The 288,358-nt window shown below is 45.2% G+C and overlaps 4 protein-coding genes across 9 annotated transcripts; 1 reads left to right on the plus strand and 3 right to left on the minus strand.

Moving 5' to 3' along the window:
• Positions 1-28,484: 28,484 nt before the first annotated feature.
• SMC3 (structural maintenance of chromosomes 3) lies at positions 28,485-58,092 on the minus strand. The gene is made up of 29 exons (XM_069979793.1): positions 57,754-58,092; positions 54,638-54,713; positions 53,368-53,406; positions 51,519-51,586; positions 51,292-51,363; positions 51,107-51,186; positions 50,402-50,480; positions 49,619-49,736; positions 49,362-49,537; positions 49,090-49,170; positions 48,807-48,971; positions 48,521-48,642; positions 41,167-41,380; positions 40,987-41,090; positions 39,050-39,149; positions 36,045-36,205; positions 35,544-35,685; positions 34,670-34,820; positions 33,860-34,012; positions 33,229-33,380; positions 32,907-33,065; positions 32,410-32,517; positions 32,184-32,292; positions 31,652-31,899; positions 31,171-31,383; positions 30,892-31,083; positions 30,569-30,746; positions 30,331-30,437; positions 28,485-28,913 (listed from the first exon to the last, which is right to left on the minus strand). The coding sequence occupies exons 1-29, from the start codon at positions 57,766-57,768 to the stop codon at positions 28,842-28,844; spliced, it is 3,654 nt and encodes a 1,217-aa protein (XP_069835894.1). The 5' UTR covers positions 57,769-58,092; the 3' UTR covers positions 28,485-28,841.
• A 14,004-nt stretch (positions 58,093-72,096) lies between these two features.
• Positions 72,097-214,446, minus strand: DUSP5 (dual specificity phosphatase 5). Of its 5 annotated transcripts, none has more exons than XM_069979795.1 (4): positions 81,500-81,930; positions 78,283-78,422; positions 76,066-76,285; positions 72,097-73,996 (listed from the first exon to the last, which is right to left on the minus strand). In XM_069979795.1, the coding sequence occupies exons 1-4, from the start codon at positions 81,861-81,863 to the stop codon at positions 73,590-73,592; spliced, it is 1,131 nt and encodes a 376-aa protein (XP_069835896.1). In that variant the 5' UTR covers positions 81,864-81,930; the 3' UTR covers positions 72,097-73,589. The 5 variants fall into 5 exon arrangements, 1 of the variants encoding a protein (XP_069835896.1); XR_011364213.1 differs by lacking the exons at positions 72,097-73,996; positions 76,066-76,285; positions 81,500-81,930 and adding exons at positions 210,416-210,478; positions 210,574-210,742; positions 214,345-214,446 and having other exon boundaries at positions 78,355-78,422; XR_011364210.1 differs by lacking the exons at positions 72,097-73,996; positions 76,066-76,285; positions 78,283-78,422; positions 81,500-81,930 and adding exons at positions 181,759-182,006; positions 210,416-210,478; positions 210,574-210,742; positions 214,345-214,445.
• SMNDC1 (survival motor neuron domain containing 1) lies at positions 214,445-232,465 on the plus strand. Its single transcript, XM_069979797.1, has 6 exons — positions 214,445-214,533; positions 223,031-223,150; positions 224,535-224,677; positions 228,168-228,329; positions 228,435-228,588; positions 231,870-232,465. The coding sequence occupies exons 2-6, from the start codon at positions 223,031-223,033 to the stop codon at positions 232,005-232,007; spliced, it is 717 nt and encodes a 238-aa protein (XP_069835898.1). The 5' UTR covers positions 214,445-214,533; the 3' UTR covers positions 232,008-232,465.
• Positions 232,466-241,064: 8,599 nt separating this feature from the next.
• MXI1 (MAX interactor 1, dimerization protein) lies at positions 241,065-262,132 on the minus strand. 2 transcript variants are annotated; one of them, XM_069979802.1, is made up of 6 exons: positions 261,897-262,132; positions 250,632-250,749; positions 247,502-247,531; positions 244,435-244,549; positions 243,843-244,014; positions 241,065-243,547 (listed from the first exon to the last, which is right to left on the minus strand). In XM_069979802.1, exons 1-6 carry the CDS (start codon positions 262,090-262,092, stop codon positions 243,384-243,386), a joined length of 795 nt encoding a protein of 264 aa, XP_069835903.1. In that variant the 5' UTR covers positions 262,093-262,132; the 3' UTR covers positions 241,065-243,383. The 2 variants fall into 2 exon arrangements, with proteins under 2 accessions (XP_069835903.1, XP_069835904.1); XM_069979803.1 differs by lacking the exon at positions 261,897-262,132 and adding an exon at positions 251,857-252,278.
• Between the last annotated feature and the right edge of the window lie 26,226 nt (positions 262,133-288,358).

Genomic DNA, 288,358 nt, shown 5'->3' on the forward strand with positions numbered 1-288,358 from the left:
GCCCCCCTTAGTCTGGTGACAACCGCAATCAATGTCACTCCTAAAGCTACACCACTGGCGGCCACAGGACTGTCGGGCAGTTTTCTTGAATTATAGATTTACCACCACATGGGTTTTCCTTTTTACTATTTCATTTGATTCATAACAAACACACAAATCACAGATGTAACACAAGACGATGTATAATGGCTGAACAATGATTCATACACGTGAAAAGAAGTGATTTATTGTCATTACTATTGTCATTTTCTTTCATCAAATCAAGAAAAAATGACGGAATCACAAGCAGATGAATCCCAGTTCTGACTTTGTTCTCCTCCTCGGCTCCTACCGCTTCTTTGAGGCTTGGACTTCACTAATGATAAAACAATATTCCCAACAAGCTGCTCATAGGGCGGTGACAGATCCGCTCCCTGTAAATCACTGCTACTGGGGACAGTTGTCAACAAAAGCCACATTTCCCAGCTTATATTACAGAGACAGGTAGATATCCCTATAGTGTGAGTGAGTATCCTCAGTGAGCGCTGCAGCCACAAGGTTACATTGTATCTGCTTATCTAAGCATTGTTTGCATTTATGGAATTCAACACCACTTGACTCAGCATCCTAAACATATCTGTCGTGTCAGATGTTCCCTGCGCACATGCAGCCTCGGAGCGGGACATGACACCCAGCCATCACAGGTTTAGGGGCCCTTAAATATGGAATTTACATGTAAAATTGGGGGTTATGCTGTTGATGGTGAAATCTGTCATCTGTTATGTATTTAAGAAAACAGACCCGCCTTCAGGTTAGCTCCTCTCTCCTCTCGCTGCTTGATGTGGCGGGAAGGAATTGCAGTGGAATGTTCCGTCTTCTTCAGAGAACATATTTATTGTATATCAATATATTACAACTAGTAATCGATTTTAGATGATTGTGTCAATGTATTCAGATCTATCTGTGTATTCAGGCTGGTGTTGGGTTACAAGGCGGGTCCAGCCTGGCATCATGCCCTGTTAATGAATCTGGTACAGGCTGCACAGGGGAAGAAACTGGAGCATCATCACTCATACCATGTACCGTAGTGTTATTTATGGCATCACTCCTGCTGGGACTGAAAATAGAGACAGGCAGCTATTTCCTACTTTTTCCTAAAGTTGCCCATATACAATATTCAGCTGAAGGCGCTTGATATTAAGGGGAAAGATTTAACCCTGTTCAATCCCCACCCGTAATCTAAGCTTGTGTGTAATAGGTTTCTGTTACACGTATTGGACAGTTTGTCGGCAGCACATCCTGATCACATGATCTCTGTCTCTTCTGTTGCCAGACAAGCCATAACACTCCATCTGTAACCCCGACTACCACTGACTTCACACAGTGATCACCTGACCAAGGGTGGGGAAACACAGCCTCACCTGAGCAGTATAGGGGAAAGGAGACCCTGTTGTTTCATATCTCTCTCTTGACATGTCAAAAATTTTGTTCCTCGCGTCCTGATTGCAGAGATCCACACCAATAGCTAGAATGAGCATAGAGAAGTGCTCAGCTAAGGGCTTCTCCCCCTGTCTCCCCCATCGCTGCAGCAGGCAGATTCTGTTGACCATCAATGGAGCCCAACTAATACAGCGAGGACATAGAAATGCTTAGCTAAGCTCTCCCTCACACCCGTTGTAGAGATCAGTGGGATCTCATGACGCAGACTCCACCATTTCTACTATATCTCTACCAGTGTCCAGACAGGTGGTGATTAGGAGAAATCCTGCCAAGGTATATTACTAATGGTAAAGAGGGCGGGAAGTAGGGACAGAGAGGCCTAGGGCACAGACACTCTAGGCCACACCAATTTGGCACAGGGCTGCAAGTTTAAAAGTTGTTTTTTTAGGACAATAACTGCATCACCTGCCGAACGGACCCCAGGACAGATCTTGGATTAAAAGCGAGTTTGGTGTGGCAGATTGTGGGTACAGAGTCGCTTTAAATGACAGTAATACTTGAAAAATATTATTTATTTGTATAGCGCCAACAGATTTGCAGCATGGAATAAAATGTACATTGGGGTATTTCCTGCAAAGTTTTACAATGTGACAATGTATATTTTTACTTCTGTAAAAAAAAAAAAAAAAAAAAAAAAAAAAAAAAACAGCACAGGGAAAACCTTAGTAAAAAAAAAATTAAAAAAAAGTCATCCTTTTACCAGACTATTGTAACGTTCAGCCTTGACCTTCTTGCTGTGGAGGTGCTGGGTATAGGTGACATGTTGCACTGGTCTCATAAATTATTATTTTCCCATGTGCTGCTTTGTTTGAACTTCTCCTGTGTTATTTTGTTATACTGTCTGTCACCAAACTGGACGTTGGTCTTGACACCTGGCAGTGTGTGTGGCCGGCTACATCAGACACTGCACAATGTACAGACATAGCGGCGTCCCTGGAGACAGGTTTTGTTGTTTTTAAAGGCTCCAGACAGATTTTACAATCTCTGAGACCTCAACCCAACTGTTGTCACCTGGGTAAGCCATGAAGAAGTGGGTGGGCACCACGGCTTATTATGTCACTATGGGTGACATCCGCGCCCTCCCAGATTGTGGCCTTCATAATCATTATAAGACTTTGACTATGATTAATCAAACCTGGCAGTGGTAAATATTAACAGATTAATCAAATTGCATGAATCTCCCCCAGGATGAATATTATTACAGAATAGGATTTTCTTGTAGTGTGTAGGTCAGAAACCTTAAAGAGACACTGTTGCAAATAAGTTTTAAACAGAAATCAGCAGGGGTTGTGATCCCAAGCGGTTTTACAATATACTCATTTTTTTATTTTTTTTATTTTAATAAATCTGTGCTCCTTGCTCCCTTCCTGCCATTATTTTCTCTGTTCAAAAAGAGACCAAACACAGGAAGTCCCCGTCCTTTGCACACTCACACAAAGAAAGACACCTGCTCATCATGCAGGTTGAATATCAGCCGAGGGGAAAGTAACTTAGGCTAAATATATTATTAACTTTTACTAATTCTATTCTCAGCTCTGCAGCTTACCAGGAGATAATGTTCTGTGTTATGTATAATATCACTGTGTGGTTACAGAGGTTTTGGTACTGTGTGACAGGAGAGCTGACCATACAATGTGAGCACCCCTAGGATTCTCTTCTGCTGAATGTGGACGTGCAGCAGCTGTATACATGCACAGTGAAGACTTGTCCCGCTCAATGCGTGCTCAGGAATGGCTGTCGATCAATACTAAGCCATGTCTGTGAGTGAGCAGACGAGGACTTCCTGCATTTGGTCTCTTTTTTTTTTAGAACATAAAAAGACCAAATATTATTATGGAGGGATCATGGACTGCAGTTTGATAGGAAGGGAGACACCTAGTGGTGTATAGCATTGATTTAAACATAGAAAACTTAAAAAAAAAATGTAAGAAAAAATTAAGACAGTATATTGCAAAACTGCTTGTCATCATAACCTCTGTTGATTTATTATTTTTTTTTTAAATTGTGACGGTGCCTCTTTAAAGGGGTTTCCAAGAATATAAAAACATGGCCAAAATCAGTGCCACATCTGTCAACAGGTTGTACACGTTAAGAGCTGCAAGAAAGTAGTCTTATTTTTCTGTCATGGACCACCCCTTCAGAGTCTACATTCAGAGTCTGATAACCTGTTATATGTCTAGATCACAACGCTCAAAGGCTTATAGGTGCCCATGCACCTTTAGGCCATGTTCCCACTGCGCAAGTTTCGTAATTATCATAGCCATTGTAACAACGGCCATGATTACTATGGAACTATGGTACCTGCTAAAGAATCCCTAGTGGCGCCGCAAGAAATTGACATGTCAGTTTTCTGTGGCCGCTATTCATTGAAAACCTGTCAGTGCACACAATGGAGTGTGCGGCTCCAGCCGCACGCTCTATTGTGAACATTGGGGAATTCAGATGCGGGCGCACACTGATGCACCCGCATCTGAATTCAGAGGCAGTGAAGATAATCCGGGCGGATACGGCACTACCGTCCGAGATGATCTTCTCTGACACCGGCCATGGAACGGCTGGTATGTTACGCCATGTGAACATGGCCTGATGGACGATCAGCTCAGAGACACGTAAGATAGACCTAATGAATCAGATGACTTTCGTCTCAGTATTGGTGCCTTAAAGCATTGTGCCCTACATGTACATCAGACGTGCATTATAGAACTATGGAGCTGGAGAACTATGGGCTGAGCCAGCTCCATAGTGTGTTCTGTCAGCTGGCTCCAGTGCCAGAGGCCCCTGCCCTCATATTACATTTTTTTATTTTTCCCCTTAAAAAATAGAAATCAAAGACGCTAAAATATTCACGTGGTTTTAACATGTAGCCATGCTTTGGAAAAATCAACAAACCTTTTTTGTGGTGTTTTTGCTAATATTTTTTTCAAAAGTATTAAACGCTGCGGTGAGATAGTAGTGAGATATAAAATGCACTACAGAAATACAATTTTTTATTTTTGATATTTTTCTTAGTTTTTCTTAATTTTGGGGGATTTTTTTTTTTTTAATACAGCATGTACTAGGTATAGTATTTTGGTATTTTTATCCCACATTTTTCCATTGTTCTCGATAGAACAGAAAACACACAGACAAAAAAAAGCCACATGGATTTATGTATAGTGCATTTAGATGAATGGGACAGTCACAGAATTTCTGCAAACAAACCTGCTGCATGTGAATATGCCATAACTGTATGTGATTGTAGAGACCACTGGGAGGAGGAGGCAGGATTGTGCCCAATGCCCATTCTCTGGGCATATGTGATAGCGGTGCTGCGGGCATTCAGACCAGCATTCCCCAGTGGTGCAACCTGCACCACCATCATCCCATGTTATCCTTCTCCCCTGGTCCTCTGTGTGGCGCTGTCAGCAGTTTTGAGCACTCAAACTTTATGAATTTCCAAAATCTGCAGCGCTTGTGCAATGGAGAAACCGTATGCAGAATATGACTCCACATATGCACTGGGGATTTTTTTCCCCATAGAATTGAATGGTGTAAACGTCAGATGAGATATTTCTGCTATAGAATAATGGTGGCCCAATCTCTGCGTCATCTCCCATCCCTGCACGTTACATCTGCCAGATACATTGACTGGTGACTTGTAAATGAAGATGTAAGCAGCTGTTGGGTGGTGTTAGTAGCTGCCTGCTTGAGTCTATCATTGATTTTCCTTTGGTCATAGGTCAATTGGTCCCAGAACAGAAATATTTCTATCTTTCCTTCAGCCCCTTGTTAGTCAGAAAGGTGACCTTGTTGACATCTCAGGCCGCCCCATACATGCTAAGAGAAAGCACCTCAAGCATTGTACTATCCATTACATGGGGATGGGACAGCTGCTGGTCAGTAAAACATTGCATGTGACAGCTTTAATATGTTCTCTAGTCCTGTTTTATGGTCGGGTTTAACCTCATGTTTATCTCCAAACACTTGTACATTCCATTACTTGACTAGTTATTTCCATCTCCTCTTGGTGGATGCTCCAGTGTCTCTTACTTTCATGGTTTCAGGGTAACATGTGGCCTGTGCTGCCTCTGTTTATTAGTGGGGTATAAATCCTAAAAACCTCCTTATTGTAAAAATGCATTGATGTTTTATTGGAAGTGGTTGGTTCACCGCGGACTATGGCAGCATATCCCCAATGTCTGGCTGGTGGGAATCTAACTTCATCTTCTCATGGCTCCTTTCTGATTTCCCCGGGCAGCAACTATGATGCCCATCCAGGTGGAAAAAGCAGAGATGGCAGGCATGGCTACTGTCTTGCGCTGATCATCGTTCTGGTGATCTGCGCGGTCAGACTTGCTACATAACTCTGTTTATAGTCATACGAGACCTTGACCCAGATCATACAGTCTCAGGCTATTAAATAAATTCAGTGCATGTTTAGACGGTCTAGTCTTGTCTAGTAAATCGGTGTCCTTGTGTTTCTTCAGGAACAGTTCATACTAGCATTCCATTTACATTGCCAAGTGTTTATTAGGAACATGAGTGTCCTTTTCTACAGAAATTTAAAGGGGTACTCCAGTGAAAAAAAAAAAGTTTAGTTATATTTCAAAAAGTTTCGTCTTCAAGTACTTATCAGCTGCTGTATGTCCTGCAGAAAGTGGTGTATTATTTCCAGTCTGACATAGTACTCTCTTCTGCCACCTCTGTCCATGTCAGGAACTGTTCAGAGCAGGAAAGGGTTTTCTATGGGGATTTGCTGCTGCTCTGGATAGTTCCTGACATGGACAGAGGTGGCAGCAGAGAGCACTGTGTCACCCTTTTAGCTAAGTTTTTCAAAATCTCAAGGATTGGCATCATCCATTATTTGTGAATATTTCTATTTTTGATCATATCCTGTGATGATAAGATGGACATCCACACAATCAGCCGCTTCAGGATTGTTTCCGCAACAAGCAGTGATGTTATGTGCAATCTATATACAAACTATAGTATGGTTCTGTTCACAGCCACTGTATTAACCCCTTGCCTCTAAAGCCTGTTTTGGCCTTAATGACCAGGCTCATTTTTCAAAATCTGACCTGTCTCACTTTATGCGCTTATAGCTCAGTGATGCTGTAACGTATGCTAGCGATTCTGAGATTGTTTTTTCGTCACATATGGCACTTTATATTAGTAGCAAAATTTGGTCACTACTTTGTGTATTTTTTGTGAAAAACATCAAAATATCATGAAAAATTTGAAAATTTTGCATTTTATGAACTTCTGAAATTCTCTGCTTCTAAAAAAGCAAGTCATAGCACATAAATTAGTTGCTAAATCACATTACCAATATGTCCTCTTTATTCTGGCATAATTTTGGAAACATATTTTACTTTTTTAGGGTGTTACTGGGCTTAGAAATTTATTAGCAAATTATCACATTTTGTGAAAATTTCCAAAACTGATTTTTTTTAGGGACCAGTTCTTTTTTTAAATGGATTTAGAAGGCTTGTATACTGGAAACCCCCATAAGTGACCCCATTTTGGAAACTAGACACCTTAAAGAATTAATCTAGGGGGATAATGAGCATTTTAACCCTACAGGGGCTGGAGGAAAGTATTCACAATTAGGCCGTAAAAAAATCGAAAATTTAAATTTTCAAATAATATAAACGTTTAGATTAAAGTTTCTCATTTTCAAAAGGAATATGAGAAAAAAAGCATGCCAAAATTTGTAACGCAGGTTTTCCTGAATACAACGGTACCCCATATGTGGGCGTAAACCACTGTATGGGCACACAGCAGGGCTCAGAAGGAAGGGAGCGACAATTGGCTTTTTTAATGCAGATTTTGCTGAAGAAGTTTCTGAGCGCCAGGTGCGTTTGCAGAGCCCCTGTAGTGTCCGCAGAATAGAATCCCCCCAAAAGTCACCCCATTTTCGAAACTACACCCCTCAAAGAATTCATCTTTGGGTAGGATGAGCACTTTGACCCCACAGGTATTAGAGGAAAGTATTCAGAATTAGACAGTAAAAAGGAAAAACACGAAATTTTCCAATAATATGTTTGTTTAGTTTGAAATTTCTCAATTTCACGAGGAACAAGAGAAAAAAAGTACCCCAAAATTTGTAACGCAGGTTCTCCTGAATACAACGGTACCCCATATGTGGGCGTAAACCACTGTATGGCCACACAGCTGGGCTCAGAAGGGAAGGAGCGCCTATTAGCTTTTTCAATGCAGATTTTTCTGAAGAAGTTTCTGAGCGCCAGGTGCGTTTGCAGCTCCCCTGTAGTGTCCGCAGACGAGAAACCCCCCATAAGTCACCCCATTTTGGAAAGTACACCCCTCAAGGAATTCATCTTTGGGTGTGTTGACCATTTTGACCCCACAGGTATTAGAGGAAAGTATTCAAAATAAGACAGTAAAATTGAAAAACTAGAATTTTTCCAATAATATGTTCGTTTAGTTGGAAATTTCTCAATTTCACGAGGAACAGGGGAGAAGCTGCATGCCAAAATCTGTAACGCAGGTTCTCCTGAGTAGAATGGTACCCCATATGTGGGCATAAACCCCTGTATGGGCACCCAGCTGGGCTCAGAAGGGAAGGAGCGCCAATTAGCATTTTCAGTGCAGATTTTTCCGAAGAAGTTTCTGAGCGCCAGGTGCGTTTGCAGCGCCCCTGTAGTGTCAGCAGAATAGAACCCCCCCAAAAGTCACCCCATTTAGGAAAGTACACCCCTCAAAGAATTCATCTTGGGGTGTGGTGACCATTTTGACCCCACAGGTATTAGAGGAAAGTATTTAAAAGTAGAGAGTAAAAAAGAAAAACTCAAATTTTTCCAATAATATGTTTGTTTAGTTTGAAATTTCTCAATTTCATGAGGAACAGGAGAGAAAATGTACCCAAAAATTTATAACGCAGGTTCTCGTGAGTAGAACGGTACCGCATATGTGGGTATAAACCACTCTATGGGCACACAGCAGGGATCAGAAGGAAGGGAGCGCCAATTAGCATTTTCAGTGCAGATTTTGCTGAAGAAGTTTCTGAGCGCCAGGTGCATTTTTTAGTGCACCTGTAGTGCCAGCGTAGTAAAATCTCGCCATAAGTCACCCCATTTTGGAAAGTACACCCCTCAAAGAATTTATCTTGGGGTGTGGTGACCATTTTGACCCCACAGGTATTAGAGGAAAGTATTCAAAAGTAGACAGTAAAAATGAAAAACTCGAATTTTTCCAGTAATATGTTCCTTTAGTTGGAAATTTCTAAATTTCACGAGGAACAGGAAAGAAAACGTACCCCAAAATCTGTAACGCAGGTTCTCCTGAGTAGAACAGTACCCCATATGTGGGCATAAACCACTGTATGGGCACACAGACGGGCTCAGAAGGCAAGGAGCGCCAATTTGCTGGAGCAAAACCGCAGCTAGAAACAGTTATTAGAATAGCGCAGTTACTAAAATACAATAAAAAAATTAGATTACAGGTAATGTGGGGTGGTTACGGGTAATCTGGAGGTGGTTACGGGTAATCTGGAGGTGGTTATGGGTAATCTGCGGTGGTTACAGACAATCTAGGGTGGTTACAGGTAACCTGCTGTGGTTACGGCCAACGTGGGGTGGTTACGGACAATCTGGGTTGGTTACGGATAAACTGAAGTGCTTATATGTAATTTGGGTTGGTTACGGCAATCTGGAGGGGGTCTTTGGCAATTTGGGGTGGTTAGAGGCAACGTGCGGCCGTCAGTGGCAACATGCGGCCGTCAGTGGCAACGTGCGGCCGTCAGTGGCAACGTGCGGCCGTCAGTGGCAATGTGCGGCCGTCAGTGGCAACGTGCGGTGGTTACGTGTAATCTGGCGTGATTACGGGCAACCTGGGGCGATTAGGGGCAACGTGCAGTGGTTACGGGTAATCTGGTGTGATTACAGGCAACCTGGGGCGGTTAGGGGCAACGTGCGGTGGTTACGTGCAATCTGGCGTGATTACGGGCAACGTGCGGTGGTTACGGACAATGTGCGGTGGTTATCGGCAACGTGCGGTGGTTACGGGCAACATGCGGTGGTTAAGTGTAATCTGGCGTGATTATGGGCAACCTGGGGTGGTTACGGGTAATCTGTTGTGATTACATGCAACCTGGGGTGGTTAGAGGCAACGTGTGGTTGTTACGGGCAATCTGGCATGATTACGGGCAACGTGTGGTGGTTACGGACAATGTGCGGTGGTTATCGGCAACGTGCGGTGGTTACGGGCAACATGCGGTGGTTAAGTGTAATCTGGCGTGATTATGGGCAACCTGGGGTGGTTACGGGTAATCTGTTGTGATTACATGCAACCTGGGGTGGTTAGAGGCAACGTGTGGTTGTTACGGGCAATCTGGCATGATTACGGGCAACGTGTGGTGGTTACGGACAATGTGCGGTGGTTATGGGCAATGTGCGGTGGTTACGGGCAACATGCGGTGGTTAAGTGTAATCTGGCGTGATTATGGGCAACCTGGGGTGGTTACGGGTAATCTGTTGTGATTACATGCAACCTGGGGTGGTTAGAGGCAACGTGTGGTTGTTACGGGCAATCTGGCATGATTACGGGCAACGTGAGGTGGTTACGGGCAACGTGCGGTGGTTATGGGCAACGTGCGGTTGTTACGGGCAACGTGCGGTTGTTACGGGCAACGTGCGGTTGTTAGGGGCAACGTGCGGTGGTTATGGGCAATGTGCGGTGGTTACGGGCAATGTGCGGTGGTTAAGTGTAATCTGGCGTGATTACGGGCAACCTGGGGTGGTTACGGGTAATCTGTTGTGATTACATGCAACCTGGAGTGGTTAGGGGCAACGTGCGGTGGTTAGGGGCAACGTGTGGTTGTTACGGGCAATCTGGCATGATTACGGGCAACGTGCGGTGGTTACGGGCAATGTGCGGTTGTTACAGGCAATGTGTGGTGGTTACGTGCAATCTGGCGTGATTTCGGCCAACCTGGGGCGGTTATGGGCAACGTGCGGTGGTTACGGGCAATGTGCGGTTGTTACGGGCAACGTGCGGTGGTTACGGGCAATGTGCGGTTGTTACAGGCAATGTGTGGTGGTTACGTGCAATCTGGCGTGATTTCGGCCAACCTGGGGCGGTTATGGGCAACGTGCGGTGGTTACGGGTAATCTGGGGGGGTTAGGGGTAATTTGGGAGTAAACTGCAATTATTACTATAATAAAAAGTGTGTGTGTTTTTTTTTGTGTGTTTTTCACTTTTTGTACTTTATCCATTCATTTTCACTGTATTACTATGATTACTGTGATATTTTCTATCACAGTAATCATAGTTTAGTGACAGAGACCAAATTGGTCTCTGTCACTTTAAATTTTCAGAGCTGGATGCTTCTGGCGCACATGCGCACATCAGAAGCAGCCAGGACACCGAAGAGGAAGGAGCTCCAGGATCAGGTAACGTATAATGGGAAGGGCAGGTGACTGGGGGACGGGGGTGACTGGGGGGGTGGGGGGCGACTTGGGGGGGGGCACGGTGACACTTTTTATCCCCTGTCACCAATGATTTATGGTGACAGGGGATAAAAAGTGCCGGCAGCACTGGGAACAGGCGATCGGCGGTATATAGTATATACCGCCGATCGCCTGTTCCGGGACCCCACAGGGGGGTTCCCGATCACTGCCCCATGCTCTCCGCTACCTCCGGTGGCGGAGAGCATGGGGCTTTGATCATTCTTTCATTTCCATCCCTGCGAACAAACATCGTTTATTCGCAGGGATGGGGGCGGCCATCTTGGATCTGATGGCCGCCCGGGGAGGGAGCGGGTTAGTGATCGGGGCACTAGGGGGGCTGATCTGGGGTCTGACTATTACATTTTCATCTCCCCCCACCGTGAATCCACGGTGGGGGGAGATGAAAGCTGTCGGCGGCGCCGGTACCGGAGATTGCCGGTATAATGTTGATATCGGCGATCTCCGGTACCGGCGGCAGGGGAAGGGGGGCCAGGGGACACTGTGACAGTGGCGGCGGGAGGAGGCAACGTCCTGCAGCCTCCTCCCGCCGCCCGATCAGCGGCGAACACCACATCTCCCCCATAGACGCTGCGGTCGCATCGACCGCGGCGTTTATGGGGTTAACTGCCCGGGGGGAGCGCGGCTCCCCTCCGGGCAGAGGCAGCGGGAGGATGTGGTGTGATACTGCCTCCTCCCGCTGCCCGATCTCACTTACGGGCTGCGGGGGGAGGCAGGAACAACATGACGTTTGGGGAACGTCATGTTGCATTAAGTACCTACTTTACATGACGTTCCCCAAACGTCATTTTGCGGCAAGGGGTTAAATGCTGTGTTTTTATGTCTTTTTTTTTTGCTGCTTTTTTTTGTAAACTTGCCGCTTCTATCCGGCTGTCTCCGTCGGGTTTGCTGCTATTCACTTGGATGGGACTTAAAACTGCTGTAGATTTGACACAAGGATAAGTGTGAATGTACCCTCCCTACAGGGTTATTTGCTATTATTATTAATGTTTTTTTTCCCTCTTTCTAAAACCATCTCCAACCAAGCGCTGTTTCGAATTTGCAACACAGTGTAATCCACTTGAATGCTGCGATTCCCTATGGAGCATCAAAAGAGCCATTGTTGGGGAAGAAAGTAGAGGGCACCACGGCCCAGTTGTTGTATCAATGAGGGTCCCAGCGGTCAGACCTCCACCAACCAGGCGCCAATACCTTCTCTATACAACCCTTGTGACTCCTCTGTGGACATAACCAGAACATCACATTGATGAGAGGGATGGTGCAGCACAAGGACATCACTAGCAGGATAGTCAGTACACAGGCGTGAAATAGCTGCTGTAATCTCCAGTTGTTTCAGTTGACAATCGGTAAAGACATGCTATTCATACCCAGGACTTCCCCTTCTATTCAATATTGTGAGAAACTTGTAAAATATTTTTAACCAGTGACCGTCATATAGTGAAGTATGCCGCACATTTGTGCACGGACTTTGGGACATTGTTGTGGGGCGGCTGTAAAGTGATCGAGAAAAATAGTCAACAAACGGGACAGGAGTTCAGAGCAGGAGAAGAGGCGATCATTGGCAGAAAATACTCCCTCCACTTCTGTTCATGTGGCGGAGGTGAAGAGGTCTCCCACATGGAGCTTACCTTGGGCCCTCCTCTACAGGTATTATTGTACATAGAATATAAAATAACCCTTTTAAGTAATTTGTGCAGTACAAGGCACAGCCCATGGATAAAGGGGGCGCTGTTTCTAGAAAACCATCAGATTCCATTTGTTCTTGCAGTGGTGGATAATTTGGAGACAGAGGGGTTTGTAATGGGAATTGCTCCTACAAAATGTCTATACATAATATGATCATAAGTCACATAAATCTCGTCTTAATGATTGCCAGGCATCTACAATCCTGTAGCGTCTCTGTCCTCCCAGCAGTGAATCTCACATAAGCACTTAGGTAACTGAAACCATAAGAAAACAGCAAGGCTAGGGCTTACACCATAGAAAAGTCCCATCCACAGGGCCATAAATAGAGCACATCCAGTTATGGAAACCATATAAAAACCTAATGCTGAAACATACAACATACACCGCATACATGGAATACATAACATACAATGCTCCGGGCACCGCCTCCCCCCAGGGCTCAGTCACGCACGTCCGCTCACTACACAGGGGCAGCCATGTATTTAGCTGGTATAAAAGGTTGACCTGTAAATTCCTCTGTGTCCTGCATTATCCCATTCTATACTCAGTGGAAAGAATCTCTCCTGTTGGTGTGAGGGACCTCTTGTCTATTTTTACGCAGGTAGTAAAACTTACAGTACACAATAGACCTCTTGTAACAATCTCTCTAAAGAAAAGACGTTTGTGCAAGAGAATGTCACCACCTGAAGCAATGGGAGGATGTAGTTTCATGTTGCACACCTTCCTTCCTGCCCAGACAACTAATAGTAGCTGTGTGGGTAGTTCCTGGTATTGGAGGACATCCATCTTCTCTGTCCAGTCTTCTCATATTTTTTCAATATCCACAGACACAAAAGAGTGGATCCTGCTCCCCTTTGCCTCTATAGCACACCCTTTAGAGACAACAGCAGCAGCATGAAAGACATTATAGAGCCGTACTCAGCGGTGTAATATGTAAATTATGCACTGGGGTGAAACCTAATATTACAGACTCCTGTACTTTCTCTTCAGTCTCTGTTTTTTGCTTCTAACTCTTTCCAGGTACTTCTAAGCCTCTTCCCACTTTTCTCTGCATGGACAGCATGTAATCTGATCCCTCAGGAGTGGATGGTAAGTGTAGAAGAGAGCAGCAAAGGAACCTTATAAAGGTAAGCAAAACGAAGAGTCTACATTTACGTCTGCTATTGGTTTGGTTGTCTCTGTATGGTATATTGAGATATTTTGCAGAAATAATCTCGCCTCATGAAGTCCAGAGGTTCAGACTTAGGGGTTCTCAGGCAAAAAAAATAAATTCTTTCAAATCAGCCGATGTCAGAAAGTTATACCATGGATGCCCATCTTATAATCACAGGACATATCCATTTTTTAATATTTTTTGGTTGTTTCCAAAAATTTAGCTGAAAGGGGTACTCCAGCTACTCCAGCTTTAAAAAAATCATGTTTTAAAATCAACTGGTATCAGAAAGTTATATAGATTTGTACTTTTATTCTATTTAAAAATCTCCAGTCTTCCAGTACTTATCAGCTGCTGTATGCCCTGCAGGAAGTGGTGTATTCTCTCCAGTCTGACACAGTGCTCTCTGCTGCCACCTCTGTCCATGTCAGGAACTGTCCAGAGCAGCAGACAATCCTCATAGAAAACCTGTCCTGCTCTGGACAGTTTCTGACATGGACAGAGGTGGCAGCAGAGAGTCCTACTAAGGTGACACCAGTTGATTTAAAAGAAATACATTTTTGCAGGAGTACCTGTTTAGTGCACTAATGTCACCTCATTCATTGTTCTATTTATTGCTCTACAGCAGACATAGTAGGGCCATGTTAACACATTTTTAATATCAATATTTATTTGTATAGCGGCAACAGATTCCGCTCCGCGGAATTCAATTGTGCATCACGTGTTTAGATTATGCCGATTCCATAAAGAACTGCATGGTACAGTGATAGGAATCTGTGCTGTAGTTTGCACGCTGCACAATACAGAAAACAAGGAAGTGCTATGAGACTTAAAGGGGTTATCCAGCGCTACAAAAACATGGCCGCTTTCCCCCTACTGTTGTCTCCAGTTTGGGTGGGGTTTTGAATCTCAGTTCCATTGAAGTAAATGGAGCTTAATTGCAAACTGAACCTGAACTGGAGACAACAGTAGGGGGGAAAAGTGGCCATGTTTTGTAGCACTGGATAACCCCTTTAATTGATGTGGACTATACAAGGATTAAGGTGTTCAATATAGTTGTTGACAGGCTCCTATAATACTCCGCTATAAGCCGGATCCAGGGAGCCGGAGTCCAGCACTGGCTTTATTAGTGCGCATGCCTAGGGTGCACTTTAATGCATCATAGCATCAGGCATGCACAGCTGTGCGCCATTCCTGGCCTCTTGTTATATATGACACATGCGCTGGGGATAAGGACATCAGTTTATTACCCCCTCAGGAAACCATCAAAGTGAAATGTGGATTGGGGAGTCGCTTTGTGCGGTAAGACCTCCTTGTGACTATGGATAGGGCATGTGCCTGTTACCTTGTAGGGAGTTGTATTAGCCTTCCTTTAGTGTTATCCTGTCACCTGTTACTTACCTACAGCATGTACGCTGCAATGCAGATCATTGTCCTAACGGTGCGGTTATTAGTGGGTTCCGGTCCTCCCCTGCACCATGTGACTGATGATCAGACTTGCTGAAGCTTATAGTGTGTTACATATGGAGTAACAGGAGGAAGGAAAAGAAAAACTGATAAGAAATGAATTCACTGCAGTGTAGAGATGAGCGAACCTGGAGCAGCTGGAGTCCATCCGAACCCGAACTTTCGGCATGTGATTAGCGGTGGCTGCTGAAGTTGGATAAAGCCCTAAGGCTATGTGGAAATCATGGATATAGTCATTGGCTGTATCCATGTTTTCCAGACAACCTTAGAGCTTTATCCAAGTTCAGCAGCCCCCGCTAATCAAATGCCGAACGTTCGGGTTAGGATTGAATCAAACCCGAACCCGGTTCGCTCATCTCTACTGCAGTGTACATCATATAGGTGGCTACCAAGGAGAAGAATAAATGGTTAATTATGGCACAGGCTAAGAAGCTGAGCTGTCTCCTTAAGCTGGCCATATACCTTCAGTAACTGACAGCAGGATGATCATTTGGCCGTCCTCCCCATAGATGATATATCCAGGTGACCCAGTGTTCGCTATGTGGAGGGTTAATTTCAATTAATAGACTTTTTATGTTGCTCTAGAAAGTGTCTCGTTTCTTACTGTACAATAGACCCAAACTTGTATATTATTCCATTATGTGGTGCATGATGGATCCTAAAAATGGTTGCATTCAGATGAATCATGTGACATTATGGCCGCTGTCACACATCATGTCACACATGCAGTTCATATGGCCCCATACACACATATGTAGGTGTTACAGATCCGTTTTGGGGCCGTGTTCCATGACACAAAAACATTTTTAGCCATTGTGCGTCCTAATTCTGTCCACAGTTGCAGTCCTGTAATAACAGACAGGGTAACTATGTGTGAATGGGACTTAAAGCGAATGTACCATCAGTTCATGAATAGACATAAATAGACTGGCGCTGGCGCGGGGAAGCTGGTGCCACAGTCCTTTTTTTGAACCGTGGCCCAATAAAGCCAGTTATTCTGATCACATGATGAAGCCTGGTAATACTGATCACATGATGAAGCCTGGTAATACTGATCACATGATGAAGCCTGGTGATACTGATCACATGATAAAGCCTGGTAATGCTGATCACATGATGAAGTCTGGTAATGCTGATCACATGATGAAGTCTGGTAATGCTGATCACATGATGAAGCCTGGTAATTCTGATCACATGATGAAGCCTGGTAATGCTGATCACATGATGGAGCCTGGTAATGCTGATCACATGATGAAGCCTGGTAATACTGATCACATGATGAAGTCTGGTAATGCTGATCACATGATGAAGTCTGGTAATGCTGATCACATGATAAAGTCTGGTAATGCTGATCACATGATGAAGCCTGGTAATGCTGATCACATGATGAAGTCTGGAAATACTGATCACATGATGAAGCCTGGTAATACGGATCACATGATGAAGCCTGGAAATCTTCTTATACCTTTATACTTTTAAATAAAGTTTGTATTTCCTGGTTTATAGTTTGTTATAGGTAAACACATCAGCAGCACAGACCTCCCTCCGCTCTATGCTGCGTCCTGAACATGTATGCGGTTAAGTTCATATATAATAGTTTTTTACAGTATATTTTAGCCAAAACCGGGAGTAGGGCTGAGAGAGAGATCATCTATAGTGGGAAGATTTTCACCTTTTTTCCGGCCTCACACAGCATTAGGGCATAGAGAACCCCTGCAGGTGCCGCAGAATGAGTAAGCAGAGCCTGCATATAGTCAGGCTATGACATCATGGTCCCGTCCCGGTGGGCTCTGGTCATGCTTCACTGACAAATGGCGCTCCTCTTTCTTGGCCTCTGTTTTACAAGCAGCGAAGTGTTGTGTGCAGGCGGTTCTCACGGCAGACGCCGCAGGACGGTGAGCAGCATATGGTCGGCATCAACAGGCTTTTCATCAAGTCACTTGGCTCAGCTCAACTGAACTGCCCTGAGAAGCCCCTTCACTATTACTCATCATCAAAGATACAGGAAGCCATCCATTTACACACGGCGAGGAAGGTGACGCTCAGGCCTCTCACCTAAACATGTATAACACAGTAATAATCTCATATAGCACCAACATGTTCCAGAGCCCCATGAATGTAAATAGTAAAATAAAAAAAAAAGCTGTTTTTTCAACTACTTTCATGGTCGGTTTTACATTTCAGCCATATTTTTGCCTTTTTTTTGGGCACTTTCATTCAGTGATTTTTTTTTATTTTTTTATTTATCTGTTAGAAATGTGGCCGTCAAAATAAGATAATGTGTGATTATTTTTTAAAAAAAACGGCCGCATGCCATGAGCATGTTCATTATTTTTATGCCTGAACTCAATTAAAAACGTTTTTCTCTACTGTGTCTGCACTGACGGCCAATTTGCCATAAACTTCGAAAGAGCACAATATTCTATTGAAAAAATGCCCATATTATTCATTAACTTTTATACGGATTTATTTTACTGTGTGGAAACATAGCCTTAATGAGGTAGTCCGGCAAAAGTCTTCTACAAACTTCTTCTATTACAAACTTCTATTTAAAAATCTCCAGTCTTCTGGTACTTATCAGCTGCTGTTTGTCCTGCAGGAAGTGGTGTATTCTCTCTCGTCTTACAATGTGCTCTCTGCTGCCACCTCTGTCCATGTCAGGAACTGTCCAGAGCAGCAGCAAATCCCTATGGAAAACCTCTCTTGCTCTGGACAGTTCCTGACATGGACAGAGGTGGCAGCAGAGAGCACTGTGTCAGACTGGAAAGAATGCACCACTTCTTGTAGGACATACAGCAGCTGATAAGTACTGGAAGAATGGAGATTTTTTAACAGAAGTAAATAACAGATCTCTGGATTTTTCAGGCACCAGTTGATATGAAAGAAAAAAACTTTTTGTGAACAATCCCTTTAAGGGGTTTATGTAAAACAATGGCACCAGCAGGTGACCTGCCAGACCACTGCTTGTAGAGCAGAGTGGTAGTTGGAATCCTAGACAATGGGAGGGAAAGAGCAGCATATCAGGAGAAGGAGAGAAGTTTGCTAAATAAATGGATTTATAAAAACATTCACCTTAACTCACCTTGAGCCCTACAAGTATAACTATAATAGTGCAGATGGGATTAACCCTTTTGAGGATAAAGTCACTCATGTTGGTTCATGTTTGATATTTCTGAATGTACCAAATATATCAAATGAATTAGGCAGCGATTGTTTAATCTCCTCTGAGTAGTGTAGGATATGGCAGTCTATAGGGGCCAGGGTGGGGTCTCCAGGAGTCGCTATAATTCTCACTATTATACTGGGCAGTGACTGTATGCAGTGTATACAGACACATATACCAGTCATTGCTGTATGAGTGTGTATGAGTCCTCCCCTCCATACCTAAAGCTGGAGGAACATTTGCCAGATTTATGAGCAGCCCAGTTGGCAAGTGCTGGCCCTCCTGCGGTCACTGAGCACTGGCCTTGGCTGGTACAGTGCCGCTCGTGTGATGCTCTGTGCAGGAAGAGTCGGCCATACAGCTGTGTGTCTACCCTGGCACCTGTTCATCACGGCCTCACTCATAAAAAGATTCCTGTATTATTCTCCATGACTGCTCACATTCCCGGCCCTGACACGTGACTCAAAACAATGGGGGTCATTATAGATGGGGCAGAGCGGAATGGAAGAGCTTTCAGCATGTAACATGGGATCTCCACTAGCCGGTGCAGGAGAGTACAGGAAAGGGGGCCGGGACCACCTACACTGAGCCCCCCAACCCATCCCCACCAGGGTATCAAGATTACATTCCTTGTTAACACCAATAAAACCAATCATCTGTCCCAAGTGTAATGGATAGATCATTGAGATTTTTCTGTGTGTCTCCTGTGCAGGTTGTCACCCAGGGGCCCAGATTGGGATAAGCATTTACCCTTCCATCCTTCCTGCCTTGTCTGTCCTACTAATCTGTGGTGCACTGGTCAGCATCATAAACATGGCGTCCCCCCCCCAACACTATTACATCTGCCATTCCATTTACAGCTTTTTCAGGAGCTCTGTTTGCTGTCAGTTCACCAGTTTTCAGGAATACACAAGTCAACATTTTTTGCACAAGCCCCAAATTATAAACAATTGCCAACAAATTGTCCAGCAGTTATGCTGATGTAGCGCCACCTGCTGTTTCCTATCAATAACTTTCCTGTGTCCACCTCAGTTAGTGTAGAGATGGATGTGCAGTCCGGCTTCTCTCTGACCCAGATGTCCCTGAAGCTGCAGCAGAGGAAGGACATTGCACTTGTGCTTGCATAGCATCTAATGTAAGATTTACAGGTGGACACAGAAGGGCTATGACAAGAAACAGCAGGTGGGAATATAACACCATTACTGGATAGAGATAAACTTCTGGAGAGCCTACCATTATTATTATTATTATTATTATGATCCCGTGCCAGGGTGACAGGCTTCCGACCCTCTGCTAGAGCACCTTATACGTACCTGATCACGCCGGGTCCCGCTTCTTGAGACAGTCGGGTGACGGAGGTTTCAGCGCCCGAAGCCCGTGCTCCTGAGATGAGTCCAACGCTCATAGAGAATGACTGGTGAGTCCTACGCTCTGTCATTCTCTATGAGAGTTGGACTCATCTCAGGAGTGCGCGCGCCGGGCTTCGGGCGCTGAAATCTCCGTCACCCGACCGTCTCAGGAAGCGGGACCCGGCGCGATCAGGTATGTATAAGGTGCTCTAGCAAGGGGTCGGGAGCCTGTCACCCCAGAACCGGGGGTGACAGGTTCCCTTTGACCCGCAAAGCTTAATAAAGAGATCTTGGACTTGTCTGAGTTGCTGAAGTCTCCAGGCTCATCCCCCGCTCTGATGACGGAGATTGTGGGCAACGCAAGATGATGCGCAGAGCTGATTACAAGCATTGAAGTGGTACATTAGCTTTAAAGGGGTTATCCAGCGCTACAAAAACATGGCCACTTTTCCCCCTCTCGTCTCCAGTTTGGGTGGGGTTTGAAACTCAGTTCTATTGAAGTAAATGGAGCTTAACTGAAAACCGCACCTGACCTGGAGACAAGAGTGGGGCAAAACTGGCCATGTTTTTGTAGCGCTGGATAAACCCTTTAATGCAATGTCCACCAAGCTCTTCAGCTTTTGGAAAACTACAACCCCCATCATAACAAAGCTTTCAGGATTGGACTTCCACATTCAGACATTTTGGGTTAAATAAAAAGTTCCTCAACAGCTGCACCAGAAGTTCAAAGCTCCTGAACTGCTCCTAAATGTCACATCTGTTGCCTAGAAAAGTAGTTATAAAGCAGGAGTGGGAACATGGGGGACCTGGGAGAGTCATTCGTTTACCCACGTGCGGCCATTATCTACGGCTGTCGTATAGTAAGACGGGACATGTGACCAGGGCTCTATGTTACACTGCTCCAGGCTGACATCTGCTGGTAAGAACCATTACTGCAGTTCTCATACTTCTTGGTTTGGGTATTATGAATATGCTGTAAGCTGTGTAAGGCTATGTTCACACAACGTCAAAAAAAAGAGAAAAGGTGCACACTTTTTTTGTTTAATAAATATGTCCGTTATTGCTGTGATTAATTGACTTCAGTGCGCTGGATTGAAGTCAATAGGATGGCGGACATCCAATGCATTGTATAAAATAACGGACATTGCATGGATGTCAAAACAATGATAAACAGCAGACATATTTTTTAGTTGATCACACACAGTTTTTCTTCAACGTCCTTTCACCATTTTTACTATTAAATGCAATGGTTATTTAAAAGATGTGTGGTGCTGTATGATGCAAAGAATTGTTTACATTGCTGATGGTGTCGGCACGCATCAATATATTATCTTGTAGTATATGTAGCCGTCATTGCACTGACAGGCGGCCAAACAGCGAACTAACAAACATAATTTTAAACAGAGCTGAAAAATCATTGTGTGAACATAGCCAGAGAAAGTAAAGTATAGATGGGAACAGCTTGATGGTGCGTTCACACCTACAGGATCTGCAGCTGATTTTCTGCAGCAGATTTCATTTAAATAACTGAACACAGCATCAAATCTGCTGCAGATCTGCTGCAGATCCTGTAGGTGTGAACGCACCCTAAAGGGGTAGTGCGGCGGTAAAGAATTAATAACAGAATAACACACATTACAAAGTTATACAACTTTGTAATGTATGTTATGTCTGTGAATGGCCCCCTTCCCCGTGTCCCACCACCCCCACCCGTGTACCCGGAAGTGTGGTGCGCTATACATACCTGTCACGTGCCGACTCGTCTCTGATCTTCAGTCTGCGATGTCGTCTTCAGACGGCTGGGCCGAATCCCTCCGAGTGTCCTGGGTGCCGGCCACCCTCTTCAGCGTCATCGGCTGCTCAGCCACGATTGGCTGAGCCAAACTGTGCTCAGCCAATCGCGGCTGAGGATCTGATGACGCTAAAGAGGGCGGCCGGCACCCAGGACACTCGGAGGGATTCGGCCTGGCCTTCCGAAGACGACATCGCAGACTGAAGATCGGAGACAAGTCGGCACGTGACAGGTATGTATAGCGCACCACACTTCCGGGTACACGGGTGGGGGTGGTGGGACACGGGGAAGGGGGCCATTCACAGACATAACATACATTACAAAGTTGTATAACTTTGTAATGTGTGTTATTCTGTTATTAATTCTTTACCGCCGCACTACCCCTTTAATGTCTGGGGGCCCATCTGGATTTCTGGCTCTCAAGAAAACGGTGACTCCCTAGTAGAGATGAGCGAACCGGGTTCGGGTTTGAGTCGATCCGAACCCGAACTTTCAGCATTTGATTAGCTGGGGCTGCTGAAGTTGGATAAAGCTCTAAGGTTGTCTGGAAAACATAGATACAGCCAATGACTATATCCATGTTTTCCACATAGCCTTAGGGCTTTATCCAACTTCAGCAGCCCCCGCTAATCAAATGCCGAAAGTTCGGGTTCGGATCGACTCCAGCATGCTCCAGGTTTGCTCATCTCTACTCCCTAGTAGTGATGCACAATGTACTGGAATATCGATACTACTATTGATCCTCGTGGCAAAAAATTGGTTCGGCACCAGGATTCTCTGGTAGTCAATACAGTAGCATAGCCTAATGGTCCGTTCACACAAAGCGATAATTCGCCCAATCGATCGTTTAACGATTTTGAAGCAAAGATTTGTTTTTATAACGATCAGCATTTAGACAAAAAAACATTAGAAAAATTGTTAGAAAATTCTTTAAAAAAATTGTTATTGCGATCGTTTTAGGATGGCTTAAGCCCATCTCACACATAGGGTGAATCTTTGAAAGACTGTTTACACTAAGCGATCTGCGAGTTTTTAGCGAACGACCAACGACAATTTGAGAACGTGTTGAAAGATCAAAATGAACGATTTTTTGTTTGTTCCTTGATCATTCGCTGAGTTTACACGAGCCGAATATCGTTTAAATGTGATCGTTATTAAGAAAATCCAGAGCAGAGACAAAGGGTAAATCAGACCCCTTGCTGTGAAGTGACCCCATATCGCAGGGGTGCTGGACTTGACACTTAACAGGTGCGGCATCTGTCAATCATCCATTTTTCCACAGTACATTTTAGCATTAAATGCATTACAACTGCCACTAGTGTCGGTCATTAGCAGCAGGGGTCTGTACGAATAGAAGCCAACCCCTACTGTGTATGGAACGGACACAGGTGCAGCAGCTACACAGTTAAATAGGGGCGTGGGCAATTGTTCTGTGCTGGCTATTTTAAAGTGACTGTACCACCAGGCCCAGGGAGAAGCACTGGAGGCGGCCGACCCACCCTTAGTGGGAAGAAACCCCAGCCCCTCCATGACGTGACTCCATTAGAATCAATGGAACCCTATAATAGAGGGGCTAGGGTTTCCTCCCACTAAGGTTGGGTTAGCCTGCCTCCAGTGCTTCTGCCTGGTGGTACAGTCACTTTAAAAGAGCCAGCACAGAACAATCGCCCACGCCCCTACTTAACTGTGTAGCTACTGCACCTGTGTCCGTTCCATACACAGTAGGGGTTGGCTTCTATTCGTACAGACCCCCGCTGCTAATGACCGCCACTAGTGGCAGATGTAATGCATTTAATGCTAACATGTACCGTGAAAAAATGGATGATTGACAGATGCCACACCTGTTAAGTGTCCAGTCAGCACCCCTGCGATATGGGGTCACTTCACAGCAAGGGGTCTGATTTACCCTTTGTCTCTGCTCTGGACAGTTCCTGACATGGACAGAGGTGGCAGCAGAGAGCACTGTGTCAGACTGAAGAGAATACACCACTTCCTGCAGGACGCACAGCAGCTAATAAGTACTGGAAGGCTGGAGATTTTGAAGCAGAAGTAAATTACAAATCTGTTTAACTTTCTGACACCTGCTGATTTTAAATATTAAGAGAGCTACTCTGCATGTCCTTTCCAGAAATCCCAGTGAATCATAGGTGTCCTATACTTGTGTCTTGCTGCTGAAATCTTCTGTCTCCTCTTTGTCATGGAACAGTTGTAGTGTAATCTTAACAGTGCCATCTATTGGTGGCTTTTTGTACTAATATTTTTTTATTTAAGTGACAAAGCTCATGATGGGAAGTTGTCCTGTTGGCCCATTGTCTGATTTTTGTTTCACATGATGGGTTTAGGGTTTGTCCATACAGCCACGGAATCCATATCTGCTTTCGCACATTTTGACAGATTCTGATCTTTGGGATAGATTCAGTCCTGTGTGCAATGTGTTAAAGGGGTTGCTCACTCAAAAAATGTTTCTTTCAAATTAATTGGTGCCATAGATTTGTAATTCACATCTATTAAAAAATTTCCAGTCTTCCAGTACTTATCAGCTGCTGTATACCCTAAAGGAAGTGGTGTGTTCTCACCAGTGCTCTCTGCTGCCACCTCTGTCCATGTCAGGAACTGTCCAGAGCAGCAACAAATCCCCATAGAAAACCTCTCCTGCTCTCCAGACTGAAAGGAATATCACTTCCTACAGGACAGACAGCAGCTGATAAGTACTGGAAGACAAGATTTTTTTAATAGAAATAAATGGCGCTTTCTGGATCCTTTTTTTTCTGGAAATTTTTTTGGGGTGAATGATCTCTTTAAAGACTGTCAAGAATTTATCTTCTCAGAGTATTCACTTTGGATTGGGAAATTACCTCATACAACAACCTTTGTGTTCAGAGTAGATGTGTGTAACTGTGTGATATTAGTGTCGCCTCATCCTTCCTTCAGATTGTGTCTTTCTGAAAACAGAAAATGCAACATTACATGATATTGCAGATATGGATAATTATGAGGAAGGAATCCCACAGATTTCAGCTAAAAGTCAGGCTTTATTCTAACCCACCCTACAGATGGCAGCATGGTGCTCACTGCCCAACAGGACACAGGTAAAGATAGATGTGTCATTCATCAGTCATCCCACAAACCTGATAACATGGAGCTCAGTGTGCTCACAATCTGTCCTGCAAAACCTCTGGATAATGCAGAACTCAGTAGTGACACTAAGGAATCGTTCAGGAAACGAAGACTGGAAGAACTGTTCCATGACAAAGAGGAGACAGAAGATTTCAGCAGCCAGACAAGTATAGTAGGACACTTATGATCCACTGGGATTTCTGGATTTCTATTTCAAAATTTCCAGTCTTCCAGTACTTATCAGCTGCTGTATGTCATGCAGGAAGTGGTGTATTCTCTCCAGAGCAGCAGCAAATCCCCATAGAAAAAGCACTGCTACTTCCTTGTAAAAAAAAAAGTCACCCCCACATATCCTCAGGTTATAACAATCCATTCACTTTAATGGAACTCAGCTGCAAAACCACACCCAAACTTAAGAGTGGTGCGGTTTCTGGAAGAAAGTAGCCATATTTTTTTTATGCACAAACCTGGAGAACCCAGAAATGGCTGCACATCGTACCCATGGTTGATACTAAAACTTGTTCAGCTACATTAAAAACCAACATCAGTAGTTTGTATATAATTTGATCAAACCTATTGCCTCAAGTACCACATGCAGGTCTCTGATACACAAGTCCCTACTCTAGCCGCATTAGCTGGTGACCACCACCGCTGCTAACTCAGTCTAGCTGGGAGCACATGGAGTGGGCTTTTACATCTGTTCACACTAGGTGTTGGCTGACGGCCATTGCCTCTGCTGGCTGTGCCTGCGGGGTGGTGCGGCTCATGCCCTGGCGGCTTGGTTCTGCAACACTGGGGTCGCTGGACTGCTCCCTCCTGTGGGCACTGGCTTTGCAGCGGTGGTTGCCGGTGACCACTGCACCATGGCTAGAGTAGGGACTCGTGTATCAGAGACCTGCACGTGGTACATGAGGCGATATGGTTTGATTATATAATATACTAACTTCTGATGTTGGTTTTTAATGTAGCTGATAGGCTTTCGTATCAACCATGCAATGTGCAGCCATTTCTGTCCTCTAGTCTTGTGCCTTATTTTTTTTTAAGCCTGAATAATCCCTTTGAGTACTTTTCATGTTTTCTAAACTCACCACCGTTGTCCTTCATGGTACTGTTCAACTGGGTGAGGATATAGAAGTATACTTTACACAGGCTGGTTGAGTGCCCTGCTTATTATCTCATGTATACATAGGATAGGACTGTGTGTGTAGGCCCTGATGGACTGAGATGACCTGCCTGCAGAGCGGACATTTAATTACAGGATTATGTCCCCAGCGCAGGGGGATAGTTCACCGCTGATGAGAAAATTCCTCCATTATCCATGTGCTAATTGACCTTCTACACTGATAGACATAGAGGGTGTAAATCCACATTTATTAATATGCGCCAAACAAAAACAAATGTAAGATTCCTGATACAGAACAACTGCTACCAACATCCACAGCGGCCGAGAAGCCGGGGAACTCCAAGGGCAATTACAGGACGATTCACACATGGTGAAGGCCCAGAATACTGTGTACTGTACTGTGGCCCTCAGCCTCTCTCATCCAGCCTGCAGGTAGGTTGTATTTTTATGGCACCATTTTGGGGTACATATATAAGCCCAGATTTATAAAGAGTGTAAAATACAAACTGGTGACTGGTGTAAACCGCCCACAGCAGCCTGGTAATTTTTTTTTTATCTTTCAGCTTAACATTTACTCTTCTTTTCTATAAACCTTATTAATGGGGAAGGCAAAATTAATAATTACACTGGGGTGCGCGTGCTACAAAATACTGTCGGAGGTCCGCTACAACGGTAAAGGAAAATGTAAGTATAGGTTCTTTATTATGTTTCCCCCGCCCCCTGCCCGTTCAGATTATTTTTTATCTGCCGAAACTTCTCCTTCAGGTCATGTTCTCTCGCTGTACAAACAACAGCTGATTCCCATGAACATGATCAATAATTCTGGCCATAGGTAGCATTAAACAATGGCCGTTCACAAGAACGGTCATTTGTTATACTGCATGGAACAAAGCCTTAGGGCCCTATTCCACCGGACGATTATCGTTAGCATAATCGTTAACGATTAACGATCTCAAACGACCGCTATTGCGAAAGACCTGAAAACGTTCACTCATTTCCATGGAACGATAATCGTTACTTATGATCGTAATTGCGATCGTTTCTTCTTCCGTATTTCTTCGCTATTGCGTTCGTATCTATTGTGAACGACCGAACGATGTCTTATTCAATGCGAACGATTTGCGAACGTTTTGCGAACGAGCAACGATAAAAATAGGTCCAGGTCTTATAAAGCGATCAACGATTTCTCGTTCGGTCGTTAATCGTTACTGCATTTCAACCGAACGATTATCGTTTAGATTCGAACGATTTAACGATAATCTGAACGATAATCGTCCGGAGGAATAGGGCCCTTAATCTTTTCTTTACAATTCTTCTGGCACTAGCCAACCACTAGCCAGCCACATTACCAGGCATGGAAAGGACAAAAAGCTCACTTGGCAGAATAATGCACTTCATCCACCGGCAGTGAACAGGCATATGGCAACTACCACGCTTGGCTTAAGAAAAAGGGAAAGGTGAATTTATTCTCAAGTGATTTTCCCTTCATAAACTTTTAAGACATAACGATTTGTGACTATGTGCCCACATGGGGTTTAATTAGCATTAATTATGTGTTTTGCAGCAAATTGCGCAATCACAGCAAAAATGCATAATTAACGCTAAAAGTAGACCGCCATGTGTGAACATTGTCTAAATATATGTGAGTAGTGGGTATCCGACCACTGAAACCCCAATGATACTGAGCACTGAGGTTTTAGTTATATATCAACTGAGGGCAATTACCTTAACTTAGGATAATAATTATAATTATCAGCTCTGCAGCGCTCTCCGGGAGACATTGCTCTTTGTTATATATATATATATATATATATATATATATATATATATATAATGTCACTGTGTGGTTACAGAGGTTTTGTTGCTGTGTGACAGGAGAGCTGACCATACAATGCGAGAACCTCAAGGATTCTTTGCTACTGAATGTGAACACATAGCAGCTGTACACAGACACTGAAGGGAGACACCTAGTGGCCATATGTATAATGTTGATTTAAACAGAAAACTTAATAAAACTAAATAGAGAATATTGCAAAACTGCTTGTCATCACAACTCCTGTTGATTTCTTTAAAATAAACTTTTCGTGACAGTGCCTGTTTAAAGATGACAGAAGATTTACCCCATCACAGAGTAGATCACTATAGTATAAAAATCTAGGGTGGGGACACCACACCAGTTCACCTTAAGCACTAACTATGCCCAAACTGGACATAATAGAAATGTGAACCCCTGACCTGCATAATAAGGTACAATGTGACAGCTCAGAAAACCAGAAGCACCGATAGTGGAGAAAAATAACGTGGGGGATTCAGTAACTCATCACACAGCGCCATCTTGAGGCCTCTTTAGGGGAGATTAGTGCCCAGTCCACCATTTATATATAGCATCTTTCAGACCCCCACAGATTTAAGGCAGTACATGAATAACAATGGGGGATGTATGAGCACAGACTGATGTGCAGTGTATCACCCAGACTCCCGAGAGGACTGTGCATTATATCAGTCATGTCAGTGGCTCCTGTAATCGCTCTCCACCTCATATGACTCTCTGGAATGAGCACAGGGATTGCTGGCTGATGATTAAATGCCTGCTGTCTGGAGCTACAAGTGGAACCTCTCCACTAGGAACGGCGATTACCCAGACACTTCCCGATGGCCGGCGACGGCGCAGGAGGAATCTTATACAACCTCTTTATTTACCAAAGCCATAAAATCAACAGTTTATTGACGCTACTTAAAAGATTCACACAAGGCCGGAACAGTAAAAACAAGGCTTGAAATGCAAAACAAAGCATAAAAACACGGCGAGGAAAGCGCTCAGAAGGCAGTAAATACAACAGGTACATAAAACAGCGTCGTATCGACAAAAAAAGCGCAAAGTCATGGTACAAAATATGGAAAAACCTGCGCTACAACATATTAAAAATAGCTCCTGAAACAAGACTAGACTAGCGCTAAATTTTACAGTTTTAAATATACAGAACCTGGTGCAAATAAGACAACAGGTAATACTTTATACAACGTCCTCCAAGGCGGCAGCGGCGGTGATCAGCCGTGGGTCGTGTCGTCCTCCACAAAGTCCTTGGCCTGTTCAGCTGTAATCACATCAATATGACTGACCTGAGGGGGGAGAAAATATAAAATAAATGACTTCCTTCTTGTTTCATCTCTGTGCAGACAGCGATATCACTCGTGCCCCATCAACAAGCCTGGCATTTCAAGTGCATTTGTGAACATGTTATCAGAGTGAAGGGCAGCACATGGCTGCCAGCGGCTGCGTTATCTGACACTGGCAGAGAATTCTTCCCTGTAATAACAGCCAGATCTCGGCGGCGAGGACGGCTTCCTATATCACTGGGCACATACTTACAGGCTGCGAAAATACAGGACACACTGCAGAGATTATAGAAAGCATTTCTGCGGGGGTTATTTATATACGCCAGAGGTTAATTGTGTGTATTATCCATCTATCCTCCAATGCACTCATTATTTAAACCTAGCACTGGGCCTTATTAAAGCTTTGTTAGCTTTTGTATAGGCCGGGGGGAAGACTAGTTTTTTTAACAACTACTATTGTGATGTACTTACTGATACAAGTCAGACATGTTTCCTCATTTGAATGGATGGATGGATAGATATGGTACATGTACACCAAGTATTTACTTCAAACCAATAAAATAGTGCATTTTCAGCAAAAAAAAATATATATATAAAAATTATATATACACATACACAGATGTAGCCAGGGTTAACATGATCTGTGACGCAACAATGTTATGTTATAAGTCAATTAGTGAGTTCAGTTAAACATATCATTGTTAACACTGGCTATGTATATGTACAGTGTGTGTGTGTGTGTATATATATATATATTTATACACACACACACACATATATACACACACAAAACAAGGTATCCTGAGTGATGTGTTACATCAGTCACCGTAACACCCAGGACTGGTCCAATAAAGAGGACAATTTTAACCTTTAACCCTTCCATAATATTTTTATGATTTATTTATTTAGCTTTTAGATACCAAGCAAACAACCACACTAGCAAGTCCACAGTCCTCACCTTGGGTCAATTTTCAAGCAGATTTTTCCTGCAGTGTGGATGAGATCTGTTAAAAACTCATTCACTTTGCTGGTACTGGTGCTTGTTTTTTGCAGGACCAATTATACTTTGTAATGACATCATACAATTAATAATTATATGCTGCAAAATAGAAATAAGATTTGTATGCACACTTTTCACTGTGTGGTCAGCCTGAATACTATGATACCCAATCTATGCAGCATTTATTTTATTTTCTAATTAATGTAGAAATTAATGTGATTAACAAGCGCCCTATTCAGTCTCCGTAGCTGATTGAAGGCTCATTGATTGCCGTAATTTATCGGTGTCACATTTGCATATATGTAACTTCTTAGAAATTTTTTTCTAGGATGTAATCGCTCAATGCAGGATCGCTCAATGCAGGCTAATAGCAGAATTTAGACAGATTTCACTTTTCATCAGTTCTGGTCTTACACTCACCTTGTTCCTAAATTTCACCCCATAAAACTTATCAGCAGATTCAAGCAGTTCTGGCCTAAAGGTTGTAGTGATGAACTGTGCGTGAGATGCAAGTTCCATGATCATATCTGTGGGGTGGGGAGAGGACATAGATATTACATTAAAGAGCCAACTGCATGTTTACCCTTACCCAACATCTGCTCCAGCCAAATTATTTACCAGTAACAAAGCTACGTGTGCTGAGGTGCATTGTCATTACCTGACACAGCCTTCCTGTGCTGAGCATCCAAAGCCTGGTCAATTTCATCAAAAAGGTAGAAGGGAGCAGGATCACATTTTTGGATAGCAAAAATCAGAGCCAGCGCCACTAAAGACTTCTGACCACCAGAGAGCTGCTGCATCTCTCTCATCTCTGCCTGCTTCCCTGTGAATGAGACCTAGAAAAGACAAAGGAAGCTAAGACTGTGTGCACTGTATGATCTATAATTGCACGCATACAGTGCACACATGGGCTGCACACCTTCAAGCACAAATGCAACATTCATGTCATCTCCTTCTCCACCACAATGTAATATTAGTTACCCGAATTCCAACGCCAGTGAATTGGTCGACAGAGGGGACACTGCTCTGCGAGCTGGAACCCTTCTCACTCTCTGCACCACCCTCCCCTTCATCTTGAGACTGGCTTCCTTCTACATCACCTTTCTTCATCACCAGTGTGGCCTTACCACTTGGCACTAGTTTTGTGAAAACTTCACTGAAGTTCTTTGACACCTGGGAGAGAACAGTTTATCAGGTTACATCTCTACAGAGTACTAACATTACTGAGTACTAAGAAAAGAACCAGGAAAGCATCAACACCTGCTTGAAGGTCAGCTGGATTGCTTCATATTTGCGAAGTTCCAGCACATTCATCAGCTCCATGATGGATTTGTAGCCACGGTCAAGTTCTTCCTGACGTTTGATCAGCTTCTCTTTCTGTTCTGAGAAGTTTACAAACTGGTCCAAAGCTTTCTTGTTCACATGACTGTACTTCTTTAGCTCAGTGTTGCACTGCTCCAATTTACGGAATAACTGGAGAAAACAACAAGACATAATCAGATTATTGGTCTGACCTTAAGGCAATGAGCTAAATTTCCAATGGCAGCAAATCACTGACATTAAAAACTAAAATGTTTCTATTTTTAGTTTGGAAGTTGAAGGGATTTTTCTAGGTTTTCAACGCGACAGGATATCAAAACCCCGAACCATCATGACTAATTCAATAAATGGCAGAGCACGGTCTATGTGTCTGTGTCTGGTCCTACAGCTCAGTCTCAATGTGCAGTGGGTTCTAGGTTACCTGTTTTAAACTTAGGGTTTGATACTTTTCAAAGGCCTCCTGAGGAAGGGAGCCCAACTCTCGTATCTTCTTCATACATTCCTCTTTCTTCTTCAATAGCATTCCTTGCCGGTTGGTCATTTTCTCAAGTTCTTTTGTGTCATGGTTAATAGCATCCATATGCTCCTTCTCCGTGCTCTTCCACCGGTCCATACTCTTCACAAGGTCTTTTATCTCAGCTTCTGTTTTATCGATGGTGATATCAAGACCTAAAAACAAAGGGCATAACCATAAGAGGCCATACACACGAGCAACAGACCCAACACTAAAAAAGCCTAAAGCTGTTACATTGTGTATTGCGCTTAATAGCTCACTAATCTTTTGGTTGTAGAAAAGCAATGATAATGCCATTCCCAGCATCTTTATGACAGCTGGTGACATTATACATTGGTATATAACCCTGGTGCTCGGGTGTTGAGCCCATATCTGTCACTAAGTATAGGGAGAATGAATGGATGTAATATAGAAATATTAGTCTCCTGTCTGTACTCACCATCTGACCGCGCCAATGTTTCCTTCACACGTTTGTTAATGGCCTCCAGTTCTGAAGTAGTCGCTGTGAGAACTGTCCCTCCCTCGGTTTCCCGCAACTCATTTAGTTCCTGCAATGCATCAAATAACATTTATTACCCGCAATAAAATCACCAAATACTCGACAAAAACACGAGACAGTAATATAGATGTTCCCGCAATGTCCCCACTAATGTACCGAGACTCACCTGCTCCACTTGGTCCAGTCTCTTCCGCAGATTCTCATTCAGGTAGGTCTCCACACGGGTTATTGTCCCTTCCAGCTTAATTCTCTCATTCAAGAGTTGCCGGTTTTCCTTAGGAAAAAAGAAATTAATTAATATCACAAGAGTTATCAATCAACATGACATCTCCAATGATCAATCTGTTCTTCTCACACAATACTTTTTACTAATATCCAGATACATATTCTCTATCTAATAATTTATTCTTGGACGCTGTGTGACCTGTGCAGGGACAAGGTAGGAGGTGACCTGTGCCCATCACCTACTGTCAGGAGCGGACACTGGGTTATCTGCTTACAGCTTTACAATAGAGGAGCAGCCTGACAATGTAAACCTGTCTCTGGTAACAATGAGATGGCTGCTAAGTTCTTTTTACAGAACTGATAATTGTCAGAGGATTACTTTCATTCAGAATTAAATGTTGTAAATATCTTTAACATTGGGATTTGCTTTAAACATACTTGCTGTAGCTGTCGAATCTCATCATTCAGAGCATCTACCCTCTTCTGGTCCTCCAGGCTGAGCTGAGATAATAAGTCTGTTCCCAGCTCGGCTTTTAGCGACTCCCGGGTCGACTCCATTGCATGTAAACTGGCCTCCAAGCTCTGTAAACTCCGTTGCTGCAAACAATGATACACAGGTCAGGAATATAATATATGATGCAGGCATCACATATTACTCATATCATTTATTTCACATAGGGGCGAAGTTACTATTAACCAATCAGCTGCCGTGCTCAATCCAACATACCATAAGCTGGACACAGAATGACGACAGTCTCACCTTTGGCATGAATGTCTTCTCTGACTGCAGACGTTTTTCTTTCAGCATCTTCATCTCTGACAAGATACTGTCCCTGGAAGCTTTAAATTTTCTTTGTTGGGTTTCGATTTGCTGCATCTGATTCATCAGCTGGTCGATTTCATTATTAATCCTTACACAGCGCTAAGGAAAATCTTTACATCATGGCGGATATAGAAGGTTTGTATCACCCTAGCTACAACAATGCTGCTCAGGCATGAGTGGATAAGGGAAAGCCTTAACTAACATGATATTATACTAAAATAAGGAGTTCGCTCCTCTAAAACAATCCTGGGGGAACAAAGACATCAACATGGAACTTTATGTGTACATTGATGTACTGTGTTTGCTCTGTATTTCATGCTGCACCAAACAGGGTACAAGTGAAGGCACCCTATAGCTTCACAAGGTCATGGCAGTTTCCCTCCTGTATAGTCTCAAACCATCTGTTTCCTCATCAAGTCACAGATCCAACTATAAAAAAATTAAAGAGAAGGCAGCTCATGGATCTTTATAGCTCCCATTGAATTCAGTGGAAGCTAGACAGAAAGTACATGCATGTTGCAATCTGACATGTTGGTCTGCTCAGATTTCTGCAGCCATAAAAGGATATTCTCAATGTTCCTCCTCAAGTTCTCATTCAGTTTGGCTTCCAAAGCGTGGAGCTCGTCCTCCACCTTGCGCACATCTTTTTGTAGTTCCAATCTAGATTTCCTTGTGTCGTAGTAACCACCAGTCAGTGCACCCCGGTGGCTGACCTGATCCCCTGTAGTGACAAAGTGAAAAATTAACTTACAAAGTGGACCTGGAAGCTCCAAACCTACAAACATGAAACAATGACGACAAGAGCAGAAGTGATAACTAGCTATCTACCCATAATATAGGGAATCTGTCACTATGCTTGAGGCCTACAAAAAAGACAATGCTAATTCTATGTAATATTTATCCTGTTCCTCACTGCAGTGTCCCCTGCAAAAGATCTGTGCTCTAACGCATTCAGGGGTTCTCCATTATATCTTACTGAGCAGGGCAGAGTTGAAGTGCAGGATACACAAGTAAAATAAACTACTTTTTGCCATGCAGCATGACTTTGGAGCAATAACTACTGGAGTGGCATTTAGCACGAACAATCCAGTGTTGAGTAGATAGTCGGCTGTTAAGAACCTTCACCTCCCTGAGTCTTTAGATTAAGGACATTGCTGATGAGATATTTTCATGTTCTCAGCAACAGCTGCTGTATAAAAAGCCGAAATCTGATCACCTAATCCCATCTAGCTCTGCTGGAAATTCTTATTTATGTAGGGTTGCCTCCAAGAACAAATTAAGTCTAAGGATACAACTTAAAAATGATAAACTGCTCTACTGACAGGAGCCAACAAGGTGTCACAGTCCCAGCAATAAATAGGCAGAAGGCTGCACTTACCTTCAAGGGTGATACAATCCATTGTAAATGCCCTGGCCAGCTGGGTGGACACTTCCATACTGCGACATATAAGAGTCTTTCCAAAAACATGCTTGAAAGCTTTATCAAACCGAGGGTTGTATCGTAACTTGCTGATCATTGGAATAGCATCCTAGGAAAGGGGGGGTGACACACATAATAAAACATAAAAACTACTGTATACTAAAAGTTCTATTCTGTAAGTCTTTGCTTTGTATCTCCTGAGGGTTTGCCCAAGTATTCTTCATACTGACTACAGCCATCTCCTTACTAGGAATGGGTGACCAGCCACCCGCATCCAGTAGGGCAGTGGTCTTCAACCTGTGGCTCTCCAGCTGCCCATTGTCCTAGCATGCTTGGAGTTACAGTTGGGCCGGAGCTTGGAGACTACAGCCATAATGGAGTTTGACATTTATGAAATATCCAGTTACAGAAAGCCATGAAACTATGGGTGATATCTTCTGTTTTGGTCACACGCTTTTTATTGATTTAATCCAATATTTCCAGTCAGTGAACTTCTTATATAGCCTGAAGAGATATGTAACCCAGCAGAAAACGTACTATTGCTCTTCAGCAGAGATGAGCGCAACTCAAGCAATCTCGGGTGAGTCCAAACCTGAGCGTACGGCATTTACATAGTAACATAGTTAATAAAGTTGAAAGACGACAAGAGTCCATCAGGTTCAACCTTGGGAAGCCCTACTGTGTTAATCCAGGGGAAGGCAAAAACCCCTTATGAGGCAGATGACAATTAGTGGTCCATTTGAACCTGAGCATGCTCCAATTGCGCACATTTCTACTCTTCAGCATATACAGCAGAGGAAAGACCTAGACCCTTTATAAAAGATTGTCTTACATTAGTCTCTGGATACGCTGTATCTCTCACATCCAACTTGTTGAGAGGAAGGAAGGTAACTTCTCCAGGAAGGTTCATCTTGTTGAACTCCATCAAGATCTTGGTGCTGACTTCATCTGAATCCACAATGTGATAGAACAGCCTGAATGGGAGTATAGAGAATTTAGGACCCTGCTTTATATCAGTATGAACCCCCTTTTATAATTCTTTTGGGACACAATCGCACTGAATATATTCAGTAATTATAAATAAGATGTATCCTCTGTACTTCACAAGATATCAGTCCTAAATTACATTTCAGTACTTGGATGTACTGATCGATTACAAATGTGTAGCTGCCTTCTTTGTCAATTGGACCGCAGGCTGTTCATGGTGCAGCAGTTTTATCCTATGCATCTAAATGGAGAAGAGCTGCAATACCAGTTACAACCCACAGACAGCTGTGGCACTGTAGCAATATTTTCTAATCATATACAACCCCATTAAGCAGTGATACATTACCTGTTTCCAGCAGTGACCTCAACACAAGTGTAAAAAGCCGGTTCACAGTCAAAATTGTTCATGATAATCCCATGATAGCCATTAATGACGTGCTGGTTGATGCCTTTCCTTCTGAAGTGCTCCAGGACTTTATTAATGCTATCAATACCATTCAATATAGCCTGTAAAAGACAGAAATGTTACTGTCAAAACTGAATAAGAGAATGAACTTTCAATAAAAAGGATTTATTATTAAACTCTTTTCCTGTGGTAACAAATATGGAAGCCTGTAAGCTAAGGCAAAAGGTCAGAGTCATACTGTATGTATGATATTATCCAATGTGCAGGAAAATTGTAGGAAGATTCGTAGTGAACAGAAATGGTAGACGTCTGTATGGGTGGGGAGTCGAGGTGCAGAGACTGCTACTTTACAATAAAGTGGAAAAAACAGGTCTCAATACCTGGACCCCCACTAATACACACTTCTGACATGTCAGAGGTTTGTCCAAATGATTAATACCCTTTTTTGCCCAAATGGACCCCATAAGCAGTGAGTGGGAAAGATGGGAATGAGCACACTGAGGGTCTGTTTAATGACATGGCTTTAGAGAAATTCTGGAACTAATTACAAATTCTCCTGAATCTGCCTTCGGTCTCCAACCCTCTCCTCACAGTCTGTAAGCTCTTGCGAGCAGGGCACTCATTCTTCTTGATAATTCTATGTATATCTCTGTTAATTCTGATTTTTGCCTATGTATGTATCCCCGGAATTGTAAAGTGCCGAATCTGTTGGAGTTATATTAAATTATTGTTAACATCCTTTTAATGGGGGGGTAGCTTGTTTGCTCATTAGAAAACATCATAAACTTAGTGTTGCAGTTTGCAATTGTGACTTATTGCTAACAAAAAGTATAAAGTACTGTGGTACCTCGGTTTTATAGTAACTTGGTTTAAGAACTAGAGATGAGCGAACCTGGAGCATGCTCAAGTCCATCCGAACCCGAACTTTCGGCATTTGATTAGCGGTGGCTGCTGAAGTCGGATAAAGCCCTAAGGCTATGTGGAAAACATGGATATAGTCATTGGCTGTATCCATGTTTTCCAGACAACCTTAGAGCTTTATCCAAGTTCAGCAGCCGCCGCTAGTCAAGTACTGAATGTTCGGGTTCGGATCGACTCGAACCCGATTCGCTCATCTCTATTAAGAACGTTTTGATTTAAGAGCTCGCAGTTTTTTAAAATTGTGACTTGGTTTAAGAGCATTGCTTTGGTTTAACCCTTTCAGGACCAAGGCAAATTTTATGAATATGACCTGTGTCACTTTATTCATCCATAACTTGGGAATGCTTTTACCAATCCTTCTGATTCCAAGATTGTTTTTTTTGTTACATATTCTACTTTATGTTAGTGGTAAATTTGAGTCGATAGCTTTAGAATTTTGTTGTGAAAAAAACTCCAAAATGTTGTTAAAAATGTAAAAAAAAAAAAAAAAAGCGCATTCTCTACATTTGAAAGTCTCTGCCAATAAGGAAAATAGTAATACTACATTCATTATTTATTAATTCATATCTATAACATGTCTACTTTATTTTAAAAGCATTTGGTGACCATGCTTTTACTTATTTGGGATGTTAGAGGCCGTAAATGTTCGTGAAAATTTCAAACTCAGAAATTCTTTAGGCACCAGTTCAGTTTTGGAGTATATTTTAGAGGCCTGTATACTAAAACCCCCCACAATTCAACCCATTTTGAAATCTTCACTCTTTCAAGTATTTAAATTTACATTCAGTTATTTAACCCTTTCTGCATTTCACAGGAATAACTGCAAAGTAAGAGTGAAAAGTTAAAATTTGCATTTTCTTTCCAGAGATTCCAATGTAATCCTATGTGTTTTTTACAAAACCAATTACCGTTACTGATCCACCAAAGCCAGCAATTGCCGATGCTGGACCCCCTTTGGGGGTCCAGTGGCAGTTGCACTAAACTGTCAGCTGAAAGTTTAGTTGCAGCTTCTGGTCACTGTTTGTCTAAACAGTGAGCATCTGAAGCAGGTCAGTACATTTACTGACTTTTGCTTGAAAGGGTTAAGACATGGGTCTCCAAACTGCGGCCCTCCAGCTGTTGTGAAACTACAACTCCCATCATGCCTGGGCAGCAAAAGCTTTGTATTTGGCTGTCCAGGCATGATGGGAAATGTAGTTTTGCAACAGCTGGAGGGCCGCAGTTTGGAGACCCATGGTTTAAGAGCTCCCTGTACTGGGTGGGAGCATGAGTGGGGGAGGGGCATGGTCTGCATAGCTGGGTTTAGAGCCCTGTACTCTGACCCAGGAAGTCTCCCTCATCTTCCAAATCATAGCAGATCCACTTCAGGCTGGGGCTTACATCAGGGGACAGGACTGTGAAGGTAATATCGCCATAGCTGTAACCCCTCTCTCCCCGGACAGAGTGTGCTGCATGTATGTGCCCTCATCTGTCCTGCTCATTCCTTCATGCTCCCTGCAGTCTGTCCGCCCTTGTGTTTCCCATCCTCTCCATTAGGGCGGGTTCACACTACGGAATTCTCGCGGACAATGTCCGCGGAATTCTGTCAGCTGTCCGCGCGCACATCTGGGCGCCTTTCCGCCGGCCCCATAGACACCATTCTATGGGCCGGCGTATTCCGCTATACGGTGAAAGAAGTGTCATGTCACTTTCAGCGGATCGCGGAATACACCGGCCCATAGAATGGTGTCTATGGAGTCAGCGGAAAGGCGCGTGCCCGTGCGGGCGGACAGCTGATGGAATTCCGCGGACATTGTCCGTGAGAATTCCGTAGTGTGAACCCGCCCTTACTGTACAGTAACTTATAATATCACAGATTCTGCTGTTTCTGAATGCTTGTTTCATTAGTTTTACATGTTATTCAGAATAAATTATTTTGGGGTTGTGGAACCAATTGTCTGCATATCGGTAATTTCCTATGGGAAAATTTGCTTTGACTGTACCACTGTATATTAATATTAGTATATTGTATAAGTATACCTCACCTTTCCTGTTGCTGCACGGAGAAGTTGCTGTTTCTTTTCCAGATCTTCTCGCTTAGCTGCAAGTGCCTGCTGCTCAGCATTCTCTTCTCGCCATAAGTAACTGAAGAAATAAAAATAATATATACGTAAGATTGCTCAAACACCTCTTTAAAGCGAATGTACCAGGTACATGCACTTTAAGTGGTGCACATGAAAAGACTGGCTCCGGCGCAGGGATGCAGAGGTCCTTTTTTGAATCACGGCCTGGTTTGCACGCATGGCATCGGTCTATTACTGAGCACCAGCCTAGGCTAAAGCACGGGAGATGGGCCAGCCCAATCCCAGTGAGAGGAAACCCCCGCCCTTCAATTGATTCTAATTGATCCGCGTCACAGAGGGTCAGTGCTTCAATTAAAAAAAAAAAAAAAAAAAAAAGACAGCTGTATCGGTACCATTCTATTTATGTGCAACACATAAAGAAAATGTACCTGATAATACAATTCCTTTAACCCCTAGACGACCTAGGACGTACAGGTACGTCCTGAGCTATGAAGCGTGCTCCGGAGCGGAGCGCGCTTCATAGCAGGTGGGGGGCCGGCTGCAATCAGCGTTAATGACACGCTGCAGCGTTTAAGAGTAAGTGACAGGGGGAATCCTTACTGATCGGGACCCCCGCAGTGTGACTGCGGGGGTCCCGATCGGTAAAACGGACAGCCGGAGGTCTCTCACCTGCCTTTGCGCGGTCCGATCGGCGCTCTGCTCACTGAGCCTGCACAGGCAGGCTCAATGAGCAGATCGCCTATCACACTAATCAATGCTATGCCATAGTCATAGCAATGATCAGTGTAGAAAATGAAAGTAATGTATGTACAAGTCCCCCAAAGGGACTTAAAATGTGTGTGTGTGTGTATATATATATATATATATATATATATATATATATATATATATATATATATATATATATATATATATATATATAAATAAAAGTTAAAATCACTAACACACTACCCCAAAACCCCTCCCCCAATAAAAGTTTAAATCATCCCCCTTTCCCATTATATAAATAAAACATAAAAATAAACATATAATTTACCGTAGCGTGCTTAATTGTCCGATCTATTAAAATATAACAAGCATCATTGCGAACGTTGTACACGAAGAGGGAAAAAAGTGCGCGGATTACCGATTTAGTTAAATTATATATAAAATTTTTTTTATAAAAAGTGATCAAAATGTCCGATCCTCACAAATATGGTATTAATAAAAACTAAAGATCATGTCGGAAAAAATTACACCCCATACAGCCCCATAGGTGAAAAAATAAAACTGTTATAAGCGTCACAATAGGCCCATTTTATAATTAATTGCCAAAAAAAAGGATTTCATTAAAAAAATATATAACATTAGAGAATCTGTGTAACCTGCATATGGTTGTGTTTGGGCTGAGCTATAGAATAATAGTATCATGTCGCTTTTACCATATACTGCATTACGTAGAGACAGGAACCCCCCAAACGTTACCATATTGCATTCTTTTTTACGATTTCACCTAATTATATCTTCATAAATAATATATTTGGGATTCCGTCATACATGTTATGGTAAAATGAAAGACGCCATTACAAGAAAACTGAAAGTGCTGGAGCTCTTAGAAAAGGAGGAGGGAGAAACGAAAGCGCTAAGATCAAAATTGCGCGATCCACTGGGTCATTTTGGGCCTGGTCCTCAAAGGGTTAAGCCACAAGAAAAGAAAAAGAAAAGAAAAAAGTTAACCAAGAATATCCTCTCTGCCAAAAGATGCCTAAATAAGGATGGTACACAAAACACAGTTGAGCAAATCTTGCAGATGGTAGAAATAAAAATAATTTTCTTTATAAATATAAGATCAGGAGATCTGATCAGAGATGTATGAAACATATGGAAAAAACTCCTAAACCCATTTCTGCAGCCCTTACTTTCTCTCGCTCTGTAACTCATCTTTCTTGTTTTTAACTTCATAGTACTTCTTATCCAGTTCTTCCACTCGGGCTTTTACTTCATTAAGATCTTGATCCAATTTCTAAAAATCCAAAACATTCATATTTAAGCATTTATAAAACAAAGCACACACAGGTACCACAATAAAGTTTACGTACAGTGTATTGCTCAAGATTTTTCTCCTTGTTTGCTTCGGTGTCTTCCAGATCTTTGTGTATGGCAGCTATTTGCCGTTTCTTGTCATTTATAGCTTGGTCCAGGGACTTCAGTTCCTTTTTAATCCACTTGTCTCTTTCTTCTTTTGATGTAAATTGACTGCCACGGCCTTGCTTAGCATATAGATCTGTTCTCTCTTGGGTGGCTTGTGCCAATCTAAATAGAAGCAAAAGGTGAAAAAGTAAGAAAATATATATTTTTTTTAAGTTAATTAAAAAGAATTCCAGTATCCAACCAAAAAAAAGCATGTACATTTGTATGCAAAATACATACTTCACTAGCGTCAATGGTAATTTACCAATTGCTCTCACACGTATCATCTAATATAATAAAGTCGAGAAGAGGCAGCACTCCAGTATTCAGTGAAAAACAGGGTGGATAAAAATCAATGATTTTTTTTAAAAAATCAAAAAAAATCGGATTTTTTTGATTTAAATCGGATTTTTTTCAATAAACTGCTTTTTGAGGAAAATATTTTACCATCCAAAGGTTCTTCCATCATGAGATAAAGCTGAGTTGTTTAACTCAGTAGAATAAAGGCTGTATATGTTCTCAAATGTTACAACATGAACAGAGTTGAGAAAAAGACCTTAATCCTATTGTTCTACAAACCTATGAATACAGAATCATCCCCTTCAGTACCAAGTCCAAGAAGTTAGACAATATGTTTCTGATTGTTTGGACTATTTTTTTTTTTTTATTTTTTTTTGTTTAGCCAAATTAGTTAACATGGATGTTTGTTTAAGCAAATAACGTATGCTGTAATGTTGTTATTGTTTCAGTTGAATAAATCCATTTAAATTGTTATTAAGTTCAGGATTATTTCTCCTTCCTAAGTACAACAGAACAGTGGTGTCCAAATAAGAGGATTTTTTTGTACTCACCGTAAAATCCCTTTCTTGTGGCTTCATTGGGGGACACAGCACCAGTGGGTATAGGCTACTGCCACTAGGAGGCGACACTAGACAGAAGAAGAAGTGACTCCGCCTGGCAGCCTATACCCCTCCTACAGACACCAGGCTAACTCAGTTTAGTCACAAGCAGTAGAAAGTAGTAACAAAAACAGGCAAAAAAACCAGGCTGGTCCCGGGAACGAAAACCCCAAGAACAGAACAAGCCCCGGGAGCACAACCTCAAACAGGGTGGGAGCTGTGTCCCCCAATGAAGCCACAAGAAAGGGATTTTACGGTGAGTACAAAAAAATCCTCTTTTCTTGTGCCTGTCATTGGGGGACACAGCACCAGTGGGACGTACAAAAGCAGTCCCAGAGGGTGGGGAAAGAAGATTACAATCCCCATGCGGCCTGCCTAACGCACGGCGGCCTGCAGAACCTTGCGGCCCAGACTGGCGTCAGAGGAAGCCAGGATATGGACCTGATAAAACTTTGAAAAAGTGTGAACTGAAGACCAGGTGGCGGCCTTGCAGACCTGGCACACTGAGGCCTGATGGCGAACCGCCCAAGAGGCCCCCACAGCTCGAGTAGAATGAGCGGTGACCCGAAAAGGAGGAGCCCTGTCACGAACGCGGTAGGCCTCTGCGATGGCTGCCCTGATCCAACGCCCAATGGTGGTCTTGGAAGCCACCAGCCCCTTGCGCGGACCCGACGGGACCACGAACAAGGAATCCGAGCGGCGGAAGGAAGCAGTGACTGACAAGTAGATCCGTATTGCCCGGACAAGGTCCAAACAATGCAGGGACCGTTCCCTAGGATGGGAGGGCGCAGGGCAAAAAGAGGGGAGAATGATGTCCTCATTAAGGTGGAATGCAGACACGACCTTCGGCAGGAAGGAAGGAAGAGGACGAAGCACCACCTTGTCCTTGTGAAGGACCAGATAAGGGGAGCGACAAGAGAGCGCTGCCAGTTCAGACACCCTACGGATGGAGGTAATCGCCACCAGGAAGGCGACTTTCCAAGAAAGGAAACAGAGAGACACCTCCCGAAGAGGCTCAAAGGGAGGACCTTGTAGAACCTCGAGGACTAAATTAAGGTCCCAGGGCTCTAAAGGCTGACGAAAAGGAGGGGCCAAATGGACCACCCCCTGAAGAAAGGTCTTCACCTGGGGGCGGAAAGCGAGAGCCCGCTGAAAAAGAACAGACAGGGCGGAAATCTGCGAACGCAAAGTGGAATGACTGAGGCCTTTATCCAGCCCGGACTGTAAAAAGGAAAGAATCTTGGGCGTGGAACACACCAAGGGGTGAAAATTATTCTGTTCGCACCAAGAAAAGAAGGCCTTCCACACGCGATGGTAGACCCGAGCTGACTGAGGCTTACGGGCCTTAAGCATGGTTTGGATGACTGGTTCCGAGAACCCACGAAACCTCAATACCGCGGCTTCAACAGCCACGCCGTCAAACTCAGCTGAGGTAAATTGGGGTGGAATATTGGCCCTTGTGAAAGGAGGTCGGCCCGCAGGGGAAGGCGCCAGGGGGCGTCGGCCAGGAGGTGCACTACGTCTGCGTACCAGGACCGGCGCGGCCAGTCTGGAGCGACAAGAATGGCGGGAACGCCGAGTGCCTTGATGCGCTTCAGGACTCGTGGGAGAATGGGCAGAGGAGGAAAGGCGTAAACCAGGGAGAACTGCTCCCATGGAGTCACCAAGGCGTCGACCGCGAACGCACAAGGATCCCGGGCCCGAGTCACATAGATGGGGAGTTTGTGGTTCAGCCTGGAGGCGAAGAGATCCACATCTGGGGATCCCCACCGCCGGCAGATTTGAAGAAACACCTCGGGATGTAGAGCCCATTCGCCCTGATCCAGTCTTTCGCGGCTGAGGTAGTCCGCCGCCCAATTGTCCACCCCGGGAATGTGGACTGCCGAGAGAGCTAGAACAACCCGCTCCGCCCAACGGAGAATGCGAGCGGCCTCGGTCATGACAGAGCGGCTCCTGGTGCCGCCTTGACGGTTCAGATAAGCAACGGCGGTGACGTTGTCAGTCTGAACACGGACCGGATAACCCCTCAGGCGATCGGTCCACTGAGACAGGGCGAGAAAGATGGCCCGGAGCTCCAGGATATTGATGTGAAGCCGAGCCTCTGTCGGCGACCAAGAGCCCTGAGCTGTGTGGCTCCCGAAGACAGCCCCCCACCCGGACAGGCTGGCATCCGTAGAGACGACCAGCCAATTGAGGGGGAGGAACGAGCGGCCGAGGAGGACCACCGGAGACGTCAACCACCAAAGAAGCTCCCTGCGAACAGCAGGGGACAGGAGGATCTTCTTGTGGAGAGACAGAGGGGACCTGTCCCACTGTGACAGAATCGCTTGCTGCAGAGGGCGCGAATGAAACTGAGCAAAGGGGATCGCCTCGAAAGAGGAGACCATCTTGCCCAGGACTCGCATGCAAAGGCGAATCGAACAGGGGGCGCCCGAGCGGAGCAGAGAGACTGCCGAGCGCAGGGAGGCAACTTTGTTTGGAGGAAGGAGGACGCGGGCCATCTCGGTGTTGAATAGCATCCCGAGAAACTTCATAGAGCGGGAGGGAAGTAGGGAAGATTTTTGGTAATTGATCACCCAACCGAAATTGGTCAAGAGTGTGATCTGGAGGCTGGACAAAGTGTCCTGCTTGGAGCGGCCCTTTACCAAAAGGTCGTCCAGGTATGGCAGGACAGCCACCCCCTTTGACCGAAGCAGAGCCATCAAAGGTGCAAGGATCTTGGTAAAGACCCGAGGCGCCGTGGCGAGCCCGAAGGGCAGGGCAACGAACTGGAAATGTCCAGAACCGACGGCGAAACGTAGGAAACGTTGATGACTGGCTGCAATGGGAACATGCAGATAGGCGTCGCGGATGTCTATAGAAGCAAGAAATTCGTCCTGCTCTAGAGACGCGACCACCGACCGCAAGGATTCCATGCGGAACCGCCGAAGGCGAACAAACCTGTTCAGCCGTTTCAAATCCATTATAGGACGGACCGAGCCGTCCTTTTTGGGGACTGTGAACAGATTGGAATAGAATCCCTGGAAGTGCTCGGAGGGAGGAACTGGGACCACAACTCCTTGAGCTAGGAGATTCTGAACCGCCCGAAAAAGCTCGGAAAGCCGCGCCGAAGAGCGTGGGAGATTTGATGGAAAAAAGCGAGGAGGCGGCATGGACGCGAACTCGATTTTGTATCCTGAAGACACCACCTCCCGTACCCACACATCGGGCACATGGGCGAGCCAAATCTCCTTGAAGGAGAGCAGACGACCCCCTACTTGAGGGAGAGACCCGACAGGGAAAGGACCATCAGGAAGAAGACTTGGGGGCAGGACCTTTAGAAGGGCGAGAACGGGGCTGCCAGGAGGGGCGGGGTTTGAAAGAGGGCTTCCTAGAAGGAGCTGGAGGCGCATCCTTAGCCGGGCGACGACGCGCCGGAGGCTCAAAGGAGCGGAAACGGCTAGAACGCCTGTGAGGCTGAGGGCGCCGGGACCGGTTTTGAGGGAGCAAGGAACTCTTCCCCCCTGTAGCGTCCGAGATTATTTTATCAAGCCGCTCCCCGAAAAGTCTGTTCCCTGCAAAGGGAAGAGAAGTCAGAGCCTTCTTGGAGGCGGCATCAGCTGACCAGCATTTTAACCAGACAGATCGTCGGATGGCTACAGAGTTAGCCAGGGCCCGCGCAGACAAACGAGCGGCTTCCTGAGAAGCGTCGCACAAGTATTTGGACGCATGCAGAATCTGCGAGGCCAGAGACAGGAGATCCTCACGCGGGGTGTCCAGGGAGAGGTCATGGACTAACTGCCTGGCCCAAGAGGAACAAGCCTTGCTGACCCAGGATGCAGCAAAGGTAGGACGTAGGGCCGAACCAGCCGCAATAAAGACAGACTTCGAAAAAGCGTCGATTTTCTTGTCGACTGGGTCAGTGAGTGAAGCACCATCTGCCAGAGGCAGAGTAGTTGACTTGGAAAGTCGAGAAACCGGAGGGTCCACAGATGGGGGCACTGTCCATGTAGTGACCATGTCAGGGGAGAAGGGAAACAAGGCCTCGGCACGCTTAGAGGATGGAATCCGCCGGTCAGGGTGATTCCACTCCTTGGCTAGAAGATCTTCAAAATCCTTATGGTTGGGAAAAACCAAAGGCTGTCGCTTATGGCGACTGAAAGAGACTTCACTCCTGGAAGTAGAAGGGGACTCTTCTTCAATATGTAAGGTGTCCCGCACTGCACGGATCAAGGCTTGCACTGCAGAGGCCAGCTGATCCTCCCTGTCGGACTCTGAGGCAGAGTCAGAGGGGTCCCCCGAGGAGGCGGAGAGGGGTCGCTGGGAAGCGGAACCGCCTGCAGTGGATCTGTCCGGAGAAGGGTCTGAGGAACACCTAGAAGGTGACCGTGAGACAGAGAGTCTAGATCTCTTATGAGACCGTCCTCTGGAAGGCGAGTCAGGAGATACCCTGGAGGGTCCCGCCGCTGGAGGCGCTTGGGAAGGCAACCGCTCAATGGCATGGATCATGACCTGGGACAGCTTAGAGAGGTCACCGATCGCCTGGGACAGGGACCTAGCCCACTCAGGGGAGGCTACATCTGAACCTGCAGGGGAGGTCTCCTGGGAGGTGGCACTAGGGTTAAGGCATAGCAGACAGAGGGGGCCAGGCTGACCGCAGGGGAACTTTTTATTGCAGCGAGCACACGCAAAGTGTGTCGCCACAGCCGCAGGAGCGAGCTGCCTAGGGGGCTCGTCCCGGGGACCAGACATGGTAGCTAGGGCTGGTAGCCTGGGGAGTGGAGGAGGGGAATATCACCCACTGGGTGAGCCTACCCGACCCTGGAGCTGCTGCCGCACTGGATGCTGGAGCTGCACTGGATGCTGGAGCACGCTGGAACTGCACTGGATGCTGGAGCTGCACTGGATGCAGGGACTGCACTGTATGCTGTGGATTCTGAGCTGCTGCTGCTGTGCACAGGGAGCTGAGGCTGCTGTACTGGCAGGCAGAGAGAACAGCAGGAGGCCACAAGCTGCTGCGCTGCGGAGACGAGAGGAGGAAGGGAGGGGGCACAGGAAGGAGCAGGTGGGGGCTACAGGAGTAGCCAATAAGAGGCAAGCCAGCGGCGGGAAGGGCCGAAAACGGGCGGGCGCTCCGCCCCCGTGACGTCACTCGCGTGCGCCGATGCGGCCTAGCTCCGGCAGAAGCCGGGGGCTAAATTTATGGGCAGGCCGGCGGCAGCGAGACGGCGGCGCGGAGCGCTGAAAAAACGCGGCCGCCGGCAGAAAGGAATGGAGAAGAGCCCGGTAAACCACCCGGTCGCCCCTATGGAGCTGCTGCCTGCGGGCAGGAGCTCCAGAGACTCCCTCCACCCCCTCTCCCTGAAGAAAGAGGCCCGCACAGACCATCCTGCTCAGGGCCTCTGAGGGGGAAGGCAGGGAGGGAGAGAGGCAGGGAGGGAGAGAGGCAGAAAGGAGAGAGACAGGGGGGAGAGATATTTAGGTGCCCTGGTAGGATGACCCCCCCCCCCAGATTCCAAGGAAGGCTAAGGACAGGAATACTCACCTGTCCGGCGTCTTCAGGTGCGCGCAGGGTCACCCCCTCGGTCGCCTCGCACCTTTGTGGGGGACCGGTATCCTGCCGCAGGGAGCGGGCGTTGGGGGACGGGTGACCGGCGCAGGGAAAAGAAACTTTCCATGCACCCTCAGGGGGAACTGCGTCTGATGTGGCAGCCCACGCCGACGGTCCCCCTGATAACCTAAAAGAAAAGAAAAAGAAATAAAACTAAAATAAAAAATGGAGGTGCATGGCACCTGTGTCTACCTCATACGGACACTAGACTAAAACTGAGTTAGCCTGGTGTCTGTAGGAGGGGTATAGGCTGCCAGGCGGAGTCACTTCTTCTTCTGTCTAGTGTCGCCTCCTAGTGGCAGTAGCCTATACCCACTGGTGCTGTGTCCCCCAATGACAGGCACAAGAAATGAATGATTAACCCATTAAACTGGGGAGAAAAAAGTAATATAAAAAGTGATTCTAAAAATCTTCATCTACTTGCATGTTAAAGTAGCAAGAACTAGTTTAGGTAGAAACTTTGATTTAAATCACTGATTTAAATCAAGCCTTCCGGACTAGTGATTTAAATCGTGATTTAAATCAGTTTGATTTAAAACAAATCCACCCTGGTGAAAAACGAAGATAGTTTATTCACCCATCGGTTTGCACACTGATGGATGAATAAACTATCTTGCCTCTTCTCGATTTTATTGTACTAAGGTGGTCCAGGAGTCCGACCACTGGAGGTTGAAGCACCCGTTTGAGCCACAGAGCCACACAGTGCCGTCCAGCCTTACATTTCATTTATCATCTAATATAGATGCATGTTCTGCTTTACTGATCTATACAAACCTTGCTATGCCGCTTTCTTCCTTCTGTTTAACACTGCTGAACTTGGGCTCTGTCTCTGCCAGCTCTTTTTGCTTTTCTTCAATCTTTTCCAGTAATTTCTGTCTTTCTTTCAATAGACGTTTCTTAAAAAGGTAGAAAAAAGTTATTTAAAGTTTGTTCAAGCTAATGTGCACCAAGCCCCTGTGACCATCCAACATGAACCCACAGCACACAGCCCTGTCAGGCAGGCCCAATCACCCAGATCACACAGCCCCATCACCCTACATCCGGCGTAGACTTAAGTTACCCTCTGCTCGCTGTTCCCAGCCAGTTCATCCTGCAGGTCCTTGGCTTTTAGCTCCAGTTTGGTCCTTTGTTTTATCTGCTCTTGTCTTTCAGCACTCAGTTGTTCCTTCTCTTCTTTCATTGCAGAGATCTTTGACTTTAACTCACGTACTTGACGTTCAATATCCTACAAAAAGGAGGTCAAAAACAAAACAAGACAGAAACTTAATAAAAAAGGATTACACTAAATACACTAAAAATATTTCCACAATTTCATTAAGGACGAATACGTCAATAGATCTCACCTCCATTTTATCCCTGGCATCCTGTTGTGCATCTCTCAGCTGTCTGGACTTTTCACCACTAGTCTCTCTTTTTGAAGAAAGCTAAAAATGAAACCCAAATAAATGGTTACCAACACGCAAGGACATTATAGGGAAGCCCACAGGTATGTAATTTGGGGAATAAGGTTGCTTTACTGAGCTTGTGAGCCCCCATGTTATATAGCCAGAACAGAACATTGCCTACAGTTTCCACAGGATCTTAGAAGTTGGACATGGAAAGATTAAACACTTGCCTCATCCAGCTTAGCCCGGGTTTCGTTCAGCTCCTGGTTGTAGATGGTGTACTCTAGCGCTCTCCTCATCTTATCCCACTTTTGGTACTGTGCCAGTTCTTCTTTCTCTTCCTCCAGAGTGTGCAGCCTCTCCTCAATGTATTTCAGCAGTTCATTAATCTTCTCCCGTTTACCCTCTGGAGAAAAACCACATGCCATGTAACCAAACCGCAGACACCTTTCAGAGACACAATCCTTAGCAAAGAAATATTACTAACCAGTTTCCTTCATAAGTGAGATACTTTCTTCTTTCCGCTCATCATAGACTCTTGTGCCGGCAACTTCACGGAGCAATTTCAACCTTTGGGAATCTGGGGCGGTTGCCATTTGGTTAATCTGTGATGTAAAAAAAAAAAAAAAAAAAAAAACATATGTTTAATGCAAAAGCAGCTATGAGACAGTACAAGCAGTTTAGGGCGGCAGATTGTGGGTACAAAGTCGCTTTGATTTTAACTACTTTGAACAAACAAAACACATTCATATTGCACCTTCCTGTGGGTTAAAGTATCCTTTTTAAAATAAAAGCAAGGTGGAACCTTTCTCTAAAGGACCATACTAGCTGGCCCAAGGGTGTCTGTGAATGAGTGCTAATCTTGGTGATTGGTGCTCATTTGCAGAGCCTTGACCAGGCTAGATCACTTGTGTGGCTGGATTGTTTGTTCAGCACTTTTCTGCCATCAGTTGACATGTACACCCTATTACACAGGGAAATGTGCAGCCGACAGCCAATGATGTATAAGCATGTTTGTTTATTAATCGGCTGCTTGCTAGCCCTATTACACAGAATATTAGCCTATTGGGATCCTCTTGCATGGCCCCAGACACAATAAAAGCATCAATCAGAGAGATAAATTGCATGGCTGGTTGTTGTATCATTCATGTGGCTGTTAACATTCATTGTTATTGGAGGCAAGTCTCGTCAGATAAAGTAGACAAAGTAATATTCTCAAAGTTCTGCTTTCTCAGTACACATTGGAAGGTAATATAAGAATTGACCATACCTTTCCCTGTTTTACAATGTAGTATGGATTACTGCGAGAAAATCCAGCACTTTCCAACAGATTCATCACATCATTCTTACTACAAAAAAAATATATATAATAAATAATAATAATAAAATTATATATATATATATATATATATATATATATATATATATATAATCTGTAAAATGATCACGTTATTTAATACAAACTGCAAATTCGTGAGAAAACTGAGAACAAGTAACCCAACTGAAAAAACATCATACATCTTGGCTGCACTGCCACTTAAGCCAATGATCCACAATGTTTGGATTTGGTTACAATTGGTAAAATTACGCCTAAATGATTCCCTACCAGAAGACAACTACGAAGGGCACCAGAACATTTGCTATTATCACACAACGTTTTAGAAAAAAATAATGTAACAGTAAAGCCATGAGTTTACCATAATTCAATGGCAATGACATTATAGGAGTGGCTGATTGTACACAACAGTCATACTCCTAACTGATTCAATCTTAGGTTTATGCGCCACCTACAGGCAAAATATATAGTTACATAGTTATAAAGTGAATGTGATGTAACAAGGGTTCGTGCACCTGAATAAATAGCAATGTTCTTGTCCCACAGACAACAAGTGTCTCAGTCATTATATAATGATATTCCATGGCTGTTTTACACGTATATTAATGCCCGCCATCCTTCCTCATAAGAAACACTTACGTCACCATTTTCTTGTCTAAGAAATACTGATCCTTCTTGGCCCCAATAACTCTTCGAAGGGAAACCTCCTCCTTGTCAATCTAGTTAGAAAGAAATCCATTCTTGTAATTAAAAAAAGAAAAAAAAAAAAAGAACTTCAACAAATTAAGGCAAAAGACGAGGAACATTTATCTGTGATTTCTCACCGGCAGACGGTTGTCAGAGTTGTCAAATATGATTTCCACAAAAGCTGAAATGACTCGAGGGCCTGTTCCCTCCTGAAAGACAAAAGGAAAAAAAAATGCTACAAAACGTATGCAACAAACTCTAAAAACAAGGCATGCTTATGATAAACACTTGTGTACGGTGTAGTCGCTATAGAATTTTTGCAAAGAAAGAATAAAACGTTCAAAACAAAATGATATTTACGCACATGTAGCAGAGCCAGACGCTGTTCCGGGCGCAAGTGGCTGAACTCATCACTGAGCACAAACTGAATGGCTGTAAAATAAAAAAAATAATTTTTAGTAACAACAAGAACCTGTTTTTTAACACCTAAAACTCAAAAGCACAATAATTGGTGATGAGGAATGGAACCATAACGTCTCGGTCACATCTTAAAAGGATTCACTTTTATGACTGACTCACGACAACGTGGAGAGGCAGTGCCAAGCTGCTGTGTTGCTCTTTCCATGAATATATATATATTTTTTTATTATTTTCATACTACATATATTTATTGCCTGTTATTGTTGCCCCAGTATTGGGAAACCCAGGTTAATTTCATCAGGAAAATCGGACTCTGCTACTTAAACCTGGCACTGCTGTCTCAGAATGCTTTGGCGATCACTGAGAAGGTAGAAGTGATAAACAACAATTGTTGTAATGTCCAATGTAAAATCAGGGCAAATATTTATTTAATTGTTACCGTCACATTGGGTCTCACTCCTAAAACCTGCTGTGATGCCGCATGGGTAGAGACCGCAAAGCAGAGTGCAGCTCTCCAGCCCTCAATCACATCTGGCTCTTTCGCTTCTTAATAGTCCCAACAGTGAAAGGGTGGGTTCACACTGAGGAATTCTCGTGGACGCACAAACGGCCACGCGCCTTTCCGACGGCTCCATAGACACCTTTCTATGGGCCGGCTAACGCACGGTGGACACACAGTGCGTGCGTCCAGGCAACGGAATTCCGCTGAATTCATCCGCGAAAATTCCTCAGTGTGAACCCACCCAAAGAGTTGGATTTTCAGCCGGCCAGGGAGAGAAGCCTACCGACGTGCACTCCCCACCAGCAGTATCTTGTTATTGCAGCAGGTTTCAGCAGTGAGACCTACTGAAATCTATTTCTTTTGACATATATAATGACATGTCAAAACTCTTACAATGGACAGTGATGCTTAGGGGGTTAAAGGGGTTATCCAGCATTACAAAAACACAGCCACTTTCTTCCAGAGACAGCACAACCCTTGTCTCCAATTTGGGTGCACCACACCTGACCTGGAGACAAAAGTGATGCTGCCTCTGAAAGAAAGCAGCTATGTTTTTGTAGTGCTGGATAACCCCTTTAACACTGAAGAGACTGCCAAAAAACAGTGCATCAATGCAATTAGATGTAAATTGCCTGCATCCACCTAACTCCATTTACACACTAATGGTCCTTTTACACGGAACGATTTATCGTTCGAATTCGATTGTTATCTTGCAAATTCAAACGATGATCGTACGTGTAAACGCAGCGAACGATCAAACGACGAGCAAGAAATCGTTCATTTTGATCTTTCAACAGGTTCTCAAATTATCATTGGTCGTTCGCAAAAAATTCGCAGATCGTTCCGTGTAAAGTCTTTTAACGATTTCACCTATATGTGAGATAGGCTTAAGCGATTGCAAAACGATCGCATAACGATTTTTCTGTATGATGTATCGTTCCGTCTAAACGCTGATAGTTATAAAAAAAAACATTGTTCATTCAAAATCGTTAATCGTGCTATCGGACGAATTATCGCTCCGTGTAAAAGTACCATAGGGTCCATTTACACAGAAAGATTATCTGACAGATTATCTGCCAAAGATTTGAAGCCAAAGCCAGAAACAGACTATAAACAGAGATCAGGTCATAAAGGAAAGAATGAGATTTCTACTCTTTTCAAATCCATTTCTGGTTTTGGCTTCAAATCTTTGGCAGATAATCTGTCAGATAATCTTTCTGTGTAAATGGACCCTAAAGGACACATATGAAGCTGTACAGCAGTCATAGGAAGAGGAAGCAGCTGAACTTACCATAGAAAAAATTACTTTTGCCGGATCCATTTCTTCCCACTGAAAAAAAAAATTATAGCTTGTTAGTGTTATGACAGAGCAGCAGTGACTACATACACTTCAGAGGGATCCACACATCACACTAAGAAAGGAACATATCCCCACACCCAGGAGGGTCCCAGAGAACTTTTAATTGTGGAGTTACATATTTACTTACGTCAATGCAAAAAAGGCAAGTTGGATTTTAACATTCTGACACTTCTGTGTTATCAGAAGCAGCGGCCTGTCAGCCTCCTTACACACATGCATGTGTGGCAGAGCTCAGCCGTCAATTATCAGGGAGAGTCAGGGCCCTATTACAAGGAGCAATAATCGACCGAATCGGGCCAAGTCGGCCAGTTATCGCTCTGTGTAATAGAGACAATCATCATCGGCCGATCGCTGTTTTAGGTTTGGACCTAAAATCATCAGGCGCCGACCGTGCATCACTAACGATTGCCCAAACACCAGATACCTTTCCTCTTTCCTCTCCCCGCTCCCGGTCTTATCTCCTGTGCTCCGCAGCTTCCCGGTCCCGGCAGCTGCCTTGTCTGAACGTCCTGTCAGCTGACAGGCAACTCAGCCAATCACAGGCCGTGGTGGACCGGGAAGCAGCGGAGCACAGGAGAAAAGACTGGGAGCAGAGAGAGGTAAGGTATCTAGTGGTTGGGCAAGGGCTGCATGGACATCACTAACAATGTCCATGCAGCCATTACTGTCTTATTATTGGGCTGTCTGATAGGTCCAGTAAACGATTGCCAATCTAGAAGACTGGTGCTTGTTTACTTGTTTACTAAAATGATTGGGCCGTAGTTGGCCCACGAAATAGGACCCTCAGTTAACAGTTAAAGGGGTAATCCCGGGGGGATGGGGAGGAGGTGGTTGAGGGAAACTACATCCACTCACCTCCCCAGTTCCAGCGGCGGCTCCCAGAACGCGGCGCTTCGGTCCCCGGCCGCTTCCTGGTGTCTGACGCGGGCCCGAGACGTGACATCTCAGGTCCGCACAGCCAGTTAGTGACGGAGGCGGGATCCATTTCAAGTCCGCTCAGATCCCGCCTCTGTCACTGACTGGCTGAGGGGACCTGAGACCTGAGGATACGGCCAGGAACCGGAGCGGCCTCGATGCGGGACCCGCCGCTGGAACCGAGGAGGTGAGTAGACGTTGTTTCCCTCAGCCACCTCCTCCCTGGTCTCAGCAAGGGACCAGGGAGCATTCTTATACGCAGAGCTGGGTCAACAATTTTACTTACCAATCACATTGTGCTTAGAACTAAAAGGATCCACAATGGTCTGATCTCTGTAGCTACGGAAGCCCTGGATGATCACCTGGAAGAACAAAACAGATCCTCAGATATCAACTTTATTCAGATCACTAACAGCAGCAAGAACAGACCACGTCCCCTGGCCCAGATTTAAAGACCTCCCAGCATCACGTATCATTATGATACCGAAAGCTTCAGAACAGTTTAAAGGGAACCTGTAACCCCCCCGTGCTGGGGCAGAGCCCGGCCGGCCCCCCGGCGCAGACCCATATACTTACCGCTTCCACGAAGTCCCGGAGCCCGCCCTGCAGCCGAAATATCCCCGCCTGAAGCCGCGCACGCGCTCATCAGAGATGGGTCCGACGCCCATAGAGAATGAGTCAGTACAGTGCCAGGAAGATCTGCAAAGTTGTGGAGCTCCCGGCATCATATTAATACATGATGCCGAGAGGTCCGTGAATCCAATCCACAGCCCATGTTCCCTGCACAGACTGTAATCATGGAACACGTGAATGCGGCCTACGGGTCCTTTTACGCAGACAGATTTATTTGACAGAATATTGAAGCCAAAGCCAGGAGCAGACTATAAACAAAGAACAGGTCATAAAGACATGCCAAAAGTTTTGATTGGTCCTTGTCTGAGTGTTCAGAGTCGTACTGATTGGGAGAATGAGCGGGGAGAGGACTGCTCCCTGCTCTGCATCAGAAAGTAATGGGCCTATTACACCGGTCGTTTAGAGGAGCAAACGAGCGCTCTCAGCGCTCGTTTGCTCCTCGTTCCCTGCTCGCTGCCGCCGCTATTCAACGCGGCGGCAGCGAGCGCGTGAGTGCGGGAGGGGGCGGCGGGGAGCTGCGGGGGGGCTGCCCGGGGGATCGCTGATCGTCCGGGCAGCCCATAGGATATAGCAGCGTCTGCTGCCAAAGCTCCTATTCAATGGAGTGACGGCAGCAGATCGCTGCTATATCAGTCGCTTGTTTTTCAACATGTTGGAAAACAAGCAACTGCAACGATCAGCCAACATGAACGATGTCTGCTGATCGTTGCACTCTATTCCACGGGACGATTATCGTCTGTAGCGGCCGATATCGGCCGAATATGAACGATAATCGTTCCGTGGAATAGGGCCTTAAGGGTTCTATTCCACAGGCCGATGGGGGCCCGATCAATAATGTAAACAAGCGCCGATCTGCTAGATCGGCGCTCGTTTACTGTGCCTATTACAAGGACGATAATCGTTTAGCGAGGGCTGCAGGGACTTTGTTACCAACGTCCTTGCAGCCCTAGTTTAAACACCATACTTTAGCTAAGAATGTTGCAGGTCTTCTGCGCTCCTTCTTCCTCCCGATCCCGTGTGCAGCAGCAGCTTTGGTGTGGCCTGTCTGAGTTGACAGCCGCGGTGGTCCTGGCTAGTGATTGGCTGAGCGGTCTGTCAGCTCAAACAGGCCGCACTAAAGCTGCTGCTGCGAGCGGGACCGGGAGGAAGAAGGAGCGCAGGAGAAGACCTGCAACATGCTTAAGTAATGTATGGTGCTTGTGAAATAGTCGGTCGCCCGCCACGCATCGCTATTCAACGCAGCAATACGCGGTCGGTGCCCAATGATTTTAGGATTGAACGTAAATAAATGATCAACCGATGACACGATCATCAGCTGATCGTTGTCTCTATTCAGCAGAGTGATAATCGGGCAGAATCTGGCCAATTATCACTCTGGGGAATAGGACCCTAAGGGCCCCTATTCCACCGGACGATTATCGTTCAGATTATCGTTAAATCGTTCAAATCTAAACGATAACCGTTCAGTTGAAATGCAGTTAACGATTAACGACCGAACGAGAAATCGTTGATCGCTTTATAAGACCTGGACCTATTTTTATCGTTGCACGTTCGCAAATCGTTCGTATTGAATAAGACATCGTTTGGTCGTTCTCAGTAGATACAAACGCAATAGCAAAGAAATAGCGAAGAAAAAACGATCGCAAATACGATCATAAGTAATGATTATCGTTCCATGGAAATGAGTGGAAGTTTTCAGGTCTTTTGCAATAGCGGTCGTTTGAAGTCGTTAATCAATAACGATTACGCAAACTCGTCCGGTGGAATAGGGCCCTAAGAGTTGTAAGCTCCATAGACTTTCATTAGGAATCCGACTCCTCATGTGACAGAGCCAGGAGATGAATGGCTGCCCTTAGATCGGTCTTGTTCTCATGATCAGTACGGGTCTGAACAAGGACCAATCAAAACTTTTGACAAGTCAAGTTTTTTTGTTTTTTTTTGAATGACAGTGACCTTATAATACTTGCGCTCATGTAAATTTTATTGCTTGTATGATTGACTATAACATGTGGTGTAAGACCGGCCACCCTCTAGCTGTTACAAAACTACAACTCCCATCATCCCTGGGCAGCCAAAGCTTTGACCCCTGGGCCCTAACACTCCAGGCCTGATGGAGATAGCAGAGCACTGCACCCCCATATCCTCCGCACCCCCACAGCATACAGGGGACATGTGACCTCTAAAGCTTTGGCTGCCCAGGCATGATGGGAGTTGTAGTTCTGCAGCAGCTTCCCCATTCCTGGTAATAGAGACAGTGCTCTGTAAGCTGTAACCTATACAAAACTACAACTCCCATCATGCCTGGGCAGCCAGGGGCAGGAGAAGGGCTGTGTGCGCCTCACAGACACCTGTAGCAGACCCTCAGCTCTGCATGGCGCCATAGACAGCAATGATGGAAGCCGCACTGCACAGAAAACGCATCCATATGTCGCACATCTGCGACTAACAGACCCCGCCCCCAGCCGCACATCAACATTCACTAGTGTCACCCGAAAAAGGCGCAATGATGAGGTGTGTGCGGCGACTTGCGCCATTTCGGTAACTCGGGTTCCGTCTGCAGAGGAGGAGGCTGAAGGACTACAAGTCCCAGCCATCCAGTGCATACTGGGAGGTGAAGCGCCACAGGTGTGAGGTGAGGGTCTACAACCCCCAGCAGGCCGGAGAGGAGCCCCGCAGTGTATGTCCGCAGGACGCGGGGCTCCCCCTCACACGGGCGGACTCCAGGCCCGGGCCTTCCCGCAGCCCACAGGCCGCATCCCCGCCGCTCACCTGCTTGATGTACATGGCTGTCGGCGGCCGGGGGCCCCTGCTCTGCTGCTCCGGGCCGCTCGGTGTGTACGGGCCGCTGTCCCGGGGGTTCGGGGTCGCCGCTTAGTCTCCCGCCAGCATACAAAATGGCGGCGGTCTCCTCCTTCTGAGGCGCAGAGGACCGGAGTAACTGGCGGGGGGAGGAGCTTCTCGCAGGGATGACGAGACGGCACCGGGGATGAGGAGAATGGCGGGGACGGGATTACTGAAGAGGATAGAGGAGCGGGTAATAACGGGAGCGGCGGCCCGGGACTGTGCGGGGGTCAGGAGAGGAGTGACTCCCCCCGAGGGAGATGGTACAGTCCGGGGGAACGCTTGGCGCCAAACTGAACGACTGAGAGATAACAGCTCTGAGGGGAGACGTGTCCTGTATGGGCTGTACTGTATATACTACCTGTATACACTGTATATACACAGAGAATGAGGGAGACGTGTCCTGTATGGGCTGTACTGTATATACTACCTGTATACACTGTATATACACACAGAGAGAAAGACAGAGACGTGTCCTGTATGGGCTGTACTGTATATACTATCTGTATACACTGTATATACACACAGAGAGAATGAGGGAGACGTGTCCTGTATGGGCTGTACTGTATATACTACCTGTATACACTGTATATACACAGAGAGAATGAGGGAGACGTGTCCTGTATGGGCTGTACTGTATATACTACCTGTATACACTGTATATACACACAGAGAATGAGGGGAGACGTGTCCTGTATGGGCTGTACTGTATATACTACCTGTATACACTGTATATACACACAGAGAATGAGGGAGACGTGTCCTGTATGGGCTGTACTGTATATACTATCTGTATACACTGTATATACACACAGAGAATGAGGGAGACGTGTCCTGTATGAGCTGTACTGTATATACTACCTGTATACACTGTATATACACAGAGAGAATGAGGGAGACGTGTCCTGTATGGGCTGTACTGTATATACTACCTGTATACACTGTATATACACACAGAGAATGAGGGAGACGTGTCCTGTATGGGCTGTACTGTATATACTACCTGTATACACTGTATATACACACAGAGAGAAAGACAGAGACGTGTCCTGTATGGGCTGTACTGTATATACTACCTGTATACACTGTATATACACAGAGAATGAGGGAGACGTGTCCTGTATGGGCTGTACTGTATATACTACCTGTATACACTGTATATACACACAGAGAGAATGAGGGAGACGTGTCCTGTATGGGCTGTACTGTATATACTATCTGTATACACTGTATATACACAGAGAATGAGGGAGACGTGTCCTGTATGGGCTGTACTGTATATACTACCTGTATATACACAGAGAATGAGGGGAGACGTGTCCTGTATGGGCTGTACTGTATATACTACCTGTATACACTGTATATACACACAGAGAGAAAGACAGAGACGTGTCCTGTATGGGCTGTACTGTATATACACACAGAGAGAATGAGGGAGACGTGTCCTGTATGAGCTGTACTGTATATACTACCTGTATACACTGTATATACACACAGAGAGAATGAGGGGAGACATGTCCTGTATGGGCTGTACTGTATATACTACCTGTATACACTGTATATACACACAGAGAGAATGAGGGAGACGTGTCCTGTATGGGCTGTACTGTATATACTATTTGTATACACTGTATATACACACAGAGAATGAGGGGAGACGTGTCCTGTATGGGCTGTACTGTATATACTACCTGTATACACTGTATATACACACAGAGAGAATGAGGGAGACGTGTCCTGTATGGGCTGTACTGTATATACTATCTGTATACACTGTATATACACACAGAGAATGAGGGAGACGTGTCCTGTATGGGCTGTACTGTATATACTATCTGTATACACTGTATATACACACAGAGAGAATGAGGGAGACGTGTCCTGTATGGGCTGTACTGTATATACTATCTGTATACACTGTATATACACACAGAGAATGAGGGAGACGTGTCCTGTATGGGCTGTACTGTATATACTATCTGTATACACTGTATATACACACAGAGAATGAGGGAGACGTGTCCTGTATGGGCTGTACTGTATATACTATCTGTATACACTGTGTATATACACACAGAGAGAATGAGGAAGACGTCTTCTGTATGGGCTGTACTGTATATACTATCTGTATACAGTGTGTGTGTATATCTAAGGGAGATGTGTCCTGTATGGGCTGTACCGTATATACTACCTATATACACACACAGAATGAAGGATACATGTCCTGTATGGGCTGTACCGTATATACTATCTGTATACACAGAAAATGAGGGAGACATTGGCTGTACTGTATATACTGTACTATATACTATATATACACTACCGTTCAAAAGTTTGGGGTCACCCAAACAATTTAGTGTTTTCCATGAAAAGTCACACTTCTTCACCACCATACGTTGTGAATTGAATAGAAAATGGAGACAAGACATTGACAAGGTTAGAAATACTGATTTGTATGTGAAATAACATTGTTCTTACATCACACTTTGCTTCCGTCCCAGAATCCTCCTTTTGCAGCAATTCCAGCATTGCGCACCTTTGGCATTCTAGCTATTAATCTGTTGGGGTAAGCTGGAGAAATTGCCCCCCACGCTTCTAGAAGCAGCTCCCACAAGTTGGATTGGTTGGATGGGCACTTCTGGCGTACCATACGGTCCAGCTGCTCCCACAACAGCTCAATGGGGTGGTGATCTGGTGACTGCGCTGGCCACTCCATTACCTATGATAGAATACCAGCTGCTGCTTCTGCTGGAAATAGTTCTTGCACAATTTGGAGGTGTTTAGGGTCATTGTCCTGTTGTAGGATGAAATTGGCTCCAACCAAGCGCTGCCCACTGGGTATGGCATGGCGGTGCAGAGTGATAGCCTTCCTTATTCAGAATCCCTTTTACCCTGTACAAATCTCCCACCTTACCAGCACCAACCCCAGACCATCACATGACCTCCACCATGTATAACAGATGGCGTCAGGCATTCTTCCAGCATCTTTTCATCTCACAAACGTTCTTCTTTGTGATCCAAACACCTCAAACTTGGATTCATCCGTCCACAACACTTTTTTCCAGTCTTCCTCTGTCCAATGTCTGTGTTCTTTTGCCCATCTTAATCTTTTTCTTTTATTGGCCAGTCTCAGATATGGCTTTTTCTTTGCCACTCTGCCCTGAAGCCCAAAATCCTGCAGCCGCCTCTTCACTGTAGATGGTGACACTGGTGTTTTGCGGGTACTATTTAATGAAGATGCCAGTTGGGGACCTGTGAGGCGTCTGTTTCTCAAACTAGAGACTAATGTGCTTATCTTCTTGCTTAGTTGTGCAACGCGGCCTCCCACTTCTTTTTCTACTCTGGTTAGAGCCTGTTTGTGCTGTCCTCTAAAGGGAGTAGTACACACCGTTGTAGGAAATCTTCAATTTCTTAGCAATTTCTCGCATGGAATAGCCTTCATTTCTAAGAACAAGAATAGACTGTCGAGTTTCAGATGAAAGTTCTCTTTTTCTGGTAATTTTGAGCGTTTAATTGACCCCACAAATGTGATGCTCCAGAAACACAATCTGCTCAAAGGAAGGTCAGTTTTGTAGCTTCTGTAACAAGCTAGACTGTTTTCAGATGTGTGAACATGATTGCACAAGGGTTTTCTAATCATCAATTATCCTTCTGAGCCAATGAGCAAACACATTGTACCATTAGAAGACTGGAGTGATAGTTGCTGGAAATGGGCCTCTATACACCTCTGTAGATATTGCACCAAAAACCAGACATTTGCAGCTAGAATAGTCATTTACCACATTAGCAATGTATAGAGTGTATTTGTTTAAAGTTAGGACTAGTTTTAAGTTATCTTCATTGAAAAGTACAGTGCTTTTCCTTCAAAAATAAGGACATTTCAATGTGACCCCAAACTTTTGAACGGTAGTGTGTGTGTGTGTGTGTGTGTGTATGTATGTATGTATATATATATATATATATATATATATATATATATATATATATATGTGTGAGGGAGACGTGTCCTGTATGGGCTGCACTGTATATACTACCTGTATACACTGTATATACCCACACAGAATTAGGGAGACGTGACCTGTGTATATCCATAGGCTGTACTGTGTATAGTACCTGTATATACTGTATAGATCCACACAGAAAATTAGGGAGACATGTCCTGTATATACCTATAGGCTTCACTGTGTGTATGTGTGTATATATATATATATATATATATATATATATATATATATATATATATATACCTGTATACACTGTATATTATATGGATGATTCCTGTATACACTGTATATTAAATGGATGATACCTGTATACACAGTATGATACCTGTATACACTGTATATTATATGGATGATACCTGTAGACACTATATATTATATGGATGATTCCTGTAGACACTGTATATTATATGGATGATACCTGTAGACACTGTATATTACGTGTATGATACCTGTATACACAGTATGATACCTGTATACACTGTATATGATATGGGTGATACCTGTATACACTGTATATGATATGTATGAAGCTACACAATAAAGGAGTTGTGCTTGGTATGGTTGGGGTTATGTCCTCGTCCTTCTTCCACATCAATGTAATGTCTGTCGTGTAATCTCCATCTTTATGATACTTTGTGAGCAAATATTATCCTGATCATATGATTGATTCTTATATTAGCCTGAAGACAACATGGCAGTCTGCGGCAGATCACTGGGTGGTGATGAAGTTTCTGATAGGGATGTCGGCCATAAAACCCTCATGCTGACCCGGAACAAACATTAGGTGACGAGTGCTCCTCATACTTATAGTAAGAAATTGTTCCACAAAATGAGTCCACGTCCGAACCGATGATGAGGAGAGTGCCGGGAGTCCTCCAGTGCTGACTGTTCTAGAAACCGTAGACTCCATCTATTACATGATTCTGGAAGATCAGTACATTTCTGCTTGGAAGATAACATAGAGTGGGCATCTCTAGAAGACACTTGAAGAGTAATCTCATTTGATGCAATTGCTGGTGTGTGATGTGTTTCCCAACCAATGTAATTCTATCTGGACGGGTTATAAAGATGTTGCAGTGCTGCGGTCACAAGTGCATTGATAAAAGGTCACTATGTAGAGATGCTGAAATTCGAAGCTCTATCTCATGGTTTTGTTTTTTTGTGGTCAAAGCCAAAACTTTTGATGTGTCCCCTCCTGCTCTCTGTTAGAAAAAAAAGAGTTGGGCTCATGATGTAAGGGCCCTATTACTCGGAGGGTGGCACTGCTGCTGCTGCTGCTCCTATGACTCCAGCAGACCATCGCTATTGTCATCGTGTATTTAGAACATGCTGAAAGACAACAATAAGCCCACATTGTGCTTGTCAGCTGATCGTTGCCTTTCAATGTGAGCTATTACACGACATGATTATCGGCCTAGTACATCCGACAGTTGTTTTGTGTAATTTTTTTTGTCTGCGCAGGTGTTATGTTTCTAGGTCACCTGCATTGTTGTGGCAAAGGTTAAAGGGAACCATTCACCCCGTGGCCCCCGGCAGAAACTGACATACAGTGACATAAAGGTCAATATACTTACCACATCGCTCCCGGTCCCGTCCCGGATCCTGTTGTTGACACTGAGAAATCGCTGATTCTTTTTCTCCCGCCCATTATGGTAATGAGCTGAGATGAGTCCAACGTCCATAGGAAACGACGGACGAGTCCAATTTATTCATGAGGTCCTCTTCTCGTCGCCGCCCATCACCGCCTCCTGGAACTTGATTGACGTCTTCTGACGAATTCCCGCGTAGGCGCCGCTGCGATGGTCTCGTCACCTCTTCTGCGCCTGCGCGGTAAACAGGATACGTGTTCGAGCCAATCGGCGCACACGCAGTAAACAGTGAAGCTGCGGAGCGGCTTCAATTGTGAACTGCGCATGCACCGAAAACGACTGTCACGGCGCCTGCGCGGGATCCGGCGAGAAGAAAGAAGACGAGGAGGAAGAGGACCTGGCGTCAATCAAGTGTCGGAGGCGGGGAGAAGGCTGGATTTCGGACCCGGCGGCACTTATTACCATGATGGGCGCGAGAAGAAGAATCGTCAATTTCTCTGTGTCAACAACGAGATTCGGGACGGGACCGAGAGCGATGTGGTAAGTATATTGACCTTTATGTCACTGTATGTCAGTTTCTGCCGGGGGCCACAGGGTGAATGGTTCCCTTTAAGGGTGCTCAAAATGGTGGTTTTGGTGGTCTCCTTACCAGAGCTTCTCCTTGGCTGGGCCCTTCACTGGGGTGGGATAGCTGGCTAGTCCTGTGTTTCGAGACTCTTAAATAAGGCTCAACTAACTCTTTGCACATGATGTTAATCATGGCTGCTGTGCTCTCTGTTTGCACCAAAGGAGAGAAGCATTTGGTGATCCATTTAGTTGTGTGAAGGAGTATTCAGGGCCAAAAACCGTCAGACTTCCAGCACCATACAGGAACAGTGTTTTGCTGCAATCTATAAATTGATTGAAAAAATTCACGATGGTTGCACAAGTGTTGGGTATGAAGGATGAACCGGATGTTTATCCACAGCCATGACTGACGATAACATCGAACATGTACGCACCATGGTTTTGCTAGACGACTATTGATGAAGCGGCTGATTCCCTGCAGATAGTCATGGTTCTGCCAATGAAATCGTTCACAACATATTTGGCTTTTATAGAGTTTGTGCAAGTTGGGTCTCAAAGCATCTCTCAATGCAGCATAAACAAATGCATTTGGACGTACAGCAAAGTGATCTGTCCATATCTGGATATCCTACTATGCCCTGTTTGATCCACTTGAGGAGACATTAGGAGGTTATTGAGTCACATTGGCACAAGAAGTGAAGGAACACGATCAAGGTCACTGCTCTCCAAACATAAAGAAGCTTTTACAGTGATGGAAGAAATTTGCTGAAAGGTCGAGGGAACTCTGATGAAAAATTGTTATTATAGGTTCTCTGAATGCCTGCTGCAGACAGGGTTACATCCACAGCCTGCGAGAGGGCCCCTTTGGACTGGCTTTGGGCCCTATTCCACAGGACGATTATCGTTCGCATAATCGTTAACGATAAACGATCCAAACAACTGCTATTGCGAAAGACCTGAAATCGTTCACCCATTTACATGGAAAGATAATCGTTACTTATGATCGTTCTTGCGGTCGTCTTGACGCTATTGCGTTCGTCACTACTGTGAACAACCGAATGACGTCTTATTCAATGCGAACGAGCAACGATAAAAATAGGTCTAGGTCTTATTAAACGATCAACGATTTCTCGTTCGGTCGTTAGTCGTTAACTGCTATTCAACCGAACGATTATCGTTTAGATTAAAATGATTTAACGATAGTCTTAACGATAATCGTCCCGTGGAATAGGGCCCTAAGTGCAAGAATTAGACGGTTTTAATAACTCAAAGCCCATGACTTCTTATCCTTCCTGACTGGTTCTTCTCTACTTTTGCATTGTGCTGGTGTCCTTGTCACCGCTGGTAGCATAAGGCAGTACCTGCAGCCCATTCAGGCAGTTCTGCTACTGGAGGGCACAACTCTTTTGTGCTGTCACAAGAAGGCTTGCTGTGTCATATGGAGCACAGGACAGGGATGTAGAAAGGTATGAACCCTTTGTAGGAGTAGGAGCACTGCCTGAGCCTTACAGAATGGCCTCCACTAGGCTACTGGTGAGCATGCTTTTCACCATACTATCCTGTACATGGCACCATGCAGCTCGACTTGCAGTCAGCAGGGTAAACCAGAATTTGCATGTGGGCCATTTGTGCCCTATTCCACTCACAGATGAGTGCAAGGCCCCTATGTCATAGGCTGGTGCTGGTGGTCTTCACATTATTAGACCCAAATCTAGTTGGGAACCTCTGGGACATTATATTATATTTCAGTACCAGTTCAGTTCCAGGAGACCTGCACGTTGATACACGGGGCGATATGGCTTGATCAATTCATATTCCAACATCCTGAAGTTGGTTTTTTAAAATAGGCTTAGCAGCATTAGTATCAGCCATAGGTGTGATGTGCAGCCGCTCATCTCTCTCCATGTCGGATTTTGTATTTTTCTCCCCTTTCTGGGCAGCTGGCACTCCCCTTTAAAAGACCCATGTGACCTAAGTCAGCAGAGCATATACCTGTGCTCACACGACAGTACCTCCATGTTTTTCCCATTCTGTCTGCAGCAGTTTTTGGTGAGTGTAATACCATATCCATACTTGTGTTGTTTGGGGGCAGCCTTCCTCGCCGGTGGTGCTGGCTGGGACTTTTGGGGGGGGGGCACTTTGGGTCTGGTCCTGTGATATGGGGGTTTCAGGGCCATTCCATGGCCTCCCTTCCCTGCATGTGCACGCTTTGCGGGGGTGTCGGTCACTGACGGACACGGTGTGGAGTTAGCGTAGGGACCCGTGTGAACCAGGAGACCTGCACGTTGATACACGGGGCGATATGGCTTGATCATTTCATATTCCAACATCCTGAAGTTGTTTTTTTATAAAAAGGCTTAGCAGCATTAGTATCAGCCATAGGTGTGATGTGCAGCCGCTCCTCTCTCTCCATGTCAGATTTTATATTTCAGTACATTTAAAGGGGTTGTCCAGCGAAAATCTTTTTCTTTTAAATCAACTGGTATCAGAAAGTTGTATAGATTTATAACTTCTCATACTTATCAGCTGCTATGTCTTGCAGGAAATGTTGTTTTCTTTCCATTAGGGATGGTTCGAAACTGCCGAGGTTCGGGTTCGTATGAACCCGAACGCTCGGCATCAAATTCCCGCTGTCTGCCCGCTCCGTGGAGAGGGTGGATACAGCGGGAGGACCCCCTGGAAAACTGGGATACAGCCATAGCCATAGGCTGTATCCCAGTTTTCCAGGCGGTCCTCCCGCTGTATCCACCCTCTCCACGGAGAGGGCAGACAGAGAGAATCATTCCCGAGTGTTCGGGTTCGTACGAACCCGAACCGAACTCAGTTCGGACCATCCCTACTCTCCATACAACCAGCAATATCCAGAATCTGAGATAATGAGCAACCCAAAAGCAATGGAAGGGCAAGTTGCAATTACAGGTGATGACCAGAAGGTGGCGACATTTACCCGTTAAAGAAATTTCCGAAGTAAATTCTGTGCTGCTTCAGTATTAATAATTTGTTGTTTTTAGGCCATCTGCACACATCCATAGGGCGGTACGAAAAACTGAATCTGTAACGTACAAACACAACAGTCAGGGGGTGTAAGACCTATAGTAATCAAGTTCGGGCTCTGGGCAAATGGAATTCAGTCATGTGCGTTGGCCCATAGAATACAATGGGTCCTATATTGTCCACAATTGCAAATACCAATTTACTAATGTGTAAGGGGCCTAAGAGCAGAGATGCAGTTTTACAGTTTAAGATTATAGGTTAGATATGTTACTTGTCTTTATAAGAGCAAAAAAAGCTAAACTAAACATGAAGAGGGTCATTGAGAGGACAGGAGAGAAAGTGAAATGCCAGTGCTCATGGACAATACAAGTTGTATATATACCGTATCGTAGACACACCATTAGGGTAATGTTTTTAGTTTTATGGAGATCATCTTACTACTTGTCAAATGGACATGTGACCCAAATACTGACAGCAGCAGTCATTATAGTGAAGCGGCCAGCAGGGGGCGATCCTCTCCGTATCAGCCCTCTTTATATGTCAGGTCCTCTTCACAATGGTGTCATGGCGTTTCAATTTTAAGTGAAACTGACAATCACCAGATTCATACTGTCCCGACCACAGGAGCATGACACACCAGCCGGCTTCCTCACTACAAAGAACTACATTATATTCTAAAATGTGGCGTTTCAGAGAAGACATGGAGCAGATTCTCTATCCTATACAGTACACAGGAACTATAGATTTTCTGAGCATTTTATGCACATTTTTGTTTTATGTTTTTTTTTACGGGACATCTTTGGATTGTTTTATGACATGTATGCTTTATACGGAGGGCGAAAATAGCACAAAGTGTGAGTGGGTGACCTGTGTGGTTTTTTTGTTTGTTTTCTACAGCTGCAATAATTATGTCCATAAACAGAAATGACTTGGACCTTGCTGCGTTTTTGCTTAGTTGTTCCCCGCTTGCTGTCTGTCCTTTTACACGCACCAACAGGGAGCAGTGGATGATCCTTAGATCATACGGGTGCCCCATAGAAGATAGCAATGGTCTGTTGTCACCACTCGATGGCCAGCAGACTGTCCCTATCGTCAATTTAATCGATCATGCATGTCGACTGATTGTTGCTTTTTAACAATATCTATTACACCAAACAATTATCGTCCGGTAATCGGGCAAGTGCGGCTAATAATCGTTTGGTGTAATAGGGCCCTTAGACTTAAGGGCCTTTTACATGGGCCGATTATCTTTCGAATAATCGTTAAATCTTCTGAGCGATAATCTGGTGTATACGCAGAACCGATCAAACTACGAACAGAAGATCGATCATACGTCAAAAATCGTCACCTCAAAATCATTATTAATTATTCTCAAGTCTTTCGGTGTAAACACTCATCGTTCACAGTACAGTGGTACCTTGGTTTAAGAGTAACTTGGTTTAAGAGCGTTTTGGTTTAAGAGCTCAAAGTTTTTGAAAATTGTGACTTGGTTTAAGAGCATTGTTTTGGTTTAAGAGCTCCCTGTACTGGGCGGGAGGGCGAGTGGAGGAGGGGCTTGGCATGCACAGTGTGGTCTACAGCACTGTACTCTGACCCAGGAAGTCTCCCTCACCTTCCAAATCATAGCAGATCCACTTCAGGCTGGGGCTTACATCAGGGGACAGGACTGTGGAGGTAATCTCTCCATAGCTGTAACCCCTCTCTCCCCGGACAGAGAGCGCTGCATGTATGTGCCCACATGTGTCCTGCTTATTCCTTCATGCTCCCTGCAGTCTGTCAGCTCTGATTGGTCCATGCTGAAAATACCCCCTTTCCCATTGCTGTCATGTGACCACACAGACCTCTGACAGCAGCCCTCCTTCTCTATTCGAGCCTGTTGTACTACGCTCCTGCATTATGGGCATCTGCAGTTCCATTCTGTATCTACAAATTGCGGCTGTTTTTCAGGTTTCTGCACTTACTCTATAATATATTATACACCACATGCTGATTTCCATACTGTACAGTAACTTATAATGGGACATATTCAGCTGTTTTTAAATGTTTGTTTTATTTGTTTTAGATGTTATTCAGAATATAAATTCACTATTTTTGGGGTGTGGAACCAATTGTCTGCATTTCAGTAATTTCTTATGGGAAAACTTGCTTTGGTTTAAGAGTGGATTTGGATTACAAGCACAGTCCCGGAACGAATTATGCTCGTAATCCAAGGCACCACTGTATATATATATATATATATATATATATATATATATATACGAGCCCAATTACCATCGCTAAACAAGTGATTACACTTAGACGAACAGATTTGCAAACAATGGCAAACTACCAACAATAATTTTTCGACGTGTTGAAAGACAACGATTAACGATTTTTCCTTTGTCGTTTGATCATTGGGTGTTATTACACAGACAAATAATCGTTCATTTTAGGTAGTTATAGCAAAATTTTAAACAATAATTGGCTCTGTGTGATAGGGCCTATAAAGGTTTATTCCCAATTACAAAATTGGGAATAAATTCCAAGAACAGAGTAAAAATTATCCATCAAATGAATGGAGCAAAGAGCACAAGCATGGCCGGCACTTTGTTTATTCACTATGGGGTCTCTGAATATTGCCGATCACTGGGCTTGTTATACCCCAATGTCCCTTTAAGTGAAGCTCTCGGCACTTCATTCATTATCTGCCTGAATGTGTTCATTGATTTTTCCATTACGTCACAGGACTGTGCGGCAAGACCTCAGAGCTGAGCTGTCAATCACAGTCCAGCCCCGCCCCCTCACTCAGCTCCATAGATTGTATATAACAGGTGGGGATCTTATTAGTTCAGGCGCACGGCTGTCATTACTCCCCACTAAGTCTATACAGATATGTATATAAAGTGATCTGTTACTTAAAATACCGCAGGGTCGGCGGGGGGCTCTCACATTTGCTTACATGGATTAGCTTGGCAGAAAAGGCCCAGCAGGAGCGCTGATCCATTTATGTGCACCGAACGCCTTGGTTCCAGTCTGTTTTCTTTCTGTAATCTCTTGATTTCTCATCTGAGAACATATTAATAGCTCCGCCACACAATACACACTGAGTCACACGCTGAATCACGGGCCCACCACTTTTCCTTCCATCTCCTCACATTCGGGCCTTCGCGTTCCAACCTATAATTTTTACCTTAACCCACTTTATGTTGCCGCCTTATAAAGCTTCTTAGTCATTGCCTAAGAAAATACGGGAAGATTATATGATAACTTCACTAATGTGTGTGATGGCTGGGATCAGACGATACAAGACCAGTCCTCTAAAGACTACCGTAGCCCAAACAGTCACACAAGAAGGGTATATATAAGGGAACCAGAATTTGGCCAACTAATAAGTTACGGACATTGGTGACATTTTTCTCTGTTGACTTCAATGGGGAAAATTTATTACTCATCATGACCCCCTCCAGCACCGATGGTGGACCTGGCGTGAGAAATCCTGCCTCCTGCTTCCTCTCTTCCCTTCCTCCTCTGGGTTTTGTTTGGGTAGTAATGAATGACTCTGGTTACTTTAATGCAGGGATGGGGAACATTCAGCTGTTGCAAAACTACAATTCTCATCGTGCCTGGGAAGCTTTAGCTCCGGCTGTCCCAAGCATGATGGGAATTGTAGTTTTGCAACAACTGGAGGGCCGAAGGTTCCCCATCAATGCCTTAGGCCAAGATCTGATGGTGGAGAGGGTGTTTTGCCCATTGAGGCATATGGAGAAGAGGAGAACCTTAGTGTTCCATTCTTTTCTGACAGGGTAGATGAGAAGGAGATCAATTGTAGAGTCACAGAGAGGGATTTCCTCACTCAGAATGTCCTGACCTATGGATTAGAATAGCAGTAACGTAGTAGGGGAAGGTGATCAGGCCTTGTTAGTTATGACTTGGACAGACATCAGAGCCTACTCTTGGGTGGTGCAGGTCACCAAAGACACATAGCAGCCAGACTTCATCAAATGTAGCCGATCCTCCTAAGATAGACATTCAGTACTTGATGACCAGCGTCTTGGTTAGAGATGGACTGGAGCACGCTCGAGTCCGATTGTTTGCCATTACTAGCTTAAGAATTTGGATGCAGCCCTAGTAGGAGGCCGGAAAAACATGAATACAACCATAGGCTGTATGCTCATTTTCCCAAATTCCTTAGGGCTGCATCTAACTTCTTCAGCCACCAGTATTCAAATGCTGAACTGCCGAAATATCAGACCCGAGTATGCTCCAGTCGCACTCATCTCTAGTCTTGGTACCACCAAGCACAAATTTCATCAGCCCCCCCTCTACTGTATCCTTACAGCATGCAAACATTCCCTTATGCACAATTGTGCACCAAATTCACCTACATCAATGCACCATTATCGTGCATCTGACTGTTATGGTATGTTCACTGTGTCTAGCGTATTCTGCGATGGTCCAGCATGCAACTCATGATTATGGGGAGGCTATTTTTCCATGACCGGTTACAGGCATCGGTGCATATTATATTAGCCGGACCACCGAGACTTTTTGCTCTGGATCTTTGTTGGTAAATATCAGAGGTTGGAGCTACAGGTGGGGGAAAGGATTGATTCTCCCTGGGGATAGATGGCCTCCAGAGGTCTTGTTGAGAATACAATCATACTTGTATGGAGTCAAAGGACATTATATCTGTGACTGGTTTCCCCAGGACATCATATTGACCACGGGATGTTTTGGCCCTCTGAAGACACCAGGGCCCCAGTGATATTGCATTCTGCTTGCTTTGCCATTTTACCCTAGTCATCAGTCATATGTGTGATGTAAGCTATTGCTCCCTGTTAGCAGTTACACATCCCCCCCTTCTTATAACACTGCTGCATTCCTATAAGCTCCAGACTAGACGATGACTACTCCTTTAAGGCCGGCTATTATCTCGGTCTGCTCCCATCCCAGACACAGGCATCACGTTTGCAGGTTATTTGCGGCATGTCCGATCCTGTAGCTGCAGACCTGATGTCAGACCTCGGCCCTTTGAAGTTGTAGGAGGCTGAGACTCAGGTGTCAGATGAAAAGCTACAGCTCATTTCTTGAACAGAACAAAAAAAAAATCTGATTTTTTTAAAATAAAAAAACACATTTATTGGCACAATGAAGGCTCGTCGCACCCCATTATAAAACACACAGGAAAATTATTGCATTGTACCCTGTAATAGTCATGGAAAAGAAAGAAAAAAAAAAAAGCAACAGCTTCATTCTACAGTGATGTTAACCTCCTCTCCACCTTCTCCCGGCAGACGAGGGGTTAAGTAAACAATCCAGTGTTAACCCCCTCAGCACTGGCGCAGACCGTTCCAAGGCCTGGCTGCCAAACTAAGGCTCAAGATTCATACAGTTCAGTAGGAGCAACTTCTCAGGATGATATATTGCTTGGTTATTACAACACAATATAGTAGTATAATATATAGTGCATTATTCCAATACACTTATAGGTGCAGAAGCCGCCGTGTAATAATGCAAAATCTCACAGACCCCCCCATCCCTCCCCCTTAAAGTGTTTCTGGCCTGGTAAATCTTTGTAGACATCAGGTTTATTTCACTGCTGGAATGAGTGTCATGGGGAGGGTCATGTGGGAGGAGTATGGTGTGCAACTACAAGTCCCAGCATTCTGTGAATGATCCAGACTGGTATGGAGCCATAAAGCTGCAGGTTGGATGATGCAAATGTTGCAATGTGAACATTTAGACAACATGTGTCAAACTTGTAGATCTCCAGCTGTTCCAAAACTACAATTCCCATCATGCCTGCTTTATCTTTGGCTGTCCAGGCATGATGGGAATTGTAGTTTTGAAACAGCTGGAGGGCCGACGGTTCCCCATCCCTGTCCTAGACCTACAGCTTTTACACTCTTTATGAGTAATTTCCAACTTGTAGCTACTTGTTGCAAAACTACAACTACCAGCATGTTAGGAGTTGTAGTTTTACAACAGCTGTTGGTATGGGCACTGCCCTTTCATTTATCACATCTCCAATTCCGTATATTATAATCATGGAATTGGCTCATTCATCTCTCACCCTGTGAGATTCCTTTAATTTGTTGCACTGTAGCCCTGAAGTGCAGCCGTCTCCACTACTACCACCCCCTGAGAAATCGCCAGAGGAGAAGGCAAGGCCGGGAGGAGCTCAGGCTTCCACCTACTATCAACGGTGAGAAACGCCAACACATAGCAACGCCTTTATGTGAACGTCTCTACCCTGCCAGCTCCGGCGTACCACCTCCAAACCTTCTGCCATGCAGCAATGCCATTCACTACTATAGCTTGAATATCGGAAGGATTGGTCATTCAAGTATCACATATACTTATAGGGGAAGGTACTATGTACTTTTGCTCTAGTGGATATATGTATATCCTCTACCTAAACGTATGTGGTGGCATAATGTTTCAGCATGGGGAATTCTTCAACATGTAAAACAGCAGAATCCAAGTAGTCGGAATGTGAAAGTCATTAAAGCATAGGACGCAAGCTATACGGACGCTTCGGGGGTCCGCGGGACGGGGGCCAGACTGGTTTTATATATTGCACATTAAAAGATAAAGTTCATAGTTTGTCCATTTTGAAGCAGATCCCGTATCAATAGGATGAAGTGGCGGTGATGGGACTGAGCTTTAACTGGTGCACCGGAGACCTGAGTGGGACAGGAGTCAAGACGGAAGTCGGGAAGGAAAAACAAGACCCCTCAAAGTGCTGCCCGAGGTCCATCTCCTCTGCAAAGAATGATACAGTGTCCCTCTTACAAGACATGGAGACTGCAGGGGCGCTCGTTTTGGAAGAGAAGATCTCAGTCTCATAGTGAAGGAGTTGACCCATAAAGCTGAAGTTGGGAGAGATAAGGCTGCGGCGTTGCTTGATGAACTCGAAGGCCTCCTCCAGGCGGAATCTCTTGGTCTTCATGAGGTAGGCCATACATATGGTGGGAGACCTGGAGATTCCAGCCTCACAGTGTACCAGAACCTTCCCTCCTGCAAGTCTGACCCGATCTGCAAAGGAGAGCGTAAGATATAAAGATTAGGGAGGGAATAGAGAACATGCACCAATAGTTAGACTAGTGAAGATCAGAATATCAGCCGAGTGATACAGCTAGTGAACTAGGCTCTGTCAGACACAGGTTAAAGGGATACTCCGGTAAAAAAAAATAAAAAATTCTTTCAAATCAACTGGTTTTATAAAGTTATGAAGATTTGCAATTTACTTCCAGTACTTATCAGCTGCAGGAAGTGGTGTATTCTGTCCAGTCTGACAGTGCTCTCTTCTGTCAGGAACTGTCCAGAGCAGGAGAGGTTTTCTATAGGGATTTGCTGCTGCTCTGGACAGTTCCTGACATGGACAGAGGTGGCAGCAGAGAGCACTGTCAGACGAGAGAATACACCACTTCCTGCAGGACATACAGCAGCTGATAAGTACTGGACGATTGGAGATTTGTAAATAAAAGTAAATTTCAAATCTATATAACTTTCTGAAACCAGTTGATTTGAAAGATGTTTTTCATGTTAAGGTCCTAATAAAGTGTTGGCCCTTCAGTACTACTAACATCAATGTCAGTGGTGTCCCAGTGATATAGAATGACTAGTAAACTGGGATCTATCAGGTACAGGTTCAGACTATGCTATTATTGTAGATATCACAACTTTACGGCAGCCCTGTGACTAATATATTCCATCAGTCACAAACACTAGACATTAGCCCACTACTATAGACAAAGCCGCAGGAAGCGGAGCTCTCCGAGCAGTCCTGCCCTGGGTGTGACCCCTCAGCACTGTATACAGCACACCTGCACCAACAATGAGGGCGCTGACTCAGGCCCAGGTGATTGGAGGTCATCTCCATCTCACTTTTATTATCTGGTAGGAAAACTTTTGTTCTTCTAAAGTTATGGCCGGGAGTTATTGGCTACTGAAGACACATGGTCTATTCCTGGGGAAGAAGTTCCTGTCATTAGAGAGCTGTAATGTCTCGCCCTCCCCCCTGAGAATTCTTTAGAAGGGGAAATAAACTTTAATTAATAGGGGCCAATGGTCGTAAAGACGTTCAGGTCCCCGGGAGCAGCTGTTTATGGGGCAGGTAGTAAAAACAGACATTCCTCACCTCTCCCCTTCCTAACCCTGGGCTGACCCCACATAGCACCTTGACCTTTATTGCAGCGCCATAAAATACAGTTGTCCACCCTGATGGCCTGGTCAGACTAAGGAGAGTTCACTGCGGAGTCATTTTACCTGGACCGTCGCCTAAATTATAGGGTTAAAGGGGTTGGTGACCCCCCCCCAAAATCTTTCTTTCAAATCAATTGGTGCCAGAGATTTGTAATTTACTCCTAGACACTGCCTTATTTTCAGGGAAACAGTGTCAGAGATTTGTAATATATTTCTATTTAAAAAAAATCTCCATTCTTCCAGTACTTATCAGCAGCCGTTTGTCCTGCAGGAAGTGGTGTATTCTTTCCAGTCTGGCACTGTGCTCTCTGCTGCCACCTCTGTCCATGTCAGGAACTGTTCAGAGCAGCAGCAAATCCCCATAGAAAACCTCTCCTGCTCTCCAGACTGGAATGAATACACCATCTCCTGTAGGACATACAGCGGCTGATAAGTATTGGAAGACTGGAGATTTTTAAATTGAAGTAAATTAAAAATCTATATAACTTTCTGAAACCAGTTTGAAAGAAAAATATTTTTCACCAGAGTACCCCTTTAATCTTATTTTGTGTTACGAATAGTGTTGAGCATGTTGAACCCAAACACTCGGCATTTGACTCCCGCTGCCTGGAAAGCTTGGATGCAGCCTACGGCTACGGCTATTTTCACCAGAGTACCCCTTTAATCTTATTTTGTGTTATGAATAGTGTTGCGTGAGCATGTTGAACCCACTCGGCATTTGACTCCCGCTGCCTGGAGAAGCTGGATGCAGCCTACGGCTGCATCCAGCTTCTCCAGGCAGCGGGAGTCAAATGCCGAGTGTTCGGGGTCAGTCAAACCAGAGTATTTGGCATGCTCGCTCAACACTTGGGATGAATAGCATACCAGGTGCATTACTATGTATCAGCTCAGATTCTTACCTATAAATTCTATAGCCTCCTGGAAGTGGCTGCTGATGTCAGTGTTGTGGTTGTCCTCCACCGGGATCCACTTGTAATCATACTTGTCTTTGATGCAGTCGGGGCACTTTCTGGAGACGTTGAGTAAGGCGGTGATGCGGAGGTTTGCAAGGAATTCACATTTGGAAGCATGGTAGGCGCTGCCGAGGTACAGAAACGGAAGGATCTCAACAGGACTGCCCTGGAAGACAGAAAAGATCACACCACGTCACCCAGAGGACAAGGCAATGAATAGTCACAGTCGTGATCCGGGGCCGAGTTGGTTCCAGATTAAATGAGTAATATTATCGCTCGCTATGATGAAACAAAGGCGTTCTAAATCGGGAAGGCTGTGATGTCGCTGCTCTCTTGCTCAGCACCCTAGAATTATAAGCCAATGAATCATCCGGAGCCCACACAGACCTCCCAGCGGCAGGCCCACGGCTTCACCCACGTTACTTCCTGCCCTTAGACCCCACTCTAGGTAAAGAGATGCGGTCCGCCTCATCATCTTATATAGAAGGAAATGTACAGTTGTTGTTAAAACGATTGGTTTTTTTTTTTTCCTTTTAAATCAACTTGCGCCAAAATTTGTAATTTACTTCTATTAAAAAAAAATCTCTAGTCTTCCAGTACTTATCAGCTGTTGTATGTCTTGTAGGAAGTGGTGTAGTCGTCCCAGTCTGACACAGTGCTCTCTGCTGCCCCCTCTGTCCACGTCAGGAACTGTCCAGAGCAGCAGCAAATCCCCATAGAAAACCTCTCCTGCTCTGGACAGTTCCTGACATGGACAGAGGTGGCAGCAGAGAGCACTGGGTCAGACTGGAAAGAATACACCACTTCCTGCAGGACATACAGCAGCTAAGTACTGGAAGATGAGATTTTTTTTTTTTAAATAGACGTAAATTGCAAATCTCTGGAACAAGTTGATTTAAAAGATTTTTTTCCTTTAATTCAACATGATGCCCTGGGGCAACCGGTCACAGATATAATATGGCCATACATCCTCAATAGCGATCAACTATTATCTCCAATGACTCCACAATAAAGTCCTTTGTGCCCATATAATGCCAGCTGATCCATACCCTGCCATTCCTTCCACCCATCCATCCATGGCATAGCCTCATGATTCAGATAGCAGCTAACAAAACCATACAAATTCCAGGCCTTCCCCTCCATTATCTGTGACTTCCCAGCTGACAAGACTACAACGCCCAGCATGCCCTGATAGCCACAGGCCAGGGAGTTATAGTTCTGCAACAGGTTGGAATACTAGAACACCCATTAGGCCATGACCACCGTGTAAACAATCCAACGCATGACACCGATCTCAAGAGCTGACAATTGGTGATGAAACATTCACCAGCCGCCATCAATAATTAAGCAGTAAAACCATCTACAGGAAGAGCGGTCGGGGATATAGAGTGTCCGTCCATAGGGGCCGGAGATGAGTCACGGCTGATACGCAGCTCTTCTTTCCAGTCCATCTCCTTAGCAGAGTCTAATCCTGGAGCAGGAAGCCCCGAGGGCTCTTATTGATCTCCGGAAGCATAGCCGAGCAGAGCGCTACACTACATCCCCGGAGAGGAGAGGCGTCAATCACAGATTAACACATTAATCCCTGCTTCCTAGCCGTCAAATCTGGGCCATCTGTATGTCTGGGATGATGACCACCCCCCTACTGTAATGGATTATTGCAGGAGCTCAAATGTATTGACCATGCATTGGGGTTGGAAACAGTCAGCAATGGAGTAGATCCCTGTAGTGATGATGATGGCAGGTCAGGCCATGGATAGACATTACTACAATGTAACGTCCCAAGGATAAATATTCTAACCGTTTGTTACAATAATCTCAGTCTAGCGCAGGGAACCTTGGCTCTCCAGCTTTTGCAAAACTACAACTCCCATCATGCCTGGACAGCCAAAGGCTGTCCAGGCATGATGGGAATTGTAATTTTGCAACAGCTGGAGAGCCAAGGTTCCCCCTACCCCTGGTCTAGCAGAAACTCAATGCTGGGCTGCAATACCAAACATGGCCACTGTAAAAAAGAATGGCGCTGTTTACTAGGCTGGACCCTACCCAGTTGGAGGACCCCCATCCTAATCTGCTTGTCAGTGTATGTTACTGGCGGACCAGATACCAGGCTTATAAATGGTAGATGGGGGAGGGGTAGGTCGGTTCCAGGTCTGCGCTCACCTCATCGTAGGACGGCTTCTGGAAGGACGACGACAGCTTCTCGCACCGCAGACTTCTGTCGCTTTCATTATCCTCTTGAGATAAAGTTTTCTGATCGACGCAACACTCCGGATATTCGGTGCGAAACGACTCGTATCCTCCTACAAGACACAATTAGGATCATTCCGGTTAAACCGATCCAATGTTTCCTCCCGGCGATATTAGAACGGTTACGTCCTGTTCTGGGGTTGGGAACACTTACATAATGATTACACCGGCAGGGGATTATCGCTAGATTAGCATGAGGAGAATAAGAGCGAGCAAAATGTGATTATTATCTGGGGATCCGCTGGGTGGTGGCAAAACGGAAGGGTATAATTTCCTGTGCGATGGCAAATTGAGGCCGGGCAGGTTATTCCTGTCACACGACCAGAGAGCGGCCATATGTCCTGCACTAATCCAGGCTCAGGGGATAAGTGGCTGCCGGCAGCAGCGGGAGAGGATGTGATTAGCATTTACCTCCTGGACTGAGGGAGACAGTAAGGGAACACAGGGAGGAGAGCATTGTCCCAGCAATCACACAGCATCAATAGCCATCAGCCCCGTCACCTCAGGGCATTGTAGTGGGGGGCAGAGCACTTTATGGCAGAGGAAAAGCAAATAGGGGTCTTTGTGTTACTGGACGGAGGAAGTCCTGGGACTTGTAGTGACCCAAAAACCACAACATGACACTACTTAGTAAGCAGCGTACTTGTGTCCCCATATGTTCCTAATAGACTGTAAGCTCTTGTGATCAGAGTTCTTCCTATTTCCTAATAGATTGTAAGCTTGTGTGTCCTCCCTATTTCCTAATAGATTGTAAGCTCTTCTGATCAGAGTCCTCCGCATTTTCTTTTTGATTGTAAGCTCCTGTGTCCTCCCTATTTCCTAATAGATTGTAAGCTCTTCTGATCAGAGTCCTCCGCATTTTCTTTTTGATTGTAAGCTCTTGTGTCCTCACTATTCTCTTATAGATTGTAAGCTCTTGTGTCCTCCCTATTCTCTTATAGATTGTAAGCTCTTCTGATCAGGGTCCTCACTATTTCCTATTAGATTGTAAGCTCTTGTGACCAGGGTCTTCACACTGTACTTTGTATTGTTCCCTTGGAATTGTAAATTGCTTTGACATTGAGCAGAATTTCTAATCTCTGTCCCCATTCTTTAGCAGCACACAGGAGGGGGGGGGGGGATGGGGCACAATCCTGTTATCAGCCCCATTTACATCACACTTCGGACATTTACATGGCAGAGGCGACACACAGACCCCCCCATGACCCTCACATAACCTGCTGGTAACAGCTACCACCCCAGCACAAGCCTCAGGGGGCCATTACTTTACTGCCCCATTAACAAGCTGCAGGGGCCCGGCCACCAGTTATAGGGAGGAGGGGGCCACTACAGGACATGGCAGTTGCCTAATGGATGAGATGATTCAATTAACAGGCGCTTCTTCCTGACTATTCAGCTGTGGTGGGGGCTGAGGAACTGGATTTCCTGTACAGGATACAATGTATCCCCCTCCTCATCCTATAGATATGTGATGGTAGAATAGTAACCTATATAGGGGCCCCCCTGCTCCCACTACTACTGCACCCATCCAGCTATTGTTATAGGACAGGACACTGGTGACATGACATTAGACTCATCCCCTGACATACATTGCTACCTGATAATAATAATCCATACAGGACAGTTACATAAGCAGATGAGCTCCCAGCCCAGACAAGTCACCTCTGTCCCTTCCAGAAATAGCAGCAGATAGGAGGACGAGGATGAGGGGCAATCGATGGGGGAAGGGGGATCAATCACACATAATGGAATCATAATGTCCTATAATGGGAGATTCAATCTATTCAGATGATGGGGCTGGCTCCAGAGGTCTGTGCTGGGTAATCTTATATACATAGCAGATACTGCCAGAGACTATTAGCAGCCATACATGACACTATAGTGTAAGAACAGCAGGGGTGAGGGGTGAGGGGGTCACTGCAGGCAGAGGTGTGAGGGCAATGATACCTAATTGTGAAATGTAAAGAGAGAAAAGCCGGATCTGAGTCACAGCTGCTGAATACACAGGGATCAGTATACAGCAGGGTGTCTGTATATAGGGTCAATACTGTAACATATGAATGAGATACGATAATGATTATATGATGTTTTATATATATATATATCATAGCTAGATAAAGGTAGGGGGGTCTGTATACACAAATATAAGGGGTAAGTAAAGGGATCTGTATACAGATATATGATAATGATTATATGAATGTCTGTACAAATATGAGGACTTATATAGATGGATAGATAAAAAGGTAGGGAGGTCAGTATACACATAGATATAACAGCTATAGGGGTCTGTATACACAGGTATGAGGGTTAGGTATACACAGATAGGTATAGGGATCTGTATAAACAGATATGAGGGGTATGTATAGGGGTCTGTATACACAGGTATTAAGTATAGGGATCTGTATACACATAGATGAGTACAGGGGGTCTGTATAGACAGGTAGAGGTGGGGGTCTGTATATACATATATATAGGGGTCTGTATAGACAGGTAGAGGTGGGGGTCTGTATATACATATATAGGGGTCTGTATAGACAGCTAGGGGTGGGGGTCTGTATATACATATATAGGGGTCTGTATAGACAGGTAGAGATGGGGGTCTGTATATACATATATAGGGGTCTGTATAGACAGGTAGAGGTGGGGGTCTGTATATACATATATAGGGGTCTGTATAGACAGCTAGGGGTGGGGGTCTGTATATACATATATAGGGGTCTGTATAGACAGCTAGGGGTGGGGGTCTGTATATACATATATAGGGGTCTGTATAGACAGCTAGGGGTGGGGGTCTGTATATACATATATAGGGGTCTGTATATACATATATAGGGGTCTGTATATACATATATATAGGGGTCTGTATAGACAGCTAGGGGTGGGGGTCTGTATATACATATATAGGGGTCTGTATAGACAGGTAGAGGTGGGGGTCTGTATATACATATATAGGGGTCTGTATAGACAGCTAGGGGTGGGGGTCTGTATATACATATATAGGGGTCTGTATAGACAGCTAGGGGTGGGGGTCTGTATATACATATATAGGGGTCTGTATAGACAGCTAGGGGTGGGGGTCTGTGTATACATATATAGGGGTCTGTATAGACAGCTAGGGGTGGGCTCTCACCCTTCAGGAAGCAGACCCGGGGTCCGGCCGGCAGGCTGATCAGGGTATTGATCACTATATGGGCGGCACTCTCCTTCTTCAGCTTCTGCCACCTCTGGCTCCGCTCGTCCAGCACCACCACCACCGATACTTGTCCATCCTTCAGCCGGCACCGAGCCGCCTCTTCGGGCACCACAAAGTGCAGGGGGGCCGCTCCCCCCCGGGCCCGGCGCAGCAGCACGGAGTTGAGGTTGACATTGATGGAGCCGCGCACACTGGAGGCGGAGAAGGGCAGGTAGGGGCGGCAGTCCAGCACCAGGCAGCGGGAGAACTCCTTCCTGAGGAGCCGGTGCAGCCGCCGGCTTTCTATGGAGGTCACCTTCATGTCAGCGCAGCGATCACTGAGGAGACTCTGCCGCGAGCAGCCCTTTAAATTACACTTCCGCCTCGGGGGTTCCCGAAGCCGCCGCTTATAAGTCATTGGTCCGCCCGCCCGTGACGTCAATGACCATATATGGGGAGTGACGTTTTCCCTGCTCCATTCATGGCCAGCGCGATGACCCCGCCCCTTCCACTCACTCATAGTCTTTCCCCAGCCCGCTAGATGGAGGTGTCAGGCTGCGGGGGAAGACGGTGAGGAGGATGATGAGGAGGATGATGACTGATTCACCCCCGAGCACAGAGGAAACCACAAGTCCCAGCCCACCCCCACCCACAGCAGCAGAGTGATATCTCCCATACAGACCAATATCTGTCTCCTAACCAGTTCTCTCTTCTGAAGGACGTGTGATATGTGCGGAGACCTCCCTGTATATTATCTATCTATCTCCTATCTATCTATCTATCTATCTATCTATCTATCTATCTATCTATCTATCTATCTATCTCCTATCTATCTATCTATCTATCTATCTCCTATCTATCTATCTATCTATCTATCTATCTCCTATCTATCTATCTATCTCCTATCTATCTATCTATCTATCTATCTATCTATCTATCTCCTATCTATCTATCTATCTATCTCCTATCTATCTATCTATCTATCTATCTATCTATCTATCTATCTATCTATCTCCTATCTATCTATCTATCTCCTATCTATCTATCTATCTATCTCCTATCTATCTATCTATCTCCTATCTATCTATCTATCTCCTATCTATCTATCTATCTATCTATCTATCTATCTATCTATCTATCTATCTATCTCCTATCTATCTATCTATCTCCTATCTATCTATCTATCTATCTCCTATCTATCTATCTATCTATCTATCTATCTCCTATCTATCTATCTATCTCCTATCTATCTATCTATCTATCTATCTATCTATCTATCTCCTATCTATCTATCTATCTATCTCCTATCTATCATCTATCTATCTATCTATCTCCTATCTATCTATCTATCTATCTATCTATCTATCTCCTATCTATCTATCTATCTATCTATCTATCTATCTCCTATCTATCTATCTATCTATCTATCTATCTATCTATCTTCTATCTATCTATCTCCTATCTATCTATCTATCTATCTATTAATCTATCTTCTATCTATCTATCTATCTATCTATCTATCTATCTATTAATCTATCTTCTATCTATCTATCTCCTATCTATCTATCTATCTATCTATCTATTAATCTATCTTCTATCTATCTATCATCTATCTATCTATCTATCTATCTATCTATCTATCTATCTTCTATCTATCTTCTATCTATCTATCTATCTATCTATCTATCTATCTCCTATCTATCTATCTATCTATCTATCTATCTATCTATCTATCTATTAATCTATCTTCTATCTATCTATTAATCTATCTTCTATCTATCTATCATCTATCTATCTATCTATCTATCTCCTATCTATCTTCTATCTATCTATCTATCTATCTATCTTCTATCTATCTATCTATCTATCTATCTATCTATCTATCTATCTATCTATCTCCTATCTATCTATCTATCTCCTATCTATCTATCTATCTATCTATCTATCTATCTATCTATCTATCTATCTATCTATCTCCTATCTATCTATCTATCTATCTCCTATCTATCTATCTATCATCTATCTATCTATCTATCTCCTATCTATCTATCTATCTATCTATCTATCTATCTATCTATCTATCTATCTCCTATCTATCTATTATCTATCTATCTATCTATCTATCTATCTATCTATCTTCTATCTATCTATCTCCTATCTATCTATCTCCTATCTATCTATCTATCTATCTATCTATCTATCTATCTATCTATCTATCTCCTATCTATCTTCTATCTATCTATCTATCTATCTATCTATCTATCTATCTATCTATCTATCTCCTATCTCTCTATCTATCTATCTATCTATCTATCTATCTATCTATCTATCTATCTATCTATCTATCTATCTCCTATCTATCTATCTCCCATAGTGATATCTCCCAATCTCCCAATCAGGTAAAAAGTCTGTCCTTTACATCTGTCAGTCCTGGACAGGGTCCATTTACACAGATTATCTGCCAAAGATTTGAAGCCAAAGCCAGGAATGAATTGGAATAGAGGAGACATTTTAGGCTTTCCTGTATGACCTGATCTCTGTTTATAGTCTGTTCCTGGCTTTGGTTTAAAAACTTTAGCAGATATAGCGCTGTGGAATCAAGAGGCTTTATAATAATAATGATGATGATGCTGTATATTACAGCTCAGGAGGACGACCCATCTTGGGTTCAGGTCACTGGCAGGGTGACCGTCCACCCCTGAGGTCAGATCATCAGATTAGATTGTGTCTGGTGTAGCTGGCGCTGTCTCCCTGTATGTTCCTGTCTGTCAGTCAGCGCTCCTGTCTGATGTCTCTTATCTGTTGTCCGTCTGTCACTTCTCTCTCATCCTGTGTCAGTCTCTTGCAGCCACTCTCAGGTTTTCATCATGTCTATTCACTGAGCCCCTCACCCACCATTGCTCAGATCCTGTAGAGCCGTCTCTGTGCCTCTTCAGCTGCTGCAAAACCACAATTTCCATCCTGCCCTCCAGCTGTTGTAAAACTACGGTTCAGGGCATGATGGCAGCTTGAGCATTATAATCTATAGATGATCATAGAGTTTTCTGAGAAAAGCAACTACAGTGGTACCTCGGTTTAAGAGTAACTTGGATTGAGAGCGTTTTGCAAGAAGAGCTCACAGTTTTTCAAAATTGTGACTTTGTGTAAGAGCATTGCTTTGGTGTAAGAGCTCCCTGTACTGGGTGGGAGGGCAAATGGGGAAGGGGCATGGCCTGCATAGCGGGGTCTACAGCATTGTACTCTGACCCAGGAAGTCTCCCTCACCTTCTAAATCATAGCAGATCCACTTCAGGCTGGGGCTTACATCAGGGGACAGGACTGTGGGGGTAATCTATCCATAGCTGTAACCCCTCTCTCCCGGACTGCTATACTGTGCTCATCCTATACCCTGCTCATTCCTTCCTGCAGTCTCTGTCAGCCCTTGTGTTTCCCATCCTCTCCATTACTGCTATAATGTGCCTGCACTCACACTCAGCTACACACACTGCTGCTATAATGTGCCTGCACTCACACTCAGCTACACACACTGCTGCTATAATGTGCCTGCACTTACACTCAGCTACACACACTGTTGCTATAACGTGACTGCATTTACACTCAGCTACACACACTGCTGCTATAATGTGCCTGCACTCACACTCAGCCATTCACACTGCTGTGTACAAAAGTTTCTGTCACTGTCCTCCTGCACAGCTTTGTGATTCTCTCTTTCAAATTATGCTCGTAATCCAAGGCACCACTGTATTTCTATTTACTGTATTTCTAATTTTTGTTTATTTATTCATTATTATTTATTTATTTTTAAGTGCCTCAGAATAGCTTTAGGGGCCATTCACACTATGTAATTTTCACACAATTTCAAGCAGCTTGAAAATCCATGTAAAACTCCATAGTGTGAACGGCCCCTAACGTGAAATGTCATGGGGAAAAACAGACATATTACACCTACAATGATTGATTGCAATGATTTTTGTGTAGATTTATGTGAAATAAAAATTGTTGCAATCATAAATATGCTGCTTTTCTTGTGTTTTGCACAAACATTTGCAACTTTTTTCCACTGGTTTTCTGGTAAAAGCATTGATAAATTTCTGTCTGCAAAATGAATGAGATGAACACTTTCTGGGGCTTCCCGTGACCTTGATGGGTTTTTGAAGGTCAAGGATGCGCCATTACATTGGGTGCTGGCCACAGACATGGAATCGGTGGGATAAAGCGTCCGGTGTTGAACGTTGTGCAGGGAGCCATATGGCGCAGGGATGGGGCCGCTCAGTACACACTCACACAGTACAGGGGGGCAGCTGGCTGAGTCATCCGCACAGGATCAAGGTCAGCAGCAGATGACTGTTATTTTCCTAGAAGGCGTCTATTATCGCGTTATCATAATTACAATGTGACATCATCATCACCACATAATATGCCGCTCCGCTACTGACCCACTTTACCGCAGCCGCAAGAGGATCACATCTGGGGCTGCTACACAGGAACAATGAACATGCCTGTCAACTCAGTGTAAGCTACTGTTCTCTCGATGATGGATAGCCCCCCAGAAAGGTTCCACCTCTGCACACAACCATTCTCCATCTCTCCACCTCTGCAATGGTGAGAGGTTCTCAGTTGCTTCTCTGTAATCAGCCACCGCCCCCCAACCCCCCACTCCCTTTTGGTGGATTATGGTTCTCAGTTGCTCCTCTGTAATCAGCCACCGCCCCCCAACCCCCCCCCCCTTTAGGTGGATTATGGTTCTCGGTTATTAGTTGCTCCTTTGTAGTCAGCCATTCCCCCCCCCCCCCTCCCTTTAAGTGGATTATGGTTCTCAGTTGCTCCTCTGTAGTCAGCCATTCCCCCCTCCCTGGTTCTCAGTTGCTCCTCTGTAGTCAGCCATTCCCCCTCCCTGGTTCTCAGTTGCTCCTCTGTAGTCAGCCATCCGCCCCTCCTTTTACGTGGATTATGGTTCTCGGTTGCTCCTCTGTAGTCAGCCCCCCCTTACTTTAAGTGGATTATGGTTCTCGGTTGCTCCTCTGTAGTCAGACACCCCCCCCTCCCTTTACGTGGATTATGGTTCTCAGTTGCTCCTCTGTAGTCAGCCATCCGCCCCTCCTTTTACGTGGATTATGGTTCTCGGTTGCTCCTCTGTAGTCAGCCCCCCTTTACTTTAAGTGGATTATGGTTCTCGGTTGCTCCTCTGTAGTCAGACACCCCCCCCCCCCTCCCTTTACGTGGATTATGGTTCTCGGTTGCTCCTCTGTAGTCATCCATTCCCCCCTCTCTTTAAATGGATAATGGTTCTCGGTTGCTCCTCTGTAGTCAGACACCCCCCCTCCCTTTATGTGGATTATGGTTCTCGGTTGCTCCTCTGTAGTCAGTCCCCCCTCCCCTTAAGTGGATTATGGTTCTCGGTTGCTCCTCTGTAGTCATCCATTCCCCCCTCCCCTTAAATGGATTATGGTTCTCAGTTGCTCCTCTGTAGTCAGCCCCCCCTTACTTTAAGTGGATTATGGTACTTGGTTGCTCCTCTGTAGACAGCCATTCCCCCCTCCCTTTAAGTGGATTATGGTTCTCAGTTGCTCCTCTGTAGTCAGACCCCCCCCCTCCCTTGGTTCTCGGTTGCTCCTCTGTAGTCAGCCATTCCCCCCTCCCTGGTTCTCGGTTGCTCCTCTGTAGTCAGCCATTCCCCCCTCCCTGGTTCTCGGTTGCTCCTCTGTAGTCAGCCATTCCCCCCTCCTTGGTTATCGGTTGCTCCTCTGTAGTCAGCACCCCCCCTCCCTTCAAGTAGATTATGGTTCTCGGTTGCTCCTCTGTATCCCTCCCCGTTCTGCCTCAATCTATAAGAATAGATTGTCCTGACATATTATTTCTCCTGAATTTCCGTACCTGGAAGGAGCACAGGACGTATACATCTATAAATAGACTAATGCACAGGAGCACAGCGCGTCTCGGCACAGTCTGCTCCCCTCTGACAAGGCGGTGGCGTCTATGCTGCCCAGGAGTTAACTCTTTAATCACCTCGGTGTCAGTATTGCATCTTGTCTTTGTATTTAATAACTGTGATTAAAAACCTTACTGTGTGAACAGAGGCTTACACATGGCAATAACGGATTTCAATGACTGAATATTATTACATCCGCAGCGATATTATACGTCACAGTTATCATCATTGCAGTGGATCCAGTGGAAGGTGACGGAAAGGACACCTGACAATGTTTTTGCACTTATTGCAGCGAGGATACAACTCCTCCCCCTCCCCCCACCAACCATAGGCTAAGAATATATTGCACCCTATATTAATGCTTTATGTATAATGTGCAAATGCAGAGGGGAAAGTAAGTGTTTGAAACACTGACGATCACCTACACAGAATAGAGAGGGGGTTACATAATATTTCTGGTCGGTAACGTCACCTGTGAGAGACAGAATCTATAGAACATTCCGGATAATCAATTGTAGGATTTATAGATAATTATTCACCCTTTTATTCCATGAAATAAGGATGTGATACAATAGAAGAAGAGAAGTTCCTATTTGGTGCAGAAACCTTTGTTTGCAGTTACAGAGGTCGGACGTTTCCTGGAGGTCTGGACCAGGTTTGCAGCCCCTGCAGCAGGGATCGTGTCCCCCTCCTGAGTAAGACTGACAGCCATCTAGTGTTTCTTCCATTTTCTAATAATTGCACCAACAGTTGTTGCCTTCTCACCGAGCTGCTTGCCTATTGTCCTGTGGCCCATCCCATCCTTGTGCAGGTCTACAATGTTGTCCCTGGTCTTGGTGGAGAGGTTCAAGTGTGACTGACTGAGTGTATGGACAGGTGTTTTCTTTTTATACAGGTCATGAGTGCAGAGTAGGAGAAGCTTCTTATAGAGAAACTAACAGGTCTGTGACAGGCAGAATTCTTGCTGTTTGGTCGGTGATCAAATCCATATTTCGTGCAATAAAATGCAAATTTTAATTAACAAATCAACTGCAATGTAGGAAGGGGCACTGTCCTGTGAATAAGCAGCTTTACTGTACCAACAGCCTCCGGCTGTCAGAGCATGATGGGGGTTGTAGTTTTGCAACAGTGGTGAGCCAAGAGTTCTCCATCCCTACTCCAGAGGACCAGGAAGGCAGTTGGGCATGATGGGAATTGTAGTTTTCCAGAAGCGGGGGAGCCACAGGTTAGCAAACTCTGGTCTAGCAAAGGGCAGACAGGCTGTCTGGACATGATAGGACTTGTAGTGTTGTACATCTATGGGGGCTCAGCAACATCTTACCTCTCCCCCTCCACCTGGCTCTGCGTCACCTCCACATACTCTCAGCGTGTCACAGTGACAGCGCCTGTGGATACCGGGTCTCAAGCTGCCGAATAATCATCCCAAGATACAGAAAGTGCGGGCGGCTGGTGTTGCTAGGTTACCACAGTGTTAGGGTGCGTGCCAAACTTACTCCAATTCTTGCATTATGTGTGAATCGGTTCCTACAATCCTATAGGAAAGACATGTCGTCCGCACTGTTCCTCCTCTGGCGATCTGTAGTGACGATACAAGTTATTGCAGCACTATGGCGCTAGCATGACACACGCTGGACATGACACTTTACTATGTGGCCCGCGCTATCAATGTCAGCGCCATTCACACTGGACTGTCATCAGGAAACGCTGCGTCATCCCTTAAACTAGAACGAAGGAGGATGAGGAGGAATCTACATCTGCGTATTACTTTACAATCCAGTAATGTATAGGTTAAAGGGGTTATTCACAAAAAATAAAATACTTAAAAAAATTAACTGGTCCCAGCAAGTGCCAGAGATTTGTAATTTACTTCTATTAAAAAATCTCCAGTCTTCCAGTGCTTATCAGCTGCTGTATGTCCTGCTGAAAGTAGTGTATTCTTCCCAGTCTGACACAGTGCTCTCTGCTGCCGCCTCTGTCCATGTCAGGAACTGTCCAGAGCAGAAGCAAATCCCCATAGAAAACCTCTCCAGCTCTCCAGACTAGAATGAATAAACCACTTCCTGCGGGACATACAGCAGCTGATAAGAACTGGAAGATTTGAGATTTTTCTAATTTTGGTGAACAAACCCCTTTTAATAGCATGGCTGCCCTGCTTGGCAGTGACATAATGGTAGTGTTGGCAGATTATGATGGAGGAGCAGATGGCAGCGCTGGGTGACTGGATACTGTATGCGTGTAGGCGCTGTGACGGGTTTACAATGAATTATACAACATGGCTCAGGGAAAGTTTGTGCCCCCCTGTTTCATAGAGCACATAGATGCAGCCAGGACGGACCCCATTCCCTGTCCCTGGCCTCTTTCATCATGGTGCGTGTCTGACGCCTCTATGATCTCATAGGGACTCGCTTCTTGTGAATACTGTGGGATACTTGAGGTTATCTCCTCCAGACATGATACAACCATCGTCTTGTCTCCGCCGCTCATATACTGCTGCCGTATCCTAATGACACAACCAGATGGATGTGGGATGTTACAGCGGCCTGTGGGCCCCGGAATATAGAGAGCAGAAGCCTTATACAAGATGAGCATGACCACAAGTGCCGCTCACATCGCCTTTAGTGACAGCCAGAGCGTCCACATAGCCAGAGCCAGAGAGAGAGAGAGAGATAGAGACTGCCCCCTATACAATAATAGAGACTGCCCCCCTATACAGTGATAGAGACTGCCCCTGTATACAGTGATCGAGACTGCCCCCCTATACAGTGATAGAGACTGCCCCTGTATACAGTGATCGAGACTACCCCCTATACAGTGATAGAGACTGCCCCCCTATACAGTAATAGAGAGTGCCCCCTATACAGTAATAGAGACTGCCCCCTATACAGTGATAGAGACTGCCCCCCTATACAGTGATAGAGACTGCCCCCCTATACAGTGATAGAGACTGCCCCTGTATACAGTGATCAAGACTGCCCCCCTATACAGTGATAGAGACTGCCCCTGTATACAGTAATAGAGACTGCCCCCTATACAGTAATAGAGACTGCCCCCTATACAGTAATAGAGACTGCCCCTATACAGTAATAGAGACTGCCCCCTATACAGTAATAGAGACTGCCCCCCTATACAGTAATAGAGACTGCCCCTGTATACAGTAATAGAGACTGCCCCCCCTATACAGTGATAGAGACTGCCCCCCCCTATACAGTAATAAAGACTGCCCCTATACAGTGATAGAGACTGCCCCCCTATACAGTAATAGAGACTGCCCCCTATACAGTAATAGAGACTGCCCCCCTATACAGTAATAGAGACTGTCCCTGTATACAGTGATAGAGACTGCCCCCCTATACAGTGATAGAGACTGCCCCTGTATACAGTGATCGAGACTGCCCCTATACAGTAATAGAGACTGCCCCCTATACAGTGATAGAGACTGCCCCCCTATACAGTGATAGAGACTGCCCCCCTATACAGTGATAGAGACTGCCCCTATACAGTGATAGAGACTGCCCCCTATACAGTAATAGAGACTGCCCCCCTATACAGTAATAGAGACTGCCCCCCTGTACAGTAATAGAGACTGCCCCCCTATACAGTAATAGAGACTGCCCCACTGTACAGTAATAGAGACTGCCCCCTATACAGTGATAGAGACTGCCCCCCTATACAGTGATAGAGACTACCCCTGTATACAGTGATAGAGACTGCCCCCCTATACAGTGATAGAGACTGCCCCCCTATACAGTGATAGAGACTGCCCCTGTATACAGTGATCAAGACTGCCCCCCTATACAGTGATAGAGACTGCCCCTGTAAACAGTAATAGAGACTGCCCCCTATACAGTAATAGAGACTGCCCCCTATACAGTAATAGAGACTGCCCCTATACAGTAATAGAGACTGCCCCCTATACAGTAATAGAGACTGCCCCCCTATACAGTAATAGAGACTGCCCCTGTATACAGTAATAGAGACTGCCCCCTATACAGTAATAGAGACTGCCCCCCCTATACAGTGATAGAGACTGCCCCCCCTATACAGTAATAAAGACTGCCCCCTATACAGTAATAGAGACTGCCCCTATACAGTGATAGAGACTGCCCCCCTATACAGTAATAGAGACTGCCCCCTATACAGTAATAGAGACTGCCCCCCTATACAGTAATAGAGACTGTCCCTGTATACAGTGATAGAGACTGCCCCCCTATACAGTGATAGAGACTGCCCCTGTATACAGTGATCGAGACTGCCCCTATACAGTAATAGAGACTGCCCCCTATACAGTGATAGAGACTGCCCCCCTATACAGTGATAGAGACTGCCCCCCTATACAGTGATAGAGACTGCCCCTATACAGTGATAGAGACTGCCCCCTATACAGTAATAGAGACTGCCCCCCTATACAGTAATAGAGACTGCCCCCCTGTACAGTAATAGAGACTGCCCCCCTATACAGTAATAGAGACTGCCCCACTGTACAGTAATAGAGACTGCCCCCCTATACAGTGATAGAGACTGCCCCCCTATACAGTGATAGACACTGCCCCCCTATACAGTAATAGAGACTGCCCCTGTATACAGTAATAGAGACTGCCCCCCTATACAGTAAGAGACTGCCCCCCTGTACAGTAATAGAGACTGCCCCCTATACAGTAATAGAGACTGCCCCTGTATACAGTAATAGAGACTGCCCCCCTATACAGTAAGAGACTGCCCCCGTATACAGTGATAGAGACTGCCCCCCTATACAGTAAGAGACTGCCCCCCTATACAGTAATAGAGACTGCCCCCCTATACAGTGATAGAGACTGCCCCCCTATACAGTAATAGAGACTGCCCCCCTATACAGTAATAGAGACTGCCCCTGTATACAGTGATAGAGACTGCCCCTATACAGTAATAGAGACTGCCCCCCTATATAGTAATAGAGACTGCCCCTGTATACAGTAATAGAGACTGCCCCCCTATACAGTGATAGAGACTGCATCCCTATACAGTAATAGAGACTGCCCCCTATACAGTGATAGAGACTGCCCCCCTATACAGTGATAGAGACTGCCCCTATACAGTAATAGAGACTGCCCCCCTATACAGTGATAGACACTGCCCCCCTATACAGTAATAGAGACTGCCCCCCTATACAGTAATAGAGACTGCCCCCTATACAGTAATAGAGACTGCCCCCTATACAGTAATAGAGACTGCCCCCCCTATACAGTGATAGAGACTGCCCCCCTGTACAGTAATAGAGACTGCCCCCCTATACAGTAATGGAGACTGCCCCTGTGTACAGTGATAGAGACTGCCCCCTATACAGTAATAGAGACTGCCCCCTATACAGTAATAGAGACTGCCCCCTATACAGTAATAGAGACTGCCATCCTATACAGTAATAAAGACTGCCCCCTATACAGTAATAGAGACTGCCCCCTATACAATAATAGAGACTGCCCCCCCTGTACAGTAATAGAGACTGCCCCCCTATACAGTAATGGAGACTGCCCCTGTGTACAGTGATAGAGACTGCCCCCTATACAGTAATAGAGACTGCCCCCTATACAGTAATAGAGACTGCCCCTGTATACAGTAATAGAGACTGTCCCTGTATACAGTAATAGAGACTGCCCCCCTATACAGTGATAGAGACTGCCCCCTATACAGTAAGAGACTGCCCTTTATACAGTGATAGAGACTGTCCCCTATACAGTAATAGAGACTGCCCCCCTATACAGTAATAGAGACTGCCCCTGTATACAGTAATAGAGACTGCCCCTATACAGTAATAGAGACTGCCCCCTTTACAGTAATAGAGACTGCCCCCCTATACAGTGATAGAGACTGCCCCTGTATACAGTGATTGAGACTGCCCCCTATACAGTGATAGAGACTGCCCCCCTATACAGTGATAGAGACTGCCCCTGTATACAGTGATAGAGACTGCCCCCTATACAGTAATAGAGACTGCCCCCCTATACAATAATAGAGACTGCCCCGCTATACAGTAATAGAGACTGCCCTCCTATACAGTGATAGAGACTGCCCCTATACAGTAATAGAGACTGCCCCTGTATACAGTAATAGAGACTGCCCCTATACAGTAATAGAGACTGCCCCCTATACAGTAATAGAGACTGCCCCCCTATACAGTGATAGAGACTGCCCCTGTATACAGTGATTGAGACTGCCCCCCTATACAGTGATAGAGACTGCCCCTGTATACAGTGATAGAGACTGCCCCTGTATACAGTGATAGAGACTGCCCCTGTATACAGTAATAGAGACTGCCCCCTATACAGTAATAGAGACTGCCCCCCTATACAGTAATAGAGACTGCCCCCTATACAGTAATATAGACTGCCCCCCTATACAGTAATAGAGACTGCCCCTGTATACAGTGATAGAGACTGCCCCTTTATACAGTAATAGAGACTGCCCCCCTATACAGTAATAGAGACTGCCCCTGTATACAGTGATAGAGACTGCCCCTTTATATAGTAATAGAGACTGCCCCTGTATACAGTAATAGAGACTGCCCCCCTATACAGTAATAGAGACTGCCCCCTATACAGTAATAGAGACTGCCCCTGTATACAGTAATATAGACTGCCCCCCTATACAGTAATAGAGACTGCCCCCTATACAGTGATAGAGACTGCCCCCCTATACAGTGATAGAGACTGCCCCCCTATACAGTGATAGAGACTGCCCCCCTATACAGTGATAGAGACTGCCCCCCTATACAGTAATAGAGACTGCCCCCCTATACAGTGATAGAGACTGCCCCCTATACAGTAATAGAGACTGCCCCCCTATACAGTAATAGAGACTGCCCCCCTATACAGTGATAGAGACTGCCCCCCTATACAGTGATAGAGACTGCCCCCCTATACAGTAATAGAGACTGCCCCCCTATACAGTGATAGAGACTGCCCCCCTATACAGTAATAGAGACTGCCCCCTATACAGTGATAGAGACTGCCCCCCTATACAGTAATAGAGACTGCCCCCCTATACAGTGATAGAGACTGCCCCCCTATACAGTGATAGAGACTGCCCCCTATACAGTAATAGAGACTGCCCCCCTATACAGTAATAGAGACTGCCCCCCTATACAGTGATAGAGACTGCCCCCCTATACAGTGATAGAGACTGCCCCCCTATACAGTAATAGAGACTGCCCCCCTATACAGTGATAGAGACTGCCCCCCTATACAGTAATAGAGACTGCCCCCTATACAGTGATAGAGACTGCCCCCCTATACAGTAATAGAGACTGCCCCCCTATAGAGTAGTAGAGACTGCCCCTGTATACAGTGATAGAGACTGCCCCTGTATACAGTGATCGAGACTGCCCCCTATACAGTAATAGAGACTGCCCCCTATACAGTAATAGAGACTGCCCCCTATACAGTAATAGAGACTGCCCCTGTATACAGTGATCGAGACTGCCCTCCTATACAGTAATAGAGACTGCTCCCCTATACTGTAATAGAGACTGCCCCTGTATACAGTGATCGAGACTGCCCTCCTATACAGTAATAGAGACTGCTCCCCTATACAGTAATAGAGACTGCCCCCCTATACAGTAATAGAGACTGCCCCCCTATACAGTAATAGAGACTGCCCCCCTATACAGTAATAGAGACTGCCCCTATACAGTAATAGAGACTGCCCCCCTATACAGTGATAGAGACTGCCCTCCTATACAGTGATAGAGACTGCCCCCCTATACAGTGATAGAGACTGCCCTCCTATACAGTGATAGATACTGCCCCCCTATACAGTAATAGAGACTGCCCCCCTATACAGTGATAGAGACTGCCCCCCTATACAGTGATAGATACTGCCCCCCTATACAGTAATAGAGACTGCCCCCCTATACAGTAATAGAGACTGCCCCCCTATACAGTGATAGAGACTGCCCTCCTATACAGTGATAGAGACTGCCCTCCTATACAGTAATAGAGACTGCCCCCCTATACAGTAATAGAGACTGTCCCCCTATACAGTAATAGAGACTGCCCCCCTATACAGTAATAGAGACTGCCCCCCTATACAGTGATAGAGACTGCCCCTATACAGTAATAAAGACTGCCCCCCTATACAGTAATAGAGACTGCCCTCCTATACAGTAATAGAGACTGCCCCTGTATACAGTAATAGAGACTGCCCCCCTATACAGTAATAGAGACTGCCCCCTATACAGTAATAGATACTGCCCCTGTATACAGTAATAGAGACTGCCCCCCTATACAGTAATAGAGACTGCCCCCTATACAGTAATAGAGACTGCCCCCCTATACAGTAATAGAGACTGCCCCCCTATACAGTGATAGAGACTGCCCCTATACAGTAATAAAGACTGCCCTCCTATACAGTAATAGAGACTGCCCCCTATACAGTAATAGAGACTGCCCCCTATACAGTGATAGAGACTGCCCCCCTATACAGTGATAGAGACTGCCCCCCTATACAGTAATAGAGACTGCCCCCTATACAGTAATAGAGACTGCCCCCCTATACAGTAATAGAGACTGCCCCCCTATACAGTGATAGAGACTGCCCTCCTATACAGTGATAGAGACTGCCCCCCTATACAGTGATAGAGACTGCCCCCCTATACAGTGATAGAGACTGCCCCCCTATACAGTAATAGAGACTGCCCCCTATACAGTGATAGAGACTGCCCCCCTATACAGTAATAGAGACTGCCCCCCTATACAGTAATAGAGACTGCCCCCGTATACAGTGATAGAGACTGCCCCTGTATACAGTGATCGAGACTGCCCCCTATACAGTAATAGAGACTGCCCCCTATACAGTAATAGAGACTGCCCCCTATACAGTATTAGAGACTGCCACTGTATACAGTGATCGAGACTGCTCCCCTATACAGTAATAGAGACTGCTCCCCTATACTGTAATAGAGACTGCCCCCTATACAGTAATAGAGACTGCCCCTGTATACAGTAATAGAGACTGCCCCCCTATACAGTAATAGAGACTGCCCCCTATACAGTAATAGAGACTGCCCCTGTATACAGTAATAGAAACTGCCCCCCTATACAGTAATAGAGACTGCCCCTATACAGTAATAGAGACTGCCCCCCCTATACAGTGATAGAGACTGCCCCCTATACAGTAATAGAGACTGCCCCCCTATACAGTGATAGAGACTGCCCTCCTATACAGTGATAGAGACTGCCCTCCTATACAGTAATAGAGACTGCCCCCCTATACAGTAATAGAGACTGTCCCCCTATACAGTAATAGAGACTGCCCCCCTATACAGTAATAGAGACTGCCCCCCCTATACAGTGATAGAGACTGCCCCTATACAGTAATAAAGACTGCCCCCCTATACAGTAATAGAGACTGCCCTCCTATACAGTAATAGAGACTGCCCCCCTATACAGTGATAGAGACTGCCCCCTATACAGTAATAGAGACTGCCCCCCTATACAGTGATAGAGACTGCCCCCCTATACAGTGATAGAGACTGCCCCCCTATACAGTAATAGAGACTGCCCCTATACAGTAATAGAGACTGCCCCCCTTTACAGTAATAAAGACTGCCCCTGTATACAGTTTCTATCAGAGAGTGTCCCCGTATACAGTGTCAGAGTGTCCCCATATACAGTGTCAGTCAGAGAGTGTCCCCGTATACAGTGTCAGTCAGAGAGTGTCTCCATATACAGTGTCAGTCAGAGAGTGTCCCCATATACAGTGTCAGTCAGAGTGGCCCCATATACAGTGTCAGAGTGTCCACATATACAGTGTCAGTCAGAGTGGCCCCCCCTATACAGTGTCAGTCAGAGTGGCCCCGTATACAATGTCAGTCAGAGTGGCCCCATATACAGTGTCAGAGTGTCCCCATATACAGTGTCAGAGTGGCCCCATATACAGTGTCAGAGTGGCCCCATATACAATGTCAGTCAAAGTGGCCCCCCCTATACAGTGTCAGTCAGAGTGGCCCCCCCTATACAGTGTCAGTCAGAGTGGCCCTGTATACAGTGTCAGTCAGAGTGGCCCTGTATACAGTGTCAGAGTGGCCCCATATACAGTGTCAGAGTGGCCCCATATACAGTGTCAGAGTGGCCCCATATACAATGTCAGTCAAAGTGGCCCCCCCGTATACAGTGTCAGTCAGAGTGGCCCCGTATACAGTGTCAGTCAGAGTGGCCCCCCGTATACAGTGTCAGTCAGAGTGGCCCTGTATACATTGTCAGAGTGGCCCCCCGTATACAGTGTCAGTCAGAGTGGCCCTGTATACAGTGTCAGTCAGAGTGGCCCCCCGTATACAGTGTCAGTCAGAGTGGCCCTGTATACAGTGTCAGTCAGAGTGGCCCCATATACAGTGTCAGAGTGGCCCCATATACAGTGTCAGTCAGAGTGGCCCTGTATACAGTGTCAGTCATAGTGGCCCCCCCGTATACAGTGTCAGTCAGAGTGGCCCCGTATACAGTGTCAGTCAGAGTGGCCCCCCGTATACAGTGTCAGTCAGAGTGGCCCCATATACAGTGTCAGTCAGAGTGGCCCCATATACAGTGTCAGTCAGTCAGGCTGTATAGGTGTCTGGTATGTGACCAAATTCAACCTAGAAACATGACAACAACTACAAGTAAGAAGGATGACTGCACAGAGACAGAGACAAAGCCTAATAAGGGAAGCCATGAGAGGGGTCAGTGTATAGTGGTGCGGGGCGGCCGGGCGGTGACCCCACAGTGACACATTCCTGATGAGAGTTATACTTCCTGCCTGGTGTCTGCTGGAAATATGGTTTTATCTCCTTCCAGGAGCCGCCTTATCTCCCGGGCCCCGCAGCACTCAACACCTCTAAGTGCCAATGACTCTGATGGTGACGCTGAAGAGACCCCGCTTACATTCCACCCAATATATGGCGTGCCAGGAGGGACACAGCGTGAGAAAACCCCACTCTTCTCTCCTGCATACATGTCAGGAACATATCAGCTATTAAAGGGGCACTCAGGAAAAAAGTTTTCAAATCAGCTGGTATCAGAAAGTTATATAGATGTGTAAATTACTTATATTAAAAAATCCCCAGTCTTCCAGTACTTATCAGCTGCTGTATGTCCTGCAGGAAGTGGTGTATTCTTTCCAGTCTGACACAGTGCTCTCTGCTGCCATCTCTGTCCATGTCAGGAACTGTCCAGAGCAGCAGCAAATCCCCATAGAAAACCTCTCCTGCTCTGGACAGTTCCTGACATGGACAGAAGTGGCAGCAGAGAGCACTGTGTCAGACTGGGAAGAATACACCACTTCCTGCAGGACATACAGCAGCTGATAAGTACTGAAAGACTAAAGATTTTTTTATATAAGTAATTTACACATCTATATAACTTTTTGATACCAGCTGATTTGAAAACTTTTTTTCCTGAATAGCTGACATGTTTCTGACATGTTTCTGTTTCACGCTGTGTCCCTCCTCGCACGCCATATATTGGGTGGAATGTAAGTGAGGTTTCTTCAGCGTCACCACCAGCAGAACAGTGAGTGCAGCTCTGGAGTCACCCATTGGTTCGGTTCTGCCAAAGCTAGTGGGCATAAGGCCGTGTGAAGAATTTGGGGAAAGTCAATACATGGTATTGCACAGGTTGTCTTCTTCTTCTAGAAGTATTCTTCTCTACACTCCAAAATCGCGTCAGAGCACATTACTACTTGGGTTGAGACTCTCACGGTGACGGCAGCCTCCTCTCTACTACCTCAGTACAACCTTATCAACTCCACTACATCCTGCTTAGCACTTATCTCACAGATCTGGTCGTTCTATGTCCGTGTATTTATTGGAACTGTATAAGTGTATATCAAGCTCCATTGTATTACCTGCTGCACCTTTACCAGTAGTCAATGTCAATGTTATCACCCGAGTCTGTGATTATTCGCTACCACCTGCACAGCATACACACCGCAACCTTGGGACATCTCCCCTATCTGTGGGTGGCGGATCCTACCACTATTCAGGAGGGTCATTACACCGCTCTGACCACCTGTGACATAATCCCAAGGGACCCTGCAGCAACCAACAGGACACCGACCACTGGAGAGAAAGGTACAACCAGCCTTACACTATTAAGGCAGGCGTGCCATCACACCTGTGTGCCCACCAGGCACTGGCGTCACGTGACAAAACCCTTAAGGTCCGGCTGTATCTCGGCCATCCACCACCGAAGTGGCGTCACATTTCAATCAAGTGACCGGTCGTCCCACCGCTACAACATCATCCGGGGGCTCCAAAACATATAATACAGGATATATATATATATAATGTATGTACATGGTGACTCCACTGTTTATGCAGGTTCATTCTATATATGATCTTTGTTGAATAGTAAACATTTGCTTTGGGGTCGCTCACATTGTGGGTGATTATTATTACTTGATATAATGTATATTATCTGTATATGAGCTCTGGAGTTTTCTACACTCACAGGTAGGTTGTGGTGTTAGCAGGAGTAGTGGGGGTGATGGAGATTGCTGGTTCCTGGTCTCTGGGGTACAGAACATGTTGTGTGTATATAGATAGATGATAGATAGATAGATAGATAGATAGATAGATAGGAGATAGATAGATAGATAGATAGATAGATAGAGAGATAGATAGATAGGAGATAGATAGATAGATAGATAAGAGATAGATAGATAGATAGATAGATAGATAGATAGATAGATAGGAGATAGATAGGAGATAGATAGATAGATAGATAGATAGATAGATAGATAGATAGATAGATAGATAGGAGATAGATAGATAGATAGATAGATAGATAGGAGATAGATAGGAGATAGATAGATAGGAGATAGATAGATAGGAGATAGATAGATAGATAGATAGATAGATATAAACAAGAAAAGGCAAGCAGCACTGCTAAGTAGAAATTGGGTGCCAGCGGTCCTGGATCCTGATCCGGGATCGTATTCAAATAGCAGCAAGATAGTCCACGGCACTCACAGGGTTAAAGTGAAAAAAGTTCAGTGGTTTATTTGTTCATCGTAACACAGCACTCCAAACAACACGACGTTTCGGTAACCTCACGTTACCATCTTCAAGTGAAGATGGTAACGTGAGGTAACGTGAGGTTACCGAAACGTCGTGTTGTTTGGAGTGCTGTGTTACGATGAACAAATAAACCACTGAACTTTTTTCACTTTAACCCTGTGAGTGCCGTGGACTATCTTGCTGCTAGATAGATAGATAGATAGATAGATAGATAGATAGATAGATAGATAGGAGATAGATAGATAGATAGATAAATAGATAGATAGATAAGAGATAGATAGATAGATAGATAGATAGATAGATAGATAGATAGGAGATAGATAGATAGATAGATAGATAGATAGATAGATAGATAGGAGATAGATAGATAGATAGATAGATAGATAGATAGATAGGAGATAGATAGATAGGAGATAGATAGATAGATAGATAGATAGATAGATAGATAGATAGGAGATAGATAGATAGGAGATAGATAGATAGATAGATAGATAGATAGATAGATAGATAGGAGATAGATAGATAGATAGGAGATAGATAGATAGATAGATAGATAAGAGATAGATAGATAGATAGATAGATAGATAGATAGATAGATAGGAGATAGATAGGAGATAGATAGATAGATAGATAGATAGATAGATAGGAGATAGATAGATAGATAGATAGATAGATAGATAGATAGATAGATAGATAGGAGATAGATAGATAGATAGATAGATAGGAGATAGATAGATAGATAGATAGGAGATAGATAGATAGATAGATAGATAGATAGATAGATAGATAGGAGATAGATAGATAGATAGATAGATAGATAGATAGTGGGGCTCGCTGCTCTGATGTTCCCTTCTGCCAGCAATGTTTCTCTGCAGAGTGACTCACCGGTCACGGGAATGTCATGGCTGGGGACTATTTACTCTGCGCTCTCAGGCCTCCTCCACACTTCTGGGATCAGTCCTGTTGTGCAGTCAGGTGTGGATCATGTGAGCGCCCCCTACAACAGTAATCATGCCTCCCTTCCCCACAAGGTAATTATAGTCGTCCTCCACAGGTGATTATATAGCAAACAGCAACACTGATGGGAATAGGAGGATAATAACAATCATTACTAAGGCCTAGTTGACATGGTGCAGTTTTAAAGGGGTACTCCGGACAAAACTTTTATCTTTCAAGTCAGCTGGTTTCAGAAAGTTATATAGATTTGTAATTTACTTCTATTTAAAAATCTGCAGTCTTCCAGTACTTCTCAGCTGCTGTATGTCCTGCAGGAGGTGGTGTATTCTCTCCAGTCTGACACAGTGCTCTCTGCTGCCACCTCTGTCCATGTCAGGAACTGTCCAGAGCAGGAGAGGTTTTCTATAGGTATTTGCTCCTGCTTTGGACAGTTCCTGACATGGACAAAGGTGGCAGCAGAGAGCATTATGTCAGACTGGAGAGAATAAACCACTTCCTGCAGGACATACAGCAGCTGATAAGTACTGGAAGACAGGACATTTTTAAACAGAAGTAAATTACAAATCTATATAACTTTTTGACACCAGTTGATTTGAAAGAAAATATTTTTCACCAGAGTACCCCTTTGAGATCTGCGGAATATCCACATATTTTTTTTTTTTACTGCAAATCCCTACAGCTTTACAGTGCAGTTACTGCTGATGGAGAACGACCCTCTGCTTGTATGATCCACATGTCCAGTATGGTGGTGTACCCAGGGGGTGATGTGTATGTTCCTGAGATAACATCCAGCGCTTCTCTATGTACTCAGTGGCTGCGATTCTTCGGGGGAGCTGTGTGCGCATATTGCACTTGTGACAAGCGGAGAATGTCGCTGTGATGTCATCGCTCTTACAGGGTGATAGACATGTAAGAAAACAGGGAATGGCAGGCGTGACTCAGCCCGCACAAGTGGAAACTGTGAAGTGATCAGCACAGGCGGGGAGCTGCTGCCGCAGATGACATGTCCTCAACCTCCCCACCAGAAAATAGCTGATCCTTGTATAATATATAACAGGGGTCCGAATATAAGGGACACATCCAGCACAGCAGCAGCAGCATGAAGCTCCTTATCTAGCAGGAAAATGTATTGTAAGCAACTCTATAATGTCATTTTGTTCTATAAAGACTGTCCCCAAACCAAACACCACACACCCAAAACAATGCTTTTTTTTTTTTTTTTTTTGGTTTCTGGCCCTGAGCTGGTCCTGCATCCCATGCCCCCAGTACATGATAACAGACATCGGTGAACCACCCCCTCCCCCCCCATATAACCCACCACCCAACCTAACACTGAACCCCCAACTACAGTTGTAAGAACAAACACTAAAAATAACTCTAATAATATATACAAACCAAGTATAAACACTAACTACACACAAATAAACACACTAATAATATATACAAAACAATAGAACAAACATACACAGCAAAGCATAGTCAGGCCTCAGCCCGGAAGCCCAAGTTCAGCACCTTCAAGCCCTATATTCCTATATTGGTACAACATCGGCCTGCAGGGCCGATTCTAGCTTTTCTGCTGCCTGAGGCGAAAATTAAAATGGCGCCCCCCCAACACACACGCCCAGGCTTCCTGGGTCAGAGTACAGTGCTGTAGACCCCGCTATGCAGACCATGCCCCTCCTCCACTCCTCCTCCCACCCAGTACAGGGAGCTCTTACACCAAAGCAATGCTCTTACACCAAGTTACTATTTTGAAAAACTGTGAGCTCTTACACCAAAACGCTCTTAAACCAAGTTACTCTTAAACCAAGGTACCACTGTATATATATATATATATATATATATATATATATATATTAGCAGTAAATATACCATATGCATAACCACACCACAGCAGTGAATATACCGCACAGATACATATACACCAGCTATGGATATACTTCTGCACACGTTCGTATATACTATCAGTGAGTATTCCCAATGCATTACCATATACCAGTAGTGTATTCTGTACAGATACATACATTCTGTACAGTGAATATACCAAATGTATGCATATAACTATATACTAGCAGTGAATATACAAAAGCATCCATACATATCGGCAATGAATCTACCGCACATATATATATATATATATATATATATATATATATATATATATATATATAAATATCAACAGTAAATATACGAAATGCATAAAAATATACTAGCAATAATTATACCTAATGCATAACCATATACAGCAGTGTACACCACACAGATACATATATACCAGCAGTGAATATACCACAAGCATACATATATAACAGCAACAAATGCATTCATATATACCAGTGATGAATATATTGTATGCATTGATATATACCACAGCAGTGAATACAACCATGTGGTACATGGTTATATTCACCAGGTGCGAATTCGTTGCACTGGCTACAGGGCACAGCTCTATGAGGTTTGCTGTACTTCTGCTGAATGCCTCAAGCAAAGAGCAGAAGGTGGCACCAGATTTTGACACACAACCTGGATTGTCTGCCAAAATCTACTGGTGTTGCACATTTACACAGAAAGATTATCTGACAGATTATCTGCCAAAGATTTGAAGCCAAAGCCAGGAATGGATTTGAAAAGAGGAAAAATCTCAGTCTTTCCTTTATGACCTGATCTCTGTTTATAGTCTGTTTCTGGCTTTGGCTTCAAATCTTTGGCAGATAATCTTTCTGTATATATGGACCCTTAGGGTGGTATTACACGAAGCGATTTTTTTTCAATTAACGATTAACGATAAACGATCTCCAACGATCGCAATAGCGGTTGCCTAATAATCGTTCTTTTTACTACACGGAAAGATTATCGGTTATATTGGAGCAACAAAATTCAAGAACACTCCCCTTTCAATTTGCGAATGAACAGGGAACGGCTAACGACATCTTATTCAAACGAACGATGTGCGAACGATGTGTAAAAGACAAACGATAAAAATAGATCCAAAACCTATTAAACGACCAACGACCAATCGTTCGTCGTTTAATCGTTGTCTACTATTACACTTAAAGATAATCGTTCAAATACGACCGATTGAACGATTATTCGAACGATAATCGCTTCGTGTAATACCACCCTTAGGGACTGAAAAAGGTGGTCCAAGGGCAGGTAAGTATCATTTTATTTTGTTTATATTTTTTTAAACTTTCATTCTGGACTACTTCATATAGAAGATTCTTACTTTTAATAATAGGGTCAACGAGGGTTCTTGGGGTATTTTATTTCAATAAAGAGCTTTGTTAAATTGTTTATCTTCTTACTTATGTTTGGCTTAGTAGTGGAAGCCGCCTAATAGATGGCATCCATTAGTAAGCTACGGCTTTGTGTTAGCTATTATAAGTGCTGACACTAACCCCCATGCTTATTACCCCGGTACCTACTGTCACCAGGGGTACTTGGAAGAATCAGATACTGTCTGGCCTGGAACGCCAGAAAATGATGATCCAGGACTAGGCAGCAACAGGCTGGCGTTATTAGGCTGGCAATGACCAAAATAAATGGTGCTTGTCTCTCTGATAGTGTCAGGCTGCTGCTGCTTGGTTTTGTATCTGTCTGGTTATGGAAAATAGGGGAGACCCCATCCATTAGTTTATTAAATAAATAAAATGCGTCGGGTCCCCCTCATTTTCCATAACCAGCCAGATACAGCCAAGCTGCAGCAGCCTGACACTATCAGGAAGGCAGGGGCCATTTATGTTTGTACACTGCTACCCTGATAGTGTCAGGATGCTGTTGGCTGGTTCTGTATCTGACTGGTTATGGAAAATGAAGGGGCGAAAGCATGCATTAGTTTATTAAATAAATAAAAAAAATACATAGGGTCCCCCTCATTTTCCATAACCAGCCAGATAGAAAATCAAGCAGCAGCAACCTGACGCTACCAGGGTGGCAGGGGCCATTTATTTTGGCCATTGTCACCATGATAGTGTCAGGCTACTGTTGCTTGGTTCTGTATCTGACTGGTTATAGAAAATAAGGGGGCCCATGCATTAGTTTATTAAATAAATAAATAAATGACAAAAAATGCGTGGGGTCCCCCTCATTTTCCATAACCAGCCAGATACAAAACCAAGCAACAGCAGCCTGACGCTACCAGGGTGGCAGGGGCCATTTATTTTGGCCACTGCCAGCCTAATAACGCCAGCCTGCTGCCGCCCAGTCCAGGAGCGCCATTTTCTGGTGCTCCAGGCCTGACGGTATCTGGCTCTTCCCGGTACCCCTGGTGGTGGTGGGTACCGGGGTAATAAGCGTGGGGAGTTAGTGTTAGCCCTTCTACGGGCTAACGCTAAGCCTGGCTTAGTAATGGATGCCATCTATTAGATGGCTTCCACTACCAAGCCAAAAATAGGTAAGAAAAAAAACACCAATTTTAAAAGGTTCTTTATTGAAATAAAACTCCCCCGAGACCCCTCATTGACCCTTTTATTAAATCAAAAATGTAAAAATCTTTTTTCCGAAGTAGTCCTGTCTGTACCTGTAAAAAAAAAAAAAAGTGAATGAGCTGCAAACAAAGACCCTGGCTGCATTAAGTCTGTTGTCATTATGAGGAGGTCTCTGCAGAGGCCCTGACCCCTGAGTGCAGAGACTCCCTAATAATGAAAATAGACTGCCAACCCGGAAAAAAAAACTAACAGGTCCCCCCACCGCCACAACCCGCACCTCCGCAAGCCGCCCGCCACCCATCCAACCCCCCTACCACCCCAGGAACTTACCACAGCACAGGGAAACTGCTCTTCCTCAGATGAAGACCGGAACTGCACTCCTACTTCCTGGACAGGTGACGTGACCTCAGTGCGTAGCGCCGCGGCGGACGGCCGTGGCGCACGCACGCATGTACGCACCCAACCAATCAGGAAGAAGGCTGGGTGACGTCAGATGCAGGGACGCCGGTGAGCGTGGGCGGCGCGAGCCGCGCGACGAGTTAAACTTAGCTATAATGACAGCGGCGGGGGAAATCTTGCCGCCCCCTGAAGGGGCGCACAATCTGCCGCCTGAGGCGGAATACTCATTCCGCCTCATGGCAGAAGCGGCCCTGCGGCCTGCCACCATGAGAGGAGACACGGACTTAAGCCCCTATTCCACGGGTCGTTTAAAGGAGCAATATCGTTCGTATTCGGCCGATATCGGCCGCTACGAACGATAATCGTCCCGTGGAATAGAGTGCAACGATCAGCCAACATCGTTCATGTCGGCTGATCGTTGCAGTCGCTTGTTTTTCAACATGTTGAAAAACAAGCGACTGATATAGCAGCGATCTGCTGCCGTCGCTCCGTTGAATAGGAGCGTCTGCAGCAGGCGCTGCTATATCCTATGGGCTGCCCGGACGATCAGCGATCCCCCGGGCAGCCTCCCCGCCGCCGCCTCCCGCACTTACCCGCTCGCTGCTGCCGCGCTGAATAGCGGCGGCAGCGAGCGGAGAACGAGGAGCAAACGAGCGCTAATAGCGCTCGTTTGCTCCTCCAAACGACTCGTGGAATAGGGGCATAAGGCACCTTAAAGGTAGAGCTCTGGCAAGATGCAAACACTGCTCGGATATATCAGCAAAGGGAGCAGGAATGTTTTGATCAGGTTATCCCTTTCCCTGAGGGTCAAAGACCAACCCTTCCACTGATCCACCCTCTGAGCAGCGATCTTAAGCCTGCTGTCCCAGTTTTGTTTGGGGTAATGCCCTTGGCCGAATTCGATGCCGAGAACTTTTGCAGACTCCTGGGGCTCTGGAAGGGTGTCCGGGAGATCAAATCCAGGATCTCCACCTCCCAGCCAGAGACTCTCACACTTATCCTGGTTGATCTTGGACCCAGATGCCTCTGAGTAGCGCTCCACCTCTGACATCACACACTGCACCTCCTCTTGCGAGGAGACGAATATGGTGACATCATCGGCGTACGCTACCACCCTCAGAGTGGAATCCGCCACCGTAGGGTCCATTCTCACCCCTGTCAATGGTCCACAATCAATCCTCCTAAGGAATGAAACAATTGCAAACACTACAACAGTGGGCTCAAAGGGCAACCCTGACGGACACCAGACCCAACCTCAAAAGAGCGGTCAATCCAACCATTCACAAGCGGGAAACTCTCTGCCCCTGTATACAAGGTCTTAAACAACCCCCCCCCCCCCCCCCGGCAGGCCATATCTCAGAAGGACAGACCAGAGGTACTCGTGGTTAACCCGATCAAACGCTTTTGCCTGATCCAAGGACAGCAAGTACCCCTTCCAGTGACCTGCCCTACCCTGCTCCACAGCCTCCCGGACACCGAGCACAGCACTAAAGGTACTGCGGCCTGGAACAGAGCAATGCTGGGCCCCTGAAAGCAGAATCCCTGTCTGCATTGAGAAGCGCTATGGGACGCCAATTCTCAATGCGGGACGGGTCTTTATCAGGATGATCAGGACTGAGCTCCTCATTGACTTTGGCAGAGTGCCCGAGGAGAGACACTCATTAAATACCACACTCAATAGGTAAACCAAACCCAACCAAAGAGGACCTGATCCCAAGTTACATTCTGAAGTCTGGAGAAGTTTCTGGCATCTCGTAAACCCTGTAGTGATTTATATGAGGAATCAGTGACGTCTGGCTGCAATCCGTTCCTCCGTATGAACAGCTTGTGTGTTCTATTCCAAGCCATCTGCAGCTTTATATATATCCGGCCCCCGAGAACGCAGCGCTTACTGATGTGTCTGTAAGACGTTGTAGTCACACCGGCCTCAGATGGAGACGTCTCATCTTGGTCATGTGCAGGACAGGTTGATACCATGGCTGAGATGAGTTTGCTTGGTACAGTCATGTGACAGTCTACGACATCTCTGTGTAACTGGGGCCATGGGGCTGAATTTGATCTGGACAACAAATACACAGTCCATACAGACGACCCAAGGAGTGTCATCCATTGGCTGCGCACAATCGTGGACCATGAAGCCAAGAGAGTTCTAGAATCTTGGACTTCAGATATGGATCGGCCCCTGAGCAAATACAGAAACTGTGGAGTCCATGGTTATTGGTCCATAGACACAATGTACAAGGGGCCTCAGGGTGTATTCACATGGTGCAATTGTTATGCAGTTTTTCTTCTATATGCCACAGTTTTACAATGTTATGATTGATCACAGGTTTGTTGACACTGAGGTTTTTCCCCGCACCCAGACATATGTAAAATATACCTAGAAACCCTGTCCATACATGTATACCTGTATTTTTCTTGGAATTAGTGCTGTTTTTTTTCGGCCTCCTTTAGGTGTGAACATACCCTTAGGAGTCTGTACCTGATGCGTCCTCGGTGTCCTAGAAGTGTAGGAGCCTAAGGGATGTTACACCGCAATGTGACCAGAGACCATAATGAGACGTATCGCTGCAATGTGGAGTGTTCCTGGGTCAGATGAGACTGGTGATGTCACCGCATAGGTTAGATGATGTCACTTAATGGTAGATCCTCTAATCCCCCCCATGTAGGAGTCCGCTGCAGGGTCCCCAGGGAGATAAGTACCAGGAGAGGTTTGTATGCTGGGACCAGACAGGTTATATTTTTCTATTTGAGGTGTTGACTATAGACCCAGCAATATGTAATGTACCATAGGATGACATCACAGGTGGGATTGTTAATCAGTGATTAAAGGCCCTATTACAAGGGCCAACCTGTCAGATCAGCGCTCTATTGCTCCTCGTTCCCCGCTCATTGTCGCCGCTATTACACGCACTGACAGTGCGCAAGATTTTACGGTGAGAGACATAATCCAACCCAGGGGTGCTATGGAAATGCAGAGAGGCGTGGAGGAAGAGCGGGGAGGCATTGTAGGCCTAGGCTCTTTGACCCTGCTGCCACCGGAATAAAAGTAATTTGTTCTTTAAGGACCCTATTACACGGGATGATTATCAAGCAAAAAATCGTTATATCGTTCAAATTTAATGATAATCGTTCTGTGTAATTGCAGGCAACGATTGAAAAATCGTTCATGTGTCGTTGATTTAGATCTGAACCTAAAATGTTCATCGTTAATCATTCGCTAATTGTTCGCTGTAATTCCACATTCATTTGCTCAAGTTCTGCATTCGTTTACTAATTGCACATTGTTCATTGTTTTTCTGGGATCAGAAGGAATAAACGATCATAGTAACGATTGCAATAACGACCAGTGTTCTGTGTAATATGGTGAACGATTTTAGGTTAACGACAAACAATCTCATTTGCGATTGTTTATCGTTGATCATTAATTATTAAAAATAGTCCCCCTACGTCAATTGCACGTGTGCCTTAAATGCGCACACACAACTGAATAGTGTGCTAACCTGGTAATCTGGGGCAGCCCTCATCACTAGGGAACCCAAAGGAGGATCCTCCAATTGGCCAGTGACAAGTACAGATGTAGGCAGTTTGGACGCTCATGGGCCCCCTGTAGCCTCAGGCCCTGGACGGCCTACATTACCATCTGCCCCTGGCATTAATGCATGGTTCTGTAGCAAAGACCTGGTAGGACATAGCGCATAGGACCAATCCTTAACCTAACTCTCACCTAAATGGAATCTCCCCCATGTCCTCCAATGAGATAAGTGGCACCACAGCATTGTGGTTACAGTATGGTTACTAATTTGAAGCAGTCTGTCCATTGTGAACTATCTTTTCTTGTCTGACAATAAGCAGATCACAGGTTGTCCTACTACTGGGAACCTCTGTATGGGGGAAACCTTACAGCAAGTGCTTAGTTTCCTTGTAACGCCACCACAGGAGGAATGAAGCATTATACAGTATCCATTAATATCAATTGGTTGTCCATGTATTGTGTGGATGGACGGACAGATGCTCTTTGTAGGAGGCTCCTGAATATCTTCCCAGCAGGACGTCCCTTTATTATTCCAGTAGTCTGAAGATAGAAGTAAGAGAGGAAGCATGATGGGGATGGACAGGAGACAGTCAGTTCTGTACGGACATCTGTTTCCATGCCCGTGAGGTGGAGAAATCACCTCCATCATCCGATCACCAGTGGCTAATATCTGTATAATAGAGGTAAGTCAAATACTATTTCTGCTAGGTGTAAAGGAGTGATAAAAATTAGAGAAGCATGATACCTGAGCATTTTTGTATCCGTATCACATGCTCAAGCTGAGACCTGTGTCCCTGTATTGGATTGGTATAGGGCCAATGTATTGGATTAGTGGAGGGCCCGTATATGAGATTGGTAAAGGGCCCCTGTATTGTATCAGTATAGAGCTCCTGTGTTAGATCAGTATAGGGCTCCTGAATTGGATCAGTATAGGGCTCCTGTATTGGATCAGTATAGAGCTCCTGTGTTAGATCAGTATAGAGCTCCTGTGTTAGATCAGTATAGGGCCCCGATATTGGATCAGTATAGGGCTCCTGTTTTAGATCAGTATAGGGCTCCTGTATTGGATCAGTATAGGGCTCCTGTATTGGATCAGTATAGAGCCCCTTGTATTGGATCAGTATAGGGCTCCGGTATTGGATCAGTATAGGGCTTCTGTATTGGATCAGTATAGGGCTCCTGTATTGGATCAGTATAGAGCCCCTTGTATTGGATCAGTATAGGGCTCCTGTATTGGATCAGTATAGGGCCCCGGTATTGGATCAGTATAGGGCCCCTGTATTGGATTAGTATAGGGCTCCTGTATTAGATCAGTATAGGGCCCCTGTATTAGATCAGTATAGGGCCCCGGTATTGGATCAGTATAAGGCTCCTGTATTGGATCAGTATAAGGCTCCTGTATTGGATCAGTATAGGGCTCCTGTATTGGATCTGTATAGGGCTCCTGTATTAGATCAGTATAGGGCCCCTGTATTGGATTAGTATAGAGCTCCTGTATTAGATCAGTATAGGGCCCCGGTATTGGATCAGTATAGGGCCCCTGTATTGGATTAGTATAGAGCTCCTGTATTGGATCAGTATAAGGCTCCTGTATTGGATCAGTATAGGGCTCCTGTATTGGATCAGTATAGAGCCCCTTGTATTGGATTAGTATAGGGCTCCTGTATTAGATCAGTATAGGGCCCCTGTATTGGATCAGTATAGGGCCCCGGTATTGGATCAGTATAGGGCCCCGGTATTGGATCAGTATAGAGCCCCTGTATTAGATCAGTATAGGGCCCCGGTATTGGATCAGTATAAGGCTCCTGTATTGGATCAGTATAAGGCTCCTGTATTGGATCAGTATAGGGCTCCTGTATTGGATCAGTATAAGGCTCCTGTATTGGATCAGTATAGAGCTCCTGTATTGGATCAGTATAGGGCTCCTGTATTAGATCAGTATAGGGCCCCTGTATTGGATTAGTATAGGGCTCCTGTATTAGATCAGTATAGGGCTCCTGTATTAGATCAGTATAGGGCCCCTGTATTAGATCAGTATAGGGCTCCTGTATTAGATCAGTATAGGGCTCCTGTATTAGATCAGTATAGGGCCACTTGTTTTCCACCTGTATATTTTTGCCTCTGTACTATGGCCTAGTGTCCTGGATCGATTTGGTTGTTTCATGTTAATTCACCTTTAAAAGAGTTGATCCAGAATTAGAAAGATTCCAGCCACGTTTTTGCCCATAAACACTGTGTATTGTTCTTGGTTCTTCACCGTGTGGTTTTGCAGGTACAGGAGAGACGTGTAAAGCTTTGGGTTCCGTGTCCACCTGCCATAAAGCAGGTTGCAGAGCTGCAGCAATTTGCGGTAGTACATGCAGGCTGATTCCCCATAGGGCGACCTTGGAGTCAGAAGGTAGTGACAGTGGATGGAACCGTTCCTGATATTTAGATGTTTTCTCTCCTTATTATTCCTGTAACCCAGTGAACGCTTCACATAACCCCTCGCTGATTCACTGTGCGCGCCGGCGGCGTTGTATCTGCCGCGATTGTATCAGGGAAGGTTACAAAACGAAACCAAACATTTGTGGTGACTCAGTAACATTCCTGTTTGGTTTTTTTTCTCTCTACGCAGAAACTAAAATAACTCAGTGAAGCGTCAGCTCTGCTGGAGCCACGGGGGCTGTCATCTACATCAGGCCCGAGCGCTGCTGCCGCAGGCTTCTATAGTCAGATGTGCTGCACAGCCGAGATCATGTAACACGTACGCCCTGACTGACAGCGCAGGGACCCGGCTAATGCAGAGGGAAAATAAAGGGAAATTCCATGAATCTGGCATGTAATCTGAAAATCCAGCATGAGGCCATATCAATGTGGAGAGCAGAAGACTGATCATAGAGAAGCAGGTCATCTGACACATAGGGAACAGGGAAGATATTGACTTATTAGTCCTCCTTTCAAAAGTTTTTCTACCTGTAATGGCCTGTAATCTACTTACAACACTCCAGAGCTGCACTCACTATTCTGCTGGTGGGGTTACTGTATACATACATTACATTACTGATCCTGAGTTACATCCTGTAATTCTTTTTATTAGAAAAATATAAAACTTAACAAGTATAACAACATAAACATAACCGCGGCTCCATCGGCCAGAACAAAAACAAATACAAAGCTTTCTGCTTGCAACAAAAACAACAAATCAATAAATTCTGAAATAATAATCATATTTTCTATAAGGGAAACATCCCTCACACCTGCCTCACCCGGCCAGTCCAGCTTCATAATAAAACACTACCCCCCCCAACTTACCCTTACTACTACCCCACCACCGCTACTACCTACCCCACACTCACACCTCACAGCACACAGAAATAATATAGTAAAGACACTCTGTCTAGACCAAAACCAAAATTTTTTTTTTTTTTTTTAATTATAATGCGCACACACACACACACGCACACACACACCATACCCTGCAAACCCAACACACAAAGCCCCCCCCCCCACTCACACACATACACCCCAGCATAAGTCACCCACCAAGCCCCCCACTTCCAGATACATAACTCCCATCCAACAACACACACACACATACACTATACAACTTTAACAGTTATGAAAGTATCCCAAGAATACGAGGTCCGGCTGCCTTATAAGACACAAATACTGATAACGCAACTCATATAATAATGCAAATCATAATAATAATAATGCAAATGCAAATCATAATAATAATAATAATGCAAATCAATAAATTACAGCAACCATATCACACATAAACCTATCTACTACACTAACTATAAGCCCCATTTCCCACACCCCAAATCTGGACATGAGTCTGGGTCCATGAGTTCAGTTTTTGTCCCTCAGTGACCCATGCCAGAACCCCAATACCCATCCAGGGAACCCCCCCCCCATCACCCCACCCAACCTATCCTATACCCCAGAACTTATACAATAACTATAGAATGAAGTATACACCATAACAATATCCCATAACACCAACACATTATGACATAACAGCAAGGCTCAAGTTCGGTAGCCTGTAAGCCCTTTACTGTTTATTGTTAGAAAACAAAAAGCTAACGTGTCATGCACAGCCCCCCACCAGGATCGGAGGATGGCAGACCGGGTACCATAATAATTTATAACCTATCCCTGACTATGCCCCCTACCCTCTCCCTACTACTATCCTTAAATATTAATCTAACCCTCACACTCTCCCTACCTCTGTCCCTACCTGCTCTGTCCCTAACCAGAATTATGGTCCCTCACCCAGTGGGCTCAGTACCTAGGGCACAGCAAAAGAAAAACCCCTCCACAGGAGAGAAGCCCTACTTGTACCCAGCCTGCCATACTCCAAAGACCTGATCTTCCCAAGGTCACCAGTGATGTTCCTACAGACCTCCACCTCGGAGAGGACTCTACGCTGTGTAGATACTAGACACCGTGCGTTCCACGTGTGGTACCTAACCACTAAGCTGACTAGAAATAACGTGCAGCGATCTCGGCCACCCAGGTTCCTGAATGTCCCATAAGCCCACTCCGGATAGGTGAGGCTGAGTAACTGACTCCAACCTATGGAGGAGCCCACCCTGGTGTAAACCCCTATATTGAAGGGACAATGAAGCAGGAAATGATCCATGCTTTCCAGCGTATTTCCACACTCCTCTCGGGGACACCCCCGATCATCGGAGCTCCTGCACTTCAAATTGTCCCTCACATATAGCTTCCCCTGGAAGCAGCGCCAGGCCAAGTCCCAAAACTTCTGGGGGATCCTCTTGGAGTTCAAAAGACTTAACCCAACCCTCAGATCCCGACCTGGGCAATCCCTGAGCGCCAGGGGCTTCTGGAAATGGGTCAACAGAACCCTTTGGTCAAGGAATTTCCTCGACTGAGTCCTGATCTCCCACATTCCCAGACCCCACCGACGTATCATCTTCAGAGTCGGGGTAGCGTAAGCCGGGAGATATCCATGGGGTGTACGAAGGTCCTTCACTCGCCCTCCTGTCTCCCATTCCTGGAAGAAAGGCCGAAACCATTCCCTGCAGGAGAGTACCCACGGAGGAGCCCTCTCCTTCCAGAGGTTTGCGATGTTAGCTTTCAAGAAGGTGTTCACTAAGAACACCACAGGGTTCACCATAGACAAACCCCCAAGTCTCCTCGTGCGGTACGTAACCTCTCTCTTGACCAGGTTCAGCCTATTCCCCCATAACAACTGGAAGAACAGGCTGTAGATCCTAGTATAGGAAGCCTCTGGCAAGATACATACACTGCCCAGGTAGATGAACAAAGGGAGCAGGTACGATTTGATCAGGTGTACCCTTTCCCTGAGGGTCAAAGACCAACCCTTCCACTGGTCCACCCTCCGTGTGGCATCCTGGAGCCTACCATCCCAGTTTTTAGTGGGGTAATCACCCTGGCCAAATGTGATGCCCAATACTTTTGCTGACTCTTGGGGCTCTGGAAGGGTGTCCGGGAGATCAAACCTGGGATCTCCCCCTCCCAGCCAGAGACTCTCACACTTGTCCCGGTTGATCTTGGACCCGGATGCCTCCGAGTAGCGCTCCACTTCAGACATCACCATATCTGCCTCCCCTCTCGAGGATACAAAAACAGTGACATCATCAGCGTACGCCACCACTCTCAGGGTGGCTTCTGGTTCCTCCAGGCTCATCCCGACCCCTGCCAACGGTCCACAACCAACCCTCCTAAGGAAAGGGTCGATCGCGAACACATACAACAGTGGGCTCAAAGGACAGCCCTGGCGAACACCAGACCCAACCTCAAAAGAGCGGCCAGACCAACCGTTCACCAGCGGGAAACCCTCTGCCCCTGCATACAAGGTCTTAAGCCAATTGACAAAAGTAGCTGGTAGGCCATATCTCAGAAGGACAGACCAGAGGTACTCGTGGTTCACCCGATCAAATGCTTTGGCCTGATCCAAGGACAGCAAGTACCCCTTCCAAAGACCCGCACTACTCCGCTCCACTGCCTCCCTGACACTAAGGACAGCACTTAAGGTGCTTCGGCCTGGAACAGAGCAGTGCTGAGCCTCCGAAAGGAGCCGGGGTGCAAACTTCACCAACCGATTAAACAGTATCTTGGCCAGAATCTTCCTGTCCGCATTGAGAAGAGCTATGGGCCTCCAATTCTCAATACGGCTCGAATCTTTACCCTTTGACAGAAGAATCAGGGCTGACCTCCTCATTGACCTTGGCAGAGTGCCCGAGGAAAGACACTCATTGAAGACCTCGGTCAAGAGGGGAACCAAGAGGTCCCTGAAGGTCTTATACCACTCAGATGTTAAGCCATCTGGACCTGGCGACTTCTTCAGGGCAAGCCCTTCAATCGCCAGTCTAACTTCCTCTTCCCTGATCTCTTCTGCCAAAACATCAAGAGAGGAGTCTACCCCTGGCTCAGGAACGGTCTCAGCCAGGAAACCCGACATCACATCCCAATCTAGATCCTTCCTCCCCAAGAGGTGTGAGTAAAAGGATCTGACGACCTCCAGGATCCCTGATCTGGACCGGTTCAGAGATCCCGTACTATCAACCAGTCCAGTCACGATTTTACTACTCACTGACATCTTACAGTTTCTGCAGGGGTCGGGCGAGCGGTACCTTCCGAAATCCCTCTCAAAAACTAAAGATGCGTGCCTATCATACTGACACCTCATGAGCAAGGCTTTCACTCTGGAGATCTCTTCTCTACTACCTCCAGTCGAGACGAGATGCTCGAGTTTCCTCCTCAGGCCCTGATACACACGATACCTATTCAGAGACCTGAGGCTCGAGAGCTGGCGGAAGAACCTCGCAACCCGCTTCTTGAATATCTCCCACCACTCTGACTTACTACTACATAGGCCCAGTAGAGGTACCTGACTCTGAAGAAAATCCTCAAAGGATTGTCTTACCTCTGCTTCTTCCAGGAGGGACGAATTCAGCCTCCAGTAGCCTCTACCCATCCGGAGGGTCTCTGAAACATTCAGGGAAAACAAAATTAGACAGTGATCGGAGAACTCCACCTCAACCACGGACACTGCGGAAGAGACGGCTTCCTCCTTTAAGTAAAACCTGTCTAATCTAGACCTGCAGCTACCTCGATGATAGGTGAAACCCACGTGGCCCGAGGGTGTCCGGATGTGGGCATCCTCTAGGCGAGCTTCCCTAACTATACTAATCAGGGCCATGCTATCATAAGCCAGCTTGTCTTTGGCGCCTCTCCTGTCCTGAGACCTCGTGATAGTGTTGAAGTCTCCACCAAAGATCACTTGCCGACTCGTAAAAAGAAAGGGCTTAATCCTCATAAAAAGGCTTTTACGGTCCCACTTAGTCTGTGGGGCATAGATGTTAATGAGCCTGAGCTCTTGCCCCTTCATGAGGACATCCAAGATCAGGCACCTCCCCATTTCTAACTCAATAACCCGTCTGCATTCTACAGGAGCGGTAAAAAGGACCGCCACCCCACTATACGGCTCAGCCGCAAGAGACCAGTGTGAAGGCCCATGCCTCCACTCTCGCTTGGCTTTTACTAGCAAGGCTTGGTCTGTCAACCTGGTCTCCTGCAAAAACAAAATGTCGGCGTTAATACGACCGAGAAAATCAAAGGCTGCAAATCTAGCCGTATCAGACTTAATGCTGGCACAGTTAATGGATGCCAGAGTCAATGGGGTGAGTGCCGCCATCATGGGTGATTGAGTTAAACAGCCTTACTTATTTACTTTTTCCCTTTCTTCTTACCCCCCTCCCCATCAGAGGATAACCCTTTGGACTTTTCTTTAATCCTTTTTAAGGATGTAGACAAATCCATCCCTGGATCCTCATCTCCAGACCCTGGGGCCACCTGACCTCCCGAGGAAACTGCCTCTGGAGAAGCAGGCTCGGCGCCCCCTGGAAGCTCCTCCACCTCCAAACCCCCTTCTCCAAGGGTCTGGTACCTATTGGATAGAACGATCAGAGGGGGGTTAGTCGGGTCTTCCTTAGACACATGGCCTGTAACACCAGAGGAGGATTTAGAGGAAGCACCAGACTTCCCTTGACCCTGCCTCCTTTTGCCACACTTAGGTCTTTCATCTTGCCCTTTCCCACCATCCTCATCCAAACTTTCATATTGGGAGGAACTTGAGGAAATGGCCCTCTTGGCTTCTTCCTTACGAAGTCTCCTCATCTCTTCGCCTAACTCGGTATCCCCCAGAGCCTCAGCTGTTCTCTCTGAGCCAGCGCCAGGAGCAGGACCACTGACTACTCCTGGCATCAGGGAACTTCCAAGGTCCCTGCTCCTTCTGCGCTTCTCCTCTCGCCTGAGCTTAGAGGGGCTCTTGTTTTTCACCTTCTTCACTGGCCCTGGTGCCCCTTCTCCTTTGCTGGTTCCCTCCCCAGGAGAGGCAATTTCAAGGCTCTCCCCATCCCGGGCGGCCACAGCATTGGAAAATGAGCGGGGACACCGGCTAAACGGGTGACCAAGGTCACCACACAGGTTACAGCGAATCCGGCCACAGCTGGCAGCCAGATGACCCTCCGCACCGCACAATGCACAAATCAGTTTAGTACAATTTGCGCTAAAGTGGGTGGGATCACCACACCTGTGGCACAGCTTCGGCTGCCCCTGGTAAAAGACTTGGATTCTGTCGCGACCCAAGAAAGCAGCCGATGGTATGTGTGTGACAGTGTTCCCTGAACGACGGAGACGGACGGAAAACGTCCAGGCCCCAGACCATATGCCATGCTCATCCAGATTTTTCTTGGGGACATCCGTCACTTCCCCAAACCTGCCTAGCCAGGTCATGATGTCATAGCAAGAAAGTGACTCGTTACGCGTCAGAACGGTCACCTTCTTGACAGAACTCTGACGAGATACCGCCTTTACAGCGAAATCCCGCCACATGGGCTCATCCTTCACCAGCTCGTGATTAGACCAGAAGAGCTCAAGTCCCTCTGGCTTCACAAAGCTGATGTCGAATTCAGAGGTACCGTAGGGGTGGATCAGGGCAAAGATGTCATTCGCCCTGAATCTCATCTGGAAGAGAAGCTCCACCACCTTTGCCCTGGATGGGCACGCATCACTGCCTCTCCATACCAGACGGACCACATTCCTACGGCCCACCTCCTGCCCATTTGTAGGGAGGGACCAGGTTACCTCCCCATTTTGCTCTCGGAAAGCCCCAAGCCCATGTCTTTCTATATAGAAGGACAGGTCGACCTCCCGCCCCTCTACTTGGAGCGTTCTATCCCCTTTACGCAAAGCCTCCAGGAGGCGTCGTTGTAAGTTACCTTCCCCAGGGTTTAGAGATGAGGATCCCCTAGGACCCCCAGCAGTGACATTTGCATAGCTCCTAGAAGGAGCGGCCACCGCTGGGGGGGCAGCCGGACCACCCCCACCCCCCACAGCAACATTAGCAGAAATAATATTTACATTTACAGAATCAGAACCAACAGGAGACACAACACTGGAAGTAATCTCCTCCTGCCTAGCTGTACTGGACTGACCCGGGTGTAATCTGGCTGGCTTTAGTATATTTCTGCTGCTGCTGCTGCTGGCTGTCACACTGGCATCCCTGGCATCCTTGGGCTCATGGGACTTTGCAGCAGTCCTCCCTTTGGGAATTTTGGAGGAAGCTACTTTGTCACCGTGTTTGCCCTCAGCCTCAGCCAATACCCCTGCTTCAATTTCTCTAACAGCCAGCAGCATTGCTAGGTTGGTATCATCCGCACTATTGTCAAGTCCCTGCTCCTGCTGTACCAGTCCGGTAGCTGCTGAGGTGTTTTCATGTGAAACGCCAACAGTTTTTATGTTCTCTTTAGCTCCGCCCCCAACAGCCCCACCGCAGCACTGCAACTGAGTAGGGACAGGTACCGCGGATGAAGCTGCTGAGAGCGTCGCACCAGACGCCTGGACACTCCCCCCTCCGCCTGCAGAGGAGCATCTCTCAGCAACAGACCCGCTATGGGAGCCGCCCGCTCTCTTGTCTCCACTGCTGCCCGGCCGCCCGAGCTCCACACCAGCCCTTGGTGCCTGGGCACTCCCCTCCTTGCCTGCAGAGGAGTGCGGTACACCACCAAAGCCCCCTGGTTGGAGGCATGCCACCTTGTCCGCTACATTGTCCGGCCCCTCGGCCGTCCCTGCACTTGCACCAGCCTCACTACCTTGACAAGTGGGGCTGGCGCTCTCCGCCATCTTTACTGTTTTCTTCCCGGTATTCTGGCCCCGCTTCACATTTGTAGAAGCAGGGACGGGCAGACCACCGGGGGCTGCTCCCCGAACTGACTTTGAAGTCGGCTCAGAGGGCGCAAAAGGAACATAAACAAGATTTACTTGCTGTGATGGTTTTCTTGGTATTTTCTTCTTTGCAATTTTGTCTTCTCCCAAGTCGTCTCCAAAACTGAAATTATCCAGGTGCACCGGTGACTCCATGCTGATAATTTGGGCCATCAGCGCACCTCCGCCATCCTCCTCCTCACCAGCACTTTCATCGGATGATGGTAACGCCACCTGTGCTGGAGGAATGCTGGATTGGGACGTGTTCACACTCTGTATTGGCTGTGATTCAGCTTCCACAGCTTCCCCACTTGCCGCCACAGAGACCTCAGCTGATTCAGCTTCCATGTCTTGCTCATCATCATCATCACTGCTCTCTTCATCCGCTGAACAATCACTCTCATCCTCCTCTTTTTTGGGGGACTTCATTTTAGTAAACCTGTCCTCATTCAGCAGTTTTTCCCTGAAGACATCGCTGCCCTCCAGGATAACCATCCTCTGCAGCTCCAGCTCTCTCACCTCCTGCTGCAGAGACTTCACCTTGGCTGTGAGTCCAGGCTTTTGCTTTTTTGGGGCTGAGCTGACTCTGTGTTTAGCAAACTTCAGGTCTTCTCTTAACCCCTTCAGTCTCTTTCCCAGCTGCTCATACTCTGCAAGCTTTGCAGCTATCCTGGTGCCATAGGTGGCTGCAGACTCCCTGGGCCCCCTGAGACCCCACTGCTCCACCACCTGACTCTCCTGGGAGCCCCTCCGTGCAGCTGCACCTGCACCCCGTCTTCCGCTCACCTTGCTTGCAGGCTTTTCCTCCACATTAGAAGCCTTGCGGCTTCCACCCGTCGCTGGAAGGGCTGGGTCCACATTGCTGCGAACCCTACTGGATCTTCTTACCCCTCCAGCCGGAGCGCTGGCCGGTAGCTTACACTCTACACCCCCCGCCGGCCTTGACCGGGAGGTGGAGGTCAGGGGATCCATGCTGAAGACTCTCCCAGGAAGCTGCCACCTTCCTGGGGAAGCAGGTGGTAAATCAGCCTCTCTCCTCCTGGAAGTCTGGAAGTGTGGAACTCAGCAGCAAACACAGACACACCCAGTAACCACACCCTCCAGAGCTGCACTCACTATTCTGCTATTGGGGTCACTGTGTACATACATTACTGATCCTGAGTTACATCCTGTATTATACTCCAGAGCTGCACTCATTATTCTGCTGGTGATAACCCCCTCACATTAGTGTCTGTAGCAGTCACTATCCCCTGGTGTAGAGCGCCCCCTGCAGACCAGGGTTATAGTGGGGTCTCTCTGCTGTCGTCACATTGTGCATCCTGTGTGATTCCTGTTAGGATGATAGAGGATGCTGAGGACCCACAGAGACCTCTGAATCATCTCTCTGTAGAGCGCTGGAGATTATAATTGGTGTATAAAACAAGGCGGTGACAGGTACAGGATATTATTTATACCCCCACTCCGGGTGGGGGGCTGGCAGCACATTGCTGTGCATGGAAACTGTGTCGCTAGTTAGGGAAAATAAATGTAGCCGAACAACTGCTGCAGAGATGGCTGCTTAAAGGGGCCCATCACATAAGCACTGCACTCAGGCGCTGGCAGATGCCAGGTGGGGGTCCTGTTGCAGTTTTTGCATATGAAGGGGTTACCCAGGATTAGAGGAACATAGCTGCTCTCATCCCAAAACAGCACCACACCTGTCCTCTGGTTGTATGTGATATTAGTGTAGTGTCCCAGTACAGGTGTGTCACTACGCCTTTATTCCACCTGACAAAAGCCATCTCCATCAGGTGTCACACTCTGGGATGATGGGTGCCATTTTGGTGTCTCACTCTCCCCTATTCTTATTGCACAGCTGAAGGTCTGAAGGGTTAACTATGTACACTGTCCTGTGATCATCATCATCATCATCATCATCATCAGTGTCCTGCCGGGTTGTTGCGGGTCCGTAGTGGAATAGTGACCCTCTCGGACTATTGGCACTGCCACCCACAGAAAGGAAATGACCCAAGGAGTGTGTGTATACTGTATTGGCGCTTAACAAGGAATTACACAGTCTCTTTATCATAAGTAAAATCTGTTTTACTCTGGAGATACTTGTAGGCAGAAGATCATACAACTTTGCATTGACATAAGACTTTAAACTTAATACGACACTTGATAGTTTAGGATCCAGATCTGTAGTGAGAATATAGAAGGTAGTACAGTCGTGCTCACTGAGTTGCGTGCTGAGAGTAGAAGATCAGAAGAGCAGAGAGGAGGATGTTGTGAGAGTCCCAACCAAAGTAGTACTGTGCTCTGCCTGGATGTTGGAGGTAGAAATAGAAGAATACTTGAGAAGAGAGAGACAGAATACTTGTGCCTGTGATTTAACTCTTTTGGTCTTCGCACCACCTATTGCTCTACCAGTTCCGAGGGACCCGTCCTAGTGGGTGACACAAGCCCCGGACCTTGTTACCTGGGATGAGCGGAATGCTAAGGGTTCCCTGTCCACACCTGCTCTGCGAGATAGAGTTCATAGGCTTTTAGCAACTTTGCTCTATCCGGATCGGTTCCTTTACTTTACGGATACTGTCCTGCACTGTGACTCTCCTTGTCCACGGCGTGGGTTGAGATGATCTCTGACTTGTCCTCTCAAGTGAAGGGTTTAGCACTGCATAGTGTTGAGTGTAGTTACTGGAGGAGAGACTGTCTTTACAGCGTCTCATGACAAAAGAACACTACACTTCCTCTACCCATGTTACTTCTTATCTACAGCCCCTGTAAGGTGTGCTGTGTATGGGTGAAGAGTGTATACAGAAGAAGTAGGAAGAAAAATAATAGGATAGAAGGAGAAAGTATTCTCATTGGCCTACAGGTCCATGTGACATACAAATACACAATAACCCTTTCAATCCTACAGCTGTGCACCAACTAACTTTACATACTTACAATAGTGACATCTTGTGGCAAAACTTTAACACTACTACATCACTACTTACATACAAGTACAGGCTTTTGCAAAGGATGTAACTGGTAGCAACACCCGTGGTGGGACACCACATATATAGCTCCTCAACACAGTAGCACTGGGGCAGCAATGGTTCGTACAGTGCATAGATCAGATAGACAATGGTTATGGTGGACCTGACTGATGATTCACTGTTTACAGCAGCTTTATCAGCAGCCTCCTGACCCTGAGCTCTCCTGTAGTGTATACCATGGGCTGTGCCACCTTACATCTACATTCATGCCCTTTATCAGCTGATATATTGTAATGCCGGACTGATATACAACCTTCTTCTGAAGAACAGCGATCATGTGTCCTTCAACCACAGGCAGCGGTGATGACACTACAACTCCCAGCATGCTGTGACATTGTTTCCCACGCTGTTAGTGTTATGGGGCGGGACGTGTGACCTCTATCAGACACAGGAACCATGGCCGCTCCTGTCACTCTCCTGCTATAAATAACCTGCTGGAAGGGCGACTATTATATCCATAGACTGGGAGGTATGTGAGATATGTGCCACATTGTGAGTATGAACGAAAGCAAATTCCAAACCAGTCTGACTGCATGAAGTGTGTAAGAAGCCGGGAGGATGAGTCACTCAGACTGGAGGAACTCCATCAGCGGATCGGGGACAGGTCCTCGGGGTGCTGGGATGATTGATGACGTATCTGTACCCACCGCTGTATAGCTACCCAATGTCACATATACAGAATCCTGCTCTTGCTGCGGATCCCATTCCCTGGACTGGTCAGTCAGGCATCGATCTGGGTCACCGGACTTCTAGTCATAACGCAGACGTGTAAATGCGTCCATATTCCATTAGTGTGAGCCTGGCCTCAGTAATGTAATAATGGGATCAATCTGGATGACATCCTGGTCGTACATAATCCTTGTATAATGAGTCATTATATATAATCACGCGCCGGTCTACACTTCCCACTACTGATCGTCTCTGCTGATTTATTGAGAGATGTCGGGTACCTAATAACACTGCTCCTGTGCAGCACTGGGTGAGGGCCACATCAGGTGCCGCACAATGACTCTACGCCAGGTGCCGCACAGTGATATCCACATCAGGTGCCGCACAATGACTCTACGCCAGGTGCCGCACAGTGATATCCACATCAGGTGCCGCACAGTGATATCCACACCGGGGGCGGCACAATGACTGTACGCCAGGTGCCGCACAGTGATATCCACATCAGGTGCCGCACAATGATTCTACACCAGGTGCCGCACAGTAATATCCACACCGGGGGCGGCACAGTGATATCCACATCAGGTGCCGCACAATGACTCTACACCAGGTGCCGCACAGTGATATCCACATCAGGTGCCGCACAATGACTCTACGCCAGGTGCCGCACAGTGATATCCACATCAGGTGCCGCACAATGACTCTACGCCAGGTGCCACACAGTGATATCCACACCGGGGGCGGCACAGTGATATCCACATCAGGTGCCACACAATGATTGTAGGCTAGGTGCGGCACAGTGACTCTACGCCAGGTGCCGCACAGTGATATCCACATCAGGTGCCGCACAATGACTCTATGCCGGGTGCCGCACAGTGACATCCACATCAGGTGCCGCACAATGATTGTACGCTAGGTGCGGCACAATAATATCCACACCGGTGCCACACAATGATATCCACACCGGTGCCGCACAATGATATCCACACCGGTGCCGCACAATGATATCCACACCGGGGCCACACAATGGTATCCACACCGGTGACGCACAATGATATCCACACCGGGTGCCGTACAGTGGTATCCACACCGGGTGCCGCACAATGATTGTAGGCCAGGTCCCGCACAATGATTGTACGCCGGGTGCCGCACAGTGATATTAACATCAGGTGCCGCACAATGATTGTACGCTAGGTGCGGCACAGTGATATCCACACCGGTGACGCACAATGATATCCACACCGGGTGCGGCACAGTGATATCCACACCGGTGCCGCACAATGATATCCACATCGGTGCCGCACAATGATATCCACACCGGTGCCACACAATGATATCCACACCGGTGCCGCACAAAGATATCCACACCGGGTGCCGTACAGTGGTATCCACATCAGGTGCTGCACAATGATTGTACGCTAGGTGCGGCACAATGATATCCACACCGGGTGCGGCACAGTGATATCCACACCGGGTGCCGCACAATGATATCCACACTGGTGCCGCACAATAATATCCACACCGGTGCCACACAATGATATGCACACCGGTGCCGCACAATGATATCCACACCGGTGCCGCACAATGATATCCACACCGGGTGCCGTACAGTGGTATCCACATCGGTTGCCGCACAGTAAAATGTACACCGGATGCCACACAGTGATAAGCGAATGCCTCGTAAACTCACCAAAAAGTCACCTATTTTGTGCAACTGTTAAGTTGCCCCAAAAATGTGCAACACTTTGATGCCAGAAACTTTAATAAATTCCCCCTTTAGTGATTCAATTTCTCACCATTTCCCTCTGCTTGCAGTCGGGGGATGGGGGCGGTCTTCTACTAAGCGTGAATTTTCCTCCACATTAATATTATGCATTTTAGACACTTTAGAGACCTGTTTCTGTTGGGCCCAAATGGGTTATGTCAAATGGGCGTGGCCTAAGGTGCAACACTGTGTGCCAAAATCCATGATCTAATAGTTGGTGTGCACTTATGGTGCCTTTACACAGAGAGATTTATCTGAAAGATTTTTTAAGCCAAAGCCAAGAATGGATTTGAGAGGAGAAATCTCAGTGTTTCCTTTATGACCTGTTCTCAGTTTAAAGTCGGTTTCTGGCTTTTGCTTCGAAAATCTGTCAGATAAATTTCTCTGTGTAAAGGCACCCTTATGCTGTGTTTACATGGAACGATTATCGTTCAATTTTCGCAATAACGATCGCATTTTAGCGATAATCATTTCGTGTAAAGACAGTAAGTGATCAAGCAACGAGCGAGAAAGCGTTCATTTTGATCTTTCAACATGTTCTCAAATCGTCTTTCGTCCCTCGCTAAAAATTCGCAGATCGATTTGTGTAAACAGTCTTTCAAAGATTCCCCCTATGTGAAAGATGGGCTTAAGCGATCCTTAAAACGATCACAATAACGATTTTTCTTACGAATTTTCAAACGATTTATTTGTCTAAACACTGATAGTTATAAAAACCTATTTGTTGTTTCAAAATCGTAAAATTTTCGATTGGGCGAATTATCACTTCGTGTAAACGCAGCATTAGAGTAGATGGTCCCCAGATGCGACAGTCTGCACCGCATTCCTGTCTAGGAGGATTTGTCATTGAGGAGTGAGAGACGAGAGGGTGACAACCCCAAACAGCGGCGTCCCCAGTAGCCTGATACGTAAGAGCTGAACTATTTCCTTGAAGAACAATTCAAGGAATGGAGATTTTCTTGGTACTTTAGGGACATTCCAGCCTGGTGAGCAGGAGACACCTGAAGGAAACTCCGTCCCTTAGGATCTGGGCTACTGGAGCAGGTTGGATGACTGCCAAGACTTTACAATCAGCTGAGTAGATAATGAAGAGGACGCTGACGGTGATGTCACTATACAATGATGTCACCGTATGGCAATGATGTCATGTGGACTCTCACAGAGTGGGAGCAAAGTGTCATGACCAGAAACAGGAATGAGAGAATACAGAAATCCTATGATTAGGAGTCCAGTGGGCGGTCCTATCTAATGATTGACAACCTTTTCATCATGAGCATTCAGATCTTTTCCGACAATGCTCTTTATCAATCTGCTAAGGCTGGGTTCACAGTACGTTTTTGCAATCCGTTTTTTTTTTTTTTTTTCAAAAACGGATGGAAAAAAACGGATGCATGTGTGTGCATCCATTTTGATCAGTTCTTCCATTGAATTCCATTATAAAAAAAAAAACTGATTAAAACGGATCAGTTTTATTTATGGGACACAAAAATGAGGTTGACTACGTTTTTGTGTATTTTTAAAAAAAAAAACGATCTGTTTTGATCCGTTTTTTTTATAATGGAATTCAATGGAAAAACGGATGCATACACATGCACTTGTTTTTTTCATACCTTTTTCATACGTTTTTGCAAAAAACAGATCGCGAAAACCTAGTGTCAACTCAGCCTAAGGTTCTCATGTCCCACAACATGTTTCTGGCCAGTCAGACTGCTTGTTCATTGTGAAAGATTCCCTTTAAGGGACCCCTGCTGTGATGTAGCAAAAAAACAAGAAAAAAATGGTACTAGATACAGCGCTGTCCCCAAAAGAATCCAAATGTGCACCATGAGAAACTTTACATATCTAATTTATTGTATTGTATAATTTATTTAATGATCATGATATTGCACTGTTCTGATGAAGGGAGAATTACTGACCTCCTGAAACGCGTAAACTCTGTGCTTTGCTAATAAATTATATATGTAAAGTTTCTCATGGTGCACATTTGGATTCTTTTTGGGACAGCGCTGTATCTAGTACCATTTTTTTCTTGTTTTTTGCTGTTACCTTACGGGCCCTGTTGTTGGGAGTATCCCGTCCTCGGTATTTTCGGCTTTGCAGTCCCTGATCCTAGCCACCTGCCTACCGCTATATCCTCAAGGATTTACAGCTACCCCAGAGGGGTGATATGCCTACAGCCCAAGGGCCACAAAGGTGAGTGGAATCACCCACTCCCCCTATTCTAGTGTCATCTCGGTAAGACACGAGGCGCTGGTGCCCTTGTTTTTTTCTTTTTCTATTTTCAGTCTGCTGTGAAGTAGTCACATAGCCCATGTATGTATGCATTGCCACATCCTCATAGTATCCTATACATACATCTGTGTTGCTAATTTAGCCATAAAATAGTAGACTCCAGCTGAAGTTGTTGGTTCGCCCCATATTGTAGAGCGCAGTCTGGTTTCTAAATCTGTGTATTATGAGTTGATTTATTACAGTCTGGGATGAGAACGTCTGTATAGTCTGCTGGATGTTGTAATGGGTAAATTAAGTCTATCTTTAAACTCTGGCGAAAATCTTTTTCTTTCAAATCAACTGGTGTCAGAAAGTTATACAGTGGTGCCTTGGATTACGAGTATATTTCGTTCCGGGACCGTGCTTGTAATCCAAATCCACTCTTATACCAAAGCAAATTTTCCCATAAGAAATCACTTAAATTGCAGACAATTGGTTCCACACCCCAAAAATAATGATTTTTTTTATTCTGAATACAGCAGTACCTGGGTTTAAGGGGGTAGTGTGGTGGTAAGCAATTATTCACTAAATAACGCCAATCGCGGCTGAGCAGCTGATGACGCGGCAGAGGGCGGCCGGCACGAGGGACGGCCGCCCAAAGATGACATCATTGTTACAAGATGGAGGACGGGGGTCGACACGTATCAGGTGAGTACAGAGCACTACACTTCCGGGGTGGGGGTGGGGGGGGACACGGGGAAGGGGGCCATTCACTAACATAACATACATTACAAAGTTGTATAACTTTGTAATGTGTGTTATTTTGTGAATAATTGTTTAGCGCCGCACTACCCCTTTAAGAGTAACTTGGTTTAAGAGCAGTTTTTCAAAATTGTGACTTGGTGTAAAAGCATTGCTTTGGTGTAAGAGCCCCCTGTACTGGGTGGGAGGACGAGTGGAGGAGGGGCATGGTCTGCATAGCGGGGTCTACAACCCTGTACTCTGACCCAGGAAGTCTCCCTCACCTTCCAAATCATAGCAGATCCACTTCAGGGTGGGGCCTACATCAGGGGACAGGACTGTGGAGGTAATTTCTCCATAGCTGTAACTCCTCTCTCCCCGGACAGAGAGTGCTGCATGTATGTGCCCACATATGTCCTGCTCATTCCTTCATGCTCCCTGCAGTCACTGTCAGTAATGATTGGTCCATGCTGAACACCCCCCCTTCCCCACACTTTGACCACACAGACGTCTGACAGCAGCCCTGCTCCTCTATTCTAGCCTGTTGTACTACGCTACTGCATTATGGGGATCTGCAGTTCCATCCTGTATCTTCAAACTGCTGCAGTGTTATCAGGGTTATACAGTTACAATACATTATACTCCAAATGCCGATTGCTATACTTTACAGTAACTTATATATCACATATCCAGCTGCTGTGTTATCAGGGTTATACAGTTACTATACATTATACACCACATGCTGATTGCTATACTGTACAGTAACCTATATATCACATATCCAGCTGCTGTGTTATCAGGGTTATACAGATACTATACATTATATACCACATGCTGCTATACTGTACAGTAACTTATATATCACATATCCAGCTGCTGTGTTATCAGGGTTATACAGTTACTATACATTATACACCGCATGCTGATTGCTATACTGTACAGTAACTTATATATCACATATCCAGCTGCTGTGTTATCAGGGTTATACAGTTACTATACATTATACACCACATGCTGCTATACTGTACAGTAACTTATATATCACATATCCAGCTGCTGTGTTATCAGGGTTATACAGTTACTATACATTATATACCACATGCTGCTATACTGTACAGTAACTTATATATCACATATCCAGCTGCTGTGTTATCAGGGTTATACAGTTACTATACATTATACACCACATGCTGCTATACTGTACAGTAACTTATATATCACATATCCAGCTGCTGTGTTATCAGGGTTATACAGTTACTATACATTATACATCACATGCTGCTATACTGTACAGTAACTTATATATCACATATCCAGCTGCTGTGTTATCAGGGTTATACAGTTACTATACATTATACACCACATGCTGCTATACTGTACAGTAACTTATATATCACATATCCAGCTGCTGTGTTATCAGGGTTATACAGTTACTATACATTATATACCACATGCTGCTATACTGTACAGTAACTTATATATCACATATCCAGCTGCTGCTGTGTTATCAGGGTTATACAGTTACTATACATTATACATCACATGCTGCTATACTGTACAGTAAGTTATATATCACATATCCAGCTGCAGTGTTATCAGGGTTATACAGTTACTATACATTATATACCACATGCTGCTATACTGTACAGTAACTTATATATCACATATCCAGCTGCAGTGTTATCAGGGTTATACAGTTACTATACATTATACACCACATACTGATTGCTATACTGTACAGTAACTTATAGATCACATATCCAGCTGCTGTGTTATCAGGGTTATACAGTTACTATACATTATATACTACATGCTGCTATACTGTACAGTAACTTATAATATCACAGATTCTGCTGTTTCTCATTGTTTGTTTCATTTGTTTTATATGTTATTCAGAATAGAAAATCATTATATTTGGGGTGTGGAAACAATTGTCTGCATATTAGTGATTTATTATGGGAAAATTTGCTTTGGTTTAAGAGTGGATTCGGATTACAAATCCTGAAACAAATTATGCTCCTAATCCAAGGCACCACTGTAACATGAAACATTTAGAAACAGCTGAATATGTGATATATAAGTTACTGTACAGTATAGCAGCATGTGGTGTATAATGTATAGTAACTGTATAACCCTGATAACACAGCAGCAGCTGGATATGTGATATATAAGTTACTGTACAGTATAGCAATCAGCATGTGGTATATAATGTATAGTAACTGTATAACCCTGATAACACAGCAGCTGGATATGTGATATATAAGTTACTGTACAGTATAGCAGCATGTGGTGTATAATGTATAGTAACTGTATAACCCTGATAACACAGCAGCTGGATATGTGATATATAAGTTACTGTACAGTATAGCAGCATGTGGTGTATAATTATAGTAACTACATAACCCTGATAACACAGCAGCAGATTGTAGATACAGGATGGAACTGCAGATCCCCATAATGCAGTAGCATAGTACAACAGGCTAGAATAGAGAAGCAGGGCTGCTGTCAGAGGTCTGTGTGGTCACATGACAGCAATGGGGAAGGGGAGTGTGTTCAGCATGGACCAATCAGGAAGTGAGAATCACAGAGCTGTGTAGGAGGACAGTGACAGAAACTTCTCTATACAGCAGTGTGAATGGCTGAGTGTAAGTGCAGGCACATTATAGCAGTGTGTACAGCTGAGTGTAAGTGCAGGCACATTATAGCAGTGTGTACAGCTGAGTGTAAGTGCAGGCACATTATAGCAGTGTGTACAGCTGAGTGTAAGTGCAGGCACATTATAGCAGCAGTGTGTATAGCTGAGTGTGAGTACAGGCACATTATAGTAGGAATGGAGAGGATGGGAAACACAAGGGCTGACAGAGACTGCAGGGAGGAATGAGCAAGACATGCACTACCGTTCAAAAGTTTGGGGTCACCCAAACAATTTTGTGTTTTCCATGAAAAGTCACACTTATTCACCACCATACGTTGTGAAATGAATAGAAAATAGAGACAAGACATTGATAAGGTTAGAAATAATGATTTGTATTTGAAATAACAAGTTGGATTGGTTGGATGGGCACTTCTGGCGTACCATACAGTCAAGCTGCTCCCACAACAGCTCAATGGGGTGGTGATCTGGTGACTGCGCTGGCCACTCCATTACCTATGATAGAATACCAGCTGCTGCTTCTGCTGGAAATAGTTCTTGCACAATTTGGAGGTGTTTAGGGTCATTGTCCTGTTGTAGGATGAAATTGGCTCCAACCAAGCGCTGCCCACTGGGTATGGCATGGCGGTGCAGAGTGATAGCCTTCCTTATTCAGAATCCCTTTTACCCTGTACAAATCTCCCACCTTACCAGCACCAACCCCAGACCATCACATGACCTCCACCATGCTAACAGATGGCGTCAGGCATTCTTCCAGCATCTTTTCATTTCTTCTTCAAACGTTCTTCTTTGTGATCCAAACACCTCAAACTTGGATTCATCCGTCCACAACACTTTTTTCCAGTCTTCCTCTGTCCAATGTCTGTGTTCTTTTGCCCATCTTAATCTTTTTCTTTTATTGGCCAGTCTCAGATATGGCTTTTTCTTTGCCACTCTGCCCTGAAGCCCAAAATCCGGCAGCCGCCTCTTCCCTGTAGATGGTGACACTGGTGTTTTGCGGGTACTATTTAATGAAGATGCCAGTTGGGGACCTGTGAGGCGTCTGTTTCTCAAACTAGAGACTCTAATGTGCTTATCTTCTTGCTTAGTTGTGCAACGCGGCCTCCCACTTCTTTTTCTACTCTAGTTAGAGCCTGTTTGTGCTGTCCTCTGAAGGGAGTAGTACACACCGTTGTAGAAAATTCTCAATTTCTTAGCAACTTTTTGCATGGAATAGCCTTCATTTCTAAGAACAAGAATAGACTGTCAGCTCAAAGGAAGGTCAGTTTTGTAGCTTCTGTAAGGAGCTAGACTGTTTTCAGATGTGTGAACATGATTGCACAAGGGTTTTCTAATCATCAATTAGCCTTCTGAGCCAATGAGCAAACACATTGTACCATTAGAACACTGGAGTGATAGTTGCTGGAAATGGGCCTCTATACACCTATGTAGATATTGCACCAATAACCAGACATTTGCAGCTAGAATAGTCATTTACCACATTAGCAATGTATAGAGTGGATTTGGTTAAAGTCAGGACTAGTTTAAGGTTATCATCATTGAAAAGTACAGTGCTTTCCTTCAAAAATAAGGACATTTCAATGTGACCCCAAACTTTTGAACAGTAGTGTATGTGAGCACAATATAGCAGCACTCTCTGTCCGGGGAGAGAGGGGTTACAGCTATGAAGAGATTACCTCCCCAGTCCTGTCCCCTGATGCAAGCCCCAGCCTGAAGTGTATCTGCCATGATTTGGAAGGTGAGGGAGACTTGCTTGGTCAAAATACAGTGCTGTAGACCCCGCTATGCAGACCATGCCCCTCCTCCACTCCCCCTCCCACCCAGTACAGGGAGCTCTTACACCAAAGCAATGCTCTTACACCAAGTCATGATTTTGAAAAACTGTGAGCTCTTCTTGCAAAACGCTCTCAATCCAAGTTACTCTTAAACCAAGGTACCACTGTATAGATTTGTAATTTACTTCCATTTAATAACCTCCAGTCTTCCATCACTTTATTAGCTGCTGTATGTCCTGCAGGAAGTGGTGTATTCTTTCAGTCTTAAACAGTGCTCTCTGCTGCCACCTCTGTCCATGTCAGGAACTGTCCAGAGCAAGAGAGGTTTTCTATGGGGATTTTCTAAAGCTCTGGACAGTTAATGTTAGGGCCACAGCCAGGAGCCTGTGTCTGTCTGCTCCATCATGGTATTCATCTGTATGAGTGTCCTGGGGATGAAGATGTAGTTAAATATTGATGCTTGTCTAGGGGTGTGGGGTATGTGGTCCAGAATCACAGGATATGTATCAGACCTCCAGGGACAGCAAAATCTGGGACTGATCTGCTGGATCTGGGATGGTTGGGGGGTCCAGGTATAAGACGCAGAAGAAGCCACCCAGTCTTTGGCACAGATTGCAGGAGTAAACCTCAATGGCAGCAGGTTAGTGGGGTAGTCACAGTGCCCAGCATGGCGGCATGAAGGATAAGGACTCTCACACTTCTGAGGTCTTTTGTGCTTGTCGTGTTTATTCAGATACTTAGAAGAAAATTCGGAGTCACTGTGACCCCGGCTGACGTCCTCGCGGTTCTCAGTGTGGGAGATGATGGGGAAGAAGTCTCCTTCTGCTACTTCTCAAACAAGAATAGAAGAACACACAGTGTTCCCCCAGGGACCTGGAGGTTAAAGTGAGATGAAGGCGCACACCATATACCATGATACCTGCACACATCAGATCACATAGGGAGACACCACTACAATCCCTACCATAGGGTGTCACAGACATCAGATCCCTACCATAGGGTGTCACCACTACAATCCCTACCATAGGAGGTCACCACTACAATCCCTACCATAGGGGGTCATCACTACAATCCCTACCATAGGGTGTAACCACTACAACCCCTACCATAGGGGGTCACCACTACAATCCCTACCATAGGGTGTAACCACTACAATCCCTACCATAGGGGGTCACCACTACAATCCCTACCATAGGGGGTCACCACTACAATCCCTAATATAGGGGGTCACCACTACAATCCCTACCAAAGGGTGTGACCACTATCACAAAGTATCAACCCAGTATCATGTGTAATACTGACTCTGAGCTGCTTTATGTAACCCCATTGTGTGATACTGTCTCTGAGCTTCTATTGTATCTAACCCCACCATGTGGGATACTGATGCTGGTATCTCAGCCTATTATATGTAACAGTCAGCGCTACTTTTCCCATCATGTATATTTGTGTTGTAGACAATAATTGTACAATAAGTACTACCTCCCCCATCAGGTGTATCTGTTATACTATAATAGTACTACCTCCCCTATCAGGTATATCTGTTATACTATAATAGTACTACCTCCCCCATCAGGTATATCTGTTATACTATAATAGTACTACCCCTCCATCAGGTATATATTATACTATGATAGTACTACCTCCCCCATCAGGTATATCTGTTATACTATGATAGTACTACCTCCCCTATCAGGTATATCTGTTATACTATAATAGTACTACCTCCCCCATCAGGTATATCTGTTATACTATAATAGTACTACCCCTCCATCAGGTATATATTATACTATGATAGTACTACCTCCCCCATCAGGTATATCTGTTATACTATAATAGTACTACCTCCCCCATCAGGTATATCTGTTATACTATAATAGTACTACCCCTCCATCAGGTATATATTATACTATGATAGTACTACCTCCCCCATCAGGTATATCTGTTATACTATGATAGTACTACCTCCCCTATCAGGTATATCTGTTATACTATAATAGTACTACCTCCCCCATCAGGTATATCTGTTATACTATGATAGTACTACCTCCCCATCAGGTATATCTGTTATACTATGATAGTACTACCTCCCCTATCAGGTATATCTGTTATACTATGATAGTACTACCCCCCTATCAGGTATATCTGTTATACTATGATAGTATTGTCTACCCTTGGATAGTGATTCCTGGCCGCTCCTCCATACTTACACACTCTCAGCTCCTCTGAGCATGCGTGTGTTGTGAATATGGACTGCTGCCAGACTCCTCTAGCAATGCCTGATTCACCCTGACCCTTCTCTCTCCTACAGCTTGTTTCATCATAGTGCCATGCAGTCAGTACAGGAGCCCTGATCCCTGCAGGGACACATCAGGCCGGTGTCATTCATGAACAGGAAGCGGTTGTTTCCTCGCACATGGTGGAAGTGCGGCTGATGCAGGTGTGGGGGCCTGTGTGACACGCTAAACATCATCGTGAGAAACCACAACCTCCTCCACCTCAAGGAGACATCAGAGGAACTACCGAGAATAGTGACACATCAGCCACACGCTGACACCGGGGTAACTCATCAGTCGTCTTACTGGAAGGCCATAGGCTGACTATAGTACTACAAACACCAAAATACCTGATGGGGGAGGTAGTACTATTATAATACAGCAAATATACCTGATGGACGCGGTAGTACTATCATAGTATAACATATACCTGATGGGGGAGGTAGTACTATCATAGTATAACATATACCTGATGGGGGAGGCAGTACTATCATAATACAGCAAATATACCTGATGGACGCGGTAGTACTTTCATAGTATAACATATACCTGATGGACGCGGTAGTACTATCATAGTATAACATATACCTGATGGACGCGGTAGTACTATCATAGTATAACATATGCCTGATGGGGAGGTAGTACTAACATAGTATAACATATACCTGATGGGGGAGGTAGTACTATCATAGTATAACATATACCTGATGGGGAGGTAGTACTATCATAGTATAACATATACCTGATGGGGAGGTAGTACTAACATAGTATAACAGATATACCTGATGGGGGAGGTAGTACTATCATAGTATAACAGATATACCTGATGGGGGAGGTAGTACTATCATAGTATAACATATGCCTGATGGGGGAGGTAGTACTATCATAGTATAACAGATATACCTGATGGGGAGGTAGTACTATCATAGCATAACAGATATACCTGATGGCGGAGGTAGTACTATCATATTATAACAGATATACCTGATAGGGGAGGTAGTACTATCATAATACAGCTAATATACCTGATGGACGCGGTAGTACTATCATAGTATAATATATACCTGATTGGAGGTAGTACTAACATAGTATAACAGATATATCTGATGGGGAGGTAGTACTATCATAGTATAACAGATATACCTGATGGGGGAGGTAGTACTATCATAGTATAACATATACCTGATAGGGAGGTAGTACTATCATAGTATAACAGATATACCTGATAGGGGGTAGTACTATCATAGTATAACAGATATACCTGATGGGGGAGGTAGTACTATCATAGTATAACAGATATACCTGATGGGGGAGGTAGTGCTATCATAGTATAACAGATTTACCTGATGGAGGGGTAGTACTATCATAGTATAACAGATATACCTGATGGGGGAGGTAGTACTATCATAGTATAACAGATATACCTGATAGGGGGTAGTACTATCATAGTATAACAGATATACCTGATGGGGGAGGTAGTACTATCATAGTATAACAGATTTACCTGATGGAGGGGTAGTACTAACATAGTATAACAGATATACCTGATGGGGGAGGTAGTACTATCATAGTATAACAGATATACCTGATGGGGGAGGTAGTACTATCATAGTATAACATATGCCTGATGGGGGAGGTAGTACTATCATATTATAACAGATATACCTGATGGGGGAGGTAGTACTATCATATTATAACAGATATACCTGATAGGGGAGGTAGTACTATCATAATACAGCTAATATACCTGATGGACGCGGTAGTACTATCATAGTATAATATATACCTGATTGGAGGTAGTACTAACATAGTATAACATATACCTGATGGGGGAGGTAGTACTATCATAGTATAACAGATATACCTGATGGGGGAGGTAGTACTATCATAGTATAACATATACCTGATAGGGAGGTAGTACTATCATAGTATAACATATACCTGATAGGGAGGTAGTACTATCATAGTATAACAGATATATCTGATGCGGGAGGTAGTACTATCATAATATAACAGATATACCTGATAGGGGGTAGTACTATCATAGTATAACAGATATACCTGATGGGGGAGGTAGTGCTATCATAGTATAACAGATTTACCTGATGGAGGGGTAGTACTATCATAGTATAACAGATATACCTGATGGGGGAGGTAGTACTATCATAGTATAACAGATATACCTGATAGGGGGTAGTACTATCATAGTATAACAGATATACCTGATGGGGGAGGTAGTGCTATCATAGTATAACAGATTTACCTGATGGAGGGGTAGTACTATCATAGTATAACAGATATACCTGATGGGGGAGGTAGTACTATCATAGTATAACAGATATATCTGAAGGGCGAGGTAGTACTATCATAATACAGCAAATATACCTGATGGACGCGGTAGTACTATCATAGTATAACAGATATACCTGATGGGGGAGGTAGTGCTATCATAGTATAACAGATATACCTGATAGGGGGGTAGTACTATCATAGTATAACAGATATACCTGATAGGGGGGTAGTACTATCATAGTATAACAGATATACCTGATGGGGGAGGTAGTACTATCATAGTATAATATATACCTGATGGAGGGGTAGTACTATCATAGTATAACAGATATACCTGATGGGGGAGGTAGTACTATCATAGTATAACAGATATATCTGAAGGGCGAGGTAGTACTATCATAATACAGCAAATATACCTGATGGACGCGGTAGTACTATCATAGTATAACATATACCTGATTGGAGGTAGTATTATTATAGTATAACAGATATATCTGATGGGGGAGGTAGTACTATTATAGTATAACATATACCTGATAGGGGGTAGTACTATCATAGTATAACAGATATATCTGATGGGGGAGGTAGTACTATCATAGTATAACATATACCTGATAGGGGAGGTAGTACTATCATAGTATAACAGATATATCTGATGGGGGAGGTAGTACTATCATAGTATAACAGATATACCTGATGGGGGAGGTAGTACTATCATAGTATAACAGATATACCTGATGGGGGAGGTAGTACTATCATAGTATAACAGATATACCTGATGGGGGAGGTAGTACTATCATAGTATAACAGATATATCTGATGGGGGAGGTAGTACTATCATAGTATAACAGATATATCTGATGGGGAGGTAGTACTATGATAATATAACAGATATACCTGATGGGGGAGGTAGTACTATCATAGTATAACATATACCTGATTGGAGGTAGTACTATCATAGTATAACAGATATATCTGATGGGGGAGGTAGTACTATCATAGTATAACAGATATATCTGATAGGGGAGGTAGTACTATGATAGTATAACATATATACCTGATAGGGGAGGTAGTACTATGATAGTATAACAGATATACCTGATGGGGGAGGTAGTACTATCATAGTATAACAGATATACCTGATGGGGGAGGTAGTACTATCATATTATAACATGTGCCTGATGGGGAGGTAGTACTATCATAGTATAACATATATCTGATGGGGGAGGTAGTACTATCATAGTATAACATATATACCTGATGGGGGAGGTAGTACTATCATAGTATAACAGATATACCTGATGGGGGAGGAAGTACTATCATAGTATAACATATGCCTGATGGGGAGGTAGTACTATCATAGTATAACAGATATACCTGATGGGGGAGGTAGTACTATCATAGTATAACATATACCTGATGGGGGAGGTAGTACTATCATAGTATAACATATGCCTGATGGGGGAGGTAGTACTATCATAGTATAACAGATATACCTGATGGGGGAGGTAGTACTATCATAGTATAACAGATATACCTGATGGGGGAGGTAGTACTATCATAGTATAACATGTGCCTGATGGGGAGGTAGTACTATCATAGTATAATATATACCTGATGGGGGAGGTAGTACTATCATAGTATAACAGATATACCTGATGGGGGAGGTAGTACTATCATAGTATAATATATACCTGATGGGGGAGGTAGTACTATCATATTATAACATGTACCTGATGGGGGAGGAAGTACTATCATAGTATAACATATACCTGATAGGGGAGGTAGTACTATCATAGTATAACATATGCCTGATGGGGAGGTAGTACTATCATAGTATAACAGATATACCTGATGGGGGGGGTAGTACTATCATAGTATAACAGATATACCTGATGGGGAGGTAGTACTATTATAGTATAACATATACCTGATGGGGGGGTAGTACTATCATAGTATAACAGATATACCTGATGGGGGAGGTAGTACTATCATAGTATAACATATGCCTGATGGGGGAGGTAGTATTATCATAGTATAACAGATATACCTGATGGGGGAGGTAGTACTATCATAGTATAACAGATATACCTGATGGGGGAGGTAGTACTATGATAATATAACAGATATACCTGATGGGGAGGTAGTACTATTATAGTATAACATATACCTGATGGGGGGTAGTACTATCATAGTATAACAGATATACCTGATGGGGGAGGTAGTACTATCATAGTATAATATATACCTGATGGGGGAGGTAGTACTATCATATTATAACATGTACCTGATGGGGGAGGAAGTACTATCATAGTATAACATATACCTGATAGGGGAGGTAGTACTATCATAGTATAACATATGCCTGATGGGGAGGTAGTACTATCATAGTATAACAGATATACCTGATGGGGGGGGGTAGTACTATCATAGTATAACAGATATACCTGATGGGGAGGTAGTACTATTATAGTATAACATATACCTGATGGGGGGGGTAGTACTATCATAGTATAACATATACCTGATGGGGGGGTAGTACTATCATAGTATAACAGATATACCTGATGGGGGGGGTAGTACTATCATAGTATAACATATGCCTGATGGGGGAGGTAGTATTATCATAGTATAACAGATATACCTGATGGGGGAGGTAGTACTATCATAGTATAACAGATATACCTGATGGGGGAGGTAGTACTATGATAATATAACAGATATACCTGATGGGGAGGTAGTACTATTATAGTATAACATATACTTGATGGGGGGTAGTACTATCATAGTATAACAGATATACCTGATGGGGGAGGTAGTACTATCATAGTATAACATATACCTGATAGGGGGGTAGTACTATCATAGTATAACAGATATACCTGATAGGGGGGTAGTACTATCATAGTATAACAGATATACCTGATGGGGGAGGTAGTACTATCATAGTATAACAGATATACCTGATGGGGAGGTAGTACTATCATAGTATAACAGATATACCTGATGAGGGAGGTAGTACTATTATAGTATAACATATGCCTGATGGGGGAGGTAGTACTATTATAGTATAACAGATATATCTGATGGGGGGGTAGTACTATCACAGTATAACAGATATACCTGATGGGGAGGTAGTACTATCATAGTATAACAGATATACCTGATGGGGGAGGTAGTACTATCATAGTATAACAGATATACCTGATGGGGGAGGTAGTACTATGATAATATAACAGATATACCTGATGGGGGAGGTAGTACTATCATAGTATAACAGATATACCTGATGGGGAGGTAGTACTATGATAATATAACAGATATACCTGATGGGGGAGGTAGTACTATCATAGTATAACATATACCTGATGGGGGAGGTAGTACTATTATAGTATAACAGATATACCTGATGGGGGAGGTAGTACTATCATAGTATAACAGATATACCTGATGGGGGAGGTAGTACTATCATAGTATAACAGATATACCTGATGGGGGAGGTAGTACTATGATAATATAACAGATATACCTGATGGGGGAGGTAGTACTATCATAGTATAACAGATATACCTGATGGGGGAGGTAGTACTATCATAGTATAACAGATGTACCTGATGGGGGAGGTAGTACTATCATAGTATAACAGATATACCTGATGGGGGAGGTAGTACTATCATAGCATAACAGATGTACCTGATGGGGGAGGTAGTACTATCATAGTATAACAGATATACCTGATGGGGGAGGTAGTATTATCATAGTATAACAGATATACCTGATGGGGGAGGTAGTACTATGATAATATAACAGATATACCTGATGGGGGAGGTAGTACTATTATAGTATAACATATACCTGATGGGGGAGGTAGTACTATCATAGTATAACAGATATACCTGATGGGGGAGGTAGTACTATCATAGTACCTGATGACTGGGGGGTGTTATACTTTAACGAATGTTTGGTGAAAATCCTTAGAGGGCGACCATCCCGGACATCACTGGGCCCACCAATGTGTTCCTTGTACGTTGATGTAATAGGAAGTTGCTGTGGTAACCAGGCGCTTTACTTCCTGTGATAATCGGAAGTGGGGGGGCTCTGCGGTGGCTGGGGGATGTGCCGGGTACAGGAAATAAGTTCTTACTGCGGTGCAGTATGTGGGGCTGTGCAGGTGTTGGCAGTGGGGATGGGCTGCGGTGACGGATATCTCTAGTGGAAAACAAGCTCTCTGTATAACAGATGCGTAAGCAGAGAGATACACCGCAGAGCATTGCAGCAAAGCAATGGAGGCGGCATAAAAAAAAAATCTAAAAAACGATCAAAACTGAAGATGATAATGTAGATAGTAAAGCTAACTGGAGGCGGAGGGGAAGCGAGGATCCCTCTGCAAGTGAGAAATGTCAAGACAACCGCCATTATGACGTACACAACTGATATCTACTACCCGGAGTGGACTGACCGGCCAACTGGAGGGCCCATTGGTTTCCTAATGTTCGTCTGGGTTTACACTGGTATAGCACCACAGCTTTAACTAGAGTATGGCTGCCAGTCCTGGCCGGACCCAAGATGACAGCTGTCTACTGTGATGCGCAAAAGTGCGTCCATATTGTGATAGTGTGAACCCAGAGGTTGTCCAAAGAAGAAGAACGGTTAGGGATGAGAACTCTACTGACCCTAGGGAGTCCTGGAAAAGCTTAAGGCCCTATTACACGAAACGATTATCGGCCGATAATTGTCCTGTGTAATAGAACACAACGTTCAGCCGACATGAATGATGTTGGCTGATTGTTGTAGTTGTTTGTCTTCCAACTTGTTGACAGACAAACGTCCCATATAGCAGCGATCTGCTGCCGTCGCTATGTGGAATAGGAGAGGCGGCAGCAGACCGCTGCTATATGTTAATGGGCTGCCCGGACGATCTAGCGATCACCTGGTCAGCCCCCCCCCCCCTGCACTCACCAGTTCTCTGCTGCCGCATGTAATAGAGGCTTTAGGCTGCATCCGACTTCTTCAGCCATCAGGAACCAAATGATGCGCGTTCAGGTTTGGACGAATCCTGGCGTGCTCTTGGTTTGCTCATCTCCACTACTAACCATAACCTAGTCTTAGGCCTCATTCACACCTCAGTATATTTAATCAGTATTTGCTGATCAGCAAACACTGAATCCTTTGCAACCCATTCATTTCTATGGTGCTATTCATATATCCTGTAAATTTGCGTATTCGCAAACTGCAACACAAAAATAATAGTCCTGTGTTTCGAGACTCTTTGATGAGGCTCCATGGGCTCTACTTTTGCAAAATAATGTTTCCCAGGGGGCAATGCACCTAGGACTTCAGTTGCTTTGAGCGCTTTCACTAGCAGCCGGCAGTGTTGTTGTTTGGCTGGTCTCCCTGAGATCAGCAATCTGTTTTTCCTATGGCTCCACTAGGCATTGCTCTCACCTAGCCAGAATCCTGCTCCACACTGATGAGGGGCAACACCCCGAAACAGCTGTATGTGGATGGTTACATGGCCTTGGTTTTTCCCTTGTCATTACATTGACTTATAGGGCCACTTAATATGGTGGTTTTGGTAGTTTCCGTACAGGAGCCACCCCTTGGCTGGGTCCTTCCCGGAGGGATATATGGCTAGTCCTGTGTTTCAAGACTCTTTGAAGAGGCTCCACGGGCTCTACTTTTGCATATTCATGTTTCCCAGGGGGCAATGCACCTAGGACTTCACTGCTTTAAGCGCTTTCACTAGCAGCCGGCAGTGTTGTCGTTTGGCTGGTCTCCCTGAGATCAGTGATCTGTTTCTCTTATGGCTCTACTAGGCATTGCTTCCACCTAGCCAGAATCCTGCTTCACACTGATGAGGGGCAACACCCTGAAACAGCTGTCTGTGGATGGTTACCTAGCCTTGGTTTATCTCTTGTCATTACACTGACTTATAGGGCCACTTTAATATGGTGGATTTGGTGGTTTCCTAACAGGAGCTGCCACTTGGCTGGGTCCTTCCCGGAGGGATATCTGGCTAGTCCTATGTTTCGAGACTCTTTGATAAGGCTCCACAGGCTCTACTTTTGCACAAAAATAATAGGAGAGATTGTAATTACTGTAATTGTAATTACAGATCTGCATTTTTGTGACATCACCGAACTCATTTTTTACCTCCCATTTTTTTTTAGAACTACAGCTTTAATTTGTGAATCCACAAAATACGGAACACAACATGGAGCACACTACAGATGCACTACGGATGATTTATTGTGGATGGTGGATAAATATTTGCGTATCACAAATTTCATCCTTGAAAATATACTGACGTGTAAATGGGGCCTTAAGATTAGGCTGAATTTAGAGTTAGGGCACAGAGGGATTCAGTAGCTAGTGCCATGGGGGCAGATCACACTCTGCCCGGGCCCCCCCTTGCCACACGGGCCCCATAGCAGCTGCATGGTCTGCCCCCATAGTAGCTACGCCACTGGCAGGACCCTTTGTATTGGGCTTTGTGGTTGTGACAGCCTATAGACTGTGGGGTCTAATTGATAGACATGCCACTGGCAGCTAATACAGACACACATACCATCGCCCTGCCACACACACACCTCCAAGGTTCTTACACTGGTGCAGCCAAGTTCCTACTTACTCGGTCCCAGTTACAAAGCATGCAGCTACAGAGTGAATAAGGCAACCGATTACCACATATACTCCCCATTATTACCACATATACTTCACATTATTAACATATACTTCGCATTATTGTGTTATTGATATAAATCACTTAGAAGTGATGCAGAATCATGACTGCAGCTCTGGAGTATAATACAGGATGTAACTCAGGATAAGTAATGTAATGTATGTACGCAGTGACCCCACCAGCAGAATAGTGAGTGCAGCTCTGGAGTATAATACATGATGTAACTCAGGATCAGTAATGTAATGTATCTACACAGTGACCCCACTAGCAGAATAGTGACTGCAGCTCTGGAGTAGACTGGAGGATAGGCGGGTGTGGTCACTCTCAGTGTGTGTAGGTGTGTCTGTCTGTGCTCCTGAGCTCCAGAGAGAGAGGCTGATTTTCCACCTGCCTTTCCCAGGAGTGTGGCAGGCTCCTGGGAGAGGCTTTCAGCATGGATCCCCGGGAATCCCAGGCCTCCATCTCCCGAACCAGGCCGGCGGGGGGTGGAGAGGAAAAGCTACCGGCCAGCGCTCCAGCCTGTGGACTGAGGAGATCTGGAAGGGTCCGCAGCAATGTGGCCCCTGGCCCCCAGGCAATGACTTCCAGTGATGGAGGAAAGAAAACTGCGGCTAAGAAAACTCCAGCAGTGTCCAGGAGTCAGCCGGTGGAGATGTGGGGTGAGCGAGGCCCCAAGGAGTCTGCCAGCACGTACTGCTCCCGCATCACCGCTAAGTTTGCGGAGTACGAACAGCTTGGGAAGGAACTGAAGGCAGCAAGAGAAGATCTGCGCTTTCTCAGGTACCAGGCGAATACGGCTCCCAAGAGGAAGAAGCCCGAGTTCTCTCCCAGGATCAGGTCCCTGGGTGCCCAGGTAAAGGGGATAGAGGAGAGGAGGGCGGCCATACTGGAAGGGAGCGACCTGTTCAGGGAGAAATTGCACAATGAGGATCGCTTTGCCACTATGAAATCTCCTAGCAGCAGAGCGGATGATGGGGGTGATGCTGCAGGAGATGGGGAGAGTAGTAGTGGTGAGGAGGAAGAAATGGAGGCTGAGGAGGCTGTAAAAGCTGAGGACTTGGTGGAGTGTAAGGAGGAGGACTGTGTGGTGAATGAAGACCCCTCTGATGTCACTCAAAGTACCCCCCAAAGCATGCAAGAGAGCTACAGCATTATGGCAGCGCAGGTGGCCCTGCCAGACACTGATGAGGATGATGATGATGGTCTGTCAGATGGAGGACTACTACAGGCCATAATCAGGCAGGAGTCCCCGCTGAGGATGGAGGCCTTCACATTTGGAGAAGATCTTGGTGAGAATGTTCCTGTAAAAAGAAAAGCAGCCAAAAAGCAAGAGAGTGTGAGTCTTGTGTTCACTCCATTCCAGCAGTCCGGGGCGGCTGAGAAGTCAGTCCGGGCGGCTGGTGACTCCTCTACACTGCCAGTCCCCATTTCTGATGTGGAATGGGGTCAGCAAGGAGGAGAGATAGATGGCAAGATGGCGGAGAAAGCCGCTCCTGCTTGTGTCAGTAGTGGGGGCGGCCATAGTAAAGGTAAAGAAGGGCCGGACAGGAAGGTTCAGGGCCACTCGGGAGTCTCGGGTGCTGCAGGACGCTCCTCTGTGGGGGGTGCCCGGGCATCAGAGACTGGTATGGAAATTTCCAGTATGTCACATCCACCTGGAGTGACAGCGGTTCCGGTTGCCGTGTCTCCTGCTGTGGGCTCTGCGGGGTCGCAGCGGCATGGCGCGTCTTCTGGGAACGCAGTAGACAACTCTCCCAGGGCAAGAACATTGGAGCCTATAACGGGTTCCAGCGGGAGAGTTCATGGTGATGCGGGGCCATGTGCGTCACCTGTCATGGCATCTGCAACTAAAGAGACTGGGACAAAGATCAATAAAACAGTGATAAAACCTGCCACACTGATCCATAAAGCCAGTCCAGCTACTGAGTGTATGGAGGTGACGGATGGGGGGAGTAGTAGTAGTATGAATGTTGTGCAGACTGGGGGAGGGAGTGGTGTTATTGATGGGAGTGGTAGTGGTGTGCATGATGGGGATGTGAGTGGTTTGAATGCTGGGGGTGGTGAAGTTAACCCTTCAGGTGCCACTGGAGAAGTGGCAATTCTCAGGGCAGATATTGCTGGGCTATATTCTGGTAATGCGGTTACTAGTCAGTCTGGGCCGGGTCCGGCTGCCCCTCCGGCTGCCATCAGGAGTTACGCTAATGTTGCGGCGGCCGGAGGTCCAGGGAGATCTTCACTTCCACCCCCTGGGGAGGGTCACTTGCAACGACGCCTTCTGGAGGCACTTAGGAAAGGAGATAGAACGCTCCAGGTAGAGGGGAGGGAGGTCGACTTGTCCTTCTACATAGAAAGACATGGACTTGGAGCCTTCCGAGAGAACAATGGGGAAGTGGTCTGGTCGCTTCCAACACCCGGGCAGGAGGTGGGCCGTAGGAACGTGGCCCGTCTGGTATGGAGAGGCAGTGATGCGTGCCCACAGAGAGGGAAGGTGGTGGAGCTTCTCTTCCAGATGAGGTTCAAGGCCAGTGACATCTTTGCCTTGATCCACCCCTACGGCTCCTCTGAGTTCGACATCAGCTTTGTAAGACCAGAGGGGCTTGAACTTTTCTGGTCTAATTATGAGCTGGTGAAGGACGAGCCCGGATGGCGAGATTTCGTTGTTAAAGCGATATCTCGCCAGAGCATGGTAAAGAAAGTGACCGTTTTGACACGTAACGAATCACTTTCTTGTTATGACATCATGACTTGGTTGGGCAGGTACGGGGAAGTGACGGACGTTCCCCGGAAGAACTTAGATCAGCATGGCATCTGGTCTGGGGCCTGGACGTTCTCAGTCCGTCTAAAACGTTCAGGCAATACTGTTGCGCACATACCATCAGCCGCTTTTCTTGGTCGCGACAGAATCCAGGTCTTTTACCAGGGGCAACCGAAGCTGTGCCACAGGTGCGGTGATCCCACCCACTTTAGCGCAAACTGCTCTAAGCAGATGTGCGCACTGTGCGGTGCGGAGGGTCATCTTGCTGCATCCTGTGGCCGGATTAGGTGCCACCTGTGTGGTGACCTTGGTCACCCATTTAGTAGGTGTCCCCGTTCTTTCTCTTATGCTGCAGCCACCCGAGCTGGGGAGAGCCCTGAGGTTGCCTCAGCGGGGGAGGGGACCAGCAGAGGAGAGGAACCACCAGAGCCAAGGAAGAGAACTGACAAGGAAAAGCGTAAGAGCCCCACTCAGCTTAGGCGAGAGGAAAGGCGCAGAGGGAGCAGGGACCTTGGAAGTTCCAAAATGGTCGGGGTAGTCCAGGGTCCTGCTCCTGGCGTTGGCTCAGATGGTCAGGCTGAGGCTTTGGGGGGTGCTGAACTAGATGAAGAGATGGGGAGACTGCGCAAAGAGGAAAGCGAGGCTATAGCCATCTCCTCAGGTTCTTCCCAGTATGAAAGTCTGGATGAGGATGGAGGGAGATGGCAAGAGGAAAAACCTAAGCGCAGCAGAAGGAAGAATGTTAAGAAGATGCCTAAAAAATCTAAGGCGACTTCTTCGTCTTCCCAAAAAATTATTAAAGGCCAGATGTCAAAGGAAGCTCTGACTGACCCCCCTCTGATCGGTCTATCTAACAGATATCAGTCCCTCAGTGAAGGAACCTCTCCATTTTTAGAGGGAGAGGTTGAGGGACTGGTGTCTAGGGCAGAGGAACCTCCAGGAGGTGCCGAGCCTGCTCCCCCAGAGGTAGTTTCCTCAGGGGGTCAGGTGGCCTCAGGTGGAGGAAGTGAAGATCAAGAGATGGATATGTCCACCTCTCTAAAACGGTCTAAGGAACCATCTAAGGGGTCTTCCTCTGATGTTGAAGGGGGTGGAAAGAAAAAAGGAAAGAAAACAAGTAAGTAGGGGTTTAAGGCCGTCCAACTCTATCATCCATGATGGCGGCACTCACCCCATTGACGCTGGCATCCATTAACTGTGCCAGCATTAAGTCTGATACGGCTAGATTTGCAGCCTTTGATTTTCTCGGTCGTATTAACGCCGACATTTTGTTTTTGCAGGAGACCAGGTTGACAGATCTAGCCTCTCTAATAAAAGCCAAGAGAGAGTGGAGGCATGGGCCTTCACACTGGTCTCTTGCGGCTGAGCCGTATAGTGGGGTGGCGGTCCTTTTTACCGCTCCTGTAGAATGCAGACGGGTTATTGAGTTGGAAATGGGGAGGTGCCTGATCTTGGATGTCCTCATGAAGGGGCAAGAGCTCAGGCTCATTAACATCTATGCCCCACAAACTAAGTGGGACCGTAAAAGCCTCTTCATGAGGATTAAGCCCTTTCTTTTTACGAGTCGGCAGGTGGTCTTTGGTGGAGACTTCAATACTATCACGAGGTCTCAGGACAGGAGAGGCGCCAAAGACAAGCTGGCTTATGATAGCATGGCCCTGATTAGTATAGTTAGGGAAGCTCGCCTAGAGGATGCCCACATCCGGACACCCTCGGGCCACGCGGGTTTCACCTATCATCGAGGTAGCTGCAGGTCTAGATTAGACAGGTTTTACTTAAAGGAGGAAGCCGTCTCTTCCGCAGTGTCCGTGGTTGAGGTGGAGTTCTCCGATCACTGTCTAATTTTGTTTTCCCTGAATGTTTCAGAGACCCCCCGGATGGGTAGAGGCTACTGGAGGCTGAATTCGGCCCTCCTGGAAGAAGCAGAGGTAAGACAGTCCTTTGAGGATTTTCTTCAGAGTCAGGTACCTCTACTGGGCCTATGTAGTTGTAAGTCAGAGTGGTGGGAGATATTCAAGAAGCGGGTTGCGAGGTTCTTCCGCCAGCTCTCGAGCCTCAGGACCCTGAATAGGTATCGTGTGTATCAGGGCCTGAGGAGGAAACTCGAGCATCTCGTCTCGACTGGAGGTAGTAGAGAGGAGATCTCCAGAGTAAAAGCCTTGCTCATGAGGTGTCAGTATGATAGGCACGCATCTTTAGTTTTTGAGAGGGATTTCGGGAGGTACCGCTCGCCCGACCCCTACAGAAACTGTAAGATGTCAGTGAATAGTAAGATTGTGACTGGACTGGTTGATAGTACGGGATCTCTGAACCGGTCCAGATCAGGGATCCTGGAGGTCGTCAGATCCTTTTACTCACACCTCTTGGGGAGGAAAGATCTAGATCGAGACGTGATGTCGGGTTTCCTGGCTGAAACCATTCCTGAGCCAGGGGTAGACCCCTCTCTTGATGTTTTGGCAGAAGAGATCAGGGAAGAGGAAGTTAGACTGGCGATTGAAGGGCTTGCCCTGAAGAAGTCGCCAGGTCCAGATGGCTTAACATCTGAGTGGTATAAGACCTTCAGGGACCTCTTGGTTCCCCTCTTGACCGAGGTCTTCAATGAGTGTCTTTCCTCGGGCACTCTGCCGAGGTCAATGAGGAGGTCAGCCCTGATTCTTCTGTCAAAGGGTAAAGATTCGAGCCGCATTGAGAATTGGAGACCCATAGCTCTTCTCAATGTGGACAGAAAGATTCTGGCCAAGATACTGTTTAATCGGCTGGTGAAGTTTGCACCCCGGCTCCTTTCGGGGGCTCAGCACTGCTCTGTTCCAGGCCGAAGCACCTTAAGTGCTGTCCTTAGTGTCAGGGAGGCAGTGAAGCGGAGTAGTGCGGGTCTTTGGAAGGGGTACTTGCTGTCCCTGGATCAGGCCAAAGCATTTGATCGGGTGAACCATGAGTACCTCTGGTCCGTCCTTCTAAGATATGGCCTACCAGATACTTTTGTCAATTGGCTTAAGATCTTGTATGCAGGGGCAGAGAGTTTCCCGCTGGTGAACGGTTGGTCTGGCCGCTCTTTTGAGGTTGGGTCTGGTGTTCGCCAGGGCTGTCCTTTGAGCCCACTGTTGTATGTGTTCGCGATCGACCCTTTCCTTAGGAGGGTTGGTTGTGGACCATTGGCAGGGGTCGGGATGAGCCTGGAGGAGCCAGAAGCCACCCTGAGAGTGGTAGCGTACGCTGATGATGTCACTATCTTCGTGTCCTCGAGAGAGGAGGTCGATATGGTGATGTCGGAGGTGGACCGCTACTCAGAGGCATCTGGGTCCAGAATCAACCCGGATAAGTGTGAAGGTCTCTGGCTGGGAGGGGGAGATCCCGAGTTTGATCTCCCGGACACCCTTCCAGGGCCCCAAGACTCGGCAAAAATCCTAGGCATTACATTCGGCCAGGGTGATTACCCCACTAAAAACTGGGATGGTAGGCTCCAGAATGCCGCTCAGAGGGTGGACCAGTGGAAGGGTTGGTCCTTAACCTTAAGGGAAAGGGTACACCTGATCAAATCGTACCTGCTCCCTTTGTTCATCTACCTGGGCAGTGTATGTATCTTGCCAGAGGCTTCCTATACTAGGATCTACAGCCTGTTCTTCCAGCTGTTATGGGGGAATAGGCTGAACCTGGTCAAGAGAGAGGTTACGTACCGCACAGGGAGACTTGGGGGTTTGTCTATGGTGAACCCTGTGGTGTTCTTAGTGAACACCTTCTTAAAAGCTAACATCGCAAACCTCTGGAAAGAGAGGGCTCCTCCGTGGGTACTCTCCTGCAGGGAATGGTTTCGGCCTTTCTTCCAGGAATGGGAGACAGGAGGGCGAGTGAAGGACCTTCGTACACCCCATGGATATCTTCCGGCTTACGCTACCCCGACTCTGAAGATGATACGTCGGTGGGGTCTCGGAATGTGGGAAATCAGGACTCAGTCGAGGAAATTCCTTGACCAAAGGGTTCTGTTGACCCATTTCCAGAAGCCCTTGGCGCTCAGGGATTGCCCAGGTCAGGATCTAGAGGTTGGGCTTAGTCTTTTAAACTCGAAACGGATCCCTCAGAAGTTTTGGGATTTGGCCTGGCGCTGTTTCCAGGGGAAGCTATATGTAAGGGACAATTTGAAGTGCAGGAGCTCCGATGATCGGGGGTGTCCCCGAGAGGAGTGTGGTAATACACTGGAAAGCATGGATCATTTCCTGCTTCATTGTCCCTTCAATATAGGGGTTTACACCAGGGTGGGCGCCTCCATAGGTTGGAGTCAGTTAGTCAGCTTCACCTATCCGGAGTGGGCTTATGGGGCATTCAGGAACCTGGGTGGCCGAGATCGCTGCACGTTATTTCTAGTCAGCTTAGTGGTTAGGTACCACACGTGGAACGCACGGTGTCTAGTATCTACACAGCGTAGAGTCCTCTCCGAGGTGGAGGTTTGTAGGAACATCACTGGTGACCTTGGGAAGATCAGGTCTTTGGAGTATGGCAGGCTGGGTACCAGTAGGGCTTCTTTCCTGTGGAGAGGGTTTTCTTTTACTGTGCCCTAGGTACTGAGCCCACTGGGTGAGGTACCATAATTCTGGTTAGGGACAGAGCAGGTAGGGACAGCAGTAGGGAAAGCGCGTAGGGTCAGTTTAAACTTAGGGTTAGAGATAGGGGGAGAGTAGGGTAAGATAGTAAGGGATAGTTTATAAATTTCTAGTGCCCGGTCTGCCATCCTCCGATCCTGGTGGAGGGCTGGTGCATGCCACTTTAGCTTTTTGTTTTGTTTTTCTGGTCAGCAGTAGGTATAAAGGGCTTACAGGCTAACGAACTTGGGCCTTATTATAATATTGTATAATATTGTTGTGTTATGTTATTATGGTGTGGTATGTTTATGTTAATATATGTTATGTTATAAGTGTAGGCAGGGTTATGGCTGAATAAGCCATATGAACTTTACGGACATTATAGTCATTGTATATATTGTATATATGAGGGGATACAGAATAGGTTGGGAGGGGGGATATGGGGGGTGGGGTCTGTGGGAAGGTGTGGGCTGAATGGAGCTGACACCAAAAATGGACTGAACTTTGACTCCATGAACTGAGCTCACACTGGGGTCTAGGGGAAGGTGGAGGGGCACGTGGGTAATAGATAGAATTGTTATGTGTTTTGTTTCGCTGTTACTGGTATTTAGGTCCCTTTTTAGTTTTTCAGGGCAGCCGGGCTCGAGTGTTGTACTGGAATAACCAGTTAGTTAGTATTTTATTCTTATACTGATATGTTATATGTTTTCTTTTGGTTACGCCTGGATGGCTTTCATTTTCAGTTCATGTATAGTTATTGTTTGTAGTATCAGGTGGTCGTGTGTTGGTCTAAAGGTGGTTGTATGTGTGTGTTTGTTTTGTTTATTTACTATAACCCAGGTTTGGGAGGTTTTTTTTTTAGCCAGGGCGGCTTCTCTTTAGTTATGATTACAGCCGAGGATGGCTTTGTAGTTTAAGTTTTATGGCTTATTTTGCCTGGATTGAAAACATTTTTATTTATTTATCTTATTTTATTTATTTATTTATTTTTGTTAAGTAGGAATGCTGGGCTGGCCTGGTGGCAAAAGGTTAAAGATTTCATTTTTGCTTTATACTATTATAATGGTTTATCATTATTATTTGTTATTTATGTAATTTACTGTTATGTTTAAGTTATGGCCAGATATGCCTTGTTTGTTAATTTTTATATTTTTCTAATAAAAAGAATTACAGGATGTAACTCAGGATAAGTAATGTAATGTATGTACGCAGTGACCCCACCAGCAGAATAGTGAGTGCAGCTCTGGAGTATAATACATGATGTAACTCAGGATCAGTAATGTAATGTATCTACACAGTGACCCCACTAGCAGAATAGTGACTGCAGCTCTGGAGTATAATACAGGATGTAACTCAGGATCAGTGATGTATGTACACAGTGACCCCACCAGCAGAATAGTGAGTGCAGCTCTGGAGTATAATACAGGATGTAACTCAGGATCAGTAATGTATGTACACAGTGACCCCACCAGCAGAATAGTGAGTGCAGCTCTGTACAGGATCAGTAATATATGTACACAGTCACTCAACTTTTTATGAAGATGAATTCTATACATGAATTGGACAGTGGTGTTCAGAACAGGATTTATACTTTATCGGTTTATTGCAACTTAAGGTTTTCATACGATTTCTTTATTCCAGACAATACTGTAACGAACCGGCCGTCGCCTGAGGACAACACAACAATGGAGGTTTCAGTGTGGCGTGAGCCGCAGAAGACGACAACAAGGTGCTCCTACCTACGTCACTGCCATGACTCTTACAACTAATCCTCGTAATGAGATGAGAGAGCTGAGAGTCTGTGTTATTCTCCATCCTCCTTATCTCGGCGGATGTATTGAATGGAGCCGGGGAGACTTGACTCTGCGGCATTAAAGCACAATCATCCATGCAGGACCATTAGACAATTACTTGTCGCAGATTGGAGCTTGTGTGACTCATTCGATCAATAGGCCATCTCTTTACATGAAGGGGCCCCGAGCTCAGGTCTAAAGACCGGCAACAGAGCACTAGAAATCATTCAATTGTGACAGCCGAAAAGGTCACCACAATAATTGATTTCCGACAATTGCGGAGATAGTGGCGTTAATAATAATCGTTCATCCTCCTGTGTAAAAATCCTGCGCTCTATAGACAGATAAATGCAGGTGAATTACGTGACGTAAAGAGAAAGATGGTGAAATATCCTTTGAAATTAAAGGGGTTCTTCAGTGCTACAAAAACATGGCCACTTTCTTCCAGAGACAGCACCGCTCTTGTCTCCAGTTCAGGTGGGGTTTGCGTTTAAAGAGGCGAAAATCCTTTTCTTTCAAATCAACTGGTGTCAGAAAGTTAAAAAGATTTGTAATTTACTTCTATTTTAAAACTCTCCAGTCTTCCAGTACTTATCAGCTGCTGTATGTCCTACAGGAAGTGGTGTATTCTTTCCAGTCTGACACAGTGCTCTCTGCTGCCACCTCTGTCCATGTCAGGAACTGTCCAGAGCAGGAGAGGTTTTCTATGGGGATTTGCTGCTGCTCTGGGCAGTTCATGACATGGACAGAGGTGGTACCCCTTTAAAGGGGTACTTCAGCGTGGGGGCACTTTTGCGCGTAAGAACGGGGACGAGATGGCCGAGGGAAAAGTAGTCCACTCACCTCCCCGGTTCAGGCAGCGGGTCCTGCATCGAGGCGCTCCGGTGCCCGATTCCCGGCTGCTTCCGGGTGTCTGACGTGACTTCTCAGGTCCGCTCAGCCACTCAGTGAATCCCGTCTCCTTCACTGAGTGGCTGAGCGGACCTGAGACATCACATCTCGGGCTCTCGTCAGACACCCGGAAGCGGCCAGGAACCGGGCACCGGACCCGCCGCTGGAACCGGGGAGGTGAGTGGACATCTTTTCCCTCAGCCACCTCGTCCCCAGTCCCAGCGCAAAAGTGCCCCCACGCTGGAGTACCCCTTTAAGTTCCATTTACTTCAAAGGAACTGGTTAGCAAAACCTGCACCTAAATGGGAGGGAAGAGTGGTGCTGTCCCTGGAAGAAAGTTGCCATGTTTTTGTAGCCCTGAATAAACCCTTTAAAGGGGCTGTCACTTTAATTTATTATTGCTGGATTAATAGAATTTCCTAGAATATTTTTTACTGCTGATTTTTTTTAAATTACTTTGAGATGCCTAAATGACTCTGTCTTGGTTATTTGGCGCAGATTTCGAGGTCAGGTTAGGAATCCCTCCGGTGCTGGTGTGATGAGTATTCAGCCTGTAACGCAGCGCCTCCTGCAATATTTATGCAGCAGTCAATTAAAGATGTCGCTTGCGTCACGGAGTGATGGGCACTCAAGGCCGGACCTGAGGTTCATTACACATTCATCTGGTGTCTGCACGGTATACAGCGTGTCCTCGGCAGCACGTAACTCTGCTGCATCAATGTCCTCAGAGCTGTCAATGAAAAATACAACACGCGCTGATGTCACGATGGGATTATCGCTTTCTTGGCAGATTTTTACAGGATCTGACCGCACTTAATTGGATGAATCATTGCCAGCAGAACCTGTGCCCCCCCCACCCCCGACGCAGAGGAGACTCATTCATGTCCGAGGAAAGATCCTCATTGCTGATGGGAGACGAGATATATCTTGAAATAATAGGACGTCTGTGCTGATGGGGTGCGGACAGATTATAGGGCTGATGAAGTCTCCGCCATTAGACGTCCCATAATGCAATCAGCTTTAAAGGAGAAGTCCGGTGAAATTTTTTATTAAAGTATTGTATTTCCCCCCCAAAAGTTATACAAATCCCCAATATACACTTATTCTGGGAAATGCTTATAAAGTGCTTATTCCCCTGCACTTACTACTGCATCAAGGCTTCACTTCCTGCATACCATGGTGATGTCACTTCCTGGATAACATAATGATGTCATTTCCTGGATAACATGGTGATGTCACTTCCTGGATAACATGGTGATGTCACTTCCTGGATAACATGGTGATGTCACTTCCTGGATAAACATGATGATGTCACTTCCTGGATAACATGGTGATGTCACTTCCTGGATAAAAAAAAAAAAATGGTGATGTCACTTCCTGGATAACATGGTGATGTCACTTCCTGGATAACATGGTGATGTCACTTCCTGGATAAAATGGTGATGTCACTTCCTGGATAACATGGTGATGTCACAACCAGACTTCCAGAGCTGTGCGGGCTGTGGCTGCTGGAGAGGATGATGGCAGGGGGATACTTAGTGTCCCTCCAGTGCCCTGTGTCCCTCAGTGTCCCCCTGCCATCATCCTCTCCAACAGTCACAGCCTGCACAGCTCTGGGAGTCGGGGCATGACATCACCATGTTATCCAGGAAGTGACATCACCATGTTATTCAGGAAGTGATGTCACCATGTTATCCAGGAAGTGACATCACCATGTTATCCAGGAAGTAACATCATCATGTTATCCAGAAAGTGACATCACCATGTTATTCAGGAAGTGATGTCACCATGTTATCCAGGAAGTGACATCACCATGTTATCCAGGAAGTGAAGCCTTGATGCAGTAGTAACTGCAGGGAAAAAAAACACTTTATAAGCATTTCCTGTAATAAGTGTATATTGGTTATTTGTATAACGTTTGGGGGGCAATACAATACTTTAATAAACATTTTGGCTGGACTTCTCCTTTAATGAATCATTGGTGTAATGTCAGATCCTTAAAGGGGTATTTTTTTTTCAACTCAACTGGTGTCAGAAAGTTATATAGATTTGTAATTTACTTTTATTTAAAAATCTCCAGTCTTCCATATCAGCTGCTGTATATCCTGCAGGAAGTGGTGTATTCTCTCCAGTCTGACACAGTGCTCTCTGCTGCCACCTCTGTCCATGTCAGGAACTGTCCAGAGCAGGAGAGGTTTTATATAGGGATTTGCTGCTACTCTGGACAGTTCCTGACATGGACAGAGGTGGCAGCAGAGAGCACTGTGTCAGACTGGAAAGAATACACCACTTCCTGCAGGACATACAGCAGCTGATAACTACTAGAAGACTGGAGAATTTTAAACAGAAGTAAATTACAAATCTATATAACTTTCTGAAACCAGTTGACTTGAAAGAATTTTTTTTAGCAGGAGTACTCTTTTAATGCAAGGTGCAGAAGGGGGGGATCTAAACAGGATGGGCACTGCCTCAGTGGTCAGTTTGGTCCTTCCTAATGTCTATGGAGCCAAGTACTGTAGTCTAGTAGTAGACAGGATGGATTTACCTTTTTTTTTCTGTTTGAAAAAGTTGATATGTTTTATGAGACACTAAATGAATGCTATTATGCCATTTGCAGACATTTTCAGGAGGAAAAGCTTGCGATCATACAATAATGCTTGTTTGGCAGCAACAACCTCATCACGTGCGTCATCCCAGCCAGAGAAAGCCGTCGCTGCGCCATATTGATTCCCAGCAGAAACCGCTCAATAGAATTTCCACAGATTTCACAGAAGACGACGACTCAAGTTCTTCTTTGTACTGATGTTTGTTATTGTCCGGCTGCTGATTCTTCATCCCTCACATCCAGGGATCAGTGTTTGCCGGGAGCTTAGCGCTATTACACGTAGTTGTTACCTAGGAGGGGAGGAAGCCAAAGGCCACAGGAAGGAGGTGCAGGGGAGTCGGGGGCCACACAGACCATTTAGCAGCTGAGTGACGAAGTGGAACAAACCTGAACTGGGAGCAGATCCTAACCGTACCCTGTACTCCGCCTGCTACCTACTATCCCCTGGTGACAGGTGGCGGAACTGCAGCAGAGACACCTGTCAGTCATTTCCGGATGTCTATGAGATCATATTGAGAGCGGAAAAACAGCCAGACAACAAGGGGTTTCCCTCTTCCTCCTCAGTGTCAGTCACCTTACAGGCAGAGCCGTATTAACTCTTGCTGCTGCCCTAGGCACTAAACCTGAAGACGCCCCATCTTCACGCACCGATTGGCCATACCAGGCCTGACCAATACCACCATACCCCCCACCCCCCTGGAAAAGATACCACATTTACTGGCAAGTCTGAACAGGAGGTGAGAGACTAAAAAAATAAAAACAAAAAAAAATGTTTTTTCTTTCCACCTGCTCCCTGGTGCTGCCCCCCTGCAAGGTGCTGCCCTAGGCACCGGACCACGGGTGCCTAGTGGTAAATACGGCCCTGCTTACAAGACATGTGACGCTCACAGTATTATAATGCAGATCCAGAGCATTATAACCAGGGGGGTAACTACCACTGTAGCAGCCATAGCGGCTGCTATGGGGCCCACCGCAACAGGGGCCCCTTTGCCTGCTCCTGCAATACACTGAGCCCCTGAGCTGTCATGATTTGTAGCATCAGGTAGGCCTCCTGGTTCTGCAAATGTCCCTTTAACTGCAAGCACTTTTATGACTAGACTAGACGGCTCTCTGGTCAGTCGGGAAGGGGGGCCCAATCAAAAATGGCCCAGCCATTTTTAGTTAAGCCCCTGATTATAAGGGTAGTTTCGATCTTCCTACTGGTCCTTTTATGATCTGTTCCTGGCTTTAAAAACTGCATCAAAAAACCTGACTGTGTGAACACCCCCCAAAGCTGAGTGCTCATGTGTATAGGGAGATCGGGGGACACAGTTGTCTGAAATTCGTCATCCATCGCTATAAAGACCCTAATGATGCAATGAGAGCGTCTCACTACTCGTTGCATTAGAGGTTTGTAAAATAGCAAGGTTCATGAGGAATGGAGGAGAGGAAAGGGTTACGTGGATATCCGGCCTCCTCGGTGTCACAGATGGGGATTAGACGTCAGTAGGTTTCTATGACTCAGGGTCTCCCTCCCGGGGGGATGGGAGGACAGAACGCTGTGATGTCTGTTTCCATAATCGATAGGGACTTATTGGAGGGCGCAGGGTGAGGTGACACCTGTGGGCACCATGAGGACGGGGCTCCTCTTCCCTGAAGATGTAATAAGGATTATATTTTCCCTCAGCCAGTGCTCTGTAACCTGCGGCTCTCCAGCTGAGATGAAGCAATAACTCCCGCTATATTCCATATGGTGATTCTGCTACTATATATATGTATATAGCACAAGCCCTGCTCTTCAGATGTGTCCCCTTCCTGCTCTCTCCTCATCTCTCCTCTTTGTTCTCCTTGCAGTGATGAGGGTGCAGGTACGTCTAGACATGGCCAATGATGGTGATGACATGTCAGCGGTCTAATGGTGGTCCTGGTGGTCAGTGAAGAGATGCTGCAAGGGGGCCAACACAGCAAGCTTTTTATCTGTTTATATCCATATTGATCCCACCTAATATCCTGTAGGAACCTCATACTGACCCATCAAAGCCTAGAGCCCATCTCCCTGTGATGTCCCCCATGGTATCAGCAGCAGATCCTGCAAGGTGTGAGGTGCGGCCTCCATGGATGGGACTTGTCACAGTAACCTCCACATGGTGCCAGGATACAAGGTTTCCAGCAGAACATTGCCCATCACACTGTCCCCGCCATCTTGTCTTCTTCCCATAGTGCATCCTGGTGCAATATCTTCCCCAGGTAAATGACACACACTCGCCCGGCCATCTACATGGTGGAGAACGTGACCCATCAGACCAGAGGCCTTCTCCCATTGCTCCAGTCCTGATGACCAATATAGACACTATTGGTGGTGGACAGTGGTCTCCGCTGGGGTCCAGAGTTCAAATCCCACCAAGGGCAACATCTGCAAAGAGTTTGTATGTTCTCTCTCCGTGTTTGTGTGGGTTTCCTCTGGGTACTCCGGCTTCCTCCCACACTCAAAACATACAGATAGGTGAATTTAGTATGTGAGCCCTAATAGGGACAAGGACCAAAAAATGTCAAACTATTTAAAGTGCTGCGGAATCAGTGTGCGCTATACAAATAAAAAAATATTATCTATCTATCTATATATCTATCTATTATCTATCCATCCTAGTGTGAACAGAGCCTTATGCTTACAAGCTGTTCTCTGCACCTGGACGTCAGTTTTGTGGATTTGGATGTGACAATATTTGCAATCCTTAGAACAACCTTCTCGGCTCTTGTTAGCTCCTGCACTTTAGGGCATCATTTACACCTAGCAGATCTGTTAGATGTGTAATGTAAGTAAATGGGAGTCTGACACATTTTTACGGCTGTGGATTTAGCCTGGCCTCTGGGAGCTGTATGACTTCTCTGGTGCTCTATCGGCCATGCCCACGTATAAACTAAAGAAAACATTGTGGTGTATCCGTGTTTAATGCACCATAACTGGGCCGCATATGTAAGCTGCTTTATAGAGGGAAATTCTATGGACTTTTCTTATACAATATTGTGGAAGCTTTGGATGCAGCAGACTGAGTTTACACTGCATCAGTTTTGATCCATTTTTCCATTACCTTCCATAACAACAAAAAAAGATAAAAAAAGGTATCAAAACACATCGTTTTTTGTTTTTTTTTTAGCATACACAGCAATATGGTCGACCACATTTTGTGCGTTTTGATTCATTTTTTGATCATTTTTTTCATCATAATGGAACTCAATAGAAAAACTAAGCAAAACGGATTCACACAAATGCATCAGTTTTTTCATCCATTTTTTATTTTATTTTTTTTGCATAAAACGAATGAAAAAAATGCAGTGTGAACTTGGCCTTAGCCGGCTTCTCCAGCCCATCCTGCAGCGATCAGACCTTCTGTGCAGCATCCGTAACACTATATATACTGAAGCGCCAAGTCTGGGATGAGCTGGAAAATAAATACTGCATCCAGCTCTGGCTATTTTGGTCACTTCCGTGTATTTCCTGCAGGAAGCGAACCTGTCCCCATTACAGAGCTGTAAAACAAATGGAGAGAGAAGTGCCAGACGCCGGGGCAGGAAGCTGTATGACGTGGGGCGGTATAATACAATGAGGGACCGGGGTCTGCACAACTACAACTCCCAACAGGCAGGATCCTGGTTCCTATGGACTATGCACTGTTGGGCCTATCTGACTTTAGCTATTAGGTTTTCTAAGCTACAAATATCCATGAATGAGTGTGCAAAACCAAAGGGGGTCTCTACCCATAACCATGTCTACTCATTGCCTATAGACCCCTGAATTTATCAGTGATCTGGTCAGGACCTTTGTCTATAATTCACTGTCTGCTCTATCGCCACCTAGTGGGTGCATTTAGATGAAGATGGTATACTGAGTTTATTTTTTAGCTTGTTGGATCCATAAGCAGGTGAGGAACTGAAAGGTGAAAAACTGTCTACTGGACATACATCAAGGATTTATACCACTATATCTGTCCAGTTTAGGGTAACAGAGGGGGAGTCCCTCTTCATTTCTGAATGCGCCAATTTTAATATACCTTATCCTTTTGCAAAACGGCAATCTCGTGGTTTTGTAGGATTTTGCTGTTTGTGAGAATCTCCTGGTTTTGTAGGATTCTGCTGTTTGTGAGAATCTCCTGGTTTTGTAGGATTCTGCTGTTTATGAGAATCTCCTGGTTTTGTATGATTCTGCTGTTTGTGAGAATCTCCTGGTTTTGTAGGAAACCTACATGGCGGAGGAAGCGGTCCTAGTTGTGTGGGGATTTCTGGTGACACAGGCCTCCATTCTACCTGGTTCCAGAAAGCAGAAGTGAAAAAGGAAGCAGAATAGAGACGGCTGACACATGTCTAACACAAAGCCAGACAAAGTTTGCCTACAGGTCAGGATCCCACAAGGCTGAAACAGAAAGCTGATATTTAAAGGGATAGTCCACCTTGGACAACCCCTGCTCTGCTGCTACTTCCCCTGGCAGTGTCACTGATTGCATAAGGGCAGAAATCCCCAAGAAGCATAACTTAAGGCGTCTGGATAAGAAGACCCCAGTATGGGTGCAGACTTTGGCCGCCAGCATGGTTGTGTATTACAGCTGCGGAGCCAGGACATACCTAGGACATTCCTACAGGGGGCTGTGTGACATTTTTCTAATGCCTTGTTGGTCTGTAACTGGATTACACACCCAGCGTGCCCAGACGTTGGTGCACAGCTCCCGGCCCAGCTAGTGCATGACTCCATGCCTCTGATGCAAATGGGCGCAAGGCGCCCTGGGCACTTCCTGCAGAACTCTGCACAGCCACAAGGGACTGCATTAACTCCTTCAGTACAGAACTCTGAGTCACTAGCTTCAGGCCCACCACCACAGCAAATACTCAATGTGGGGAGGGGGAGCAGAGAAATATAGACATTAGTCATCAGACCTGAAGTCTTCTCACCATCTGCTGTGCCGGTAAATACTATTGATTGTTCCCTGCTATCAGCCACTCCAGGCCAGAGACAGGCTGACTGTAGCATTGATGAATGCACTCTATTGCTTCCTGTTATCAGCCATTTCAGTATAGGGAGAAGCTGACTGGTTAACATAATCTATTGATCCCTGTTATGAGCCATTTTAGTCTTATCTTACCTTATCCCTGCCCATAAACAAAGCTTTGGCTGTCCAAGCATGATGGGAATTGTAGTTTTGTTATAACTAGAGGGCCGTCAACTCTGATCTAGACCATCCTCAGTACATGTGCCGTAGGGATGAGCGGATTTACAGCACTAGAGAAGCACTTCGCTAGGCCCGGCCATCGGCTTGTTAGTCGGCTTGTTAGTCTGTGCCACTCCTCCCCAGGTGCCTGGAAAAGCTGGATCCAGCTCTGGGAAACTGGGAGAAGTTTCCCAGGACTTTAATGGCACCCAGAGAGAAGCAGGCTGACAAGCCGATGGCTGATAATAGTGCTTTGCTTCACCATTACTGTAAATTCGCTCATCCCTAATAGGCAGTGCAACTCTCTGGTGTCCTGATAATTTGCAACAATGGATCACTGCAGAGAACATGTAACAATAAACCAATGAACATTTGCAATAAATCTGCACTGTTACTGATTTTACTGAAGAAACGCTGCATATTCTATAGGGATTTGCTGCTGCTCTGCACAGTTTCTGACATGGACAGAGGTGGCAGCAGAGAGCACTGCGTCAGGACCCTTGAACACTAAGGAAATCACACGGATAACTCGCTGCGGATTCCGTCGCTCGTCATGTCAACTCTTTGGGCGGACAGCTTAATCTGCCCGAGCATAGAATGGAGTCTATGGGACCAGCGGAACTTCAATCTGGAGCTCACACGGGCCCTCAAACTGGAAAGAATACACCATTTCCTGCAGGGCATACAGCAGCTGATAACTGAAAGACTGGAGATTTTTAAATAGACATTTTATATATATATATATATATATATATATATATATATATATATACATAAAAGAACTTCTAATGAGACGGCACTCCAGGATTAAAGTGAAAAAGCAAAGTGTTTTATTCACCCATCAGTTGCGACGTTTCGATCTACTCCATGAGATCTTTTTCAAGCAGTCCACACTGCTTGAAAACTCGTAAGTCGCAACTGATGGGTGAATAAAACACTTTGCTTTTTCACTTTAATCCTGGAGTGCCGTCTCATTAGAAGTTCTTTTGTGAATTTGGGAGCCTTGGATCTGGCAACCTGGGACTTGTGCACCCACCTGAGCCTTGAGCTCAGCCCTAAAGCCCTAAGGCTATGTGGAAAACATGGAAACAGCCAATGACTATATCCATGTTTTCCAGACAACCTTAGAGCTTTATCCAAGTTCAGCAGCCCCAGCTAATCAAATGCCGAACGTTTGGGGTCGGATCGACTCGAACCCGAACCCGGTTCGCTCATCTCTAGTCAGACCCCTTATTGTCATTCATTAGTATCTATAAGAACTGGCACCCTGGCAGTGTAATCTTAGGATACCAATCAGTTACCATGACAGCCAGAGGAATTGGGAAGACCCCTGTAACTGGCATAATAAAAAAAAAAATTCACACAATTTTTGCTAATTTTACTGTAGAATCTGAAGGATAAAAACGCACAGGCAGGTTGCGCTGCCTCCCATCAGTTTCCCATTATTAGTAATCGAGGATTTTTATTGCAATATAACCGGATTGTGCGTTTTTACTCCAAAAAACATGTTTTTTTGCTGCAGATTTTTTCATTTTTGTTTATGTGAATGGGGACTATCCACGATAAATACACACACTCATTTATACAGGGGTGAATTTCCGGATGTTTCCTGTGCAGGTAAAATCCGAAGCACTTTGGTTCCTTGTGAATTCACCCTGATCAGGAAGCCGCAGACACAGTTTTTCTCCCCCATCTTTAACCCTTCCCTGGCTGGGGCCTGAGATCTGACTCATTGCTGCCTGTCAGGTAGGATGCAGAGAATGAAACATGACATGGCTGCCCACACGTTGCACGCACATCATGTGCTGACCTTTTATCAGGACTGGGATGACCAAGTAATACTCCTAGAAACGATATGGCGATATTACTCCCAGCAACAGGGCAGCAGATGGATGATGTGGCAGCGCCCACTGACAAGCAGGTGCCAGGAAACCGTGAATGCTCTGTAGGAAATAGAAGAGCCGCACACTACAAGGACCCGGCGTCCTCCAGTATTTAATCAGCTGGAAGTCCCCAGACGTGTCACATGTCAACAGCATCCTGACAAACAAACCCTTAAGGCTCTGTTCACATCTGCATTGTGTAATGGGAGGCACATGGCTCTGCTGGAGCACCTGATGGATCCCACTGACTGATAATGTATGACTAGGACTGTATATGGTCATATACAGTGATCGGTAATGTTGGGGGTTGCAGTACTATATATATATATATATATATATATATATATATATATATATATATATAGTATGATAGAATTGTGCCATGGACATGTCCAGTGGGGGTCATGATGGGAGGTGTAGTGGTTTATGGGGAGAATGTAATGAAGCTAAACAATGGACCTGTCCAAAGTTTAGGTAATGTTGGGGGTTGTAGTGCTCTATGTACAGAATATAATAGAATTGTATACTGGACCTGTTCCATGGTTATGTAATGTTGGGGGTTGTAGTGTTCTATGTGTACAGTATAACAGAATTGTACTATTACCTTTCCTGTAGTTTGTTCATGTTGAGGGTTGTAGTGCTCTATATATGGAACAATTGTGGTGACCCCCGGTGTGGAGGTACCGCCAGTTACTTGCCAGATGGTGAAGTGTGACGCCAGCTCTGTGGTGGTTGGCTGAGATATAGCTGGGCCCAGTGATGTTGTGTTGTGACGCCAGTGCTGGTTGGGCACACAGGTATGGTGGCACACCTGCTTTTATTTTAAAGGGCCGGTTATACCTTGTTCCCCTGTGGACAGTGACCTGCCGGGTTGTTGCGGGGTCCCTTGGGTACTTATCACGGTGGCCTGGAGTGGCGTAATGACCCACCCAGACTATTGGCACTGCCACCTATAAAAAGGGGAGATGACCCATGGAGTGTGTGTGTACTGTGTTGCTACTTGACGAGGAATCACAGAGTCTCTTTATAATAAATAAAATCTGTTTTACTCTGAAGATACTTGTAGGCAGCAGATCATACAGCTTTGCATTGATTTAACACTTTTCACTTGATAAGACACTTGATACTTTAGGATTCAGATCTGTAGTGAGAGTATAGAGGGTGGTACAGTCGTGCCGACTGAGTTGCGTGCTGAGAGGTATAAAGAAGAATCAGAAGAGCAGCGAGGAAGATGTTGTGAGAGTCCCAACCCAAGTAGTACTGTGCTCTGCCGGGATGTCGGAGGTAGAAATAGAAGAATACTTGAGAAGAGAGAGTGAGAATACTTGTGCCCGTGTTTTGACTCTTTTGGTCTTCGCACCACCTGTTGCGCTACCGCCGGGGCACCTGTCCTAGTGGGTGACACAAACCCCAGACGTTGTTACCTGGGATGAGCGGAATGCTGAGGGTTCCCTGCTTACACCTGCGCTGCGAGATAGAGCTCATAGGCTTCTAGCAACTTTGCTCTATCCGGATCAGCTCCTTTATTTTTCTTGTGGATACTGTCCTGCACTGTGTCTTTCCTTATCCACGGAGAGGGTTGAGATGATCTCTGACTGAAGGATTTAACACTGCATAGTGTTAAGTGGAGTTACTTGAGAAGAAAAGGTTGCGTCCTGTCTCTACAGAGTCTAACGACAAAAGACCTTTAACTTCCTCTACCTATGTGACTTCCTATCTACAGCGCCTGTAAGGTGTGCTGTGAATGGGTGAAGAGTGCAGATGTGAGAAGTAAAGAGAGAAATGATAGGATAGAAGAAGAAAGTACTCTCATTGGCCTACAGATCCATGTGACATATAAATAAACAATAACTCTTTCAATCCTACAGCTGTGCAATAACTAAGTACACATACTTACAACAGCAACATCTTGTGGCGAAACTTTAACAGTACTATATCACTACTTACATCCAAAAAGTGCAGGCTTTTACGAAGGGTGTAACTAATAGCAAAACCCGTGGTGGGACACCACACAATACTATGGTCATGTCCAGTGGCTGGATCATTCTACTATGTTTCTGAAAAAAAAAGACCTACCCTGAAAATAAGACCTAACGGCATTTTGCCGGCTGTTTGGAGTAGATATGAAATATAAGCCCTATTCCATATATAAGCCCTACTTTAAATACAAGTCCTAGTTACAATCAGCTGACCAGATCCCTGACACTGGGTGGTTGAGCATCAGCCAATCAGGGTCAGACTTGTTATGCTCCGTTCCTACCTGCTCAACACAAGCTGCAGGGGAGATAGGAGGGGTAAGAAGATGCACAGTAGCGGACACTGGATATGGGGGGGGGGGGGGCGGGAATACATGGGCCAACTACAGAGGGGGAGGTATACAGTATGGGGGAACAACAACAGAGGGGGAAGGAAGGTATACAGTATGGGGAACAACTACAGAGGGGGGAGGTATACAGTATGGGGGAACAACTACAGAGGGGGGAGGTATACAGTATGGGGGGACAACTACAGAGAAGGGAGGTATACAGTATGAGGGAACAACTACAGAGAAGGGAGGTATACAGTATGAGGGAACAACTACAGAGGGGGAGGAAGGTATACAGTACGGGGAAACTACTACGGTATGGAATAAAGTATGGAAACTACTTGCAGTGGGGGATGTATTCAGTATGGAAGAACAACTACAGAGGGGTAAGAGAGAGATACAGTATAGGAGCCTAAAGTAATTATTCCACGGGCCGATGGGGGCCCGATCAACTATGTAAACGAGCGCCAATCTGCCTGATTGGCGCACGTTTACTGAGCCTATTCCACGGCCCCGATGATCATTAAGCGAGAGCTGCAGGGACATCGTTACCGATGTCCTTGCAGCCCTTGCATCATACATTACCTGTCCGGGCTGCAGGTCTTCTCCTTCTCCCGGGGTCCGTGCGCAGCAGCTTTGGAGCGGGGCTGTCTGAACTTATAGGCCCGTCAGCCAATCACTGGCCGCGGCAGTCCCGGCCAGTGATTGGCTGAGCGGTCTGTCAATTCAGACAGCCCCGCTCCGAAGCCGCTATTCCACCGTAGCGATGCGCTGGTGGCGAACAATGATTTTAGGTCTGAACTTAGGTCATGGCCTGATCGTTCTCTCTATTTCACAGAACGATAATTATCGCTCCGTGGGACAGCATTGTGGCCAACTACAGTATAAAGTGCTACAGTGTAGGGGCATACCATGTTTTTCCGAGAGAAAAATAATATAAAAGCCTGTCTTTTTTTGGAGAAACCGGGTAGGAGTTGAAGTACATTTAGTATATACACAAGCACATACACTGATACATTTCATCTAGGCCATAGGGTTATAGTGCCGAGCTATTCACCGGCCATTCAGCTCGCCATTCTTGGTTTATGCTTTTAAAAGTTGGCAGGATCCATCTCACCTCTGTGCTAATATTAAGTGCAGAGAAATGAATGTGGAGTCTCGGCACAGGAACTGAGTGTATGAATTATTAATGCTTCCTTCCTGGGTCTGATTACACAGGAGGCTCTATGGAGGAGAGCACTTTGTGCATTGTCTGTTCCACAATATCCTGCAGCCTAATGGACACCAGCTTAAGTGATGTCAGAGATATTACATAGTGATGGGAGACCGCTCACTGCTGAATTCAACACAATTCAACTTTTATTCCAAGAATCCCTTTCAGTTCTCATCTATAGAGTGTGTCATGAACCTGCAGGTACCCTCATGTCTGGACCAATGATGAAAGTGATCCTAACACTCTCGGACACTCAAACACTTCGGTCATTGAACAAAATTTCGCCCTGAAGTTTTGTTCAGTACTTCGTACACTATTCGGTATGCAAATAAGATCAGGGGAGATAACTATCAGCTGAACTATTGAGGAGTTCGGACACCTAGGATACAAGAGCGGGGTTTCCTGTTATAATGATGGGAATCCCTGCATTCCCCTCTATGGGGAGAAGCAGCAGTGCTGGGTGAATGCTGTGGTTGGCTGCTAGGTGAGCTGCACCAGCTGTGGGGACTCCTCTTCAGACCCCTGGCAGCTGGGACATAATGAGCCTATTCCATAGGTCGTTTAGAGGAGCAAACGAGCGCTCTCAGCGCTCGTTTGCTCCTCGTTCCCCGCTCGCTGCCGCCGCTATTCAACGCGGCAGCAGCGAGCAAGTGAGTGCGGGAGGGGCGGCGGGGAGCTGCGGGGGGGCTGCCCGGGGGATCGCTGATCGTCCGGGCAGCCCATAGTATATACCAGCTTCTGCTGCCCACGCTCCTATTCAATGGAGCGACGGCAGCAGATCGCTGCTATATCAGTTGCTTGTTTTTCAACATGTTGAAAAACAAGCGACTGCAACGATCAGCCGACATGAACGATGTCGGCTGATCGTTGCACTCTATTCCATGGGACGATTATCGTCCGTAGCGGCCAGTATCGGACGAATACGAACGATAATCGTTCCGTGGAATAGGGCCTTAAGGAGGGTATGCCGCGGGTTGGGGATGGGTGCCAGGAAGTCGGCAGGTGAATGCTGGTGGCCTGGAGAGGAGTCCCCGCACCTGGTGCAGTTTACCCAGGCACTGCCACTGATTCTCCCTGCTTCGGGAACACCTCTGACAGCCCGTCCCCAACTCTGGGCACCCCTCCATTGTTCACTGCGTGTCAGCCGCTTAGAATTCGACACCAGCGGGGCGGAGCTAGCCGGCCATGTGAACGGACGTGCCCTGAGAGAGCTCCGTCCATGCAGCCCTGAATAGGCCTAATTACCGGTGTTCCCACCGCCAGAACTACACACCGGCACATGGGGAAGACCACCGGGGGACGCTCACCTACCCCGACTCCAGCGGCGACACGGAGGACCCGCTTGCAGACGCTTGAGCGCTTCTTCCCGCGCGGCACGGCTGGAGGCCGTGAATCCCGCAGCCCGCGCCAGCCACCCAGGGAGTCAGAAGCCACAGATCAGACCCGCTCCCTCAGCTTACCTCCCGCACCTGCACCGGACTGCTGCGGAACCCGGGAGGCTCACTTGTCAGCGGTGAGTGCAGAGCCGAGGACACGCTCTGAGCACCGGGAAGGGAAGCGGGCGCCATCTTGCCCACGTGGGGCGCGGGGTCCAGCCGCACGGGACGCAGAGCAGACACCCCGGCACCCTGAGACACCTTGCAAGCCGGCAGTAGGTGAGGCCCTGAGACCGGGGGACCCCCCAAATAGCCCACAACCTCCTGAGGGGACTCTAGACCTATCTGAGCTCCCCCAAATCCCAGAGCCGGCGCCATCTTGGCCCCAGGGGACCCACCAGGGACACACAACACAGGAGGAAGCGGCTCCCATACAGCCTCCCACACAGCCCCCCGTCTCGCAGAGGGCCCCCCTACCTGCCTCTCTCACCCTCCCCTTGCGGAATACCCTGCACCCTGCCCTCTCTCCCTCCTGTGGGTCTGCATTTTCTATACAATATAATCCAGACATGGCTGCGGCACCATTGCCTCCAAGAAGTGACAAATCTCATACAAAAAACCCACAACAGAAATCCTCCCAGAGACAATCTACTAAAGCTAAAAATGGGGGTAATTCCCTCACAGCCACACCGCCACATGAGACATCTTGGCAACCTGGGGGAGATTCCGACTCTGACTCGTCTATATTTGGGGCTCAATCTCAGGGCAATGTTAGACAGCTTCTCTCTCAGCTCCCCACATGAAATGATTTCAGAGCCCTACTCTCGGAGATCAAGGCGTGCAGGGTGGAAATATCGGAAATCCGCAAGGATATCCAACATGTGTCAGAACGAGTAGAAAATCTGGAGGAGGAACATGACACTACTCGCTCCTACATTGCACAACTCCACGCTACAGTAGGGGTGCAATCTTCTGCCCTCAATGACATGCAACGCCACATGGAGGACTTGGACAATAGGGGACGGCGCAACAACATCAGGGTCCGGGGGCTTCCAGAGGCAACACACGATGAGGACCTCTCTGAAACTCTTGAGGCCATATTCAACATTATCCTGGGAGAACCCTCCTCGCACAAAATCAAGCTGGACAGGGCTCACAGGGCCCTCCGGCCTAAGCTGAACTCTGGCGCCCCTAGAGACGTTATCTGCTGTGTGCATGATTACGAGGTGAAAGAACGCATCATGACTAAAGCCCGAGCCATGAAGGATCTTGAGTTCGATGGAGCCCCTATTCAGCTCTTCCCGGATCTGTCCTGGCTCACTCTGCAAAAGAGACGGCTCCTCCGTCCCCTCCTTACTACGCTGAAAGATAGCCAAGTCATGTACCGCTGGAACTTTCCATTCGCCCTAGTGGCTAGGAAGGATGGCAGATCGGCAACTCTGAGAGACCTCTCCGACCTCCCAGCCTTCTGCGAGACTTTTGCCCTCCCCATCCCTCGGATCACAGAATGGACCGTCGCACATCCTCCCGCCCCCCCCGAGACTGTATGGCGCTCCACACAGCAGAAGCGGCGCAGATCCTCCTCTCACCCCTCACCTCCTCCAGCTCGCGACCCTGGAGGTTCTTCTTCCTCTCCCCGCTGATCTAGTGCCCTGCCTTCAGGGCCCATTGAGCTGCCACCTGGCGGTGGGACTGTTTTTTCCTTTTATTGCTCACTGCTATACGTTTGGCCTATCTTTTACTTCTACAGCTAATTAGGCTGCATGGACGGGTTGCCAACCTGACTACTGTACATCCTGGTGCCTGTCCGGTTCGCAACCTGGTCTCTCCCTCCCCCTAGGAGCCTTATCCCTATGCTTTTTTTGATTCTACATTTATCTGTGTTTTGTAGGGAGAACCTTTTTTGGTTTTTTTGCTCCTCCCCATGCTCATTTTGCATGGGTATATGGCCTAGAGCCGTAAACTTCCTTTTTTGGGATTCTTCTGAAATGTTTATTGATACGTTGTTTACCCTTTTCTTTTTTCTATGTAGCCCTTATGTACCTCCCCCCTCTTTCTTTCCTCCCCCTCCCAAGCAGCTCCAGACTTCGAACGGATTTCCTGCCTCCTTGGATTGCCTCACGTGGTGGATGGCCTATGTTGTGGATTTGGGTGAGTTTTATGCTCTCATTAGCCTTATGTTCCACCTGACTTCCCTATGGCTCAGATAGTCACCATTAATGCCAAAGGGCTAAACTCTAATATTAAAAGGCGCCTGCTCCTGCAGGAACTGCGCTCCTTGAGAGCGGATATCGCCTTTGTACAGGAGACCCACTTTGATGCTACAGCCAACTTTAATTTCTCTAAACACTTCTAGCCTATTCGGCCTCGATGGGATGTAAAAGGGGAGGGGTAGCTATTCTGATTTCCCGACACTGTCCTGTACAAGTAACTTCCTCCTATTCAGACCCCGGGGGGAGATTTGTGGTGGTAGAGGGGACCCTACAGGGTAAACCCCTCCTACTATGTAATGTATATGCCCCGAATCGTAGGCAAATTCCCTTTCTCCGAGGTGTGCTCAAGCGGCTTGCAACCTATCCGCCCTCCCCCAGAATATTAGGGGGCGATTTCAATCTTCCATTCTCAGATCAGATGGACAGATGCTCCCACTCCGGTATTCCTCCCTCTCATGATTTACGTAGGTTGTCGGTTGAATTCCGTAAATTGATTCGCCGACATAATCTTTATGATCTCTGGCGTATTGTGCACCCCCTGGAGAAAGCTTATTCCTTCTACTCCCACCCTCACCAAACGCACACTAGAATTGACTATTTTTTTGGGAATATCCCGACAGTTCGCTTACTCCAGAAAGCAGACATTGAACCCATCTCGTGGTCTGACCACGGCCCTGTTCACATCACCCTGGCCCCTATGCTCTCACCCACCCGACAATGTCATTGGCGCCTCAATGAATCCCTACTTAAAACCCAAGTGTCCCGAGACTCTATTAAACTATGTATTGAGAACTATTTCAGGGAGAATGAGGGATCAGTCTCCTCCCACTCAGTCCTGTGGGAAGCCCATAAGGCCGTCACAAGAGGGCACTGCATAGCACTCAGTTCTAAACTCAAAAGGGACCGCCATGCTGGTATCCTAGAAGCTAAGCGCAGTATTCGCACCCTAGAGGCCTCCATGTCCTCCCGTCCCTCGGTGAGCACCCTGCGTAGGTTGGTGGCGGCCAGAGCTAAGCTTAAGGATCTCTCTATCCATAAGGTAGAGCGCTTGCTCCTGTTTTCTAGACAACGCTTTTATGAGAAAGGGAACAAGGCGCATACCCTTTTAGCTCGCATGCTCTCTGAACGCTCGGCAGCACAATCTCCGCGGGCCCTCAGGGACGGACAGGGAAACACAAAATACCACCCGGCAGACATATCCCGAATTTTTGAGATATACTTCTCCGCTCTATATTCCCTCCCATCCTCCCTACCATCCGACCCAGCCGCTCGAGCCCAGAAAATAAGAGACTTTCTGGCCACCTGCAATCTGCCCACTCTAACCCCGGAAGCAGTGGAACACTTAAATTCCCCTGTTACTCTTGAAGAACTACAGGAGGTGCTGAAACATCTGCCCTCGGGAAAGTCCCCGGGCCCGGATGGTTACACCTATCTATATTACAAAACTTTCTCTGAACTCCTCTCCCCCCAACTGGTTTCGCTCTTTAATACCTATATGCAGGGCTCCCCCATCCCCTCCTCCATGCTTCATTCCCACATAACTCTAATACCCAAACCGGACAAAGACCCCCTAGATTGTTCTAGCTATCGACCCATCGCCCTGCTAAACACAGATTTAAAGCTTTTCACAAAAATCTTGGCCACGCGCCTTGGGCTCTATCTACCATCATTAGTAGATAAAGATCAAGTTGGATTCGTTATGGGTAGACATGGGTCGGACAACACCAGGCGGGCGATCGATATAATTGATGCTGTCAACCTCCAAAACGACAAGGCACTGGTCTTGAGCCTGGATGCTGAAAAGGCGTTCGATCGCTTGGGCTGGCCCTTCTTAATGGAAGCCCTTTCATTTTACGGGTTCTCCGGTCCCTTTCTGGCAGCGATTCAGGGTCTATATTCCTGCCCGACAGCATCCATTGTATCCTCGCACCAACGGTCGGGAGTGTTCCCCCTCTCTAATGGCACCCGCCAGGGCTGCCCACTTTCGCCATTACTATTTGTCCTCTGTATAGAGCCTCTAGCGGCGGCCATCAGGAGTAATATAGATATCAGCGGAGTCACTATCAGGGGGAGGGAATACAAGCTGATGTTGTTTGCAGATGATGTCCTGTTGACCCTCACTAACCCACTTATATCCCTACCTAATTTAAATGAACTGTTGCGAGAGTTCAGGGTGTTATCGGGGTACAAGGTCAACACAGCCAAAACTGAAGCGCTCCCCCTCAACTTGCGGGCTGGAGAGCTGCAGCACCTATGTGCGACCTTTAAATTTCGCTGGTCTACGGATTCTATCCGCTATCTGGGGATTCGTCTGACCGCGACCTATCCCTCCTTGTACCAGGCTAACTTCCCCACACTCTTTAGAGACGTTAAGACCCTTATGGCGAAATGGAGCAAGCATTACATCTCCCTCCTGGGTCGAATAGCAGCGGTAAAGATGACTATACTCCCCAAACTGCTGTACCTATTTGAAACCTTACCTGTCAGGGTCCCTATGCAGGAACTCAAGGCCATGCAGGCGGCAATGTTTAGATTTATATGGGATGGGAAGAGGCATAGGATCCCCAAAACAGTGATGATGGCTAGTAAACTGCAGGGTGGCCTAGCGGTCCCAAATGTCACACATTATTACTGGGCGGCCCATCTCCGTTATATCCCTTCCTGGACTGCCTATCACGCCTACAGTAAGTGGATGGCCATAGAGCGAAGGTGGCTGGCCCCCACCCATCCTAACTCTATCCTCTGGCTCTCTAACCCAGCTGCCACCTTCCCCGATCCACTCCTTGGCCCTATCAAACATACGAGGCACATCTGGCAGACATGCTCGGCCAAATTTAAACTTATCTCTGAAGCATCACCCTTAATCTCATTCCTTCTTACTCCTGCATTCCCCCCGGGCATGCAGTCTACAGTAGTCCGGACGTGGGGGGAGCGCAACCTGTTTCAATTCGCTGACATTGTCAACCCACTAACCCGCACTCTGCTACCCTTTGCGGACCTGCGTGAGAAATATGGACTCCCTCGGACTGAACATTTCACTTACCTGCAACTACACCACTTCATGACAACCCTAATGGCTTCCACCACGGTATCAAGGCCCACAGCTTTTGAGCAAATGTCTAGGCTAGGTCCTAATATGCAGGGAATGATCTCTGATATTTACAGGATATTGGGCTCGCCTCCGGACGACACCCCGACCTGCCATAAATACATGGTGAAATGGGAGGCGGCTTTGGCCAAGACTATCTCTCCAGAGTGTTGGAGGATCATATGGGAGAGGGCAGCCAAAACGTCCATATGCACTGCATACAAGGAAACCCAGTACAAACTGCTTATGCTGTGGTATCACACCCCCGAATTACTGAACAGACTGAATCCCTCCGTCTCCCCCCTGTGCTGGCGATGCCTGGGTGGAACCGGAACGGTTCAACATATCTTTTGGGACTGCCCGATCATTAGGCCTTACTGGGCCACTGTGTGCGGCATGGTGTCCTCTATTATACAGAAACCCTTCCCGTGTGATCCTCTGACCTGCCTCCTCAATTTGACCCCCAAGAATATTGGTAAGAAAGCTACTAAGCTCACACTGCAACTACTGTCAGCGGCCAAAACTTTGATAGCGCGGCAGTGGAAGCAGACCCTACCCCCTGCATTGATGGACCTGATAGCTAGAATAAAAGACATGAGGACCATGGACCATCTCACGGCCTCATTGGCAAACCGCCTAGATACCTTTGATGCAGTGTGGTCCCCATGGGACACCTATTGTACACAACAGGGATATGCCTGAGAAGTATGGATCGCTGCCTTACCTTCCCTCCCTCCCTCCCCCCCCCCCCCTGTCGTTATCTGTCATGTCTGTCCACTTCTCTCCTTTTAGTACGTGTCTCCTGTCGTTCGACCTCCAACTATCTGTCTTCTTCTGGTCTTTTATATTTTTGATGTGACCTCAGTACTTGATTTCGCACTATTTGTACAGGCTTGGAGATTGTTTATGTTGGCTTACTTCCTCACAATGTTCCAGCGTCCCTATGGAAGCTTTTCTGAAAGAGCTATGTGCTCTCCGCCTGCCACGTGCTCTGCGACCTCATTTGGGAGCTCAATGCTCACAATATGCCATACTGTACAGTCACCTGTTTTGGCTTTACAACCTGTTGTCTCATGTTTTTCTGTTGTATAAAACTTTAATAATAAAAATCACAGTTGAAAAAAAAAAAAAGAATTCGACACCAGCCGGTTTCATTTTTGCCGCTGTTAGAATAGCTGCCCAGCTCCCGATGCTGCGGGGATTACCCATTTAGAGCGGGGATTCCAGTCATTGTGGCAGGAATCCCCACTGCTTAAAGCCCCTATTCCACGGGTCGTTTAAAGGAGCAATATCGTTCGTATTCGGCCGATATCGGCCGCTACGAACGATATTCGTCCCGTGGAATAGAGTGCAACGATCAGCCGACATCGTTCATGTCGGCTGATCGTTGCAGTCGCTTGTTTTTCAACATGTTGAAAAACAAGCGACTGATATAGGAGCGATCTGCTGCCGTCGCTCCGTTGAATAGGAGCGTCGGCAGCAGATGCTGCTATATCCTATGGGCTGCCCGGACGATCAGCGATCCTCCGAGCAGCCCCTCCCGCACTCACCCGCTCGCTGCAGCCGCGTTGAATAGCGGCGGCAGCGAGCGGGGAACGAGGAGCAAACGAGCGCTAATAGCACTCGTTTGCTCCTCCAAACGACTCGTGGAATAGGGGCATTACAGTAAGTAGTGGTGCAAGATGCGTAACTACTTAGTACTAGTCTTTGCGCTCTGCACCTGACCTATGGAGTGTAAAAACGTATTTAACACATTTACATTGTTCCCTATGGGAAAACACAGCTGAATTCTCAAACTGTTCGGTTCTGGAACAACCTTTCAGAACCAAGAGGTCGAGAGCAGAGGTATTAGTGTATAAATGAAGACAAGTTTTACTATATCTGTCATTGTTTCTGATCACTCATCATGTCAGGCTAAACTACAAAATACTTCTGGCTCCTGCAAGGAAATAGGGAGACCCTTTTATAAGAAAGGATCAATAACCTGGTGAAGTATCAGCTCCGTTGTACTACCTATAGGTCGTCATTTTATTGCATTTCATACTTGATAGAACTTTACCTGTTGAATATTGTCACTCTTTTGTATCATAAATAGTTTTCTTAGTGAATAAGGAATATTACTATCACGCCCTGTTACTCAGTGCTAGTCACCCACCTCACCGATAATGTGTAATCCTACTGTCACCAGATTGTGGGTGGGAAATAACCCTCTGCCTCCCATTATCACACAGCCCGCTCCATGCTCAGACTCATGTTATCAGAGCTGAGACCTATAGAACAGCAAGTATCGGCGTGCAACACAACTGCCTCATAGAGCAAATATTCACTTCATATTATACTGGGATTTACATGTGTTTGTTTTATTGATATCACCAACTAAGGTGCAGTAAACATTCCTCCGCTAAAGTAACATAAAAAGAGTTTACTAAATCCTACATTATTATTCAGAACTTCACTCCCATCTTATAATATATTTATCTCGAGAAGATCTATAGACATTGATAAGTAGCACACCCTGCTATATGCTATATACAACAATATAACTACTATAATACTGCTCCTATATACAAGAATATACCTACTATAATACTGCTCCTATATACAAGAATATAACTACTATAATACTGCTCCTATAAACAGAAATATAACTACTATAATACTGCTCCTATATACAAGAATATAACTACTATAATACTGCTCCTATATACAAGAATATAACTACTATAATACTGCTCCTATATACAAGACTATAACTACTATAATACTGCTCCTATATACAGGAATATAACTACTATAATACTGCTCCTATATACAGGAATATAACTACTATAATACTGCTCCTATATACAAGAATATAACTACTATAATACTGCTCCTATATACAAGACTATAACTACTATAATACTGCTCCTATATACAGGAATATAAGTACTATAATACTGCTCTCCTATATACAAGAATATAACTACTATAATACTGCTCCTATATACAAGAATATAACTACTATAATACTGCTCCTATATACAAGAATATAACTACTATTATACTGCTCCTATATACAAGAATATAACTACTATAATACTGCTTCTATATACAGGAATATAACTACTATAATACTGCTCCTATATACAGGAATATAACTACTATAATACTGCTCCTATATACAAGAATATAACTACTATAATACAGCTCCTATATACAGTAATATAACTACTATAATACTGCTCCTATATACAGGAATATACTACTATAATACAGCTCCTATATACAGTAATATAACTACTATAATACTGCTCCTATATACAGGAATATAACTACTATAATGCTGCATTAATTTTTACAACTTTGTTGTGTTATATTCCACTTGTACAGTATCCAGTGAGTATTGTAGGCAGAGTACGGCTGCTGTGGGTTTGCAGATTATTACGTAGCCACTCAGAGATCCTGAAATAACTCTGTGGGTTTTCTATTGTTACTGACTAGAGATGAGATGATGGTTCACAGCATTACATTTAACTCACTGACTGACTTTACACGACTCACAGGTGATCAGTGATTGATGTCACAGCCCTGTGATGAGTCTATAGAACAGCAATAAAGCTGGATACAATCATTGCTGAGAAAAGGAGGATGGCATCTGCAATCTCCTCCAAGGCTTCATATAAAGTCCATATGGTATAAGCTGCTAAGTAACTGCTAGAACCCTCACCTGTAAGCCCCTGAATCCTGCTTATAAATGGTGACAAATAGAATGCGGTAGAACACTTGTGATATGGTAGTTAGCTCCAGTCTATCAGTACAGGTAGGATGTAAGGCTGGGTTCACATTGCATTTTTGCAATGTTTTTGTTTTTTTTTCCATCCGTTTTATGCAAAAAAAACAAACCATAAATAATGATTGAAAAAAACAATACGTTTTTCTACTGACTTCCATTATTATTATTATTATTATCATTATTATGGAAAAACTGTTCAAAACCAATGCACACAAATGCATCCGGTTTTTCATAAATTTTTTGTACTTTTTTTTTTTTTTTGCATAAAACTTATGAAAGAAAACAGACTGTTAAAACACAGTGTAAATCCAGCATTAGGCCATGTTCAAACTACGTATGAGACCGGCCGTTCCGTGACCCGGCCGGGTCATCGAACGGGCGGTCTCTGAAAAGATTATCCCGGCCAGATGATCTTTAGTGCCGCTAAGTTCTGATGCGGGCGCATCCATGCGTGCCCACTTTACAACTCCCCACTGCACGCTATGGAACGAGCGGCAGGAGTTTTTTTACTGCGTCGCTAGGGATCCCGGATGGAGTGTATACTATGGGGGACATTTATTAAGTCCGATGTTTTTTACAGCGGACTTAAAAATGTTCCCGCATCTCCGGCGCCACCAAGATTTATGTAGAGGCGGACTGCCTCTACATAAATCCCGTGCGCTCCAGTGCGCACGGCCGAAAACCTACGCCAGCTGAGGCCTGGAGTAGGTTTTCGGCGTAGCTTCAAGAGAAAATAATAATGAATCGCGCGGGCTATGAGTCCGCGCCCCCTCCACACCCCCTCCCCCTTTTTCCAATCTGGCCGGGGAGGTGAGTGGACGTTGTTGCCCTCAGCCTCCTCCCCGGGGGCCTCCTCCCCGGACAGATTGGAAAAAGGGGGAGGGGGTGTGGAGGGTTCCAGCGGCGAGTCCCGTATCGCAGCGCTCCGGTCCCCGCTGCCCGGCCGCTTCCTGGTCTCTGACGCGGGCTCGAGACGTGAGTACGGAGTACCCCTCTAAAGTACATGTAAGCAGACAGTCTTCTGATATCCGGCACTGTATACAGATTTATTGTTGAACCTTCAGGGATGATGGTTATCGAAATCTATGTGATTAGGCCATGTTTCTCCACAGAGATCTGGATCTATCTGACCGGCCATGTTTCTCCAGAGATCAGGATCCATCTGGCCGGCCATGTTTCTCCATGGAGATCTACATCCATCTGACCGGCTATGTTCTCCACAGAGATCAGGATCCATCTGACCGGTCCATGTTCCTCCACAGAGATCTGGATCCATCTGACCGGCCATGTTTCTCCACAGACATCTGGATCCATCTGACCAGCCATGTTTCTTTACAGAGATCTGGCTTCAACTGACTGGTCATGTTTCTCCACAGACATCAGGATCCATCTGACCGGCCATGTTTCTTTACAGAGATTTGGATCCATCTTAGCGGCCATGTTTCTTTACAGAGAACTAGGGGTTACTTGGTTCAGACGTCCCTTTAGTCAGGTGGGACTGCCCATATCTAGCCTGGGAGGGTAGTGTAGATTAGAGGATACGAATTTAAGCACTATTCCCCCTGGTGTGGCAGTGTGTAAAGGGTATATGGGTATAGCATATGGCCATACCACCTTGAAGGCAAATAGCACAAAGCACCCACAACATGCTCCATCCCCCGTATCGTCTGCAGAAGTATCAGAACGGATGGGCAGATGGATAAGTGGAGCGCCAGAGAGCAGAAAGGGTAGGACCATTCCTGCCCTGTGGATATCCCCTTTAAAGGAGAACGATTTTAGAAGAATTTAACCTGCTGATAGCCGCCTATTGCGCACAGGGCACCGAGGAGGAAGGTATGTGTCTTACCTTCCTCCTCTGCGCTGTTCCCGTGCTGTCAGCAGTATAATCCTCAGCCTGCAGCATCTAACCTGCTGCTAGTTCCCCTTTAATTCTCCAGTAGAGAATATGCTAAATATGAATACAGCAGGTTGTATCAGCGGATGAACACTATTCTATGTATTTGCCATCCTCCTTTTCTTTTCTCTTCCACTCACTTTTTAGCCTTGGTCAGAAGCAGTCAGCTAGCGATCCAGACACTGCTGCTTTGCATTCCTGAAACATTCTTTTACAGCAAAGTTTTGAGTTATTTTCAGGTCATATGATCTTAATGCAGGATGACGAACATAGCAGCGGAGGACTACAAAGGCTGGCACTCATCACCAGGCGCTGCTGACGAGAGCAGAATACTTCCCAATTATCTGTGTGAACAATTTGGGAATAAACACAGGGATGAGGAATAAGGTGAGGAGTGTAGGATGGTATCTAGAACTCCTCCATCATGCCTGAGAGTCATCCTGTCCCCGAGGGCCGCACCATCCATAGCTAAATCTATTCGTCAATGTGCTTTCACCAGAGAAACTGTATTACTCATCCCTGTATCCAACTATTGAGGTCACAATTCTGATCCGCAGCAACTTACTGGGGAATATGCAGAAGATGAGGAGCAGGAGAAGTTACATGAAGACTGATTTACATTCCTTTTATTTTATTTACGTCTCTAAATATTTTAACTCTTTTGCTTCATTTTTTAGAAATCACTTTACATTACATACAGTTAGGGAAATTTATTGTTTAAAAGGGCAAAGCTGACGGCTATGTATGTCCTTATGCTGCTGTAATGCAGCCTTATGTATCAGGATATACCATGTGTGCAGGATCTAGATAGGATATACTATTGGTGTTGGTTCCAGGCAGGATATACCATTAGTGTAGGATCTAGACAGGATATACCATGTGTGCAGGATCTAGACAGGATATACCATTGGTGAAGGATCTAGACAGGATATACTATTGGTGTTGGTTCCAGGCAGGATATACCATTGGTGCAGGATCTAGACAGGATATACCATGTGTGCAGGATCTAGACAGGATATACCATTGGTGGGGGATCCAGGCAGAATGTACCATTGGTGCAGGATCCAGATAGAATGTATATGTTGGTATTTGGTAATCAGTTTCTGAAATGATTATTCAATGGTGACAACTAATTTAGCTGCACTGCCCATTGTACCACTATATACTGATGTGGGATCCAGACAGGACAAACCACTAGTACAAGATCCAGACAGGATATACCATTGCTGTGGGATCCATACAGCATATTCTATTGGTGTGGGATCCAGACAGGAAACACTATTGGTGGGGAATCCAGACAGGATGTACCACTGATGCAGGATCCACACAGGATGTACCATTGGTTTGGGATCCATACAGGATATTCTAATGGTGCGGGAACCAGATAGGATGTGCATGTTGGTATTTCCTAAATAATCATTCAGTACTGACAACAATATAAGTGCACTGCCCATTGTGCCATTATACTCTGATGTAGGATCCAATCAGGATGTACCATTAGTGTGGGATCCAGACAGGATGTATTATTAGAGTGGGATCAGAAAGGATGTACAATTAGTGCGGGATCAAGCCAGGATACACTATTAGTGTGGGATCCAGTCAGGATGTACCATTAGTGTGTGATCTAGGCAGGATGTTCCACTGTTGCAATATCCATATACCATTACTGTAGGATACAGATGGAATGCGCCAATATTTGTCAAAGAGACAACACGAAGTGCGGCCACATTGGTTGTCACTTTTAAATTAGATAATCAGGAAATTGACACTTTGATATTTCCGGCAACCTACTGACCAGATGGTTATTAGTTTCTGCAATGATCAATCAACAGCGACAACTAATACATCTGCATTGGCCATTGTCACTTCCACAACAAAAGGAAAAATATCTCTGTAAAGTAAAAGAAACCTTATTACCAAACCTTGTCTGCCACAGAAACTCCATATTACAATGTCGGTGAAAATCCCCTTTAAATTCCCCTACCGTGATAGCTCCCAAAGGTTTCCTTTATAAAACGGTTAAAAGAAAGGATAAAGAAAAACTGCGTCAAAAGAAATAACACGAGGAAATATAATTACTGTAATTTAATGTTCAATTAAACCGTTCCGAGCTTCCACCTCTTATATAAAATGTTTTCCACAATGCCGCCACCGCCGCTGCCATCGCCGCCGTCCGTCATTTGGCGTGGTCTGTTATCTAACTCATATAGAGGAAAATACATTACATAAGACTTACGTCTGGGACCAATTGAAGAGAAACAGCAGCGTTTATAAAAGTCTCTTTGTTCTGTGTCCTGGGTCGAACGTAAGAATCATCTCAATGTGCCTCTGTCTGTTTGGAGAAAACAAACAGTTTTAAAGGATGTGGCCCCACCAGCCTCACGTACACAATGCCCGCCTAGGGCAGCTGGTCTAGATTTAGAATCTCAGCCAGTGACATAGACAGCTAATGGTGCATGTGGTACCCAGCTAAGCAATATCCAAAAATACATAGAAATAGTGAATGGCTATGTTCCTATGTTAGGAAAGGTCCAAGCTCATAGGCTCAACATAGCAATTGGCAACTAGTTTCTTCTTGAGACATTTGTAATATGGAAACAAGTCTGAGTACCCCTAGTATAGGCCCTTCTACTAAGGACGTTCATCAGGTACACAATAATCATTTCCCATTCATTGTCCTGTGTACAAAGGCCGATGGAGATGAGAATGCTCAAGTCGGATCACTTGGCATGTTAATAACGGTGGCTGACCAAGATGGAGGCAGTCCTAGGGAGTCCTGGACAACGTGGATACAGTCTATGACTTCCAGGACACCCTAGGGCTGCCTCCAACTTCGTCAGCCACCGGTAATCAAACACAGAGCGATCCGACTCCAGCATGCTCGAGTCAGATCGCTCAGTATTCAAATACTGGTGCTAATCTTCCCATACTAACAGGTGATGTGCGGCAAACAGTGATGAATTTATAGGGCTGAATGATTGATTCTAAGATAGTTTATGTAGCCCAGTCGTGAACGGTCATCAGTGAGATCTGTGCTCATATCTGGAGGCTGGTAGCCCATCTAAAAGGACCTAGGGAAAGTGTAGTCTGGTGCTTGGAAGGAGTGGCCTGGCACACAGGATAGTCTGGGAGGAGTGGCCTGGCACAAAGAAGATTCTGGGAGGAGTGGCTTGGCATACAGGAGAGTCTGGAAGGAGTGGCTTGGCATAAGGGAGAGTCTGGGAGGAGTAGCTTGGCACACAGGATAGTCTGGGAGGAATGGCTTGGCATACAGGAGAGTCTGGGAGGAGTGGCCTGGCACACAGTATAGTCTGGGAGGAGTGGCCTGGCACAAAGAAGAGTCTGGGAGGAGTGGCTTGGCACACAGGACAGTCTGGGAGGAGTGGCTTGGCACACAGGAGAGTCTGGGTGGAGTGGCGTGGCACACAGGATAGTCTGAAAGAAGTGGCCTGGCACAAAGGAGAGTTTGGAAGGAATAGTGTGGCACAGAGCAGAGTTTGGAAAGAGTGGCCTGGCACAAAGGAGAGTCTGGAAGGAGTGGCTTGGCACACAGGAGAGTCTGTGAGGAGTGGCTTGGCACACAAGAGGGTCTGTGAGGAGTGGCTTGGCACACAAGAGGGTCTGAGAGTTGTGGCCTGGAACAAAAGAGGGATTAGGAAGAGTGGCCTGGTACAAGAGAGTGATTAGGGCTGAAACTCAAGTCAGATTAGAAGGAATGGGGCTCTTTAGCAAAGCCTGATTTAGTACCACACGGCTCAATCAATCGTGTGGCCTTTTAACTCCATCATTGTAGGTTTACAAGGGATGATGTGCAGTCGACGAGTGATGACTTAAATGCCTGAACAATAGATGTGATCAGCAAAGAAAGAAAGCAATGTAAGCGATCTCTCATTTGTTGGCTCAGTTCTGGCCACACATCCCTTTAACACACGCCAATTATGACCAGCGAATCTTCCTGACTGCCAATAATCAGCCTGTGTAAAAGGACCCATAGTCCCACTACAATCGCCATGCTTGCTTTTACCCTATGATGCTTTTAACAGGAGAACATATTCCAGGCTACCTATCCCATCGTACCATTGTCAAGGTTGGGCAGAGTGCTAAAAGGGGGTCTAAAGCCATACGTACTGGATGTGAGGACATGGACAGAGTATGATTAGAGATCACCCTCTACAGTTGGAAGTCCAGGAAAAAAATTGCATATGCCTGGAAATGGTCCGAATATGGTCACTTGGAGCCTGTATGACTTTGTTCAGCCCATCATCGGACCTGGTAAGGTTATGCCATGGTATACAGTTAGCACACTTTTTGCAGGTATACTGACGTATAAGCCAAATGTAAGCTACTTTATTAGTGAACGTAGCTTGTGTGTAAGAGCACAAAAACATGTAAAAAGTAACAAAAAGAACAGCTCCACTGGGTCCAGGTTTCATGTTCTGTGTGTGGGCATCGGGATAAGGCAATAACTCTATGCAGAAGTGATACATTGAGGTTTGGATGAGTAACTGGGGCTCTGCTGCAGTTGCTGTGTTTAGTCATTGCTGATGTAACTTTCACTCTCACGTCTCTACATGAATTTTTTATGCTTCGGATCTGATGCAGCAGAACAAGAGAGGCTATAGGGGGAAGTCCACGCGTTCCAGACTTTAGCCATGAATCTGATCTCTGAGGCAGGAAAACCCCAGTATTTGTCTCTGGAACTTATTAGCTCAGGATTCCCTGAATGTTGTCATTTGAGGTTCTCTTAGTCGCGTCATGACATGCTATATTCCCTGTATATATGATATACTTGTGATCTGGTGCCAGCTACAATAAAGTTTATAAGTCTATACAGCACAATGGCAGGAGGAAGCCTTGTCCTGAGAACACAATGTACCTTGTGGCTGCGTAGCAAGAGGCGCTAAACTGCACTTGTTCCTGGGAACGGAGGGCACAAGCATCTGTCTTACCTTGTCATAGACATAAGAATTTCATCAAGATGCACTGACAATTTTATAGTTATTCACTTGTCAGATGCTTTGATATTATTAGGGTTTTCTGGTGGTACTGTATATACCAGGGGTCCTCAACTTGTGGACCGTGGTCCAAATGCGGCCCGTGGAGACCAGCTGTCTGGACCCCTGCTGCAGCTCAGTATACCTGTATACTGATCTGTGCTCTGCACAGTAACTATGAGCGCTCGTAACAAGTGCTCATAGTTACCGTGCAGCAGCACTGACAGAGGGGGAGCCATTGACTCCCTCCCTGTCAGTCCCTCTTGTGGCCACAGAGGTCCCAAGAGGCTGCCCTCTGTCTCTGGTGTCGGCGCTCCATTGACGTCACTGTGCCAACACCAGAGACAGAGGGCAGCCTCTTGTGACCTCTGCGGCCACAAGAGGGACTGACAGGGAGGGAGCCAATGCCCGGACCCAGGAGAGTATAAGTTTTTTTTTAATGTTATATGCTATATGGGAAGGGGAGCACAGGGGGGGCTATATACTACTGGGGAGCACAAAGTGGGGGTCTATATACTACTGAGGAGCACAAAGCGGGGGTCTATATACTACTGGGGGAGCGCACAGGGAGGCTATATACTACTGGGGGAGAGCACAGGGGGGCTAAATACTACTGGGGGAGAGCAAAGCGGGGCGATATACTACTGCGGGCAGTCACCCCCTTTGTACCTAATTTCAAAGGGCTGGTGAGAGAAAAATAAGCATTAATTCTGTATGTAAATGTTCAACAACGTTTGTGAAAAGTAACAAAACACGTTTCCTACTGATGTTCAGCTCGGACCTTCACCTGACAATAGACCCCAGTAAGTGGACCTTCACTAAAAGTTGAGTACCCCTTGTATATACAGTCTCTCAAATATCAGTAATATTGAGTCAAAATATTCCAGTTCGGCAATGTTATCCGAACCCGAGAGCACTTGCTGTTTCATTAGCTGCAGAAGTTGGATGCTGCCCTAGGGCTGCCAGGAAAACATGGATACGGCCTATGGTTGTATCCATGTTTTCCAGGACAAGGGCGGCATCCAACTTCTCCAGCTGCGGGGAATCAGATGCCAAGTGATTGGTAACATTGCCGAATCTAAACATTTTTACAGATCTGCTCAACACTAATTATTCGGTGAAGTGACTAAGGGTCCTAATACACTGAGTGATTTTTAACGATTAACGACTAACGATAAACGATCAACGATAAACGAAACGAGATTGTTTATCGTTAACCTGAAATCGTTCACCATATTACACAGAATGATAATCGTTAGTTACAATCGTTACTATGATCGTTATTGCGATCGTTACTATGATCGTTTATTCCTTCTGATTTAAAAAAAAAAATGAACAATGTGCAATTACACTGAACGATTATTAAAAAACGCGGAACTTGAGCGAACGAACGTGGAATTACAGCGAACGATTAACGATAATTTTAGGTTCAGATCTAAATCAACGATCAACGACATACAAACGATTTTTCAATCGTTGCCTGCAATTACACAGTATTGCTTAAATTCGAACGATTTAACAATTTTTCGCACAATAATTGTCCCGTGTAATGGGGCCCTTACTGATAAAATGCTGCTCTAGTTTTGCTCCTGGTCAGCAGAATAGGCGAGGAGTCGGGAGTTGCATCATCTACGGCCTCCGACACTATCTGCCCATATACCGCAGGCTCTCACTACAGCATTACACATGAATCAGATCACATGAAGAAATCCCCTGACCGCAAGGGCCGGCATCACATGGATGACATGGTGTGCATGGTGCTTACATAAGACACAGCAATAAATGACTATGCTGCCATATGGGATCACACCAATAGCACAAAATACTATATCTAAGTGCACAAGCGCACTACAGCCCAGACACTCGCCTTCAGTAACCCTTGTAATGTGGTTATAGCGATTTGCTATTTTTAAAGAACGTGCACCATTTAGGAAAATTCAGCGTAAGTACACATGATGTATGACTGGGAAAGCAACTCAGCCAGTCCCTGGCCGTGGCGCTGTCCTGTCTCAGAAGTCCAGCGAATTTTTTTATTAAAGTATTGTATTGCCCCCTAAAAGTTATACAAATCACCAATATATACCTATTACGGGAAATGCACAAAAAGTGCTTTTTCCCTGCACTTACTACTGCATCAAGGCTTCACTTCCTGGATAACATGGTGATGTCACTTCCTGGATAACATGGTGATGTCACTTCCTGGATAACGTGGTGATGTCACTTCCTGGATAACATGGTGATGTCACTTCCTGGATAACATGGTGATGTCACTTCCTGGATAACATGGTGATGTCAGACGTGACTCCCAGAGCTGTGCGGGCTGTGGCTGCTGGAGAGGTTGATGGCAGAGGGATGCTCAGTGTCCCCCTGCCATCATCCTCTTCAGCAGCCACAGCCCACACAGCTCTAGGAGTTGTGTCATGACATCACCATGTTATTAAGGAAGTGACATCACCATGTTATCCAGGAAGTGACAGCACCATGTTATCCAGGAAGTAACATCACCATGTTATCCAGGAAGTGACATCACCATGTTATCCAGGAAGTGACATCACCATTTTATCCAGGAAGTGAAGCCTTGATGCAGTAGTAAGTACAGGGAAAGAATCACTTTATAAGCATTTCCCGTAATAACTGTATATTGGTGATTTGTGAAACTTTTGGGGGGCAAAACCATCCTTTAATAGAAATTTTCGCCGGACTTCTCCTTTAAGTAGGCCTATAAATCCTTGTTTATTGTCTGATAGCAATGGATGCAGACATCTGCTTACTGCAACAAAGTGCTGATATCACCAATTCCATAGATGGCTCGATATTGGATTCTTATTCTTATACATCTACTATGCTGTACTATAGTCCATCACATGACTACCCCGCCACACATTGTTACATCACCTCTCTATCACTACTATTCCATTGAAACAGAGATGACAATTTCCCACATTGAATATATGAATATTTTACTCTTAAAATAACAATGGGGGAAGCCTGGGAATGATTTTCTGAGTATTGTGTGAATTTACTGTGAAGCAGCTCTAAGGGGAAGATGGGCTGAGTGAGAACTATGTAACTACATCCTGCGGAGGGAAGGGGGGGGGGGGTGTTACTCTGCTGTGATTTCCATATAATAGCTCAATGTTCCCCAGAATTCCCAGTAAATCAGTGATACGTCCCCTCCCCCCTCATTTCTGGCAGTACAAGAAGGCGGTGGATGGCTGTCAGCTTCCTGTGCACTGATACAATATACTCTGTAATAACATTTAGATCCATCCTGGCTGATACTGTCTGTATCCATAATGTATGGGGATGAGTCACTGGAAGGAGCTGTGTGACCACTATCAATATGACGCCGGCAGATCGTCTGCTTTGATCCACTATTGGCCAATGTTTATTATGACTGACGGTTCATACGCTGATCTTACACGCCAGTTCGCTGAAGTAAATTGAGCCAAATTATAAAATGGTGCTTAATAAACGTGTCACGTTCTATCTCTCGCAAAATGAAATCTATAGATGGTCAGAGCAGACACAGATTTGTGCGCTGTTTAAAGGGATTATCAAGAAGTAGAAATAACACAGACATTTTTTTGCATAAACAGCAACACCCCTGTCCTCAGGGTGTGTGTGGTACTACAGATTCAATGGAACTGAGCTGCACATCCACAGCCAGACCGAGGACAAGAGTGGTGCTGTTTCTGAAAGAAATCAGCCATGTGTTTCTAAGCCTGGATAACGCCTTTAAAGGAGTAGTTCACCCCCCAAAAAAAATTCTTTGAAATCAACCGTTGCCAGAGATAAAAAATCTCCTGTCTTCCAGTACTTATCAGCTGCTATATGTCCTGCAGGAAGTGGCGTATTCTCTCCAGTCTGACACAGTGCTCTCTGCTGCCACCTCTGTCCATGTCAGGAACTGTCCAGAGCAGGAGAGGGTTTTCTATGGGGATTTGCTGCTGCTCTGGACAGTTCCTGACATGGACAGAGGTTACAGCAGAGAGCACTGTGTCAGACTGTAGAGAATACGCCTCTTCCTGCAGGACATACAGCAGATGATAAGTACTGGAAGACTCTTTTTTAAAATAGAAAACTATTACAAATCTCTGGCACTGTTTCCCTGAAAATGAGGCAGTGTCTTATATGAATTTTTACTCCCAAAGAGTAATGTCTCCCAAAGAGGGGATGTCTAACAAGTGTTGATTCTTCTTCATAGAAAAATTAAACAAGAATTGACAACATTTATTATATACTGTATAGTATGTGTCATGAGAAACCAGTATAACCATAAAAAAAACAATCACCTTCGCCTAATCTGAGCGGGATGCCTTATTTTCAGGGGGAGGATATATTTTAAGCTGTTCTGTAAATCCTGCAATATGCCTTATTTTTGGAGGATGTCTTATTTTTGGGGAAACATGGTAGTTGATTTGAAAGATTTTTTTTTTTTTGGTGACCAGATTATCGCCTAATTTCAAACCATTTAATAATTTTTTTTTGCACAATAATCACCCCATGTAAAAGGCCCTTAATCCTCTGTGTGTCTGTCTGACATGTCAAAAGTTGTGGCTAGATAATAAAATAGAAAGTAATAAGTATGTAGCACTTATATCTGTATGTGTGCGGTTTATATCATCATCAGGGCTGCAGCAGCTAAAAAATAAGGAGAATTCCCAGGAGTCAGCCCCTCACCCAGAATCCATGAGAACGAGGAACGAGGAAACCCATAACCTGCCGACACAGGAATCACTGGAACAAGTGTCGAAAGTCACAAGTGAGCGGCAGGAAGCGGCAGATAAGCTGGTTTCCTTTTACTTCCCACTCTCTATTTCCCAATTATTTTGGGTCCTTTAAAGAGAGATTTGAGAACAATGCAGGATATTGCCCCACGCAGGGTAAATATTTACTAGCTGGAGGTATCTGATGCCGGAAAAGAAGGCAGGGAACAGCCATCACCCCTCATGGATATACTACATCACCCCTCACACTATATACAGTGCATGGATATACTACATCACCCCTCACACTATATACAGTGCATGGATATACTACATCACCCCTCACACTATATATACAGTGCATGGATATACTACATCACCCCTCACACTATATATACAGTGCATGGATATACTACATCACCCCTCACACTATATATACAGTGCATAGATATACTACATCACCCCTCACACTATATACAGTGCATGGATATACTGCATCACCCCTCACACTATATACAGTGCATAGATATACTACATCACCCCTCACACTATATACAGTGCATGAATATACTACATCACCCCTCACACTATATACAGTGCATGGATATACTACATCACCCCTCACACTACATACAGTGCACATATATACTACATCACCCCTCACACTACATAGAGTGCATGGATATACTACATCACCCCTCACACTATATATACAGTGCATGGATATACTACATCACCCCTCACACTATATACAGTGCATGGATATACTACATCACCCCTCACACTATATACAGTGCATGGATATACTACATCACCCCTCACACTATATATACAGTGCATAGATATACTACATCACCCCTCACACTATATATACAGTGCATGGATATACTACATCACCCCTCACACTATATATACAGTGCATGGATATACTACATCACCCCTCACACTATATACAGTGCATGGATATACTACATCACCCCTCACACTATATATACAGTGCATAGATATACTACATCACCCCTCACACTATATACAGTGCATGGATATACTACATCACCCCTCACACTATATATACAGTGCATGGATATACTACATCACCCCTCACACTATATATACAGTGCATGGATATACTACATCACCCCTCACACTATATACAGTGCATGGATATACTACATCACCCCTCACACTATATATACAGTGCATAGATATACTACATCACCCCTCACACTATATACAGTGCATGGATATACTACATCACCCCTCACACTATATATACAGTGCATGGATATACTACATCACCCCTCACACTATATATACAGTGCATGGATATACTACATCACCCCTCACACTATATACAGTGCATGGATATACTACATCACCCCTCACACTACATACAGTGCACATATATACTACATCACCCCTCACACTACATAGAGTGCATGGATATACTACATCACCCCTCACACTATATATACAGTGCATGGATATACTACATCACCCCTCACACTACATACAGTGCACATATATACTACATCACCCCTCACACTACATAGAGTGCATGGATATACTACATCACCCCTCACACTATATATACAGTGCATGGATATACTACATCACCCCTCACACTATATACAGTGCATGGATATACTACATCACCCCTCACACTATATACAGTGCATGGATATACTACATCACCCCTCACACTATATATACAGTGCATAGATATACTACATCACCCCTCACACTATATATACAGTGCATGGATATACTACATCACCCCTCACACTATATACAGTGCATGAATATACTACATCACCCCTCACACTATATATACAGTGCATGGATATACTACATCACCCCTCACACTATATATACAGTGCATGGATATACTACATCACCCCTCACACTATATACAGTGCATGAATATACTACATCACCCCTCACACTATATATACAGTGCATGGATATACTACATCACCCCTCACACTATATATACAGTGCATGAATATACTACATCACCCCTCACACTATATACAGTGCATGGATATACTACATCACCCCTCACACTACATACAGTGCATGGATATACAAAAAGAGGACGTCATCATATGGCATCAATACTCACTGGGTCCTGATCACTTCTGCACATCAGATTAACCACAGATTTCACCTCTGATCTATTGGCATGGATAAAATCCATTGTGGAAATCTGTAACAGAATGAGCATGTAGTGGATAGGAAAATGTGCAGTATACAGGAGATGTCTGCAGTATATAGGAGATGTCTGCTGTATACTATATAGGGGATGTCTGCAGTATATAGGAGATGTCTGCTGTATACTATATAGGGGATGTCTGCAGTATATAGGGGATGTCTGCAGTATACTATATAGGAGATGTTTGCAGTATATAGGGGATGTCTGAAGTATATAGGAGATGTCTGCAGTATACTATATAGGAGATGTTTGCAGTATATAGGAGATGTCTGCAGTATATAGGAGATGTCTGCAGTATACTATTTAGGGGATGTCTGCAGTATATAGGAGATGTCTGCATTATATTGGCGATGTCTGCAGTATACTGTATAGGAGATGTCTGCAGTATATAGGAGATGTCTGCAGTATACTATATAGGGGATGTCTGCAGTATATAGGAGATGTCTGCAGTATACTATATAGGAGATGTCTGCAGTATATTTGAGATGTCTGCTGTATATTGGAGATATCTGCAGTATACTATATAGGGGGTGTCGGTAGTATATAGAATATGTCTGCAGTATATAGGAGATGTCTGCAGTATACTATATAGGGGATGTCTGAAGTATATAGGAGATGTCTGCTGTATACTATATAGGGGATGTCTGCAGTATATAGGAGATGTCTGCAGTATACTATATAGGGGGTGTCTGTAGTATATAGGAGATGTCTGCAGTATATAGGAGATGTCTGCTGTATACTATATAGGGGGTGTCTGCAGTATATAGGAGATGTCTGCTGTATACTATATAGGGGATGTCTGCAGTATATAGGAGATGTCTGCTGTATACTATATAGGAGATGTCTGCTGTATACTATATAGGGGATGTCTGCAGTATATAGGAGATGTCTGCAGTATACTATATAGGGGGTGTCTGTAGTATATAGGAGATGTCTGCAGTATATAGGAGATGTCTGCTGTATACTATATAGGGGGTGTCTGCAGTATATAGGAGATGTCTGCTGTATACTATATAGGGGATGTCTGCAGTATATAGGAGATGTCTGCTGTATACTATATAGGAGATGTCTGCAGTATATAGGGGATGTCTTCAGTATATAGGTGATGTCTGCAGTATACTATATAAGAGATGTCTGCAGTATACTATATGGGGGATGTCTGCAGTATACTATATAAGAGATGTTTGCAGTATATAGGAGATGTCTGCAGTGTATAGAAGATTTCTGCAGTATACTATATAGGGGATGTCTGCAGTATACTATATAGGAGATGTTTGCAGTATATAGGAGATGTCTGCAGTGTATAGAAGATGTCTGCAGTATACTATATAGGGGATGTCTGCAGTATACTATATAGGAGATGTTTGCAGTATATAGGAGATGTCTGCAGTGTATAGAAGATGTCTGCAGTATACTATATAGGGGATGTCTGCAGTATTCTATATAGGAGACGTCTGCAGTATATAGGTGATGTCTGCAGTTTACTTTTTTGGGAGATGTCTGCAGTGTATAGGAGATGTCTGTAGTATATATGAGATGTCAGCAATATATATTTGATGTATGCAGTATATAGGTGATGTCTGCAGTATACACTGTGCATCATTCCATCCACCAGGCAGATAACAGTAGTGCAATGCTGCATTTATTACAATATGCGTGTATTTCCTGTGTTAATGAGAACAGCCTCATTGTATATTACTGACATATTGCAGCTTTAGGCTGGGTTCACACTACGTATATTTCAGTCAGTATTGTGGTCCTCATATTGCAACCAAAACCAGGAGTGGATTAAAAACACAGAAAGGATCTGTTCACACAATGTTGAAATTGAGTGGATGGCCGCCATATAACAGTAGATAACTGCCATTATTTCAATACAACAGCCGTTGTTTGAAAATAACAGCAAATATTTGCCATTATATGACGGCCATCCACTCAATTACAACATTGTGTGAACAGAGCCTTTCTGTGTTTTCAATCCACTCCTGGTTTTGGTTTTAATATGAGGACCACAATACTGACTGAAATATACGTAGTGTGAACCCAACCTAAAGAGGATGTACCACCAGGTACATCTTCTTTAATCTGAACAGATGGATGGAATGGCGCCGTCACGGGGAAGCCGGTGCCGTGGTCCGTTTTTCGGACGGCGGCCCGGTTCCCGTGCACGGCGCTGTTCTGTGCACCGGAACCGGCCGGTGCTCAAGTACTGGAGGTAGGCCGGCCCGTCCCCAGTGGGAGGGAATTCCCTCCCCTGTATGACGCGGCTCCATTAGAATGAATGGAGCCGCGTCATAGAGGGGAGGGAATTCCCTCCCACTGGGGGCGACTCGGCCGGCCTCCAGTACTTGAGCACCGGCTGGTTCCGGTGCATAGAACATCGCCGTACAAGGGAACAGGGCCGCGGACCGCGGACCGCGGCACCGGCTTCCCTGTGACAGCGCCGTTCGATCCTTCGGTTCAGATTAAAGAGGATGTACCTGGTGGTACATCCTCTTTAAGGCCAGGTTCACACAGCATATAACAGCGTGTCACAGAACGGCTGGTGTCAGTGACGTTTATCCCAGCCGATACTGCAGAACCGAACGGATAAACTTCAATTCTATTGGATTAGGATGCTCCTATTTACAAATCTCCAGTCTTCCAATACTTACAGCTGCTGTTTGTACTGCAGTAAATGGTGTATTCTTTCCAGTCTGACACAGTGCTCTCTGCTGCCACCTCTGTCCATGTCAGAAACTGTCCAGAGCAGGAGAGGTTTTCTATGGGGATTTGCTGCTGCTCTGGACAGTTCCTGACATGGACCATGGACTGGAAAGAATGCACCATTTCCTGCCAGACATACAGCAGCTGATAAGCACTGGAAGAATGGACATTTTTAAATAGAATTAAATTACAAATCTATACAATCTATATAAATCTATATCTTTCTGATACCAGTTGATTTGAGAGGGGAAAACAATCGCCAAAGTACCCCTTTAAAATAAATGATTTACATGTAAAGTAAATCCTGGCGAAAATCTGCACCACTCAAAGCCGCTTTGTTGTCTCAGATTTTTTCCGATGCGTCCCTCAATAAAACCAGCAAAAAAAGTGCAAAAGAGCATGAGAAATTGTGTTTTACTGTATTACGTAAAAATGCTGCATCTATTCACTTTGCACAGCAACAAAGGGTGATTTTTTTTCTGCATGTAGGTACATGTTGTCAGATAGGTTATCCGTGGGCTCCGAGGGGGGTCATGTAAAAAAAAAAAAAGGGACTCCAGAGAAGCTATCTGGATCTGTCATGTGAAAACCATGACCCTATACTGACTAACTAGAAAACAAGATCTTACATTACACAACTACATATCTATTCTGTTGTCTTTTCCCCCTTGGGCAACATTTCTCTTACACTGTAAATCATTTCACCCGTCATATAGTTCAACCACAGCGGCGATATACGACTATAATTACTGTGATCAACAATGCATTCCGCGTCATGTATAACATCTATCACAATTACATTACATTTTAGTTTGGTGTTAATTGTTAATATGAGTATTATGCTATGTCATTACTATATGTACCTAAGTCACTATCCAAGTCAAGTGTATTCAGGTCCTCTTTTGTTTGAAATGAAAAGTTATTATAACGTATTAGTAATAGGTCATCATTGTCTGATTCACTGTTTCCCCCTTTGCAACATCTATCTGTATTACTTAGCATAAAACTGCTTCATACATACAAGAATATAACTACAAGGCTGGGTTCACACTACGTATATTTCAGTCAGTATTGTGGTCCTCATATTGCAACCAAAACCAGGAGTGGATTAAAAACACAGAAAGGATCTGTTCAAACAATGTTGAAATTGAGTGGATGGCCGCCATATAATGGCAAATATTTGATGTTATTTTAAAACAACGGCTGTTATATTGAAATAATGGCCGTTATTTACTGTTATATGGCGGCCATCCACTCAATTTCAACATTGTGTGAACAGATCCTTTCTGTGATTTCAATCCACTCCTGGTTTTGGTTGCAATATGAGGACCACAATACTGACTAAAATATACGTAGTGTGAATCCAGCCCCATATTGCACCTATATACAAGAATATAAGTACTATAATGTGTATCAGATACCTGCACGATGGTACATGGGGCAGTATGGCTTGATCAATTCATACACAAAATTCTGATGTGTTTTTTTTTTTTAGCCTAGGGGCACTAGTATCAGCCATAGGTGTGAGGTGCAGCGCTATTTTTCTTCCCTGAACCGCATAACTACTATAATACTGCTCCCTATACAAGAATATAACTACTATAATACTGATCCCTATATACAGGAATATAACTACTATAATACTGCCTACTATATACAGGAATATAACTACTATAATACTGCTCCTATATACAGGAATATAACTACTATAATACTGCTCCTATATACCGGAATATAACTACTATAATACTGCTCCTATATACAGGAATATATCTACTATAATACTGCTGCTATATACAAGAATATAACTACTATAATACTGCTCCTATATACAAGAATATAACTACTATAATACTGCTCCTATATACAGGAATATAACTACTATAATACTGCTCCTATATACAAGAATATAACTACTATAATACTGCTCCTATATACAGGAATATAACTACTATAATACTGCTCCTATATACAGGAATATAACTACTATAATACTGCTCCTATATACAAGAATATAACTACTATAATACTGCTCCTATATACAGGAATATAACTACTATAATACTGCTCCTATATACAGGAATATAACTACTATAATACTGCTCTCTATATACAGGAATAGATCTACTATAATACTGCTCATATATACAAGAATATAACTACTATAATACTGCCCCTATATACAAGAATATAACTACTAATATACTGCTCCTATATACAAGAATATAACTACTATAATACTGCTCCTATATACAGGAATATAACTACTATAATACTGCTCCTATATACAGGAATATAACTACTATAATACTGCTCCTATATACAAGAATATAACTACTATAATACTGCTCCTATATACAGGAATATAACTACTATAATACTGCTCCTATATACAGGAATATAACTACTATAATACTGCTCCTATACACAGGAATATAACTACTATAATACTGCTCCTATATACAAGAATATAACTACTATAATACTGCTCCCTATATACAGGAATATAACTACTATAATACTGCCCCTATATACAAGAATATAACTACGAATATACTGCCCCCTATATACAAGAATATAACTACTATAATACTGCTCCTATATACAGGAATATAACTTCTATAATATTGCTCCTATATACAAGAATTTAACTTCTATAATACTGCTCCAATATACTAACATTTCATAGAATATTTTGATGGCCGGAGTGACTGCTTTGTATCTTTTTTTAGCAGGAGAGATCAGCAGCAGTTCAGGAACATTCACTCCGGGGTGGTTACACATAGTTTAGACATGAAGGTACAGTATACAGTCACTTGAACACACAGTTCTCACTCATCTACACAAAAGAGATGTCTCATGTCACAGGTATGTCGATATGTAAGCAACGTACCGGCAATGTGTCAGGGATCGGTAAGTTTTAGTGTTCTGTGTCATCCTGACAAGATAGGATTTGTACATACGTTTCGATTTATTGGAAGCAGATCACCTGTTACCTGTGAGTTTCCACAGGTATCAGGTAAAATATTCTCTTATTTTGTGCTCATATTTAGATACAAAGATGACGCTCAGACGTTTTGCAGCATTGTGTTGCATGCTTTTAAGGTTGTGCTGTCGCCACAACCATCTAGCCCCTGCCTGACTCCATGACGCCATGCTCATTATAGCTATACTCTACGTCAGGGATGGGGAACCTTTGGCCCTCCAGCTTTTGCAAAAATACAATTCCCATCATGATAGGAATTGTAGTTTTGTAACAGCCCGGGGGGCGAGGGTTGCCCATCCCTGCCCTATGTGTTGTGTGATCTTACGTTAAGTTGGTCATACACATTGGATATGTGTTGGCTGAACCAGTAAGACTAGATGGCTATTTAAGGTGTTTGATCTACTTTTGCTTTTAGGGAAGATAAGCCGCTGCCAAAGGAGTCTGGCAGCGGCTCTTTTCCCATTTAGAATACATGCCCGCTAGCCAAGCCGAGGGAATGAGAAGGACTGTTGACGGCTGAACATTGCACGGCCAGCCTTAGGCCACTCTTCTTCAGAGGAATAGAAGCCAAGACAGAAAGAATGGTGTATGGTTGGCTGTGTGTCAGAAAGTTGTCACCCAAACTGTTGCTGGTGTCTTTTCTCTGCCGTTGGGAGTCAAGAGTAAAGAGGCCGCCATACACAGTATATGAAGGTATATGGCCACCTTTACCCAAGGCTATGAGATCAGACTACAAAGGGTTTGTTTTGTAGTCTGTAACCATGGAGACACTTAATACACAAAATAGTAAGAGGTTTATAATGAAGAATATTTGCAATGTTGCTTTGATATTTTATATTGGTTGTAAAAGTCTAGTTAGCGGGTTAGTCCACCCCCCAAAGAAACTCTTTAAAATCAACTGCTGCCAGAGTCTTCTAGTACTTATCAGCTGCTGTATGTCCTGAAAGTAGTATTCTTTACAGTCTGGAGAGCAGGAGGGGTTTTCTATGGTAATGCTCTGGACAGTTCCTGACATGGACAGAGGTGGCAGCAGAGAGCACTGTGTCAGACTAGAAAGAATACACCACTTCCTGCAGGACATACAGAAGCTGATAAGTACTGGAGAATTTTTAATAGAAGTAAATTACAAATCTCTGGAACTTTGTTGCATTAGTTGATTTAACAGTAATATTTTTTTTGAACTACCCCTTTAACCATGAACCTGCATGTGTGATAAAATATTCTCCCGGTAAATACCCCACTACCCCAGCACCCAGTGATCCCAGCGCTGCAGCAAATAACTGGCCTGCCACAATATAAACTAGCACAGTAATAGGGCTATTAAAATAACTTTTGTAAATCAGACAACTCCTTTAAGGCCGATATTACATTGGTCATTTCTGGGTTAAATCCACTGACTGATCTCCAGGCATGAAATGGTTAAAAACTTGTATTATATAATCTCTTTCTGGCTGCTTGCATTGCCCCACATACCCCGTGTTATTACACAGCGGTAATTGCTAGTTTTGCAGGCTGGCAGCGGGCTGCTTTGCTATAGCATTTCCATCTTCCCCACTGAGCTCAATTATTACAGTCAGCTCCTTCAGAGCGTGTCAGCGGATGGGGAAGCCACGTCATGGAATGTATAGATCTCCACCGAGGAAAGTGCTGGCATTGTCCTCCCCTGAATAGACGAGCGGCCACACCAAGGTGACCATGAGACCGCGTCCCTGTCACACACGTGTCCTGACAATAGATGGGGGTGTCAGACGCTGCAGGCCGGGGGGGGGGGGGCACACAGCAGAGCAGGTGTAGCTACGGTCAGGTGGACACCCTAATAACTACCAGCACCTCACCATACACACCGTTTCACTTACACAGCGTTTTTGTTTCTTCTTCGATACACGGTTATTTCCTTTTTGCAGTGACATAGCTGTATGTTCTCATCCGTACCCTTCAAGCTCACCGCAGGTTAGGGGCCCGGTTGCAGTTGCATCCACTGCGACCCCTATTGCCGTTACCATTCATTTTTCCCTTTTCACAGCCACTAGGTGCTGTGTTAAAGGAGAAGTCCAACAGAAGTACAGGCTGGAGGGGGCAGGAAAAAAATAAACAGCTAAACTCACCCGTCCTCAGCCTACGATGCGCCACTCCCAGGTCCCGGTCCCATCAACCGGTGGCTTGCAGCTCTGCTAACTACAACTTCATGTTCCTGGTTGAGTGATTACCTGTCCAGCCAATCAGTGACCATGGTGATCGCTCAGCCAGCCGTGACGTTTCAGCTGAAGAAGCCGGGTACATGATGGACCAAAGTGGAATCTGTTTGTAGAGAACATCTCTCATCAGCTCTGGAGGACTTCTCCACTGGTGTTATGGACACTGTGTAATACTTCACTTCCCCTGTGGTGGAGCTGCAGGAAAACTGAACACTTACTGGCAGGTTTCTCCACTGGTCACTAGTGGTCCCAGCAGGGGGATGATTTGTGATCTTTTTATTGTCAAAGGAAGCATTGTCCACTGTGGGGAACCCTTTTACATAACATTCATCAGATCTATTGCATTATAGCCCATACTGACAACCAGATTCCCACAATCCTACAGAGCATAAATTAGATCACTATAGAGAGGCTTGTGTTCTTCTTCTTAGCCATTTACTGAGCGATGGGCACTGGTACCTCCTTTTATAATGGAGTATTTGTTTTACAGCATAAACAACATATAATAGACGCTGCGTTCTGGATCAAAACAGACATCACATAATAGTACCAGATGTTCTTTTCTAACCCAGTGGCTTATGTGACCAAGCGTGACCACTCTCAGGAGACTTCTATGAGGTCACAGCTTCAGTATATGCTCCACATCCATTTTGACCAAAAGTAACACTTAAACTTTACACTGAGTAAAGGCCTGAGCACGTCTACTTAGCATCTTATATGGCGTATGCAATTTCCTAATAGATGTGTCAAAGGGCAAGAAGGACAGGCCACAACAAGATGGATGAATGAAGGCATAAAAAAGCCTTAAAGGGGTACTCCAGCGAAAATCTTTTTCTTTCCAATCAACTGGTTTCACAAAGTTATATAGATGTGTAATTTACCTCTATTTAAAAACCTTAAGACTTCCCACACTTATAAATTGCTGTATGTCCTGCGAGAAGTGTTGTATTCTTTCCAGGCTTACACAGTGCTCTCTGCTGCCACCTCTGTCCATGTCAGGAACTGTCCAGAGCAGGAGAGGTTTTCTACGGGGATTTGCTGCTACTCTGGACAGTTCCTGACATGGACAGAGGTGGCAGCAGAGAGCACTGTGTCAGACTGGAAAGAATACACTACTTCCCACAGGGCATACAGCTGCTGCTAAGCATACCTCCCAACCGTCCCGTTTTCGGCGGGACAGTCCCGATTTCGGGGTCATGTCCCGCCGTCCCGGAACGGGCCCCAAGTGTCCCGCTTCCCAAAACACAGCTGGCCCTTTAACTACGAGTGCTCCTGGTGAGCGCTGGCAGATGCGGGGCTGTGATTGGCTGGCTCCTGTGACCGGAAGCTGCATCCTGCCTCCGGCCACAAGAGTGCGGGAGATACAAACTCCCTCTGATGAGTCTGTTCCCGGCCTCAGGAGTGTATCAGCCGGCTGGGGAACTACTCCCTGCTCCCGCCCACCAGAAGACCGCGAAGGAGGGAGAAGAGGAGCAGCTGCTGCTGCACGGCCCGGTATAAGGGGATGGGGGGTGTTAATGAGGCCGAGCAGGAGGCAGTTTACAGGGAAGGGGTTAAGTTACCTTTGGAGTCAGCACATCCCCCACCTTCCGTGCTGAGCACCCAGAGCACTGTACCTGGCTCAGCAGAGAAGGGGGGAGGGGAGGATGGGAGTGACTTAACCCCTTCCCTGCTGTGCACTGAGGTTAGCTGTCTGCTATCATGTCTGTCAGCCAGCTGCTGACGCTACCAGGCACTGCCAGGAGGGAAGGAGTTAAGTGTGATGAATGAGGCTTCTCTGCCTGACCAGCCTGGACCGCAGACAGTGACCTGGAGGGACTGTGGAAGAAGTGCTCATTATCTGTGTGTTGTCTGATGTCCCCTAAAGTCACTATAAGGAAAGCCCCTTCTCTAGGGGGAGTAATCAGATGACTTCTAATACTACTACTCCCAGCAGGCTGCTGCATGAGGCTGAGGAGGCAGAGCCACAACTTAACTCTACATAGTAGCTAAAACTCATCCTGGCAGTCCAGAGGGTACAGAGAGATGATAGAGAATCACTCCTGATGATAGAGAATCACTCCTGATGATAGAGAATCCCTCCTGATAATAGAGAATCCCTCCTGATAATAGAGAATCCCTCCTGATAATAGAGAATCCCTCCTGATAATAGAGAATCCCTCCTGATAATAGAGAATCCCTCCTGATAATAGAGAATCACTCCTGATAATAGAGAATCCCTCCTGATAATAGAGAATCCCTCCTGATAATAGAGAATCACTCCTGATAATAGAGAATCCCTCCTAAAAGAGAGGATATCACCTTTAATACTGTTTCCCCACAATTCTGGTCCATGTATGTAGTTTAATCCATGTCCCTATGTGGTCACCAATAGATGTACAATGTTGCCATGATTGCGCAGCTACTGGTGACCACATATATGTCCATACGCTGTACAAACAACGGCCGTTCCACGTGAACAACTGTTGTTTAACGCTAACTATGGTCAGAAGTAATGAACGTGTTCAATAACTCCAGCCGTAGGTTGTGTTAAACAACGGCCATTCAAGCTGAACGGTTGTTGTTTGTACAGCATATGAACATAGCCTTAAAGTGTAACCATCATCTTTCGCTGGTGGCAGGATACGCTGTCAAAATGCTGCCACCATGCTACAGTACCTGTGAAGGTCCAACAATACCATCAATTGCACTGTATGCAACGACACTGCCGGAAGTATTCCATCTCCGCTGGGCGCATGTACAGGATATCCTGCCACCAGAGAAAGACGATCAGTACACTTTAAGTTTCACAAAGATTTGAAAAATAGGCCTTGGTACTTATGGCCAAAAGTGGGGAGTTAGAGAAGCACTACAGGAATTTTTTTTTCTTGCTTATATAATGCAACTTGGCAATTACTAGAGGTACTTTAGTTATCATGCTATGCAGTTAGTCTACAGTAGCGGCATTAAAGTGACTGTACCCCCTGGCCCAGGCTGAAGCACTGGAGGCGGCCGACCCATCCTTAGTGGGGGGAAACCCCCGCCCCTCTATGATAGGGTTCCAATGATACTAATGCAGTCACGTCATGGAGGGGCTGGAGTTTTTTCCCACTAGGGTACTATTACACCAACAGATCTGATGACAGATTATCTGCCAAAGATTTGAAGCCAAAGCCAGAAACAGACAATAAACAGAGATTAGGTCATAAAAGAAAGACTGGATTTCTCCTCTTTTCAAATCCACTCCTGGGTTTGGCTTCAAATCTTTGGCAGATAATCTGTCGTCAGATCTGTTGGTGTAATAGTACCCTAAGGGTGGGTCAGCCCGCCTCCAATGCTTCAGCCTGGGCCTTGTGGTACAGTCACTTTAAGTTATTGTATGGTGGCATTATTTAGTCATATATGTTGGTGATATTTAGATCTTTTGCTAATAGCGATAATTGGCGTGTTCACAACGGGCGTATTGAGACCTAGGGCAGCCCAAGCTGTAAATACAGCCCTGGTGATCAGCAGTGTATTATATACTTATCTTCCTCCTGAGTGAGTATATATCTCTCCATGCTATGTAGGCAGCAGTGTATTATATACTTATTATCCTCCTGTATGAGTGTGTATATATCTCCCCATTCTGTGTAGGTATACAGCAGTGTATTATATACTTATTATCCCCCTGTATGAGTGTGTATATATTTCCCCATTCTGTGCAGGTATACAGCAGTGTATTATATACTTATTATCCTCCTGTATGAGTGTGTATATATCTCTCCATTCTGTGTAGGTATACAGCAGTGTATTATATACTTCTTATCCTCCTGTATGAGTGTGTATATATCTCTCCATTCTGTGTAGGTATACAGCAGTGTATTATATACTTATTATCCCCCTCCTCTATGAGTGTGTATATATCTCTCCATTCAGTGTAGGGATGTAATCCACAATATGTTATATTCTAAGTTTTATCACTTATTGCCAGCTAAAGTCTTCAGAAATTAAAAAGATTTTTTTTGCGGAGGAAATGAGCCAAAGCCAAGAGTTAGCTCAGAAGTAAAAGAGATATAAGTTAAAGTGCTATACTTACCATCCTGGTCAAACCATTTATTTCTGCAAGAAAACCAATGTGGCACTACAGTGGAAGACGTGATATGGGAGGGTAGGGGCGTGTCTTGGGGATTGGGGGCGTGTCTTAGGGTTAGAGGGCATGTCTTGGGGATAGGGCGTGTCTTTGGGTGGGGTTAGGGGCGTGTCCATGTCCCTCTTTCCTCTCAGCCAAAGTTGGGAGGTATGTGCTAAGTATTGGAAGACTGGAGATTTTTGAATAGAAGTAAATTACAAATCTATATAACTTTCTGCCACCAGCTGATGTGAAGTAAAAAAAATAGTTGGATTTTGCTTTTAAGACCCAACATCAAAATATGAAAAAAAAATGAAATTGTAAAATGCTGGTGAAAAGGTCACCATATATATATTACAATACTCATAACAGTGTGTGTGGGGGGGACAGGACCTTTCCAATCTTGAAAAGTGGTTTTGTCCATAGTTACAGGCTCTCAGATGATAGACCTTACAGCCATGTATACATTAGTGCATTGCACCACCCACCCATATGGGCTCAGAAAGCCTGGGTAGCTTTTACCTGCTTAGAGTCTCAGGTGTACAGCCAATAAGAGCATGATCAAAGACCATGAATTACAGTAATCACATCGACAACAACAGGCCTCTTATCATTAGGGTACAGGAAAAATACAGTGTGTGCCCTGCCGGGGTAATTACAGGGTTAACAAGGAGAGTGGTAAATGTCCTTTCATGTTGTTCTGTACAGTTGTGGGTAGTTGCTTGGCCCCAGGCTTTAGGAGTAGAACGATAACAAGATACAGTGACTCATCTCTCCCCGCTTAGTCACAGCAGGATATGAAGAATACCACATACTGCCCTTGGTCATTTTACCTGAGAACGTACAGACAAATGCAAGGTGAGAAGAAAAGATCCATGGTCCCTGGGAAGTAATATCTACCTGTGTGGGGGCAGGATGACAACTCCATATTCTGCACCAGAGGACCCCAAACTTACTTAGCCAGAGGGCCACATATAACTAAAACAGGAAGTGACTATTACAGGGTAAGGCTGGGTTCACACTATGTATATTTGAGGCTGTATTTGTGAGGCTGTATAGCAACCAAAACCAGGAGTGGATTGAAAACACAGAAAGGCTATGTTCACATAATGTTGTAATTGAGTGGATGGCCGTCATTTAATGGCAAATTTTTGCTGTTATTTTAAAACAACGGCTGTTATATTGAAATAATGGCAGTTATTTACCGTTATATGACGGCCATCCACTCAATTTCAACATTGTGTGAACAGATCCTTTCTGTGTTTTCAATCCACTCCTGGTTTTGGTTGCTATGAGGACCTGACTTGAGGACCAAATACTGCCTGAAATATACAGTGTGTGAACCCAGCCTAAAAGGTGCAAATGTCCATTAAAGGTGTGAACATCACTGTAAATTATCATTATATTACTGATCCTGTACTGATCCTGAGTTACATCCTATATTATACTCCAGAGCTGCACTCACTATTCTGCTGGTGGGGTCACTGTGTACATACATTATATTACTGATCCTGTACTGATCCTGAGTTACATCCTATATTATACTCCAGAGCTGCACTCACTATTCTGCTGGTGGGGTCACTGTGTACATACATTATATTACTGATCCTGAGTTACATCCTATATTATACTCCAGAGCTGCACTCACTATTCTGCTGGTTGGGTCACTGTGTACATACATTACTATAAAGGAGAGGAACATTTATAAAGGGGGGAAGAGAGGGGCCATCTATTAAGGGGGGGGGGGGGGAGAGGGGGTCCATGTATAAGAGGGGGGGAGAAGGGGACATGTATATGGGGGGGGAGGGAGAAGGGGACATGTATAAGGGGGGGAAGAGGGGACCATCTATAAAGGGGGGAAGAGAGGGGCCATCTATTAAGGGGGGGAGAGGGGGTCCATGTATAAGGGGGGAGAGAGGGGGTCCATGTATAAGGGGGGGGAGAGAAGGGGACATGTATAGGGGGGGAAGAGGGGACCATCTATTAAGGGGGGGGGGAGAGAGGGGGTCCATGTAGAAGGGGGGGGGAAGAAGGGGACATGTATATGGTGGGGGAGAGAAGGGGACATGTATAAGGGGGGAAGAGGGGACCATCTATAAAGGGGGGAAGAGAGGGGCCATCTATTAAGGGGGGGGGAGGGGTCCATGTATAAGAGGGGAGGGGACATGTATAAGGGTGGGGAGAGAGAAGGGGACATGTATAAGGGGGTGGAGAGGGGACTATCTATAAAGGGGGGAAGAGAGGGGCCATCTATTAAGGGGGGAGAGAGGGGGTCCATGTATAAGGGGGGGGGGGGAGAAGGGGACATGTATAAGGGGGGGGGGAGAAGGGGACATGTATAAGGGGGGGGGGAAAGGGGACCATCTATAAAGGGGGAAAGAGGGGGGCCATCTATTAAGGGGGGAGAGAGGGGGGGTCCATGTATAAGGGGGGGAGAAGGGGACATGTATAATGGGGGGAGAGAGAAGGGGACATGTATAAGGGGGGGAAGAGGGGGCCATCTATAAGGGGGGGAGAGGGGGCCATCTTTAAGGGGGGGAGAAGAGGCCATGTATAGGGGTGGAGAGGGGGCCATTTATAAAGGGGGAAGAGGGGGGCCATTTATAAGAGGGAGGGAGAGGGGGCCATCTATAAGGGGGGGGGAAGAGGGGCCATCTATAAAGGGGGGGAGAGGGGGCCATCTATTAAGGGGAAGGGGGGAGAGAGGGGCCATCTATAAGGGGGGACAACATAGGGGGAGAGGGGGCCATCTATAAGGGGCGGCAACATAGGGGGAGAGGGGGCCATGTATAAGGGGGGCAACATAGGGGGAGAGGGGGCCTATAAGGGGACAACATAGGGGGAAAGGGGGCAATCTACAAGGGGACAACATAGGGGGAGAGGGGCCTATAAGGGGGGGGCAGCATTAGGGGGCATTTATGAGTGGGACAACACAGGGGGCCTTCTATGGGGGGTATGCATAAGGGGACAACATGGGGGGCATCTATATGGGGACAACATGGGGGGACAACATAGGTGGCCATCTATAAGGGGGACAACACAGGGGGGGGCATCTATAAGGGGGCATGTATAAGTGGAAAAACACAGGGGCCATCTATAATGGGGACAACACGGGGCGGGGAGTAGATAATAGGGCATACATAGAGGGGGGCATATACTATAAGGGGGTCACATAGAGTCAGCCTACCCACTAAATGAGGGTGTAAAGGGGCCAATACAGATGTGCAGTTTGTAGATAGATGAGGATGGTGCCAGAGTGAGGAGCCTAATATGTCTGTCTGGCAGGTTCTGTGGATTCGTGGCTCGGAGAAGATCTCATAATGGCCCAGGGCAGATGGAGAAGAAAATGAAAAGGGAAGAAGTCCGATCAGAGAAGACGTCTCCTGTGTGTCACCTGATATAACTGCACTGTAATGTATATGGTGTACAGAACCTGTGTGGAACTGGGTCTACCTCTATATAACTGTATGAGGTGATATTGGTCTTTTTAAAGTGGATTTTATTCAGTAGCAGTGGCAACATTAGTCAGCATTTGGTGGTATTAGTCAGCATGTGGTGGTATTAGTCAGTATGCGGTGACATTTGTCAGTATGTGGTGGTATTAGTCAGTATGCGGTGAGATTTGTCAGTATACGGTGGTATTATTCAGTATGCGGTGAGATTTGTCAGTATGTGGTGGTATTAGTCAGTAAGCGGTGAGATTTGTCAGTATGTGGTGGTATTAGTATATGTGATGGTATTAGTCAGTATGTGGTGGTATTAGTCAGTATATGTGATGGTATTAGTCAGTGTGCAGTGGTATTAGTCAGTATGTGGTGGTATTAATCAGTATGCGGTTGTATTAGTAGGTATGTGGTGGTGGTGTTAAACTCAACACAGTGACCGCGGCCGGAAGCAGTCTGTCTCTGTACACTGTGTAGTGGTAAAAACCTGTAACTGTAGCACCGCGACACAGTACAGAGACAGAAGCTTCTGACCCCATTTACTGTGTTATTATCTGTAATTCCAGTCATGGCCGTGATGATACAACATGTAGCTGTGCTGCACTCACAACATCATCCCATAACTTATCACCGCGCGACGAGTGGGCCTGTGTGCTCGGAAATGCCAGGGCTGATTTTCAGTCCCAGTCCGGCCCTGGGCCCTATTACACAGAGTGATAATCTGCCGAATTAGCCTTGTAATAAAGACAACGATCATTGGTTGATCCTGTCTTTTGGTCCTGACCTAAAGTCATCAGCTGCCGACCGTGCATCGCTATGTGCAAATTATTCAGTACAATAATTGAAGCTTATTTAAAAAAAAAAAAATATATATATATAACAATAATAATTTATAAAGCGACTGCTTCCATAGTGTCCTGGCTTGACACTAACGCCAGGAAGGGGAACACCTGCCACTGCAGGGATCATCCACATATACCCCTACAGGCACGGACACCATACAGGAGCCTTATTGTTAGTTTATTTTGATTGATTTTTTATTTTCCCTGTGTGCCTCGCTTCCTTGATAACCCCAGTACACCTGGCAGAAACGCATCGGAAGGTGGGGGACCTGCACGTTAGGAAGGGAAAGTTAGGGTCTCCTTTACAAAGGGGTAGTTCGGGGTAGGGGCCAGCAGGTCTCTAACACCTGGATGCTGGACTCTCTCTACCCCTGCAAGCTACTCAATAGCAACATCGCTTGAACAAGACATCAGATGGGTGAGATAATACCATGCATCATTTGTTTATTTAACCCCTGATGGTTTTTGATTGCAGTGACGTCATTAGTTTTGGTGGAATTGAGGCCATCCTATGTATATAACTTGTTTGTGTTGTGTCATGTGGGGATTTAAGTTTTAATAGAAATCAGTAAAGGTTAATTTTTAAGTGTATACCCCTTCTAGTTTTTTTGTTTGATTCGCGGAGGTATAGCCCACTAATATTAGCACTATCTGACTAATTTCTGATTGTTTAAAAAATCTTCTGGCCAAAGGAAATAAAACAAGAAAACAGTCCGCCTTTGCCTTGTATATTTTAGTCTTGTTTTGGCCGATCCCATCATTTATTGTTATAACTTCCTGCGGCTCACATAGGGTAATCCAGGCGTCAGGAAACCGGGAAGAAGCAGTTGATTCCAGAGAAAAGGGAACTGCGCAGCGTCCGGGGGCTGGGGCCGGCAATTGCTCTGCTGTTTGGCAGGGTGTATTATTAGACGCCACCCACACAGTGGACGGGGAGGTGGTCTTTGTGTTGTACAGGATGCCTCAAAGGGCCACGCAGGCGCTCGGCTGCACATCTTCCCTCTGTCAATCTGAAGCATGACATTAAATGCAGAGGAGTTTTTCCAGCGAATGCTGGAGACCAGGACGGCGTTCCCACGCTTCTGGCCTCTGCTCAAATCCCTTTCTACATATTAACATGTTCCTAACATCAAATTAGATTCATCCAGGTGTAAGAGAAAAACTCCTGAAATCTGTCATCGGGAGATCCCATGGCCACTACGTACTGTGTCATGACTTAAAGGGGGTTTTCAGGTTCTATATAAATGAAGTTTTAAGGGTTTTTTTCAACTGGCAAAGTTACCCCCTATCCACAGGACTTGGGACCCCATTCCTAAGATTGCAGGGGGGCCATAGCAGTCAGCATCTCCTGCTATGTTAAAAATGGGTCTTGCATGCATACTGCTGCTTCATTTATTCTCTATTGGAGCTGCTGGAGATAGCCAGGTACAGCATCCTCCTCCATTGCATATAGCTATTTCTCATTCTCTGCATTTCAAGTGGTTCGACCAGAGATGGTCTGTTTGCCAGTAGTGCACACACAAGTTAGTTGTCCAGCCAATCACTATCCATGACCTACTTCTTACTACTAAGCCATGTGTATGGAGGAAGGGGTTACTGATGCACTAGGTTTGATATGAACCAATGACAATATTATTGTTGACAATAACAAACTAAAGAGAAGGTTGATTATATTCAGGAGGCAGCATTGTGTACATAGGAATACAGGGGGCAGTTGCCCAGAACCTTATGGCCGTCAGAGATGAGAAGGAAGCCTTGATTTACCCTTCAGGCACAGTGTGAGTCATCTAGAGGAGGCAAACAGGAGTATAGGTCACCGGTACACATTCCAAGCTCTCCCCCCTCCTGCACATAGCAATTGCTGAGCTCCATCCCCACTTCTCTTGTTCCATCTTGGTGTCTCTGTTACTAGAGATGGGCTGAACCTAACAATAGGCAGTGAACAGCAGATTGCAGAGAGGAGGGACGCCTAGTGGCCAAATCTGTATTATGGCTTGAATTGTGGAGTAAGAAGTATTTTTTGGAAAAGGGAGAGATTTATAAATATGCTATGAATCTCAAAGGTGATCACATATAGGGAAGTTGTTTAAAATGACAGTGATCCACATTAGTGTCAATAAGCTCCTGGGTGCCGCAGTCACTCAGTCTACAGTTGCAAGAAGTAAGTGAACCCTTGGGAATTACCTGGATTCCTAAATTGATTACTAATAAAAATGGAATCTGATTTCTTTCAATTCTCCATTATACACAAATACAACATAACTGAAGTAGTAAATGTAAGAGAACCCTTGCTTTTACAGATACTCTGTTAGTCACCTCTACCAAATGTTTCCTGTAGCTGCAAATAGGATTTTTTACAACGTTGTGGAGAAATTCTCAACCAATAATCCCTATTACTATTTCTGGGATGTCTTCCATTCAGCGCCCTCTTCAGGTCAGGCTAATACATTTCATCAGGGTTTAGGTTGGGACTTCCAACCCAACTGGTAATGTGTATGCCATACATAGCAAATATCCCAAACATTAGTACCGAGCTCTTGTACACTTATGACTGGTCTCACCTCACATCTGTGCTGTGGGAAATGCCGCACATGCGGTATAGACTTGTCTGACATATGCAACACCTACAAATGAGGAAACAAGGGGAAAATGTCAGCTGTATTCTTTACATTTAGTCTACATTTACTTCCTAATTCCTACACATTGCTTTGTATCTTACAATTGATCATTTGGCGCCACCAAGTGTCCAAGTTGAATAGACTCAACTATTACTTAAAAGTTTAGGCATTTTCGTAAGTTTCTTTCTTTTGAAGAAGTGTTTATTTGGACCGTCTGCAGGATTTACTTGGTAGCATCTGCAGGACGTGCATACGGCGTCTCATGTTACCCTTAGATAAAATAAAAAATAAAAACAAAGTATAAACAAAGTTATGAAGAACATCAAGAGCCAAATCTGCTCACAAATGTATGGAAAATCTGCAGTATTAAAAAAAATCCACCCCCCTCCCCCCTCTCTAAAATAGCTCTAAAATAGCTGATATAGAACATTTAGCAAATACTTTAGTATGCATGCAATGTAAGCTATGGAGTAACATAGGAATAATGCTTTCTCTGACATCACACTGCCCCCTAGTGTTAGGATTACATAATAACAATCTATAATTTGGTAATAGAATGTAAATGTAAGCAGAGCTTTACAGTAATATTTTCAACATATTGAAACCTGTCGTATGCCTAGTGATGACTGCGTAGCCCCGGAGGTAGCAACTACAAAAAGTAGGGGACTGCACAGCCAAGAATTTTGGGTACTACCATTATGGCATACCAAAAGCAAATGAAACAAAAAACACAGAAAAAGGGGTATGTCATGAACATATAACGCACACCATGAAGTCCAAACAATAAACAAATCTTTATCTAATGCAGTGTTTCCCAACCGGGGGGCCGCAGCACACTGGGGTGCCGGGAGAACCCGCCAGGGGTGACGCGGGATCCCGGAGGAAATTGTGACACTGTCACTTTAAGCATCCCTAGAAGCTGCGGCCGCACAGCTTCTAGAGATCCACAGATCACTTTGATGTTCCGTCTGCACTGTGAGCGGGCGGAACATTAAAGAGAGCATAATGTAGGAGCAGGACCTGTCAGCGTCCTGCTCCTACATTAAATCCCATAGGCCTTCATACCTGCGGCCTATGGGACGCCGGGACGTAACCTCTCTGGCAGGCAAGATGATGTGACGTCATCACGCCTGCCGGAGGTTCCGTCCCCGTGGCTCGCAAGATGGAGCCCAAAGAGGAAGGACAGCTGCTCCCTGCAGCCCCACAGCCCGGATTAGGGGAGTAGGATGTTTTTTTTAGGGGCAGAGCAGGGGGCATTATTATTGCATGGGGGCACATCTGGGGGCACTATTATTGTATGGGGGCTCATCTGGGGGCATTATTATTGTATGGGGGCACATTTGGGGGCATTATTATTGTATGGGGGTACACAGCAAAGGTCATTATTACTATATGAGGGCACAGCAGGGGATCCTAAATCCAGGGGTCATCCCACATTCCTACTCGCTTTACTGCACATAACACCAAACAGCGCAGTTACTACTGTATGGAGCCTATAGGAGGGAGAAAGGAAAGGAAGTTGCTAGAAATGTGCGGAGCCTGAGATGTTTGTCTCACAGGTTCTGAAGAGATGAAACGTAGCTGCAAGAAATCATCATGGTGGTCTGGGCCAGATGGAGAGGAAAAGGGAAAGTGATGCCTCAGATCAAATAAGACGTCATCTGTGAGTCACTGTATGACGGTTTTATTTTGTAGCACATTATTTAGTAGGGATGCCCCGAGGCAATTTTTTTTTTTGCAAGGGGTGCCCCGAGGTGGAAAAGGTTGGGAAGCACTGATCTAATGAATACTTTTTTTCAAATGAAAGTAATTTAAAAATCTATATAACTTTCTAAAACCAGTTGATTTGAAAATTTTCCGCTGGAGTACCCCTTTAAGTTAGTGTAACTTGTAACTAGTCTCTGCTCAGAATCTACTCATTGAACAACAACCCTCTGATATCTATCCTTCGGCCAACCACCAATCCACTGAGATATCCAGGGATTAAAGTGAATCTATCTTTTAAACAAACTTCTAACAAGTCATAGCGACATGTTGGAGGTTTGTATCGGTGGGGGTCCGGGTGCTGAAACTCCCGTCGCTCGCTAGAACGAAGGGTCAGATATGCTTAGCAGCGCCCACTCTGTCCCTTCATTTCCGGTCTCACTGCGAAAGAAGCAGTAGACTGAATTATAATGGGAGTCTGTGGAACTTCTGGTAGACAGGATTGCTGGAAGTTTCATAGACTCCATTATAATTGCATCTACTGCTACTTTATCAGTAAGAGCAGAGATAAAGGGGCAGAGCATGCACTGCTGAGTGTGTCTGCCCCTTGGTTCTAGTGATCGACTGGGGTCTAAGAACCTGGATCCCCATACGTAGCCGAACCCACGACTTGCGGGGCTCCACTAAAACAGTCCCTCTACTTCCCATGGAAAATTCCAGTGTATGAGGAGGACATAGAGATAACTGTAGGTGATACAACATCACCTATTCTCCACTCCTCAGGTACATGATGACTCTATCCAGTGCATTCGTATTTGTTGGTGTAAATCTCCTATAAGAGAATGGAGAAGTCTTGTGAAAGTACAAAAAAAAAAAAAAGAATGGCAGAGGGGGTGCGGGAACTTAAAGGAAAAGTCCGGCCAAAATATATATTTAAGTATGTTATTGCCCCCAAAAAATCATACAACTTCTCTCACCAGCTCTCCTCTCCTCGGTCAGACCAGTCAGCCCATGCTCTGTCCCTGCTGCCCGTGTAGCCGTCCAGCCATCCGTACCTTCCTTTAATTCTTCCAAAAGCCCTGTCGCATTGCGCTTGGGAGAGAGCAGGCTGTGCACTTCCTCCCGGGCCACAGCCTGCCCTCTCCCCAAGCGCAGAGCGACACGGGAGGTCTGGAAGTCGGGCTACACGGGCAGCAGGAAAGAGCATGGGCTGACCGGTCTGATTGAGGAGAGCTGGTGAGAGCAGCACCCTCAGCAGTTGTCTATTGAGGTCTACTAACCACCCACACAATACAGATAATTATAAATGCGGCACACGCAGAGGCCGTGCCCCCTCTGCAAGCTGTTGCACTCCCCCCCCCCCCCGTAACGCCCCCTCCCCTCTGTCGCAGGAGGCGCAGATGGGCCCGATGTGAATAAAATATTCGCAAATAGACCATTTGCGAATATTTTTACGCCATTCGGGCCCATCTGCGCCTAAAAAAGGGCATTTTAGCCTTTTAATAAATTTCCCCCAGTATGTGCATTTCCCATAATTAGTGTATATTGAAAGTTTGTATAAATTTGGGAGGGCAATAACATAATTAAATATAAGTTTTGGCTGGACTTCTCCTTTAAAAGTATACTTACCTATCCTGGTGCCTTCAAGGAGCTGCTCCTGGGTTCAGCTGACAGCCGCCTGCAGCTCCTCTAGTGGCATTGTCACATACCGGCCCATGACGTTGCAGCTGGAAGAGACGGGTATGTGACCTAACCGGCCAGCGGCCATCATCAGGACCTAGGAGCTGCACTACAGGGTGCGAGGACTGGTGAGTATACCTTATTATATTCCTGCACCCCCTTCCAGTGATTTCTTTCTCCTTTTACATGCAGTACGCCCCAGTCTATGGAGTGTGAACCCCAATAATGCAAACAACCCTTCATTACAGCCCAAAATAAGAAAAACCATCCCCAGACCAGACCCAGGGCTGCCTAAACACACACAAACCCTCCTCAATTACACACACATCAAACCATAGAGAACAATTGCATGTTTGGGTTTCTTTTCACCACACAGATAATTTTTTTTCTGGTTTCAGGTATATTCTGTGATAAAATGAAGGACGCAATCTCCCAGTGCTCTGCTGAGGGGAAAAATACTATAATGGATGAAGCTGTATTCTTATTACCACACATCTGCCATGGGCGATGTTACTGCACATCATACAGCCGCCTCACTGAGAAGGCCTCGCTCTGTCACCATGGCGACCGGCGTCCAGTGGGCCACGTGACCCCGACGTCGCGTCCCAGCGTCTTTGTGCTCGCGCGAGAGCTCGAGATCTCGCGAGAAGAAGTCGGAGGTGAAAGGAGCGGAGACGGTGAGTGAGGCCGGGGCCGTGATATCGGGTGTTCTTCTTACGGGGAACGGCTCAGGGTACGGGAGGCTGGGAGGGTCACAGCGAGAGGAGCCGGGGCAGGAGGAGAGGCCTGCCGGGCGGGAAGGGGTTATCGTCTGGTAGAGCACACTGCTTCCTTTGGGGTAGGCCTCAGGCCGCCATTATAGTTCCTCGGTGAGACTGAGCAGCCTCTCTGTATATTATAGCGGCTGTGTGACCCCCTCATATAGGTTACAGTCCCCCAAATGGCTGCAGGAGCCCATATTCCCCCTCAGGACAGGGCTGAGGGGTTATGACCATCTCAGGGGGTCCAGGTGGTCGCGCATGCTCAGTGCAAGGTCTGTCCCAGAATATGTGTGTGTATATATATATATATATATATATATATATATATATATATATATATATATACAATGTTGTGTGTATCTGGTCTCTTAGTGCAGGGAACCGTCCTCCCTCCGGCTGTGGTAAAACTACAACTCCCATCATGCCTGGATAGCCAGAGTGTTGTAGTAATGTAATAGCTGGAGGGCTGGATTACAGCCTCAGGGAAGGTTCACACTACGGAATCCGTGCCGATAAGTTCCATCAGGTTCCGTGGAGAGAACTTATCCGGGCGGATTCTGTAGTGTGAACCTACCCTCAGGCCCTATTACACTAAATGTTTACCACCTGTACTTGGCCGATTACCAGCCGTTTTGGCCGATAATTAAGTTTAATAAGACATTAAAAAGCCACAATCGGCCGTTCTGCCTAATGTTGGCTGACCGGGTCAACATGTTAAAGTGACTGTACCACCAGGCCCAGGCTGAAGCACTGGAGGCGGCCGACCCACCCTTAGTGGGAAGAAACTCCAGCCTCTTCATGACGTGACTCCATTAGAATCAATGAATCCCTATCATAGAGCGGCTGGGGTTTCCTCCCACTAAGGGTGGGTCGGCCGCCTCCAGTGCTTCAGCCTGGGCCTGGTGGTACTGTCGCTTTAAAAGAGCATGATTTCTGCTGCTCGTCTCTCCGTCTAATAGGGGCAATGGCAGCAGACTGCCACTGACTTCAATGGGCAGCCCGAATGTTCAAAGTGTTGTTTGGGCGGCCTCTCCGGCTGCTCCCCACTTGCTGTCTATGCGTATCATAGCACAGGCAATAAGCTGAGAACGAGAGGAAAGTGAACAGCCTTTAGGGTTCTTCTACATGGCCGATAAAGAGAAACTAACAGCACAAACGTGTATTAGGGTTTGATATGTGTCTGAGATATGTAGATATCTGTGCTGTCAGTTTCCAGATGACAAGCAGCAGTCTATACATACCAGCCGTGCTGCTTGTGATCCAGCATCTGGTTCTCTGGGCCTCCAGCCCCTGCAGGAACTCCAGGCTGGAATAATTGCTGGCTGGAGGATGCGGTGCCTGAAGATACAGCCAGCGTAAGAACTGGAGAGCGATATACCAGATCACAAGCTGCATGGCTGGTAGCTATAGACTGCTTGTAATCTGAAAACTGCTTGCTGATCTGCGCTCATTCGCGGCCCCCATGGATGAGAAATTGCTTGGTCTAAAAGGACCCTTTAAGGACTATTGCACGGGCCGATAGGGGCCTGATCAATAATGTAAACGAGTGCTGATCTGCGCATCGCTATTCCAGGCAGCAATGCGCGGTCGGTGCCCAATGATTTTAGGTTTGAACCTAAATAAACGATCAGCCGATGACACGATCATCAGCTGATCGTTGTCTCTATTCCACAGAGTGATAATCGGCCCGATTATTGCTCCGTGCAATAGGCCCCTTAGTCTGCAATCAGGGCGATTGTGGGGAAATCGGGTGCTCTGTTGCACAGACACATATCAGAGAGGAAACCAAGAAGATATAACAGTACAGGGATGTTACTTTCATTAAAAACACCATATTTGTTCTCCTTTACATATGTAGTACACATCTGATTTTACCAACTGTTCTTCAAAGGGAGAAATAAAAAAAAAAAAAACCCTTTAAAGGGCCGTAGTGATAACATAATAAAGAAGTCATACTTACCTGTCCCCGTGCCCCCACAGCCCATTGACATCACTTACTCTCGACCTTCGGTCTCCACTTTCTCCAAGTTCCTGTGTCTTCATGACCCAGCAGGACTGAAGAGGTGCCCCGCCTGAACGGTCATTTCTGAGGCGGGACGTGACCTTACAGGACGGGGAGCTGTGGGAGTCTGAGAGCTCTAGTGACAGCACTTTGCCACTTCTACTTCTCCAGTGATATTAATCAACATAAATTGTGTTTTCTAAATAAGTTGCCGGGAAAAAAAAGAGAGACTGCCAAGTGTTTATTCAGCCATCAGTTATCACTGCCGCCTACAGAAAATCGTCCAATAAATGTTCCTATGGGGTGGGGTGGTGCCAGCTTATCCCTCTCAGAACAGGGAGACCTATAAAACATGGATACAGCCATAGACATTGCCAAACCCAAACAGTTTGACAGGTCCGCTTAACACTAGTCAACACCCGATTCTGACAGTACCAACGTATCCATCTTCCAGTATTTATCAGCTGCTGTAAGTCCTGCAGGAAGTGGTGACACAGTGCTCTCTGCTGCCACCTCTGTCCATGTCAGGAACTGTCAGGAGCTTATAAGTACTGGAAGACTCAAGAATTTTTTAATAGAAGTAAACTACAAATCTCTGGCACCAGTTGATCTTAACAAAAAATAAAATCTTTGAACAACCAATTTAAGGTTCAGCAACTTTAGCAGAACCTGAACTGCTTTTGATTTCCACAGCTGCATAAGTTGGATGCTGCCGTAGGCCATAGCCATGTTTTCCTGCCAGCCCTAGAGCGACATCCAACTGTATCCATGTTTTCCAGGACTCCCTAGGACAACTTATTTAACTTATTTAAATATATAAATGGCCCCTACAAGAAATATGGGGAAAAGATGTTCCAGGTAAAACCCCTTCAAAGGACAAGGGGGCACTGCCTCCGCCTGGAGAGACAAGGGGGCATTGCCTCCGCCTGGAGTAAAAAAGAATGAGAACTGTGAATCTGTGGAACAGTCTACCACAGGATCTGGTCACAGCAAAAACAGTAGAGGGCTTCAAAACCGGCCTAGACAAGTTCTTAGAGCAAAATAATATAAATGCATATGTATAGAACCTATCACCCCTCCCCCTTCCCTGTATCCATCCCCTCCTTGGTTGAACTTGATGGACATGTGTCTTTTTTCAACCGTATTAACTATGTAACTATGTAACTTATGCAGCCGCGGGCAGAGCATTCGTTTAAGGCTACGTTCACACAGAGCAAAAGGAGCGGATTACGCAAGGAAATATTTCCGCCTGAAATCAACTGACGCTGAATTCCGAGCAGAATATAAGCAGAATGTAAGCAGAATCCCTGCGTATTCTGCTAGGAAAGTGTTCAGCTCGTAATCAGCTCTTGACAAATTCAGCGCGGAATACTCGAGGAATCCGCGCTGAATCCGCATGCATTCAGCGCTGAAATTCAGCGAGTATTTGGTGAGTAAACTAGACTATACCAGAACATATACTAGAATCCTCCTCCCCCCCCCCCCCCTTTTCCCCATTTCCGCGCTGATTCAGCGAGTAATTTCCGCTTGTATTACGCTTGTATTCCGCGCTGAAACAGAAAATCAGAGCCCTATTGATTTGTATAGGCTTCCGCTAGCGGAAGAATGAACATGTTCATTCTTCTGGCGGAAAGCGGATTAGTTCAGTGCGGAAATTCCACTGTGTGAACTGCAGAGCAAAATTTCCATTCAACACAATGGAAATTAGCTCTGCACCTATTTTAACGGCTGAAATTTCAGCGCTGATTCAGCGCAGAAATTCAGCTGCTTTTGCTCAGTGGGAACGATCCCTAATGTTGCCAAATCTGAACATTTTATCAGGTTCGCTCACCACTAGGGGTAAAAGGAAAACATTACCGCTGCCTTTTAAATGTTGTGCGACCTTTGCAACCAGATGTATCCGAATGTAGGTCCTGTTTCTATCTTCTGTCAGAGGTATATACCCCAGAGATATTCCCTGATGTATACTCCTGATGGAAGGTCACAACATACACCACACTGTAGGCACACAATGGCATAGGGCAGGGGTACTCAACAACTTTTAGTGAAGGTCCACTTACCGGGGTCTATTGTCAGGTGAAGGTCCAAACTGAAGGAAGCGTGTTTTGTTACTGTGTCACAAACGTTCAACTATTTATATACAGAATTGCTGCTTATTAGCGGGAAAACTGGCATTTTTTTCTCTCTCACCAGGCCTTTGATATTAGGTACAAAGGGGGTGACTGTCCTGGTAGTATATAGCCCCCCTGTTGCTCCCCCAGTAGTGTATAGCCCCCCCTGTGCGCTCTCCCTCAGTAGTATATAGCCCCCTGTTGCTCTCCCAGTAGTATATAGCCCCCCTGTGCGCTCTCCCCCTGTAGTATATAGCCCCCTGTGAGCTCCCCCCAGTAGTATATAGCCTCCCCGTGCGCTCTCCCCCTGTAGAATATAGCCCCCTGTGAGCTCCCCCCAGTAGTATATAGCCCCCCTGTGCGCTCTCCCCCTGTAGTATATAGCCCCCTGTGCGCTGTTCCTCAGTAGTATATAGCCCCCTGTGAGCCCCCCCAGTAGTATATAGCCCCCCTGTGCTCTCCCCCTGTAGTATATAGCCCCCTGTGAGCTCCCCCCAGTAGTATATAGCCCCCGTGAGCTCCCCCCAAGTAGTATATAGCCCCCCTGTGAGCTCCCCCCTGTAGTATATAGCCCCCTGTGAGCTTTCCCTGTAGTATATAGCCCCCCCGTGCACTGTCCCCCTGCAGGGCTCCAGACTAAAAAATTTACCTGGGAGCCATTGGCTCCTAACCTGAAAAATGTAGGCGCCAAATAGAATATTTGGTCGCCAACATTTTAAACCATGTAAAATTAATGTTATGTTAAATGGGACTTACTGTGTGCAGAGGCCACGGCATCCTCCTCCTCCTCCTCCTCCTCCTTTAGATTCTTTCTTTTCTTAGTTTGAAAATGTTCAACATGGAAACTTGCAACCTGACAACCATATACAGTCTGACAACCATATACAGTCTGACTCAGTACTTCAGCCTCACTTGGCTAGCCTTTTAATGAGGCTTACTCTTCTGAACTTGAACTTAAAGGGAACCTGTCACCCCCGGTGCCGGGGTGACAGGCTCCCAACCCCCCGTTAGAACCCCCTATACTCACCTCATCCCGCCGGGTCCCGCTTCTGAAGATGGCCGGGTCACGGAGATCTTAGCCGCTGCAGCCCGGCGTGCGCTGAGAGATGAGTCCAACGCTCATAGAGAATGACGGGAGAGTCCAGCGCTCCGTCATTCTCTATGAGCGTTGGACTCATCTCTCAGTGTGCGCGCCGGGCTGCAGCGGCTGAGATCTCCGTGACCTGACCACCTCCAGAAGCGGGACCCGACGCGATGAGGTGAGTATAGGGGGTTCTAACGGGGGGTTGGGAGCCTGTCACCCCGTCACCGGGGGTGACAGGTTCCCTTTAAAAGCTTGCAACAGTCTATAAATACTGAGCTAGACTTATGACTGCAGCCATAGTGACCCCCCACAAGATGTGTATATAAATAGATATATCTCTCACCTAGTGACTAATGCAAGTGACCCCCTACAATACAGACACCTGAGGGGCCCTGATAATAATAATTGTGCATATATCTATCTCCCAGTGTCTGCAGCCAGTTTGCCCTACACTTATAGATGGCCCCCTCCCCTTATAGATGACCCCCTCCTCCCCCCCATTATAGATAGCCCCCTCTCCCCCCCTTGAACATGGCCCCTCTTCTCCCCCCATTATAGATGCCCCCTCTCCCCCCCCATTATAGATGCCCCCTCTTCTCCCCCCCTTATAGATACCCCCTCCCCTTATAGATGCCCCCTCTACCCCCATTATAGATGCCCCCTCCTCCCCCCCCATTATAGATGCCCCCTCCTCCTCCCCATTATAGATGCCCCCTCTTCTCCCCCCCCTTATAGATACCCCTCCCCTTATAGATGCCCCCTCTACCCCCATTATAGATGCCCCCTCCTCCCCATTATAGATGCCCCCTCTTCTCCCCCCCTTATAGATACCCCCTCCCCTTATAGATGCCCCCTCCCCCCATTATAGATGCCCCCTCTTCTCCCCCCCTCCCCTTATAGATGCCCCCTCTCCCTCCCCTTATAGATGCCCCCTCTCCCCCCCATTATAGATGCCCCCTCTTCTCCCCCCCTTATAGATACCCCCTCCCCTTATAGATGGCCCCTCTTCTCCCCCCATTATAGATGCCCTCCTTCTCTTCCCCCCATTATAGATGCCCCCCTTCTCTTCCCCCCATTATAGATGCCCCCCCCCCCTTTCCTCTATACTAAGCAATATTTAAAAGAAACAAACACACAAACTCACCTGACAACCCGCTCCCCCGGCGATCCTCTTCTTCTTCAGGCGCTGTCCCCGGGTGATGCGCGGCTGCCGGGGGTGTCCCGTCCTATCCCCGGCAGCGCGGCGCATCAGTGAGCTCCCTGTACGCCGGGGCTGTGACTTCTGACACAGGAAGCGTCTCTGACGTGCGCTTCCTGTGCCGGAAGTCAGGGCCCCAGGCAGCTCACTGATGCGCCGCGCTGCCGGGGATAGGACGGGACACCCCCGGCAGCCGCGCATCAGCCGGGGACCCGGACTTAAAGAGACAGCGCGCTGCCGCCGGGGCCAGTCGCAAATGGCGCCCAGATTAATAAATCTGGGCGCCATTTGCAAAATATTAGTCGCATTGGCGACCATTTTGGTCGCCATCTGGAGCCCTGCCCTGTAGTATATAGCCCCCTGTGAGCTCCCCCCAGTAGTATATAGCGCCCCTGTGCTCTCCCCCCAGTAGTATATAGCCCCCTGTGAGGTCCCCCCCAGTAGTATATAGCCCCCTTGTGCTTTCCCCCTGTAGTATATAGCCCCTGTGAGGTCCCCCCTGTAGTATATAACCCCCTGTGCGCTCCCCCCAGTAGTATATAGCCCCCTCAGTAGTATATAGCCCCCTGTGAGGTCCCCCCTGTAGTATATAGCCCCCTGTGCGCTCCCCCCAGTAGTATATAGCCCCCTCAGTAGTATATAGCCCCCTGTGAGGTCCCCCCTGTAGTATATAGCCCCCTGTGCGCTCCCCCCAGTAGTATATAGCCCCCTCAGTAGTATATAGCCCCCTGTGAGGTCCCCCCTGTAGTATATAGCCCCCTGTGCGCTCCCCCCAGTAGTATATAGCCCCCTCAGTAGTATATAGCCCCCTGTATGGTCCCCCCTGTAGTATATAGCCCCCTGTATGGTCCCCCCTGTAGTATATAACCCCCTGTGCGCTCCCCCCAGTAGTATATAGCCCCCTCAGTAGTATATAGCCCCCTGTGAGGTCCCCCCTGTAGTATATAGCCCCCCTGTGCGCTCCCCCCAGTAGTATATAGCCCCCTCAGTAGTATATAGCCCCTTGTGAGGTCCCCCCTGTAGTATATAGTCCACCTGTGCGCTTGTAGATGCCCCCCAGACAGAAAAAAAAAATAACAAAAACAACTCACCTAGCACCTCGTTCCCCGCTGCGGCTGTCTTCTTCTCTTCTTGTCGGTCCGGCCCCCGGCTGATACGCGCTCTGTAGGGATGTCCCGGGGATTCCCCAGCAGAGCGCGCATCAGTGACCTCAGCGTACGCCGCTGTCCTGCACTTCCGGGAAGGACAGGCCGGCAGCGTACACTGAGGTCTGTGGTGCGCGCTCTGCTGGGGAATCCCCGGGACATCCCCAGAGAGCGCATATCAGCCGGGGGCCGGACCGACACTGCCCCCAGCCCCACAGGCGTACTGACATCTAAGGACAGTACGCCTATGGGGCGGGAGGCAGTGCGGTGGGGAGCGGGACCTCCTAACCGCCCCGGGACGGACCGGATCTGGGGCGGTTAGGAGGTCTGACCAGGGGTCCGGACAGCTGGCCTCCGCGGTCCGGGTTCGGACCGCGGTCCGCCAGTTGAGGACCCCTGGCATAGGGTTTCTTATTGTATTCCTTTGAATAGGAAAGCACCACAGATAGCACTTTCCTATACAGGAAAAAAAGTATGACCAGCCAGGCCTTCAAATGTTAGGAGGACACTGTACTGTGAATACATTCAGGGCACATGGAGCAGTATTGATGCAGATGATGAATGCAAGTAAAAGCAGAATCCTAAATCAAAATTGAAACTACTTTGCATTAAAAAAAGCATTTTGTTTCTGACCTCCAGTATCCAGGTGTGTAAGCCTAAAGTAGGATATATAAAAATAACTCTGCAGAAGCAGGCTCTTTTTATTACTGCAGAAATGCATTGAACGCTATATAAAGAATATATATTTATTTTTATTTCTTGCATTGTCTTCCAGCCCAGGCCCCACCCCCCCCCCCCCCCCCCCCGTCTTGCTATATGTGACCATACCTATACGTCGCCTCATGCTTGTGTCGTGACTTCTTTCTTTTGCAGATGGCAGAAGATCTTGCAAAGCAGCTTGCAGGCTACAAAGCCCAGTTGCAGCAGGTGGAGTCGGCCTTATCCGCCAATGGAGAAAATGAGGATTTACTGAAGCTGAGAAAGGATTTACAGGTAGGGATGATCAATAAAAGGACATTTGTTAGCAGCCGACCTTTAAGGGGGTTGTATAGTGGGTCTAAACCCTGTCAATTACATGTCCTGTGGGGGTGTAGATCACAAATGCACCACCCAGAGGCCACATCGTTAGATTCTACTACACCATAGGCTCAGTCACTCGTCCGTTGTTCTGTCAGCCATTGCCGACAGAACAAAGGACAAATGTTATTTAGTGGCCCCATTCACATGTCCATACACATGTACAGGTCCGCAATCCGTTCCACAAAAAAAAGGACCTGCTGTAAGGCGGACCAGGATTTGCAGCACGGATTGCTGTGCTAATGAAGTTCCAATGTAGTCCTCCATGAAACATGGAGCACTAGAGCTGCACATTTGTAGTGCTGGCCATGGGCTGCGCTGCTGACGTGTGAATGTAGCCTAAGCATAAATACGTTATATGAGCTTTGTTTGTATCATACTTGATCTCTTGAAGGGGGCTGTTCCATCTGGGCAGCCAAATTCCATATATGATAGCGGGTTCAACATTTATGAACCTTTACAGAGAGATGCAGACTGGGTACACTATGAGAGTTACATTTCCCTTTCAGCGATTGTATTGAGCACACAGTGCTTCCCTTCGTTGTATCAGCTGAAACTTAGAATTAGGAGGCATTCACACATTTTGTGCAGGATGTGCTGCGAAACAGAATTTGGAGCTTCCTGCATCATCATTCATTGATGACCAGGAGCTCCGAAACTGTTTAAATCTTCATGCTACTGTACTGGTATGCTATGTCAGTACAGTAGCAAGAAGGTTTAAACCGTTTTGGATCTCCCTGTGTCATAAGGAATGATGATGCAGTGAGTACTGAATTCTGGACCGTAGCACATCTTCCGTGCATGGACGGTAATTACAGAAAGCGTAAATGCCTGCTTGGGGTAAAAGTTGCTGGAAACAAAATGGCACTTGATAGCTGGGACAGCTTGTTTCCAGGATTGCAGGCATATCCCCTTTAACTCTATTTCGGAGCCCTACACAAGCCAATAGATAAAAGGTTAAACATGTTTGGGTCATGAGGCGATTCAATAACCTCATACTTTGCATCATACTTGTGGAATTACACAGGTTAGGCATATATGCTATACAAATGGTCTAGGTGCTAACTGCATCCACCACACAGCTATGAACTGTAACCTAACCAAATGTAATGCAAAGAATGCTGCCGATCTGCCAGAACCTTCTGTGTAAGTGCACTTTGCAGCCATTCCTCTGTATTTACTGTGATAGTCCTATTGCACTGTATAGGTGTCCACTAGTACTAAATTACTTCAGTTTGGCTGCAGGCACCTAAAAGACTGAATCTGCAGGATTGCACACAATATCCCTTTTATTTTTCAGGAAGTCATTGAATTGACTAAAGATCTCCTGTCATCCCAACCATCAGAAGCCCCAGAAAATGCAGATGACTTCACATCGACCAGCGGCAGCCTTTCCTGGAAGGTGGGGGACAGATGTATGTCCATTTGGACGGAGGACGGACAGTAAGTGCCAAGAAAGAAACTGTTTACGTTTACCATGAAACAATTCAGTGAGATGGTAAGAGGGGACGGATGGAGCGATGGGCACATTAACCATTTACATGCTCAAACCAAGGGGGCATGCGTAAATGCAGACTACTACTACTCTTTGCTCTTATCCTTTATATAGACTGCAGACCACAAAACCTGGCTCACTCAAAGTGTATTTTCTGTGAATTTTTCCTTCTCTATAAATCTAATTCACACAATTCATACTAAAACCCAAACTGGAAAATCCGCACCTTAGTACACATGCTCTGTAATATAAGCCTCACATTGTTTTCCAGTTCCCAAATGCACCCAGCAGTGGAAACAATGGAAGTTTTCATTCTTGTTGCTGTGGATACGTCCAGGGTCACAAACACACACCTCTTTTGTAATAAAATAACTATAGACACTTAGGAAATGCCTTAGGCCTCTTTCACATATTCAGTTATTTTTCTGGGTCGCAACCCGCTGTTTCTGTGATCCGTGGAAAATCATCCATACGTGCATCCATATTTGACATTTGTAAAAATCATGGTTTCCATAGAGTCCTGTGGGCTTATTTGTGCTGCAATTTTATTTCGCAATAGGACATATCCTTTTTTTTTTTTTTTTTTTTAAACGGAACAAATTACAATCAAAATTAAAATGGACTGTGTGAATAGCATAATAAAAATCAATGTTCTCAGTTAAACCCTGATTGCTTATCTGCAGTTACAGACAGCTTTACAGGATGTGTGTATAAGGCATTATAGTAAGTCTTGACCAGTCCTATCAAATTGTTTGGGTTCAGCAATGTTCTCAGAAACCAAAATCTTGGCATTTGATTCTCTGTGGCTGCCACCCCATCATCTACAGACAAATGCTGAGCATTTAGGTTTGGAGAATGTTGCCGAACCCGAACAATTTGACAGGACCACTAAACACTATTATAATTATAAACTAATAGACATTATGGGGAGAATGCACAGTTTATGTTTAGCAGGTGTCAGTTATTACACACTGTGCATATTCTTGCTTTCCTTGCATAAAGTTTACCATTAGGTGCACATGCATTGATAATTTTTGTGCAGTTTTTGCCTTTGCTAAAGAATTACGCTAGGGTAGTGGTGAAGTACTGCTGTGCAATTTTTGTACGCAAAAATAAAAAAATCGTATTAGAAAACCGTAGCCTAGCACAAAAACTAAGAAATGGTGAAGCTGGTGTAAACTGGGCAAATCTAGCAAATTTGCTTTGATAAATTATGCATAAAAAATACACTATGTATTAACAAAAAAAAAACAGCGCAACATGTGTCCCTATGTATACACTGATTTGAACACACACTGTTGCAAAGCTTCATGGTGACCACAAGGCCTCGTGCACAAATGGAGAATATTTTCTGCATTCTTATGGCTTATCCAGCGAAAATCTTTTTCTCTTTCAAATCAACTGGTTTCAGAAAGTTATATAGATTTGTAATTTACTTCTATTAAAAAATCTCGTCTTTCCATAACTATCAGCTTCTGTATGTCCTGCAGGAAATGTAGTTTTATTTTCAGTCTGACACAGTGCTCTCTGCTGACATTTCTGGCCGAGACAGGAACTCTGTCTCGGTTTTCATTGAATCCCCATAGAAAACCTTTCCTGCTCTGGACAGTTCCTGTCTTGGCCAGAGATATCAGCAGAGAGCACTGTGTCAGACTGAAAATAAAACAACATTTCCTGCAGGACATTTAGTAGCTAATAAACATTGGAAGACTTGAGATTTTTTAAAAGAAGTAAATAACAAAACTATATAACTTTGTGACACCAGTTAATTTGAAAGAAAAAGATTATTGCTGGACAGCCCCTTTAAAGGGAACCAATCACCCAGAAAATCAATGTAAAGACAAGGATATGTGCTGATAGATCACCCAGCACACTTCCCAAATATGCCCCTGTAACCTCTGTGCCCCCCTCAATTAGACAGTAATCTTACTTTGTTCAGGTCACGCGCTGTATGTAAATTTTTGCTAACTAGTCCTGGTGGGCGTATGTAGTCCTGGTGGGCGTATGTAGTCACGGTCCGGGGGCGTATCTAGTCACGGTCCGGGGGCGTATGTAGTCACGGTCCGGGGCTGTAATCACGCCCAGAGGGGCGTGATTCGGAGGCTTGCGGTCCAGTGACGTCATCCGGCAGCTTGCGTTCCGCGTCGCGGCCGCGCTGACGTGTTCGGGAACCCGCGCATGCGCAGTACGTCACCGTCGTCTCCCGCCGTACTGCGCATGCGCGGGTTCCCGAACACGTCAGCGCGGCCGCGACGCGGAACGCAAGCCGCCGGATGACGTCACTGGACCGCAAGCCTCCGAATCACGCCCCTCTGGGCGTGATTACAGCCCCGGACCGTGACTACATACGCCCCCGGACCGTGACTACATACGCCCCCGGACCGTGACTACATACGCCCCCGGACCGTGACTACATACGCCCCCGGACCGTGACTACATACGCCCCCGGACCGTGACTACATACGCCCCCGGACCGTGACTACATACGCCCCCGGACCGTGACTAGATACGCCCCCGGACCGTGACTACATACGCCCACCAGGACTACATACGCCCACCAGGACTAGTTAGCAAAAATTTACATACAGCGCGTGACCTGAACAAAGTAAGATTACTGTCTAATTGAGGGGGGCACAGAGGTTACAGGGGCATATTTGGGAAGTGTGCTGGGTGATCTATCAGCACATATCCTTGTCTTTACATTGATTTTCTGGGTGATTGGTTCCCTTTAAGCAGAATCCACATGGCTTGGCCAAGTTGCAGTAGGTGAAATCTTTAGCAGGTCTGGGGGGGGGGGGGGAGGCCATGCTGTGCCTTTGTTCCCAGTCATTCAGTTCAGCGGACTGTGGCCATAGTTTCCTACAACTTTTATTTGCAGAGACTGATGGTGTGTTTACACAGACAGATTTAGCTGACAGATTTTTGAAGCCAAAGCCAGATATGGATTTGAAAAAAGGAGAAATCTCAGTCTTTAATGTATGATCTGTTCTGTTTATAGTCTTTGGCTTCAAAAATCTGTCACCCTGATATGCCTTCAGTGTAATGCACAACAGCCCCAGTCTAGTTAACCTATATTACATCTACTCTTTCTAATGCAGATGAGTGTTGTCGAACCTACATAAATGTCTAGTGACCAATATAGCAATTGTACATTTGAGACCTGTAGATGTCATGCATCCCTCTAAGGCTTGAGCTAAGAACATTCAATTTGTTGCACAGTAAATGCCTGACCATTGAGTCCGGCAACAATTGCAGGTGTGAGCAGTGACATTTTGTGGCATGAATAACCGTAATAGTGATGGCCGGGAATCTACAGGCAGCAGCAGCATTTGGGTCCTTGGTATCTGTGTGTTCCAGACTGATTGCACTGTATGATGTTAGTATCACGCTGCGTTCCAAGCCATTACTCACAAGCTTACAGCCATGATCTCTTTACAGGTGGTACGAGGCAGAGATTGAAGAGATAGATGAAGAGAACGGGACAGCCGCCATTACTTTCCTTGGTTATGGAAATGCAGAAGTGACCTCTCTGCTGAACCTGAAACCTGTGGAAGAGGGCAGGAAAGCGAAGGAAGACAGCGGCAGCTTACCTATGTCTAAGTGGGTATCTCTCCATATGCTTGACTCAGTATTGTCTAGTATGTCTATACATGAGGGTGCATAGGTACCCTGTATCCTCTTGACTTAACTTCTCACCCTCTCTAGGAAAGAAATGATTGCACAGCAGAGAGAGTATAAAAAGAAGAAAGCTTTAAAGAAAGCGCAGAGGATAAAGGAATTGGAGCAGGAACGTGAGGATCAGAAAGTAAAATGGCAGCAATTTAATAACAAGGCGTATTCAAAGAACAAGAAAGGACAGGTAAACATTTCGTCATGTTGTGTAGTATCATCAAATATTCATCGGAAACTGCAGAATTGCATTTCAGGTGGCATGGAAAGCTTGGTGGCAACAACTATGTCACCTTAAAGTGTAGCTGTTATTTAAATGTCACTTTTCAGAAATCAGTAACTATCAATAGCTCACTCTAATCAGTTTTATTAAGCAAAAGAGTTTCCTTTTGTACTCAAAATGCTGTTTTGCAGCCCCCCCCCCCCTCACTTCAGAAAAGAAAAGAAGGATTTCTGTGTCTATTATGCTCTATAGAGAGTGGAAGGGTTGAGGGGGGTGAGGGGGCAAGGAGAGAAGAAGAGGCAGCCCTTCCCAGCTCAACATCCTGCAATCTTCTTGCATCAAGTTCTCAGAGATCTTTCTGAACTGTTAATCCACTGTTATGTGCCTAGACAGTCTCCAAACTGTGCAGCTGCTTCTCTGCTCTTCCCGCTCTCTCATCCCCCTTGGCCCCTCCCCCCTCTATAGGTTATAATGAACTCAGCAAAACCCGTCTTCACTTTGTTCCTCTGTAATGAAGACAACTTTGCCTGATAATGAGCAGATAAGAAGTGAGGGGGGAAGGCTGCAAAACAGCTTTTTGAGTACAGAAAGAGGCATTTTTGCCTAATAAAACCTATTACAGAGTTTCTTAAAATCGCTTGTACTATTGCTTGCAAAAATATTTTAAATGACAGCTACACTTTATTTATTACCTAGCGTTCCCAGGAACTATGTAAGTACTTGAATAATGTCATCCTATGGACACGGTAACAGTGTCACCAGTGATAAACATACATATAAAATCTAATAGGCCTCATAGGACTAAGATACAATGCTATTCAGTAAGAGAGAAGGAACAATCTCGCTGTTGTGGTTAAGTGATCACTCGGGTTATGAATGCTCAGACAGCTATCAGAACATTTAGTCTTCTCTCTAGGACATGTCAAAGTTTTTTTTTTTTTTTTTTTTTTAAGTGACGGGTACACTTTAAGAATTTCCATCTATTCATTGCCAGCTCTGAGAGAGCTGCAGAGTTTCCATTACTGATAACTTGTCTTCAAGTTTATTAAACTTGAGAAACCTGCCATAGAGCAGAACCTGTACTAATCTTACAGCCTCTTTTATCATATGCTCCCTGGCATAAAAATTCTATTTGTAGAGTCGCTATATTTTGGAGAACACCATGTCCTAAGCTGTGGTATGAACGCTTGCCAGCCAGACCCCCCCCCCCCCCCCCCTTACCGGTATATACTGTAATAGCTGCGTACATGATGTACTACTAGGGTAACTGTGAATGCCTGGCTGAATCCCTCTAGTCCAGTATGAAATGTGCACTAACCATGTGTGCAATGTTACTGGATCATGTTTCCTCATTTGGAGCTGACATTGGATAAACAGAGGTGTAGGTTCTATAGGGAGATCAGACTGCTGCAAGTCTCCTCCTGCTCCTGATGTTGTAGTATATCACAGTTATAGTTGCAGCTCTGGTCTGAGCCTGTAGTAATTTCCCTAAACAATTACCAAATATATCCTTGATTTTTTTTTTTTCCCAATGTTCGAGGGGTCCAGACACTGCAACCCCTACAAATACCAAAGACAGTGGTTCTGTGTCAATTTCCAGCTGAATAGGTGGGGCGTACCATTCCTGATGCAGTGTCAGTCTTTACAGGGGTTGTCCAGAATTAGAAAGAACATGCCCGCTCCCCTCTTGTCCTCATTTGGGTGGGGTCTTGCAGCTCTGTTCCATTGAAGTAAATGGAGCTTAATTGTAATACCACACACAACCTAAGGACGGGCAACACTCATGGTGTTTAACTGTTAAGTGTCCCATCAGAATGGTCCCATTTGCTTTCTCAGACTGCTGGAGGAGATGTCCATGCGTTGCGATCAGCAGCCTCAGGCAGACTCTGTGTAAATTGGTGATAATACTGAAGGCATAGCATTGACTAATATATGCAGTCTGATTGCATGCACCGACATAGCCCCTCCCCCAGTAAAAGATTAAAGTATCGCTATCATTTACACAAACTTCTGACATGTGATAGTTACATTTCATAGGATTGTAATAGTGGGGGTCCAGGTGCCTAGACCCCCAGCAATCATTAGAATGAAGGGGCTGACACACTGAGCAGCGTGCGCTCTGCCTTTTCTTCTCCGCTTTTACTTCTAAAGTAGCAGTCAACAGAATTATAATGAAGCCCTATGGAATTTCAGCTACAACGATTACCATAAGTTCCATAGGGCTCCATTATAATTCCATCAGTGAACAGCCAAAATAAAGGCTTGCAGATTATTTTTTTTGTCACAATATATATCGGGTCAAAAAGTGTTTAAAAATTCCTATCTACACAAATATGATACTGATAAAAACTAGAGATCTTGACACAAAAAATGACAGACCAAAGCTGGTGTCCAGGATTCTTAAATGAATGGGCCATCAATACGATAAAACATCAGTATCTATCCAGTGGGAGTCCTGACTCCTGGCAGCCGTGCCAAGTGCTGCATCCTCTTCTCTTCCTACCAGGCGCAGCTCCTCACATTTATAGTGACTGCATCTGGTGTTATTGCTCAACCTGTTTACTTTATTGTGATGAACTGTAACTCCAGGTATATACTTGCAACCGAATATACAGAGCCGGGCCTGGTAGGAAAAGAAGAAGAAGAAACAGCCATACACACAGGGTTTTTTCAGTCATGGAGACACCTATCTGTTTACAAGTGATGTATACAATGCAAACACAGCCTTAGAAAAGCTTTGCCTCTTAAAGGGGTAGTTCGCCAAAAAATGTTTTCTTTCACATCAACTGATGCCAGAGATTTTTTGTAATTTGCTTAACTATTAAATCTCAAGTCATCCAGTACATATCAGGTTCTGTATGTCCTACAGGAAGTGGTGTATTTTTCCTGTTTGGGTCTTTGCTTCTGCCCTGCACAATTCTTGACATGGACAGAGGTGCCAGCAGAGAGCACTGTGTCAGACTGGAGAGAATACACCATTTCCTGCAGGACATACAGCAGCTGATAAGTACTGGAAGACTGAAGAATTTTTTTTTTAAGAGGATTAAATTACAAATATCTTGCACTTGCTGACACCAGTTGATTCGAAAGATTTTTTGTTGTTGTTGTTAAACAATCCTTTTAATAAACTTGGCTCATCTGACTCCAGTGCCCAATAGTGTAAATATTATCCATCATTCCCATTGTGTTTACTGATTGCCTTGTGTCTTGTGGGCTCCGGTGGCTCTTCCTCTTATGTCTTCTTCTAGGTGAAAAGAAGCATTTTTGCCTCGCCTGAAAGCGTCACCGGCAAGGTTGGAGTCGGCACATGTGGCATCGCGGACAAACCAATGACACAGTATCAAGACACTTCCAAATACAACGTCAGGCATCTGATGCCTCAGTAACGCACCGGAGACCCTTAGGCCAGCATCTTCCTTTTTATTGTTCTATTTTTCTAAAACTAAATTATTTGTCGTCGTATGAGGAATAGCACGACTCCGTATTGATTATTTTGGTCTAAAGTCCTCAAGACCTCGGTTTCTGGAACGTCTGGTTTTGTTGTATGGAACCAACGCCTCCTCCATGTAGTACCAGGTGATGTGTTAGGGGCTACGTAGATGAGTGTATATGATGGAAGCAGCCCGACAACTCACACAGAATATCGACCAGATCCACAGGCCTAACCTAGAGGCTTCACCACTGAAAGGATAGACCTAGGAAGAATCCTAATCGATGGTGGATTCATGGACATCACAGATGATAAGTAACGTCTGTACCATCTGCACAGTACTGCAGGCATAACATCTGTGTCTGGTGACTAAAGCGGTTTAGACATTAAAGTTCAGGTTCTTTTGGTTTGTAATATCTGTGTTTGCCGTCAGTGAATTCTCCCACAGTGTTATCCAGTCTATCGGCTAAATACATCCACAGCACAAATCTTATTATTCTTTTCCTGTCCTGTAGTTTGCTGCAGTGTGAGTGATGGTAAAGTGTGTGATCCATATGGGTTGTAAGTGTCTGGATATAAGCAGAAATGTCCCCATTCACTGACTGCAAGCAGAGATGTTGGAAACAGAATTATTACATTATAATTGTTCATCATACAGTGACCCAAAAGGCACGTAATGTCTCAGCGAATACTCTTTATCTAATACTGCTTTTTAGTAATGTTCAGCTGATTTGTCCAAATGTTCCAGTTCAGCAACGTTATCCGAATCCAGATGCTCAGCGTTTCATTCCCCGCGGCTGGAGAAGTTGGATGTCGCCCTAGGGCTGTCAGGAAAACATAGGTATGATACACCTACAGTTCAGAAGACCCAAATTATCCTCAATATCTATTCGCATCAAGAGGGGGAAAAACACTAATATAAACACCTTTTTCATCAAGTGCTGGGGAGGATAAAAAAAATGACATGCTCTTACCTACCCGCTCCAGTGCTGGTGGTCAGGTACTGCCTCTCTGGGCCCTGGCCGCCTCCTGGTCCGAGCGGGGACCCATGACATGACATGTGAGGTTTGCTCAGCCAGTCAGCAGCTGCAGTGGGGTTCTGTCTCGGTGCTGACTGGCTGCGCGGACCTCACACGTCATGACCCAGGTTCCCTCTCAGACCAGGAAGTGACTGGGAACCGGAGCCACGGTATGTGCTTATTAGCTATATAGCCCCCCCAAAAAAATGGTAAAGTTGCAAACAGCAGCAAAAAAATATAAAAGAATAAAGTGCAAGAATTTATAAGCAAAGATACAAACAGCTGCTGAAAATGGCTATAGCCACAATAAATTGCAACAAGACCAGGCATTAGTTACCCATAATCCTGAATTATAGCTATAGTCTGTGTTTCCATCGCCCAGCACCCAACTCCTGCAGCTGCGGAGAATCAAACGTTGAGCGTTTGGGCTCGGATAATGTTGCTGAACTCCAACTTCTTGACATATCTGCTGAACGCTACTTTTCATTTAAATCACATCTTACACTCCAGTCACATCCGGAGCTGCAGTCACAGATTTTTTGGCTGGTTTGTTAGCTGCAGCACGTCACATGTCAAACGTCGTATGTCAAATCGACATCTGATTCTTGCTTAGCTTTATTATTAGAAGTGGGATCTCGGCTTTTAATTTCCGTGCAACAAAAGGTAGAATGGTGATTGCAGCTCTGGATGCAACTAAAGTATAAGGCTTGGTGTAAAAAACACAGCCACTTTCAGCACCACCCTTGTCTTCAGGTTGTCTGCGATATAACAGTTCAGCTCCATTCACTTTAATAGAACTGAGTTGCAAAACCTCACAACCAAACTGAGGACAAGGGGTGGTGCTGTTTTTGGAAGAGAGCAACCATGTTTTTCTCATTCTGGGTAACCCCTGTATGAAAGAACTAAAATCTAAATAAACTACTTGACCTTCGTTCCTGATATGAAGACTGGTATGGTAAGTGAAATGAACTGAGTGGCCCCATGTGTCCTGTAGATATGTCATATGTATATATGTAGTGGATTGTGCTATGTTTTCATCCAGGTCAGTGGGCCAGGACTTCTCCCTGCCCTCACATGTAAATAGGACATTTGTACCTGTGTTAACCCTGTACAGTTTCTGAGACGTCCGGCATGTCCGCTGTTTGGCCGCACAAAAATGTGAACACCAGGAAGTTACAAATTCATTCTCCTTACCCGTTTTACCATCCCCCCCGAGTACACAGCTTACTCTTCCACATAACAGCTGTATACTGCTAGAGCCATCGGAATATTGTCCAGTGCCCCCTGTCCCTATGTACCGACCCGTGACAGGAAGGGGGCGCTCTGCAGCAGCCGCTCTCCTAGCAGGTACACAATCATTCTTATGTGCTGGACGGTGACTTATTTTGTATAACAAGTGTGAATTTTCGGTTTTGTATGTAACTTTTTACCAAAATAAAACATTTTAAAACAAGTCATGACAGGCCCCACAAAACGTATTTTACATAAAGTACAGTGAGGCTGGGTTCACACTGTGTTTTTGCATTGACTTCCATTTATGAAAAAAGGATCAAAACGCATCTGTACACATTAAGGTGGTCAGCCACAAGGCCGGGCTCGCCTGTACTACGTTATTGTTACCCTAAACCAGGGATGGGGAACCTTCGGCCCTCCAGCTGTTGCAAAACTACAATTCCCATCATGCCTGGACAGCCGAAGCTTTAGCTTGATGGGAATTGTAGTTTTGCAACAGCTGGAGGGCCGAAGGTTCCCCATTCCTGCCCTAAGCCACAGGTGTCAAACTCGCGGCCCTCCAGCTGTTGTACAGTCTTTCGAGGGCAACAAGTTTGGAACCCCTGCCCTAAACCATGAACAAGCTAACGGAAAAAGATGCAAACCATGGTGCTAAAGATGCAAATTTGGTCCATGCTACATTGACTATTTCCCCATTTATAGCTGCATATATAATGGTGCCCATACACTTACACATGAGTCAGCGCTTACCAAGGAGTTTCTGCAGAAGTTTATTCCACAGATGACTTGTTAGTGAAATGCAAGAGCAGCCCTTTAAAATCCAGCAAGCACAGGAAACATCTGTCCACATAAGCAGAGGTCTAATCCTTGGGTCCAGCTTTGTGTTCCCTCACATCTGCCGTGCTGAGGATTGCAGGATCTAGGCCAGCAGCTGCCGCTTCTTAAAAGTGACTCTCGCTTGGCAGAGGGGGTGACGGGCTGCAGTGAATCTCACTCAACGGGGTCTGGCTTTTAAGGGTGTATAAGATGGAGTTTGTGATGCTATAGCTTAAAGTGTACCTGTCATGAAGTATGCTAACCTGATCAGTGTACTTGACTTAAAGGAGTAGTTCACCCAAAAATGTTTTCTTTCAAAAACTAGTGCTAGTTAGACAAACGTTGTCACGCGCTTCGTCAGGTCTGGTACGCAGACCTGACGAAGCGCGTGACCACGTGAAAACGTTTGTCTGACTAGCACCCGCTTCTCCACCTTCCCCCTTCCCTGCTGTGTTCATCCCTGGATCAATAAAGCACCGTACGGCATACTTTGTGGTAAGTGACCGCATCTTTTCTTCTCCTATTTGCCTATAACTACTATAATACTGATCCTATATACAAGAATATAACTACTATACTACTGGATAAGGGCAGTGACTGTGTAGTGCAGGGATAAGAGCAGGTCTGTCAGTGAGGTGTTGGCTCTGGAGACGTTACGTTCCTGCCTTCTCCATTATGGAGTGTTTGGAGTAATCTTTGCTCCTTTCTTGAAGTGCTTCCAGTTTGTCCTTGTACACAAGAGACTCAAATAGACAGTTTTCTCATTAGCCGGAGTAGCTGAGCCGGGAGTGCGGGTGGGTAAGATGTTAAGCTGAGGATTTGTGCTAATCTTAGGAGAATATGTGCCGCACTCTGAACTCTTTGCTGTGTGGACAGCGCCCATTATGTAAGCTCTTTGGGTTTGTCCTCAGTAAACCGAAAAAAAAAGGGAATGGCCTGGAATTCTCTCAATGTTTTGGAAATACTTGCCCAGAAAGTGGGTCCTGTGCTCTTGTTGTTGCCTGCGTGACTGTGTATGCGGCCATGTTGTGGCCTGTATGATTGTTTTTGCGGCCATGTTGTGGCCTGTATGATTGTGTTTGCGGCCATGTTGTGGCCTGTATGATTGTGTTTGCGGCCATGTTGTGGCCTGTATGATTGTGTTTGCGGCCATGTTGTGGTCTGTATGATTGTGTTTGCGGCCATGTTGTGGTCTGTATGATTGTGTTTGCGGCCATGTTGTGGCCTGTATGATTGTGTTTGCGGCCATGTTGTGGCCTGTATGATTGCGTTCGCGGCCATGTTGTGGCCTGCATGACTGTGTATGTGGCCATGTTGTGGCTTGAATGATTGTGTTTGCGGCCATGTTGTGGCCTGTATGACTGTGTATGCGGCCAAGTTGTGGCCTGCATGAAAGTGTATGCAGCCATGTTGCGACCTGCATCATTGTGTATGCGGCCTGCATGAAAGTGTATGCGGCCATGTTGCAACCTATATGATTGTGTTTGCGGCCATGTTGTGGCCTGTATCACTGTGTATGCGGCCAAGTTGCGACCTGTATGATTGTGTATGCGGCCTGCATGAAAGTGTATGCGGCCATGTTGCAACCTATATGATTGTGTTTGCGGCCATGTTGTGGCCTGTATCACTGTGTATGCGGCCAAGTTGCGACCTGTATGATTGTGTATGCGGCCTGCATGAAAGTGTATGCGGCCATGTTGCGACCTGTATGATTGTGTATGCAGCTTGTATGATTGTCTATGCGGCCATGATGTGGCCTGTATGATTGTGTATACGGCCATGATGTGGCCTGTATGATTGTGTATACGGCCATGTTGCGGCCTGTATGATTGCGTTCGCGGCCATGTTGTGGCCTGTATGATTGTTTTTGTGGCCATGTGGCCTGCATGACTGTGTATGTGGCCATGTTGCGGCCTGCATGAAAGTGTATGCGGCCATGTTGCGACCTGTATGATTGTGTATGCGGCCATGATGCGGCCTGTATGATTGTGTATACGGCCATGATGCGGCCTGTATGATTGTGTACGGCCATGTTGTGGCCTGTATGATTGTGTATACGGCCATGTTGTGGCCTGTATGATTGTGTATACGGCCATGATGCGGCCTGTATGATTGTGTACGGCCATGATGCGGCCTGTATGATTGTGTACGGCCATGTTGTGGCCTGTATGATTGTGTATACGGCCATGTTGCGGCCTGTATGATTGTGTATACGGCCATGTTGCGGCCTGTATGATTGTTTATGCAGCCATGTTGCGGCCTGTATGATTGTTTATGCAGCCATGTTGTGGCCTGTATGATTGTTTATGCAGCCATGTTGTGGCCTGTATGATTGTGTATACGGCCATGTTGCGGCCTGTATGATTGTTTATGCAGCCATGTTGCGGCCTGTATGATTGTTTATGCAGCCATGTTGTGGCCTGTATGATTGTGTATACGGCCATGTTGCCACCTGCATGGTTGTGTATGCAGCCATGTTGCTGAACCTGAACACACAACATTAGTCAGGAGGCCAAGAGTCATCAAGATAGTTTGGTAGCAGAAACCAGGGGTATGACGGTTTTTATGACTTCCCACACCTATTGGTTTCCATGTCCCTATTCACACGTCCATGATTTTTACAGATTTGTGATTTGGCTGCGATACGTGCCACATAATTTACATAATTGTACTACGAACACACCAATAACATGGGAGCTTCTGCAACGTCCGCAAATAACCGATCCTTCATTCCTTCACGCCAAAATTGATTTGGTCCGTGAATCTAGTCCTCCGTAAATTGTGCGCAAGGAATGCGTGAAGGCCCAGTTACTGTGGTCATATACGGAGTATATACCATATCCAAATCAGATCTTTTATACTTATAACATCAGGTATTGATTCCATAGGTGACAAATTAAAATGCAACAAAAAACACAAAAAGATAGATTTTTTTTTCTTTATTTTGTTCCTTTCCTTGGTTTTGCACCAGTTTACATAATACATAAAAAAAAATAACTACGAGAATACAATAAAATAATTATCGAGTTCGGCAATAATTTAGGCATTTCTATAAAGAATTTCTTTTAGCGACAGGAAAAGTTAAATTATTTTTTTTTATTTTACAGGAAAAAAAGGAGAGGGGAGAAATAGATTAGTGTGCGAAAGGTAGAAGTCGCCTCAGTTTTTAGAAGTTTAGTTGTTAACGCCACAAACTTATATTCTTTATAATCAGGACTATCTAACAAGGTACTGGCCTCAATGCTGTTAGCAACCAATCAGAGTTCAGCTTTCATTTTCACAGAGCCACTTAAGAAATAAAAGCAGGGCTCTGATTGGCTTTTTTTCAGCAACTCACTGTTGCTATGGCAACAGGGCCAACCTTGATATATGAGGCCTACTAATGGTAAAAGCACAATTCCAGCCCTGATCTAGATTTTCCTTTTTGCGCTTAGTATAAATGTTGCCCATAGCAACCAATCAGAGCTCCGCTTTTATTTCTCTGGTAAAGTGAAAGCTGACCTGTGATTAGTTGCTATGGGCAACACACAATCTTACTATAAGACAAGACCATAAATCTCTATGAAGGCCCAGTGTCCTGACCCGACACGCCTCACAGCCTTACATAGATGCTACGAGTTTGCATCAGAACTGGGACCTTACTTAATAGAATTCTGACGAGCGACTGGAATTGCCCTTTAAATTTTATTTTTTTTTCCACAGTAAAAATTTCCTTCTAAAATTGTACCTTATCACAAGTGTACACGACATGGTTAGCGAAGGTTGTGACATAAAAGTGCACTTATATTCACTGAAAACGACGCTTTACTCTGCGATCATTTTTTCTTTAAAAACTGACCAAAAAGATGACCACATGCGTACAGAACCACGCCCTAATACAGTGGGCAATAATAACAGGCCTTTCCAGCAAAATCGCGCTGCCATTGGCCACCAATGTAGTCGTGGTTTTGTCAACATGAGGTAGTTCCAACATGGCGTACTACCCTTAAAGGGATTTCCATGACTAGAAAAATAGCATCACCCCTGCCCATAGGTTGCGTTGTGGCTCTATTGAAGTGAGTGGCCCTGTTTCTGGAAATCCAGCAAAATCCCTTTAAGCACTAATCCCACAGTCTGATAAATACAGTACATACATTATACAGAGATTAAAAGAAGGTTGTTGTATCAGGTGACAAATCCAAATGTCTGCAGGCAATATACCAGGATCCATAGGTTACAAACAGCTAAAATGGAAGCGCTTATTTGAAGGTAGAGCACCCCTTTAGGTCGGGACACCGTTCAGTTGAGTTCCCCTAAATCATTGTCAACAAAATAAGAATATGGAAACCCATTAATAAATATTTAGGATGGAATTGTCCAAGTTTAGTCCTGATAGCACCACAATGGCGTCCTCCATATTAGCTGCCTGTCCCTAAACGGGTCACCATAATATCCCACTTTTTATGCTGAATTTGAGATTATAGTTATTCAGATTATTAATACATCATTTATCTCTTTTATTTGTGCCGAATAGATACATCATGTGATCGGTATTTGAAGGCATTTGAGGCGGCTTCTCAGGTCAGTGCAAGGCGAACGAGGGCTCGAATCGCGTGGGTATGCTTCATCGCAGATCAATGGAAGCAAATGGGAAAAAGTCATTTGACAATTGCTTGCAAGCCTCATTTATTTTGGAGTGTGACTGATCCAGATCAGTAGTATTTTGGAGGCAATTACATAGGGTCGGTGTATTTTTATGGGTGCATGGTCACATGACTTTAAGGTGATGTGTCAAAGCGACTCTGTACTGGTATGTAGCCGCCCCCAAACCGCTGGTACTGCGTTGTGGTGGTCCTCATGCTGCGTCCGGGGGCTTAGCTTTTCTCCTGGTGCCGGTATTTTGAAGAAAAATGACGTTTATTGCTGTGGCACAGCAGGGCAGGGAGGCAATGTGGCGTGGTCCGGAGCACCCGTGCTCTAAGCCTGCGGTGCCTCCCCGCCTCCCTTCAGTTCCAGCTGCCCCTGGGTTGGATGGAGGGAGGCGCCGCAGGCTTAGGACATGGATGCTGCAGGCCACGCCACATTGCCTCCCTGCCCTGCTGTGCCACAGCAATAAACGTAATTTTTCTTCAAAATTCTGGCCCCGGGAAAAAGGCCAACCCCTAACCGAACGCGGTGTGAGGACCCCTACAACATGGTACCGGCGGTTTGGGGGCGGCTACATGCCGGTACAGAATCGCTATAAGTCAATTTCTAGCTGTGAAACTGGAGCTTGACGCGAAGTTTGCTATTTTCCGGAGGGGACTCAGTGCAAGTGAAATGCGTCGGCTCATCACAAATCACTAGCTAAAAGAGGTCCATGGAAACTGACCTTTCTACAGCAGATCTAACAGAAGCTGCACCACGCGATTTGAGTCACACTAGCCGTCTAGCCCGAGACGTTATCTAAATGCACGTTTGCATAAATAGTAAATAATTAGGGGGGAAAAAGTGCAAGACTGAAAGAAAAACTTGTAATAAAAGTAACATTGTTCGGCTTTAGCACCGGAGTGGGGCAGGGACAATGATGGCATAGACACCGGGATAGATGCCCGGGATTACTGCATTTACAGACTCACTTCTTAAAGGAGAAGTATCACTTTTTTTTTTTTTTTTTTTATAAATTGCATTATTAACCAAAGGGATCAGTTTAGTTGTACTAGTAGGCCTCATCTTCCACACTTTAAATGAGGGCCAATGTATCAAGTTTGCAAGGAACTACATGAGTGAGGCATGAGGTATGGAATGCCTCGTACCTCGGAAAGGTCAGAGCTGCTGGTAAATTTTGAAAAAAAATAAAAGCTTCCTGTGTTGTATGTAGGTGACAGATCACCTCTAAATAGTGATCACTTGCTAAGGCACATCTATTAAGATGAACACATGGGGGGAGGGGAACCACCTGATTATCTTTTTTTTTTTGTTGTTTTTTTTTACGCAAATCTTGTTTTTTCACCCTCCCCCACACTAGAATTCAGTTTAAATGACCAATAGTCATAAATGAAGAAAAAAAAAAAAATATGCAGCTAGGGGGCTTTATATGTATACTGCTCGGAAGACGCGAACAGAATGGGGTGTCAGGAGTCACAAAATAATATTCAATATATTTGCGGCATATACCCATTTAAAGGAGCGTATACTTTGCAAACAACTTATTTTGCAAATAATCTTGGTTAAAAAATGTCTTACCATGTTGTATATGCAGATCCTATGTAAATCTATGTGTTTCCATGGTTACAGACTACAAACCTTGTAGTCAGGTGTTACTTTCTTTGGTCCTCTTCCACAACCTATAGGTTATTAAAAAGAGGGTGGACTAACACGAGTGCAGGGACAGACTACACAGGGTTTGTTTATAGTCTGAAACTATGGAGACACATAGATTTGCGCAGGAGCTGTATACAGAAAACAGTAAGGATTTAAAAATTTTTTATATAATAGTGCACATTGGGTTCTTCTGAGCATTTATATTTATGGAGCTATCTTATGGTGGCCAAACCCCAAACCACCATCTGTAAAGGCCCTAATACCCCACTTATTTTGATTTGGTAAACTTTTCCAAAACTTCCGCTTCATTCCCTGCACCCTGCAAAGTAAAAGGGGAATAAAATTAATACAATGGTCATACAAACACTGCTGCAGGGCAAGGCCCGGACAGAAGGAACTGAGGGCACGGGACTGGACCCGCACAGGCTTCATCTCGCCTCCCGTTGAGATGTAAAAAACAAAACGCATCACAATGTCGCGCAACTTACAAAGTTGAACATTTACTTGTCTAGAAGACAGTGTGACGTACTTTTCCTAATACAATAGCAGCCGCACACCGAGTGACCTTACACCGTGAGCTACAATTAGTTTTCTAAACGTCAACAATCAGTGCATTTATAACCCCCCAGTAGCTTAATAAATTAAAGGGGTCCTTCTGATTCAAGTTTGGTGCGGTAATTTCAAAGATAGTACATGCTGAAGACTGTACAGTGGTCGTATCCTGATACAGTGAGCGGAAATTTTACAGTTTAAAGGGGCACACGACCAAACAATGTGTGTATTTTTGTCACCCTTTGATATGCCAGTGAAGCGAATGAAATGAAATAACTGCATGCATGAAACGGATTGGAAGAACTGAGAGGAAATTCTCTGCCTAAATTTAGCTTTGAAAAAAAAAAAAAATCTAATTAGTAACGCAAGCCGAGATGGTGAATGGTATGTCATGACTACTGCAGCCGTCTCGAGTGACTACACAGTGCCAGGATGGGTCATAGGTATTTCTGACAACTATAGTAGTCAGGCAACCTGTCTGCACGGCACTAGTAATCAGATTTTTTTGGCTATATTAAGGTAGAGAACCCCTTTATAAACTGCTTTTTGATTGCAGGGCTGGCTCAGGTGGTGCTGGTATAGAATAACGAGTGCCACTGGCTCTATGCATGCTGTAACTAAAGGCCATGTCGGGGCTGGTAATTTTGCCGGACTCTAATAATGATGAAAATTAGAATATTGGAAAGAGTAATTCGGCCATCAATGAAGCATCCAGATGTGACGCCATCCCCTGGTCAACATGCACATCAGAGTCACTAGGTGTGGATATTACACACTTCATACACTGCAGTAGATGGTATCCGTTTGCCACATCTGGATAAAAATATTTTTGGAAACTTGCCCTGAGGCTGATGCAAGTGAAGAAACTTTTTGCTGGTAGATTTGAAGGAGTATCAAAGACCATCTTGGGAAGGAACTACAGAATAGCAATTGGTTTTCCGGAATGAAGGGTGCTACAAGACCCAGAAGCGAGAACACTCCCTCGAGGAAGGGTTAATTTTTTTGTTTTGTTTTTTGTTTTACACCATTCCATGGTAAGTTTGTATAAAAGTCTTCAAACATGCCGAAATAAGGCAAAGAACGTGTGACAATGAATGTCATCTGCAAAGCTTTAGATCTTTATGGAAAACGTAACACTGTCGCTAGGTCTTCAAGTTGTGCTAAAAAAGTTTGGCTCGTTGTAATGACCTCCACCACTGAAGGAGTTGAGTGATCTTCGGGGAATGCCCTTATGCAATTGGAGAAGAGGAGAAGAATGAGAGGCTGGTCAAAGGCTTTTGGTCCAGCAAAACAAGAAAAAAAATCCCCTACGACTTTCCAACTCCATTCGTGACTGGAGAATTAAAGGAACAAAAATATTGATTGAATCCAAGTGTGCACCTCTGGTGAGCGTGGGCAGTAAGTCCAATCCACTGCCGCGAGCCCTGGACTTAGGAGTGGTATAACAGCTTGATACTAGCACTGGAATATCCCTCATCGCTGCCCAAGCTTTGCCGGCTGTTGTGGTCGTCCAGGTCACTGATGCTGGTGCTACTAGAACTGTCCACTTCCAAATGGGAGAATTCTGTGCTTTCGATGTCGACCTCGATCTCTTCTGTGGAAGAAAAAGAATATGAAGATCAATAATGGTGACCTTCTAATGCCAATACCCCCAACCTTCACCGCTGCACACCGGCACAGGAACACTAGATTATACTTCATGTCCATGGGTCTCTGGGTTGGGACTAGTAACGTCATTGTTCTTTATGTTGATGTTACTTTGAGGGGTTGTGTTCTATAGACCTTGTTAGGGGAGTCCTCTGTCAACTTGAGTTGAGAGAACTTACAAATACTAGGTAATAGAAGATGGGAGTATCCTTTTAGCTTGTAAGAATGGTCACCCGTCTTACCTCGTTCTGAGTCAGACCGGTCAGACGACATGCTGGAACCAACACTGTCCGCCCGCACTCTCTCGGGCTCCCCACTGCCCTGTAGCTGCTCCAACCTCCTCTTCAAAAACCGCTGTTCCCTTTCCAACATCTCCAGCTGATGTTGGCCCTTCCGTGACGTGTCTTCAAGTTTCTACAGGAACATAAAGGACATTATGAACACAATGAGACACCCCCAAGATCATACTCACGCCCTAACTTTGCCTAATTTCACTGGCCCAAAATTTTGTCAGGCAGAGATGAGTGCAAGTCTACCACGTTCAAGTCCAATTGTTCGGCATTTGATTACTGGTCGCTGGTCAAGTTGGATCCATGCTTTCCCAGACACCCTAGGGCCGCAGCCAACGGTAATCAAATGCTGAACAACAGCATGCTTGAGTTGCGCTCATCTCTAGCAGGCACCACTTGACCCCCATCTCGGAGGAGGATTTAACTTCTAATTTCCTAAGCTCATAAGAGTCTCCAGGAGCCAGTTTTATCCTCTACGCCCCTTCCCCCCTATAACCACACCCTTGGCTATATGCAATGTATATACGATACCCGCTGTCCATACCTTAATGTGCAGTTTGGCTTTATTAAGTAGTCCCAGGGTGGTGTGCCTGTTGCTGTCAGGCTCTAGGGGTATAAGGTCCTTCAGTCGTTCTAGACAGAGTCGTAAGTGGGCCCTCCTGTAAATGAGAATATATATATATAGGTCACAAGGGTTCTCCCGGGGGTCTCAAACCAACATTACAGAAACTAAGGCCAAAGGTTCGCTGTCATCTTTGATACAATGCACGATACTTAAAACCTGTTTAAAGGGACGCTACTTAAAAAAAAAAAAAAAAATTTAAAAAAATCTGGTTACTAAATAATTTTACAAAAATCAGATTAATATTGCAGGGATAAAGAATGTTAGGATGGGATGAGAGACAGGAGGCTCCCTAGTTCTCAGCAGGGTGTGTTAATCCAGCAACGACCTTGATAAAAGAATGAAATCTGACAGTCTGGTTGCTGAGGGTACACTGCATAATGTTTGGAAAGGAAACCTCCTTAAAGGGGGACTCTGGTTAAAAAAATGTCCGTGTCAGGAACTGTCCAGAGCAGGAGAGATTTTCTATAGGGATTTGCTGCTGCTCTGGACATGGACAGAGGTGGCAGCAGAGAGCACTGTGTCAGACTGGAAAGAATACACCACCTTCTGCAGGACGTACAGCAGATAATAAGTACAGGAATATAAGTAATTTACAAATCTCTATTAAGTTTCTAAAACCATTTGATTTGAAAATACTTTTTTGCTGGAGAACCCCTTTAAAATAACCTCCTAAGATAAGAAAATAGCTGAATATAAATTATGATTGACTTTATTAAGCTTGAACATCCTCGTGTATATCCAGCCTATTCTCACCAGTCCATCATTCTCTTTCATTTTGTATTAATCTATAAAGTTGTCACCGGCCCGGAACTGAATTTCACAGCGAGTCTTTATCTGTGCAGAACACCCTTGGCGGGGCGCCCATGTTACGCCTGGCCTGCCCATATCACACTCCATGCTGCCAAATGCCTCTCACCGCCAAACTGCTGACTAGAGCTTCATTTAAAGTGACATAAACCACCCAAAAATGTCAAATTATCTGGTGAAAATAAATGGAAAAGCTGGGTGACAACCAATATGACTGACATCACAGCTCCCATAGTCGTCACCAGTCTTAAAGGGGGTCTCCGCATTGGACAATCTCTACTTGTTAATAAGTACACTAAGCTGAACACAACGTTTCTCTCTGCTGGAACCCTTAGTAATCAACTATAAAATGTGGGGGAAAGTGTCAGTAAGTGTTCAATTCCCTTACAGCGCCACCACAGGTGAAGTGAGTCATTGCATGGTGCCCATTCAAATCTATAAGTTATCTGTGTAATGCAGGACAGCATGGGTCGCTCTTCATATCCCCACTTGATGGGGTTATCAAGGGATTGAAAAACACAGCTGCTTTCTTTCAGAAACAACGCCACCCTTGTCCTCAGTTTTTGTGCAGAATTGCAGCTTAGTTACATTGAAGTCAAAAAAGTTAAGCTGTAATGTCTCAGGCAACCTGAGGACAGGGGTGGCGCTGTTTCTGGAAGAAAGAGGCCATGTTTTTTTTAATCCTGGAAGAGCTGGGTATACGATTGGTATACGATGTTTTAGCACTCTAGTACTTGCAGGGCTTGTAATGAGCCATTCTCATCTTCTTTTACTCTATTTTAATCGCTTACAGAACATAAAACCTCAGAGAGATGAGGCAGCAAACCACAAAGCGAGCCGCAGGGCAGCGCTCTCTACATTCGAGGGTTCTCCAGAAACGTTGTCTTTGTTTACTGAGAGACGGCTGCATTGCATCACGGTGAGAGTAGTGCACAGTCATATTGTACAGAGTGTGCCAGAGCAGGGTCATATATGGGGGCATCAGGGTACAGCCCATGTCTAATGGGGGTGCATGACCATAGGAGACACAGGGATGATGCCCAGTCCCATAATGGACGCAGCGGGCAAATATTATAACTTTTACTTTGCATTATTAAAGAGGTTGTTCACCCAAGAAAAAAATCTTTCAAATGAACTGGTTCCAGAAAGTGCCAGAGACTTGTAATTTACTTCTATTAAAAAAAAAAAAATCTTAATTCTTCCAGTACTTATCAGCTGCTGTATGTCCTGCCGCAAATGGTGTATTCTTTCCAGTCTGACACAGCGCTCTCTGCTGCCACCTCTGTCCATGTCAGGAACTGTCCAGAGCAGCAGAAAATCTCCATCGAAAACCTTTCCTACTCTGGACAGTTCCTGACCGGAACAGAGGTGGCAGCAGAGAGCACTGTGTCAGACTGGAGAGAATACACCACTTCCTGCAGGACATACAGCAGCTGATAAGTACTGGAAGACGGGGGATTTTTTAATAGAAGTAAATTACAAATCTTTGTCACTTGCTGGCACAAGTTGATTTGAAAGAAAATACTTTTTGGTGACCTTCCCCTTTAAGGTCCTCTGTTGCCTCAGCACAGAGATAATTGTGTAAACGACACAGACGGCTCAGCAAATATTAACAATGAGGTACGAGGCGCTGAACGCCTCCGGCCTCCCCGACACTAACATCCTCCCCATGCTACTTCACTCTACATGAAAACTTTTTGGAAACAAAAACAAATAATTTCACAGGGTAATAGAGTCCTGTGGAGGGGAGGGGGTCTCTCCAGTTATAATAACTCCCCCCCATAATGGTAATTATAAGCAGCTTGTTATGTTTAGGATAGGATGGTAATAAATCACTGGATGGAGGGAGTGTGTAATAAATCCTGTGCCCCCGTCTTAACCCTCGTGTCCCCCTCAGCCTCCCACATTCCATTAGTCCTCACTCCCCCCGGGCGGACCCCACAGTCCCTGCATTCCCAGCATAGAGCACAGGCCTCAGTCTCTATGTCAGGGCTGGAACCAGAGACTTTCTCACTGTCAGATTAGAATTCACACACCAGTCCCCGGAAAGTTCCCAGGAAAGCTGGGTGACAACCAACATGGCTGCCCAGTAGTCAGGTACAGAGGAGGTGTGGGGGAACCCTGCAGCTGCAGACCCCCCTTCTCCTTACAGTTTTTACATGTAAAATTTTGGACTCACCGATTTTTCTCTAACTCGTTGTGCGTCGATCTGAAAAAGAAAAAAAAAAAAGTAGTTAATAATATGACCAGTCAAAAGTTAGTAAGGTGATGGTGTATCACACATGACAGGCTTAGATACAGCAGCTTAGCAAACAGTATCAGTAGATAGGCTTATATAGATAACTTGGCAGTTAGTATTAGACAGTGCCTCAATACACAGTATCACATATAATAGACTTAGATACAGTGCCTCAATACACAGTATCACATATAATAGACTTAGATACAGTGCCTCAATACACAGTATCACATATAATAGACTTAGATACAGTGGCTTAACAAACTATGACACATTATAGCCTTAAATAATAAAGATACTTTAGAAAGTTTAAGTATATTGGCTTGGCAGATGGAATGGTATCACAGATGGTTTAGATACTGCAGCTCAGCAGACAGTATCACACGGGATGGGCTTAGATAAAGTGGTTCAGCAGACAGTCTTGTATATAATAGACTTAGATACAGTATCTTATTAGTATTACACAATATCAACACTAGTTTGACAAACAATATCATATGTGTTGGCTTAGATACAGTAGCCAGTACACAAGTGATAAGCTTAGATACAGTAGCCAATATTACACAGGATAGATTTAAATATAGGGGCCTAGCAGGCGGTATCACACAAAATTGCGTTAGATATAGTTGCTCAGCAGACAGAATCATTCATGATAGGCTTAGATACAGCAGCTCAGCAGGTGCTATCAAACACAATTGGCTTAGATACAACTGCATATCAGAAAGTAGCTCGGCAGACACAATCACTCATAATAGGTTTAGATACAGTAGCCTAGCAGGTACTATCACATACAATTTGCTTAGATACAGTTGCCTAGGCTTAGATACAGCAGCACAGCAGGCAGTATTGCTGGTGGCTGGCTTATCTATGTGACAGACAGTATCCAGGCTTAGATACGTCAAACTCCTCGGATACTAAGAGTTAACCCTGATGTATTAGTGCTGAGGTCTTGTCTGTAGTTCAGGACGTCTTGTATGTTACAAGAAGTTCACTTGAGGTTACGAGCCCCACAAGACCCAGAATAACAGGAACTGGCCCCGAGAAGATGTAAGCTGCTTACTGCCAGACACAGCGCTCATGTTCTGGCCCCAAATATCATCGCCCCAGGGTGACGGCGTGGATCCCCCCTCTGGAGTCATAAAATCCAGGACTCCGGCTCCCCCCCTATCTGGGACCACTGAAGTTTCATAAGGTCACAGGGTCCAAGATGGCGCAGCCAAAACTGCCCCCCGAAGCCTCCACAGCAGAACGGAAAATCGAGATCACCAGGGGCTGGGGTTTTTCTGGGCTGAATGTAGATACAGATTATCTCCCATCTGGAATCACTTTACTGCACATTTAACCCTCCTGCTGCAAATGGGACATTGTGAAAAAGCAAAAAAGTGCAGGTTATCCCTTCTATGGAGCCTAAAGGGGTTGTTCACCAACCCCCACCCCCCCCCAAAAAAAAAAAAAATTCTTTCAAGTCAACTGGGGTCAGAAACTTATATAGATTTCTAACTTCTATTAAAAAATCTCAAGTCTTCCAGTACTTATCAGATGCTGTACGTGGTGCATGAAGTGGTGTATTCTCTCCTGTCTGACACAGTGCTCTCTGCTGCCACCTCTGTCCATGTCAGGAACTGTCCAGAGCAGCAGCAAATCCCCATAGAAAACCTCTCCTGCTCTGGACAGTTCCTGACATGGACAGAGGTGGCAGCAGAGAGCACTGTGTAAGACTGGAGAGAATACACCACTTCCTGCAGGACATGCAGCAGCTGATAAGTACATTACAACTCTCTGGCTTTTTTTGGCACGAGTTGATTTAAAAGATTTTTTTTTTTTAATGAACAACCCCTTTAAGTCAGCTCTGCTACATCTCTATATATCTGCATATGATTCCTCAAATGTTACATCACAACTACACGAACCTTCTTCTCTTACAAAGACTCCTCAAAAGACCCCAAATAAGAACAGGAAATCCTTGTTTCTTTCCCGCTGCAGATACAACCTTTATATCCAGCAATAAAAGCCAAATCCCTGGGGGACGGCGACCATTATTTCTGGAAGCTGCATCAAGTACAGAGACAACTCTGCCCGGCATTGTCTACTCTTAAATTTTAGTGGCCATTGATGTCATATCCTGCCTGAAATACCTTACCCCGAGAGCGGCTCAAATATAGTCACACTGAGAGCCAGCAAAACAGGAAACGTTAATGGACGCCAGTACTGCTGAGCACTACAGCTTTTACAGAGTGTGATACTCCAGAGCTGCACTCACTATTCTGCTGGTGGGGTCACGATGCACATACATTACATTACTGATCCTGAGTTACATCTTGTATTATACTCCAGAGCTGCGCTCACTATTCTGCTGGTGGGGTCACTGTGTACATACATTACATTACTGATCCTGTACTGATCCTGAGTTACATCCTGTTATTATACTCCAGAGCTGCGCTCACTATTCTGCTGGTGGTATCACTGTGTACATACATTACATTACTGATCCTAAGTTACATCGAGTATTATACCCCAGAGCTGCACTCACTATTCTGCTGGTGGGGTCACTGTGTACATACATTACATTACTGATCCTGAGTTACATCCTGTATTGTACTCCAGAGCTGCACTCACTATTCTGCTGGTGAGGTCACTGTGTACATACATTACATTACTGATCCTGAGTTACATCCTGCATTATACTCCAGAGCTGCACTCACTATTCTGCTGGTGGGGTCACTGTGTACATACATTAGATTACTGAGTTACATGCTGTATTATACTCCAGAGCTGCACTCGCTATTCTGCAGATGCAAAGTTAATATCTCCCACCATTTCCTGCTGGTTCAGTGTCTTTTGGAACTATCCTCTTTACATTACTCTGTTGAAGTGCAAGTAAAGAAATCTGTGAGACAACCTTGCTGACGGTTTCCAATAACAACACGTCAGCAGAATCAGGACTTGAGCTCTGTATAGGGGTGAAGTATGGGAGAACTGAAGGCTTGAGTTGCAGGAGTCATGCTGTCACTTTGGGGGTGTCCCTTTACACAGGTGTGACCCCCATTCATTACACAATATGGGGTCTTACCTGTTTGTGCTGCTTCCTAGACTACTACACCTCTTGGATTTTAACCTTCTCGTTTTTAGCCTGTGAAGGTCCGAGCTGTCGCTGGAGGGGAAGCTGGAGGCGTAGCCGTGTTCACATTCTGCAGAAAGAAAATCCAAAAGTAAGTTTCTGTACCATAACAATGACACCAGTGCTGCTGGGACTTGTTGTTCTCTTATTGGTGTTTTTTTTATATCAATCAACCTTTTTTTTCTATTTCAAATCAACTGGTGCCAAGAATTTAAAATTTTCTGCTATTAAAAAAAAAATTCTTAAATTTTCCAGTACTTATCAGCTGCTGTATGTCCTGCAGGAAGTGGTGTATTCTCTCCAGTCTGACACAGTTCTCTCTACTGCCTCCTCTGTCCATGTCAGGAAGTGTCCAGAGCAGCAGCAAATCCCCACAGAAAAACTCTCCTGCTCTGGACAGTTCCTGACATGGACAGAGGTGGCAGCAGAGAGCACTGTGTCAGACTGTTGAGAATACGCCACTTCCTGCAGGACATACAGCAGCTGATAAGTACTGGAAAACTGGAAATTTTTTAATAGAAGTAAATTTCAAATCTCTGGCACCAGTTGATTTGAAAGAATGTTTTGTTTTTTTTGGTGAACAACCCCTTTAAAGGAATTTTCCTGTACGGTATAGATGTTGTCCTCTATATAAATGATACATTGATGCAAATAAATATGCAACAGAAAAGTGACACTACACTACACTGTATACACACACAGGTATTTGCATGACCTTCCTGTTGCCGGGTGTGAATACTTTCCAATCTTCTCCTAGAACTTCACAATCACAACTCTGCCCCATCCACCTTGTACAAACATAGTGATCTGTGCGCTGGCATGGGTGCCAAGCGTGGCGGCATCTGGGGCGTCGCTTCATACCCGGCACACGGTAACCTCAAATAAAGCCCAGCTCCTCATTCACATATATATATATATATATATATATATATATATATATATATATATATATATATATAGAGCACTTCATAGACAACCACTACTTTATCCCCAGCTCTGTGTATAGCATGCAGGGGCTTGTCCAGCACTCAGGCCTGATCCCTACACACATACACAACAACAGGGTGGGGATCACACATGCAAAAAAACCAGAGCTGCATGCACACTACACGTCCTGCAATGCAATGCAGAAATGCAAAGAAGACAAACAAACAGTGGGAAACGCGTCGCTCTTTACCTCGCTCTTTTCTATCCAGATACTCAGCAGCATCTAGGAGCCTCTGGATATTTAGCATTCGGATGCAATCCATAATGATTGAAATGAGCAGAATCCAAAAATGTTTAAATTTTAAATTAAAAAAAAATTTGCTAATTCTTTTCATGCAAAAATTAAAAAAAGAGAAAAGTTTCAAAAAAAAATTTAAAAGAAAAAAAAAATGGAATCCTGTTTGCAGGGATGTTAAAGGGCCGGGTAAGTTTTTGCAGCAGAGCTGGGCCACAGCAGGGCAGAGGAGGGTGCAGTGCAGGAGGAAGGGAGCGGGGGTCCGGGCTGGGAGGAATGTTCCTGGGGAGGGAGCGAAAAAAGAAGGAATAGTAGGAAATAAAAGAGCAGTGTGGTCCTGACTGCAGCAGCACAGGGACCTGGACTGTGAGCTGCCCTCCCTGCACTGACAGCCAGATAAGAGTTTGTTTACTTCTTGCAGCACAGGCAGAGGGCTGGTCCCAGGCAATTCGAGCTGCAAGGATCACTGGGAGTTGTAGTTTTCCGTTCTGCATTCAACACATTCTTAACTCTCTCACTGCTAGAAGTTTCTTTTTTTTTATGGAAACAAAAGGGCTCGTTGTCAATGGGCGAGCTTATAAATATGCAGATGTCACATGGCACAGACAGGCCGGGTCATTAGCATGAAGGGGCCACACTCTGCCCACAGACCATCTACCCAACCTCTTCTGGATGTAGAAGGGCTCATTGTATCAAGTTCTGCAACAATAATTGCAACATTGTATTATTATTATTTGTTTTATTGTCCCTATTTAGATTTTCCGTTACTTCATATTTTACTTTTTTATTTTTTTTATACTTTTCATTGTTTTGTTTTTTGTACTTTTCACTCTGCTGGTTACCAGGGCTGGACAGAGGCTCCGCCAGGGGGCCCCATCTTTATCGTAAGGGCCACAACAAGGGTCAACACTGGACAATCTCTCTCCCATCTATTACAGTCATTTACTTGGGCACAATGACGACTGAGTGGACCCAACCATTTCTTCTATGGGGTCCAAGGGAACCATTGATGGCGACGACAACCCATGCTTGGTTATAATGGTAGGAATCTAGGCGCTTGTTGTAAACTATATAGAAAAGAGGGCAGAGAAGTGGTCGTCAGTCACCGATGGCGCTGCTTATTTCAGGAGAATATATGTTTATATAATGTGTACAATGTATCCCTGGTCAGGTTTTCTCAAATATCTATATGGGACCATTAGACAGAGACAACACCAGGTGTGTAAATAGAAGTCATAGGGCCCCATACTCACTACCTAACAACAGAAACAGCAGCTTAGGCAGCAATAGAGGTAAGAATCATAGCGCCATATATCCTAGAGCCCACATAGTAGTGCTGGATAGACAGTAATGTGTTATGTCCTACATCCATGCAGCAGAGCAATGCCCCATCTTATGCAGGTCAATGCTGTAGGACGTGTAAGAGCCCTATTCCACCGGACGATTATCGTTCAGATTATCGTTAAATCGTTTGAATCTAAACAATAATCGTTTGTTTGAATAGCAGTTAACGACTAACGACCGAACGAGAAATCGTTGACCATTTAATAAGACCTGCACCTATTTTTATCTTTGCTCGTTCGCAAATCGTTCGCATTGAATAAGAAGTCGTTCGCAGTAGTGACGGACGCAATAGCGATGACAAGACGACCGCAAGAACGATCATAAGTAACGATTATCATTCCATGTAAATGGCTGAACGATTTCAGGTCTTTCGTAATAGCGGTCGTTTGGATCGTTTATCGTTAACGATTATGCGAACGATAATCGTCCGGTGGAATAGGGCCTTAAGAGTTGATCCGGCACCTACTGGGATCCCCCCTTGTATACATCTACAGTATATACCCTGTATATACCTGTATCTGAGGGGCAACCAAACAGATCGTTTTGGTTTTCTTTTTAAATTTTAAAATGACAAATTGGGAAGTTGAGCACAAGGGGAAGTTCTGGAGAAAGTTGCACCGGCTGCTACAGTGATAATCGGCAAATTATTATCCCAAGTGGGTCAGGACGTGTCTGTAAAAGAGGAACGGCCAGATTATGTGTAACCGCCGGCCCCCGGTACAGATGGAGCGTTGTATTAGCGCCCATCATCAGCAAAAACAGAAACGTCTGCCCTGCCCCTAAATATTCTATAGAACTTCCTCTTTAGTTTGATATGTCAGCCCAGGCCGCCACTGCTGAGTTATAACAAGTGGCCAGTTACAGCCAGGGACCGGGGATATACGGAGAAGAACAGAAATGGATCTTTATTTATAGAAACTTTAGACATTTTAAGGCTATGTTCACACAACGTATATTTTCGTTGTACAACGGCCGTGATTATGAAAGTATACGTTGCCTTTCCTTCTATGGGATCTTGGCCGGAGCATATACACATAGTATACACTCCGGCCGGGATTCCAAGCGGCACCGCAAACAACTGACATGTAAGTTTTCTGCAACCGCTATTCAGTGAATAGCGACCGCAGAAACCCTGTCAGTGCACTCTATGGAGCGAGCGGCTGCGGCGCTCGCTCCATAGTGTGCGGTAGGAGTTCTGATGCGGGCGTGCACGGATGCGCCCGCATCAGAACTCTACGGTCATAAAGATCATCCGGCCGCTACTGCAGTACTGGTCGGGATGATCTTTTCAGAGACCGGCCGCTCCGTGTCCCAGACTGGTCACGGAACGGCCGGTCTCATACACTGTGGGAACATAGCCTTAGGCTATGTTCACACAACTTTAAAAAATAAAGAAAAGGCGGATGATTTTGATATTTAAAATAACGTCTGTTTTTGCCGAGATTTAAATGACTGCAATGGCAATGCATTGAAGTCAATGGGAAGGCGGACGTCCAATGCACACAATGCATTGAATAACGGACGTTTTTACCGCGGCCGGCAAAATAATGAACATGATCATTATTTTCGGACGTCTTTTGCAAACAGCGGAGGTTTTTTATTATCTTTCTCCGTTTTTACTACTAAATTCAATGGACTTTTCAATTAAGACACAACTAAGGGACAATTAGTAACCAAACTAGAATAATGTACCAGCAGCCGTCATTTCATTAAGGGGAGGCCAGACAGCTAAATAACGTCCGTTATTTTAGCCTTAAAATAACGGACGTCATTTTAAACAGAGCTAAAAAGACGTTGTCTATCTATCTATCTCCTATCTATTATCTATCTCTCTCTCTCCTAATTGCTCTCCTATCTATCTATCTATCTATCTATCTACATTTGATTTTTAAAAATACTTCTCCTAGCAGGGACAGACCATGCAGTTTCCTGAAGCCTGTCCCCAGCTCATCCTGCCTAACAATGCTTCAATGTGTACAGAACCCTATCCTCCCACTCCATTGTAACAAAACACAATGAGAAGTGGTCTCCCCCCTAACAATCTTTTGTCCACTGTAAATAAGTGCTGTTTCTTTAAAACAAGGGGATGATGTCATCAGCCCTGAGAACAATCAGAGCCCGCCCCCTAAGCCCTGAGCCCGCCCCCTAAGCCCTGAGCCCGGCAACCGGTGACATCACAGCGCCTGCTCTCCTCTTACTGGTGGACAGCTAATTCCTGGCCCCGCCTCTCCGGACAGACAGCCAATAGAAAAGCACAGATTGGCTCCATGTGGAAACCATGTGTGCAGCGAGGAAGTGCAGGTCGTGTGATGCCGCCTGTGTGCACCTGAGGCTGCTGAATAATGCAGGAGGATGGGGGCCACAGAGTGACAACCACCGGGGGGACACACCGAACATTCCATGCGGAATCAGCAATACAGATGGATGATAAGAGGGAGATAGATAGGAGATAGATAGATAGATAGGAGATAGGAGATAGATAGATAGATAGATAGGAGATAGATAGATAGATAGATAAGAGATAGATAGATAGATAGATAGGAGATAGATAGATAGGAGATAGATAGATAGATAGATAGATAGATAGATAGATAGATAGGAGATAGATAGATAGATAGGAGATAGATAGATAGGAGATAGATAGGAGATAGATAGATAGGAGATAGATAGATAGATAGATGATAGATAGATAGATAGATAGATAGATAGATAGATAGATAGGAGATAGATAGATAGATAGATAGATAAATAGGAGATAGATAGGAGATAGATAGATAGATAGATAGGAGATAGATAGATAGATAGATAGATAGATAGATAGATAGGAGATAGATAGATAGATAGATAGATAGATAGATAGGAGATGGATAGATAGATAGATAGATAGATAGATAGATAGATAGATAGATAGGAGATAGATAGATAGATAGGAGATAGATAGATAGATAGGAGATAGATAGATAGATAGATAGATGATAGATAGATAGATAGATAGATAGATAGATAGGAGATGGATAGATAGATAGATAGATAGATAGATAGATAGATAAATAGATAGGAGATAGATAGATAGATAGATAGATAGATAGATAGATAGATAGATAGGAGATAGATAGGAGATAGATAGATAGGAGATAGATAGATAGATAGATAGGAGATAGATAGATAGATAGATAGATAGATAGATAGATAGATAGATAGGAGATAGATAGATAGGAGATAGGAGATAGATAGGAGATAGATAGATAGGAGATAGATAGATAGATAGATAGGAGATAGATAGATAGATAGAAGATAGATAGATAGATAGATAGATAGATAGATAGATAGATAGGAGATAGATAGATAGATAGATAAGAGATAGATAGGAGATAGATAGATAGATAGATAGGAGATAGACAGGAGAGAGAGAGAGATAGATAGATAGATATGAGATAGATAGATAGATAGATAGATAGATAGATAGATAGATAGATAGGAGAGAGATAGATAGATAGATAGATAGATAAGAGATAGATAGGAGATAGATAGATAGATAGATAGGAGATAGACAGGAGAGAGAGAGATAGATAGATAGATATGAGATAGATAGATAGATAGATAGATAGATAGATAGATAGATAGATAGGAGAGAGATAGATAGATAGATAGATAGATAGATAGATAGATAGATAGAAGATAGATAGATAGGAGATAGATAGGTAGATAGATAGATAGGAGATAGATAGAGATAGATAGGAGATAGATAGATAGATAGGATAAAGATAGTCTTGGAGGGGGTGTAAAACTATGTCCCTAGGAGAGATTCCTCTTAGGACCCTGTACTTTCCCAAACCAGATACAATAAGAATCCTGTGGCTCTTATTATTATTATTATTATTATTATTATTATATTGGAAAGGACAGAGAGCTGCAAAGTTTCAGAACGTTTACTGAACAAATAATAATCATAAAGACAAATCTATATCTAGAAGGATTCCCCATATAATGAAGCAGACAAGACCCTGTGAGGGAGGCCGAAGCCCTCTGCACCAGTGGCCACATGCTGGGACAGACAGGGTCTTTGTACCACATCAGACAGGAGGGGGCGGGGGTCCCTGCAGCTGCAGTCACTGCCATGGCTGACTAGGGGTTAACTTACAGGTGCAGATGGAGAACATAGGGAGGACTTGTCCCTGCAATGTCTGTATCCCCTCAGGGTCCTGGACATAAACTCTGCATCCTGGAACCAACTCCAAAGAATATTTAGTATTTATTGTTATAATATTTACGGGGATGAGATACATGGTAGCAGTGATCAGATACATGATAGCAGTGATCAGATACATGATAGCAGTGATCAGATGTATCACAGCAGTGATCAAATATATCACATCAGTGATCAGATACATGACAGCAGTGATCAGATACATGATAGCAGTGATCAAATATATCACATCAGTGATCAGATACATGACAGCAGTGATCAGATACATGATAGCAGTGATCAGATACATGACAGCAGAGATTAGATACATGATAGCAGTGATCAGATACATGATAGCAGTGATCAGATATATCACATCAGTGATCAGATACATGACAGCAGTGATCAGATACATGATAGCAGTGATCAGATACATGACAGCAGTGATTAGATACATGGTAGCAGTGATCAGATACATGGTAGCAGTGATCAGATACATGGTAGCAGTGATCAGATACATGATAGCAGTGATCAGACACATGGAAGCAGTGATCAGATACATGATAGCAGAGATCAGATACATGGTAGCACTGATCAGATACATGGTAGCACTGATCAGATACACCCCAGCAGTGATCAGATACACCCCAGCAGTGAGTGCAGGTCAGAGGGGTCTGTGTACTGTGCACCCCTCACCCCCCTGACCTGGGCTGGAGATGTTTGCTGTCCTGGGGAGCAGTAAACATGGCTTGGGGACGTGCAGCAGCTCACACACAATGCCTGTAAACAGCAAGTGCACAGCTAGTGATAAAGTGACTTGGGATTAACCCCTTATCTGCTTCATGTCTCATCCTCCAGCAGGGGCCATGATACATTAGTGGGTGCACTATCCTGTAATACAGTGACCCCCAACCTGTGGCTTTCTAGCAATTACTAAACTACAACTCCCAGCATGCCACAAGCTGGGGCTCACTGCTGTACTATCCATCTGGTCTCCATGCGGCCCTCTCTGGGGGTCTGCATATTAGGACCCTGCAGTATAATCCCTGAAAATTCTACCAAAGCTGGGCGTGCAGTAGTCACATGGTCACACCCAGGGGCACCTGCCTCACCCTCCTCCGGGCACTGAGGGCTCTTTGTGCTGTGATGACACGTGCAGGACCAGCATTACGTCTGCCAAGAAACCCCACTCATGCATGGCTCTATGGGGAATGTATACATATATGATGTAGCAGTGCCCTATATACAGTGCACATATATGATGGAGCAGGGCACTATATACAGTGCACATATATGATGGAGCAGTGCCCTATGTACAGTGCACATATATGATGGAGCAGTGCACTATATACAGTGCACATATATGATGGAGCAGTGCCCTATATACAGTGCACATATATGATGGAGCAGGGCACTATATACAGTGCACATATATGATTGAGCAGTGCCCTATATACAGTGCACATATATGATGGAGCAGTGCACTATATACACTACACATATATGATGGAGCAGTTCACTATATACAGTGCACATATATGATGGAGCAGGACACTATATACAGTGTACATATATGATGGAGCAGTGCACTATATACAGTGCACATAAATGATGGAGCAGGGCACTATATACAGTGCACATATATGATGGAGCAGTGCACTATATACAGTGCACATATATGATGGAGCAGTGCACTATATACACTACACATATATGATGGAGCAGTGCCCTATATACAGTACACATATATGATGGAGCAGTGCACTATATACAGTGCACATATATGATGGAACAGTGCCCTATATACAGTGCACATATATGATGGAGCAGTGCCCTATATACAGTGCACATATAAGATGGAGCAGGGCACTATATACAGTGCACATATATGATGGAGCAGGGCACTATATACAGTGCACATATATGATGGAGCAGTGCACTATATACAGTGCACATATATGATGGAGCAGTGCCCTATATACTGTACACATATATGATGGAGCAGGACACTATATACAGTGCACATATATGATGGAGCAGTGCCCTATATACAGTGCACATATATGATGGAGCAGTGCACTATATACAGTACACATATATGATGGAGCAGGACACTATATACACTACACATATATGATGGAGCAGGACACTATATACAGTGCACATATATGATGGAGCAGGGCACTATATACAGTGCACATATATGATGGAGCAGTGCACTATATACAGTGCACATATATGATGGAGCAGTGCCCTATATACTGTACACATATATGATGGAGCAGGACACTATATACAGTGCACATATATGATGGAGCAGTGCCCTATATACAGTGCACATATATGATGGAGCAGTGCACTATATACAGTACACATATATGATGGAGCAGTGCACTATATACACTACACATATATGATGGAGCAGTGCACTATATACAGTGCACATATATGATTGAGCAGTTCACTATATACAGTGCACATATATGATGGAGCAGTTCACTATATACAGTGCACATATATGATGGAGCAGGGCACTATATACTGTACACAGACATATAGGAGTAGTGCATTATATACAGAGCACATATATGATGGAGAAGGGCACTATATACACTACACATATATGATGGAGCAGTGCACTATATACAGTACACAGACATATAGGAGTAGTGCACTATATACAGTACACTTATATGATGGAGCAGTGCACTATATACAGTACACAGACATGTAGGAGCAGTGCACTATATACAGTGCACATATATGATGGAGCAGTGCACTATATACACTGCACATATATGATGGAGCAGTGCACTATATACAGTGCACATATATGATGGAGCAGTGCACTATATACACTACACATATATGATGGAGCAGTGCCCTATATACAGTGCACATATATGATGGAGCAGGGCACTATATACAGGGCACATATATGATGGAGCAGTGCACTATATACACTACAGATATATGATGGAGCAGTTCACTATATACAGTGCACATATATGATGGAGCAGGGCACTATATACAGTGCACATATATGATGGAGCAGGACACTATATACAGTGCACATATATGATGGAGCAGTTCACTATATACAGTGCACATATATGATGGAGCAGTGCCCTATATACAGTGCACATATATGATGGAGCAGGACACTATATACAGTGCACATATATGATGGAGCAGGACACTATATACAGTGCACATATATGATGGAGCAGTGCCCGATATACAGTGCACATATATGATGGAGCAGTGCCCTATATACAGTACACATATATGATGGAGCAGTGCACTATATACAGTGCACATATATGATGGAGCAGGACACTATATACAGTGCACATATATGATGGAGCAGTGCACTATATACAGTGCACATATATGATGGAGCAGTGCCCTATATACAGTGCACATATATGATGGAGCAGTGCCCTATATACAGTGCACATATATGATGGAGCAGTGCCCTATATACAGTGCACATATATGATGGAGCAGTGCCCTATATACAGTGCACATATATGATGGAGCAGTGCCCTATATACAGTACACATATATGATGGAGCAGTGCCCTATATACAGTGCACATATATGATGGAGCAGGACACTATATACACTACACATATATGATGGAGCAGTGCACTATATACAGTGCACATATATGATGGAGCAGTGCACTATATACACTACACATATATGATGGAGCAGTGCATTATATACAGTACAGAGACATATAGGAGTAGTGCCAAGTGTGGAAGCATGAGAACAATAAAAGGCACTGGTTGCTGGCAAGAGGCAGATATAGAGTATGGGAACAGATAGTAACATCAAGCACATGCAACAACAACATATATACTGTACAATAGAATAACAACCATGCATGCAGCAGCATTGCACATATACCATCATACACATACTTATCTATCTATAGGGTAATACACATATAGGATTATATACACACACATATCTATCTATAGGGTCATACACATATCTATCTATCTATAGGGTCATACACATATCTATCTATCTATAGGGTCATACACACATATCTATCTCTAGGGTCATGCACGTGTAGCTGCCATACAGAGTGGCACACATGCTCAGTGCTGGTGCCCGGCCTGCTGCTGGCAGTTTCTGGCTGGTAACAATGGGATGAAGTGTCTGCTCTTTGTCTGAACATAAAAGAACAAGAAGAAATGAGGAAAGTTCTCCAGGTTCCTGCAGGAGAAGTCATTCCTAGTCCTGAGCATCCAGGGCCCTGCACCATGCACAGGGCACAATGCCATCTCATGCCAGGCTAGCACCAGACTCACAATAGCCCAGACTGCACTTAGTCCCCCCCCCCCCCTTCTTCTTCTTCTTCTTCTTCAAGCCTTTGTCTCCTCGCAGCCCCATGGACTGTAGATCCCCCAAATCCCCCCACACCAGCCCTGACCCCCCTCATGCCACTTACTCTTCCTGTCCTGGTCCAGTCTCTCCAGGTAACTGGCAGCTTCCAGCAAGATCTGCACATTGTCCAGGAAAGTGGTGATGTGCCCCATGTCCTGCCCCTGAGTGCCCAGCAGTTCAGTCAGGGGGCACCTGGGGATGTGGGAGCCCTGAGAGCTGGTGCCCATCATGCTGTCTCTCCTGGGTCGCCCTTTGACCATGTCTGCTAGGATGAGCTGCTCTCACTGTCCTGGGGGCTCCACAATAACCCCCTGTGCACTTTATTCTCTGGCTGCAGGAGGGCGTCGGGCCAGTCCTAGCGCCGCCCGCTGACCTACATTAGCATATACAGGCAGACACTCAGTTACCGCCAGACAACTGGTTTAACCGCCTAAATCCCGGACAGTCAGTCCCACCCAGCAACCAGACAAGTGTGCAATCAATACAAGCCACCAAGCCAGCATCCTATCTGCTGTGCTACACCCCACCATGCTCTAACCATCCATACCATGATGCAATAGCCACATAGAGGGGAGCAAGGGGTTAAATCTAGGTTTCTAAGCTTGGAAAAGTTACAAAGTACTAAAAACTTTTTTTTTTAAGTTTTTTCTTTTTTTTTCTTTTTGAAAATTGTCTGAATTTTTTTTTTTTATGTCACCCAAAAGACAAAGCCCCATGTGATGTGATGTGATCTATTGTGTGTCCTCTGAGCGTTGTAGTCACGTGCTGGGAGTGTTACACTAGTAAGTGCAGGATTAGATTTACCACAATGTGCAAAGTCATGCTGGGATCTGTGGTGCCTGACCAGCTGGGAAGCCACGTGGTGTAGAAGGAAACAAAGAATCTCACTGGTTACAATGTTTATAAATACAACAAATAACAATGGTTTATTATGTCAACAACAACCACCTCAAAGTATATGGTCACCACTGTAACCCCCCTAGCCTCTGGCTGTCAGGGCAAGGGCATGCTGGGAGTTGTAGTTCGTCCGCAGCTGGAGAGATGGTAGTTGGGGATCAGTGTATTAACAAAGGCTTTATTTACAGGTGTGAGATTTCAGCTGCATCTTATGCAAGTTTTGGTAGATTTAGTGGACTCGGGGAGACCTAACTAGAGTAAAAACTCCCTGGTTATTGACATTAAACAGGCAGAAATATTTAATAAATCCCCCCCCCCCATTGTGCCATAGCAATTGGCAGAACAATCATCTGCTGTCTCGCCCACACATTTGGCATTGGCTTACCTGTGGCACTTGAGCATCTTAGCCACACCCCTTTGGCCCTTTACAAATGTAAAAGAAGATTTTTGAACAAGATCAAAACACATTACATGAATAAGGTAAATAAAGGAGGTCACTGGAGGATCGATGGTGGTGTGAGGGACGATAGTGGGATATCAGGTCAGTGATATATGGAGAGGACAGGGTGTGGACGGCCCTGTATGTCATGGTCAACAATTTGAGCAGCTTTCCAGGGGTGTCCGCAGCTCTTACCATTAAATAAAGCTGAGAGATTCGCCTTAATGCTGCCCCATGTACTCGCTGTATAGAAGTTCAGGGTTGTACAGATCTGATATACAGATTGAGGCCATGTTCACACACTGTCTTTTTTTCCCCCTTTAAATAACAGCCGCCAATTTTATTTAAAATAACGGGCGTTGTTTTCATTCTTCAATGATTCCCATTGAAGTCAATAGGAACACCAGTGCACACAGTGCATAGAATAATGTGCACTTTAATTAATGCTCATGACGTTATTTGCGGCCGTTATTTAGCGAACAGCGGCCGTTACTTTAAGTTGTTCGTGAACAGTTTTAATTTTGGCCGTCCTTTCACCGTCTCTTCAGATCAATTCATTGAACCTTTACAAATTAAGGGCCGTCATCCACCTGAATTATAATGTACCAGCGTCCGTCATTGCAATACGGCCGCCAAAGATAGGAGATAAGTTATCATTACAAGAAGAAAACCCCCTTAATGGCTATTGAGCTATTACTAATCACAAAAATCCTTCTAGGCTGATCCCCAATGTGGGCGATATTGCCCCCTGTGAGTGCAATATGATGGGGGGGGGGGGGGGGGGGGGGGTTAGGAGACATTGAATAAAATGATGGTGTGGTAAAAGAATAAAATGAAGAAGAGTCTTCTGGTATAAAAAAACAGACTATAAAACACACTATTTAGCAAGAAAAAATCTTGCTATTAAGCTTTTGCATCTTATAGTCCATAGTCAGGGTGAACCGTGTTGGTATAGCAGAGCTGTGTGTAGGACAAAGTAAGGGTCCATTTACACAAAAAGATTATCTGCCAAAGATTTGAAGCCAAAGCCAGAAACAAACTATAAACAGAGATCAGGTTATAAAGGAAAGATTTCTCCTTTTTTCAAACCCATTCCTGGCTTTGGCTTCAAATCTTTGGCAGATAATCTGTCAGATAATCTTTCTGTGTAAATGGACCCTTATGCTACGTTTACACGGAGCGATAATTCGCCCAATCGACCGTTTAATGATTTTGAAGCAACGATTTGGTTTTTATAACGATCAGCGTTTAGACGAATAAATCGTTAGAAAAACCGTAAGAAAATTCGTAAGAAAAATCGTTAATGCGATCGTTTTTAAGATCGCTTAAGCCCATCTTTTACATAGGGCGAATCTTTGAAAGACTGTATACACGAAGCCATCTACGAATTTTTAGCGAACGACAAACGATGATTTGAGAACATGTTAAAAGATCAAAATGAACGATTTTTCACTCATCGCTTGATCGTTTGCTGTGTTTACACGGAACGATTATCGCTCAATGCGATATTTTTTGTGAAAATTCGCCCGATAATCGTTCCGTGTAAACGTAGCATTAGACATATATGCAAGTCATGTGTGTCTGGTTGCTTAAAGGGGTTATATTTAAATTGATGCTCCCCAACAAATTTCGGTCCCGCTGCTCAGTTTTTCCAGGTTTAATCATGGCGCATGGTTTTCTCTACTCAGCCAATCAGCAACCACCGCCATGTCCCACCTCAGCTACCGATTGCCTGAGTGGGTAAAACCATGTTCTGTGAAGCCAGAAGCCCTGCGCACCCTGTGATACCTGTGATATCTGCGGCTGGGGAGTTACCACCTATCTAACACTAACTTAAAACCAAGTTACTCCCTGAATAATCCCTTTAAGGACGGTAAATTGTGTTTTTGCATAAAACTTTTTGGAGGAGATTTATCAAGACTGACACACACGTACGCATCCCCCATTCATCCCACCGGAGAGGTGCATGTTTCTAAGTAAACCCAGTGGGACCTGCAGCTGCCGCACGGCGGACATCGAAATCCGCACCTGCTCCGGGTGTTTTGCACAAAAATTTGAGCCTTTTCGGGAGCGCTGATAAACCTGCCCCATAGGGTCTCACATGAGGAAATACAGAGGAAAGTTTTGCAGCCCTAATGTATGTTGTCCCTACTCCTGGCTTTGGCTGCAAAACAATACAAATCACCTGTGGATGCATCTGCATGTTAAAGGGGTTGTCTGGGGACAGGACATTTTTTATACATGGCCGGGGGGGGGAATTCCCCCAAATGTCCCCACCATCTCCTGGTGTCTGTGGTGAGTGGTCTCAGCGGGGTCTTCTGCTCATCACACCAGGGGCAGACGGAATCAGCTCCCGTACAGAAAACCTGCAACCAAAATGCTCCATCTGAATTCATTCATCATGCGTAAATTCTGTGGCAAGAACAACAGAGCAGAAATCCCATTGAACACAATAGGACACTTCTCATTGCATATTATACAGGTGGAATTTCAGTCGGAATCCACGTCAGATTATGTGTGGTTTCATCTTGAAGTTCCTCAATGTGAACGTACCCCAATACAAGCCCTGCCGGGGTGTGACTGTGATTGAGGTGTTGGGGTGATGATGGACAATGCAGGACGACTCCTCAGTCATGGAGGTTGTGCTACTGGGGGTGTGCAGACACTATACGCTGCTGCCTGCGGACGTCTTCTATCATTTTCTGCAGCTATTTCAGTATCTCTGCTTGCTGTTTGTGAATGGTAATAGTGCGGTCACTGGTGTGTGGATGGGGTTGTTGGCCTGGGAACCCTGAGATGAGATTTGCCTGGAGATTTGCTCCTGAGAAGTCTGGAGTTTCTTTTGTATTATGGCATCAGATGATGAGAGCCGCTGTGCCCCCCGTTGGGGTACAGGGAGGAGATCAGGGACAGGCAGATACCAGGGGATGAGACGGTTCTGAGAACGCTTTCCTGTTCTTGGTTACTGCTGCTGCTGCTGTGTGTTTTATGTTTCCTAGAAGTTCTGTCAGACTCCGTCCTAGGACATGATGGACCTGGTATACTTAAAGGGACAGAACATTTATGGTTTATTATACACTGATGAGGCTGCGGCCTATAGGGAAACATGCTGGGGAGCTGGTATTGTTATGGGGGATGTGTAGATGACACTGTTATGGGGGATGTGTAGATGTATATGGGGGATGTGTAGATGTGTTATGGGGGATGTGTAGATGTGTTATAGGGGATGTGTAGATGTGTTATGGGGGATGTGTAGATGACACTGTTATGGGGGATGTGTAGATGACACTGTTATGGGGGATGTGTAGATGTGTTATGGGGATGTGTAGATTACACTGTTATGGGGGATGTGTAGATGACACTGTTATGGGGGATGTGTAGATGACACTGTTATGGGGGGATGTGTAGATGACACTGTTATTGGGGGATGTGTAGATGACACTATTATGGGGGATGTGTAGATGACACTGTTATGGGGGGATGTGTAGATGACACTGTTATGGGGGATGTGTAGATGACACTGTTATAGGGGGTGTAGATGTGTTATGGGGGATGTGTAAATGTGTTATGGGGGATGTGTAGGTGACACTGTTATGGGGGATGTGTAGATGACACTATTATGGGGGATATGTAGATGACACTGTTATGGGGGATGTGTAGATGACACTATTATGGGGGATGTGTAGATTACACTGTTATGGGGGGATGTGTAGGTGACACTATTATGGGGGATGTGTAGATGACACTGTTATGGGGGATCTATAGATGACACTGTTATGGGGGATATGTAGATGACGCTGTTATGGGGGATATGTAGATGACATCGTTATGGGGGGATGTGTAGATGGCACTGTTATGGGGGGATGTGTAGATGACATTGTTATAGGGGATGTGTAGGTGACACTGTTATGGGGGATGTGTAGATGACACTGTTATGGGGGATGTGTAGATGACACTGTTATAGGGGGTGTAGATGTGTTATGGGGGATGTGTAGATGTGTTATGGGGGATGTATAGGTGACACTGTTATGGGGGCACTATAGTTGTCACTGTAATGGGGGCACTATGGCTGTCACTGTTACACGTATACTGCACATTATCGGGGACCATAAATCTGCAGGAGAGTGACTGAGCCCTGTAACACCCGGTGCAGACGGCGGTGGTGTCTCATCATGGTGGTTGCTCTGTGGTTAGTGGAGCCTTTCATGTGGTCGGTGATGGATATCAAAGCGTCTCATGAACGTCACCACACAGGCGAGTCGCTGCGGTTCCCAGGCAGGGTGTGTACCTTGTATTATATATATATATATATATATATAATACAAGGTATATATATATATACTGTATCTGCCTAGCTGCCTCCATTATAATCCAGCATTAGTGATATACAGAGGAAGAAATATTCCACATTATCACAGCATGGGTGTGGTGCCCATAGACTTCAATGGAGAAGCTATGGAAAGCTCCTCCATTGACTTGTATGGAGACGACTGCGGCCATGAATTGGTGATTGAGGATCCCTATAAAACAACATGGAGCACATCAGATGTGCCGGAGGGGGTGTAATACACTGACTGCACACCAAGGACCACAATTCAGGGAGCTGACCCTCATTGTAGATTCAAAGCAGGACGCCACCTGTGTTAGATCTAGTATGGAGTGCTACCTGATGTCATCTGTAACGGACTGTGTAAGTGAAGATCATCCCGGCCGGTACTGCAGTCTTCATTTGTGCTGAATTGGGATGCGGACGCATCCGTATGCGCCCGTATCCCAATTCACCATTGCACACAATGTAGAGTGCGGTCGGAGCCGCACTCTCCATTGTGTGACCTGTCAGGCTTGTGCGGCCGCTATTCAATGAATAGTGGCCACACAATACTGACATGTCAGTTTTTTGTACGTCCGCTAACGATCATGGCCGGAGTGTTTACTATGTGTATATAGTCCGGCTGGGATTCCCTCTAACTGTAGCACAACGTAAGTTTAGTATTAATCACGGCCGTTGGTGCAAATCGTCAACAATGGCCGTGATTAATTCTAAGCTTACGTTGTGTGAACATGGCCCTATACCTTATAGGTGTTTGAGGACACTTGAGAGATGTTGGACTGATTGGTTATATAGGGTTACACTTGCACAAGCACTTTGATGGTTTGTTTGTGTATATACATGATTTCATGCCATTGTGTTAGGGCCCTATTCCACGGGACGATTATCGTTCTCATAATCGTTAACGATAAACGATCCAAACTACCGCTATTGCGAAAGACCTGAAATCGTTCACCCATTTACATGGAACGATAATCGTTACTTATGATCGTTCTTGCGGTCGTCTTGTTGTCGCTATTGTGTTCCTCACTACTGCGAACGACCGAACGACGTCTTATTCAATGCGAACGAGCAACGATAAAAATAGGTCCAGGTCTTATTTAACGATCAACGATTTCTCGTTTGGTCGTTAATCGTTTACTGCTATTCGACCGAACGATTATCGCTTAGACTCGAACGACTTAACGATAATCTGAACGATAATCGTCCGGTGGAATAGGGCCCTTAGTGTGTATTTGCACTGTATGAAGGAAGCATAGTGAGGAGGATCCCCAATGGTTATCATACACCTGTAGGGACTGTGGGCTCTGGTTATATTCCTATAGGCCGCTCTCCAGCTCCCCTCAGTGATGGTTTTTTACGTGTTTTATATGTAAAGTAGTTTTGTATAATGTGAATTGTTGTCTTATTTGGGTCTGAAATGTAATAATAGTAATTGTGTGGATACCATTGTTTGTGGCTGCCCCTATATATGTTCTTCTCTTCTCTTGTATTTTGAGAATTTTACGCTGGTTACATAACATTACAGTCCGTTACAGATTACATCAGGTGCAACTCTCCATCTGTTGCGAAACTACAACTCCCAGCATGTCCTGAGAGCAGCAAGCAGATGTGCATGTCTGTCCAGTGTATGAACAGCAAGTCCCATTCACTAAGTGATCTTATAGGAAGGTCCCAACCTGTGTCCAGCAAGAACTAGAGCTCCCAGCATGCCCTGGCCGCCATGCTCCCTCCTTAGGAGTGACCCCATATATACCGCTAGTAATAATAGGGCGGCTCCATATCATTATTATCAGGGCTTATATAGGAGACATAAGACCTCCATACAAGTTCCATCCAGCCGCATCCCCCCAGCGGAGCCCACCGCAGCCCCAGGATATCACCAGTGGATTCTGCTGCACCTGTTCCCCCGACCAGAGCATAAGCCAAGTGTAATCCACGCGGCCCGTCTCACCTGCTGTCAGCGCCGTCCGCTTCCTATCAGAAGATCAAACCTGTTTTACTGGAGACAATTGTGCAAACCATCTGTCCACAGCTCAGCCTTATATATCCTGTATATAGTGGTATGGAGCATACTGGTATAACCTGGGTATATATACTGTATATAACGATATATGCAAAGCTGGTATAACCTGGGTATCCTCTGTATATAACTATACACTCACCGGCCACTTTATTGGGTACACCATGCTAGTAACGGGTTGGACCCCCTTTTGCCTTCAGAACTGCCTCAATTCTTGGTGGCATAGATACAACAAGGTGCTGGAAGCTTCCTCAGAGATTTTGGTCCATAGTGACATGATGGCATCACACAGTTGCCGCAGATTTGTCGGCTGCACATCCATGATGCCAATCTCCCGTTCCACCACATCCCAAAGATGCTCTATTGGATTGAGATCTGGTGACTGTGGAGGCCATTGGAGTACAGTGACCTCATTGTCATGTTCAAGAAACCAGTCTGAGATGATTCTAGCTTTATGACATGGCGCATTATCCTGCTGAAAGTAGCCATCAGATGTTGGGTCCATTGTGGTCATAAAGGGATGGACATGGTCAGCAACAATACTCAGGTAGGCTGTGGCGTTGCAACGATGCTCAATTGGTACCAAGGGGCCCAAAGAGTGCCAAGAAAATATTCCCCACACCATGACACCACCACCACCAGCCTGAACCATTGATACAAGGCAGGATGGATCCATGCTTTCATGTTGTTGACGCCAAATTCTGACCCTACCATCCGAATGTCGCAGCAGAAATCGAGACTCATCAAACCAGGCAACATTTTTCCAATCTTCTACTGTCCAATTTCGATGAGCTTGTGCAAATTGTAGCCTCAGTTTCCTGTTCTTAGCTGAGCGGAGTGGCCCCCGGTGTGGTCTTCTGCTGCTGTAGCCCATCTGCCTCAGAGTTGGCCGTACTGCGCGTTCAGAGATGCTCTTCTGCCTACCTTGGTTGTAACGGTTGGCTATTGGAGTCACTGTTGCCTTTCTATCAGCTCGAACCAGTCTGCCCATTCTCCTCTGACCTCTGGCATCAACAAGGCATTTCCGCCCACAGAACTGCCGCTCACTGGATGTTTTTTCTTTTTCGGACCAGTCTCTGTAAACCCTAGAGATGGTTGTGCGTGAAAATCCCAGTAGATCAGCAGTTTCTGAAATTCTCAGACCAGCCCTTCTGGCACCAACAACCATGCCACGTTCAAAGGCCCTCAAATCACCTTTCTCCCCCATACTGATGCTCGGTTTGAACTGCAGGAGATTGTCTTGACCATGTCTACATGCCTAAACGCACTGAGTTGCCGCCATGTGATTGGCTGATTAGAAATTAAGTGGTAACGTGCAGTTGGACAGGTGTACCTAATAAAGTGGCAGGTGAGTGTATATGAAAAGCTGGTATAACCTGGGTATATACTGTATATAACTATATATGGAAAGCTGGTATAACCTGGGTATCTCCTGTATATAATTATATATGTACAGCTGGTATAACCTGGGGATCTCCTGTATATAGTGATATATGTACAGCTGGTATAACCTGGGTATATATCCTGTATATAATTATATATATATGTACAGCTGGTATAACCTGGGTATCTCCAGTATATAATTATATATATACAGCTGGTATAACCTGGGTATCTCCTCTATATAGTTATATATGTACAGCTGGTATAACCTGGGTACCTCCTGTATATAGTGATATATGTACAGCTGGTATAACCTGGGGATCTCCTGTATATAATTATATATGTACAGCTGGTATAACCTGGGGATCTCCTGTATATAATTATATATGTACAGCTGGTATAACCTGGGAATCTCCTATATATAGTGATATATGTACAGCTGGTATAACCTGGGTATCTCCTGTATATAATTATATATGTACAGCTGGTATAACCTGGGTATCTCCTGTAAATAATTATATATGTACAGCTGGTATAACCTGGGTATCTCCTCTATATAGTTATATATGTACAGCTGGTATAACCTGGGTACCTCCTGTATATAGTGATATATGTACAGCTGGTATAACCTGGGTATCTCCTGTGTATAATTATATATGTACAGCTGGTATAACCTGGGGATCTCCTGTATATAGTGATATATGTACAGCTGGTATAACCTGGGTACCTCCTGTATATAGTGATATATGTACAGCTGGTATAACCTGGGTATCTCCTCTATATAATTATATATGTACAGCTGGTATAACCTGGATATCTCCTGTATATAGTGATATATGTACAGCTGGTATAACCTGGGTATATCTATAATTATGGGCACAAATAATGATGATTACTTGCGACCTTAATCAATAAAAAAACAGCTGTATTTTCCTGTCAAAATGAAGTTGTGTGAATGAGAACTAAAGGCTCTTTTCCACAGACCGATTATCCTTCATAAACTCGCTCCAACGACCGATCGTTAACGATAATCGCTTCGTGGAAGAGGTGAAAACGAGCGAACGACAAAGGCGAAATCGTTATATTGTCGTTCAAAATAGTTTTTCAGCATGTCGAAAAAAAATTGTTGGTCTTTGAAAGATAATTCGCTAATCGGTTTGTAAAATTAGAAATCTTTCAGTCGTTCATAAAAAGGTTTAGAAAAAGTAGGTGTGTCGTATGGTCATGATCACCCCGGCGAACGTTTTAAACGACCATGTATGGTCCGCAAAATAATCAGGTGTGTTATCGTTCGCTAAAAAAAATTGTTTAGTGATCGTTAACGAGCGGTGGTTGGAGCGAGTTTATGAACGTAATCGTTCCGTGGAATATTAAGATGTAACATTAGAGATTTGTATCCAGCAGGTCTGGCTATGTGCTCAGTGATAGGAGAATAAGTACTGAGCCGTCCGACCCATAAGCCTCATCCTCCACCAGGTGCCCGGTATGGTCAGTGACTATATCTACATTATCTATATATCTTTTATGGGTCCTGTCTGTGTATACATCCACCATATGTGACTATATACAGAACACAATGACTGCAGCACAATGAGCGGGGGAGGGGAACCCAGGTGCAGGATCACCTAGCTGTACCACTGCACTAACCTGTGATACACTCTGCTGAGATACTGGATCTAATTATATCATGTGTAATACTGTCTGCTGAGATACTGGATCTAATTATATCATGTGTGATACACTCTGCTGAGATACTGGATCTAATCATATCATGTGTGATACTGTCTGCTGAGATACTGGATCTAATTATATCATGTGTGATACTGTCTGCTGAGATACTGTATCTAATTATATCATGTGTGATACTGTCTGCTGAACTATTGTATCTAATTCCATCATGTGTGATACTGTCTGCTGAGATACTGGATCTAATTATATCATGTGTGATACTGTCTGCTGAGATACTGGATCTAATTATATCATGTGTGATACTGTCTGCTGAGATACTGGATCTAATTATATCATGTGTGATACTGTCTGCTGAGCTATTGTATTTAATACCATCATGTGTGATACAGTCTGCTGAACTAATGTATCTAATTCCATCATGTGTGATACTGTCTGCTGAGATACTGGATCTAATTATATCATGTGTGATACTGTCTGCTGAGATACTGGATCTAATTATATCATGTGTGATACTGTCTGCTGAGCTACTGTATCTAATTCCATCATGTGTGATACTGTCTGCTGAACTATTGTATCTAATTCCATCATGTGTGTTACTGTCTGCTGGGCTACTGTATCTAATACCATCATGTGTGATACTGTCTGCTGAACTAATGTATCTCATTCCATCATGTGTGATACTCTCTGCTGAGCTACTGTATCTAATTCCATCATGTGTGATACTGTCTGCTGAACTATTGTATCTAATTCCATCATGTGTGATACTGTCTGCTGAGATACTGTATCTAATTATATCATGTGTGATACTGTCTGCTGAGATACTGTATCTAATTATATCATGTGTGATACTGTCTGCTGAATTATTGTATCTAATTCCATCATGTGTGATACTGTCTGCTGAGATACTGTATCTAATTATATCATGTGTGATACTGTCTGCTGAGCTACTGTATCTAATTCCATCATGTGTGATACTCTCTGCTGAGATACTGGATCTAATTATATCATGTGTGATACTGTCTGCTGGGCTACTGTATCTAATACCATCATGTGTGATACAGTCTGCTGAACTAATGTATCTAATTCCATCATGTGTGATACTCTCTGCTGAGCTACTGTATCTAATTCCATCATGTATGATACTGTCAGAAATGGACTACATGACTTTGTTCAGCCCAATGAAACCAGTAAACCCAGTGTGGGTACGCCGCCATGGTATATGTCAGCATACTGTTCTTACCATGTATACCATTGATGTAAATCCTATAGATGTGCACAGAGTCCAAGTCTATAATCTGTGATACTGAACTGCTCAGCTCGAAACACGAAAAAGAGGAGGAAACAAAAAAGAGGAGGAGGCGGCGGCGGCACTCCAAATACACACATCTACCTGACCCCTCCAGCCATACACACAACTACCCCCTGCCATAAAAACAACTACCCCAGCCATACACACAACTACCCCCAGCCATAAAAACAACTACCCCAGCCATACACACAACTACCCCCAGCCATACACACAACTACCCCAGCCATACACACAACTACCCCAGCCATACACACAACTACCCCAGCCATACACACAACTACCCCAGCCATACACACAACTACCCCAGCCATACACACAACTACCCCCAGCCATAAAAACAACTACCCCAGCCATACACACAACTACCCCAGCCATACACACAACTACCCCAGCCATACACACAACTACCCCAGCCATACACACAACTACCCCCAGCCATAAAAACAACTACCCCAGCCATACACACAACTACCCCCAGCCATAAAAACAACTACCCCAGCCATAAAAACAACTACCCCAACCATACACACAACTACCCCCAGCCATAAAAACAACTACCCCAGCCATACACACAACTACCCCCAGCCATAAAAACAACTACCCCAGCCATACACACAACTACCCCCAGCCATAAAAACAACTACCCCAGCCATACACACAACTACCCCAGCCATACACACAACTACCCCCAGCCATAAAACAACTACCCCAGCCATACACACAACTACCCCAGCCATAAAAACAACTACCCCAGCCATACACACAACTACCCCCAGCTATAAAAACAACTACCCCAGCCATACACACAACTACCCCCCAACTATTCACACAACTACTACTCCCCCCCCCCAGCCATACACAAAACTTCCTCCCAGTCTATCATATATTGTACCGTACTGCTAAGTCTAAGTATCTAAGCCTATCTGATATTATACTGTACTGCTGAGCCTATGTATCTAAGCCTATAATATGTAATCCTGTACTGCTGAGTTGGTGTATCTAAGCCTATCGTATATAATACCATACTGCTGAGCTGGTGTATCTAAGCCTATCGTATATGATACCATACTGCTGACCTGGTGTATCTAAGCCTATCGTATATGATACCATACTGCTGAGGCCATGTTTCTCATCCTATCGTACACAATACCCTACTGCTGAGCCTATGTATCTAAGCCTATCTTCTATGATACTGCTGAGCGTGTGTATCTAAGCCTATCTTCTATGATACTGCTGAGCGTGTGTATCTAAGCCTATCTTCTATGATACTGCTGAGCTGGTGTATCTGAGCCTATCTTCTGTGATACTGCTGAGCTGGTGTATCTAAGCCTATCTTCTATGATACTGCTGAGCTGGTGTATCTAAGCCTATCTTCTATGATACTGCTGAGCGTGTGTATCTAAGCCTATCTTCTATGATACGGCTGAGCTGGTGTATCTGAGCCTATCTTCTATGATACTGCTGAGCTGGTGTATCTGAGCCTATCTTCTATGATACTGCTGAGCGTGTGTATCTAAGCCTATCTTCTATGATACTGCTGAGCTGGTGTATCTAAGCCTATCTTCTATGATACTGCTGAGCGTGTGTATCTAAGCCTATCTTCTATGATACTGCTGAGCTGGTGTATCTAAGCCTATCTTCTATGATACTGCTGAGCTGGTGTATCTAAGCCTATCTTCTATGATACTGCTGAGCTGGTGTATCTAAGCCTATCTTCTATGATACTGCTGAGCTGGTGTATCTGAGCCTATCTTCTATGATACTGCTGAGCTGGTGTATCTAAGCCTATCTTCTATGATACTGCTGAGCTGGTGTATCTAAGCCTATCTTCTATGATACTGCTGAGCTGGTGTATCTAAGCCTATCTTCTATGATACTGCTGAGCTGGTGTATCTAAGCCTATCTTCTATGATACTGCTGAGCTGGTGTATCTAACCCCTAACGCCCGCAGTCCCTTTCTGGGCTGAGGTGTTACTTTACATAGACACATAGAGGTCAGAGGCTCAGACTATAATAGTCAGAGCTGCCGGAGACTCAATCCCATTGTGAGCCGGAGGTCATTCTAGACGTATAATCTCCTCTTCAGCCAAAACATTGTAGAAGGAGATGAGCTAATATCTCTAAGAAGTCATATAGGGATTAGCTGGACTGTCCTGGACCCCAACCAGCGGCACTATATATAATATAGTCATATAGAGAGGAGCTATCAGCCACTCACCATAGTATTAGGACAAGTTGACTATACAAGTCTATGGTGCTCTAGGCCCCTGTTCACATTCATCAGATAGGCTGCTGAGTAGTCATGGCAGGCCCATTGAGTTTAGAGGGTTGAACCAAACGCTTTATTACACCGGACGTTCTGGCCAATGATCATCATATGTGCAAGGACATGTTTATCGGCCACGATCAGCTGACGTGTATGATGTTGGCCGCTCCTGGTCTTTCAACATGTCGAAAATTCCTGATCGTGTAAGTGACGGTCTGCTGACATGGAATAGGAGTGTCATAGGGCCTTTATAGTGCGTTTACACAGACAGATTTATCTGACAGATTATCGAAGCCAAAGCCAGGAAGGGATTTCAAAAGAGGAGAAATCTTAGTCTTTCCTTTATGGCCTGTTCTCTGTTTAGAGTCTGTTTCTGGCTTTGGCTTCAATAATCTGTCAGATAAATCTGTCTGTGTAAACGCACTATGGCTCTGTGGCTTCCTTTTGCAGTCAATGGATGAGAACAAGTATATTCCCATCACTTATACACATTATATAAGTGTAGGTGAGACGTGTCGAGGAGCAGCTGATCATCTAATGTGTATGATGGCCTACAACTCTATCAGCCAAGGGTACATGTATACGGGGGGCATGATAACTCTCATCATCTGGACTAATGTTCAGCTCTCATGTATATAGGGAGGGTGATGATAACTCTCATCATCCGGACTAATGTTCAGCTCTCATGTATATAGGGGGGGGATGATAACTCTCATCATCCAGACTAATGTTCAGCTCTCATGTATATAAGGGGGGGGGGATGATAACTCTCATCATCCAGACTAATGTTCAGCTCTCATGTATATAAGGGGGGGGGATGATAACTCTCATCATCCAGACTAATGTTCAGCTCTCATGTATATAAGGGGGGGGATGATAACTCTCATCATCCAGACTAATGTTTAGCTCTCATGTATATAGGGGGGATGATAACTCTCATCATCCAGACTAATGTTCAGCTCTCGTGTATATAGGGGGGGATGATAACTCTCATCATCCGGACTAATGTTCAGCTCTCATGTATATAAGGGGGGGGGGATGATAACTCTCATCATCCAGACTAATGTTCAGCTCTCATGTATATGATCAGAGCGGCCACCAGACATCTTTAGAGATGACTCCGCAGATTACATTAGGAAGTTGTATTGTACGGTGATGAAGCTTCATGGCCGCCACAATGATTCCTACACTCAGGGACAATGGGGATTCCCCTTATCACCTAACAGATTGGTGTGTGACCCCTGGGCCCCCTGCAGACATGTCAGGGCCCTATCTGTGTGTCCTGTGGGTGTGAGCCGCTCTCATTGTGCTCGCTGGGTGGGAGACATTCAGGTAGAGGAAGGAAGCGGAGAGTCATCTGGACATTACACAATGGCTGCTGCAGCTATTGTATGCAGAGGCCTATAGAGACAGTATACACCCGAGCCGCCAGCACCTGCTCACACAATACACGTCTACCTGTGTAACGTGACCCTGACACCACACAATGGGGGGCGACAGCAGGGCTGGATTATAGGGAGGACGCCTCTGGGCCTCCACAACCTATTACTGGGTCCCTGAAGCAGATCATTGGTCCAGGGGGGCTGGGGAGTCAGATATGTGGTTATGACAGGGGGTCATGTGGGGTCTGGATTATGGCACCTAGGGGCCATAATCCTGAATAACAGACCGGATGGACTGGTGGTGGTGTTTGGCCACAGGGGATGGAAACACTAGGGATTAGACTGGGGGGGGGGGCATGATTCCTGAACGACGCGTGGCCCCGGCCTTATCCAGAGCAGAAAGTAGAGATGAGTCCGACTGGAGCATGCTGGTGTCCGCTCGCCTGGCATTGGGCTACTGGGGGCTGGCAAAGTTGAATGCAGCCTTAGGGAATCCTGGAAAACATGGATACAGCCTAGGGCATATATATATATATATATATATATATATATATATATATATATATATATATATAGCTGTATCCATGCCGGACTCCCTAGAGATGCATCCAGCTTTGTCAGCCACCAGTAACCCAATGTTACCCAATTGTGTAGATTTTGGTGCAGATACTTTGCCAAATTCGTAACTAAGAACAATGTCATGTGATCACATCCACAGTTTGGGATTTGGCTGCAGGAACAATGTAAAACAATAAAATTGCATTAAGGATTTGTCTCAGGTTTTCAAGCCAATAGCAAAAATCCTTAACAAATCTGCAGCATACAGGCCTCATGTGATAAAGGGTCGGCTAATAGACAGCCTAAAGACACAGACTCTGTATGGCAAGATATAGGCTTCATGTACAAAGGATTGCTAGGCACACAGACCCTTAAAGGGATTATCCAGGCTTAGAAAAACATGGCTGCTTTCTTCCAGAAACTGTATGTCCTGCAGGAAGTGGTGTATTCTCTCCAGTCTGACCCAGTCCTCTCTGCTGCCACCTCTGTCCATGTCAGGAACTGTCCAGAAAAGCAGCAAATCCCCATAGAAACCTCTACTGCTGTGGACAGTCCCTGACATGGACAGAGGTGGCAGCAGAGAGCACTGTGTCAGATTGGAAAGAATACATCACATCCTGCAGGACATACAGTGGTTGATAAGTACTGGAAGACTGGAGACTTTTTAATAGACGTGAATTACAAATCTCTGTCACTTTCTGGCACCAGTTGATTCGGAAGAATCTGCAACTGAAGCTTAGTGTATAATGTAACGTCCTGCAACTTTCTAATAGATCTTGGGGGAAATTTGTCAGGACTGAAATTTCATCAATGAGTCTTGAAGATAAATGGATTAGGATGCACAATACATTTGGCCAATGCAGGTGCCACCCTTTGCGATCTATCCCAGCTATAGGCTAGAGTGGATTTTTCCCATCATTTATACCTATATCTGCTGTAAATGATAATAAATCTGCTGTCCACATGAGGCCACACCCCTTCCACCAAGCCCCACCCACTTTTCACAACAAGCCATGTGAGTGGTGCAAACAAGGTTAAAGTTGCAAAACAGGAAAGTGTTTTTTTTTCTTGTACATGAAAAATAGTAAATATAGTATATAAGTGTCTGTATAGGGATGAAAATTGTTACAATGTATCAAATATAACAGAGTCCTACATAGTATATAGTATATAAGTCTCTGTATAGGGATGAGAATTGTTACAATGTATCAAATATAACAGAGTCCTACATAGTATATAGCAGTGATTTTCAACCAGTGTGCCGTGACACATGGTCGGGTGTGCCGCGGGGAAAGTTCCCCAAACTATGGTGCCCCTGTGAAACAGGAGAAAACAATGGGGGAGAGAAACCTGGGGATGGGGGAGAAACAGGGGAGAGAAGCAGGGGGGGGGGAGAGAAACATGGGGATGGGGGAGAGAAGCAGGGGGGAGAGAAGTTTGGTGGAGAGAAGCAGGGGGGAGAGAAGTATGGTGAAGAGAAGCACAGGAGAGAAGCACGGGGGAGAGAAGCACAGGAGAGAAGCACGGGGGAGAGAAGCATGGGGGAGAGAAGCACAGGAGAGAAGCACAGGAGAGAAGCACGGGGGAGAGAAGCACAGGAGAGAAGCACGGGGAGAGAAGCACAGGAGAGAAGCACGGGGGAGAGAAGCACAGGAGAGAAGCACGGGGGAGAGAAGCACAGGAGAGAAGCATGGGGGAGAGAAGCACAGGAGAGAAGCATGGGGGAGAGAAGCACAGGAGAAGCAGGGGGGGGAGAAGTATGGTGGAGAGAAGCACAGGAGAGAAGTAGGGGGGAGAAGTATGGTGGAGAGAAGCACAGGAGAGAAGTAGGGGGGAGAAGTATGGTGGAGAGAAGCACAGGGGGGAGAAGCAAACAGGCCCAGGTTTCACACTGAGTGAGTATAAATAAATTTAGAATCTATATTATTAACTATATGTATAATATGTACTGTTTTAGTGTCATTTTGGTTGGTGGTGTGCCCCGGGATTAAGTATAAAAAGTGTGCCGCAGCTCAAAAAAGGTTAAAAATCACTGGTATATAGTATATAAGTGTCTGTATAGTAATGAGAATTGTTACAATGTATCAAATATAACAAAGTCCTACATAGTATATAAGTCTCTGTATAGGGATGAGAATTGTTACAATGTATCAAATATAACAGAGTCCTACATAGTATATAGTATATAAGTCTCTGTATAGTAATGAGAATTGTTACAATGTATCAAATATAACAGAGTCCTACATAGTATATAGTATATAAGTCTCTGTATAGTAATGAGAATTGTTACAATGTATCCCAGGATGTAGATACAAATATAACAAAGTGATAAACAAGTCATAAATAGTATAAATAGAAAGTGATCAGGAAACGGGACACAAAGTATATTAGAAAGTTACAGAACTTCTTATTATACAGTGATTAAGCTTCACAGCTGCTACCATACAAACATAGACGACTGTCGGCAGATAAGCCCCCCCGCTCCATCTAGTCGGCCCTTCTAGTATTTCCCCTCTTATTATCTTAGGATATATATAGGTATGTATATACCGGGCAGGTTACATTCAGTTATTGTACCATGTTAAAGGGGTTCTCCAGAAACAGGAGCAGTGTCCTTCTTATTCTCAGGTTGGGGTGTAGTTTTGCAGCTCAGTTCTATTGATGTGAATGAGTTGTTATACCACACACAACCTGGGCACAGGGGCGGCACTATTTCTGCATGATAAATTATGTTTCTTTAATCCTGGATCACCCCTTTAAGGATGAGAAATAGAAGCCAACACTGTAGGGCAGGGATGAGGAATTTTTGGCCCTCCAGCTGTTGCAAAACTACAATTCTCATCATGCCTGGACAGCCAAAGCTAAAGCAGGCATGATGGGCATTGTAGTTTTGCAACAGCTGGAGGGTCGAAGGTTCCCCATCCCTGCTGTAGGGCTTTAACCTGTGGCTTTCCAGCTACTGTAAGCTATATAGCCGGCAGCTGCCCGGGCATGCTGGGAGTTGTAGTTTATAACAGCTGTAAGGCCGCAGGTTGGAGACTATAGCTATGGGGGGTGTAAGGGACCCTCACCCTAAATCCAGAGACCATTCCCATCCCTTCGGCCTGACGTCCGCCGTCTTCTCACTGACACATCTTATTATTTGTTTTGGGAAACAGATTTTGTCCAGAAGTTTTCTGTGGAAATTCCAGAGGAGACAAAGTGTCGGAAGAGGCCGGAAGGTTCCGGGTGCTATCAGTGTGCAGATAGTGGCCCTATTAGTGGAGGCCTGATCTGTCAGCCATCACTTGTTTGTTGGCCTCAGTAGAGGAGGCCGCTGCGTCCTCCCATGACTTCCCTCACACTCATTCATCTCCCAGAAGCCTCCACCATCTTCCATTATTTATAAAGGCCAAACACCGCGCTGCCACTTTAAAGGGACAAAAATCAGCATTTCCAACTTCAAAACGTCAGCAAATCTTTGAAGTGGGAGTCAGGAAGAGCGAGACTCAGCACTCAGTATCCTGAACTCCATGTTCTCACTGAGGAGGCAACAGGCTGCCCCCCCCTCCAGCCCCCTCCGACGGGTTTCTATGCCCCCAGGCCGCGCTGTCTCATCTCCAGGCTGTTAACTCTGCAGAACTGAGGAGCCGCAGCCATAAAAACAGGAATAAAACTTATAGAGACAAACAAAAATCAGCAAAACCGCATGAGTCACATACAAGGGAGCGGTAATGGGGATATATATATATATATATATATATATATATATATATCACTACTATCTATAGGTATATCTATATATCACTGTTCTCTATAAGCATATACAGTATATACAGTCTACTCTCTATAGACATATAAATCACTACATCAGCAGACCCCACTGCATATGTACCAGATACAGGCCGGGATGGTATACGGTACTTCCGGCCTCCATCTGGCATATATAGGTTTATGGATCAGTTTACCATACAGGCCCTGTCCCGGCACTAACATTAGGTGGATCCTGCTGTAACACATTGTGAAGTTAGCCTTATCCAGGATTAGAAAAACACAGCTGCTTTCTTCCAGAAACAGCGCCCCCCTGTCCTCAGGCTGTGTGCGGTATTACACTTCACCTCTATTTACTGAGGAAACTCAGCTGCACAATCCCTGCACCAACCTGTGAGGCTGTGTCAGATATACAGCCACTAACTATGATATATATATATATATTCTGGATAAACCCTCCAGAAGCCAATATGGGGGATAATAACATGATGTCCCTGGAGCAGATGGAGGTTCCTGATCACAGGGGAGGAAGCCATCATGGTTCCCAGCAGACAGATAGAGAACGTGTTATTATTCACTTAGCTTTGGTTTAACCCTTTACTTCAGCCTGTGTTTTCTTTTTATTGCATTGTGGAAGCAGCAGTGTGCTTAGATACACTTAGATACTCCAACTGAAAAGATTTATGTAATTAGAGTAATTTGTGGCTGGCTTAGATACAGTGGCTGAGCAGAAAGTATCACCTATGACTGGATGAGATACATGGCTCAGCAGACAGTGTCACTCAATGGCTCAGCACTGCAGGCAGTATCACACATGCTTAGATACAGTGGCTCAGCAGACAGTATCACACATTATTGGTTTGGATACACCGCTGTCTCTGGATACTATGTTTACACTTCTCCATCAGATAATCTGACCCTGATATTGGGTCTGGACTCCCATTTCCCCACATTTTAGTGTGTTTGTTGTTGTGTTATTTTGTTGCCGGTGACCTCTGACCCCTCCATGGTGAGTTGACCGTCGCCCGGTAGAAGAATGCCAGCTGTGTACATTGATGCCCTGTGACATATTGACACCTTGCTGAGAGTCAATACTAGTGGTCAGGGCGGTGTACACAACAAGGGGAATCTAGCATTCCTGTACCCCGGGGGGGGGGTCACACAGCAGAGTTAGGATTACTGCTCCGCAGGCTGGGCCAACACTATACCCTACAGGCTGCATAGATGGGCACTGGAGACAATGGGCACACTACCTTGGCACAGGCGGCCAACACTATACCCTACAGGCTGCATAGATGGGCACTGGAGACAATGGGCACACTACCTTGGCACAGGCGGCCAGAACTATATCCTACAGGCTGCATAGATGGGCACTGGAGACAATGGGCACACTACCATGGCACAGGCGCCCAAAACTATATCCTACAGGCTGCATAGATGGGCACTGGAGACAATGGGCACACTACCTTGGCACAGGCGGCCAGCACTATATCCTACAGGCTGCATAGATGGGCATGGGAGACAATGGGCACACTACCCTGGCACAGAGGCGGCCAGCACTATATCCTACAGGCTGCATAGATGGGCACTGGAGACAATGGGCACACTACCATGGCACAGGCGGCCAGCACTATATCCTACAGGCTGCATAGATGGGCACTGGAGACAATGGGCACACTACCCTGGCACAGGCGGCCAGCACTATATCCTACAGGCTGCATAGATGGGCACGGGAGACAATGGGCACACTACTCTGGCACAGGCGGCCAACACTATACCCTACAGGCTGCACTGGGGCCCAGGGTCTGCACGTTTCCCCTCTGGGCGCAGCCTCCTGGGCACACAGCCAGCTCTCCCTGGCATCACGTCTCACTTCTCACAAAATATAGAGAGAAAGAGAAGTCACCGCAGCAGCTTCCCTCTGTACTGGGTCATCTGGGGATAAAAGGCCATGATGGGCATGAGTCATGCTCAACTTAGATACATATGGTATCCTATATCACAGGTTTAGATACATCCGCTCAACAGACATTGTCAGGCCTATAGTGTGTAATAATATAACATCAGATATCACAAATGATAGGCTTAGATACATCAGTTTGACAGACATTATAAAACACAGCTTAGATATATTAACTCACATGACAGGCTTACATGCATATGAGCAGACAGTAGTATCGCAAATAATAGGCTTAGATACACCAACTCAGCAGATGGTATCACACATATACATAGGATTGGCAAATAGTATCGCAAATAATAGGCTTAGATACACAAGCTCAGCAGATGGTATCACACATATACATAAGACTGGCAAATAGTATAGCAAATAATAGGCTTAGATACACAAGCTCAGCAGATGGTATCACACATATACATAAGACTGGCAATTTGGACCAAACTGAACCCAACAACGGATTTGTTCCATTTGGACCCAAAATAAATTTTGAGAAATTTGCTCATCTCTATACATGGGTAATAATATTGGTGCCCAACATCGCCATACAGGTCCAAGACTGGCACTGGCATCGGGATAATGGGTAATGGCATCGGGATAATGGGTAATGGCATCGGGATAATGGGTAATGGCATCAGGGTAATGGGTAATGGCATCAGGGTAATAGGTAATGGCATCGGGGCAATGGGTAATGGCATCGGGATAATGGGTAATGGCATCAGGGTAATGGGTAATGACATCGGGGTAATGGGTAATGGCATCAGGGTAATAGGTAATGGCATCGGGGCAATGGGTAATGGCATCGGGGTAATGGGTAATGGCATCAGGGTAATGGGTAATGACATCAGGGTAATGGGTTATGGCATCGGGGTAATGGCATCAGGGTAATGGGTAATGACATCGGGGTAATGGGTAATGGCATCGGGGTAATGGGTAATAGCATCAGGGTAATGGGTAATGGCATCGGGGTAATGGGTAATGGCATCAGGGTAATGGGTAATGGCATCGGGGTAATGGGTAATGACATCGGGGTAATGGGTAATGGCATCGGGGTAATGGGTAATGGCATCAGGGTAATGGGTAATGGCATCAGGGTAATGGGTAATTGCATCCGGGAAGGTGATGGCATTGTGGTAAGTGATGGCACTTGGCATGAGTCCTGATAACTTATCATACAGTCTGCATTATGTGTTCCGGGATGAACAGCCCATCATCATCGTCACTGACCCACCAAGATTGTACACCTCATAGCCCACAGGTACGAATTTAAGGTACGAGTCCCCTTTAAATTAGATTGTAAGCTCTTGAGCCAACAATAATTAGGACTTGATATAACAGAGTGGCCGTTCACAGCAGATCAGATTTCTATGGCTGATGGAAGCCAAGACCGAGACAATCAGAGTAAATTACAGATGAGGGAGATACGGGCGCTGGCGAGTAAGAAATGGCATCAATCCGTATGGGGGGGGGGAGAAAGGAAGGGACGGGGGGCGGAGGAGGGGAGGTCAGTACACTGTGTTCTTGGCATCCACTCAGGGAACATCCATCCTCACGTAATCTGTGGTCCTCGTGTCACATTCCCAAGTGCTTCACTATACTTCATCATCATCATCGTCGTCGTCATGAGATTCATCACCTTTTCTGCTATTTTCACTGTAGTAATAAAAAATATACCTGGAAACCATCAGCAAGCTGGTGCTGCTGGTGCTGATGCTTTTACTTTCTATATAATCGTATCCTGCTATGGGTGGGCCCTGATTGGTTACCTGACTACCCAGACTTATAGTTATAGGGGTCCCCTAAACCGATCACAGGATGGGGGTCATCAACTATAACCTCGGAGGAAACAGTCAGCAAGTAGGAAATTACCCTGAAATAACTGGAGTAACAGAACACGTTTCTATGGCCGACCCCCTAGCGCCAATTGTTGAATTCGTTGCTGGTAAATTTTGGTAAAGTAACTTAAAGGAAATATAAATCCTCTAATATTAGACATTAGGGCGGACTGGATGGGACCAGGGGCATATTATACATAAAAGTACAGTAAATACACATGATCCATTAGCCTGCTTGCTGACACTTTCCTGAAACGGGACTTAATTTTAAGGGGGTTATCCACTCTTGTCTCCAGTTTGGGTGGGGGTTTTGCTACTCAGATCCATTAACATGAATCGAGCTTTAACTGCAGAACAGCATCCAAACTGGAGACGAGAGGCAAAGCAGCCATGTTTTCCTAAGCCTGGATAACCCCTTTAAGGGTGCGTTCACACATACAGGATCTGCAGCAGATTTGATGGCCCAGAGTTAATTTGCATTGAATCTGCAACTTCAAATGTGCGCCATCAAATCTGCTGCAGATCCTGTGTGTGTGAACGCACCCTAACCATGAAAAAAAAAAATGGAAAGGGTCACCAGTCACAAAGACAAACACAAAGATAGCCAGTCCCTAGTCAGCCATACTCCTCCTTTATGACTGTTTCCATGCTTAGATTTGAAGTTACTTTTGCACCAGTCACAGCCCAATCTATGTAATCAATATAACCAACGTGTTTCAAGCATGTAATCCTCTCTTACTCTGTGATTTAAGCCAAAACGATAGCACAATAAAGTGTGTGTGAATGAGGCCTAACAATCCCTTTCAAGGTCACTGCAGTCAATTTAACAGGTGGAGGAGTCGCCCATCACTAACAAGAGAGAAGCCTCAATCCTGCCGCCATCTGCTCCTCCCAGTCACACTCCACTGGTTCCATCACATTGTTACACACACAACTGGGAAGTCTCCCTTTAATTTAGCCAAATGACATGTGGCATAAAAGTAACAGGAGAAGCAAAACCATAGGAGCTTACCGTCTACTACTGACCATAGGAGCTTACAGTCTACTACTGACCCTAGGAGCTTACAGTCTATTACTGACCATAGGAGCTTACAGTGTATTACTGACCATAGGAGCTTACAGTGTATTACTGACCATAGGAGCTTACAGTCTACTACTGACCATAGGAGCTTACAGTGTATTACTGACCATAGGAGCTTACAGTGTATTACTGACCATAGGAGCTTACAATCTACTACTGACCATAGGAGCTTACAGTCTATTACTGACCATAGGAGCTTACAGTCTATTACTGACCATAGGAGCTTACAGTCTACTACTGACCATAGGAGCTTACAGTGTATTACTGACCATAGGAGCTTACAGTCTATTACTGACCATAGGAGCTTACAGTCTATTACTGACCATAGGAGCTTACAGTCTATTACTGACCATAGGAGCTAACAATCTACTACTGACCATAGGAGTTTACAGTGTATTACTGACCATAGGAGCTTACAGTCTATTACTGACCATAGGAGCTTACAGTCTATTACTGACCATAGGAGCTTACAGTGTATTACTGACCATAGGAGCTTACAATCTACTACTGACCATAGGAGCTAACAATCTACTACTGACCATAGGAGTTTACAGTGTATTACTGACCATAGGAGCTAACAATCTACTACTGACCATAGGGGAATACAGCCTATAGCTTTTAGCCATGGTATAACCCCTTTAATCTCTTACAGTAGATAATCCCTCCCTATACAATATAATGGCCTGTGATCTGTTGTACAGCAATTAACCCTTTCAATACTTCTACACTTGGATTTAGCATCAGTTACGATGTCTCTATACACGGCTGTCCCCCTATACACACTGTCACATCATGGGGCACTTAAAATTCTATAGAAAAATGTAACAAAATTTGGAGAAATTAAAAAAAAAAAAAATTTAAAATTGTAAAACACAACTTGATCCAGTCTTATGTACAGAGCGTCTGGAGGTCACATGACCCGGTAAGACGCAGAGTGACGGGCGACTTAGGAAAGTGAAGAGAGGATTAGGTGGCAAGTTAACAATGATGGAGGAGAATGGATCTGCATAGGGGGCGGGGGTCTGCTCTAAGCCCCCAATCAATAGTCTAATGATAGCTTTCTCTATGGAGGCATCTGTCATCTCATGAGGGGCTTCAGTCCTGCCCAGCGCCCGCCGCCATGTGCTCAAGAGACGTCACGGGTCATGATAATCCGGCCTGATGCCTGCGAAACCCGCTGGGCCCTGAGAAAAGGCTGAAAAGGTGCAAATCTGGGCTGTAAATAACACTATATTAGCCTCTTTATATAGCGCCAACATATTCCGCAGCGCTGTACAGAGCTTGTTATAATGGATAGGATGGAGGAGCACTCCCATCATCTACAGGGACCCCCACCTAGCTGATGACCCCCAATTCTCCAGGGGTGGTCCTGCATTAATTATTATGGCATCACCTATGGATTGTAGCTTTCTAGTATTTACAGAACTACAATTCCCATCATGCCCGGACTGCAAAAGTTTTGTTTTTTTTTCAAATCTGGTTGCAGAAAGTTATATAGATATGCAATTTAGTTCTGTTTAAACATCCCCAGTCTTCCAGTACTTAGGAGCTGCTGTATGTCCTGCAGGAAGTGGAGTATTCTTTCCAGTCTGACACAGTGCTCTCTGCTGCCACCTCTGTCCATGTC

This window comes from Dendropsophus ebraccatus, chromosome 8 (assembly GCF_027789765.1).
Source record: "Dendropsophus ebraccatus isolate aDenEbr1 chromosome 8, aDenEbr1.pat, whole genome shotgun sequence".
NCBI lineage: Eukaryota > Metazoa > Chordata > Amphibia > Anura > Hylidae > Dendropsophus > Dendropsophus ebraccatus.

Excerpts from the sequence above, each read along its gene's own strand:
- MXI1 (XM_069979802.1), bottom strand. The coding sequence starts at position 262,092 with ATGGTCAAAGGGCGACCCAGGAGAGACAGCATGATGGGCACCAGCTCT. Across the intron at positions 247,532-250,631 it reads CTAGGAAGCAGCACAAACAG|ATCGACGCACAACGAGTTAG; the intron begins GTAAGACCCCAT and ends TTTCTTTTTCAG. Across the intron at positions 244,015-244,434 it reads AAGCCAAACTGCACATTAAG|AAACTTGAAGACACGTCACG; the intron begins GTATGGACAGCG and ends ATGTTCCTGTAG.
- SMC3 (XM_069979793.1), bottom strand. Across the intron at positions 41,091-41,166 it reads AAAATCTTGAGCAATACACT|AAATTGGATCAAGATCTTAA; the intron begins GTACGTAAACTT and ends TTGGATTTTTAG. Across the intron at positions 32,518-32,906 it reads AGATTCGACAGCTACAGCAA|GAAAACCGGCAACTCTTGAA; the intron begins GTATGTTTAAAG and ends TTTTTTCCTAAG.
- DUSP5 (XM_069979795.1), bottom strand. The coding sequence starts at position 81,863 with ATGAAGGTGACCTCCATAGAAAGCCGGCGGCTGCACCGGCTCCTCAGG. Across the intron at positions 78,423-81,499 it reads CCGGGTCTGCTTCCTGAAGG|GAGGATACGAGTCGTTTCGC; the intron begins GTGAGAGCCCAC and ends TGTGTCTTGTAG. Across the intron at positions 73,997-76,065 it reads GGAGGCTATAGAATTTATAG|ATCGGGTCAGACTTGCAGGA; the intron begins GTAAGAATCTGA and ends TCTCCTTTGCAG.
- SMNDC1 (XM_069979797.1), top strand. The coding sequence starts at position 223,031 with ATGGCAGAAGATCTTGCAAAGCAGCTTGCAGGCTACAAAGCCCAGTTG. Across the intron at positions 228,330-228,434 it reads GGCAGCTTACCTATGTCTAA|GAAAGAAATGATTGCACAGC; the intron begins GTGGGTATCTCT and ends CACCCTCTCTAG. Across the intron at positions 228,589-231,869 it reads CAAAGAACAAGAAAGGACAG|GTGAAAAGAAGCATTTTTGC; the intron begins GTAAACATTTCG and ends GTCTTCTTCTAG.